Below are 280,684 nucleotides of genomic sequence, written 5' to 3' on the forward strand. Positions count from 1 at the left end.
TTATCAACTGAATACAGGAAACACTTTCTTTCCCTTTGGTGGGAGAGACCCTCACAATAGCATGAATCCTCAATAATATGACTGTTTTCTGTCATCATCATTAGGCAGTTCTGTTACCTGACAACTTTTATTTATAATTCTAGGAAAGAGGAAATTGGAGGAGAAAACAATTTATTTACGGAGTGATAAAAACAGACAGAACACTACTGAGAATCAGTACTGTATTTGACTTTCTTAAAAACAATCTTACCCTATAGCGCAGATATGAGGTTACACTGTTCAGCCTAATAAAATATTACAGCTTAAAAAAAATCCTCCTGAGAAACTGCATCTTTAAGAGCTGAAAAGCATCAAGGAAGCGGGACCCTGTGTCCCGCTCAGAGGGTGGTGGGAGTGGAAGAACACTCGGTCAACAGTGCTACACGCGCACGTAGCAGAAGGAAACCAGAAAATGATACCCCGAAATGCCGCAGCGCGGTGAAGAGGCACGCCTCACTCCTGCCCTACTTCTCTAGTATGGCTTTCTCGACCGCCTTGTACTTCTTCAGTTCAACAATCAGTTCCCAGTATTTGAGATACAACCACATGAGTCTCCCATTCTGGCGTCTGTCAGTATTCCAGACATCGCCACAGTATGTGTCGTGCTTAAATATGTCGGTCAAGCCGGCTGCCATGTGCAGCTCGGCGGCAACTGGGTCAGCGGATGCCCGGACCAGTAACCTCTTCTCTATTTCCAGCCGCCTGCTGCGAGGGAGGAGCAGGCTGCAGTAGATGCTCTGTCTTTCCGTAAGAGCATCTTCAAACTCTCTCAGCGCAAGCCTGGCCCTCCTCTGCCAGTCTTCTTCCTTTTCCAGGAAGCTCAGGTATGTGCTTCTCAAGGGCTGCAGCTGTCTCTTTTCTTGCATGACCCGAGCCCGCTCCTGTTCCAGAAGCTTCTTTTCTTCTACCAACTTGCGCCCCTGAGAGATAAGGGCTTCTCGGTAACTAGTTGTTCTGTTTTGTTCTTTTTCAAGTTCCAAAGACAAGTGAGCAACCGCACGCCGGTTTTCTGAGATCACGGCGTGGTACTTCGCTTCAAGATCCCGCTGGAAAGCAGCCGTTCTCTGACGGTACGCTTCTCTTTCTTTTTCTATTTCTTTCTGGGACTCCCTAGACCAAATCCAACCTGACAGCAATAAATTAGAAGAGACATTTAATGAAAAGTCAGAGTTGAAGTTCTATAAGCTTTATTTTTAAAAAGCATGGAAACAAAAAAGCATAAAGCAGCTAAAAACAACATTTCAATAAAATCTTAAGCCCTGAGAGATACAGATAACATTTGGTATGAAACCACATAGCAAGCAAAGTCCACATCTTAAAATCAGACAGGGGTTCCCAAAGGCAAGTGTGACAAGGCTGCTGACAGTTCCCTTTTCAGCCTCATCTCCTACAGCAAAGAAAATCTACCACTGCTTTCTTTTGCTCTCAAACCCACCGCCACTGCCCACTCTGACTACAGTGCATATGCTGCTGACAAGGTTTAAAAGTTCAGAGCGCCTGCGTGGCTCTGTCAGTTAAGTGTCCGACTCTTGATCTCAGCTCAGGTCATGATCTCGTGGTTTGTGAGTTCGAGCCCCATGTCAGGCTCTGCACTGACAGCATGGAGCCTGCTTGGGACTCTCCGTCTCCCTCTCTCTCTAACTCTACCCCACGCGCGTGCACACACTCTCTCTCTCTCAAGATAAATAAACAAACTTATAAATAAATAAATAAATAAATAAATAAAAGTCAATATAGCTATGCTTCATGTATTGTTGGCTGGTGATTACAGAACTGAGTAATTTCAAAGTGCACTCAGCCTTGCCTGGTCATTACTAGTAAGCAGCTGAAGTCCAAGAGGCTTGCTTCTATTCTGACGAGGGGTGCATAAAAATAAGGTGGAGTAAGAGGTTCAACCTCAAGACAGGCCTGGCCCCCTTTCCCCAGCAGGGAAACTCGAACGTCACAAACATGGGGCAGACCGAGGGGGCAGCCAGGCCTCTGCCCTCTGCTGTGTGGACAAATTTCAGCCCCGGGGAGGTTCTCTGGGGGTTTTCATCCCCCAGCACTCAAGCTGGTGTCCTCGCCATTTGGTTCTCCTTCTCCCAGGTCCCTTGGGAATCTTCACTGGTCTATGACACCTGCGGCCACCCCAATTCTATAAGCATAGAAACAAATGTATTCCTTCCTCAACTAAAAACAGCCTCTAGTCCTATTTCACTTGGTAACTGACACTTGAAAGCACATCTTTATGTCTTCCTTTGGCCCAAGTTCACAGGCAGGGGAAGTGACCAGTAGAGCAACAGTTACAATACCATTTGATCAGCACAGAGAGGTATGTGTGAAGAGGGGAGGAAAGGACTATTTCAGCGTGGAGTGCAGTCAGGGAGGGCACAAGTCTGGAAGAATGAGGAGCAGCTGGTAGGAAAGGTCCCTGTAGGTAGAACAAACAGGGGCAGGAGCGGGCACCACGTGTTCTGAGCCGACTGCTTCCAGGAGCCGACAGGCCTGGGCTGCAGGGATTACGTCAAGGAGGAGCTGGAGCAGACTCTGGACGTCAGCAGGTGCTGAACAGAAGTCCTCACAGACGCTCATAAGAAGTAGGAGAGTTGGGGGTGCAAGAGAGAGCAGAGGGTCAAGGAGGGAACCAGAGTCAGGGAGCCACTCCTGCCTTAATCCAGGTATGATCTAATAAAAGTACCACAACTGAAACACAGAACAAGTGGCGACTGATACAGAACACACAGAACTGAACATCAGGCCACACGGTGCAGGCTGATGACTGGGAAGTTTGGGGTAGGTGGCACTGAATCACAAAGGCCTCCATGAAGAGATGGGACAGGGATAGGACACATATAGGTAAGATTACCAGGGAGGTGTGCAGAGGAAAGTGTGGAGGCAGAATGGAAGTCTGAGAAATTTTTTTTTTTAATGTTTTTGTTTTTAAATATTTATTTAGAGAGAGTGAGTGAGCAGGAAAGGTGCAGAGAGAGGGGGAAAGAGAGAATCCCAAGCTGGCTCCATGCTGTAAGCCAGAGCCCAATATGGGGCTCAAGCCCCCAAACCGTGAGATCATTACCTGAACTGAAACCAGAGTTGGGTGGTTAACCAACAGAGCCACCCAGGTGCCCTGGAAGTCCGAGAAACCTTCAGTCTGGGTCTGATCTTGGAGAACTCTGCCTTAGGACTCTGGCTAGACAAAACTGTTTGCAGTCCCAGTTTCAGAAGGCAGAGAAGAAAGGTGGGGATCCTGCTTAAAGATATAGAAGTACTCTTTCCTATTCTTCCTCCTAAGTATTGCCAGAAACCCGGGAACTCCCCTGAACACCACCCGCTGCTCCCCTTGGACGCCAGTGTGATTAAAAGTGAACTAAATGTGACTCTCACCATTTGGCTGCTACGCATGGAAAGGAAATAGGAAGCATCGTTGGGAAGAAAGGGGAGTTGGTTAAGAGGATCCATGAGGAGAGTGGCGTATGAACATCAGATCAACACCTGGGAGGAGAATTGTCCAGACAGAATCATTACTCCACCCGCCCCACCAATGTCATCTGTAAGGCCTCTGCTATGATCATTGACATGCTGGAAGAAGATATTAACAGCTCCATGACCAACAGCATAGTGGCCAGTAGGCCCCCAGTTACCCTGAGGCTGGTGGTGCCAGCTACCCAGTGTGGCTCCCTGACTGGAAAAGGCAGATATAAGACAGACACCCCGGGGGCCCCAGGTCCAGGCGGCGAGGGGCATGCTGCCCAAAACCACCGAGCGTGCCATTACCATCACTGGTGTGCTGCAGCCTGTCACCAAGTGTGTCAAGCAGACGTGTCTGGTGATGCTGGAGACACTCTCCCCGTCTGTCCAAGGCAGAGTCATCACCACTCTGTACCAGCCCATGCCAGCCGGCTCTCCAGTCATCTGTGTGGACAGCTAAGATCGGTGCAGCGAGTCTGTGGGCTACCCCCGTGCCACCCATGACCTGGAGGGACCACCTCTAGATGCATACTCAATTCAAGGACAACATGCCATTTCTCCGCTTGATCTGGCCAAGCCAAACCAGGTGGCAAGACGATAGTCTCACTTTGCCATGATGCACGGCGGGACTGGATTTGCCAGAATTCACTCCAGCTCTCCAGAGGTGAAAGGCTATTGGGCAAGTTTGGATGCATCTATTCAAACTGCCCATGAACTCACCATTCCAAATAATTGGCTGCATAATCAGGTGCCAAGGCGCCAGCATTAATGAGATCTGCCAGATGCCCGGGGCCCAGATCAAAATTGCCAATCCAGTGGAAGGCTCTTCTGCTAAGCAGATTACTATCACTGGTTCTGCTGCCAGTTATTAGTCTGGCCCACGATCTAATCAATGCCAGGCTTTCCTCTGAGAAGAGCATGGGGTGCAGCTAGACAGTGTAGGTTCACTCGTAACCCCTTTCTGCTGTCTTCCCGTGATCCAACTGTGTAACGTCTGGCCAGTGATTCTAGGTTTCAAATAATTTGTAAGTCTTTAGTTTCTACACAACTTTATCATCCGCTAAGAATTTATTTATTATTATTTTTTAATGTTTATTCATTTTTGAGGGAGAGAGAAAGAGAGGGAGAAGAGTGGGGGAGGGGCAGAGAGCAAGGGAGACACAGAATCCAAAGCAGGCTCCAGGCTCTCAGCTGTCAGCACAAAGCCTGACATGAGGCCCGAACCCATGAACCACTAAATCATGACCTGAGCTGAATTTGGACTCCCGACTGAGCCACCCAGGCTCTATCATGTGCTAAGAATTTAAATATCACATTCTCTGTTCAACTGCTGATGCTGGGATCAAGATTTAGTTTTATATGCTTTTCTCTCTTTTTAGTTTTATTTTGGGTTTTTGGCTCATGAATTTCATTTGTTGATAAGAAATGTTAAGAGTGAAATATTAATAAATTTCAGTTTAGTTCTGTAAAAAAAAAAAAAAAGAAAAGAAAAAGAAACCCTGGCCATCGTACATACAACAAACATAAGAAGACTCTTGAAGGTAGAGAACCGCAGGCAGACTGGCCAGGGACCTTGGCACCCAAGGAACACTGTGATGGTGAGTCCCCCGGAGTTTCATTTGCCTCACACATCCCAGACTTGGAGGTGAAATGGCAACGGTGAAGACATTCTTTTAAAAAGCCCCAGCAAAAGTCTGCTCTCCCTGGCCAAAGGACTAGGAAGGTGGCCTAGCAAGACAGAGAGTTTGGACAATAACCACTCTACTCCCACCAAACAGCACAGTCGCTGTGGCTCCATCCCCACCTCACTCGCTGGAGTGGAGGCTGATGGGTACCCCTCCCACTCAGGGGGATGGTGTCAGAGGCGCCATGTCCCCAGAGAATGGGGAGCAACAAGACCCTCCCACCTCTCCCAGCCAGGGAGCATTGGTGGAGACCTGGGGGAGCTGTACCTCCTGCCCAGTGATAATGAGGGGATCCTTCCTTCTGCATCTGTGGACCAGTGTCCGAGTGGAGAGCCCGGACTTGCATCCGTAGCGGAGAGCGAGGCGGCAGCACCACCCTTCCCCTGCCAGAGGCCTGTCCAAGAAGCCTGCCACAAAATGTCCAAATAAAGCGTCAGGCTCCTAACAGCCAAAATGCACAGGTTTCAGTTGAAAATCGCTTTTCAGGGGTGCCTGGGTGGCTCAGTCTGTTCAGCGTCTGACTCTTGAATTCACCTCAGGTCATGATATCATGGTTTGTGAGACTGAGCCCCAGGTCAGGCTCTGTGTTGTAAGTGCAGAGCCTACTTGGCATTCTCTCTCCCTCCTCCACTCACGCTCTCTCAAAATAAATAAATAAACGTTAAAAAAAAAAAAAAAAAAGAATAGCATCCTCTTCCCCACTGAGCAGTTTATTTATTTATTTATTTTTTTTTTTTTCAACATTTTTTATTTATTTTTGGGACAGAGAGAGACAGAGCATGAACGGGGGAGGGGCAGAGAGAGAGGGAGACACAGAATCGGAAACAGGCTCCAGGCTCCGAGCCATCGGCCCAGAGCCTGACGCAGGGCTCGAACTCACGGACCGCGAGATCGTGACCTGGCTGAAGTCGGACACTTAACCGACTGCGCCACCCAGGCACCCCCCCCACTGAGCAGTTTAAAAACAAAAAAAAAAAAAAATCACTCTCCATACCCCAAATCGGAAATATCTCAAATTGAATTTAAAAAGAGTATTGGTAGATTCCAATACCGAGATGACAGAGACGTTAGGATTACCTGACAAAGAGTTTAAAGCAGGCATGATAATATACAGCCTAAGCAAAGAAATAGAAGATTAAAAAAAAAAAAAAAAAAGAAAAATTTAAAACTGAAAAACACAATAAATGAAATAAAAAAACACAGGAAAAAAAGTGTGGAGAAGGGAGAACCCCGACAAATGGCTAAAATAATAAAATGCAGATGAACACAGACATAAAATACTAACAAATGTAATTCTACAATGTGTGAGAAGGATTACATGGCATGACCAAGTGGAGATTATTCCTAAAATGTAAGGCGGCTTCAATATTCAAAAACCCATCAGTGTAATCCGACATGAGTAGTCTAACGAAGAAAATCACATGATCCTATCAATTGCTACAGAAAAACATTTGACAAAACTGAACACCCATTCATGATAAAAACACAGAAAGAAACATAAAAACAGAGAGGACCTTCCTCGCCTTGAAAAGGAACACCTGTGAAGACCCACAGCTAACATTGCACTTAACGGTACAGACTGAACGCTCTTCCTCTAAGATAGGAACTTCTCAAGGGAGGCCTGTAAACGTTAGCCAGTGCAAGAAAAAAGAGGAAAAGGAAATAAAAGACAAACAGATTGGAAAGGAAGAAAGAAAACATTAAATCTCATACCTTATACTCATAAAAAAAAATTAACTCAAAATGGATCGTGGATTTATGTGCAAAACGTTAAGACTAAACTATCAAGAAACAAGAATCTTCAGGATCTACGGATAGGTGAAGAGCTCTCAGGAGGAAAAGCATGACCCATGAAAGAAAAAGTGACACACTGGACGCCATCAAAATTAAAACTTTTGCTCTGTGAAAGCCTCCGTTAAAAGAACGAAAAGACAAGTTACAGAGTGGAAGAAGATACTGGCAAACCAGATACCTAGCAAAGTATGAGAATCTAGAATATAGTAAAAACTCTCAAAACTCAACACGGAAAGACAACACAACTAAAAAATCACTGTAAGACTGGAACAGACACTTCATGGAAAACGCAACGTTATCAGCCATCAGGGAAATGCAAATTAAAGCTAAAATGGGCGTAAAATAAAAACAACAGTGACCTCCCCAAACGCTGTTGAGGATGCCAAGAAACTGGATCACTCACACACTGCTGCTGAGGATGCAAAATGGTACAGCCACTTGGGAAAACATTTTGGCATTTTTTTTTTATTAAAAAAGCTTTTTAATGTTTACTTATTTTTGAGAGAGACAGAGAGAGAGAATGCAAGTGGGGGAGGGGGAGAGAGAGAGGGACACAGAATCCAAAGCAGGCTGCAGGCTCCGAGTTGTCCACACAGAGCCCAATGCAGGGCTCGAACCCACAAACCGCGAGATCATGACCTGGGCTGAAGCTGGACACCCAACCGAATGAGCCAGACACGCGCCCCCATTTTGGCATTTTTCTAAAAAAACTAACCGTTGATTCTCAGGGAGGCTGACAAGAGCAAATGCTTTTCATGATTCAGTGTTTTGCACAGTGCCAGCTTCTAGGTCAGAGCCTGGGCAGACCCAAACCCAGCCCTAAGGGTGTTGCCACTTAGAAGCCTGCCATCTTGCAAAGCACTCCTAACCCTCAGGAACGCTACCTGTTGCCTGTGGCTAGGGTGAGTGAATTGGAAGGCTTAACCTTACACTGACTGACTACGATTAATTAGTTTTGAGGCTGGGACAGGCCCTGGAGGGACTCTCATGTTCCCTTTGTTTTCCAGACTCGTTAACTTTTATAGTTTTTCGTAACAACTTTTACTTTTGAGGTTCTTGCCTTCTCGGACTTTTGAAATGTTGCTTTTTGTCCCTGACAAGGTTCATGGAATACTGTGCCTTTTCTTCTTGGTTGTCTTGTTTAGGTAACATGATATGAGAAAACTTTTAACTTGGCATTCTTATAAAGATTCTCCAGTAACATATTATTACATAGTTTAGAAACTATAATGCCAAATATGGGTCTTAATTAGCCTCCTGGCACAGTCAACATTACAGGTGATAAGTGAACAACTGATATATGCTACTCTCCTCACCCTTCACTTCCTCTATGGTAAGCCCTTCGACCTGAGAAATCCAGGCACATAAAAAGACACTCCGTAAAAAAGTACCACTGCTAATAGAGGGCAGCTTGGACTTTTCTTCCATTCAATTATTCAGTTTCTCATATTCTCTTTTAATTAAAAAAATTTTTTTAAATATTTATTTATTTTTGGCAGACAGAGAAACAGAGTGCAAGCAGGGGAGGGGCAGAGAGAGAGGGAGACACAGAATCTGAAGCAGGCTCCAGGCTCTGAGCTGTCAGCACAGAGCCGGATGCAGGGCTCGAACTCACGAGTCGTGAGATTATGACCTGAGCCGAAGTCGGATGCTTAACCAACTGAGCCACCCAGGTGCCCCTCAGTTTCTCATATTCTTAACTGCCAACCCAGAACTGTGGGATATGACAAAATATAAAATCAATTCCTGAACATCGGGAAATGTATCGCTGTAGTGGAAAATAAAAGCTAAGGGCTGGAATACTTATAACTGGCAATTGGTCATTTCCCCAAAGTGGTACAAAGTCAGTTCAAACTAGAAAGAATGTGGCCAAGGCTGAGCAGAGGCTGAATGGATAAAGTCTCCCAAAGGCTGATTTTCTAAAGACAACCAAAAAGGTTTTCTTTTATGCCTGTTTTATTTATTCTTCCCTGTCAGTCCTTATGAGGGCAACTGAAGCAAGAGAGCCCCCTTCAGAGCAGTGAAGTCTGAAATGGGAGCTAACAGTTACTAAAACTCACCCCACACACAATGCTTCTGAATATCCTGTTTTATTTAGCCTTCACAACGCATCGAGGTAATTACGATTAGCTAGCTTCAATGGATAGGGAAACCAAGGCTCAGGGGTTAAGTAATTTGCTTAAGACTCACTGTATGGATAACACTAGAATGTACACTGACATCTGTCCGTGCCCAAAGGCCAAAGTCTTTGGGCTCCACACTTTCAGTCCCCAAAATGCAAATGTTAGGAAAACCATGACTTACGAAAAGCAGCCAATCCCAGCATTGGAACCAACAAGGCATAATTCCATCTGCTTCCATCACCCCCATCAGCCCTGGAATTAGGCCGGATATTCCAATTGGGAGGGTCATTTAAATTATTCATGGAGATATACCTTGAAGTAAATAATAAAATCATTAATCACATGAAAGGAATAAAATACATCTGGCACAATCGTGTCATCCTCTTGGCTCAATTCTACCTATGAGCCAGCCACACAGCACTGAGTCTTACAGGATTAAAAGAAGAAAACAACAAGGCCTCAGACAATAGCAACTCCCCATGATACAGTGGGGGCAAAGACACGTCCCAAACAAGTGAAGTAGAAGGAGAAAGACCTAAGGTCTCTAACACGAACAAGCTTTAGAGTATGGCCGTATACAAAGACTATCAGTAGGAAGGTGTGAAAACACTGGCTGCTTCAGGAAATGAATGACACTGACAGGTCCAGTCAGCGGTGTGTTGGGGAAATGGGAAGAGGCTAGGAAGGCTCTCCTGCCTCCCCACAAACACACTTAGACGTTTCTGCTTAGAGCTCATGCTGTGTCTCAGTAACTAGCCTGGGGTCTAATGTTAGTATGAAATGTACCAATTTACTAAGTATCCACAGGAGGTTGGGCATTTTCACAAAATAGAGCAATGAGACTTTCAGCGTATCTCTATGTGATGGCCACAAATAATACACACTGATTACAAAAGAAATAAAGCAAACACAGGAAAAAAGGAATCTAATTCAATTTCGAAAGATTTTAATGGGGTTTTCTTTTTTTTTTTTTTTTTTTTTTCAATGTTTTTTATTTATTTTTTGGGACAGAGAGAGACAGAGCATGAACGGGGGAGGGGCAGAGAGAGAGGGAGACACAGAATGGGAAACAGGCTCCAGGCTCCGAGCCATCAGCCCAGAGCCTGACGCGGGGCTCAAACTCACGGACCGCGAGATCGTGACCTGGCTGAAGTCGGACGCTTAACCGACTGCGCCACCCAGGCGCCCCATAATGGGGTTTTCAATAAATACTTAACTTCTAAAAATAAAGAATTCTAACTGGCAATAAAGAAATGCCAAAAAAATTATGTTAAGGAGTTTGTGGTAACTATACAACAAAAAACTAGTTATCTGAAAGTACTAAACTGCAAAACTCTCAGAGTAGGGCTGGGAAGGACAGTGTTCATTTCCTTCAAGCCAGTAAAGTCCTCTTGGTGGGGGGGGGGGGGGCATAGGGCCTGAGGAAACATACAACCCTAATAAAAGCAGCCGAATCCTAAATGAAGACAAAGGGTTATACACAATTGTATTCTTTATGGTCTTATTTAGTACTAGCAAAGACTTGGAAACAACCTAAATGCCAATAAAATGGGAATGGATCATTGTAAACTTACTCAGTAAAATAATCCGAAATTATATTGCACAAAATTGTGCACGAAAAAGATGCTAATAATACAAAACGAAAAGCAGGATAACGGCTAAACGACTAAAACTATTGATTTCCCATGCCACCTCCTTCCACAAAAGATTTCAGGTAACTTACATAAACACACACGAAAATTAAAAACACTTCCTAAATCTGAGGCGAAATCAGGCGACTTGGCGAAGACACTTAAACCTCGGGAGCTGCCCTCTCCACCGCTGGAGCCCCCCGCCCCTAGTCGACCGCGCCCGGGAACACTATCTCCGGAATCCCTGAACACAGCCTGGCGCCCTGCCTTACTCCGACCCCAGCGCCACCCCCGCCCTCCTGACCTGACCCCCGGAACCCCTGATCCGCAACCTACCCCTGGCCACCCTCCGGAGCTACCTCCGGAACACCCGACACCCCTGATCCCCAACCTACTCCCGGCCCCCCTGACCTCCCCTCAGGCCCCCGACCTAATCCTGGAACCTCAACCTACCCCAGGAACCCCGAACTCCCCTCAGGCCCCCGGCCTACCCCCGGAATCCCAGACTTCCTCTCAGGCCCCCGGCCTACCCCCGGAACCCCCGATCTCCCCTCAGGCCCCCGGCCTACCCCCGGAACCGCAACCTACTCCCGGAACCCCCGACCTCACCCAGCCTCTCCCAAATGCAGCCCAGGCCCTGGTCCCGCTTCGATCACGGACAGGCCCTCCGACCTACCCCCGGGCGGGGAGCGCCGGGCCCCGGGTCCGTTTAGCGCCACTGTCTGATCCTGTGCGCAGGCGCGAAACCCCCTCACGCCCCGGGGTCGCGGCGTGGTGCGCAGGCGCAGTGTCCCCTCGTCCGGGCCTGGGCGCTACTAGGTGCGCAGGCGCAGTCTGGCGCGGGGGTTGGTGGGACAGCACCGTGTAAGGCAGACATGTCGGGGGTCCGGGTGGTGTCGCGGCTGCTGGGCGCCCGGCGCCTGGCACTGACTAGGGCGGTGAGTCGGCGCCGTGGGGCGGGCAGGGCGCGGGGAGCCGAGGAGGGGCAGGACTTCCCACGGGGCGGAGCGGACGCCGAGTCCCCCCGGCGCCGGACCGGGACGACGTCGCGAGGGTCTTGGGGAGGATGCGGTGAGGAGGCCGCCCGAAGGAGTGGGGCCGACCCGGAGGGCCGCGGGACTCTTTCTGAAGCCAGCGAGTCGCGTCCCGGTGAAGGTCATGACCCCGCTTGCCGTCCCCGGGGACCCTTCCCCAGAGTACTAAGGTCGCCCCCGCCCCAGCCTTCGGCGCGTGGGGAGGCGTGTTTGCCCGAGGTCACCCTGACAGGTGGCGGCCCGTGGGTGCCCCGGGCCTCTGAATCCAAAAGCGCCCTTAGATCTCCGGCGGAGGCGGGCCGGCAACCGCAGGCGCGCGCTGGCCGGGCGCTGTGCCGATCGCCCTGGGGACGGTCCGTCGGGTGCCAGCAGCCCCGAGGACCCGGCCGGGCTCGGCCCTCCCGCCCCAGGCAGGGTAGGTGGGAGGCACGTCTGACACTGGCGCTGGCGCTTGCCTGGCAACTGTTTGCAAAACCGCGCGTCTTCGGGGAAAGCGAAGACCCGTGTTTCACACCGGGATCTGGCAACTTTTGGACCTTCATTTTGGGTTTTGTGTGGGGGCCTTTTGCGCACATTAGAAAACCAGGCGAAGAACGTCAGCGCTCTGACCGCAGACCACGTTCGGGCGACGGCGCCCGGAAGTCTGATTTCCCGTGCGTTGTCTGCCCGGACTCCGGTCAGTCGTGGATGGCCGTTAGGGTTGTGCCTTCTGGAGCCCTTGCTTACCGGATTGTGTCAGATGTACTCCTTACAGTTACGTCTTCAGGATCTACCTTTTCAGGTTTTATTTCAGCACTCTAAACTTGGAGGGGTTGTTTGGGTTCTTTTATATGATCCGCCTGCCCACCTACTTAGTAATGTAATTACAGAGTGAAAATCCCAGTGGGAACCGAGGCATTCAACAGTATTGACTGGAGTTATGCCTGTAATTACACCTGCAATTTTCTCCATTTTGAAATACAGACACTAAAAATTAAGTTAAATGTGAGAAGGTTAACTCCGCCATCCTGCCAATGCCAGGGAACGTTTTCAATGCTTTCTCGTGCTGCTGTGGTTGATGCTTCCTGAGCAGAGGTCCCCACTCTCCACACCCCACCCATCTTGGGCTCTAAGTCCACAAGCTGGATGGGCAGTGGGGTATTCTTCGCAAACGTGAGCAGACTTCCTAGTGCCTCCTGCTTGTTAAGTGCAGTGGCCAGTAACTGGTGGTGCCGGGAGAAGAGCTAAACGTGTGTGTGCCCGGTCACCCCAGCGTTCTTGTGCAGACTGAGACCCCTCCAGTCTGTGGAACTCCCTAGACCACCTCCCTGCCCTTTGTTTATGACCTTGTTGTCCTTTATGTAAACTGGACTAGAATTCTAGCTCTGAGCTCTTAGCTGCAAGGGAGAAAGAGATTCTGAGCACCACTGGTCAGAGTGTGTAAACCTGTACTTTTGTATTGGCTTGATTGGAAGTTATCTTGGTTGAATCAACTATTAGCTGCCAGCATTTGCCCTTCTTTTTATCTTGATGAAGATAGCTTTTCCTGTGGAAATTAATTCTGCCCCCAAGCAATATATGTAGTGGAATTTAGGATTGGCAAAAACAAAAGCATCAACTTAGAACAACAACAACAACAAAATGTATGATCACCAACTGAGAAATGTGCACGGAGAGTAGATGATGAGGGTAATTTGAAGAAAATCCACAGAGAATTTTTCTTGATTTCATTTTGTTCAATTCTCTGGTGTTTCCAAAGCAGTTTATATTTACAGCTGCTTTCAAGTTGCAAAATCATCAAACCTATTTTGCGTTGGTTTCATTTTTAGTTATCTTAATGCACTGACATAATTTGCAGACTGTTCTGGTGTATTGAAAGGAAAAGTAAAAGCAAGGTCCTTAAATAGTTGCTGGTTAATTGCTTCAGATGAGATTTTTCAAATTCTTTAACATGGATATCCAAAGTACTGTTCTAGAGTAAGTCAGTTTCTTTTCTTTGAATGTATTGTTTTGAATTGGGTTTAATGATGTATCTAGAATTACACTATTTAGGCCATTGTGGTAACCTTTTTTGTTTTCCTTTTTGGGGGAATTATACCGCTGTGGCATTCATTTCTGCATTCTGTGGGATGTTTTTCCTGGTTCACTGGAAAAATTGTGGCTTGGTTTTGATATGTAATCTGGATATGCATCTTATTTTGGAGTCCCAGAGATTTTTCCTAAGGCTCCTTACCTAGGGGGAGTGTACTGAATCTGGTGCCAGCCAGGCAGACCAGAGTTCAGACCCTGGATAGACTCCATTTCTCTTTCATGAGGGTTCTGTGAGGTAGCCTGTGACGCCCTGGTGTGGTGATCATTCTAGCCAGGACCTACACCTACAGCCTGTGCTCGATAATCTTGTGAATTGTATTCTAAGCATCCCTGTTTTAAAAACCTTTAAACTTCTAATGAAAATAATTACACATAGTTATAAAAAAAAAACTCAAGGAATACAGAGGCTTTATAAATGAAAAGGATTGAGACCCTCTCCTAACCTCAGACCTGTTCCCCAGTGAAATCACTTCTGAATTGTTTCTGTTACTGGCCGCTGGTGTTTACCTCCATGTCTCTAGCTAATGTGCAGGCTTATTTTCATCCATTTTGGACTTTGACTTGTGGCTCTGAATGAGGACTCAGTTACCTTAAACCATCTTCCCCCATCCTCCGTTCTTCCCATGGCCTTCCAAGGCACTTTCAGAGCCTTATGGGCTGCTTTTCTTATTATACAAGAAATATGTATATTTTCTTATATACAGTCTATATACAGTATAGACTACAAATATATTCTTATATTTACTTATTATACAGATTGTACTTACAAATAGTTTCTTGTCTGCAATTCATAGGTGAATGCTATCAGATGGGGACCCGTACTTTGCTAGATTAAGGTTTTCAATATCTCTGCCCTTCTCTTCAGTTTTCTCCCTTTTACCATTTAAGTCATTCACTTGTGCTTTCATGTCATTAAAAGCTCTGTTTCTTTTAATTCTGCCTCCAAGGCAGATTTCCTCACGCTTCTTTACGTTTCCCTGTTGGAAAATGTTTGATAGTTTTACTTCAAAAAATGTTAGTTTTATTTATAGACAAATTGGGTTAATTTTGGGCTCTCCAGATTCTAAAATTGCTCCTCAAATCCGATTTAGATAAAAAGCTAGTATTCTATTTTCCACAGGGAGATAGTATGACAATTTGTTAAAGATTTCATTATAACAGCTGCCAGTGTTTGAGATGGCCGTGTGTGTCTATCTTTATTTAACGTGAGCATCCTAGAAAGAAGAAATAAATACTTAGGGAATCTCACTGTTACTATTTTACTTTTTTACAGTTCAACTTAAGCAGGTAAGTTTAATGATCAGAACAAAAATGGGATCGATTAGGAAAAACTATATAAAAGACACTTTACAGTATAATATGTCCTTTTCATGTTGATTATTTTTATAGGATTTAATATGTGATTAATCTTCAGTTTTCTGAATTAAAATTGTTCAGGTGGCCATAAAATCTGGAAACATAGACAAATATACATAATAAATAGTTGACTCATATTCCAACAAATGTTCAATGAATGTGCTGTTCCTCATTAGCATTTCATACTTTAACAAGTTATGCAAAACTGCACATGCACCAAAGCACTGTTTCCTTCAATCCTCGTACATCCACCTACAACGAATCGCCTGAGGGGATTTGTGTGTCTCACTTTCACTGAATAAACTTGTGACTTTAGCACACCCAAGATGTAATGAAGGAAGAAGTGTCTGTCATCTGTGTTTCTGGATTGTGTGGTCCTGTTTTTGGTTTTGTTTGTTTTTAAGTTTCACCTACTATGAGTCTTAAAAACATTTTTGACCATTCGTATTATACCAAGAAAAAAGATGAATACTAAATATGAGCTAATGGAAAAACAAAAATTCATTTGTTTTACCTTTCTATTCCACATCACAACATTTTACTGAAAATGAAGGGATTTTTAATCTATAGATAAAAGACTCTAAATGGTACTTAGGTTGTTTTACAAGTTTGATTTTAAAATCGTTTAGAATTCACAATGGGTCTTACACACAATGATTTCAATAAATCAGGCACTCCAGAGCACAATTGGAGGTGTAACAATTATGTGATGACTTCTTAACAGTCCAAGGAGATAAAGACCTTTTTTTCAAATATGGAAAGAAATTAATCTTTCTGCAGTATTAACCCCTAAAAGCTATCTTCCTTTATAGACTACAATATTATTGTCAATTTCATATACTTTTATTTTTTTAAATCTTATTTTTAATGTTTGTTTTATTTTTGAGAGATACAGTGCGAACGGGGGAGGGACAGAGAGAGAGGGAGGCACAGAATCCTAAGCAGGCTCCAGGCTCTGAGCTGTCAGCACAGAGCCCGACACAGGGCTTGAACCCATGAGCCCGTGATATCATGACCTGAGCCGAAGTCAGATGCTTATCTGACTGAGCCACCCGGGCACCCCCATATACTTTTAAAAAGAACTCCCAGAGGAAGAAATTTCTGGAGGTTTTCCCAAATATATACAGCTACTTTTTCTGTCATGCTTACAACATCTGCAAAGTACGGAATGTTCAAATGCAGATTCTTATGATCAAGGGGCTCCATAAATTGCCTCCTCCATATACTCTTTGAGGTCAGTCACTTTCATAACTATTCCTGTAATAGGATCAATCTCTCCATGTACTGTCACCACAACTTTATAATTGTGCATGTGGCCATTTGGATTGTTGGAATTCCCAAACAATTTCAAGTTTTCTTCATTACTCAGAGATATGCTATGGAGCCAGTGGGTCGCTCTGAGGGAGATGAGGTGGGACAGTTGCGTGGTGTTCTTGGCTTGCCTTCCCACTTGGTTGGTGGTGGGGCTGGGACAGGCTCTCTGTTTCTATTTTGATTTCAGTTTGGTATTGTAAAATGTACTGTTCTTTTTTGGAACTATTACCTTTATCTTGTACTTTATTAAAATTTCATGAACATTTGTACTTTGCTGACTTGGTTCTTTGTTAAGATGTGATTTTTACCATTTAAAAATTATACTAAAGCAGAAGAATATTCTTTTTAAGTTTTTAAATTTGTTTACTGGACAAAAAGTTGACTTATGTCAATAAAAACAAAAGTACTTAGGGGCGCTTGGGTGGCTTAGTCGGTTAAGCATCTGACTTTAGCCCACATCATGGTCTTGTGGTCCATGAGTTCGAGCCCTGTGTTGGGTTCTGTGCTGACAGCTAAGAGCCTGGAGTCTGCTTCAGATTCTGTGTCTCCCTCTCTCTCTGCCCCTCCCTGGCTTGTGCTCTCTCTTTCTCAAAAATAAATAAACATTAAAAAATACATATATACTTAAAGTTGAAATTGGAGAATTCAAGAATATTGCATTTATCAGTTCAGATCTACTTAGAACATCAGGAAACTTCTTTGTAATTGGAACTGTTAGCATAAAGTCAACTATTTGTGGCAGGCATCATTTGGTCTCAGTGCTTAAGAAAGTCTAAAAAATATTTTTAAGTTATTCTTGAGAAAGAGAGAGAGAGAGGTGGGGAGGGGCAGAGAGAGAGAGGGAGAGAGTGAGCATCCCAAGCAAGCTCTGCACTGTCAGCACAGAGCCCAGATGCAGGCCTAGAACTCATGAACTGTGAGATCATGACCTGAGCCAAAACCAAGAGTCAGTTGCTTAACTGACTGAGCCACTCAGGTGCCCCTAAATGCTAAAGAAAGTCTAGAGGTTGGAGCCACCTGCTCCATTTGCTCCATTTGCAAGCGGCCAAGTCCTCCAGCCTGGCCTGAGGCCATTAATCTTCAAAGAAAGTCCTTCTGTTCAAAACCACTCAGAGTTCATTTTGTATTTTGCCAAATTCTCCTCCCTGAATTCTCCGCTTGTTTGTCCTACAGAATAATTTTTTCACCCCACAGAATAAATAGCATCTCTTCCAAACTGCAGAATACTCGAAGACATCTCTCATATCCCCTTTGTCATTGTTAAACATACTTAATTCCTAAAACTGTTCATGAAATTGCTAAGACTTCATTTTATCAGTAGCCCTCTAAAATGCAGTCAGTAGAACAGAAAGACATGCCTTATAAGTTGGTTTTCATATAAAGAAGATGGCCTCTCAGGCTGGGCTGTGATTTCATTAATACCAATTATCTTGAGTAAATGTTCATAGGGTGGAACATTTAAGCCAACACTTGGAGAGTTGTAGAGATTAGCCAGGGAATGGCCAGGGACGAGTGTTCAGACAGGGAACAGCACCCTGGAGTATGACAGAGGAGAGGGGATGTGGCTACAGCCCAGCACAGGTGTGGAGAGTGGTGAAGCAGGAGCATCTCTAGGCCTGGAGTCTTCACATTCACAGTGAAGGGTTGGTTGGTCCCACTGGTACCCAGTGTCGGGGTAAGCAGTAGAGCCTCTTGGAAAAGATGGATCTCCCAATACACTGTCCCAGGCCTTTTCCAGTGAACCACAAAACCTTGCAGACGTGTGGTGCTATAGTGTGAAGAGGGTCATAATGGGTCCAGTAAAAGTGCTTCATTGTAAACTACCACTTTCACAAAATAGATGGGTTTCCCATTGTCCACTAAAAACCATAAATTAAGAAATTAACGTGACATTGTGTCCTTTTCATTTCCTGCTGAGTCTGTGCGTGTCCTGCTTGGAGACAAGCTTCATCTAGAAGAGCTTTTCTTGGAGTGCCAACTCCTTGCCACTTGGGCCTGCCCTGGGTCCTTAGTCCGCTTCTACCCTGCAGGGTTACATAGAGGACCCCAGGTGAGCTGTCTAGGTGAAGGAGCAGCTGGATACATAAAAGGTTGATGACTTGGGAAATTTTGGTGATTTGTTATTAAGACACTTAAGTGCTCTCCATCTCTCCATCTCTGTCTCAGCAGTGGCCCGCGACATGGCAGGCAGGCACCTGCGGTTTTCACTTCACTATTGATGGGAATAAGAGGTCTTCAGCTAAAGTTTCAGATTCAGTAAGTTTACAACTTTTTGTTCCCTTATAAACGATATGCTTGTCTTAGAGGAATAATGATCTATGCCAGTCTTCAATATATTGGAGTAATACACAGGTCTTATTTAAAGGAAAACATTCTGGTTCCAATAATGCTCTAATTATTTTTAGTGTATAGCACTTAACTGTAGTACAAATGTAAGCATAGTTACTAACATTTTTGCTTATAGTTCTTAAGTATCTATAAACCAGATTAAAATTTAAAGCAGCAAAATAATAAAATACCAGTGACCACTGAACATTATTCGTTGTGACAGATGACATAGGACCCTGAAGCCACTTGTGTGTAGGCTCTTGGCGTTTACTGGGTCTGTTCTGTCCTCTGCTGAAGGCACTAAAATTTGTTTACAAATTCTTTTCTCACAAGCTCACAATAGTTACTGAATACTAGTTGGCACCTTCTCAGTCCAACACAAACATGGTCCTGAAACAGGGTGGTGGTCCTCAGTGCTGAGGCAGTTGCCCAGATGAATCGGAATGTGCCTACCTAATTAAAACAACATATTGGGGCACCTGGGCGGCTCAGTCGGTTAAGCATCCGACTTCAGCTCAGTTCATGACCTCGCGGTTTGGGAGTTGGAGCCCCGCATCAGGCTCTGTGCTGACAGCTTTCGATTCTGGGTCTCCCTCTCTCTGTCCCTCCCCTGCTTGCACTCTGTCTCTCTCTCCTTCAAGAAATAAATAAACATTAAAAAAAAAAATTAACCTTTTCTTGAGAAACTTGCTGACCACAGGTGGAGAATCATGATCTATATACTGCATTATGAGCTTAGATTCACACAAGCATGTGTATGAATATATGGCTGTCAACGGAAAAAGATGAACAGAAAGGATAATGGAGGAGGAAAGCCGTATTTAGAACTAATATTTTGATTTGTGTCGTTGCTTTCCTTTGCTTCCACGGTTCCCTGCTTTGAGGCTGTACCTCTTGTTTTCAACATTTCACTTCATGGTGGGTGTCCCAGGTGCTAGGATGCGTGCTCCCTCTTCGTCGGGTCTGTGTTTCGGTCCTGTCGGTGTGGGGTGTGCCAGCCGCACACTCTGGGTCCTGGCATAGGGGGAGGCCCCTCTGCTGTGGTTGCTCTTTCATCGCTTCTTCCATTTTGTCTGAGCTCTTGCACTGCACCCACCGTCCCAATGTGTGGCATAGGTAAATGGGTGGTTGACAGGTGAATTGTTCTTTCCAGATTTCTACGCAATACCCGGTAGTGGACCATGAATTTGATGCGGTGGTGGTAGGTGCTGGAGGGGCAGGCTTGCGAGCTGCGTTTGGCCTTTCCGAGGCAGGGTTTAACACGGCCTGCGTCACAAAGCTCTTTCCTACGAGATCACACACCGTTGCAGCCCAGGTAAGAGAAAGGGGCCCCCTTAACGGTTTTGGCGCCTGCACAGCAGTGCTCAGTCTTCTGCCACAGGCCTTCTCACTGCACGCCAGCCATGTTCCTGTCTCTTTCTGCTCCTTGCACCCACCTGGCTTACTCGCCTTGGGAGTGTGTTCCCACACTGCCTCCACCCCCACTGCCAGAGTCCCTCCTAGGGCCTCTTATCGCTCTGCCGCTCCAGTCACACTCAGGTCTTCTCTGAGCACCCACCTAATCCTCTGGCCCCCATCATAGTTTGTCTTCACTGTACTTTCCCAATCTAAAATGAGCCTATCTCTGGACTGATTCTCTTGGCCCTGCTGCATCCTTGGCGTGGGCCTCGTTAAGTATGATGATGATGAGCTTTGCTGGTGGCATGAATGTGCAGGACAGAAGAACATTGGCCTTTAAATGCTCAAAATTTAGGGAAGAGGATAAAAGTAAGATGAAAAAGAACACAGTGATTTTATAATTTTGTTTTCTTTCCTGGCACACTGTAGGTGGTACGCAGGTTGTATACAGGTAGTATTCCAAAACTGGAATGAATTGAACTGTTTTTTCCAGTATTTGGAACATATTTCCTCATAGAGATAGCAGAGTGTGGGGTAACTTTCCAGGAACCAGTAAAAGCCACCCTAAATACTGTTGTAGCCTGTATTCAGTATGCAGCAACATTCTTCAGGCACTTAGCTACACAGATACTTTGTTCTAAAACTATGTGTTATAAACTGAAAAATAAATAATGCATACTTTTGAAGATTACATTGTGTCTAAAAGGAAAAATGGATGTAAACATAAGTCTAAATAATGAGAAATAATAGTATATTCAGATAGTGCAATATTAAAACAATAAAAAGTAAGAAATGGATAGCTTAACTTGAATGCTGGTTGGAGAAAGTAAGGTTTAATTGGGGGGATAAGACAGGTGGGGACTGGGCAAGTCTAAAGTGTACTCCTGGCTGGGGGGGGCGGTGGGGCACATGGCTGGCTCAGTCAGTAGAGCGTGCAACTCTTGATCTCAGAGTCGTGAATTAGAGCCCTGGGTTGGGTATAGAGATTGCTTTTTATTTTTCTTTGAGTAGGCTCTGTGCCCAGCATGAAGCCCAGCATGGGGCTTGAACTCTTGACCCTGAGATCAAGACCTGAGCTGAGATCAAGTTGGACACTCAACTGACTGAGCCACTGAGGCGCCCTGAGATTACTTTAGAAAAACAAAATTGTATTTCTTGGGACTCCTGGAAGACCAGCTGTCTGTGGCCCTGATTCTTACTAATAGTAGCAATAAAATAATAGCATGGACATGTGCACTGGGCCAAGTATTTAGTGTTGTTTTAAACTAGGTTTCTCTCTTCGGCTACTACTCTGGTACTTAACAGTTTTTACTAGGACTGTGTTTGGGTTTACAATCGGTGGGGTCGGAGAAGGAGGAGGAAATAACTTGTGACTTTTGCTGCTTGTCTTGTTAGGGTTCCTGGCTTTGTGCTGGTGACTCTTTTCTTGATAACTGAAACATAATGGGAAACTGAGGCACAGCAGCACCAAGTGGGGAAAGAATTCCTGCATGGGTCTGCTTGACTCAGAAGCTTGATTGAGGAACATTTGCAAAAAAGAGGGAAGTCAGAAAATGTGCCTTTTCTTCTCAAAAAGAGATGAGTTATCCGGTTTTAAGTTGGGGAGGAAAAGTGTGAGTGTTACATTTGTCCCTGTACTGCCCTTTTCTGTGACTCTGAGAGACAGACACGGTAGAGAATGTGACTCTGAGTTTAGAGTTTGTTCCTTGACAGTAAGTACTTCTTTAACACATGTCCATAAATGCCACTGGGAACATTTTGTCATAGAATTATCCCAGATAGATTTGCTCAGTGCCTTTTATGTGCCAGGTTTGGAGGTGACGAGCATTGCACATAAAACCTCACTTAACCCTCCAGATGGCTCTCAAGTTCAGCTTCATGTCCCTTCATGGGTAAGGGCACTGAGGCTGAGGGAGGTAAGATTTGGCATCTGTCATGCCTCTCCCTGCTCAGGACGGTCCTGTAACCAACCGGACTGCAGTCAGGTCCCTCACGTGCCGTTGTTGTCAAAATTAGTTGGCTTTCTCTGAATCCAGTTTTGGGCAGTGGGTGGAAGGGGGATGGGCCTGGAAGGTCCAGGGTTCCCTTTCGTAGCCTGTAAGTCTGCCCTGTGTTTACAGGGAGGGATCAATGCTGCTCTGGGGAACATGGAGGAGGACAACTGGAGGTGGCACTTCTACGACACTGTGAAAGGCTCCGACTGGCTGGGGGACCAGGATGCCATCCACTACATGACAGAGCAGGCCCCTGCTTCCGTGGTCGAGGTACTGTCCTTGCATGGTCTGTTTCTGGTAGAAAAGAGAGGTCGAGGCAAATGTGGTCAGCCCAAGGAATGGTAACGAGTTGATGTAACAAGGGAAATCTTTCCTATCATTAACCATTCAGTTCATTTAATAACAAAGTTTTTCTCTTTTCCTGAAGTGTTGAAATTTTCATAGAACGTATTGGTTTGGGTTTACAGGTTTATGTTGAAATTGTTTAGTGTAAATTAGCGATGAATATCCCGATTCCTTCAAGGTACTAGGTGTTTGTTTTCATATTTCACAGCTGGAGAATTATGGCATGCCATTCAGCAGAACTGAAGATGGGAGGATCTACCAGCGTGCTTTTGGTGGACAGAGCCTCAAGTTTGGGAAAGGCGGGCAGGCCCATCGGTGCTGCTGTGTGGCTGACCGCACTGGCCACTCGCTGCTGCACACGTTGTATGGAAGGGTGAGGCCACCCTGGGTGCATGGGGTGACAGGACATGGTCTGGTTAAGCCAGGCATGTGGTGATGAGCTGGAAACAGGCCACTCTGGGACAGGTCAGAAGGTCAGCATGTCAGCCCTGGGGTTGCTTAATAAACAGCAGACTAACATGGCAGGATGTATATTTGTTAGCTATTAATTTGAAAGTGTCTATTTTAGAAAATTAAATTGATCTGCCATACTGAAAGTATAAGAACAGAGCAAGTATTTTAGGACTCAGCACCTCTGAGTTCCTGAACTAATTGATTTAATACTTAAGTGTTCAAACTGGACTAAGGTTTGGGGGACAGTAGTTACTAGATAATCAGGGCCTACTTTGGCATAGCCAAGTAATCAATATTTGGAATCACTCTGATTCATAATAATCAGTATTCTGAATTCTTGCTCTCAAATGGGGACAGATTCTTGATTTGCAAATGTTAGGACCCTGGTGGCAGCTTCGGCTGAGTGCATTGACACATGTGTGCCAGGATCTGCCCATCCTGCAGTATACTGTGTCATGTTGGGGAGCTGGTGGTTTTGTGAGAGCCTTTCATGTTTACTGAGCAGCTACAGCATCTTCTCTGACATGCATGACATGTGTATGTCCTTGTTACAGTCTGATCTGATCATACACCTGAGAGCAGGGTACCTTTCGTGTTGATCCACAACAGCATCAGCACTATGGTTGATGCAAGTAAAGTCTGTGGCTTCTTTTGCAACCCAGGGTTTACCCTGTCCATTTGTTACACACCACATCAGAGCCCTGAACTTGTTCATATGAGCAGTATTGCTGAAATGTTAGTTTCACACCCTAAATGCAATTGAAACTGTGGGATTCTTTTTTCTTTCATGTTTTTTAGTCTCTGCGATATGATACCAGCTATTTTGTAGAGTATTTTGCCTTGGATCTCCTGATGGAAAATGGAGAATGTCGTGGTGTTATTGCGCTGTGCATAGAAGACGGGTCCATCCATCGCATAAGAGCAAAGAACACTGTTGTAGCTACTGGGTAGGAGTGTAACTTGTATTTAGTTTTTCTGTAGGAAAGTTGGGTCTCTGAGTTTCTTTAAAAAAAAAAAAAAAAAAATGGAGGCAGTGACCTAACCCAGGAGCATAATAAACTTTGCCAGTCTCAGTTCCATGTCTCCAAAGGGGACAATCATAGCATCTGCCTCAGGTGGGTGAGGAAGTATCTGTCTTCAGCTTGCACCTGAGAGGACCCTTGAGGAAACGGGTCTGGAGAGTCACGTGACACTTCCTGGCTTAACCTGTCTTTTGCTTTAGTGGACACTGTGTTTATACTGATTTCTGGTGTAGATAAGTGCTGTTTGTTCACACAATGAAACTAAATTACATTTCTTACATTGTCAGTCCGTTATTTTAACCCTTTACAAGAGTGAGTCCATAAAAAGCAAAAATTTCAGCATTAAAGCAGCACACGCTTCTCAGGGAGGTCGTTCAGATAGCATGAAAGTGCCTTGAAGTATAAACGAGAGTGCCTCCTCCGTCTCCCAGGCTCCTGCCCCAGTTGCCAGGGTAGCGCATGCAGACAGCACCTGTCACGGTGCTGCGGGCTGCTCTGTCCACTCTGGTGCCACTAGAAAGGCGATCCTGACGGGACACCATGTGTCACTGCTTTCCTTCTGCTGGCCCGTCTGTTTTCCAGAGGCTACGGGCGCACCTACTTCAGCTGCACATCTGCCCACACCAGCACCGGTGACGGCACCGCCATGGTCACCAGGGCAGGCCTTCCCTGCCAGGACTTGGAGTTCGTTCAGTTTCACCCCACAGGTAGGACGGGACCACTTTCATGGGGTCAGGACTCTCATACCTCTCGATGCCCCTCTGTAGTCCCACACACTAGCACATTCTCAGAGCCGAGCTGGTCATTTGCTCAAGAAAGTTTTTTCCATTTCTCCCAAGGCAGTTTAGGCCACCACCTTGCCTTGGCGATACCTGCTCCAGTCGTAAAGCTGGAGCTTTCTGTAAAGACTGTTCAGTGTTCCTCTCCCCAACTCGATTGTCAGCTCCCGGAGGTGGGGACAGGTGATGCGGTTCACAGTGCCTGGCACATAGTAGGACCTCATCAGTGTTTCCTGAGTGAATGTCCCAAGAGCTGTTGATCAGAGTTGTGGCATGGGCAGATTCCAGTGTTACAGGGAAAACATCAGGCTGTCCAGTAGAGTATAAAGTCGGGACAAGCTATGGCAGATGCGGCCCCCTGAGATGTTAATGACTATGGTGCCAGTTGTGGGCACATTGAGCTCATCTTGCGTCCTCAGACAGTTGAGTGTGCAAATGTGGAGTTCAGACGGGAGGTCTAGGTTGCAGGTGCAGAATTGAGAGAGTTCGTTATTCAGATATGAATTGGAGAGAGAGATCTGCCTCTTGGGACAGGCAAGTCTCATTCTGGACTTTGTTTCTAGTTGCTTTTCTGACCTGTCAACTGAGGGGACACCACACTTTGTGGAAGTAGCCTCCCACCACGCTAAAGAACCAGACCTGGGTTTTCTCTTTGCTCTGTCAGTATATTTTTTCTGATCCCTGGCAGGGATAAAAAGTAAAAAATGTTTTAGGTAGTTTTTTAATACTGGTTTTGGGGGTTTTTGTTTTGTTTTAAAGTTTACTTATTTATTTTGAGAGAGAATATGTGAGCGGGAGAGGAACAGAGAGACCAGGAGAGAGAATCCCAAGCAGGCTCCGTCCTGTCAGCATGGAACCTGACTTGGGGCTCTGTCTCCCAAACTGTGAGATCATGACCTGAGCCAAAATCAAGAGTCAAGACACAATTGACTGAGCCACCCAGGTGCTCCAGGAAATTCTTGTTTTGTTTTTTGTTTTTTTTTTTTCTTTTAAAAGTTTGTTAATTTTTGAGAGAAAGAGACAGTGTGAGCAGGGGAGGGGCACAGAGAGAGACACAGAATCCGAAGCAGGCTCCAGGCCCTGAGCTGTCAGCACAGAGCCTGACTGGGGCTCGACCTCACCAACTGTGAGGTCATGACCTGAACTGAAGTCAGATGTTTAACCAACTGAGCCACTCAGGTGCCCCTGCTTTCTTGTTCTTAAAGCAAGAAAACTCTTCTGGTGTGGTAATGACAGTTTTAACTTTCAGGTGACATTGACATAGGTGTTTGTCTCCTTGTTAAAATTCAGGTGCTTGGCATTCCTTATTGAAGGGACAGTGAGATTAAGGGCACAGACCTGCCTAGTTGCCAGGTGTGCATTTGGCTCTGCCTTCCCAGCTGCAAAACACTGACAAGTTCCTAGGCTATCATCGCTCTCTCTGAAAATAGGGATATTTCCTGGGGTTGTTACAAAACTTAGAGTTGTAGGGGCGCCTGGGTGGCGCAGTCGGTTAAGCGTCCGACTTCAGCCAGGTCACGATCTCGCGGTCCGTGAGTTCGAGCCCCGCGTCAGGCTCTGGGCTGATGGCTCGGAGCCTGGAGCCTGTTTCCGATTCTGTGTCTCCCTCTCTCTCTGCCCCTCTCCCGTTCATGCTCTGTCTCTCTCTGTCCCAAAAATAAATAAAAAACGTTGGAAAAAAAAAAAACAAAAAAAAAAAACTTAGAGTTGTATACAGCAAGTACAGTACAAGTATGAACGGTGGCAATTATTGCTGTTGTTAACCAGTTTTTATTTTTTTTTAAGTTTTTATTTTTATTTATTTTCAAGAGACAGAGACAGAGCATGAGTGGGGGAGGGGCAGAGAGAGGGAGACACAGAATCCAAAGCAGGCTCAGGCTCTGAGCTGTCGGCACAGAGCCCAATGCGGGGCTTGAACCCACAGACCGTGAGATCATGACCTGAGCCAAAGTCGGACACTCAACCGACTAAGCCACCCAGTCGCCCCATTAACCAATTTTTAGATACGAATTTTCCAAGCTGGTTTTTCTTACCTAGTCACAATTTCATGCTATAAAAGAACATTCTACAATTAAAACAAAACCTGAGATATTTAACTCATGCTTGGTTGTGCTGAAAGCTGAAAAGCTGTTGGAATTGGAATATTCAGCCAAGCTGTGTTGTTACTACATTAGCTGCCCTTTCTCCTCACTGCTGCTTCATTGGTGCTTTTTGTTGTCAAAACGTCCTACTATTCCTTACTTCACCTGTCCTTTGTCTTATTCTGTTGTGAGCATCATGCCCCTTGCATACCCTTTTCCTTTCCACCCCCAGAAATGTATTGGAAAAAAATTTGCATTTGAAATATTGACCTAGCAATTGTTAGGTTATAATCATCTAATTAACTGGGTTCTTTGCAGGTATATATGGTGCCGGTTGTCTCATTACAGAAGGGTGCCGTGGAGAGGGAGGCATTCTCATTAACAGTCAAGGCGAAAGATTCATGGAGCGATATGCCCCGGTTGCAAAGGACCTGGCATCCAGAGACGTCGTGTCTCGGTCCATGACTCTGGAAATACGTGAAGGAAGGTCTGTGTCATTCTATCCAAAGGTGTCTGAGTGCACACACACACACATGCATACCCTCCTTTCTCTTTGGTGGCTGCTATTCATGTCTACATGTGCACATGGGCTTGTGTGGCTTCTGTGTGAGTTTTAGCAACTCACCTACCCCACCCAACTCTGCGTAGGCTACCTCTCCGCCCCTTCGATGGGCCTTCGATGCTGTTTGGGGACCCACATGCGTTCGAGACCTTCACTGTGCAGGCTCTTGAGTGCCAGTGCTGCCTTACGATGGTGATCTTTCTTGTATCTTTGATGTTATCACTTCTAGAGATTTTATATTTGGAGTGTTTGCATTAAAAGGACTTTCTAATGCATTTACCAAGGAAAACAGCTAATTGTGACTTCCTAAGACTAGAGTATGAGCTCAGTGAGGGCTGGAAGTCTGTCCATGTTCTGGCTGTGTCCTACCACATTCAGTCTACCCTGTCACAGAGCAGGTGCTCAGAGGAGATGCCGTCACAGAGCAGGTGCTCAGAGATATGAAGAATGGATGGCCACAAGTGAAGGGAAATTTTGTACAGCATAAAAAAATGTGAAACTCATAGTCTCACCTTTTCTATAATTGCCGTTTTTTGCCTCACACCGCGATGTCCTTTTCCACCAGAGGCTGTGGCCCTGAAAAAGATCACGTCTACCTGCAGTTGCACCACCTACCCCCAGAGCAGCTGGCCATACGGCTGCCTGGCATTTCAGAGACGGCCATGATCTTCGCAGGTGTAGATGTCACCAAGGAGCCCATCCCCGTCCTTCCCACCGTGCATTATAACATGGGCGGCATTCCCACCAACTACAAGGGGCAGGTGACCAAACCAAGACCCTTCCACAGTGGGAAAGAGGGCGGGAATGATACAGGTGCCCTTGCGAGCTCAGAGAAGACCGACGTTTTCCTCAGAAGGCACTGTGTTGTTGGACAGGCTGCACTTCCCTTGAGTAGATGCTGCCAGAGGGCAGGGGGCTCGGCCACCTTTCAGCTTTCACTTTTCACTCCGTAGTGATGAGTAGTTACTGATAACTTACTGATCCCTCCATAGTAGACAGTCATAGATGTAATATCATTGTTTTTCCCAGCTTATAATTTATTTTACCGTATGATCTCTTGTTACTTTTACTGCAGCCTTGTAAATTGTATTCTCTTTACAACAAGTACCTTCGAGGGGTTTGTAGTTCACCCAGAGCTTTTTGGTTCTTGACTTTTTTGGCCTGTCCTTAGGCGAGGTGACTGGAGATTACGTTCATAGATGAGTAATAGGCTGGAAGCATCTGAGTTACAACTCAAGTCTGCCCTACTCCCTTCCCTTCATTCGAATCCAGAGTCAGAGTGAGGGAGTAGGGGATCAGTTAGAGGTGGTGAGTGAGGTTTCTCGTGAGCGGTAGGTGTGGGATTAAAATCACAGGTGCTGCCACATGGGATCCTTTGATCTCTCTTGGCCTGGGGTGGCTGAGTGTCTGGGTGCAGAGGGCGGAGACTGGACTGACACAGAGAGTTCCCTGTAGGTGAGAGCAGATCTGGCCTTCACCTGCCCTCCTCCCTCTGCCCCTGCATGCAGACACCCCACCGCAGGAAGCAGTCCTGTGCAGACTTTGCTCCTAAGTCTTCAGTCTTCCTTCCACAGGTTCTGAGGCATGTGAATGGCCAGGATCAGATCGTGCCCGGCCTGTATGCCTGTGGGGAGGCTGCCTGCGCCTCCGTGCATGGTGCCAACCGTCTTGGGGCAAACTCACTCTTGGATCTGGTTGTCTTTGGTCGGGCGTGTGCCCTGAGTATCGCGGAGTCCTGCAGACCCGGTATGTGTTTCTCCAGGCTGTTTCAGGAGGCAAGAGGTTGCCATGTCTTGATTTGTAATTGGAAATTTGTTTAGTGATCATGAAGGGGGTAGTCTCTTTTTACCCCCTATAAGTGAGGAAACAGCAATCAGAAATTTATATGGTGATAGACTTGAGACTAGACACAGGTTGGGTGAGGGTCTTAACAATTAAGAAGGTAACCTGGTTTTGGTCAGATTCTGTCCTATAGTCCTTGTGCTCTGCTTAGAAAAGTCATTGTTAGGGAGTTATTTTAAGGGGAGGTTTATCACATAGTTGCTTGCTCAATATAAATTACTTATTTGTAGTAAAATATTTTAAACAGGTATGACGATAGAGTAGTTTTCAGTACTTATGGAAAAGTAATTTAGATTCTAAAAACAAAATATAAATGCCCTATTAAAGCAGAAAGGGAGGACGTAATGTACACAAAACAGAGGATTGGGTCATATCCGTCCCTGCATTGATACAGTGGATTCAAGTCAGTGATTGCGTTCTTCTGTTAAAATAATCTGCTGAGGAAAAAATGCCATGTGCTAGAAGGGTGAGTCCCACTGTGAACAGGACACTTACTGTCGCTTTGACATTCAGAGGGTCTTCATGTAGATTGTGTTGGCCCATTTGCTCACAACATGTGAGGGGAAGTCACTGTTTCCAAGGGAAGTGTCGTGGGATCCCCAGGCCTCTGCTCTTCTCGTTATGCTTCGTTGACGGTGACTATTTAGTATCAGTTGTGCTATTTTTATTGTACAAAAGCTTTTCGTATGGACTTTTAAGTTGGTGAAAATCTTACTATCCCATTAGTTAAACACAGCCCTTAGTATACCATGCCGTGCTCCCCTTTACGTGTGCAGTTAGCAGATATATGTAAGGAGAAGGACAGTTGTATTTTCAGACACCCTCTCCCTTGCTCTGACTACAAGTCCAGGCTGTGAAGGGCAGATGTGGGGCCCTGTCCCAGTGTTTGCTGCAGAGGCAGGAGTTGAACCCACCTGGTCTGATACCAAATCTAATGCTCATTTCACTATAGCAGTGAAGCCTGAAATCAGATCTCAGAGGAAAGCAGAAAATTCGAGGTTTCTTTTCTTTGAAAAAGAGAAAAAGGAAGTTTTGTAAGAATATCTTTACTTTCGGGGCATCTCACTCTGATCCCAGGGTCATGGGATTGAGCCCCACATTAGGGGCTTGGAACCTGCTCAGGATTCTCTCCCTCTGCTCCTTTGCTCACACATGCACTCATTCTCTCTCTCTCTCTCTCTCTCTCTCTCTCACTCTCTCAAAAAAAAAAAAACAAATTTTTTTTTAATATTGTTAGAAAAGATGAATATCTTGTACTTTTATATCTGAAGGATCAGTATACAGTTTTAAAAAGTTTTTTAAACTTAGCAGTAAAAAGGAACAAATTACTCCTACATGCAACAACACAAATGCATTTCAAAACATATGAGGTTGTGTGATCCAAGCTTAAAAGGCTATATACATACACCTAACTGTTTACATAACATCTTGGAGGAGACAGAACTAGGGAATAACACGGCTTGGTGGTTGCCGTCCTGTTCATGGTGGAGCTTGTGTGACTCTGTGAGGCAAGATGTGCAAAACTCTACACCAAAAATGATAATTCTACTTTAACTTTTAAAACCAAAAAAAAGGAAGAGCATCACTGTATTTTCCCAAATATGAATATTTTAAACATTAAAACGTTTAAACCTTAATCTGGATCCTATTATGATGGTTACAGGAATCCATACCATGTGTCAACATTTGTAGAACTATGCACCTAAAGAAAAATAATTTTGGTAAATGATCACTTTTTAAAAACGTTAAAAACAAAAGCAGAAGAAACCACAACCAGGGGCACCTGGGTGGGTCAGTCAGTTGTGTCCAACTTCGGCTCAGGTCATGATATAACAGTTTGTGGGTTCGAGCCCCGTGTCAGGCTCTGTGCTGACAGCCCAGAGCCTGGAGCCTGCTTCGGATTCTGTGTCTCCCCCGCCCCACTCTGCTTGTACTCTGTGTCTCTCAAAAATGAATAAACATTATAAAAAAAAGAAGAAGAAGAAACTGTAACCAGCCTAAAATTGGGGCATGTCACATGAGAGACCATTGCCCTGGCCCCTTGCAGAGAGCATCTGTGAGCAGCCCAACTTTACCTGCAAACCTTTGTTTCCTGTTTTTCATACCTTCTGCCCCTTTTACCTCTTGAAAAAAATACATTTCAAAACATGTTACCCCCCCCCCCCCAAAAAAAAACCTTTAAAAAATCTTCAAAACATTTATCTTTATTTTTTAGAAAAGCAAGAAGAGCAAATCTTGAGGTTTGGGTAAGCAGATATAAGGGTCTGAATCAGCAAGAGACTTTTAAACGTGCCAGACCAGGTCCTCCCTCATCTTTGAATGAGGACCACGTCGTGGTGGGGGTGGGTGGTGGTGGCAGAATTGTTGGAAACTGCTCACTACCTGAAGGTGCCAGTTCTCCCTTCTGTAGAGTAATACTGCAAGGTGTCTTTGCACAAATCTAATTTTTAAGCTTAAGAATAGTTTCTGTTTTGTTCAAAGATTTCTTACTGGATACCTCCTCCTTGCCAGAAATTTTGTCTTTATATGTTTATGGCCCCAAGTCAATATGTGGTGCTTCAGTTAAAGGATGGCTTGGGTGGAACATTCGCTCAGGTTATGGGTACAGTTTCCAAAAGCCATTAAATTCTAGCTTTTTGTTTGTATATTTTTTAAGGAGATAAAGTTCCTCCAATTAAACCAAATGCTGGAGAAGAGTCTGTCATGAATCTTGATAAGTTGAGGTTTGCTGATGGAACCCTAAGAACATCAGAACTACGACTCAACATGCAGAAGGTAAGCACCTGTGCTCTGAAGTGAGCAGGCCATTGTGTCCACAGTCCTGTGCCAGGCCCGGGTTGAGTAGCAAGAGGACACATTGCACACAGAAGGCCGCAGGTAGCAGCCCAGGGCGGAAACTACAACTTCTACATCCCACCGTGCTTGTATGTGGCTCCTCAGACCCTCTCTTCTGTTGTGTGTATGTCACAGCCTGAAGGGGGAGAGAGAGTGGAAGGTCCAAGAAGGTCCCAGCTGGGAACTTCCTTATACCAGGCTTCCTGAAAGCCCAGCACATCTCATTGCCAAGAAGTTAATCCTATCATCACACCCAGCTTCTAGCAACTCTGGGAAATGTCTTTAAACTGGGGCCACTGTATCCCCTAAATAAAGTCACGAAGAGTGGAGAGTGTGGGTTTTGGGAGGAAATGGTAATCTGTGCACTAGTTGTCGTCACAGTATTTATCTTCTAGATCAGCATGTCTGATGGGATGTTCTCTGAGGATGGGAACATGTGTCTTTGACCACATGTGACTGTGCAGCATGTGAAATGTGGCTAGTGTGACTAAAGAACTGAGTTTTATTCAGTTTCAATTTAATATAAATCGCTACACATGGTTACTGCATTGGATAACGCAGGTTTAGATCAATAAAAGTAGTATGTAAAACAGCTAGGGATCCATCAGGTTCTCCGACTACAGAGATCCTTGGTCCATAAGTAAGATCTCTGTCCACTTGAAATTATTTGTAAGAATTTGTGGAGGCATTTTCCAAAAAGAAGCCACCCTTTGCTTTAGTCACATTCTGATAAGGAGTCCAGTGGCACAAATGCTCACCACCAAAAGTTGCACCATGCAGCTTTTATAGGACTGTGTGGTTCTGTGTTCAGGTGAGACTGGGCTTCAGGGAGGCTTCCTGGAAAGGTAAGGCAAATAGCATGTGTGAAGGACAAAGGTATGTTTAAGGAAACCAGTCAAGTGATCTGTGCAGGACTTTTGTGGGGTACTGATACCAGGAGTTGGGAGGCCAGCTAGGACAGATGTAATCATTGCACTGGATAGTAGGAACTTCCGTTTGGATATGGAAATGGTGAATCCATGAGAGATTTTGAAATAGGAAACCTTAGAGGTATTCCCACTAAATAAGGCACGTACAGATCTTTGACTTACAATGGGGTTATGTCCTGAAAAAATGCATTTAACACACCTGTCTTACTGAACATTCGCCTAGCTGGCCTTAAATGTGCTCAGAGCACCTAGGTTAGCTTGCAGTAGGGAAAGTTCATCTGACATGAAGCCTATTTTATAACAGGGTGTGGTCTGTCTCACGTAATTTATTGAATACTGTACTGGAAGTGAAAAACAGTGGTTGTGTGAGTGGAGATGGTTATTGAGCCTCAGGATCATGGGGCTCAGTGGGAGCTGCAGCTGCTACCACCACCCAGAGTCATGAGAGTGTGCCCTAATGCACACTGCTAGCCTGGGAAAAGGTGACAGTTCCCGGTACAGTTTCTCTGAATGCAGATCCCTTTTGTTTCCTTGTAAAGTTGAAAAATCATTGCTCAAACCCTCATAGGTTAGGGACCATCTGAATTGGTATCTGCTGTGTGCCAGGCAGTATTCTAGATGCCCGAGTCATCCAAAGAAAACAAAAAATCCTGCCCTCGTGGAATGTACATTTGAGTTGGGGGACGGAGTAATCATTTTGCTGATTCCAGTAAATACAGTAAGAAAGAGAAAAGAAATGACAAATGTATTGAAAAGGAATAGACAAAATTATTGCTTACTGATACAATTAAAAATTCCAAGATGGTAAGTGGAAAACTAATAAAAACAAGAATGAAGTAAAGCATCTGGATAAAAGATTCATATATAAAAATGAGTAGTTTTCCAGTATACCTGCAGTAATCCATTTGAAAATGATCTTCACAGTGCAGCCAAAAAGTTTAAAATACCTTGAATAAACCTAACCCTAAAGAGTATGACAACATGAGCGCTGAAGAACATAAAAGAATGTTTTAATTAACATTTACTAGATTCTGAGACAGCTTTTTCCCTTTGCTTTTGCTGAAAAGCCAAGACGTTTGATGGTATGCTTTATAATTTTTAAATTATGTATCTTTCTAAAGAAATAGATGAGGTATCTGTTAAATAGAACTAAGTCAACAAGCTGTGTTAGTCTGTGATAGAGAAGGAGACATCTAGATCAGTTGCATAGAGTCCAGAAGTAGGCCCAGGCACATGCTGTGATTAAGCATGGGATAAGGGGGTTTTTCAAGCGTGATGAAAGGTCATTCGGTGAGTGATAGGAAACAAAGGTAGATCCTAAAATAAATTTCAGTTTTATTTCATGTCCCATTTCTTATGAGCATAAACAAGAAAACCATACAGGAATTTGACACATGAGGAGTTTTTACAGTATTTAACCAGAAGTCCACCAGGGAACGCTCCCAGGCTTCTCACTTCTCCCTCTACTTTATGACCATCCACTCCAGGCTCACTGCAGACCACCTCATAATCTTAGCACTTCTTAGTTTGTGTCAGCAAGGAGCCACCTGCTGCTCCTAGAACATTTACCACCAGATCTCGAGGGTGGAGCAAGTCTAGGAACTGCTGTCTCCTTGGGAATTCGAAGGTGGAACCCTTACGCCTTTCTGCCACCACTCAGTACATTATGCCTCAGAAGTAAGTCTGCTTGGCATCACAGATCTTGGCCAAGTTCCACAAACTGCCTTCCCTAAATGCACAATGTTCCATTTTAAATAACGGACATGGATTTAAGACATGTACTTAATAGGAACATAGAATCATGTTTTAAAAGCATTTATCAGGGGCACCTGGGTGGCTCAGTCAATTGGGTGACTGACTTCGGCTCAGGTCATGATCTCACTGCTCGTGGGTTCAAGCCCTGCATCAGGCTCTGTGCTGACAGCTCAGAGCCTGGATCCTGCTTCGGATTCTGTATCTCCCTCTCTCTCTCTATCCCTTCCCCATTGACACTCTATCTCTTAAAAAATAAACATTAAAAAAATTTAAAAAGCATTGGTGTGCCTGGGTGGCTCAGTCAATTGAGCGTCTGACTTCGGCTTAGGTCATGGTCTCGCAGTTCGTGGGTTTAAGCCCCACGTCGGGATCTGTGCTGACAGTTCAGCCTGGAGCCTGCTTCAGATCCCGTGTCTCCCTCTCTCTCTGCCCCTTCCCTGCTCACTGTGTCTCAGAAATGAATAAACGTTAAAAAAATTAATAAAATAAATTAATAAAAAAGCATTAATCAGAACTTCATTTAACATCTATTTATGATAAAACTCTCAACAAGGCAGGTATAGAGGGAATGTACCTCAGTGTAATCAGGGCCATATGTGACAAGCCCACAGCTACTGTCACACTCAGTGGTGAAAAGGTAAAAGCTTTTCGTCTTAACATAGGAGCAAGACAATGTTCACTCTTACCACTTCATTCAACACAATACTGGAAGTCCTAGCTAGAGCAGTCAGGCAGGAAAGAGAAATAAGAGGTGTCCAAACTGGAAAGGAAGAAGTAAAAGTCACTATTTATAGATGTATGAGATATTTGACACAGACTCCACCAAAAAAACTTAGACCTAGTAAGTGAATTCAGTAGTGTTGAAATATGCAAAATCAATACATAAAAATCTGTTGTTTCTGTATACAAAGAATAAATCTTCTGAAAGAGAAATTAAGAAAATAATCCCATTTACAACTGTATCAGAAAGAATAAAATACCTGGGAATAATAAATTTAACCAAGGAGGAGAAAAATCAGTACACTGAAAACAGTAAAACAGTTTTCTCGTATAGAATGGGAGAAAATATTTGCAAATTATATGTCTGATAAGGGGCTAATATCCCAAAATATATAGAGAACTCCTACAACTCAATAGTGCAAAAACAGCCTAAGAAATGGACAGAAGGGCTGAATGGATGTCTCTCCAAAGAAGACCTATGGATAGGCCAACAGATACATGAAAAGATGCTCAGTGTCACTCATCATCAGGGAAATGCAGATCAGAACCACAATGAGCCATGGCTGGCTGGCTTAGTCAGTGGAGCGCGCAACTCCTGGTCTTGGGCTTGTGAGTTCGAGCCTTGTGTTAAAAATAAAATCTTTTTTGGGGCGCCTGGGTGGCTCAGTCAGTTGAGCGGCCAACTTCGGCTCAGGTCATGATCCCGCGGTCCGTGAGTTCGAGCCCCGCGTCGGGCTCTGTGCTGCCAGCTCAGAGCCTGGAGCCTGTTTCAGATTCTGTGTCTCCCTCTCTCTCTGACCCTCCCCCTTCATGCTCTGTCTCTCTCTGTCTCAAAAATAAATAAACGTTTTTAAAAAAAATTTTTTTTTAATAAAATAAAATCTTTTTTAAGAAGGTGAAATGCATAAGAAAAAATCTAAAGGGTTTAATGGTTCTTGGCATGGCTTTTCATATGAATTGAAGATTTACAAATGGTATTTTGTGTTACAGTCGATGCAAAATCATGCCGCAGTGTTCCGTGTGGGAAGTGTGTTACAGGAAGGTTGTGAGAAAATCAGCCAGCTCTATGGAGACCTAAAACATCTGAAGACATTTGACCGAGGTGAGCATTTCTGTGGTCCCCTGCACACAATTGGGGTGCTGGGCATTTGCAAGGGAGGCTGCCTCAGGGTCCTGTGCATCCCACTTAGTGCTGACTTACCCGTCCTTGCTATTTGTGTGGATGCTGGCAAGCCCATAGCTACAGCCTGGAGTACCCATCTGACTGGATCCTGTCTCTCATGGGTGCCTTGTGTGTCCTCAGGAATGGTCTGGAACACCGACCTGGTGGAGACCCTAGAGCTGCAGAACCTGATGCTTTGTGCACTTCAGACCATTTATGGAGCGGAGGCTCGGAAGGAGTCACGTGGTGCTCATGCCAGGGAAGATTATAAGGTGCGCCTTCACAACATACCCTATTTGCACATCATGCCTTCTCTCACCTGGCCTTGCTTAGTCCCTAACCCTGTACTTTCTCTGCATTTCACTCAATTTTCCCAAAAGTAAATTTTAAAAAGTAAGCCCTTTCCCCCCCCCCCCCCCCCCCCGATAACTTTTACACTTTGGTATCACTGTGTTTACTACCAGTGTGACCTTTTTCTTGGTTTGGATCAGTATTTGCTGCTGCCAGTAGCAGCCTGAGCAAAACACACCTGAACTTTACTTGGTCAAAGGTTGCTGTGCAGTCCGAGTATTATTGCCAGAAAATGCTAACTTACTGACTTAAAATGATGAGGAAATCATCATTTGAGACCTGATCTCATCTTGGGTCACTTTTTAAAAAATTTTTAATGTTTGGTTTTTTTTAATGTTTATTTTTGAGAGAGAGACAGAACACAAGTGGGGGAGGGACAGAGAGAGGGAGACACAGAATCCGAAGCAGGCTCCAGGCTCTGAGCTGTCAGCACAGAGCCTGACACGGGGCTCGAACTCATGAACCGAGAGATCATGACCTGAGCCAACATTGGATGCTCACCTGACTGAGTCACCCAGGCACCCCATTGGGTCACTACTTTTTTAAATGACCTGATTTTTTTTTTTTTTTTTTTTAAATTTTTTTTTTTTTCAACGTTTTTTATTTATTTTTGGGACAGAGAGAGACAGAGCATGAACGGGGGAGGGGCAGAGAGAGAGGGAGGCACAGAAGCGGAAACAGGCTCCAGGCTCTGAGCCATCAGCCCAGAGCCTGACGCGGGGCTCGAACTCACGGACTGCGAGATCGTGACCTGGCTGAAGTCGGACGCTTAACCGACTGCGCCACCCAGGCGCCCCTTAAATGACCTGATTTTTATGCAGAGTACAGTTGTCAGATTTTTCCAGAACAGAGCACTCAGCATATAACAGCAAAACATCAAGGAAATGGGCACTCGGGAACAAACACGAACTTAGGATGGAATATCGGCAGGACCCGAGCCACTTTCCAGACAGACAGGCTTTGGTCTGGAACAGTATTAGTGTTCCTGGTAGCAGGCTCACCAGTCAGCTGTGAAACTTTGTTAATTTACCTTCCACTGACTGGAGCTGGATTAGATTAATATCAATTAAGCACGTTTGTCACATGTACTGAGAACTAGAGGCTTCTCTAGGCTCTTGGTTGGCAGTTTGTGTGATGAGATGAATGAGTTTTCCTTCAGTGTTAGCAGATAAGCAGGTGGAAGCTGCTTCCCCGGGAGAGCTCACCTGTAGGTATGTGTTCAGAAATAAGGGAAGGTGGGGCACCTGGGGGGGGCGCAGTGCTCAGTCAGTTAAGCATCTGACTTTTGATTTCGTCTCAGGTCATGATCTCACCATTTGTGAGATCAAACCTTGTGTCGGGATTCTCTCTCCTCTGTCGCTCCGCCCCTCTCCCCCGCTCATGCTCCTTTCTCTTATAAAATAAATAAACAAAAAGGGAAAGAAGGTGCTAGCCCCACTTGCTTGCCTTTCCCCACCACCACACTCACCTCACTCAGCAGAAACAGAAGCAAAGTGTTTTTATTTTATTTAATTAATTAATTTTATTTTTAAGTAATTTGTCTCTACACCCAACATGGGGCTCAAACCCATAACCCTGAGATCAAAAATTGCGTGCTCCACTGACTAAGCCAGCCAGGTGCCCCTGGTTTTCATTTTAAGAGGCTCTTGTACATTCTTCTTCATTACTATGTGCCGGGTATTCCTTAATTGTGGTGAGCTTCTCTTTGAGAGTTTTTGAACAAAATTTTAATATAATTGCTAGAACTGAAACATTTCAATAAAAGCTGAAAGAAGATGAAAGTTCCCAGAGTACAGAGCAGAAAGACAAAGTATTTGATAAACTTTCAAGTGCATCAAAGATCTGATTTCCACACCCAAACCACCCACTGGTTGTAGAAATGGAGCTCTGAGCTCATGGTGCTGCAGACCCACTGCTAGCTCTGTGGCCTCGGTGGATTCTACCCTTGTTGGGACCCGCGCCGTGGAGGCCCTGGAGTGAGGAACCACCTGTCTGGGAGCCCCAGGGTGGACAGGTCCTCTGGAGGACTGGCCACTGGCAGCTGGATCACATGTCTCATCTCTCCATCCCACCTGCATTTGGGACTCAGTTGCACTGTTTTTCACATTGTGTGTTGTTTTAGATCAGATCTACACAAAATGGTGTTTCATTAGGGATTGTAGAAGGAAGGGGCATGGGTTGAAAAATGGACTAGGAATGTCCCAGCTCAGAACAAGGTCTGGTTGGGTCCATGAATAGCTCCTTGTTGGGTGGGATCTAGGGGGATTCATAGCAGACTGGTCTCTCATGTATCATTTCAATGAGTTTGCCATATTTTCCGGTTAAATTGCTGTTAGAGAAGTAAGAAACTTGAAGTGTGATTGTTAGTGGTATTTTCTGAAATACACTTACTTTCTCTGGCCTCAGGAGCGGATTGACGAGTATGATTACTCCAAGCCCATCCAGGGGCAGCAGAAGAAGCCATTTGAGGAACACTGGAGGAAGCACACCCTTTCCTATGTCGACATCAAGACTGGGAAGGTATATGGGGGCATGTTCTGTTCACATATCGCTGACAAATACGCTGTCCCACATGTTCTAGAGTTCAGCGTGTGATGGACTGGGAGAAGCAGCATGGATTTAAGTCGACCGTTGACAGATTTGAGATACCACTGGAAAAGACCTTGTCAGTCAGCTTCTGTCCGGAGGCAGAATTCAGCATGGGCAGGTGGTTCAGAAGGGCTGGTCGTCCACAGCTTAGCACTGGGCAAGGAGTGAGCACCCAAGCCTGGATAGCAGGGGAGGGGATGAGGATTCTGGAGCCCATAGAGAGCAAGATCAGGGGGTGGGGGTGGGACGGGAAAACACTCCTTTCTTCCCTTTGGTCGGACCACCTCAGGGTGCAGCCTCAGGGAACCCAGGGTATGCTGTGCAGCCCTTGGCATTGGCCTGGGCACAGCAAGCAGGGGAGGGGGTGAGGGTGCTGGGAACAACCAGCTACAAGTACAATAAAGGCTCACAGTCTTACTCCACCGAAGGGTAATTCACCCATTTGACTTTTCTCCTGGGCATTAAGAGTCCGAAAGAAGATACAAAGTGTGTACCCTTAAGCTTTTCAGGCTTGTAAGGGATCATCTCAATCATTTGTCTCAGTCTGCAGAAATTGCATTGTGCTTTGTTGTCATCACTTTATACAGAGTGCCTAGTGTCTGCTATTTCAGGCAGGCAGTGATTTTCATAATTTTGCACGAAGGCTATTTTCTGACAGTGTATGTAGAAAGATATCAGACTGGGGCCACCTGGGTGGCTCAGTCAGTTAAGTGTCTGACTGTTGATTTCAGTTAAGGTCCTGATCTCACAGTTTGTGGGGTCAAGCCCCGCATTGGGCTCTTCACTGATAGCACAGAGCCTGCTTGGGATTCTGTCTGTCTCTCGCGCTTTCTTTCTCTCTCTCTCTCTCTCTCTCTCTCTCTCTCTCTCTCTGTGCCCCTCCCCCACTCTCGCAATCGTGCATGCTTTCTCTCAAAAAATAAACAAACATCAAAAAAATTATTTAGAAAGGTATCAGACTTCTGTCTCAGTACAATCCTATTTTTGGTAATGTTCAAGACTTTTTACAATTATATAAGAAGTAAGTGCTCATTTTAGAAAGTATAGAAAGTGCAAGATAAAGGAAATTAACATTTGTAAGATCACCAATCACAGATACCCCTTATTATTTTGAAATTTTTATTTGTGAAATTTTGAAGTTTATTTTGAAAATTTATTTTGAAATTTTATTTTATTTCATTATTATCATTTTGAAATATTTCCTCCAGGTTTTGCATGTATGTTTATACACTTTTCCTTATATGTATGTTTATACACTTTCCTTAAATATGAGTAGAAAAATATATAGTTTAAATGTAATTAAAGGATGACAGTATATACAGGGTTTCACCTACTTCTTGAGAATTTGTGTAAAGCATCAAGAATTTTGTACATTGTTATTTTAATTGTTGTATTTCACTACATGGATTTACCATAATTTACATAGCCAGTCCCCTGTTGTGCTTTTAGATCCTTTTTGAGTTTGTTAGTGAAAAATACTCTAGTACATCTTTGTGGTTTTAAGTTCCTGAAATTTGCCTTTTTTTTTTTTTTTTTTTTTTTTTAATTTTCTTTTAGTTTGAGAGAAAGAGAACAGGGGAGGGACAGAGAAGGAGACTCCCAAGCAGGCTCTGTGCACTGTCAGTACAGAGCCCCATTCAGGGTTCGAACTCACGAACTGAACCGTGAGATCATGACCTGAGCCGAAATCAAGAGTCGGGTGCTTAACCGACTAAGCCGCCCAGGTGCCCCTACAAATAAGTTTTATAGTTAATTTTTCAAAAGAGCATAAGAGAATGCTGTTTGTGTGGTTTTCTACAAATTTTGTCTATCTATTTTTCTTTTTAAGGTCTCCTTGGAGTACAGACCCGTCATTGACAGAACTTTGAATGAGGCAGACTGTGCCACAGTCCCTCCAGCCATTCGCTCCTACTGATTGGGCCAGAGGTGACCGACTTTGTACCCATGTATAATAATAGCTCATGTGTGCTTTTATATCATAACTGTCCTATTGATACCCTGTCCTCAAGGGAACAAGGGTCACCATTCGAATAGGTATCATCTACCTGGTGGCCAGAAGCTTGCCAGTAATCAATAGCCAGGACGTGTGAGGCTTCATTCTTGTGAACTAATAAAACTGGGCATGATTCTTAAATAAACATAAATTACAAACCTATTTCTATTCCAAGTCCATTTATGAGGTTATACTGTTTGACTTGAGGCCTGTTTGTTGACCTGAAATATCGAAATCCAGAAATTTTGTTGTAGTATATAATTAAGTAAAAATGAATTTCGATGCTGACAGCACATGAAAGAAATAAACATATTCTCCTTGTTCTTAGTAAGCAAATGGTTTAATATGTGAACGTGTGTCCTAAAGTATTTAAATAACCGGATACTAAAGGAAACAGATGGATTTCTTCTTTCCCTACTTGCTTTCAGCTGCTACTTGGGGTCTCCTTCCTAGTAGTTGTCTCAGGGCTGGCTTCTGTAGACTCCAGTCCACAGCAGGTAGGGTCATTGATATTACTGTCTGTTTTTCAGTTTTAAGGATGGTCCTTAAAAACTTACTTTGCAAATATGTAAAACATTTATGTTCTTTCAGAGTCCCTTATATTTGGAGCTAACCTCCTTAATTGTTCCTGCATTCTCTCCCTTCTCTCCCTCATAGCAACCACTTTAGTTATCTTCTTAGCTAAATGTTTATAGAGAAGAAGAAAGCAAATCTGTATTTGCATTATGATGTATAGACCATTGTGCATTCCTTGTCTGCATATCCGGAGGTCACTCCTTATCAGTGAGTCTTTGTTCCTTCCTTTGGCTGCATGAGTGTACCTTACCCTCCAGTGATGGGCATTTGTGTTATTTCCAGTATTACAGATGCCACAATGAGTAACTGTGTGCTTGAAGTCATTTTCTTCGCCAGTTTCTTTGAGGTGGAGTCCTAGAAGTAGAATTGCTGGGTCCAAGGGTAAATGCACATATTGTTTTGTTAGACGTTCCCAAATTCTCTTCCTTAGGGGCTGTGATGGAGGAGAGTTGCTGTTTCCCACAGCTTTGCCAAGAAAGTATGATGGCAAGTAAGAGTTGCTGATTCCTGGGCTGGGGGAGGAAATGTTTAGATGAGCCTAAAAAGGTCTCTGAGCTGGAAACCGTCAGGGAGCACTGGGGCCAGAAACATTGGAGCCAGAGCATTGGCCCCAGGGAGCACTGGGGCCAGAGCATTGGAGCCAGCAAACAATGGTGGCTGCATTGATTGAGACTGAGTGACTATATTAAAAACATGCTGTTGATTTATAATGACAGTGTAAAAACTCAGCCAAAACTGAACAAACAGAAACACACAATTAAGCAAGTTAGGCACTAACTACTAACACTGAAAATGGGCAATTAAAGGAAAATCATGATTATCCTGCCTTTTATCCACACATTGCCATTCAGGGTAACCTAGTTAATTAGGAATGTATTTTACAAAGGAATTCCTTCAGATAAATGAGTAAGGACTGATAGAATTTAAAGACCCCCTTTTTGCAATCCCTAATGTGGTTCTGGAACTTGCCTGTGAATCAGAGTCACCTGGAAGGATTGTTGAATAATTCCTTACCCCACCACAGGACTTCTGGTTCCGTAGGTCCTGGGGTTGGGCCTGAGAATTTGCATTTTTAATATGTCCAGGGACCACACTTTGAAAACCACCTGCACAGGATCATGTGGTTCAACAAACATGAAGGGGGTGACTTTCAGGAGAAAACAACAGATGCAAAGACTGCTGACAACTTCAGACCTCCATCCCAACCAGCAGATGGAACAAGGTATAGCCAAAGCATTTTGCAGAAGTGGGAGTATAAATATAGGCACCTCAGCATCATTTCAGTGTTAAGACAATGAATGAAAAGGTAGCAAAGGCATGTATGTGAAGCATGATAAGACAACAAAAGTGCTGATTGGTTCCAAAGAAGTAACTGAGGGTGGCAGCCTCTTTATGTCTGTCTGCTACTTCTCAACAATGTGAGACCAAGAAAACCACTGGGGAGTGGCTGGTCTGGAAATGCACATTTCTATGGGACAGAATATTTCATACTGGAAATGTTTTATACGTTGTGTATTCAAGGTTTCTAGGAGAACCCACACGTTGAAGGAATTGACAGACCAAAGATATTAAAAATAATACATCAAAGTAAAAAACTAGAGTACTGCCCAGAGAGATGTGAATCATTTCTAATCTGGATAAAAAGAAGCAACAAAATTAAGATACAGTACAATACTCAGACTTAAATACTGTCCATAGCATTAGCCATAGCCACATAGCTATTGTTTGCTAGATTTATATAAAATTTAAAATTAAATTCCCAAGTCACCTTGATTCATTTCAACTAGTAGCTATATGTAACAAGTGACTCCCACACTAGACAACAAAACAATCCCATCATTGCAGAAAGTTCAATTGGCCAACACCAATATAGACATTTACTATTATCTTACATTAAACAGCGTATATTTGATAAATTGACCACTGCTCAGAAACCTGAGTTAAATAAAAAGTGGTAGGTCATTCTCTAGCAATACTAATTCTGTAAAGAATATTGATTGGATAGGATGTAGAGGGCTGGGCAGTCAGCTGTCCCCTAGAATTCTGCACCAGAGTCTGTAAAAGGGAAAGTGACACAGGTCTCCATGTAAATGTCACAGTGTAAGCCATTACTGATGTGAAATGAGGCATAAATAATGAATCAAAGTGGCTTCAGAGGGAAAGCTGTAAGGGTGGATAAATACAAAATGTGTGTGTGTGTGTGTGTGCACATTCACGCACAAAAACAAATGGGCACGAAACTTATTTGGTCATCCATTTGTTCACTGTCTACTGAGGGCTTAGTATATGCCAAAGACATAAGATAACAAGAGGGTAGACTGTGAAGTGTGAGGAATCCTAGCACCCAGAAAGAGCCAACATTTAGAAAAACTCTAAGGATAGTAGTAGAGGCATTTTTCAATTAGCTCAGAGATATTACACCAAAGGAAAGACTGGCCCAACATTAGACACGTGATGTGCTAATGTTAATGGGAGGAAGAGAGCAGTGCTGTCTTTCAGTTTACTTCTCTACTTTCCCATCCAGGAGCACCACCTACATGGAAAGCTTAGAACAGACCTGGTTAGGAGGGAATTGAATCCCAAGATCGGCGAGGGGATAGGGCAAGTACATCAATACTTTAAGTGATTGAGTCAGCGGGACTAGGCAGGGGATGATCTGCCTCTTTTCTGTTGGCAGAAGGTCTCCCTGTGGCTGCGCAGCATTTTCGTAAGGAGGCAACAGGACTCCAGGCAACACTCCCATCAATGGCAGCTGGAGGACTCAGAGGCTTGGTCCTGCCCTCCCAGTACAGCATGGGCTGTGACCCACCTGCCGTGCTCTATCCAGCCTATCAGAGCCAGAGACGTTCATTAGAAATAAGGGCCATGGTGAGGGAGGGATGCACCAGGCCAGTCTCTGCTGAAGCCTTCTAGATTGATCTGTACATTTGGGTATATGTTGGTGAGAGGAGGGGGAGAATTTTCCCTAAACCTTCATTTTCTAGTCATTAATCTCTCTTTTAAGAGTCAGCCTTGGGGCACCTGGGTGGCTCAGTCGGTTAAGCGGCCGACTTCAGCTCAGGTCATGATCTCTCCGTCTGTGAGTTCGAGCCCCGCGTCGGGGTCTGTGCTGACAGCTCAGAGCCTGGAGCCTGTTTCAGATTCTGTCTCCCTCTCTCTCTGACCCTCCCCGGTTCATGCTCTGTCTCTTTCTGTCTCAAAAATAAATAAATGTTTAAAAAAAAAAAAAAAAAGAGTCAGCCTTGCCCTGACAGATGTTGCAGGAAAGCAGAGCTAGGCCTGGCCTAAAATCTCCTTGCCTGTTTGACCTTAGGCCAGCCATGGTTTTCTCATCAGTAAAACGCAGACCTTGGTGGCTTGCCCTGAGGCGCTGGTGTGAGGGTTACTCAAAGGAACACTGACACACTAGGGTAGAGTCTCACTCCTTGTGAGCATTCAGGAAGTGCTCCTTCCTTTGGATGGTTTATTTTGCACACCTGGAACGAACAGAAGGCAGAACAGAACACTTCTAGGCCCTGCAGATGGTGCTGGCTGTGGCCATCCAGGTTGGGGACTTGGCCACAGATTGGTGGAGAGTGACACTGTCAGGAGAGGGAGGCCAGGGCCTGCTGCAGTTGCGGAGATGGTTCTTGCTGAAGTTTCCCTACAAATCGTGTTGCAAAATCAGTTATTAATTTTGTGGAGTTAGAACAGAAAAGGAGCCAGAGATGGGACTAAAGATGGATTTCAGAAGCCACAGATCAAAGACCTGTGGAAAATTCTAGAAAACATTATTCAATAACTGAAGTGAAAACTTTATGAGAAAATTAGAAACTTTTTGAATTCACTAAGTCATGGGAAAACCACACGTTAAGAGTTTTGTAGATTAGCCCTGTAGGTGAATGCCAAAGTCAGAATATTTTAATTTCCTTGAAGAACCTGCAAGAACCCTCTTCACATCGTGTGGTGGTTAGGATGCAGGAAAGCGGGCAGAGAGTGATCCCTGGTCACGTCTGTGGCCGCGCCAAGGGCCTGGATGATGTATCGGTGTCCTCAGAGAAGGGGGCTCTGGGCTGGAGGCCAGCTCCTGGACTCTCGGTCCTTCGGGGACTGGGAAGCACTGTGGGAGGGTCTCGCCTCAAGAAACCCAGCCATGAGGACCAAACAGCACTTAAAATCCCAGGGGCTGGAACAGGCTCTGTAGCAGAGGGAACAATTTCCGGGGTCCGCGGGAAGCCTGCAGCGCGCTGCGGTCCCCACAGGGAGGGATCCCCTGCTGCGGTGTCCAGCAGCAGAACCGCCAGTGAGGTGCAGGCCGCGCAGGGGCAAGGTGGCACGACAGGAGGACATGTGGGAAGTCTGACACATTCCAGAAAGACGCGTTCTTCCCCTCGGCCACGCTCACTTTGATGACTTTTTAAAAAGCTTATTGATTTTGAGAGAGTACGGGATCAGGGGAGGAGGAGGGGGAGAGAGAGACAGAGAGAGAGAGAGAGAGAGTGAGTCAGTCCCAAGCAGGACTAACCCCTAACCCTAACTAACCCTAACTCCATCCCGGGCTCGAACCTGTGAGATCACCACCCGAGCCGAAAGCAAGAGTCCCTCGCATCCCTTTGATGACTTTTTGATGCAAAACTTAAACACGCTGGGGGGAAACCGCTGTCGCCTTGCGGGTGTAAGCCGTACCTGCGCCGGGTCCGTGGCCCTGGCAGCGCGCACGGGTAGCGCGGGATCCGCTCCCCCGCGCGCCAGGGCGTCGGTGTTGCTTAGCAACGGGGCCGCCAGGCCTAGGCCGCGCTCCAGCTGCCAGCGGGGACACGCCTTCTTCCAGCGTTCCCGGAAGTGGCGTAAGCGGTAGGCCCCGCCTCAGGAGAGGCGGAAGTGGAGCGGCCTCCAGCCTCCAGCCCCCAGCCCCCGCCTGCAGCCTCGGCCCGGCAGTGCGTCTGGGCCCATGGCCGCCTACCCGTACCGCCCGGGCCCCGGGGCCGGCCCTGCTGGAGGCGCGGCGCTGCCAGACCAGAGCTTCCTGTGGAACGTTTTCCAGAGGTGAGGCCCGGCGCCACCCAGGCACTCACGAGGCTCCACCGGTCTCCCCTACGTTCTCCTTGGCCACCCACCTCCCGGCCTCCTTCCTGGCTCCCCCCCCACCCCCCCCACAATGCCTCTTCCTGGCTCCTTCCGGCCTCCCCCCCCCCCCACGCCTTTTCCTGGCTCCTTCCGGCCTTTCCCCGCCCCCCCCCCCACGGCTCTTCCTGGCTCCTTCCGGCCTCCCACCCCCCCAACTCCCTCCCCCCCCCCCCCCACGCCTGTCCCCAGCCTCTTTACTGGCTCCCTCTGGTCTTCCCCTCGGCCTCCCTCCTGCTTCCCTTTGGTCTCCCGTCACCCTGACTCCCTTCTTGGCTCCCTCCGGCCTCCCCCTTGGCCTCCTTCCTGCTTCCCTTCGGCCTCTGGCCTCCTCCTTCCTGGCTCCCTTAGGTCTGGCCCCGACCTCGTGCCGGAAACCCCCCCTTTCCCCAGGCCCCTGTCGAGGTTGCGAAGCCCGTTGCAGGTGTCCAGGGGATCGCGGCCCCCACCCCTGAGCCTACAGCTCAGGGGATTGCTGCTCCGGGAGGGTCTTCGGGGATGCTTGTTTAAGGTAAACAGAAACACAGACTGCTCCAGCGCTGTTACAGTCCAGCAGCTGGGAAAGAAGCTGGAGACTGGCACTGCAGCATATTCTGTCCCCGGGTTGCCCTTCAGAGTGAATGAGTGACCAGTGGTCACGGAAGGACGTCTGAGGCAGTCTTTTTGCTGTTGATGAAAAGGAGAGAATTCAGACTGTCCAAGGGAAAGAAAAGGAGAAAGGCTTGACAAGGCAAAAGGAGCCATCTCTTTGGGAGAACCTTGTTCCCATGCGGATGCGAGAGTGAGAGTCCTAGCTGCCTCCAGAGTTGACGTAGGCTCGGCAGAGGAATGAAGTGTTTATGCTTGACATGTTTTGCTTGTCCTGCTCTTTTATTCACCAGCTTAACTGGTCTTGATTTTGTAGGGTCGATAAAGACAGGAGCGGGGTGATATCGGACAACGAGCTTCAGCAAGCACTCTCCAACGGTGAGTGGGACCTAGTCGTCAGGACTTCTGCTGAACTTTGAGCCTGACCCACCTGTAGTAAATAACTTCTTTTCCCAAGTACAGAGGAGTTATGAAGGCCTAATTACTGTTACTGGCATGTGGTGGAGGTGCTTCTGATTTATTTTGCCAGTGGGTATCCTGCGCCAAGGACCTTGCCGAGCTGTTCCAGCCCCTGCATGGACAGGCGCAGGGAAGCACTTGAGAAGTGGAGGTTAGGGTGTAGGTTTTAGGGAAGGATAGGAAGTTTAGCTTTGTAGGGCTAATATGCTTCAGGTACATTGAAGATCACTGATTCCTTTCGTGACTGTATCTCTGTGACCCCTTGGGAGAGGATCATCAAGGTGCCAAGGGCACCATGGGGAAGTGACTGGGATGTTGGGGATGTGGCTCTGGCAGGTGGATTATGGGAAGATGGTCTTATCAGTGGGAGAATACTAGGCATTCAGACAGGGATAAAGGACCATAGCTGTTACATGGCAGTGTGTTGGGGGCTCTCCATGGAGTTCTCTTCTTGCCAGTTTCAGCCTGATTAATCCACAGAAGTACTGTTTGAGACCTTTTATTTTATTAACTACCTGGCTCTTTTGCCTTTTAAAAAATCCCTCAGATGCCACTGACTTTTCTGATTCTTAGATTTGTAGCTTGTCTTTCCAGAGGTGTGCCATTTAAGGTAGAAAGGGATCGATTCTAAGATGTTGGAAGACTCTTTTTTTTTTTAAGTTTATTTTGAGAGAGAGCGCACGTGCATGCGTGTGAGAGAGTGGGGGAGAGTCAGAGAGACAGAATCCCAAGTAGGCGCCACACTGTCAGCATAGAGCCCAATTAGGGGCTCGAACCCACGAACTGTGAGATCATGACCTAGCTGAAATCAAGTCGGTGCTTAACCAACTGAGCCACCCAGGTGCCCCAAGATTCATTTTTATTAGTAGGAACCAGTTTGATGTTCTAGAAAAAGTAAGGATGCCGCCACCACCTCACAGTGCTGGATATCGGGCTAAAGGAGAATACGTGCCCTCATTGTGGGTACATACCAGGCATTTAGTGTGGTTTATTGCCTCGTGATTTACATGAAGTGCAGGGTTTGTATTTACAGATTAATACGTTTAAAGAACGGTACATACCACTGACTTTTTTCCCCCAGTATTTAACGTATGTGGGCCACAGATATTGGTGTATAACTTCACATGTATTTATGTTGTTGAGTTTACGAAATTTTTCTTAAATTTTATTTTTAATTTTTTTTAAATTTACATCCAAGGTAGTTAGCATATAGTGCAACAGTGATTTCAGGAGGAGATTCCTTAGTGCCCCTTACCCATTTAGCCCATCCCCCCCTCCCACAACCCCTCTAGTAATCCTCAGTTTGTTCTCCATATTTATGAGTCTCTTCTGTTTTGTCCCCCTCTCTGTTTTGAGATTATTTTTGTTTCCCTTCCCTTATGTTCATCTGTTTTGTCTCTTAAAATCCTATATAGTTGTGTTTACAAAATTAAGAAATTTCTTTATGGGGCACCTGGGTGGCTCAGTCGGTTGAGTGTCCCACTTTGGCTTAGGTCATGATCTCACGTTTCATGGGTTCGAGCCTCATGTTGGGGTCTGTGCTGACAGCTGGGAGCCTGGAGCTTGCTTCAGATTCTGTGTCTCCCTCTCTCTCTGTCCCTCCCCTGCTCTTTCTTTCTCTCTCTCTCAAAAATAAAAATGGACATTAAAAAAAAAAAAGAAATTTCGTTACTCTCATTTGACAATTGTGCCTTCTTGATTCCTCGCTTATCATTACTAATCTCTTTTCAATTTTTGTGTCTCCAGTACTTGGTTACACTTGGAGGAGTAGAAGATAAGGTTACTAGAACATGTCAGAAACAGCTGGAATCCAGCAGGCTATGACCTGGCAAATCTGGCTTAAAACTTTCTAAGTGTTCACCAAAACGTATGTCTTCACATTCTGTTAAATGTGGTCAGAGGTTCCAGAGGGTGGCCACTCCAGAAAGCACGCTCAGAGGTCATGCTTCAGAGGCATTCCTTCTGAGTTCTTTTCCAGTAAGTGAGGACCAACTCTTTTTGTCCATTTGCTTGAAGTTTTGAGGGTGCTGCCCAGGTTTGGGATCTCTGTGAAACCTGCCCCTCAAGAGTGATGGTCACACTCTGACCTCATTAGCATGACAGTGTCCACCTAGGGGCTCCTGTCTGAGTTCAGATCCTGGCTCTCTCCGTTCTAGGAATACGACTTTGGGCAAGGACTTGACCCTCCTGGGAGGGTCGGTAGAGGAAGTGCGCGCAGAGCGCTTGGTGCAGTGCCTGACACATAGCAGGGGGACTGCGTTGTTGGCTGAGTGGAAGAGGAGTATTGTCACCAGCCAGGCCAGGCAGCCAGCTCAGATGCCGCATGAGGGGCAGCCACTGTTTGTAGGCACTGTGCCGGCATTTAAGAAACCTGATTTCACATGAGCATTGTTGTTTGAGCCCCTGGGGCATGGTGGTGGGACCTAATCTTTAGGGTTAGGCTTCTGTATTTTCACTAGAGGGTGTAGTAATGCCCCTAGTTCAGCTGGTTGTTAAAGAATATGGGTCTTTACTCTGTTAGAGCATAATCTTGAACTCAGCTCCTACTAAATATCTACCAGGAGCCTGTTTAAAAGAGAATGAATTTTCACAGTTGTCTAGAGGATGTTAGGTTCACCATTGCTGAGACCCTTTGAAATCAACACCTGCTCTAACCTAGTATCTGTCGGGACTGTCTCGGTGGCCCTGTGGAGGCCCTTTTATTGAGTTGCCCTGTGGGATTGCCTCAGCTCTTATTCAAGACATGTAAAAACTGGCCTCCCCGTTCACCTTGACAGAGGCATGCTCTCTGCGGGGTGACTGCCAGGCAAATGGCCAGCTCCCTTCTCCCTAGCGGGGACGGTGCCTCTGGTGTTCCAAGCACCTTTGGTGGCTGTTCTGTCTTGCTTTGTTTGCATTTTATTAACCCTGAATCTTTTAACCAGTTAGATTTGCCTCTTCAAATTAGCTGTGAAAAAGTTTAAATTGGTGGCTGGTCAGTAGCATGAATTTAGAATTTTAAGAGGGGGATTTTACTGATCTAGTCTTAGAACCCTTTCTTATCCTCCTACTTTCTCCTCCCATCCAGTATGATTAAAATTTACTTCATTCTGCTCTACTGTGGATATCTGCGTACATTTAAGTTCTTTCTGCAGTAAGGCAGGTTATGTATGATGCACATTCACAGAGTAGGTGGTATCATATCGCTTGCGGAGTTACCCGTTGTGGCTTTTGAGCTGTAGCACAGGATTTAAACCCAGATGTGTGTTGCTGGCACCCCTCGGTGCCCGTGCTCATGTTGTGCTGTGGGTGTACTTCACAGCTAGGTGTCACAGCACCGTGAGCCCTGGTATCTTCCCATTTGTCTCCAGGAGAGTGTCCACCGCTTGCCGTGGGTCCTGTACTCCTGCCTAGAGCACCTGCCCTTCGTCAACATGAGGGGAAGCTGTGTGCATCCTGTGTTTCAGACCCCTGTCTGCCTTTGAGCCCCCTCAGCATCGCTGCTTTTTCTTGGACGCTCCCTGCTCTCCATTCTCTGTATTCTACACGATCATTGTCGAAGCTGTCTCTGGCCGCTAGACTGTCCACTTCTCGAAGGAAGGCCAGACTGGGCTCCCTCCTCTGTGCAGCTGCTCTGTGTGCCCAGGCACTGCTCACTGGACAGGCCTGTGTCCATCCTGTTCCCCCCCACCGCCCCCCGACTTCCTGGAGCTGATACAGTTGAAATTTGACTTCTGATTGCTCTCCCAGTATTGGGGTTCTGTTTTCATATTAGAACCGGAATAGTAGGCTATTTCAGGAAGTTGGTTTACTTGGTCTATTACCGGTTAGAATACTGAAGATACAAACTTGTATGATTTCTCACTTTAATTAAATCTGTGCCTGTGTGCTCTCTGCTAATATCCAGTTGAAACCATCCTGAAGAAGTACTTGTGGGTCCCATACACTGACTCCTTTATAAGACTTGTTTCCATAGGAAAGTTTCTAAAATTGGCTGCTCTCAGGAAGGTTTGTGGTTAACAGGTATGAAGAAAGACAGAAGAAGACTGTTCCCTTGCCTTCGTTTTGAAATAACATCTCATAAACTATCTTGAGTTTAGTACCTTTTTTTTTTCCTAATTTGCACATTATTTCTTGGAATTATGGGAATTTTATTTTGCTCAAGCCTCTTTTTTGCAGTTCTGCAGGTTTGTCTTAACATAACCTAGGTAGGTATTTTGTGGAGACTTTTTTAGCTGCACTTTAAAAAAATAGTAATTCATATATTCTTTTTTTTTTTTTAATCAAAATAGAGTTCTGGCTTTCTTGAGGATCCCATATTAAGAAGAAATGGCGGGGGGGGGCACCTGGGTGACTCACTTGGTTGAATGACCAACTCTTGATTTCAGCTCAGGTCATGATCCCACGGTTTGTGAGTTTGAGCCCCACATTGGGCTCTGGGCTGACACTGTGGCATCTACTTGGGATTCTCCTCTCTTTCTCTCTCTCTCTCTCTCACTCTCTCACTCTCTCACTCTCTCTCTCTCACTCATACTCACACTGTCTCTCTCTCTTTCTCAAATAAATAAACTTAAAAAAAATAAAGAAGAGAGGCACCTGACTGGCTCAGTCAGTTAAGCATCCGACTTTGGCTTAGGTCATGGTCTCACAATCCGTGAGTTTGAGCCCTGTATCGGGCTCTGAGCTGACATCTCAGAGCCTGGAGCCTGCTTTGGATTCTGTGTCTTCCTCTCTCCCTCTCTCTCTGCCCCTCCCCTGGTTGTACTCTGTCTCTGCCTGTTCCTCTCTCTCTCTCTCTCTCTCTCTCTCTCTCTCTCTAGTAAATAAATACTAAAAAAAAAAAAAAAAAAAAAATGGAAGAAATGAGAGAAATCAGACCATATAAGCAGACTGTTCCCTGCACACCAGTGCTTCTGGTCCCATCACTGCTCCTGCCCTGACAGTCCCAGTTTGGTGGGTAAGGGTGTTTGCTGCTGGTAATGCAGCAGGGACACTTAGAGGTTTACCCTCAGCTTCCATCCGCCTGTGTGCGGAGAAGGGCTGACTCCGCAGTTGCTGAGTTGGGTTGCTCTGAGCCTGCTCCTTTCCAGGAAGGATTTTCATGGCCGGCTGCCTCCTGGGATATTCTGACTGAGAAGGGTGTTTGGCCCACTGAGGGCCCTGAGCTGTGTGGTACCTGTTGGCCTATATAGTTGATCCCAACAGTACGATTTATGGCAAACACCTGCTTTCCCTCTGGGTCTCTGGAGCGTCCATGCCTGCCTCCCCAAGAGAAACCCTGGGTTGTAGACTGGGGAGTTCCCTAGTTGACAGTACTTCGCCTCTGTCCTCAAGACTCCTAGCTGGAGGAGTGAGGACGTCCTGTGTGGCTCCATGAGGGGGTCCCTCTGGGCGCTGCACGGGTCTCCACCGGAATTCTCCTAGTGCCTTTCTCTGCTCTGCTGATTTTACTCTGGCCTTTCATTGTAACGAACTGCCTGAGTGTTGGAGTCCTAGTGAGTCATGGAGCCTGAGGGTGGTCTTGGCAACTCCAGCACAGCCTGTCGTGTCTGCTCTTCCCAGAGATGCACCCCGCCAAAGTTGCAGATAGAAACAAAATAAAGTTGGGATTCGATGGACCTGGCTTTGCCGACAAGTTTCTCTGTGACCTTGAGCACATTGCACTTCTGGCCCCAGTTTCTTTGGATGTAAAAATAGGATGACTGGAAGTTTAGATCCTTTTCCCCCTGGAGCCAAGCCCCTCTGCACCAGATCCTGCATCTCTCTGCTGTAGAACTGGGAGACCGTGTGTCTTCTGGAACTGAGTTTACAGTGTTTCACTAGTAGTCACTTAGATTGTTTTTAATTTTCATTAATGTAAATGCTGTAGTAATTTGACCCAGACTTTCATAGAACCAGTTTCCAGCTGTGGCATTTATCAGATCAGTGCTGTTGATCAGTATTTCAGAAAGGTCATGTTTCTGACTGTGCTATTTGAAGTTGTCATTCCAGCACTGGCGAAGTCTGGGATTGTGCTGAACCTGAAGAGACACCGAAGTTCTGCTGATTGTGTGCATTGGGTGCCTGTGCTGTGTGCCCGTCCCTGCAGGATTTGCTTATACCTCCTCATCTGTAGCTCCTCTCTGGCAGAAAAGGCCAGGAAGGCTGGGAGTTCTAGGTCTGATGCAATAAAGTGGAAAGAGATCACCAGTGATGATGTAGAAAAGTCTCATTCTGCTGCTGTTGTTGCCCCTAGAGATTTCAAGTAGTTAAGTGTCTCGATTGTGCAAATGCTGGATGTTGTGAACTCCTAACCCCAACCACTCCCTAAAGCCAAAGTTTAAGCTTGTGGTTAACAGGACATAATTTCAATAAGGAAAACTCTTCAGAGAGAGTGAAAAGACAATATATTACCAGAGCAGAATGGTTTTTTTCCCCCTTGGAGAATGGAGGCAGATGCAGGTTCTTGACAGAATTTGTGTGCTTGGGAGTTAAGTGGAGAAATGGTAAGGCGTCCTGATGGGGGCTGTCTCTACAACCATGGATGGTTCTTTGGGCCATTGTCATTTGCTTAGGGTGGCTTCTTAAGGCTTCAGCCCTGCTCCCAAATTATAGGTGACAAAAGTGTATTAAATTTACGTGGGAAATGACGTTTCTGTATTCTTTAGTTCTTTAAGATGAAATTGAGGCAGGACACCTAGAAGTCTAGGTAAAAGTCCAACAGGCAAGCTTTTGCAAGATGACTGGTTCTAACATTCAAACATGCTGCTGTCTGGGAGAAGCAGATGGGAGTGTTTGAAATCGTAGGTGGCCCTGAAACCTGGGCTAGAGGGTTATGGAGTTGTAGGGCTTGTGAAAAAAGTCTACCTTTATAATGTACCCCCTGTTTTTAGTGAGTGTGTTAAATTGATTATTTGCGTTGTATTTTCTTACAGAAAACTGTTTTATAAACCACTTAAGAGTTTCAGGCTGACGCTCAGGTGCATTTAGTGCTTAACACAGCTGAGATATTAAATGTGTGCATGTTGCAGCTTCATTGTGGGTTGCTGAGCTTTTTATGTTTAGTCTGAGAACCAGGCCACAAGACCTAACTGTTGGCTGTCATTACCCCTTGGATTCTGTGCAGAGTCGGGCCCCGTTTGGGTACCAAGAAGGATGAGCAGGGGTACCAAGAGGTTGCCTCCTCCGCCTTCCCCTTGCGCGATAGCCCCGCAGGAAACCTGTGGGTCTCCGTCCTTGACTCGGCGCATGGTGACCTGTTGCTCTCCAGAGCCTGGGACCCCTGCCATCCGCAGAATCCTCCAGCATGGCTGCCAGTCCCCACGGGCCACCTCAGGGATGCGCCTTCCCTGGGCACCCCACGTGTGCCTTTCCAGGTGGCTCCTGGCTTTCACCACAACAGGTGCTCACGTTTGCACACTACTCAGCTGTTGCACTTGTGTTGCTTTTGTTTCAAACTCGTTTGGCCGAGTCATTTGCGAGATGGCTCGTGAGGCTTCTGCTCACAGTCAGGATGGCCTGCGGGGGCTGCCCTCACCTTCACAGATTGAGAGCGCATCGGCCTGTAGCAGAGGTGAAGGGAAGACAAAGGAAAAGTGAATCAGGAAAAGGCTTCAGTAGGTGCATTAGGTTCCTAGGGCTTCTAGTCCGTAGTGGGCTGTCTCCTGTGGACACAGCAGGTCGCTGCCTGCAGCAGCTAGCTGGGAGGGAGGGAAAAACAAATGAGGTGAGGAAGTGACACTCTCTGTCTTTAGAACTTTCTTTTCTGTTGTGTTCTCTGTAACATAGTTTTATGATACGGGTTTTCAATAACGTGCCCTAATAGCTTCGTATACAGTCTTCTGCCCGCTCTGCCCCCCCCCCCACGAACATCTGTGAAGCCTGCAGAAGATGCTTCTCCAACCCCGATGTGCCAGGCACAGGGACAGGTGTGCCCCTGCCTTCAGGGGAAGAGCAGCCTTCACCGAGTAATTACGGTGGCACTTGTTCCAAAGGGGGAGCTTGAACCTGCGCTGATAGAGCTGACGGATTTAGCTTAGGGGCTGGGGGGACGTGGGGCGCTCAGGGAAGGCTGTCCTGAGGATGCGTTTTCCTGTGGCTTAAAGGAGAGGTGAAGGTGAAGGATGTGCGTGTGTTGGGAGGCACACCTCGGGTCTGGAGAAGCGCATGCGTGAGCCCCGAGGTGAGCAGGCACAGCCTTTGGGAGCCGCAGCGGGAAAGCCCAGCATGGAGGACGGTTCCCTTTGGAACCATAGTTCCGAGCGAAAGGTCACGATGCGAGGTCAGGGGGTGGGTCTCTGTGAGAAACACGGAGTTTTATACAGAGAGGGAAATATGAGGTGTTTCCATACAAGTGGGGTGTAGGGAGAGACCCTGCTTTCCCTCCACATTAAAAACACTTTTTTTCCTTGTTTTTAGTTAGTGTAAAAATTGGTAATGGTGTAAATCACTCTGAAAACAGATTTGGGGGCGTAAAGGTATCTAGTGAACATTTCATTATCAGTTGATAAACGGTTCTGTCAGATTCAGCAGTCTCTTTATGACAAATATTTGGTAATATCCCCATTACTATACGGAAGTGGATCCTAGGGTGCCATAGTCTGCTTTTTCACACTCGCAAGGAAAATACCGTGCAGACTGTAATCTTAGGAGAAGACTTTAAGGCATGGTTGTATGGTATGTTTTTCAGTATACCTCTCAACTTACCTGGTGGCTGAACGCCTGGAAAACTGAGTGTATATTAAAATACTCTAAAGCCGTATCTTGTTTACACAGTAAAGTACCCAGCTTCACGTCATTATAAACAGCTTGGAATGTTAGTCTGTTGGGGCCAAGGGACTCCTGCACAGTGTGGGATGGGACCCCAACCATGACATGCTTACAGCCCCCTGTGGTCATGGCAACCAGAAATGTCCCCTGGGGACAGTGTCCCTGCTGAGCAGTGTGGTGCCAGGGTCTTCCCGTGACCCCCAAGTTACTTTTGTTAGGTTCAGATGGTACAGATTCGAAACCTAGAGCTTGCTGGTGTCTGACTGTAATTCCTGTCGCTTATTTTCAGGCACATGGACTCCATTTAATCCAGTGACTGTCAGGTCAATCATATGTAAGTAAAGGTGCTATTGTCCCGCCTGTGCAGGCAGGCACCTGTCCTGCTTCATCCTGCCCTTCCGGCTGAGCACTTGAGCTCATTGTCTGACGTGTCCTTTCACATCCTGGTTCTGAAGAGTTCAAGTACCTACAGGACCGGCGCGCTTCACACACCGTCCGTATCTGGCGCGACTGTTGACTGGCGGAAACACCCGATACTCAGTTTTTGACCTGAGTTTTCATTCTGTGCGCTTTCACTGAATTATAGTGTACTTCTGAGCAGCCAAGAGCGCTCATGTTTCAATCTTCCATTAGCGTCTCTTCCTGAAAAGAAACCAAATGATTTGTCATTTTCTCAGCAGTAGTTCAGACTGAGTTCATATATATATTTTTAGCCATTTTGCAATTACATGGAGATGTAGTTGTAGGTTCTTTCATATTTGGACCCGGAATTGGGCTGGTTTTTTTTGTTTTTGTTTTTGTTTTTAACGAAAAGTCTTCCCAAGAGAAAAAACCTGAAGCCAATAGAGTCTTCTTGTCACTGGGGTGGGCCTGCGCTGGTGGGCGTAGGTCCTCTGGGAGAATGGAAGTGGCGGTGCCCGGAGTTGGGCCCAGTTCTGGGAACTGAGAGAGTGGAGGGACTCCTTCAGTCTGCACTTTGCTTTCTTCCTGGCTAAGTGAGAGTATCCACCAGGTGCCGTGTCTTTGTAGCCTGCTTCGCTGTGAAGCGTTATTTCTGTTGTGGCTCTGCCCGTGTTTTCTTGCCCTTCCCTCTTTACCGTGTGCCTCACGTCTGTCCAACGTGGCTTAGGGGCTGTGGCTGGAGAGCCAGCCGGCAGAGGTGGTCTGGCCCTCCCAGTCAACGAGTGAGCATTTCTTGGCCGTGGGCACCTGCTGGCCGAGCACCGGCCTGACCCCGAGGCGGGTGTGGCTGTGGCTGTGGCTGTGCTGTGGTCGAGCTGCTTGCTGATGACCGACGAGATGCCAGCTGCTGCACACCACTCACGTTCCTTTCTGTCTCAGCTATGTTCGACCGAGAGAACAAGGCTGGCGTGAACTTCAGCGAATTCACTGGCGTCTGGAAGTACATCACAGACTGGCAGAACGTCTTCCGCACCTATGACAGGGACAACTCTGGGATGATTGACAAGAACGAGCTCAAGCAAGCCCTCTCAGGTTTTGGTAATTCACTTATCTTGATTGTGTAGCATGTTTCATTTTGGAACCTAGGTGCCATTAATGTTTTTTTACTTGGTTCATTTTACTGATTTTTTTAACTATGACTTTTTTTGGCATACAGATTTATACTTTGATACTTTTTATATCATGAAGGCTTATATTTGACCTGAAGACTTTTATGTGGGTTTTTTTCGCATCCAAAATGAGATAAGGGCTATACAATCATTTCTCACTTGTGAAATGTAGTGATGTCTCACTCACATTGAGAATGAGGCAGCTTTGGAAACAGTTTAACGTGAATAAGTGAAAAGAAAATGTCGAGCAGCTCATATTTCTTGATACATCACAACACGTGGCAGGATGATCCAGACACTCGTCAGAGATGATTCTGTAAGCTGCAGACACAGTGTCGGCAGGCATGCAAGTGCCCGTTCTCAAGTGCGTGCAGGCTCAAGTGTGCTGTGCTGCTGGGAGTGTTCGCACGGCCTTCCAGAGTGGGTCAGTGGGCCCTCTGATGCGGGGGTGTGGGTCTGAGAGGAAGGTGGGATTTCTGGTGTGTAGGGCTATGCAGACATGGGGTATTTGTCCGGGGCTTGTGGGAGTCTCACCCAGAGTCTGGTGTGTTTGGGATGGTCTCACTCAGCCCTCTGTTCACTGGGCCCCTATTACAAAACCCCTTCTATATTTTGCTTAAAAGTCTGCTTATAAATGCCAGCTAGAAAAAAAATTAGGCAAGTTTGTTTATAATGTACTATTTTTTTTTTTTTTTTAATAATATACTGTTATGGGTTGCCTGGGTGGCTCAGTCGGTTGAGTGTCCAACTTCAGCTCAGGTCATGGTCTCGCAGTTCGTGGGTTTGAGCCCCACGTCGGGCTCTGTGCTTACAGCTCAGAGCCTGGAGCCTGCTTCAGATTTTGTGTGTGTGTGTGTCTCTCTCTCTCTCTCTCTCTCCCTCTCCCTCTCCCTCTCCCTCTCCCTCTCCCTCTCCCTCCCTCCCTCCCTCCCTCCCTCCCTCCCTCCCTCTCTCTCCCTCTCTCTCCCTCTCTCTCCCTCTCTCTCTCTCTCTCTCTCTCTCTCCCCCTCCCTCCCCCATCATGCTCTGCCTCTGTCTCTCAAAAATAAATAGATGTTAAAAAAATTTTTTTAAGTTAAAGTTATAATAATATACTGTCATAATGTATAACGTACTTCTAGGTATTTTGAGTTTTAATAATACAAAGCACATTTTTAGTTCTTATGTTCATGTGTTATTAACTTCTGTCCTTCCCCCATTTTTCCTTTGGGCACATACTTCATGGCTGTCTTTCTCTTTCTCTTAGTTTGTTGCCTTATGAATTCCGGTGGTATTCAGTTAGAGGCCCCGGGAATCCATAGCACGTTTGTGTTCTCAGCTCACTGGGTGTGGGTCAGGGTTAGGGCAGGACTTGACCTCAGGTTCTCTGCATTGGGACTGGGAATGCTTCTGACTTTGCTCTACCTATAGGTTGGGGAGAAGGTCAGGCCGAATGGAAGATCTGGGAGGGGTGGCTGGCAGCTGTCCACAGATGGTGGTCCTGGGGCTGCAGGTAGCTGGAGGCCCGGCTGGGCTGAGGACAGCTTGGGAGGAACCTGCATCCTGTGAATTACTTCCAGACAAGTGACCTTAGGTGTCAGGGAACATGGCATTTTCTAAAGTTGTCAGGCCCAGAGCCCTCTTTTTACTCAGTGCCGGTGTCCAGTGGGTCCTTGGAGCTCACAGTGGGAATGCTAGGGTGGGCCGTGCCACTGGCCTCTCTGACCTCCGAGTGCCCATCAGGCCCTGGCATCTGCAGCCATGGCTGCATGGTCACAGAGGTCATGTGGCACTTCCTTGTGGTAAGGAGCCAGCAGGCCCTCTTAGGCCGGGCTCCTTCCTGACTTCTGAGCGCTTTCTGGAGAAAAGTATTCTGTGGTGCATTGTAGTTATTCTAAAAGCTTCTCCCTGTAGTTGGTTCTTGATTTCTGAGAGCCTGCTCTGGATCCATGCCTTCTATGAAAAGGAACATTATTCTCCTTTTCACATAGTCATCACTTTGGAAGATTTTCTGTAATAACTGAAGCAAAGTCTGTTCAGTTTTGACTCCTAAGGACAGCTCTCTTGCCCTGGTCAAACAGGGGGGCTGCATTTCAGCTCTGCATGTGTGTGAGGGAGTCTGGGGGTGGGGGGCAAGCCCCACAGCGTCCTCCGACCTCTGTCAGCTCCACTTGATGTCTCAGGCTGGTCCTGGTGGCACTGGGTCACCCTCACAGGCCCCATGCTGGGTATGATGGCTCACACATCCCTTTTGTAAACCCATTTCTAGTATGTGCTATGCACCAGGTACAGAGACCTGGAAATAAAGAGGTGTGGGGGGCATGGCCCTCACATTCCTGCCAGCGGGGAGCTGACCGCTCCCACAGTGGGAGTCTGCTCACGTGCAGGGCGGTCCTCCCCTGTGGGCAGGGCAGCGGGCACGGGGCTGCTCCCTCTCCCTCCGCCCAGCGTTTTTTGGCGAAGAGGTTATGAAAGTTATCAAGTGTCAGGACCCTCCATTCAGTCGTCGCCCATCCCAGCCGCTGCCATTTTCATGCTGCGTTTGCTCTGTCCCCTGTTGTGTGCCAAGGCTGACGGGGCCTGTGCGCCGTGGTCCCAGCACACTTCATTCAGCAGCGTTTCCCTGGGGCGTGTGCACTACGTCCACGAAATCCGCACCATTGACCCACCTTAGAGGTTAATCGTCCATTTGTGTGAGTTAGGGTCCCAGCAGGTCCACAGGTAGCCCCCACCCCTTTTTCATGCCATTGGCTGGTTGTAAACATGGGCCTGTCCCTTGCTGCAGTCTCTGTCCCCTGGAGAGTAGTTACTGAAGGTATGCTGTCATGCCAGGCTGCTGAGAATAGGTGATGTGGGGTCTTCAGGGTAGCTCTGATGTCTCACCCCTCCTGCGCCTGTTAGTTCTAAGGAGAGAACTTCATTCTCTTAAGGTCAGGGTGTGGCCCTGTGGTCAGTGTGTCAGGTCTGAAAGGGCCCAGTCCTGACCAGGGTCACAGGCTGGGGCTGCACATGGAGAGCATCTCTTTTTTTTTTTTTTTCATTTTATTTAAGTATAGTTGACAGACAATGTCGTGTTAGTTTCACGTGTACAACATAGAGATTCGACAACACTGTACATTACACGATCTGAGTCACCACGCAGTGTTCTGACAGTACAATTGACTATGTTCCCTATGTTATACTTTTCATTTCCTGACTCACTTATTTTATAATCTGAAGTTTGTGCTTTTTAATCCCCTTCACCTATGTCACCCACCCACCCTCACCTCCTCCTCTTTGGCCACTACCAGTTCTCTGTAGTTATGAGTCTGTTTCTGTTTTGTTTGCTCATTTGTTTTATTTTTAGATTCCACATATAAGTGAAATCATTTGGTATTTGTTTTTCTCTGCCTTATTTCTCTGAGCGTGATACCCTCTAGGTCCATCCATACTGTGACACATGGCAAGGTCCCATCCTTTTTTATGGCCGCATAATATTTGTGTGTGTGTGTGCACGCGCACGCACGTGTGCACACACCACATCTTTATCCATCTTTCGATGACCACAGGCTACTTCCATATCCTGGCTACTGTAAATAATGCTGTAATAAACACAGGCATTTTTATATATTTTCGAATTAGTGTTTTCATTTTCTTTGGGTAGATACCCAGTAGTGGAATTGTTGAATCATAGGATAGTTCTGTTTATCACTTTGGGAGGAACCTCCATACTGTCTTCTAGAGCAGCCGCACCAGTTTGCATTCCCAGCGACAGGTGCAGGAGGGTTCCCCTTTCTCCACATCCTTGCCAACACCTCTTGTTTCCAGTCTTTTTGATACCAGCCATTCTAACAGGTGTGAGGTCATCTCATTGTTCTGATTTGCATTTCCACAGGGCACCTCCTCTTAATTTATGAGGGTGGGGTTATCACTGTGTGGGTTTTCACTGAAGGAAATTCTTAGGGAACAGTCTGCTCCCAAATTCTGCCTCTTATAGAAACATCCTTTTTATAGTTTGTTTGTTCATCATCCGTTTTTCTGGTCTGACTTCCTTTGGTTTTGTTCTCACTGCAATACTATTGAAGAGCAGGGAAATTGGAAGTTAGTCCCAGGGATGATAGAAGTTGCTTCCATTTTCTGTACAGATTGTGGAGATCCAGCCTGTGTGTTTGTGACTAGGCCGGAGAGCGGCACCGCAGTGGCCGTTGTCTGCTGTCCACACCCTGGATGAGCTCAACCCTCACCAGCTTGGACCTCTTATTGCCCAAAGGCACAGGTGCCAAGTGTGAAGAGAGGAGACTCGTAGGGGTCAGGGGGGAGTGGTTCCCATTCAGTACCTGCTGTCTCTGTTTTCTAAGTCATGGGTCCGGTTTTCTAATCAACTGACAAGGAAGGGGGGCCCTGGATTTAAGTCACAGACGCATAGAGTATGCTGACCACTCTGGAAGGGTGCTGTCATGTGTGTGCATGTTTGAATCATTTTGAGAAAAGTAAGTGCTTTTGCAGGTAATTAACTGTGAAATTCACTCAGATAATAGGTGTATATATATCCTCGCAAAGATTCCAACAGGACCGAAACCAGTAAAAGTATTTTGGCCCCTGGATCTTCTCTCCTGAATAAGTAAGGACACCAGAGGCACACAGGTAGTGGGATTAGTAGAGAAGGAAGTAGATGTCTTCATTTAGAGCGGCCCCGAGGGGTATCCCACAGGCACGTGGCCATTGTGTCTCTCTGTCTTTAAAACCACCTCCCTGCTGGTGACCTCTTCAAGACCTATTCAGTAAATTGGAGGTGGAATCAGTGACTCTTCGTCATAACATCTGATGGCCCTCAAGTTGTTATGAAGCTTGTGAGGCTGCCTTACTCCATATAATCTTTTACTGCCTAATGTCTGTGCTACTTGATGTATAGGAGTACCTATCAGTTAATCTGCTGCTTCCCTAAGTTTACATTTTGTTTACTTGGAAGCTTTCAGTGATGTTTTATCTTTCAAATCTAAAATGAAACTTACCGTTTGTAAAATGATAACTTCACTGTATTCAGGGAATGAAGCCTTGGCCGCCCTGCAGGGTGATTTTTGGGGTGCAGCACAGTAGGGTGAGTATACTTGATGTGAACTAGTGAGCGCACGTAAATGACCTGCTGTGCCTGACAGCTCTGGCCTCCGGGTTACGCTCACCCTTCCAGGAAGAAGCGGTGATCCTCAGGTCAGCCACTCACAGGACTGCAGATGGGGAGTCATGGGAGGGATCGCAGAATGATGACTTCGTTCCTAGAGTGCATGCGAATGCATTTGCGCCTTGTGTTTCCACCCCCAGCCTCGGCCATTTGTAAGAGGCTGTGGGGCCTTTTGGAAGGAGAATGTGCGTGTTGACGGGAATGTCTGCTCTCCTGGCCCTCTCTTCACTCTCTGTTTTCTCTTCAAGGGTACCGGCTCTCTGACCAGTTTCACGACATCCTCATTCGCAAGTTTGACAGACAAGGGCGGGGGCAGATCGCGTTTGATGACTTCATCCAGGGCTGCATCGTCTTGCAGGTAATTGGGGCTCGGTGGAGGCTCACAGTGAGCTGAGCTGTGGAGCAGGACAGGAGTGTCTGTGAAAGCAGAGGAAAAGGGAAGTACCTGCATTCTGGAATTTGCAGTTTAATGGAGTAAGATCAGTTTCTGGAGCTTATAAAAGTTTGTCTTGTCTGTGGAGAAGCAGTTATTCTGTTAGGTGGCGGTATGGCCCAGTAGTGCACTGTGTCCCTGTAGAGACCCTGTGCAGGTCCATTCGTTTGCAGACTGTTTTTTTTGTTTTTTTTTTTAAGGTTTTTTATTTATTTTTGAGACAGAGAGAGACAGAGCATGAACGGGGGAGGGGCAGAGAGAGAGGGAGACACGGAATCGGAAGCAGGCTCCAGGCTCTGAGCCGTCAGCCCAGAGCCCGACACGGGGCTCGAACTCACGGACCGCGAGATCGTGACCTGAGCTGAAGTCGGACGCTTAACCGACTGAGCCGCCCAGGTGCCCCAAGACTGTTTTTGATAAATACGGTGTAGGGCTGTAAATGATTTTCCTTATGGCTTTCCTAATCACTTTTTCTTTTCCTAGCTTAGTTTACACAATACGTGCGCAAGGTATGTGTGAATTGGCTGTTACTGGTCAGGCGTCTGGTCAGCAGCAGGCTATTGGTGGTTAACGTTTTGGGGCATCAGAGTTCCATGTGGATTTCGACTGCTCCAGGGCCTGTTGCCCCCAACCCCCACATTTTTTGGGGGGGGCTCAGCTGTATTAGCAGTCCATTCGGATGAGGTCATGTCTTCCAAATCCAGTGGGTTATTTACATGTGTTCTCTGGTACTTTTGTTGTGTTTTCATTCTGAGGAAGAGGATAAATTTTCCATTTTGATCTTTACTGTGCCCTCCCTTTTTGAGTGAGGTCAGCTGCAGGGGCAAGAGCTGGCTCCTGAGCACGCGGGCCTTGTTCCCATGTTGCGGCCACTGCCAGCCAGCATCTGGTGGAGCCCGTGGAACCCCCTCACCCCGTGCTTGGTGTTTCCCTCCTATGGCCTTGCTTCTTGAGCTGGGAGAGAAACTAGTGGGGAGGTTGAGGATCCGTTCCAGAGACCGAGGGCAGGAGTGCCCGAGTCTGCCCTGCTGTGCCCACACAGTCCCCGCTGCTCCTGTCTCTAGGTGAGGATCCAGGTTACATAGATTGAGGCTTAGAAATGCAGTGGACCAGGGATGCCTGGCTGGCTCAGTCGGGGAGCATCTGACTCCGGCTCAGGTCATGATCTCACGGCTCGCGAATTCGAGCCTCGCATTGGGCTCTCTGCTGTCAACGCAGAGCCCACTTCAGATCCTCTGTCTCCCTCTTGCTCACAAAAATAAGCAAGCATTAGGGGCACCTGGGTGGCTCAGTCGGTTAAGCGTCTGACTCCGGCTCAGGTCATGATCTCACAGTTCATGGGTTCCAGTCCGGCTTCACGTGAGCCCTGCTTCTCTCCCTCCCTCTCTGCCCCTTGCTCACTTGTGCGTGTGCTCTTTTTCTCTCTCTCAAAATAAACAAACAAACATTAAATTTTTTTTAAAAACTGCAGTGAACTGATAAACCCATAGATAGCTTTTAAAGTTTTTATTGTGACAAATGAAAAAAAAGTAATAGAGACAACAGTGTGATGAGCCCATGTGCCCCTCACTCAGACTCAACAGTTAGCAGCTGATGGACAGCTTGATGTCATATCTGCATAACCGTAACACTCCCCCCACCCCTTACTCTGAAACAGATTTGGGCCATGGAAAGCAACTGTTTTATCTGTACATATTTCGGTAGGACTTGCATCTAGACAATGAGTTCTGGTAGCTTATAAATTTTTTTTTTTAATTTTAACATTTTTATTTATTTTTGAGAGACAAGACAGAGCGCCATCAGGGGAGGGGCAGAGAGAGAGAGAGAGAGAGAGAGACGAGGAATCCGAAGCAGGATCCAGGCTCCGAGCTGTCAGTACAGAACCGGACGCTGGGCTCCAACCCGCGAACCGTGAGATCATGACCTGAGCCGAAGTCTGACGCTTAACCGACTGAGCCACCCATGCACCCCTGATCCTTGTAGTTTGAATTCCGGTCGGGTTATGTCATATCAGCTCTAGAGGCCGCTGAGAAATGTCAACACTGTGGAGTTTTTAAATATAATTTGGAATTTTGGGAAACATTCTCTGGGGTTTTTTTCCCATTAGAATTCTAGATCAGTAAAAGTGAAGTTTCTGTGGCATGCTAAGTGCAGCACTCCGTGACTTCCTTGCCGATGAGGCAGGGAAAAGCCCCATCCCTGTTCAGGGCCTTGTTGGAGAGCTGGGTCTGCTGACATTTGAGCTGTGGCTCTCTAAAATGGGGAGAGCCTTACCCCATCTCTGCCTCAGGGTTTGGTGAGGCTGGGTTACACTTCTTTTGCCGTGTTGTCTGAACACTTAAAAAGGTGTAATGTAGGGGCGCCTGGGTGGCGCAGTCGGTTGAGCGTCCGACTTCAGCCAGGTCACGATCTCGCGGTCCGTGAGTTCGAGCCCCGCGTCAGGCTCTGGGCTGATGGCTCGGAGCCTGGAGCCGGTTTCCGATTCTGTGTCTCCCTCTCTCTCTGCCCCTCCCCCGTTCATGCTCTGTCTCTCTCTGTCCCAAAAATAAATAAAAAACGTTGAAAAAAAAAATTAAAAAAAAAAAAAAAAAAAAAAGGTGTAATGTAAAATCTCCTTATTCTCTGCATCTCAATTGCTCTAGGGTTAGACTTTTCATTTGAGGTTCTGTCCCATAAGTAAACATCTGATCCTTATATTTCTTCTTGAGCAAAGGTCATTTCGTGTAGGGTTTCAGTAGCTGGGGTAATGTGATCTGAGTCCCACAGGGAGCTCGCCCAGCGCCTCCGCACTCCTGTGGGCTGTGGACAGGCCAGCCAGGCTCTCCTGCAGCCCCTGCCTCTGGGCCCCATGCTGACCTGGACTTCTGCTCCCACCCACACTTCCCACATGACCTCAAACATGGGGCAGAGGTGGGCAAGCTACAAGAAAAAAGTCCTGAAAAATGTCTTCCATCTGCCTTTTTCCAGAAAGAAAAAGGCTTTTTGAAAATTAGTTTTACAAAAGAACATGAAAATTTGTAGAAATCTTGGGAAAATACAATTAAAGTATAAAGAAAGATTTCCAGTTGTTCTTCAAGCCAGGATTAACTGCTGCTGGTGTTATTGGAGTTGGTTTCACATTAGCGTCTCACGCGTGTTCAGATGCTCCTGGCCACCACCCGAGTGGACAGTCAACTGTGTCAGGAGCCCCTGTTATGGTCAGCCATTTAATCTGCCGCAGCACCCGAGGGCCGGGCTCCAGCCTGCTCTCATGACGAACCCGTGTGTTGTTTCCTTTTCTCGTCCTGAGGAATTGTACTATGCCTGCTTCCTTTTGTCATTTACAATTCCTTAGGCCTTTTGTGGTTGTCCAGCTGTCATCTGGAACAGCACTCCTCTAATTGTCTCTGCTTTGGGGGGCAGGGGTCTCCCCTCTGCTCCTGACCTGCTGTGGGGGAGTCAGGTTTGTGAACAGACTAAGGTGGAGCCTTCTGGGTGGGGTGTGCGCGAGGGACCCTCAGGCTGGTACAGGGAGACCTGCACTCTCTTCTGTGCTCTGTGGCTGAGGCTTCATCTGTTGGGAGCAGGTTGTAAGCGAGGGGCTCAAGTCAGGGCCGGTTTCCCTGTGTCCTGAATGGCAAGTGACCAGAGCCGAGGTAAACATTTGAGTAACCCCCACGAGGTTGGTCATAGAGCAGGCGGGGAGGACCCAGGTTTACCACTGGCCCACTTGGGGAACCAAGGCCTGGACCCAGGGCTGTCGTGTATAGCCTGCAACCCACCCCTTGATCTCTTAACCACCTTCCTGTATCCACCCTCCCACCTGACCTCGGCATCCCCTATGGTGGACAGGCCTGAGAGGGTGGTCAGGGTTACCTACCCATGCCTCGCTGCCCTGGTCTCCGTCAGAGTTGGGGTCGTCTGGAGACATGGATTAATTTGGGTTCCTAAATTTTTTGTTTTGTTTTTTTACCAAATAACATTTTGTTCCTTCTGTTAAAAAATATCAAGATCTAAATGACTGTTGTTTCTTCCCCAGAGGTTGACAGATATATTCAGGCGTTATGATACGGATCAGGACGGCTGGATTCAGGTGTCATATGAACAATATCTGTCCATGGTCTTCAGCATCGTATGACACTGGCCTGTGCAAATAACAGCATGACTTACGGAAGGAAGACTAAAAATGCCAAATCACCCTTTAAAGAAACGGAACACAAATGCAGCTAGATACTGTTCTTTCTTTAGATTTTATATAATTAACATTTGGGGACCTGACTGTACATATGTGGATAAGCTGATTAAGATTTGTGCAAATGTAACAATAGTTATAACTCACATACAAACATTTGATTTGAGACTGTTCAATTGTGCCATGAGGTAAGATATAATAATGTTTCAAGTGTCTTGCATGCAAAAAATTCATCATGTGCATTTCTAGATAGCTCCAGTTCTATAGTGGAAATACTTTTATTAGCCAATAGGAATTTAAAAATCATAGAGAACTTGCACAGAGGCTTTTATGTGCCTTACATTTTTAAAACAGGGTTTATTGTACTTGTTTGAATATGCAACATAAACAATAAAGCAAATGCGCACCCCGTCCCAGACGGCTCAGATATACTCACGTGGGAGCTCCCAGAGGTCCAGGACCCTTTCTGGGGCGTCTGCCTGACTCTGCTAACGGAATCCAAGGAGACCACTGTCCTCTGTGACAGGAGTTAGTTTAAATTTCATAAAACTTCTTTGGACATAGAAACCCAAATTTGGTCTGGAAGCGTGTGGGTTTCTGTCACTTACAGTGATTCAGTCCTGCCCTGCGAGGATCTGTTAACTGTGGTTTTTGAACATGAAAGCGGGCTGCAGACATCTGGGATGGTCGCCCACGTCACCTGCTGTCGGCCCACAGCCATTCCCGGGGGGCCCTCATCCTGCGCCTGTCAGAGTCCTTGGAGCCTGCTTTCTGCCTCTTCCCTCTAAGTGTGCTGCCCCAAGCCAGAATTTGGGGTGGGGGTTGTGAAGACATTCAGATGGGCAGTAGTGATTTTAAATGGGTCTGGGACATCAGAAGTTGGTGTCCCACAGGGGTATGTTGGGGGCTCGTGTTGGTTGAGAGGGGGCCCTTTTTGGGTTTATCTGTGGCACCAGATTGCAGAGGTCAGAACACCACTGACCACAATATGTGGGGTTGGGCTAAAGAATCTCTGGGGCTCATAGGCTGGCCTTGTGAGCTCAGGGTGGGTAGCAGGGTCTTTGGGCTTTCTACCACTCTCCATGTTGGGTGCCTCTCCGTACATCAGCGTGCTCGTGGTGCAGCACCAGCACACGACCCCAGCTTCTGTTTCAGTCAGCTCAGTCCTCTGACCCCAAATTCCTGACTCCAAGAGGCTTTCAGACCCATGGCCCACACATCCAGGTGTTCTCTCTCTGGGTTCTCGTAGACATCTTGGACTCCGTGTCTCCCAGCTAGTAAACCCTATGCCCTCACTCCCCAGCCGTGGGGTAACCTCTGCTGCCTGCCTGCCTGCCTCCCCTCCCCACACCATGGTTCCAAGACGTGTCTTATTTCTTCCTTGCCCCAGGCCCTCAAAGACCCCAGGCTCGGAGTGAGGGTGGCCTGTGTGGCTGTCTCTCGGCCTCACTGTGCTCTGTCCTGTGCACATGGGAGCCCCTGTGCTCCACATGTTAGCTTTGCCCGTCCACCCACGTCACCCCCTTCCCTGCGCCTGGACCCCCCTCGATCTGGCCTTGGTGAGGCACCTGCCCCCAGTACACAGGTGGTATTTAAGCTTCATGGAGGCCAGACAGCAGACCCCGAGAGGCCTGTTCTCTCACTCTGTTCCCAGCCACAGAGGGAACTGTAAATGTGTCATGAGTTCTGTACCCCCGATTCAGGGAAGGGAAAGAAAGGTATGCAGAATTTTACAAAGAAAAGGCCTCATTGAGGATGGGTAAGGGTCCCCTCTTCCATCGGTGCAAGGAAGGGCTGTTGTGCTAATGCAAATAGTGTGGGGAAGACAAACAGTGCATGGTACAGATGCACAGGTGTGTGCTACTCAGGTATGGTGCGGGTATCGTGTTTGGCACAGACGTACTCGTGTGTGATACAGGTAAATTCAGGTGCGTGGTACAGAAGCGCTCGTCCGCGGTACAGACGCTCTCAGGTGTGTGGTATAGATGCTCTCAGGTGTTTGGCCCGATGGACTCAGGTGTGTGGTACAGAAACAGATGTGGCCCCAGCCCTCCCAGTGGGAGGCAAGGGTTTGGTCAGCGGAGGCACATTGAGGAGTGGGCAGTTTGGGAGGTGATGGTCACCGGGGACTTGGGTGGCCAGTCAAGGCTTTGGTGCGTTGGGGGTAGTGGTGGGTATGTGGCTGTGTTTCCAGAAGGCCTAGAGGCGGTGGGGCTTAAGGGGCCGGAGGGTCCGCTGGGGAGTCCAGGCTACTTGAAGGGAGCAGATGGTCCTGAGGGCCCCAGCCCTGCCCAGGCCGCCCCATCAGGGTGTGCAGAAACTCCCTTCGATGCGCTGCACCCACATGGTTTCCTGCGCCGGGAGCCAAACCCAGCTCCGAGAGCCGTCATTTGGCCACACGGGGGCAGTGCAGTCACGCCATGCAGGGACGCCTGCCCTGGATGCCTCGTCCACAGCATGACCCATCACGTGCCCAAGGACACGCCAGCACAGAATTAACAGAAGCAGCAGAGAAACTGGAGTGAGTGGGGCTTAAGGTCTGAGGGCAGCAACACCTGTCCTGGAAAGTTGTGAACAAAGACTTAGGCAGCTTTTCACTTACTACTTTGCTTAAGCTGTGCCCTGGGTCCACTTAGACATGGGTGTTTGGGATGGGCAGGCAGAGCTCCCCTGGGGAAGATGGCCTCCGTGAGGCCAGGTCAGCTGCCACAGCCGCCCGCAATACCTGATCACTTGTCCTCTGTCCCCATGTGCCCTCCTCCCTCACCTCCCATCCCTTATTCCCTGTCCCCCGCCTGCACTCCCCCGTTCCCCCTTCCCTGGGCCCTTGATCACCTACTCTCACATACTCCCTCTCTTGCCATTCCAATGGTGTGTTGATGACCCAGCTCTTGACTTGACTTACAGGAAGACGAAGAACCTGCTGGAGACACCGGATTCTCAGCCAGCTTTAGCCTTGGGCTCTTTGTAGAAGAAAATAATCCCGGAATGGTCAGAAAGGCCTGACTTGTGGCCACGGCTATGGTCACACTAAAGTTAACCTAGCCAACTGGGAGAGCCACTTGGGTCAGTCCAGAGGAGCCTGGTCGAGGAGGAAAGCAGGTGGGGGTCTGGGGACAGAGGAGGGCCTCCGCAGGGTGGGTGAGGATTGAGGCCCCTCCTGGGGAGGGGAGGGGCTGCAGGCGAGCAGATGTGCCCTCCCTCCTGTGTTGCTGATCAATCCCCGTGGATCCTCCTGTCACCTGAACCCCTCAGGTCCCCCAGGCAGGGGGGCTGTCCTGCTGGGCAGCGTGGGGCCCCCTCATCCCTCACCCTCACGTCACCCGACAGAGGTGGGCCCAGGAGTAACCTGGGGTTCACAGCTTCTCCATAGCATTACTCACAGTTGCACATGTGAGTAAGTGTGTGTAAGTGCGTGTATGTGATTGGCCAGTGTCTGACGCCCACTAGAGTAGAGGCTCTGGGTGTCTGGCCCATGTCTGCCTCTAAAGCTGGACCATACATACCTGGTGGGTAAATGGGTAAAGCTGGGGATTCTTCCCTCTTGTGTATATATGTGTTAAAATATATATAGCAAAAAAATTCACATTTTTACAGTTTTAAGAGTACAGTTCAGTGGCATTAAGTACATTCACAGTGCTGTGCAGCCAGCACTCCCATCCGTCTCCAGAACTTCTCCTCTTTCCAAACGGAAACTTTGTCCCCATTAAACCCTAACTCCCAGCCCTGGCACCCACCATGTTACTCCACATCTATGGATTTGACTCCTCTTGGGACCTCATCTCAGTGGCAGTATTTGTCTTTTTGTGCTTGGCTTATTTAACTGAGCATCATAACTCCGAGGGTCATCCACATCATAGGTGTCAGAATTCCCTTTCTAGGCTGAATAATATTCTAGTGTTATTATGGAAATGGAATGGAAACCCCACATTTTGCGCACCCATTCATGTGTTGACGGACAGGTTTGTTTCCACGTTTTGGTGGTTGACTTGTGAACATTCGTACACAACTCTCTCTTAAGGTCACTGCTTTCAGTTTTTCGTCAGACGTCTGGTTATGTACCCAGAATGGTAGCTTACGTGGTAATTCTGTGCGGACTTGTCTGAGGAACTTCCATACCACTTTTTACAGCAGCTACCCATTTTCACATTCTTCCCAGTAGTGCACAAGGTTCTCATTTCTCCACGTCCTCGCCAAGAGTTATTAATTTTTGCTAATAGTCACCCTAATGGGTGTGAGGTGACATCCCCTCTTGCGTTTCCCTAACGATCAGTGATGTGGAGCATCTTTTCATGGCCTATTGGCTGTTCATTTGTCTTTGGAGAAATGTCAGTGTCGTGAGGCTTTTCTCCTGTTTTCTTCTAAATGTTTTCTCGCTGATTTCAAATCTCGGATTGATTTTGAAATAGATGTATGGAGTTAGGTAAGGGTCTAACTTTTTTTTTTTTTTGCACGTGCCTATCCATTTTCCTTACCACCATTTGCTGGCAAGACTGTCCTTCCCCATTTAATGGTCTTTGCACCCTTGTCAAACCTCATTGACCATGTATATGAGGGTTAATTTCTCTGTACTCTATTCTTCCATTTGTCTACACTTATCTCTTCGTGGATAAAATTGAGACAGAGGGGGCCCATAATTTGGCCAAGGTCACATGATAAGTGGTGGTTAGGCTTCAGTTTGGACAGAGGGCACCCTAGACCATGCTCTTTCATGCATGGATATGGGGAGTGCGGAGGGCACATCTGACCCTGTCCATCCTTCCCACCAGATGACACTACAGGCCAGCCAGACTGGGCTTCACCTTGTTTAAAAAAGGATCATTTCTGCTCACAATTCAGAGGGTTTTAAGATAGCAAAGTTCCTCTTGAAATTGCCTTCAAACAATACAAAGAGCCAGAGAGGGAAACAAAGCTTCAGGGTCTGCTGGTGCAGGAGACTCCTGGCCCCACGTTCCAGGGAGAAGCTCCTCGTTCCTACAGAGTGCAGGATGGTACAGGAGGGCAGTGCCAGTGAAGGGGAGTGGGGCGTAGGCAGGGGGACAAGGGAAGGCTTCCTGCAGGGCAAGCCCCTCTGTCCCAGGGCAGGAAGTCAGAGAAACTCACCACTTGAGAACATGTCTAATTAGGGCAGAGCCTCACTCTTGTAGGAAGCAAAGAAAGTTCACTTGACATTTGTAAAAGAAGCAACTCAGGAACCAGAAGAAACATCTTAGAACCCAATTTACAGCCAGTATCTGAGAGATGACCAAAGATACTGCATCCATTTAAAAAAGAACTATAAGCTTGGTTTGCAAACATAATTCGTTCTGGAAACATGCTTGTAATCCAAACCACTTGTATCTCAAGCAAATTTCCTCGTGAGAAATAATGGAAACTCAGATGATTCGTTCCACAACCCCAAAGCATTCATATAAAAATGATCACAATACTGTAATATACAAAATAATAAAGAAAATACAAAATAGAAAAGTAAACTAACACTTACCTTTGAAAATCTTCGTGGCTGCTGTGAGGGAAACGAGAGAGGAGGGTTATTGGGAGGACTACTTCCTCTCTCACTAATGGAATCCCTATCTGTTGGCTCAATGGAATCCTTTTCCTTTTGTGCACCTTTAACAAGGAAACTATCCAATGACACTTGCTTTTGCCTCCTTTTGAGGATTTCGCGGAAATGTGACATTGCATTGTGGTTAAACAGATTCATTGCTCGCACTGCTACAGCCTTGTTCGCGTGGTGCTTTTCTACAAAATTTTGCACTGTTTCCCGCATTTTACACATCTCCTTGATATCATTTGAAGCGAGGGATTCCTCGGCCTTTTTCTCCTCCTCCCCTGCATACGAGATCTCCCCCATAAATTCTAGCTCTTGCTCGCGATGCAGATTCATCAGTTCGTTGGTGGTCGGCTCCTGGCCATTCTCCTCCACCAGTTCCTGAATGTCATCCTCATTCACCTCCAGTCCCCTGGTCTTCCCCAAGGACACAGTTTCATCGACAACTGGCGGCTGCTGTTCATGAGCAAGCCCCTCCAAGTCAGGTCCAAGAATGCACCCGGGCCACGGGTTTCTCCAAGCAGAACTGAGGGTTCTCTCAGTGCCCCCATCCCAGGCTTTATCGATGATCTTGAGGCAGTTCACGGTGTGGAAATGATTTTTCCAAAACTCTCGGACAGTGAGGTTTGTTCCTTCAGTCACATGAAGCATCGCTGAATAGTGCTTTGGTGTAAAGCCTTTTAAAGTTTGAAATGACTTGCTGATCCATGGGCTGGAGGACTGGAGTGGTGTTGGGAGGAAGGAATTTGACCTTAATGAACTCAAATTCCTCCAGTAAGTTGTCCTCAAAGCCTGGAGGCTAAGCTGTGGCATCACCCATAACCAGCAAGGCTTTGGATGGTAGATTCTTTTCTTTTTTTTTTTTTAATTTTATTTTTTAAAATTTACATCCAAATTAGTTAGCATATAGTGCAACAATGATTTCAGGAGTAGATTCCTTAGTACCCCTTACCCATTTATACCATCCCCCCTCCCACGACCCCTCCAGTAACCCTGTTTGTTCTCCATATTTAGAGTTTCTTATGTTTTGTCCCCCTCCCTGTTTTTATATTATTTTTGTTTCCCTTCTCTTATGTTCATCTGTTTTGTCTCTTAAAGTCCTCATATGAGGGAAGTCATATGATTTTTGTCTTTCTCTGATTAATTTCACTTAGCCTAATACCCTCCAGTTCCATCCACGTGGTTGCAAATGGCAAGATTTCATTCTCTTTTTTTTAATTTTTTAATGTTTATTTATTTTTGAAAGAGAGCAAGAGAGAGTGGGGGAGGGGTAGTGAGAGAGGGAGGCAAGAATCCGAAGCAGGCTCCAGGCTCTGAGCTGTCAGCACAGAGCCCAATGCGGGGCTCAAACTCATGAACTGCAAGGTCATGACCTGAGCCAAAGTCGGACGCTCAACCGACTGAGCCACCCAGGTGCCCCAAGATTTCATTCTTTTTGATTGCCAAGCAGTACTCCACTGTGTATATATACCACATCTTCTTTATCCATTCATCCATCGATGGACATTTGGGCTCTTTCCATACTTTGGCTATTGTCGATAGTGCTGCTATAAACATGGGGGTGCATGTGTCCCTTCAAAACAGCACACCTGTATCCCGTGGATAAATGCCTAGTAGTGCAATTGCTGGGTCATAGGGTAGTTCTATTTTTAGTTTTTTGAGGGACCTCCATAGTTACTGTTTTCCAGAGTGGCTGTACCAGCTTGCATTCCCAGGTAGATTCTTTTCTAAAAGGTATTTCTTCACTGCCGGACCAAAGACCTCGTTGATCCACTCAATGAGCAAGATACGTGTGCCCCAAGCCTTGCTGTTGGACCCACACATGACATTTAACTGGCTCTTCTGCACCTTGCATTTCCTGAAGGCTCGTAGATTCTCGGAATGATACCCGAGTGGGGGCTTGACTTTGAAATCCCCACTTGCACTAGCACAAAACGAGGGTGAGACGGTCTTTCACGGGCCTGTGACCAGGCACTGCATTGTCTTCTTCTGTAATGTACATCCTCTTTGGTATCTCTTTCCAAAACAGCCCCATCGCATCACAGTTAAAAACTTGCTCCGGCAGGTAACACTCAGAAGCCATGAGCTTCTGGAACTCGGTAGCAAACACCTCCGCTGCCTTAGCATCTGAACTCGTAGCCTCTCTGTGCCCCACAACACTATGGATGCCACTTAAAGTTATCAAACCATCCCCTGCTTGCTTTGAAGCCTTCTTCGTTTTCTGTTGATGTACCTGGCAGTTTACTTACGAGGTCGGTGTACAAGGCCTTTGCCTTCTCTCAGATGAAGTTCTCATTCACAGTGTCACCTGCTGGTCGCTTCTCATTTACCCAAACCAGAAGCAACTTTTCTACATCTTCCAGAACACGTGGCCGTTGCTTTGATGTTCTCATAACTCCTTTTGCTGCATTTGGCTCCCTTATTTGTTCTTTGTTCTTTAGTATCGTGCAAATGGTCAATGTAGACTTCTTATAAAATCTTGCAGTTTCAGCCAATCACATACCTCGTTCGTATGTCTTGATTTCCTTCTTCCACTGTAATCATCTCCCACCACCTTTCTTTTCAGCCTTTCCCTGCTTGGGGCCATTGTGTATGTTCACACAGATGTTGACTACAGCATTAATAACCTCCTGTCATAGACTGCATGTAATGGAACTGGCAATGAGGCAGCAGAGGAGAGGGTCTATGTCTGCAGGCAGCCTGACCTAGAATGAAGCAAAGCATTCCTAGGCTCACTCTTGTCTGGAAAAGCAACGGACTGTCCACGGGTGCTTTGAAGTGACAAAAATACACCAGTGCCGGTTGTGGGCACCTTCCAATGTTCTGAAAAATCACTGATTTCTGCCAGACACTGTGGCCTGAGACTGCACATGGGAGACAGGCATCCACAATCCCATTGAGAAAGAGAGGGAACAATTGGCTCGGCTGTGATGTGACGTTTGGTGTCACGTACTACTCGTATCTGAAGACTTGTTCGTTTATCAAGTTAAAACTTACTAGATATGTTTGTTCTTGCAGAACACTTACAGAATAAGTTACTTGCAATCCAAGGTTTTACTGAAATTCTATAAGAAAGAAAACAAAATGAGAAATCTTAGAGGTTAAAAATATACTATCTGGAAGGGAAAAGGCTGAAGAACAGGAAAAAAAAAAAAAAACTAGGGAAGAAAATTTCAAAACAAAAATGGGGCCATTTTCCAGAACTAAAGGAGGTAGGGCTACTTTGGAAGGACACTCCAGATGGACAAGGCCATGCTTAAGAGCATCAGAGCCCAGGGACAAGGAGGCCCTTACTGTCTCAGAGGAGGACAGGTGACCCTGAGACTTGAAGGGACTGGCCACACGGCAGGGACAGCACAAGGGAAGGTTGTGTCCACTGTGAATTCTGCTACTTGCTGTAAAGACAAGGTTTTCAAGACCTTTTCCTCCTGCGTTCCTTTAACTAGGACACTCCTAGAAGACACATTCCAGGAAGCTGAGTGAACAGACCAAGAGGAAGGGCTGGAATTTGGGGAATAACTGGCATGAGGACAAGTCGAAGGGAGCCAGGATGAGGGGTGATGGCAGAGCTGCCCACGTGGAGTGTGATCCGACTCGCGGACTCTGCGGAAGGCGCATTTTCAGAGCTGCTGAAGGATGTGGAGGACAGTTACTTCAAAGAAAACCAAGCAAATGAGTCATGTTCAGTTAGGGCTGGGGGGGTTGGGAGTGGGGAGAGGCTGTACAAGAAAGGAAATAAATTACAGTAAATATGTCAGGAAATAAACTGTGGTAAATTGGCCCTCTTCTCCCCTCCCCCACCCTCTTTTCTGTCCCCATAGTGGGTGGTTCTCAGCTCTGGGGCTGCAGCCAGGTACAAGGTGGATGAGAGTTCCTGCACCTTCCCCCAAATCCCAATGCCAGGTGGTGAGGGACACAGGGGTGGCTTCTGCCTCTAGAGGTAACTTGCACTGAGGGAAGTGAGGCCAGGCCAGGACGAGCTGGGAAGAGCCTCGCAGTCAGAGGGAATAGCACCTGTGAAGGCCGATGGGGGAAGGCCTATGATGCAGGCAAGGTGATTGGCAGGGCCTGGATGGTCTTTGCTGTGGGCTCTTCACAAGTGTGGACTGCTTGGGAGTGGGTGGCTTATGCCCATCAAGGGCAGTCTCCGGGGAGGAGGGGGAGCTGGACACTGGCTTTCCTCTGCACCGGGGGCTGTGCAGCATCACCAGTGCTGGGCCCGTCCTGGGAAGTGGCAGCGAGGTGTTCCTCATGGTGTGGGAACAGCGAGGCTAAAAGGGAGCCCCGGGGGTGTGGAGCTGCTGTCTTCCCAGGTGGGGGAGTGCCAGCTCTTACTACAAAGGTCCAAACTGGGAGACGGTCCCGCAATTGGCCTGGACCCACCTGACTTCTGCCAAGATGTGCCCTCTCCCTCCTTGGAAATCATACACACGTGTACTTATTGAACAACAACCAAAAAAAAAAAAAAAAGTACTACATGCTTCCTGCAAAAATGTTCAGGAATTGTAGAAATTAAAAGAAAATTACAGTTCACCTGTAACCTCAGTTTTTCTCTGTGCACAATGCACATTACAAATGTTGGATCAAAATGCAACTACTGCATTTAGCTACTTAGAAATACAATATATCGCAATAGAGCTGCAAGTTTACCTGTCACCTGCGGTAATTTCAGGTGTGCACCAGGAAAGGAGCAGGGAGAGCAGACGGACAGTGGTGGCCTTGGTATGGAGTGGGTCTTCTGAGGGCACAGGAACAGGCTGCTCCCCTGCGGGTATCTAGAGAAGAGCATTTCTGTGAGGGGACAGCGAAGGCACGGGTTCTGAGGCTCACATTCAGAGCACAGCAGTGAGTCTACGAAGGGAAGGACTTTGGGAGCGTGTGGGGAGTTGGGAGTTTGCTCAGAGCCTGGTGGGGCCTAGAGAAATAACTTTGGCTGCAGCTGTGGGACTGGACGGGGAGCCTCTACTGGACTAGATGTGGCGAAGCCCGGTGGGGCTGGGATGAGGGGTGGGTCCTTGAGACCACCCAGGGACTAGACTTGGGATGGGGGTGGAGCGATCCCAAGGCGGGCTAGGTGAGGACAGTGGCGTCGGAGCGCGCTGGGGTCTCTGGTGTCCCCTCAGACGCTGGGCAGAGACCACAGGATGTGAGGCCGGGCTCCTGGGGGGTGTGGGGGTGGTGCAAAGTCAGGACGCCTGGTGGAGCAGGGGAGGGGGCCACAGACCTTCAGGGTGGAAGAGAAGGAGCCGCCGCCGTGGCCCAGGGAGGAGGGGGAGGGGGGGGATACGCGCCTGCAGAGTGCGGGTGAGCCGAGCAGGGCCCCAGCCTGGTGGGTTCTGGACTGGGACATCCGCAAAGACCTGGCCGGTCCTGGAAAGTTCAGGACGAACGTATTATGTTAATATTTTATAGTTTGTAAAACTTAAAAAAAAAAAAAAAATGTTTATTGATTTTTTTTTTTTAATTTTTTTAAATGTTTTTTTATTTATTTTTGGGACAGAGAGAGACAGAGCATGAACGGGGGAGGGGCAGAGAGAGAGGGAGACACAGAATCGGAAACAGGCTCCAGGCTCTGAGCCATCAGCCCAGAGCCTGACGCGGGGCTCGAACTCACGGACCGCGAGATCGTGACCTGGCTGAAGTCGGACGCTTAACCGACTGCGCCACCCAGGCGCCCCTAAATGTTTATTGATTTTAAGAGCGACAGAGAGAGGGAGAGAATCCCATCAGCGTGGAGTCCATGCCCGGCTCAAACGCCCCAGCTTTGGGATGGTGACCTGGGCTGAAATCCCGAGTCCCACACTTGCTCCACCGAGCCGCCCAGGCGCCCCTACAGTTCATAAAACTTTTTAGTCCTTTTGATTCTTCGCGATTACCGCAGGACCGAGGCCGCAGGAGAGGGGAGGGCAGGGGAGGGGAGCCTGGGCCCCACTTCTCTGCAGCGCAGGTGCCGGCTCTGCCTCCGAGGGAGCAGGTGGGTGGGGACGCGTGACTGGGGGCGGTGAGTAGAGTCTGGGGCTCCCGCCGGGAGCACAGGGGCCTCGAAGGGCACAGGGCACCCCCGAGGAGCGGACGGAGTCCTGGACAGACCTCGGGGACGCGATGCGCGCGCGCGCCCCCTGCCGCCTCCCGGGTCCGCTGGGCCGCGGGGCGGGGCGGGGCGGCTCGCGTGCCGGGGTGGGGCCGTCCTTCCGCAGCCGCGGCCGCTGCGGGTCCCCGAGATGCGAGCGCCGGCAGCCGCGCCACCAGAGCTCCCGGCCCGGGTAAGTGCGCAGGGGCGCGCCCCGCTGGCCCCGCTGGCTCTGCCCTCCTGCCGCCCCATCCTCGCCGCCGTGGGCCGTGGGGTCCGACCGGCCACTTCTTAACTGAAAATGGAAACGGGACGTTTGAGGGAAGCCGACCCTCTGCCCCTGCTCGTGGCCCCTGCTCGTGGCCCCTCGGTCCCCCCGCCCCCGCAAGCTGTGGATCGAAGCTCCTGCCTGTGACCCACCGCCTTGGGGCCGGGGGGGGGGGGCTAATTGCCCTTTGCTCTCGGTCCAGTTTCTTTCAGTAGCTCTTTTGGGCACATGCTGGCAGGGGGCTTCGCCCTGTCCCCCCCCCCCCCCAGCCCTCCCCAGGGCGGCGACCTGCCCCCCCCCCGCCAGCCCTCCCCAGGGCGGCGAGTGGAGGAGGCCGGAGGTGGGGGTCCTTGGAGCTGGGGCGGCGCAGCTTGACGCCCTCCTTCCGGGCGGGAGCACCAGCCTTGGTGCTCACACTTGGGAAGAGCGGAAGGGCCTGTGTTCCAGGAATTCGCTCGGTTTCGGTTAGCGGCACCAAGAAAGGTTTTTTCCCCAAAAGTCTTCATTCGAGTGGTCAAAAATCCCAGACTGTGGGCCCAGCACAGACCATCAGGGACCTCCCGACCCTGTTGTTCCCACTGTGACTCCAGTTGGTTAAGGGGCCACCCTCAGGGGCAGGTGAGGGGTCAGGGTCGGAGGTCAGAGGCCTCGGGCAGCTCTGTTCTTGCGTCCTCCCTCCTCTGTGTCCAGGGGCTGGGGCTGGAGGCATCTTCCCCCTTTGGAATTGCCCAGTGGGCCTTCAGCTTTGGCTGCCCCAGGTATCTCATGGGGGGTGGAGGGAAGCCCCTACGACTTACCCGTGGCCTCTGTTTGACCAGCCGTAGCTAGTCCTTGAGGGGCTTGACGCAAAAGGGGGTGCTTAAGTGTGTGCCTGGGACATCTGTCCCCAAGCTCTGGATCCTTGACAGTTGTGTACCCGGCCTTTTCTTGGCCTGGTCAGCAGCCTGACTCACTGAGGGCAGTCTTCAGACAGCCTCTGGTAGAGGCCGGCCCCTAAGCCTGGACAGCCTCCACCCAACATCCGCCATTAGGGATCATGTCTGGCTTCTGCAGGCTCCCGGATGGGAGCCCTATCATGGTGGCGCTCTTAGCACCCACCATTAAGAGGAGACCCTGTGCTGATGTGCAGGCTGTCTCCACTCCTGGTGGGGGGCTAGCAGGCAGAGCAGCCCGGCATGGGAAGCTGTGTGGTCAGCAGCGGCCCTGCAGCGGCCTGTGGCTGGCACTTACCTCCTTTATGATGAGGATTTTGCTGGTAACTGCTGGAGTTTGGACTCAGACCTCCTGGTGCAGTTCAGCAGCACTGCGTGCCTGTGGAAAGATGGCTGGGGACACACACCCAGACAGGGGTGATGGGGCACCACTGCATGGGGAGGGGTTTTAATTTTGGGACAGCCATTGCTTTTACCATAAGAGAAAAATTCTCATAAAAGCTCAGGTTTCTCCAAAGAAACCCACAGTCAGCTCAGAGCTTAGCAGCGATGGAAGGTCCACAAACCACCGTGTTGGGCCCAGCTCCCACCCGCGGGTTCCCCTGTGGTGCCCAGGCTTCTGGCCACCTCCCACCCCAGCAATGACCATGGTTGCAGAAAAGACCCTGGTCCAGGCCAACCGCAGGCCACAAGGAGCCCAGTGTGGAGGGTCTCCTGCCTTCCCCCTCCCCTGCTTACTGACGAGGCGTCTGTCACCTGCATCTGAGGCAGAGACCTGTGTCTTGCCTCAGAGGGGCGTTTCTTCAAGGAGTTTGGTCCTATCCCAAGGAGGCTTCATCTTTTTGAGGAGAGGGCACGTATTTAGTAAAATGGAGCAACCTACTGCCATACTATCCACTTCCTACATGTTGGGTTCCTAGGGCAGAAACCTCAGCACAGATGGAACCCCAAACTGTGGTTTTTCCAGCGAGTTCTGTGGGGGGTGGTGTCAATGGGCCGACTCCTTTAATTTCTTCCACACAAACCCCAATGGGGGTGGTGTCTGGAGACTTTTATCTGCCCTTGGTTGTTGCTTTTTGCCATAACCTGTGTTTTGGGGGTCATTCTGAATGCTGAGGTGGAGACATGGAGGGAGAACGTGGCTTTGTGGGGCAGGCAGGCAGCGTGCAAGACGGAGCCTGGATCCTGTCCCAGCTTCTGCTTTGGGGCAGAGGGCTGTGGGTGAAGGGTAACTAGGGGGTCAGTGCCACCCCCCGTAGGAGTGTCCCTGGCCCCCTCCTCATCTTCTCTGTCATCTCCTCCACCCCCACACCATCCCTGCTCCTGGCTTGGGGCTCATTTGAGGAATGGTGATGCTGGGGATGGGGTCTCCTTCACCTTTTAAAAAAAATTTTTTTTAATGTTTTTATTTATTTTTTTGAGACAGAGGGAGACAGAGCATGAGCAGGGGAGGGGCAGAGAGAGAGGGAGACACAGAATCGGAAGCAGGCTCCAGGCTCTGAGCTGTCAGCACAGAGCCCGACGCGGGGCTCAAACTCACGGAGTGTGAGATCATGATCTGAGCTGAAGTCGGACACTCAACCGACTGAGCCACCCAGGCGCCCCGGTTCTCCTTCACCTTTGGCTTCACGGGTGGCTCTGTGGGCTGTTGAGTGCTTGGCCCCTCTCGGGGTGCAAGGAAACATCCCTGGCCTTTTGTCCCCCTAAGCTGGGGCCAGGCCTGGGATGGTGACCTTGCACTCTGGCCTCCAGCCACTGAAGGCCTGACCTGGCTTCCCAGAGAAGTGCACGCACGCATGGTGGCCGTGGCACAGGGTGAGGCTGAGAAGGCCAAAGCATCTGTCCATCCGTTTGTGTTGTAGCCCGCAGCCGCCAGGCCACATCCCTGCACATGCTCCAGAACGCTCCTGTGCTTGCCCACTTCATCCCTGGCAGCCCAGAAATGTACATCTGTCCCCCAGGGCCCTGCAGCTCCCACCCATTGTCCGCTCCCTCTGTGCAGAACACCCTCAGACATTTTCAGTGTGCTCTATCCACTTCTCCACTCTGGAAACTCCACCTGTATTTGCATATAGATTTGTGTTGTGCTTTTCGTTGAGGTAAAACTCACATAACCTAAAAGTAACCATTTAAAAATGTATCGTTCAGTGTATTTATTTAGCATATCGCCGAAGTTGGGCACCTACCACCTCTGTCTACTTCCAAAACATTTTCTTTTTTTTTCTTTATTTATTTTTGGGACAGAGAGAGACAGAGCATGAACGGGGGAGGGGCAGAGAGAGAGGGAGACACAGAATCGGAAACAGGCTCCGGGCTCCGAGCCATCGGCCCAGAGCCCGACGCGGGGCTCGAACTCACGGACCGCGAGATCGTGACCTGGCTGAAGTCGGACGCTCAACCGACTGCGCCACCCAGGCGCCCCTTTTCAACGTTTTTTATTTATTTTTGGGACAGAGAGAGACAGAGCATGAACGGGGAGGGGCAGAGAGAGAGGGAGACACAGAATCGGAAACAGGCTCCGGGGTCCGAGCCATCAGCCCAGAGCCCGACGCGGGGCTCGAACTCACGGACCGCGAGATCGTGACCTGGCTGAAGTCGGACGCTCAACCGACTGCGCCACCCAGGCACCCCCAAAACATTTTCTTCACCCCAAGTTAAACTCTGCACCCATTAAACAGTCATTCCCCATTCCTTCCTCCCAGCCCTGGCAACCACTGCCCTACTTTCTGTCTATGGGTTTGCCTGTTGTGGACATTCCTTCCACATGGAACCCATACCTGACCCTTTGTGTCTGTCTTCTCTCGTGTATCTTCATGGCTCATTTGTGTGGTGGTGCGCATCAGAACCCCATTCCTTTATGTGGCTGTGTGCATAGACCACACTTCGTTTATCTGTTCATCAGTTGGTGGGCTTTGGGTGGTTTATGCTTTTTGGCTCTTTGTGAATAATGAAGCTATGAGCGTTTGTGTGCCAGATTTTGTTTAAATGTGTGTTTTCAATTCTCTTGAACTTACACCTAGGAGTGGAGTTTGCTGGGGTGTGTGGTAACTCTAACTCTTCGGGGAACTGCGCGCTGGTTCCCACAGCAGCTGTACCATTTTCCGTTGGCAAAAGCAGCCACAGTGTCCCAGTCGCTCCGCGTCCTCACCAACACTTGCCATTTTCCCTTTGTTTTGTTGGTAGCCATCCTAGTGGGGAGTGAAATGCTGTCTCCTTGTGGCTTTCATTACATTTCCCTAGTGACTAATGATGTGGAGCATCTTTTCATGTGTTTGTTGCCATTTGTATATTTTCTTTGGAGAAATGTCTGTTCAAGTCCTTTGTCCATTTTTAATTGTACTATTTGTCTTTTTGTTGTTGTTGAGTTGTAAGAATTCTTTATATGTCCTGAATAGTAGACTTATCAGATGCATAATTTGCAAACGCTTTCTCCCATTCTGTGGGTTGTGTTTTCACTGTGTCCTCTGAAGCACAGGTTTTTAATTTTGATGGATTCCCATGTATTTTTTTTTAACTTTTTTATTTGTGCCTCTGGTGACATATCTAAGAATCCGTTGCCAAATTTAAAGTCATGAAGCTAGAGCCCCATGTTATCCTTGAGGATTTTATAATTTGAGCTTGCTCTTACACTTAGGTCTTTAATTTTGCTGGTTTTTCATACGGTGTCAGGCAGGAAACAACTTCATCCTCTTGCATGTGGGCACTCGGTTTACCCCTTTGCTGAAGACACTCTTCTTTCCCCGTTGAACGGCCTTGGCACCACAGATTGTCTGCTCTTATGCCACATTTTGCTTCTTTTTAATGCTTTTTAAAAACCTTTTCTTATGGAGAATTTCAAATCTTTGACGAAAAGGGAGGGAATTTTATGATGAGCCCAACTTATTCATCAACCAGCACAGATGGGCAGCTATCAATATCGAATCATCCAGTCTCACTTGGACTCCCTGATTACATAGGAACAAATCCCTGACAAGTCATGTTTTTAGTATGCAACTTTTAAAATCAGCTTTTTGTATTTTTAACTTAACTTCTTGTTTGAACTGAGAGACTTTGAGGAAGAAATGTCTACAACGGTGGAGTGGCTGTAAGGGTGACAAGGCGACTCTGAGGGCACTCCAGGGCTGGCAGAGAGAGCATGCTGAAAGCATGCCCTTGGACATGGTCCCTCGGGCCTGGAGAGGGTATAGTTCAGCCCCGTGGATGGTGGAGAAGGTCACTGAGTTTCTCCACCTCTGGTGGTGGTGAACCGGAGCAAAGGAAAATCTAAAACCCTGGGAGCAGAAGCCCCTTATTCCTGCAAAGTCCCTCCGGGGCCTCTGCTGGCAGGGGCCATACTGTGCTATAAAAGAAGAAATGCTTGAAGGGTCTGCCAGGCATGCAGAATGAGCAAGGAGGGGTGGATTTGGAGCCTGGAGGCAATAAATGGATACCTGGCACAACTTTTGAGGACGAGGGTACCTCCCAGGGAACAACAGCATAGGAGCCTGCCCCAGGGTCCTTCAATCTTCCCCTCCTGGCCAGGCGCTATAGTTGCTACAGTTGCCCTGACAGCTACATATGCTATAAACCCCACGATACCTTGTTATCATTGCTGTTTAAACAGTTATCTTTTGAAGACATTTAAATAGTAAGAACAAACCTTGGTTTTGTACCCAGCAGTTCCTGTTTTCTGTGCCTCCTGTTCCATTTTGTAGACCCATGTTACCATCTGGTATCATTTTCCTTTGGCCTGAAGACACCCTTTCACATTTCTTATAGTGTGGGTCAGCTGGCAGTGAATTCTTTCAGCTTTTGTATGTCTGAAAAAGTCTCTAGCCTTCAGTTTTGAAAGCTATGTTCAAACGGTGTGGAATTCTAAGTTTCAGGGTTTTTCTCTCCGTGCTTTAAAGACGTAGTCTCTACACTTTTCTGATGAGGCACCCACTTTCATTCTTACCTTTGTTTCTCTGTACCCGATGGTCATTTTCCCTGGTGGCTTTTAACATTGTTCTATATATCACTGGTTATGAGCAATTTGATTATGACTGGCTTTGCTGTAATTTTTTTAAATGTTTTTGTGCTTGGAACTTATTGACCTTCTGAAATCTGTAAGTTTATATTATGTTTGGACAACTTTTTACTATTTATTAAATTTCTTTCTGTCGCCTTCTATAACCTCCTACTCTTTAGAGCCCAGTTATACACATAGTGAACTTCTTGAAATACCTAAGTATTTCATTTTTATTTTGGTGCTATTATAAATGGTACTGCTTTTTAAAAATCTGTGTTCTGATTGTTCATGGCTACTCTACAGAAACGCACTTGACTTTTGTATCTTGTCCTTTTACCCTTCGACCTTGCTGAACTCAATTATTATAAGACATTTACCTTAGTAAACTTTTTGGAATTTTCTGTATGTAGAGTTGTGTTGTCTGGGAATAGAGTTCTGTCTCTTCCTTTCCCAATGTTCTGGCATTGCTTTTTCTCACCTTATTGCCCTGACTAGGACACACATGTGGCACAGAGTAGGAAGGGAAATGAAGGGCCGTGCCTGTGAACTCAGAGGACAAGCTCAGTTTCCCGCTGTGGGTTGTAACGCTGGTGTAGGCATTTCTGTAGATGCCCTTTATTAGAGTAATTAAGTTTTCTTCTATTCCTAGCTTGATGAGAGTTTTTCATTGTTATGAATGGGTTTGGATTTTGTTAAATACCTTTTTTTCATGTGTAAGATGGTCATACGTATTTTTCCTTTAGTTTATTAATGTAGTAAATTACAATGGTCAATTTTTGGATGTTGAAGCAGCCTTGAATTCTTGGATAACCCTCACTTGTGGTGATGTTTTGCCCTGTTTGTTTTGCTGGATTCCATTTGCTAATATCTGATTGAGGATTTTTGTGTCTGTGTTCATGGGAGATATCAGTCTGTAGTTTTCTTGAAATGTCTTTGGTTTTTGTATCAGAGTAATGTTGAACTTATAAATGAGTTTTCAATTTTCAATTTTAATTTCAATATTCTTCCAAAGTTTGCAGAGACTTGGTATTATTACTCTTTTCTTTAATTGGTAAAATTTACGAGTGAAACGATCTGGGCCTAGGTGTTTTTTGGTTGTTATTGTTGTTTGTTTGTTTGTTTGTTTGTTTGTTTGTTGTTGCAATAGAGGTAGGACCAGACCAAACAGTTTTTTTCTTGAGTGAGTTTTGGTAGATTGTGCTTTTCAAGGAACTGGTCTGTTTTGTCTAAATTGTTGGATTTGTGGGGATAGTATTTGTCTTAGTCTGCTTGGGCTGCCATAACAAAATACATAGATTGGGTGACTTAAACCACAGACATTTATTTCTCATAGTTCTGGATGCTGGGAGTCCAAGATCCAGGTGCCTGCTTGGTGGTTTTGCAAACTCCTCAGGAACTTCCTAGGTGTATTCTGAAATTAGCCCCTGTTTATGGAGGGCAGGGAGAGACCAAGAAAGAGGCAGCCACTCCCACTACCAGCCACTCGCCAGGTAGGTGGCAGTTTTAATAAGCAAAGAGAACTTACATATGAAAGCTTGTCTCAGATGGCAGAAAGATGAGTAGATCCCATACTCACTGGCTATATCTTAAAAGCTTATAAAGAGGTCGTAACTGGGCTCAGCCATGTATACTTTGCATGTGTTCTCAACAGAACATCCCCAATTCAAGGCTGTGTCCTTGGACCAGCCTCTGGGAGCAGGAAAGTTGAGTGGAACCCACATCCAAGGACAGGGGAGGGGATGAGTACCTTCCTAGTACCTGGGTCCAGCTTACAGTTCAGCTGGCAGTCACGTCTTCTCCATGACCTTCCCAAAGCTTCAGATTTGGTTTCCAGTGAGAGCTCTCTTCTTGGTTTGCAATGACTCTGTACACATAGTGAAGAGAGACCCCTGGTGTCTCTTCCTCTTCTTATAAGGGCAACAGTTCTAACAGGTCAGGTCTCCACTTTTAAGACCTCATTTAACTTCAATCACTTCCTTAAAGGCACCCCTTCCAATGCAGGATTAAGGCTCCAACATATGGGATTGGGGGGATACAAGTAAGTTCCTAGTCATATACTCTTATTTTCTTTCTAATGCCTGTGGGATCTGTAGTGATGACCCTTCTTTCATCCTTATTTTAGTCATTTGTGTCTTCTCTATTTCTTGACCAATCTGGCTAGAGGTGTATCAATGTTATTCCTCTTTTAAAGGAACCAACTTTTGATTTCATCAATTTTTCTCTTCTTCTATTTAAGTTTCATTGATTTTTCTTCTTTATTATTTCTGTCCTTCTGCTTGATTTGGGTTTATTTGCTCTTTTTCTAGTTACTAAATTGGAAGCTCAAAATATTTGAGATCTTTTCTTTTTTTCTAATATAAATGCTTAATACTGTCAGTTTCCATTAAAGTATTGCTCAGCCGTGTCCCACAAAATCTGGTATGTTGTGTTTTCATTTTAATTAAGTTCAAAATACTTTAAATTTCTTTGACACCTTCTCTTTGACCCATAGTTATTTAGAAGCATGTTGCTTTCAAAATATCTAGGAATTTTCCATATATCTTTCTAGTTTAATCTCATTATTATCACAGAACATACTTTGTATGATTTCTATACTTTTAAATTTGTTCAGGATTGTTCTAAGTCCTGGAATTTGGTCTATGTTGATGAATGCTCCATGTACACAGAATACACACTCTGCTGTCGTTGGGTGGAGAGTTCTGTAGTTCAAGTCTGTTACTGTTTGGGTATTCTAAATCCTTCCTGATTTTCAGTTTACTTACTGTATCGATTACTGAGACAAGAGTGTTGACGTCTCTGACGAATTATCTGTTCAGTTTTATTCATTTTTGCTCCACATATTTTATAGATGCATACACATGTAGGATTGCTATGTCTTCATGCGATATCCGTCCTTGTCCCTGGTTATATCTTGTCTTACTCACATAGCTATCCCAGATTCTTCTGATTCCTGTTTGCGTGGCATATCTTTTCCTCTCCACTTACTTTACCTGTCTATATCTTTATATTCAAAGCGTGTTTCTTATATTTAAAGCACATTTGTTACACATTTCCAATGTTCTCATGGCACTTCACACACAGGGTGAACATTGTGTGTTGGGCCTACCTCTTCTTAAGGCCAGGCGAGGGCTTTTAACCCACTCTCCAACTCTGTTCGCCCAGTGCCTAGCAATGAGTGGTCACTGCACAGGATGTTTATGAGGGTTCAGATAGCCCACTGCATGGAAGAATCAAGATTTTGATGCCCTTCTTGAGGTGATGGGTGAACTGACCAGCCTTAGGACACAGGTCTTGGGCTACTCCTTAAGGACCTACTCTCAGATACAGGCGCCGTGTCCAGCACTGCTGGTGGAGGCTGGTGGGTGTGTTCAGCTGGGCGGCAGCCGTGAGTTAGTGGCTAAAGTGGAGTCCAGGGCTATGGAGCTGAGTGCGAGCTTTTACATACAAAAGAGGAAGGCTGTTGGCTCAGAAGTGCAAGGCCACAAAGGGGAGGGATGGAAAGAGGAAGAAGACCCACCACAAACCCCACCAAGAGAGGGTGCATGCGGCTCCTGCCAGGGAAACAGCCCCATGAGAGCCCTGACGCAGCAAACTGTTCCTTAGGACCCTGGCTGTGTCTCCTGCTCCTGGATGCCTGTGGAACAGCTTCTGTTTTCTGAGGACAAGCTCAGGATATTTAACTTTCTGAGCCAGGTGCAAGAGTGTAAGCTTTCTGAGCCAGGTGCAAGAGTGGAGGGCTAGTCTCTGTGTGAGTGTAGTGACTCAGATCCTCAGGTCAGGCTGGGGGACCATGACGCTGCCGGTCAAGGGGAGATGTTATGGTCAGGGCTGTGTGTCCTCACGTGGCCCTTGAGCACCTTCCTGCTGAGTGAGAGGGGGGGTGAGTGCTTCACGTGGGCAGGCTTTGTGCCAGAATCACCTTGGGTCTTGTCCAGTTGGCAAGGAGGAGTGGGACCCCCAGCGTGGGCTCAGTGTTGACTCCTTGATTAGAGACACAGCCGACCTTGGCCAATGCTGCTGCTTTTGGTGGTTTGGGGAGTCATACGGGCACTGGGCTCTCTTCAACATAACAAACTTTATGCTCCCCCCCCCCCTTTTTTTAGGGCCAGAAATGATGATTCCACCAGGGGAGTGCATGTATGCTGGAAGGAAAAGAAGGAAGCCCATTCAGAAACAGTAAAGTATCACATCTTCTGTTTTTGCTGATTGTTCCTGATGAAGGGGGAAAGTATTTGCATTTTCATTGAAAGGAGTGAATTTTAGGAATAAAGTGAATGAGGGAGAGGTTTTGCTGAGTCTTTCCGATGGGTAGAGGGGCTTGCAGAAACAGCATGAGACCCAGCGCCTGGGGCTGGCGGGTGTGTCGTGGGTTCTCTGCGCAGCTGGAAACCCACTGCTGCCTTTCTTAGCGACTTTGGGCTGCTTTCCTAAGTTTGATTGCAAGGCAAGACAAGGCAAAGCTGAGTGACACCTTTCAGCTAGAAGTCAACACGGGGGGCCGAGATGTCACCATGGTTTTTGGTGAGCACCAGATCTCCTCCCTGCCCTGGTGAAACCTGTCCTCGCAAGGACACACCCACAGCCCCTGCGAGCGTTGCCACACATGAAGGACACTGTGGGGCTTGTCCCCCTGCCTGTGGGCCTCCAGGAGGTCTACAGAGTAGAGAAAGGAACCTGTAACCCTCACCTCCTGGACACAACACCAGTGTTCACAGTCCTACCAGCAGCCCAAAGGTGTTCAGGGCAACAAGGTGTGAATTCTGTGGCAGGGGTTTGGGACTGTCCTGCTATGAGGCCAGCAGGTGTGGTTCCCAGAGCCCAGGGGCTGCCTCTGGCTCCTCCAAGGGGGTCCTGCAGTGTGTGCACTGTTGGCTGGGTTTCTGGTGTGTGTGTGTGTGTGTGTGTGTGTGTAATATAGCTCGGTTTGAGTCAGTGTGAGCATGTGTATATAAGGCTCTGTGTTTGGGCCTGTGTTTCTGTGACCCAGGCTGCCCTCCTGGGCCCTGGTGGCTGCAGGGTTCTGTGAGAGGCCCCCAACCAAGGATAGGCAACAAAGGCTTGAGGGGCGGGGCTTCGGAAAGTGAGTTTGTCACCTGAGTTGGTTGTGTGGCCACTGCGGGCCTCCTGGGCTCTGCAAGTGGAGGGTGAGGCAGGAGGCGGCTGAGTGTTTCCACGACTGGGTCCGGGGCGGGGCAGTGGTGGGCCTGAGTCCTGCTTGTGTGTGCTGGACAGGGTTCATTCTGGTGAGCACACAGTCACGTTGCGTAAGGAACGGCACCACGGGCTCCTGGAGGTGTTGGTCACTTGCATCTGTTTCCTTATTGGGCTGTAACTGAAGGCTGTGGCGCTGCACGTGGTTAAATGTGCAGTCTGGTCGGGTTGACAGGTGTATGCACCATGGAACACCACCAAAATCAAGGTCACCGACACTCGGATCGTACCCAGAGTGTCCTGTGTGCTTGCGGTCCCTGCCTCCACCTCCATCCAGGCAACCCTGACGTGCTCTGTGCCGTAGCCTGCTTTGCATCTCTGGAATCTTCCGTAAGTGGAATCAAACACCATTTTGTTGGGCTTCTTTCCTTCAGCCTGATCTTGAGGTCCATCCACGCTTCGTGTGCACGGAGCGTGCTCCTGTTTGCTGCCGAGTAGTGCTCCAGGGTCTGGACGCACCGCTTTGTTTACTCACCTGCAGATGGACATTCAGGTGCTTCCCAGGTTTGGGCCGTTGCAGGCAAAGCTGCCACGAATGTTTACACACAAGTCTTTGTGTGGATGTATGTTTTCATTTCTCTTGGGTAAATACCTAGGAGTGGGATTTTGACTCAGACAGCAGATGTGTGTTCACTTTTAGGGAACCACCAAGCTGTTTTCCAAAGCAGCTGCACCGTCTTGCTTCCCGGCAGTGCGCAGAAGCTCTCGGTCCTCTGCCTTCTACCCAGGTCCCCTATGGGCGGTGGTGCCGCCTCAACACGGCTTGATCTGCCTCGTTCCCCACGGGCGCTGGGCGTCTGTTCATGTGCTTGTGTGCCATCCACATATCTTCTCTGCTGTCTTCTTACTGAGTTTTGAAACTGCTTTACATATTCTGGATACAAGTTCTTGTGGACATTTTCCCCCAATCTATGGCTTACCTTTTCATTTCATTTTCTTTTTTAAAAAAGTAATCTCTAGGGGTGCCTGGGTGGCTCAGTCAGTTGAGCGTCCGACTTCAGCTCAGGCCATAATCTCGTGGTTCATGAGTTTGAGCCCCACGTTGGGCTCTGTGCTGACAGCTCAGAGTGTGGAGCCTGCTTCAGATTCTGTGCCTCCCTCTTTCTCTGCCCCTGCCCCACTCACACTCTTTCTCTCAAGAGTGAATAAACATTAAAGAAATTGTGGTTTATATACACAATGGAATACTACGTGGCAATGAGAAAGAATGAAATTTGGCCTTTTGTAGCAACGTGGATGGAACTGGAGAGTGTTATGCTAAGTGAAATAAGTCATACAGGGAAAGACAGATACCATATGTTTTCAGTCTTATGTGGATCCTGAGAAACTTAACAGAAGACCATGGGGGAGGGGAAGGAAAAAAAAAAAGTTAGGGAGGGAGCCAAAACATAAGAGACTCCTAAAAACTGAGAATAAACCGAGGGTTTATCGGAGGTGGGAGGGAGGGGTGGGTGGGTGATGGGTATTGAGGAGGGCACCTGTTGGGATGAGCACTGGGTGTTGTATGGAAGCCAATTTGACAATAAATTTCATAAATAAATAAATAAATAAATAAATAAATAAATAAATAAATAAAAACTGATCTCTATGCCCAACATGGGGCTCGAGCTCATGACCCTGAGATCAAGAGTCGCACGCACCACTGACTGAGCCACCCAGGCTCCCCCCTTTCATTTTCTTAATGGTGATTTTCAAAAGACATTTAAAAGATATTGATGAAGATCAACTTACCCATTTTTTTCTTTTATGAGTTTGAGTGTATGTGTGTATTCTAAGAGTCCTGTGGCTATCCCAAGGTCTCAAAGATCTTATGTATTTTCTTGTAAAGTTTTATAATAGGCTATAGATTTAGGTCTGTGACCCACTTGGAGTTAATTTGGGGGGATTATGTGTGGTGACAGTTGGTGTTCACCTGTTTTCATGGGTTTCCAGTTGACCAGCCCTGTTATTGGAGGGACTTTCTTTCCCTTGAACTACCGTAGTATCTTCATCAAATGAATTGTCCAAAATCTGTGGGTTTATTTCTAGACTCCTTACTCTGTTCCCTTGTTCTATATTTCTATCTTTTCTGTAATACCAAGCCATCTTGAACAGTGTAGATTTATGACAGGCTTAAAGTCAGAAGGATAGGTCCCCCGATTTTGCTATTTCATTGGTTATTCTTGGTCCTTTGCGTTTCCATGTAAATTTTAGAATCAGTGTGTCAATTCCTATAAAAAGCATTCTTGGAATTTTAATTGTGATTACATTGAATCTACACATCAGTTCAGGGAGCGTTGCCAGATGTACGCCAGGTATTTTATATTTTTGGTGCCAGGGCTCTCTTCCATCTGAGCCTGAACTATCCCTGTGCTAATGGCACTGGTCCTTGTCCCCTATCACCTGCTGAGTCTCTGCCCAGGGACTTGGAACTTACTCCACATGCCCCTGGGCCTGAGCCTGAAGCCCCTCAACCCCCATCCCCTCTCGTGCCCGTGGGCGTGGGGTGGGGTGGTTCCTGCTCTGGCCCATGGGGCTGGGGAATGGGGTGGCGGAGATGCGTCACGGGACAGCCAGTGTTGTGAGAAACTTTGAAGGGGCTCTTCCAACGCCCATTTCTCCAGCAGGAGTGTCCCTCCCGCAGGTGCCCCAAGAGGGCAGGGGTAGGAGAAATATCATGGCTCAGCTCATCTTCAGGCACAGGCTGTCTGGGGAGACAGGGGAGCAGCTCCCCCCCAGCCCTGCACAGAGGTGAGGTTTCAGCAGGGGCCACCTGCCGGTCTCCCACTGTCTCCCCTTCTCTGACCCTCACACCTGCCCTGAGTGCTCCTGTGTCTCTGGGGAGGCCTCGGGTGTCTTTCACTGACTGGGGTGGGGGTGGGGGGCTCTGCTCTAGCCAGCAGGTGCCAGCCCACACTGGAGCTGCTCAGTTTATCTCCAGGCCTCCTGCCGGTTTAAATTTTGCCCAGCAGCGTGAGTGATTTGGGGGCATATGCCTCATTAAGGAAGAAAAACAGCAGAAAGTGAAAAAAGCAAAGATATAGGAGGAATATTTGTAAATCATGTATCTGATAAAGGGCTTCTATCAAGAATATAAAGAACTCCTACAACTCAACGTTAAAAAGACAACCCAGTTGAAAAATGGGCAAAGGACTTGGGGAGACATTTCTCCAAAGAAGACACACAGACTCCCAACAAGCATGTGAAAGGGTGACCATTACTGGCCATTAAGGAAAATACCAGTCAAACCGCAGTGAGGCACTTCTTCACGCCTGCGAAAATGGCTGTTCTACAGAAAAAGGAAACTGATGTGTCCACGAGGGTGTGAAGCGCCGAACCCTCACCCGGTGCTGGTGGTGATGTCTTTGGGTGCAGCCGCTACTCTGGCAGCTCCTCAGGAGGTGAAATGGAGTGACCACACTGACCCGGCTGTCCACTCCCGGGCGTGCACTGAGAGAACTGAAAATTAGGTGTGAGCAGGGTCTTAGGGTCATACGGCATTGTGTACGATGTCCGTCGAGTGAAAGCTGGCCGGACTTCCATCGAGTCGTGAACAGGTGAGCAAACGTGGTCCATCCACACGACGGAGTGTTATTCACCCAGAAGAAGGAATGCGGTCCTGATAAATGCTGCACCACAGCTACTTGGAGACATGATGCTAGGTGGAAGAAACCAGACGTGGAAAGTCTCACACTGTGTGGCTGCACGTGTGTGAAATGTCTAGAACAGGCAGAGCCGCGGAGACAGAAGGCAGCTTGTGGTTGCCAGGGGTGCTGGAGGGAGACCGGGAGAAACTACTGAATGGGTTAGGGTTTCATCTGGAGCCATGAAATGTTTGGGACTTGATGGAGGTGAATGTCCATTTTGAAAGGCTTAGTGTTATGTGAATTGTACCTCAAAGCAAACAAAGAAGTGGCCTCTGGGATTGGGGCATCAGGCTTCTCTGTGCTTTTGTGGCCAGGGGCCCTCAGACTCTGCAAAGTAGGTTTGTGCTGTGGGCCCCTCCTGACAGACGGATTGCTGGATCTCACCACACTTGTAAGTGAACACACAGGGACAAACAGGAACTCCTAGACCAAAGAGACCTCAGCCCCTAAAAACAGGAGCCCTCCAGCCTCCCAGGTGCCATGACCCCAGGGAGGGTTGGCCCTGGGAGCCAGGCAACCTGGGTCCAGCGCCAACAGCCCCTCCCCCTGCCGCCTCTCCACCCAACTCTGGCTGCCACTTTAGGTTCAGATGCTTTGATGTGGGTGATGTTTAGGAAGGGCCTGTATGGAGCTGTTTCTATGAGGGCGGTTAGGGTCAGAGGAGAGGGACTGTCATCCGGCAGTGGGGGGGTGGGGTGGTAAGAGGGTCAGATGAGGAGGTCAGCTCTGCCCTCTACCAGGATGGTGGACAGGGAAGCCCTGGGCAGGGGGATCCCCCTCGTGGGGGAGAGCAGATCTGTTGTGGGGCAAAGGGAAATGGAACCCAGGCCACCAGCCACCTCACAGAGGCACAGCCCATGGCGTCAGGGCTTCAGAAGGGCGGGTGGGACAGCGCCCAGGAGCCCAAGGGTCCTCTGTTACCCCCTCCTCGGACCCGTTCAGCCCTGCTGTGTAGAGGAGAAACTGAGGCCCAGAAGCATCAGTCACACCTGGACTGCAGGTCCTGAAAAGGTCCTGCGTTTAAGAAAAGCCTGGAAGAGGCTGAGCACATGCAGCCTGGGGCCAGGGATCCTCCTACACTTGGGGAAAAGTTAGCACAGAGAGGTCAAGAAATGTGCTGGAGCCACACAGCTTGCCTGCAGCTGTGTCCAAGGAGACCTGCTCTCTGTCTCTGAGCGCCCTTCCTGGTAATGGATCCCAGCTTCCTTGTGTGCACAGTATCAGGAGCCTTTTGTCCTTTTCAGCACCTTTTCTCACTTAGAAGCTGATCCACGCCATAAAGTCACTTCTGGGGACAGGTGTGTGCTCCATGGGGTGACAGCCCCTGGAGGGAAACCCCGAGTCTGATGGCGCTTGCTTCCCTGCAGGAGGCCGGCCACGGGGGCTGAGAAGTCAAACCCGTCCAAGCGGCACCGGGACCGCCTCAACGCCGAGCTGGACCACCTGGCCAGCCTGCTTCCGCTTCCTCCTGACATCGTGTCTAAGCTGGACAAGCTTTCTGTCCTGCGTCTCAGCGTCAGCTACCTCAGGGTGAAGAGCTTCTTTGAAGGTAGGACTCTCTTCTGTCCATCTTTGCTCAGCTGGGTGTCACCTGGGCCCACTTCGGTCTCACCCGGGCCCACCCCACTTTACTGGGATGGACCAGTTTGCACCCTGTCTTGAGTAATCATTTAGAGCAGCGGGCACTGAGTGCTGATGACCCAGAGCAGCTCTGTGCAAGGCTCAGGGGCTGGCCCTCCCCCTGCTCAGCTTCCCCACAGCCTCAGGGCTTCAGAGGACCAGGCAGGTCCTCTCTGTGGGGAAGCAGGACAGGGCTGAGCTCAGGAGGCCGTGTTCCCCCATTAGCCCGTGTCACTATTGGGTGGCCATCCTTCCGTGTTGTTGCTTTGTCTGTCCCGGGGATGCTGTGATCCCAGCTAGGCACCAGCCCCTCTGCGCAAGGGGTCCCTGGTGTGTCAGTCCCTTGCAGTAGCTGGGGATGGGTGCTCTCCTATATCTGATGCTCCCAACCAGGCCTCATTCTCCACGTGTCCTGGCTCAGTTCCTGGTAAAGGAATGTGGCTGTCACCACCCTGTTTCAGGGCCCATGACTGCCGTCATCGTCCCGAATTAAGTCTGAACTTCTTACCAAATCGCAACTTACTACATGTCTTTGGGAGTGGGTAAGACAAATGTGTAAAAGGGGCAGGTCTGGGCACTAGGGAGTGGTGGGGGCTGTGGCCAACAGCAGAGTCTGTACTCTCTACCCAAAGGCTTTGGAGGTCGGTTTTTGCACATCCTCATTTTGCTGCACAAAACACCCTGGGCTGCAGTGAGGATGCTGGCCAGGGCTGAGGTCCTCGGGTGATGTGAACCCAGGTCTGTCCCAGCTCCCACACCTGTGGGGACAATTTGCCCTGAGACGATTATGGCAAGGCCCGAATGCACCTTAATCAGACACGTCTGAGGTGCGACTCGGCCACTGTGCATTGCTGGCCTTCTGCAGCCCCCCAGGAGAGGGAGGGCGGTTTTCTTGAGGACTTAGCCTACCTTCAATCCCAACTTCCTCCAGAGACCCCACCATGAGGAAACATTAGGGGCCTGCAGGCAGTTCTGCCCAGTGCATACTCCACCTGGGCACCTTGCCGACTGACCCCTCCAAAGGGCCCCACACGCTGGCCTCCATTTTCTCTCATGGAGCAGGAATCCCAGATCCTCTGACCACTACTGGGCTCGGAGAGCCTGCTCTGTGTGTGAGAGCTCTGCATGGAGCTCCCTCCCAACCTCCGTCTGACACCCCAGAACCCTGGGGGCTCACCCATGTGTGTGCCCTCTCTGCTCTGGGGTGTGGAGCCCAGTGGGTAGTCTGGGCTGGTCCTGAGCCACACTGAGATGTCCCATCATGGAAAGGCCACCTGTCATCATGGGGAGGCTGAGTGCACTGGGCTGGATGGCCATGTGGCCTGCTGAGCCAGGCTTGGTCCTGAGGGCTGGTGGCTGCCACATCGGCCATGCCCAGGACCCCTCTGGGGCATCCCTGCTCCCCTGTTCCCCTGTGCATCCCCGTGCTGCCTCTTCCATCCCTGACGTGGCCCCGTGGGATTCGCAGCCGGGGCTGGAGCTCACCCAGCGCTCAGCCCAGGTCGGTCTTCCTCACTAAACCTCGCACTCTTCCTTTGGGTTAAAAGGGTGCCACCTGGGTGTCCGTCACCCAGACTTCCATGGCTGGAGCCCAAGCTCACAAAACACTCCCGCTGAAGTATTCTGTAGGGTGACAGAGAATGGTGTGTGGCACTCAGTGGAGGTCACCAGGAGGGTCTTGTGGGCTGGTGGGCTTCCCACAGGAGGCAAGGGGTAGGCGCTGTCTGCAGGCTGCGCTGAGGCAGCCCCTCACCCCAGTCTGTCCAAGGCTCTGGCCCCTTGCTGCCAAGGTCCTACATCTCGGGACGGGGCAGGGGCGGGGGCAGCTAGTCACTTGTATTCTCCCTGCTGTGGTCTGGGCCCCTTCCCCATGGGACGGAGGGGTTTTGTGTTCCTTCCCCAGCTGCACTGGGGTATCCCCAGGTCCTCAGGTGACAGGACCAGCTATATGCAGTGCAGTCCTGTCCCCCAACCTCCATAGCTGCAGCTTCTGTGTTTTCTCACTGGCCACATTCAAAACCATGTCTATTGTCTGGATTCTCCTTCCCGGTGTCCACATGTCTGGCTCAGGCCCTCTCTCCTTGAAGTGCTGGAATCTTAGATTTCAGGTTCTTGGTGGCTCTGGGACCTCAGGTGAGGGGCCAAGAAAGGCCCGCAGATGGGAAGACCGGTGTAACTGGGGGTGCTCTTCCGAGCATCTGTGCTCTGAGTAGAAGCTGAGAGCCCCAGGGGTCCCCAGCCCCATGCCCCAGGGGTTCTATCCCCATGCCCAGGGCCTATCCCTTTGCCCTGGGGCACATCCCCAGGCCCCAGGGGTTCTATCCCCATGCTGGGGGCCTACCTCCTCATGCCCATGGCTGTCTGGTAGGCACTCTGAGCCCCAATGGTAACAAGATCAGTTCACTGAGGTGACTTGGAACATTTTCGTGTTGTGCAGGATAAGAGTGCTTTTCTAGGAGGTTTGTGATGTGATGAGTAAGTCGACAAAGTCATACAAAATGTGCCGGAGAGCCAGGTGTCCACACCAAGGGCGCGGTCCCCAGACTTGCCTTTGTGAAGCCCCTCTGTTATAGACGGCCACCTCAGCTTCCACGGTGGCCTCTTTAGGCAGCTCAGGTAGGTTTGGGGCTGCCCTGGGTGGGGTTGGTGGTTCACCTCCTACTGACACACCCTTGCAGACCTGACCTCCTGGCTGGGTGGTTGGGAGGGAACCAGGTCACTTCTCTGGATGGGTCCAGCTGTTCCCAGCCAGGCCAGGGTTGGTGGTCTCTGAAAGGCTCCCGTCTGCTGTTTCTAGGGGTTCAGGCAGCTGTTCAAGTATCTGCCTGAACGCCTCACTTCTCTTCACTAGCGGTCAGTGATGTTCCTGACCTGCCACCCCACGCCTCCCGCCGGTGCACGCGGATGCCCTTCAGGTCTGTCCGAGCAGCTAGGGCTGACTCCAGGTCCTGCAGCAGGTGGGCCAGCCCAAAGCTCACAGCTGCCTGGCCACTGTCACAGTCAGGTGTCAGAGCAAAACTTGGTTTCTCCACAGCACCGTTTCTGTCAAGGGTTCTGAAGTGTGGGATCCCCTTGAAGCTGCACAGTTCAGAGGAAATTGTAGAAAGTTTCCTGAATTCATTTTCACTGTGTAGTTAGAAAAAAGTCAGCCTGCAAAAAATCGGATCTTAATCTGCACTTCCTGACTCAGAAATAGATGAGCTAATTGCATTAAAGCTTCCATAAAATGTCACCTTTGGGAAGGATGTGACCTGGAAAATTTCGGCTTCAGATGGTAATAAGGCCTGAAAACTTGCCTGTGATGTTTACTTTAGTGCTGGCTTTTGTGGATTTTTGAAAGGCAGCAAATTTTTAATTTTTTTTTTATCTGGTTTTTGCACAGGCAAGGGGCCAGTCAATGCTTCTACGTTATCAACCCCTCTGCTCAAATGCAAGACTGGGATTTTCCAGTCTTGTGGATTTCATCGTTCACACGATAGGAAATTGGGGGCTGAGAAAAAGGGGGAAGTCAGGACAAACAGGACCCTCGAGGTGGGCTCCCCCAGGATGTGGGGCCTGAGAAGCCCCAGCACCTCCTCACTTAAGCCTGGTAGTTGGTTAGGGCCACCCTCCCAGGAATTAGCTCTGCAGTGTGGGCTCATCTGGGACACTTGCTGGCCAGAGGAGCAAAGCTCAGGTGGTGGAGAACCACCACTCACAGGTAACGGACCCGACGTCCACATGGTGTGTCCATCCCGTGAGTCTTGTGATGGGAGCATCAGCCAGGGCTCCTGACTCTGTGGAGAGAGGTGTCAGAGAGGGCAACAGGGGCAATAAGCAGAATGAAGTGAGAAGGGGGAGGTGGAAAAGCAGTTTCGGCTGTCTGTGGGAACGTCGAGATTCTGACCCTGGGTCAGTGCTGCCCATGGGTCGTGTCTGGGCCTCCCGTCCCTTTGCGTTTTCTCCGCTCAGCCTGTGGGGCTCGATTCTGCACATGCCAAATGGAGCCCTGCAGGGGTGAGTCCTGGCCCCTGCTCACCTGGTGGGTGGGTCCAGAAGCCCACGTGTCAGGAGGGTGTGCCCCAGAACCTTCCCGAGAGGCCTTGCCCGCGCGCAGCATGTCAGGAGGGCAGTTTGCCTTGATGGTCTTAGGACCAGCAACGGAAGCGTGTACAGCTAGCTGAGTGGTACCAGTTTTCAGCTGTCACTAGAGTTATCCTTCTCTCGATGAGCCCTGTGCATCCCTCCAAATGCACACACCAAGGCCCTCACCCCGGTGTCGCTGTGTTTGGAGATGGTGCCTCTAAGGAGTATTAAGGTTAAATGAGGCCCTGCGGAGGACCTGACCCCACAAGATTAGTGTTGGTCTGAGGAAGCCAGGAAAGATTTCACCAGAAACTGAATCTGCTGGTGCCCTGATCTCAGGCCTCAGCCTCTAGAGCTGTGAGGAATACTTATCTGCCGTTTACACGCCCGTGTGTTGTGTCTTGTTACAGGGACCCAGGCTGACTGAGATGGGCCTTCTGGGGGCAAGAGGGTTGGGACCTGCCCCCTCTCCTCTCATGTGGAGCGTCCAGGGGCTTTGTCCCCCAGGCACATGGATATGGGTCACTGCTGCCTCTCACCTCATCTGCTGCTGGAACCACCTTCCTTACCCCTTCCTTCCCAACACTGACACCTTCCAGAATTGGTTCCCTGGGGCATTTCCAGCAAAGACACGCTAGCGTTGGGTCATTCAGGATAGAGTGTCTGTCCTGTCCTACTGTCTGTGGCCACCAGCTTCTGACCCCGCAGGAAGGGCCCCCAGCACTCCTCAGATCACTCTTGATTCTTCTGTGCACTGTTTTATTTACCTTACCATATCTTAGCTACTTCCAGGAAGAGGAGCAAGCACCCATTGGTCTGTGCACCGATTCACTCCCTCCCTTCTGGTACCTGCATCTGCTCAGACCTGATAAGGAGCCAGAACTCAGGGTCAACACAAAACAGCTTTGATTTTTTTTTTTTCTCTCCCCGTCCCAGCAAATCTCCTTTCTGGTTGGTTCCTCCACTACCCATGGGAGAACCAGGGCAGCTACGGATGTTTCTGGTCCCTTCCAGGGAATTCAGTGTCCCCTCCCCACCCCTTCACTCCATCATGTTGGCTTCCTATGCAGGCTGAGCTTGGTATTAGTACGATCTGTCTTTCAAGTGTGAGCCTTCTCCCAGCCCTCACCTGGAGCTCCAGCAGGCAGAAGGGCGGGGGCTCAGGCTGGCTGCTTCTCCTCTTGGTCCTGCCCCACTGGTAGCTGTGGTTTCCTGCCCTTCTGGTTCAGAGCAGCGGCAGGGAGGAGAGGCGAGGGTTCATTGAGGTCCTACATGACTGGCATTGCCGTGAGCTGGCCGGCAAGGCTCAGTGGGGGACCCAGAGGGGTCTTCTACTGCGGTTGGTAACACTGGCACTCTGTCCTCTCCAGCTGGTCCCTGGCACCTCCTTTCTTAGCCTCAGGTGTCAGAAGGCACCTCCAGCCTCTTCTGTTGCAGTCTCTGCTCATGTCTCCAGGCACCCTCTTGGAGGACTTGAGACATCCCAGGCCAGTGGTCGGGCATTTCTTGCTCCCCAGGAAACACTCACCTTAGACCCACTAGGTTGGTAGATGGCACTTCCCATGTGGATGCAGCCCAGGTGCCTACCAGGAGCCTTAGGCCCCACCTTTGTCCTTTGGATTTCTTGAGTGTAGAGAGACGCCAGTCTTCAGGGTACAGGTGGGGGCATGCAACTCACAACACAGACCCTCCAAGGAGATCCTCCCCCATCCTTGAGCATCTCTTGTTTCTGACACCTCCTTTGTAACCCTGCCTAGGTCACCTGGAATCTCACCTTGGGACTTGGGTGTAGTTGGCACTTTGTTGTCTTGGGGCCTCAACTCTTTCATACAGAAAGAGTTCCATATTAACAACCTGTTATAAGGCAAGAAAACAGAAGATCCACCATGGTCCCCATCCCCGGGCGTTTAGAGTCTAGTGGGAGAATTCTGCTACCAAATATATGCCTTCTTCCATTTCCAACAATACAACAGGCCAGTAACTAATCGGTCATCTTGCTGCTAACAGCCAAAAATGCAAGATAAAATTATCTGAAACCTGTCAAAATATATCAGTGGGCAAGCAGGAGATTAAGGAATGCTCAGAGACCAAAAACAAAATGAAGCTGAGAACCCAAAGGGAGTTTTATTAAAGGAAATTTTAAATGTTTATTTATTTATTTTTGAGAAAGTGCATGTACACAAGTGAGGGAGGGGTAGAGAGAGAGGGGGAGAGAGAATCCCATGCGGGTTCCATGCTGTCAGCACAGAGCCTGATGTAGGGCTCGATTCCACAAACCATGAGATCATGACCTGAGCCAAAGTCAAGAGTTGGATGCTTAACCAACTGAGCCACCAGGCGCCTCTATTAAATGAAATTTTGAAGGATGCACTTCATGCAGAAGGAAGGGCATTCCAGGTGGGAGACCTGGAGTGGAGACGAATGGAAGAGCAGGAGGGTGGTGACCGTGTGGGCAGATTGACGCAAACACTGACAGTATAAAACAGTAGTACTACCATGTTGGAAGAACAAGAGAGAGAGAGAATAAATTCCTAACCATAAAAGTGGAGAGGGAGACTTGAGGCACAGACTTTGGTGGTTCTTGTGTTAATGTCCTATGGAAGCTGGCTAACTAATTCATCATAAACTGTCCATAATAATCATCAGGGTGAAAGAAATGGGGTTTCCCTTAAAACTAGCGGAGAGACAAAGTAGAATAAGTAGATGTAATCAATATTCTTAGACAAGAAAGAAGAAAACAGAGATGTGGAAGGGGGAGTAGAAACCACAAAATCCCAAATATGTCATGAATTACAGTAAATGTGAATAGACTAAACATGACAACTGAAAGATAAGGATTATTAGGGTGGATTACTATGTCTGTTTACAAATGGCATGGAAAGGTTGAAAGAAAAAGGATGGAAAAATGCTAACTGAAAGAAATCTCATGAAGCCATTTTAATGTAAAAAAAATTTAGTTTTTGGTTAAAAAACATAACTGGAGATCATGAGAGAGTCACTACATAATGATTTTTAAAATTTATATCAATAAAAATTTTTTAAATTGAAAACATTTTATCAAGCACTAAAATGGTTTATTTATTTATTTATTTATTTATTTATTTATTTATTTATTTATTTAAAGTTGATTTATTTGAGAGAGAGAGAGAGAGAGAACAAGCAGGGGAAGGCAGAGAGAGGGAAAGAGAATCCCAAGCTTTGACCTGGGGCTCAAACTCATGAACTGTGAAATCATGACCTGAGCTGAAATCAAGAGTTGGATGCTTAACCAACTGAGCCACCCAACACTGAAATGATTTTACATTTATGTGCTTCCAGTAACATAACCTTGAAAATATATAACAAATATTGACAGAACTATACAGAAAAACAGATGAATTCATCCCCATGAAAGATTTTAAGTTATTTTCTCAGTGTTTAATAGATCAAATAAATAAAAATCAGTAAAGATTCTAGGAGATTTCACAATGCAAAAAGGGTTAATCTAAAGGACACACATAAAACACTACTCTGAAACTATAGAATTCACATCTTTTCAAGCCCACGTGGAATTTATAAATATACTGAAAACATATTGGCCAATGAAAGCAAGTCTCAATAAATTCCAAAAGACAAAATCATGACAAATGCATGTTATAAGACCTCAATGCACTTGAGCTGGAAATCAGTAATAAAAGATGACTTCAAAACCCTTATATTTGGAAATAAACACACTGGTAAATAACTCATAGATAAAATAAGAAAACATCATGAAACTTAGAAAATATTTACAAATCAAAATGTGGGGCATGCAGCTAAAGTAATCCTCAGAAATAAATAACCCTATGTGTTTACATATGAAAGAAGAAAGGTGGAAAATTAATGAACTAAGCATTAGGTTCAGTAGTTCTGATAAAGCAAAGCAAAATAAACAAAAAGAGACCAAGAAAGCAAATAATAAAAGAGAAGATATTGGTGAAACAGAAAAGAAACATACAATAGAGTTCCTCTAAAATGATAAAATTTGTAAATATCTAGTGAAACTGAATGAGGAAAAAAGAGTAAATAGTATTAGGGACCTAAAGGGAACATGATTCTAGGCGCTGCACACATTTGAAAGGTAACTGAAGGCTATTATGAATAAATTTTTGTCAATAAATTGGAAAACAAATGAATACATGACTAGAAATATAGCTCATTAGAAATGACTCAAGAAGAAATGGAAACCCTAAATAGTCATATGACTATTTTGAAAAGTCAAATCAGTAGCTAAAATGTAGACCCAGAGGGTTTTAAAGCAATCTCTACCAAATATTAAAGGAATTAATATTAAAGGAAAAATAATTCCACTCTGTACTGAATCCTGTGATGTTGGATTAGAATTGGAGGTACTGGTGTGAGCTCATCATTTTCAAAATACAAAGATAGCTATAGACATAAATACGTGTGTATAGGTGTGTGTTCTGCCCACTGGCAAGGTCTAAGGTTGCTGTGAGCATAGCTCACACTCAGATCTTGGTTTCTAGGTACTGTTCACCATCAAAAGGAACTCAGGCCTCCTTCCAGAGTTGGAGCAAGGAAAGCTCAGAGCATCTCAAGCCAGAAAGTGAGGCAGTGCTCAGAGAGGAACGGAGACATCCCACAGGACACAGCCATCCCAAGGGGCCTCTCACTGGCCAAATCTGGACCATTTCAGCAATAAAATGAAAAAGAATAGTAATAGATCATAACCCAGTGAATAAAATAGGATTCCATAAGCCCACACTGATATGTATGCATAGACGAATGAATGAATGAGTGAATGAATGAATGATAAGACAAAGTTTTCCTGGGGCACCTGGGTGGCTCAGTTGTTTTAAATGTGTGACTGGTTCTTGTCATGATCTCATGCTCGTGGGTTTGAGCCCTGTGTCAGGCTCTGTGCTGACAGCTGAGAGCCTGGAGCCTGCTTTGGATTATGTGTCTCCCTGTGTCTCTGACCCTCCCCTGCTCCTGTGAGTGCTCTCTCTGTCTCTCTCTGTTTCTCTCTGTCTCTGTCTCTCTCTCAAAAATAAACATTTAAAAAAAAGACAAAATTCTCCTTAGGACAGAGTGCTGATGAAGAAGCCCGGGCTGTGGAAAGGTGACTGGAGACAGATGTGACTTACAAAGTCATCAGTCATTCACCGTTGTAGCAATAACTCAGGCAAGAAATTTCTGTACTAAAATTAGCGGGTGAAAGTGGGCTCAGAAGTGGAATTTTTATAGTCTCGAACCGTCTCCCAACAAGTATGAGTTCGTACCTAAGGGAAAAGCTTAGAATGGAGAAACCCACCACCTGCCTTAGGCCACCAAATCTGACCCCTCACATGCTGGGCAACAGGAGGCAGAGAACATGTCCTCTTGGGTGATGTTCCTGAGAGGGTGGGCAGACCGTGGTCTAAGCTGAGGAAACACTGGACAACCCCCAACTGAGGGGCAGTTTGCAGAGTTGCTGGCAATGATCTTCAGGGTCATTGAAGTCAAGGAGGACAAGGAGACTGTCTGCAAGGAGAGGTAGGAGCGACCCAGCTGAAGGGTGTTTGGGGGACACTCAGTGGAGTCCGGGCAAAGCCTTCGGTGCACTTGGCACTGTTCTTCCCGCTGCTGGGAGAAGAAGGAGGAGGCCCGAGGAGTGGTTCTGGGGTGCGGACCCGGGTGGCTCCGGAGCGGGTGTGAATGGGGGTGGCTCCGGAACCAGTGAAGAGCACGTGCCTGGGGGAGCTGGTGGGGCCCGGGAGGGCGTGGCACACCCATGTGTTTGTCAGGCAAGTCCCATTGGAACCTTCCCGAAGCACTTGGCTCTTTGGGCACCCAGTCCTTGGTAAAAAGCAAGAGAATTGCTAGCACTTTCCGCAGCCACCGTTAGCATCAGCCGTTTTGCAGGCGGGGTCTGAGCAGTGCTGGTGGTCAGGGGGAGCAGGCCAGTGGGCAGCTGTGGGGACTGGGAAACACCGGGGGAGCAGGGTGCCACAGAGCGAGCAGAGGGGTCGCCCCGTGTCTCACCTGGGGGATACTCCCTCGGTAGCTCTGCGCACCTGCTGGGCTCATTTTCTTGCAGCCAGGCCCCCGCGGCACCTCCGCTCCTCCAGGTTGTTTCTCGTGTCAACCCCAGACAGCCTCCCCAGGAGGTACACCCCCAGGATGGGCTGGCATTGTAGACGCTGAAGAAAGGGGTGCCTGCTTGAGCAAGGGAACGACCACATCCCGCAGAGGCCTGTGCACCTGGACAGCTCTGGGCACCGAGGCCTCCACATCCTTTCAGCCTGTAGCATCCACCACGAGGGGAGCATGATTGGTAGAAAGCGCTTCCTTCACAGTGACGTGTGGTGACGATTCACACAACCACCTTGTCAGGTTATTTGCAAATTTGAGGTTACGTAACTGGAGCCTTCTTTACAAATATATTATAAGTTCATTCTTTATACATGAATCAGACGTTCTCTGGTAGCTTTGCTTCTCCAGAGCTCAGGACACTGGACCAGTAGGTACAGCCCCAGACTCTTTGCTAGCAAAGAGTCCCCCAGCGTGGCGGCTCAGAGCACCCAAGGGTAGGCCAGGGCTCGCTGACGGTGGGTGTGACCATGGGTCCTGCACACTGGCTCGTGGGCTGCTTCATGTACCTGCACACCACGCAGTTATTTGTTGAGAAAGTATTGGGCTTTCTCAAAGCACCAGCATGCTGTGTGGGTTATGTTTTGTCGTGTTTCACAAAATGTTCCTTGAACTCTTGGCTTGATGCTGGTGTACTTCTCTCGTGATGCGTTGAAACTTAACAAAAGCGCCTAACGAGTGGGCTTGTCCCGGATGTTTCACACCATGAAAAGGATATGGATCCCCAATGTGTGTAAGTTCCCCTCTCTTTTTCTTCCCAAAGAGCTGTTTTTGGTTATATCTTGCTTTGGGGATTTAAGGAAAGAGTGCACTTTCTCTGCAGGACATGTGACCCAACTTACGCAGAAGTGGTTGGAAATGTGTTCTTTTGACCAGAGAAAGTGGATGGGGTGGCCACTGCCTCTCTCTCATCACTGGCTCTGAGGAAATGCATTTTCTGTGGTGCCTTTTCAGCCGTACTAAAGTGTGAAATCTCTAAAGCATGCCTGGTACATTTTGGAAAATACGGAAAGTTTTTACAGAAAATCAACAACTTGATGCAACGTACGTCTTGGAATGTGCTCTTACTCCCTAAACGCAGAGCTTGCAAGAAACAAGTGTGTTTCTTTATACTCGTGATGTTTTTTCTTGCCTAGGGACCTTGAGGCTTTGAATGGCAGCTTTAACCCTTCCCCCTCACTGGCTGCCACTGCAAGGGTCCTGCAAGGACACGCACCTGCCAGTCTGCACCTGCTGGGACCCTTGCCCTGGCTGCTGGTTCTCCTCCCCTCTCCACGGGCCACAGACATCTTCGCCTCCTGTTAAAATGTGCCCACGCCACGTGTCAAAAGCAATGTTTCTCCTGCCCTCCCTCGTTGTCTAGGCCCCAACATAGAGCATATACACCCTCGCACAGGACATGCCGTGTGTGCACACACCCTTGGTTACTTCTGCTCCATCCGCCCCTCCGGGCCTGTTTTCTTACCTGCTGGGCCCACCTGGTTGGTTGGCATGATGCAGGGAATAAGAGATGTAAATGTCAGTCCCCGTGTGCCCTGCCTGTGGGGGCCCCCGTGTGTAATCATGAAATCATTTTGTGATTCATAGGAGGGGGCACTGCCTGGGAAGACCGTGGGCACGTGGCTGGGTGCACCCGCCACCAGCACGGGGGAGACATCCAGCCTCAAACGAATGAATGGATCACCCGAGAAGGGAAGGCCAGCAGGCTTGCCCTCACCCCGCCCCCATGCTGCCCCTCAGGGGATCTCCTCCGGCCAGGCCTGCAGCCTGGGTGAGGTGGAGTGTCACAGAGAGGGGCCACGGTGAACATCCCTCCAGAAACCCCCATCTGCCTGCAGAGTTGGAGCAGGTCATGGACGAGTGCCCTTTGGAGTGTGCGAGGTCCCTGCAGGGCTGCAGAGGGAACGTGCAGGTTGAGGCAGCACATCTTTTCATGGGAACCTTAAGAGATTCTTGTCTGCACATGCCCCAGGCTTGAGAGGCCTGCCCTCCCAGGGATGGGGCCAGCTCGTCCTCACTCTGGGGGTGAAGGACAGATGGGCCTCTGTGGATGCCCCAGGAAGGGCAGAGCCCCCAGCCACAGGAGCAGCCTGGCCAGCGCTTCGCCCCTCTCTGTTGGTACCACCTGTTTTCTGCGAGGACTGGGGCTTCTCCAGACCCTCATCGTCTTGGCCCGTTCCCAGACACCTCTTCCCACACATGCTTTGCGCACAGCTTGCTGCTCTTGGCTGCCAAGGGCCTTCCCAGAGCCACCCTGTGCCACTGGGCCCTCTTCCCTCTCAGCCTGCCGCCCACCTGGGCACTCCCCACTTGTCGTCAGGACCGCCCCCCCCCACCCTTTGGTGGCTAGATGAGGCTGTGTTTGTCAACAGCCTCCTGCCCAGAGAGCCTAAGGGCGGTGTTTCCCTTTGCCCTTCCCTGTGCAGGAGCCGGGCAGACCTCTGCATCTGGGTGTGGAAAGCAGCCTGTTTAGAAGGTAAGGGCAAGGCCAGGAGCAACCTCTGTGAATAGCCTGAGGCCGTCAAGAATCACTGCAAACCCTCCCTCCCAGCGCGTGTGCTCCATTTGCCTCTGTCAGAAGCAAAACGAGGAGTTAATCTTTTTGTCCTCGAAAAGTAAAGGGAGGGATGGTTTGAAAGCTCGACAACTGTGAGGTGATGGCCCATTAACTTGATGTAGAAACTGATGTAGAACTGCAGGTCTGTAGACCCTGTTGGGGAGCCTGTGCCCTCCCATGGGTGCAGCTCCCCGCCCACCATCTCCCCCTACTCCTGGGAAGCACCTGCCTAGCTCTCTGCCAGGGCCTTGGTCTGGTTGGAGAGACCGGGTGTGGGGAGAGGTGAGCCAGGGCTCCCGGGGGCACCCATCCACTCCCAAACACACGTGGGCCCAGAAACCTCATGCTGGCCCTCTAGAAGGGGGCCTGGCGGTGGATGGAACCAAGTCAACACAGCCAACCTTCCCTCGTGGCTGGCCCTCCACGTCCTACACCTGTCAGTCTCCAGGTGGGCAGCCCAGGCCCCCAGGTGGCGTGCCAAGAGCACCTTCCTGGTGTGCTCATGAAGCCTGTCGATGTTGTTGGGCCTGTCTTATAGGAGGGTGAGGCTCCCAGAACTCCCTGCTCTAAGCTGTATGCTCTGCTCTGCTAAGCATGTCTCCGAGGGGCTCTGGGACAGAGGTTAGCTTCTGATGAGAATTGGGCAGAGATAGGAGGGCACTCTTGCTCCTCGGGGGTCCCCAGGGTGCTTCAAGCTCACTTGTTTCCCCTCTACCCCTGACCTCTGGGTGTAGCACGGGGAAGAGCAGAGCAGAGCCGTGGTCACGTCATCTGCCTCCATAGGGACATGTAGTGTGGAGATCGGCTCTGACCCGTGAAGGCGTGGGGCAGGCCTCTAGCGGGAAGGCCTGCTAGACTGGGGCTGGAGGAGGAGGAGGGAGAGGAGGAGGAGACGTGCCATGGGTGCTACCCAGAGTGTGAAAGTTGGGACACACTGTGCAGGGCCCCAGGGCTCAACTCCGAAATGAAGCCACGTTTTACCAGGCAGGTGTTTGGTTCAGCCGGCCAATGGACATGGGCCCGTCCACTCCAGGACCTGCAGATGGCCAGAATCGGGGTTTCAGTCCAGCCTCCAGTGGGGCCCCTGGCTTTTAATCACTCTGGGTGGCAGGAGTCCTACCCAACCTCTAGACGGCTCTCACATTCAGTGCACCCTGCACCTGGACCCACCTGCCCTGCTTACCTGTCCTATCTGCACTGAAAGGAGCTGGCTTCACCTGAGCAGGGAACAAACTGGCTGTCACTTTCTGAGCATCACAGCACCATCCAGAGGCAGAGATAGGGGAGTCTTCTAGCTTCTCCTCCGCCAAAAACACTTGGCACCTGTCATTGGCCAGACCCAGCCACACGACCTCTAAGCAGCTACTGTGGTGGGACACCAGGCCCCAGTGGCATGTGGTTTGGCCCAGGGTGGCACCTTGCTGAGCCTCCCCTGTGTGAGGGAAATGGAGGTCTCATAGTGGAGAGGTTGGGGTGCGGGGTAGGAGCTGGCAGGGTGCAGGCAGTCCCAGTCAGCCTCGAGGGAGGTGGGGAAGTGGGGAAGTGTCCCCTCCCTTCTGAAGCATCCCCCCGCCCCGGCTTGCGTGGAGACAGGGATGGCCACTGTCTCCATGGTTTTTCGGATTCTCTGTGTCCCAAATGAACCTTCTCGAGGGTGTAAGAAGCCAATGAAGTGAGAAGCACCAGTGGTTGGAGAGTCTCATTGTGGCTGGTGCTCTGGGGTCGTTGGGTGACTCACAGTCGGAGAGGAGCTGGCTTCTTCAGGGTTCAGGCTGAGCCGTGAGCCCGAGGGAGTCCGTTTGTTTCTGGGAGTGGGCAGCCTGGCTCATGCCTCCTCTGTCTGCCACATGGCCCCGAGCTCTGTGTGACGGACCGGGTGCGGAAAGCTGGCTTCAGGCCAGTCCCCAGGGCTCTCAGAGGCCCCCAGTTGCCCCTCAGAGTCCAGGCAGGGCAGGAGGACTAGCTGCCCACAGGGCGGGGCCTATGGGACGTGGTCCTGGTGGGAGCCAGCGCACTCAGCCCGGCCTCCTTTCTGTGGGCAGGGCAGTGCCAGCGGCTCACAAGGGGTCTGGGCCACTTGTGCGTGGATGGGCCTCTTGAGCCCCTGCTGGTCTGTGGGGGCTCTCATGCCTGGAACTTCCTCTTCGTGGCCTTCTTGACAAGCTGGGCCTTCGGAGGGCCCCCGGCAGACTCTCCCCACACTCTCACCAGCTCCCCAGAAGGACACCCTGCACCCCCACCTGTTCCCCAAGAGCCTTTCTCCCTGACCTGTTACCATGGGCAGTCAGGTGCAGAGGGGGCAGTGACAGGGCCAGGTGGTGGGCTTGTCCCTTGTCCTGGAGGAGGAGAGGGGGGACCCCCCAGGGCAGACTCAGCAGTGGGGCTGAGGTCTGTCTGCAGAGGTTTCCAGGGCCCTGGTGGCCTTGCCCACAGCCCCAGCCCCTGTTGCCCTCCCAGCTCAGGCCTTCAGGTGAGACCTGCATTCAGTGGGGACAGAGAACGCAGGACAGGAGAGAAACCCTGAGGTGGGGGAGCGGATCCAGGGCAGAGCTGAGCCAGGAGGGCTGAGGAGGGGGTGCAGCTTACCGGCTGCCTCCTGCCCTCCTTACCGGTTGCCCCCCTCCCCGGGACCCTGCTGCTCTGCCCTGCCTGGCCACCTGCCCATGGGAGGCACGGTGGGACCCTGGCTGCAACCCCACACCCCACCCGAGCTTGCTGCTCTGTTTCGACTCCCTGAGAGCCCCTGAAGTGGGGGACCTGGGAAGTGAGCGGCAGGCACTGTCAGCTCGCATGGATTTCCGGGAAAGCTGGCCCCCACCCCCGGCTCCTGCATTCGGTTTCTTTCTGTCTTGCCACAGGCCTGGGGGTGGGGCGCGTCTGCGGCTGTGCTCGCACGCGAGGCCCTGGCTTGGGTCCAGGTGGCTGTCACTGCAACGCTGATGGCCCCATCGCGTGACAGGAGCCCAGAGGAGGCCCCGCTGGGCGTGCCCCGCCGGGATGTGGCTGCAGAGGAGGGGAAGTGGGGGTGCCCAGCTGGGGGGGGGGGACACGCGATGCTCGGGGGCCGGTGTCCCCGTGCAGAGAGATGTGGGTGGGGAGAGAACTTAGAGAGGGTGTCCCCCACTTCTGCCTCTAGTGGGTACAGGACGGGATGTAGCCCATCAGGTTGGGGGGCAGTGAACACCCCACAGGGCGGTGATGTCACCATGCTGGGATTTTCCCCCACCCCAGCTTCACAGCTGTGGAAGTCATTGCCCCCAACAGGGTCTGCAGGGGCAAGAGAACAGGCAGGCAGGGCAGTCCAATCCCTGCCTTCCCCTGCCCTCAGTTTGAGGGGTGTGTTGGAGAAGGCTGGGGGCAGGGAGCTGGCTTGAGCTGGGGTGGGGGTGGGAATGACCCCTCCACAACGGAGTTTGCTTTGTGGAGGGCCTTGGTGGCCTGGGTGTATGGGCAGGCGGCCCAGGATGCACTGAGGTGGTGGGGGGTCCTGTCTCTGCCCAGCCAACGGCACTCCTGGCCTTCATTGAGCCCCAAATTCACCACAGGTGCTGCACAGGCCCTGCCCATACCCTGGTGGAGAGCTGTGGCCTCCCTGCTGTGGCAGCAGGATAAGACCCTCTGGCGGGGGAGGGGAGGGGTGGGACAGGGACTCACATGCCAGTGTTTTTCCTCCTTTATCTTTCTGGGCCTCTGAGAGCATGGGGTCCTGTGTGACCCCTGGCAGAGGCCCACCTCAGCCTTCGGGGTGCTCTGAGACCAGAAGGTTCCCTCAGGGGACATGGCATTCGCTTCACTAGGGTCTGTTTTCTGCTTCTGTGTGCTGGGGGTGGGGAGCTGTGTGAGTTTAGTGAATTCAGACCTTTCAGCTTTCTGAACGACAGGGTTGTGTTCCCAAAGGGAGTAAAAATAGGCACCTCTAAATGTCCCTGGCTTTCAACACATCTCAAAGCTTAGTGAGCGGTGGGGCCTTGATTGCTGGTGAGGTTTTCGGTTGGGAGAGGGGCCTGGGCAGTCTACAGCACCGACCGCCCCTGTGCCTTTGCCCAGCAACCCCCAGGTGTGACTGTTCTTGTTTCCTGCTTTCTGGCCAAGGAAATGCGTTCATTTCTGGGAGTATTTAGAGCAGAGAACAGAGTCCCAGTGCTTCTTAGCTGTGGGAGAGAGGTTGATAGAGCAAAGCCTTCTGGGCGAGGGAAGGACGGGGCGGGGGGGCCAGACAGAGACCAAAGGCCCCAGTGTGACCACCGTCTGTGGGGCTCTCCTGAGGGCCACCTCCCTGCACCCAACCCTTTGCCTCTGTGGACACTCGGCTCAACAGTTTCCCTGCACCTGGCACCATAGGGCTTGAGTGAAGGGGCCCAGCGTGGCCTCTGGTGGGGGGCAGGAAGCTGCCAGTCCGGCAGTGCAGCCGGTGTGGGGTGAGGGTCCCACCAGGGAGGGCAGTCCATGCCTGACAAGAGGTGTGGACAGAGCGTCTCGCCTGGAGTGCAGACACTGGGGCCCTGCAGTCCCTGGGCTCTGGGGACCTGGGGGCCTGAATTTCTATCAAACTCCGTGGCGGAGCAGCTGCTGCCCACAGCTCACTGATATGGGGGGGAAGGTACAGTGGGTGTGGGGCAGACCCTGGCTCTGAGTGCGGCTCAGGGGGGTGTGAAGGTGCTGATGAAGTAAAAACTGCCTGGGTAGCACAATCACTACGACCCACGTGCCCTGGAGGAGTTCAGCACAGCTTGGTGGTTTTGGAAGAGAAAATGCGGGAGATTTAAGTGCCCGTGTTTGTATTTTCTCCCAAGACCTGGACAAATGCCAGGGTTCTGCCTGCCCCAGGCAGGGCCCTTTGACCCCCAGTTGCACTGACATCACCTGCAGCTTCAGTTTGGAAACCGACCTGAGGGGCAACCGGGAGGCCCTTCCTGGTCTGCCCAGCCCTCCAAGGAGGCTCCGGGCGGCCCCCTTTCCGCACCCCAGGGGTCCTGCCATAATTCTCCATGTGGCTGGGGACCCTGGGCATGCAGCTGGGGGTCCACAACAGGTGCCAGTAAACGGGGATGTGGATGGCATGTCTGTATGTCTGAGCTTTCACCCCAAAACGAAGATGGGGCCACACTGGGGTTGGGGCTGGGGGAGGGCCAGGAAGCTGCCACCCTGGGGGGGCACCTGAGTCATGCCAGTGGGGCCTTCCGTGCAGTGTGGGCCGCTCCACACCAGGTTGGGGGTTGGGGAGCGGTTGGGGGAGCTGGGGGCATGATGAGGTCGCGTGGGCACTTCCAGGGTGGTCTGAGTTAGGGAGACCAGCAGTGCCGAGTTAGGGCACCTACTGGAGCTTGGGTCTCCAGAGAGGACCTTGGGGACCCCTGGGCGGTGTCCCTGAGGCTGGGCGGGATTCTGAGGGGTTTACAGGAGGGGGCAGAGAGCAGTTTCTGCAGAGCAGAGTAGGGGTGGGGTCCTCGAGGTGAGGCCCAGCCCCGATGGTCTGATCTCCTGAATATCACACTTGGTGCTCCCACCTGGCTGCCCTGGTCGGCCCGGGTCCAGTTCCAGCTGTGCTGCCCCCATGCGTCCCACGGAGGAGACCCTAGGTCAGCTTGGGAATGCAGCTTGGGAGGGTGGCGGCCAAGAACTTGGGAAACAGAAGAAGGTAAGCAGGTCTGGGGCCCAGGAAGGGTGCTGACAGACTTGCTTCGTTCTTCTCTGACAGCCGTGCAGAAGTGCCCACGGCAGCCGGCGGCTGGTACCCCCTCACCAGAAGACAGCGGTCTGAGCGGAGGGTCCACCGTGCTGGAGGGAAGGCTGCTGCTGGAGGTGAGTCCCCTCGTCCTCCCATCACATGCCTGTCACGCCGCGCGGGGTCTGTCTGCCCGCTGGTCGTCAGGTTGGACCGCTAACAATTTACTGGAAATGTGGCCCTGGGAGCAGCAGGGGGTCAGACACAGATGCCCAGGTGAGGCGCAGCAAGTTGGGACAGGGCACCAGAGGTGGCCTTGGCCCATACACCTCAAGTGTAAAAACCGTTTCTCATTCTGCATTCTCTGGTTTTACTTGTCAGTCAATTCAGCAGGGTTTTTCAGAATTATTGTTATTATTAATGACAGAGAATCGCACGAGTTTTGCAGGGTGTGGCAGGTGCAGGCTGGCCCAGCTGTCCATTTTACACGCACGGCATCTGGGGCCCCGACCCGGGGCCTCTCACCCCTGGTGACTCTGAGGCGCCATGCCCTTCCTGACCCTCTCCCGTGGCCCGCTTCTCGAGGGGCAGGGGCATGCGTGGCTCAGTTCCTCAAGCAAGATAGGACAGCGAGGTGGAGCTTTCCGGGCTGGGTCGAGTCACTGTGTACAGAGCAAGGGGGTCGCTGCCTCCACCGGTGGCTGAGAGACCCTGGTTTTCCCCACCTCAGGAGGGGCCTGTAACCAGCCGCTGAGGTGCCCCCGAGGCCGTGCTTCCCCTGGCGGTCCCAGAGGGGCCGGGCCCCATGTGTCCCCCTGCATGTCCCCTTTGGGACCCCAACGCTGGGTTCCCAGTGCTCAGCCCTGCTTGGTGGCAGTCCCGTCCCCCCAACGTGAAGTGTCCTCAGCTGCACACACTCGCCCGTCTGTTGGGCTGACGCGCTAAAGCAGAAATGGTGGCGCATTGGCTCCTTTTATGCTGATGAAATTGAGTCTGCTTGGAGCCCATTGGCCCCTTCTCGGGGGCCCCCAGCAGTCTCGCTCAGTGTTCTGTTTGCACCCCAGCTGCCCTGCGGCAGCCAGAGCGGCCTGTCCCAGGCGGGTCCTGAAGGGCGGCCCCGGGTCCTCGCCCACTGGCCAGCCCGTGCGCTGCCTGATGGCCCCGCTGCTGCCCTGGTGCCTTCACCGCAGGAATGAGCTCAGAGGTTTGTTTGCGAGCCGGCGCCCCTCATGGAGGACAGAGGACAGGGATCTTCTGCCTGGTTCACCCCTGCCCGAGTCTCGCTTCCCACCCTTCAGTCTGCTTCCCCCCCAGGCGTTTTCCCTGACCCTCTGGGTGGCTTCCTGCTGTCTGCGTGTGAATTCCTGGGTGCTCAGCTGTTTGGCATGTAGGCTTTGGTGGTGGGGATGTGCCCCTAGGGCACCTCAGCCAACATGTCCCCACAGTGCCTCACCTAAAGCGTAGGTGGAGGGTGGGGTTCTACTGTCTGCTGACTGACAGGTGGGCAGATGGAAAGCATCTGGGCTGGTTGGAGGGGAACCAGAGATGCTCCTGCCTCGGATCTGGGGGTTCCTATCTGCCCACCATGACCCCTGACCCCCCATGGCTCCCACATGACCCCCATGCCCCCTACGGTCCCCACAGGGACCCCCGTGACCCCATGATCCCCCATGACTTCCTACAGTCCCCCATGACTCCATGCCTCCCATGGTCCCCACAGGGATCCCCATGACCCCCTGGCCTCCAGTGGCCTCCCATGACCCCCCCATGGTCCCCCAGGGACCCTCACAAACCCATGACTTTCCACAACTCGCCATGGTCCCCCATGATCCCCATGACCCCCAGTGGTCCCCAAGGGAAGCCCCCATGACCCCGTGGCCTCATGACTCCCTGCAGTCCCCCATGATCCTCCAGGACTCCTACAATCCCCGTAGGAGCCCCCATGACCCCGTAGGCCCCCTGATTCCCCACAGACCCCATGACCCCTCTATGCACCCATGATCCTCACAGGGACACCTACAGTCCCATGTACCTTCCACTGCCCTCCAAGGCCTTCACGCCTGCTGAGGCGATGGTTCTCATGAAGATCACAGAATTCATAAATCACTTCCTTTTTAAAAAACAAAAATACAAGCAACCATATACTTGCAGTTTGCTGGGTTACTGTTGGATTTCCATGAAAATTCCGTATGGCGGGCACCTGGGGACCCTGTTCTTAGAGCCCCTGTATCTTTCCGTCCCGTCTGGAGCAGAGCAGGGGTCCTAACAGCAGAGTAGCTTTTAGAAATACTGTGGTTTCAGGAGAGGAAATATTTCCATACCTCACTATTTACCATGTTTTTCGGAAGTGAATTCTTAAATATTAATTTTTCCTTTAAAGTTGGATTTTTCCAAGCTGGTGAGCTTGGGGCTGGAAAACATTGTGCCAGCTTGAGTTTTATTCTTGGCAAAATATAACTGGCATGACTCTTTTTATAATTCATGTTAAAAATTAAGATAATAAAATCTTAAACATGAAATCTTTGTTAAACTGTGTTCCGACTATAAATACAGAAGCATGTGCACGCAGTCCCCCCATCTCCTGTGAGAGCCCAGGGGACTGTTCCACACGTGTCCACACCACTGCCCTCCAGCCCCTCTGCTGGCCCTTGGCGGCTGTCCTGCTCTCTGCTCTCTGAGCAGGACCAGGTTTCCCCCGAGGACCTGGGGACCTCAGGACATGGACGCAGCACGGTAGTCCCAGCACAGCTAGAGACTAGGAAGTGGCCCAGCCTGACCTTCAAGAGCTGACCAGCTCCCTGGGGGCCGGAGGGTGGCACCCAGCCCCATACCTCCAGTTGGCCCAGTGTGTGCGTTCAGAGAACTACCCTCTGGGGTGGGACTCGAGGCTACTGGTCAGTTTGCCGCGGCACAGGGGGCTGTACGGCCGTCCCCTGGCCCCACTCCATCTTGAAGACAGGGCCAACAGCTCCTGAAGCTTCCTTCTGCCACCTCTTGTAACACGTTCTCTGTGACCACAGAAGTTTCTGGAAGTTCCCTTAGATTGGAAGCAGTCTAGATTGTATGGTGAGGGTTCTCCTCACCACATTTCTAGTGTGGCAGTTCTCAAACTTTGTGATTAGAGACTCTTTTTGAAGTTTAAAAATATTCCCTAACAGCAAAATAAACAAATCAAGCAGCAATAACAAGAAAATCCAGCTTTTATTTCTAATCTTCAGTCTGTTAAAGAGAAACTGGAAAAAATGAGAGGTTTATGACAGGCATCATAAATTCATAAAAATGTAGTGCTGGCACAGACTTTAAAGGGCCTGTGGTCTAACGTCCACTATTTTAAGACGAAGGAACCAAGATTTGGAGCGGTTGGGGGTCCAGGATCCCTGTTGGTGTTGGGGCTGGGCCTGGCGTTTCTTTATCCATGGTTAGTGCTCTGGGGCCCCTGCCTGCCTCAAGAAGCCAGGGTGGATGGCCAGAGGGGCCGCCAGGTGAGCACCTTGGCACAGGCGCTAGGCATGGGACAGGTAGGTTCTGGAAACACACACATTAGATCACAGTTAGCAGCGTCCTGGGCTTCTATTCCCACTTTTAAGGTGGTCTGTAGTGTTTGGTGTGGACAGGGCAGCTGGCTAGCAGGAACTGTGGATTCGGGCCTAGGAGGGGCCGGGCTACGGGCCACCTGACCCTGACTAGAGTTCTGGCGTGCCGTGGGTACATTTTCTCACACTTATTTTTAAGTTCACGCATGCTAAAACGTGTTCTTATTGGCAGTGTGGTGTGGCCACCATTGCGAAGAAGACAGCAATACCATCATGCCTGAATTCCCCTGGTGCTGCCCGGGTGTGGGGCCCGGCCACCAGAGCCACGTTCTCTGGCCCCTGCGGCCTTCTCCGACCGCTGTTCTCAGGGTGCCTATAGGTGGGCTCCTACAGCGGGGAGCTTGGGTGCCAGCAACACGCACCGGACCCAGACACACGGCTGCCTGGAGCACAGTTGGTTTTGTCCTTCTGTGGTGCGAGGGCATCTCAGTGTGCTTGTCCACCCGACCACTAAAGGACGTTTGAGTTTCCAGGGTTTGTGTATGTGGATAAAGCTACAAGCAGCCACGTGCAGGTTTTCTGGGAGCATCGGCTCTGGTTCTCTTTGGGTGATACCCACGTGTGTGGTTGCTGGGTTGTGCGACAAGAGTGTTTTTGGTGTCGTGGGGACCTGGCGTGCTGTTTCTCCAGGTGGCTGTGCGGTGTCCCCAGCGGCGGAGAACAGGGGTGCCCGTGTCCGTGCCCTTGCTGTTGTCCTGTGTTCCCCCTCCTCAAAGCTGTTTTAAGAGACTCTCATCACGGTTTCGGATTGCGCTTCCTTCATGACCAATGACCCAGAGCCTCTTGTCAGGTCGCGGTTGTTCATCGAAGGAGCCCCTTGCGAGCAGCCTGCTCAAACGTTTGCCCGTGAAAACAGGTTGTTTCCTACCTCGCTTTTGACTTTGGAGCTCTTTATGTGTTCTGGACACATGATCTTTGTTCTGTGTGTGGTTTGTAAGCATCTGCCTCTAGTCTGGCTTCTCTCCATTCTCTTCAGAGTCTTGCCGAGAATGAAAGTACTTAATTTGGACAAAGCCCAGTTTATCAGTTTTTAAATAGGTCATGATTTGTGTCACATTTGAGAACTCTTGACCTCACCTGGGTTGCAAAGATTTTTATTTTATGCTTGCTCCAAAGTTTTATCGTTTTGTGTTTTACATTCAGGTTTATGGTTCATTTTTAGTTGACTTTGCTACAGGCGAGGGTATGGGCCGAGACAGCCTCGTTCTGCACATTAAGACCCTGGTGTCTCAGGATTATGTGCCCCTTCTCCACTGAATTGCCTTTACACCTTGTGAAAACAGCTCGTGGCCCTATGTTTGTGAGTCTGTTTCTGGACTGGTTTCTGCCACTGAGAACAAGCACCAGCCGGTTTCAGTGTCTGCAGCTTTACAACAAGTCTTGAAATCGGAGAGTATGACTCTTCCAATCTTTGTTCCTTTTCAAAATTGTTTTGGCTATTCTAGGTTCTCTGTCTTCCTGAATATATTTTAGAATTCGTTCGTCGCTATCTACAAAACTTCCTGCTGGAATTTGGGTTGGGTTGTATTACATCGGTAGGTCAGCTTAGGAGAACTGAGACCTACAAGTACTGACCCCTAATGCATGAGCACACCATCTCTCTCCATGTATTAGCTCTTTTCCTGCTCTCATCCATATTTGTAGTTTGTGGCAGGGAGATCCTGTGTCTATTGATAGATTTATACCAAGCATTTCATATTGTCGTTGTTATTGTAAACAGAACAGCAGTTTCATTTCACTTTCTACTACTGTATAGAAATACAATTTATTGTTCTGGGTTGACTTTGTATCTGTGAACTTACTGAATTCATTAGTAATTCTTGGAGCCTTTTTTGTAGATTTCTGTGCGAATTTTACATAGATTATCATGTTGTCTGAGAATAGAGACCGTTTTTATCTACTTTCTCAGTCTATACACTTTTTTTTTCTTGCCGTATTGCCCTTCTGAGGCTTCCTGAGCAACACAGAGGAAGAGGGGGACATCTGTGTCTTGTTCCTGGTCTCCAGGAGAACCCTATAGTCTTTCAAGGTTAAGTATGTTATTAGCTTGGAGTTATTTTCCGCTTTTTGTTTGTTTTGGTTTTGTTTTTTTGTTTTTTTGGTTTTTTTTGGTAGATGCTTTATATCAGATTAAGAAAATTTTCTCTATTCCTTATTTTCTGGGAGTTCTTATAACAAATGGGTATTAAGTTTTGTCAAGTGCTTTGTCTGCGTCTACTGAGATATGATCATGGCTTTTTTTTCTTCAGTCTGTGAATACTATGAATTACCTTGATTCATTTTCAACTGTTGGTCCAAACTTGCTAGTTTGAATAAATCTTACTTATACATTACTGGATGAAATGTGGTTATATTTTGTGGGGGCTTTTGTTTTTATGCTCATGAGAAATATTTTTGTAGTTTTCTTGTAATGTCTTTGCTTTTGGTGTCATGCTGATGCTACATTAAATTAGTTGAGAGTGCTTCCTTCTCTCTTGTTTTCTGGAAGAGACTGTATAGAATGGGTGTTATTTTCTCCTAGAAAATGTTTGTTAGACTTCACCAATGAATATAACTGGTCTGGTTTTCTTTGTTAGATTTTAAATTATGAATTCAATTTTTTTAACCAACAGAGGACTACTCAGTTATCTATTCTAGTGTGAATTTTAGTAGTTTGCATCTTTCAAGGAATTGGCCTGTTTCCTCTACTTCATTGAATTTGTGGGTATAGAACTGTTCAAGGTTTCCCCATGTTGTCCTTTTAGTGTCTATGAGAGGTTCCGTAGCTATAAATCCTTTCTATTTTCATTGGTAATTTGTGACTTCCATTTTTTTCTTAGTCAGTTGGGCTAGAAGCTTCTTCATTTTATTGATTTTTTTCAAAGACACAGCTATTGGTTTCATTGATTATTGCTCTGGACTGAATATTTGTATCCTCCCCCCAGTTAATATAATTCAAATTCATATTAGACTGGAGACCAGATGTGAAGGTGTTAGGGGTCAGAGCCTTTGGGAGGTGCTTAGGTCATGAGGGTGGAGCCTCATGCATGGGATTTATGCCTTATAAAAGGGGCCCGAGAGAGCACCCTTGTGCCTTCTGGCCTGTGCAGTTATAGCAAAAAGCCATCCATGAACCAGGAAGTGGGCCCGCACTTGACTGCTGTCACTGGGCGAGGTGTTCTACAAGCATCAGTTACATCAGCTTGGTTGACAGTGTTTAAGTCTTTTACATCCACATTGATTTTCTGTCTGGTCTCAACCTGAGAGACAGAGTTAGCATCTTCTAATGTAACTGTGGACTTTTGTCTTTCTCCTTTCAGTTCTATCAGTTTTTGCTCTATGTGTTTGGGAGTTCTGTTGAGGGGTGCATACACATTTAGGATCATTACGTTTTTTTATGAATTGACCCTTCTATCATTACCATTATATAACATGCCTCTTTATTCCTAATTTTCCTTGCTCTGAAGTCTACTTTGTTTGATACTAATATAGCCACCTCAGCCTTCTTTTTTCTTTAAAGTTTATTTATTTACTTATTTTGAGAGAGAGAGAGAGAGAGAGAGAGCACTCATGCACACGCACATGCACACATGAGCAGGGAGAAGGGCAGAGAGAGAGGGAGGGGGAGGCTCCCAAGCAGGCTCCACGCTATCAGCACAGAGCCCAACACAGGGCTTGAACTCACAGACTGTGAGATCATGACCCGAGTCGAAATCAAGAGCCAGACACTTAACTGACTGAGCCACCCAGGCGCCCCAATCCTTCTTTTGATTAATGTTTGCCTGGCATATCTTGTTCCATCCTTTCACTTTTAATTAGTTTATATTGATATATTTAAAGTGTGTGGTTTTCAGCCACTAGGTCTGTAATAATTTGCTGCAGCAGCAAGAGGAACTAATTCAGATTGAGCCCTGGACTTTCCACACGTGTTGGGAGCCTTGGGTGTCACAGCCTCAAGGTGGGTGCTTGTCTTCGGTCCTGTGTTGGCAGCGGCCGTGCAGGGGGCAGGTTTGGCCAGCAGGCCCGCTCCTTGAGAGCACGCTGCCCGTGCCAGCTTGGCTCTCTGCGCAGGCTCTGCTGGTCTGCCTCTCCGGACGTGCTCCACACACGTACCCCTCGGACTGAGCCGGGACTACGTCAGCTCACACACAGAGGTGAGCCCGGGTCCCTTCCCCGCCGTCTCCTCTGCAGGATTTCCTCCACACCTGCTTCCTCCTGGGACCCTCTTCCTGGTCCTCTGACTAGAACTCCTGTGTTTCTCTTAGAGCTTAGCTGCCACTGTCCGGTGGTGATTCTATGCATGAGCACATGGTCAGGGCAGAGAAGGGAGAGAAAATGGGGTACCGAGGACCAGGCCCCTGCTCCTCCCCGGTGGCAGATTTCCCTCGGGCACTTGCATGCACACAGGCATGCTCACCTGCCTTTTGGGCTTGTTGGTCTGAGGAGTGAGGTCTGTCCTCCCAGAGGGCACAGGGCTGGGGCACTGGCCTCCACGTGGGGCTGGGGCACCTCTCCTCCAGCTCCTGAGAACAACAGTGGCCCCAGCAGTGTGTGGTGGTGATGGCAGTTCAAGTTCATGACTGAATGCGGCTCAGACAACAGAAAGGTACTCTTCATAGTTGTGGAGGCTGGGAGTCCGAAATCAGTGTCATTGGGCTGAAAGCAAGGTGTGGTGGGCGAGTTCTTTCAGATACTCTAGGGGAGAGTGTGTCCCATGCCTCTGCTGACAGTCAGTCTTCCCTGTGTCTCTGTGTCCCTCTTATAAGGACACCAGTCATATTGGATTTGGGGCCACCCTAACCCAGAGTGACCTCAACTTAATTTATTACAGCTGCGAAGATTCCATTTCCAAATGAGGTTGCTTTGCAGTCCCTGTGTGCCCGTGTCTTTGGGAGCCTCTATTCAGCCCGTACAACCGTCCATTTTGCAGGGGACGTGCTTCAGGTGAGAGCACAGATTGGGGCAGAAACTCAGGCCTCTCCTGACTCCAAGACCCCAGCCCTGAGCCAGGGCTCAGCTCCAACACGCCAGGGCCGCTTGGAGCCCTGAGGACTTACTTGATCCTTGACAGGTATACGAGACAGATGCTGTCATTGCCTCCCTTTACAGATGGGGAAACGGAGTAGTTCTGTAAGCTGCCTGGTGTCACAACGCTAGCAAGGACAGAGCCGGGACTGGCCCCCACTGCGTCCCCTTGAGGGACTCCGTCTGAGCCAGGGTCCTACCCAGGTGGTCCTGTGGCCCTGGCAGGTGAGGGGCTGGTGTCAGAGCCAGAGGCCTGTCTTGCTGTCACCTGCAGAGCACTCTCAGGGCTTTAGTTTCAGGCCTCAGAGCCTTTGGGGATGGCTAGACAGAGTGGTGTGCGTCAGGCTCAGGGACACAGTCACCGAGGCCTTCTGTTCCCACCGGCCAGACCAAAACAGGAACGTGGCAGGAGCGTGCCATGGCCCGTGAGGCTGGGTGCCTGAAGGACACTGGTTCTCACGGGCAAAACCAGCATCGCAGAGGGTTTCCCCCGAGCGTTTCACACAGAAACCAAAGGGCAGAGGACCCCAAGCATCTGACGTGTCAAAGGGAAGGCTGGCCGGGCCGAACCACAGCCGGGCGTGCACCCAGCCTCACGGTGCACCGAGGGGCTTCTCCAGGAAACCAGCCCTTATGTGAGGTCAGAGGCGATGTGCGCACGGGTCCTGGTGAAGCCTAAGTGTGGGGACACAGGACAGCCAGAAGGCAGTGTAGGCTGAGAGGCAGCATGAGCAGCTGCTTGGGGGACAAATGGGAATCGACTGCAAACAGGCCTAACTGGGTTTATTTAAAAGGAAAAGCTGTGAACCAGGGAGGCAGTACCTCCTTCTTAATTTTGCAGTCCTTGACAGCTGAATGAGAGAGATAGCTGTGGAAGTCGTGTGGACAGTGGTGATCAGGGGCTGGACCCTGGACCCCTGTCCTCAAGAAGATTCTACAGTTAAAGGCAGGACACAACCAGCATGCCAGCCCCTCTGGTCAAAGAGACTCAGTGCGGGCACGTGGCCTGCAGCCTTCCCACGCTGCACAAGAGCGTCGGGGTCTCCAAGTGTGGCGAGGTGGGTGGTGGGGCTGCACACGGGGCACTGACCCTGGCACAGCCCCTCTGTGGAGCCCAACAGCCTAGAGGAAGGACCCGAAGACGCCGATGTTGGGGCTTCCCCACCAGAACTCTGTCGTGTGTGTGGACGTCCTGGTGGCTCTCCCACACCTGCTTGTAAACTCCAGCACATGAGGGCCACAGACCCTTGAGACAAGAGGCTCACTCAGGATCCCGCAGGAAAGGCAGCTCGGGTGACCCAGGGAAATAAACCAGCTGATGTCGGGCTCCTTGGGGAGAAGAGCAAAGACACAGTGTCGTGAGATGGAAACAGGTGCCAACAAAGGGAATATTCTGAAGTTTGGGAAAGAGCTCAAGAATTACAAGTATGAGAGCAAACGTAGGAGCTGTACGAAGATGGAGAGTTGACGCTGAAGGGTCACTTCAGTTTCCTCAAGAGGGAGAGGAAACTAGGTGGAGAATATAGTCCCCAAGGGCCCCATAGGCTCCAGTTCCAGAAAGATCGGGGGAGGAAGCTGTCAAGGAGGGTTTCCCAGAACCACGGGCTGGGTTTCCGGCCTGAAGGTCCCCCTGCGTGGCCAGCACAGTGGGTGGAAAGGACCAGGGTGTTCCGCCTTTCAGAGATTCCACACCCCAGCACAAGAAAACCCCAAATGCTCCCAGAGAAAAGGAGCAGGTACCAAGGAAAGCACTGAGCCTCAGGAGTCCAGGCCTCACCAGGAGTGCTGGAGCTGGAAGGCCTTGCAGAAGTGTGTGCAGAGGCAGGAGCAAGGTGATGTCCTGCTAGGCCCCACAGGCCTGCCACCCGCCGGGTTTGGAGGGTGAGGCGGAGAAGAGCAGCCGCAGACGGGCTGGGCCTGGAGAGTGGCTTCTCAGGACGAGGGTCTCCTACTGGAACCAGGGCAGTGTGGAAACACAGGCGTGGAGCCTGGCGCCCAAGGCCCCACTATCAGCAGGGGAAGAGAGGAGACCGGACGGAAAGGCCTCTGCACGAGACAGAGCTGGGTACATGAGTCAGTGTGGGGGCGCACAGCCGCCTGGCTCAGCTCATGGGTTTATGCACAGTTGGGACATGGCCACGCAAGGACAGCAGGGCTCGGAGCGGCTGCTCTGGTGTGGGCCTGGCGGGCCGGTTCTGACACAGGCTCTTAAATCTTGCCCACTCGACTTCTATCCTTCGTCCCACCAAATTCTGTTGCATCAGAAATAAACCTGCTCCTGGCTTCCTTGTGGATCCTTGCTGCTGGGCGGATCTTCACCACCCTCTGGTCTCGTTTTAAACGTGCCTCCTGCAGACGTGTGTGGGGGTCCTTTCCCCACACTGTGTCCTGTCGCGGGTGCGTTTAGCCTCTGGGTACTGCAATCACCCTTATTTGGGGCTGCTTTGTGACATCATATTTTGTCTTTCACTCTCAGGGCTGTGGCTCCCTCCTCCCTTCCTCTCCAGGCTTCCATGAGCTTTCTTGTGCTAGTTTAAAAGTTACACATTCTGCCCTGTCTTTATGGGGATTGCCCTTAGAAAAGACCTGTTCAAGTTGGTTTTCTCTGATTCTTGGGCTCACGGCATGCTCTCAGGCCTCTGGTCTCCTGGACACTGCACGTCAACTCTTGTCTTGAAGTTGAATCCTGCCCGGCACGGGTCGTTGTCTTTGATCCTTGTGGCCTGGGTGTGTTCCTCTCTGGAGTGCTTCCCCTGCAGTGCGTCCACTGTGGGCCTGGTTCTGACATGTCCCTGCATCCACTGTGGGCCTGGCTGTGACATGACCCTGCATCCACTGTGGGCCTCGCTGTGACATGTCCCTGTGTCCACTGTGGGCCTGGTTCTGACATGTCCCTGCGTCCACTGTAGGCCTGGCTGTGATATGCTCCTGCGTCCACTGTGGGTCTGGCTGTGACATGTCCCTGCGTCTACTGTGGGCCTTGCTGTGACATGTCCCTGCGTCCACTGTGGGCCAGGCTGTGACATGTCCCTGCGTCCACTGTGGGTCGTGCTGTGACATGTCCCTGTGTCCACTGTGGGTCCGGCTGTGACATGACCCTGCATCCACTGTGGGTCTGGCTGTGACGTATCCCTGCATCCACTGTGGGCCTCACTGTGACATGTCCCTGCGTCCACTGTGGGCCTCGCTGTGACATGTCCCTGAGTCCACTGTGGGCCTGGCTGTGACGTGTCCCTGCGTCCACTGTGGGTCTGGCTGTGACATGTCCCTGCGTCCACTGTGGGCCTCGCTGTGACATGTCCCTGAGTCCACTGTGGGCCTGGCTGTGATATGACCCTGCATTCACTGTGGGTCTGGCTGTGACGTGTCCCTGCGTCCACTGTGGGTCTGGCTGTGACATGTCCCTGCGTCCACTGTGGGCCTCGCTGTGACATGTCCCTGAGTCTACTGTGGGCCTGGCTGTGACAGACCCTGCATCCGCTGTGGGTCTGGCTGTGACGTGACCCTGCATCTGCTGTGGGTCTGGCTGTGACATGTCCCTGCGTCCACTGTGGGTCTGGCTGTGACATGTCCCTGTGTCCACTGTGGGCCTGGCTGTGATATGACCCTGCGTCCACTGTGGGTCTGGCTGTGACGTGTCCCTGCGTCCACTGTGGGCCTCGCTGTGACATGTCCCTGCGTCCACTGTGGGCCTCGCTGTGACATGTCCCTGCGTCCACTGTGGGTCTGGCTGTGCTGGCTCCTTCCATCTGAGGTCTGTGGTCCTCAGTCTGGACATGTTATTTCTGTCTTCACGTCGGATAAAGCTCTTCTCCCCTGTTGCTTTCATCTTCTAGAGCTGCTCTTATCCAGATGTTGGTACTTCCACAGCCACCCTCCCATCTGCTGGTTTTTCTTCCACGTTCTGTTTGGTCTCCACCCCCGCCCCCGCCCCCCTCCTGCCCCTGCCCTTCAGGAGAGGGGGCTCCTCCCGGCCGACTGCCGGGTGCTGTGCATCACACCAGATCCCGGGCTGGTTTATTTCTCTGGCTCCAGTTTCATGCCTGCTATTTCCATTTGATTTGTTTGTAATGCTTCTTGATTTATTCTGCTTATGTCTCTTCTTATTTCCTGAAATGTACTTTTTAAATTCACGCTCCTCTCTATCCTGAGCCCCCTGTGTTGCCCTGCATGCCTTGTCCCTGCTCTGCCGGGGAGCTGTGTGCTGGGGCAGGCAAGACTCAAGGAGGGGAGGGGATGCCGGCCCCCCTTGGGAGGGAGCCCCCACCTGGGCTGCTTCCTCCAGCTGGCCCTCTCCCTCTCACCCCTGCCTGCCCCACCAGGGGAGGCGGTCCCTGGGCAGTGCGGGGAGGGACCACAGCAGAACAAGATCTCTTCCTTCCACCTTTCTCTGACTGCCCCCAAGCCCCTGCCCGGGCTGCAGCCCCAGTCGCCTCCTCACCTCCTCACCCCAGCCCCAGATGGCCTTTCTGGAGCTCCTCCTTTTCTCCTCCTGGGCCTGATTTTGGGGAGGAGGAGTCAGGAAGCCCTGTGTCCATGTTTTATTGAACCAACTGCATGTGGGGATGTGGATGAAAGGGGTTGTGTTTAGTGTATGGAACTGTGGGCTGCAGCATGTCCTCGGGGGAGGGGTCCCAGCAGTTCCCGGGCACTCCCGGGGCCTCGGGATGGTGGCTCCTGCGGGGTACCGTCTGGGGGCCTGGCAGGAGCTACAGGGAGTGCTGGCATGGCACGGGGACTTCCCACCTCCGGGTCGTGGCTCTTCTAAAGAAAGACCTAGAAACTCACTGTCCCCCACATCGGACCTCAAGAGACACTGGAGCCTATCTCCCTCCGTGGCTCTTCTACTCTGCTGGCCTAGAGACTAGTCCCCAGACACACAGGCTGGGAAGAGCAGGCACAAAACCCCAGCAAACTCATGGCCAGGACTTGGGGTTGTCTGGTGCAGAAAGAGGGGCACAGTAGGAATTGGCTGGGAGGACAGGACAGGGCCTTCAGGCATGGGGGGAGAGCACAGTAGCTGGGGGTCCCAGCCCTGGCCCACCAAGAAGGACTGGGACACAGACAGAGGGGCCCTGGGATTGGGGCCTGACTCCTTGGCCACCTCCCACCTGCTCAGGCTTGGCCCCCTCAAGCCGACAGGCTTAAGAGGTGCGAGTCTGTCTCTGACTTTTGAAGGGTGTAAGTGGGGTTACCAGGGCAGGAGCTGGTGTGATTCTGGGGGCCCGTGGCAGATGATGGAGTGCGGGCTGCCCGGCCCTTGAGAGAACCTCACCTGTTTCTGTCTCCCTGTGGAGCAGTCTGCAGCACCAGCGGCTATGCCTCCTGGGTGTTCCTTTGGTCTTTCTCCTCCAAGGAACCTGCCTTTGATTATCTTCTGTTGTGGCTGCTGAACCCACTCTTCTGAAGCCCCTTTCAGTCTGTTTCAGGGGCTCACCAGACATGAATAAGCATGGAAAGCAGAGGCCTCGTGCCAGGAGGGCAAGCTTGGCTCCCTGCCCCTCTAGTACAGCCCTCCACCTTACCTTCCTTACTTTCTGTGGGCCCGTGCCCCACTGCCAGCCTGATGATATGCATGGGGTGTCCCAGGCTTACCTGAGGACCCTGCCCACACGCTTGTGTCACTTCTCAACCTTGTCCTGCCCTGGCCCATGAGGTTGTGCCTTCTGCCCATCCAGTGGCCTTCCTGTGGGGTCAGTGCATGGATCCTGGTCCCATCTCTGAGGATGGATTGGGTGGCTGGGACTTGACTGGGCCTGGCCTTTTTGTGGCTTTTAGGTCATCAGGATTCTCCACTGTGAACCATCCCCCCCCACCATCTATTAGCCTGTGACCATCCACCATTTGTTCCCCGACTTTCCACCATGAATCCCCAACTGTCCACCATGAACCCCTGGCCATCTACCATGAACCCCTGACCATCCACCATAAATCCTGACCATCCACCATGAACCCCTGACTATCCACCATGAACTTCTGACCATCCACCATGAACCTCTGACCATGCACCATGAACCTCTGACCATCCACCATGAACCCCTGACCATCCACCATGAATCCCTGACCATCCACCATGAACCTCTGACCATCCACCATGAACCCCTGACTATCCACCAGGAACCCCTGACCATCCTAATAAACCTCTGACTATCCTCAGCCACTGAGTTGGGCTCACTGGGTCCCTCTCACTTAGTGACCATTGTGCTTACTCTGGTCCCGCTTGGTTGTAGGGTCTCCTAGGCTTAGACACATGTGTCCCAGGTCCTGCCCCCACTGAGCTCTGAGTCATTGAGTGGGTCTCCAGCAGGTGATTTCAGCACAAGGTGAGGAGACTGGGCCAGCCTCTGGTAGGGAAGCCCCGTGGAAGGAGCATGGGCCATGCTTACTTAAGATGCCACGTGCTTAACTCTTGTTCACATTACCGTTTCAATGTTTGAATCTGTGGAACACTGAGGAATTGCAGCCCTGAGCCATCATGTGGAGTTTTGATTACTATGGGAGGAGCCAGCATTTGTGAGGACCTTCCAGCCAGCTCTGTGTCATCCTGGGTTCGTGGGGCAGCAGCTGAACCTCTGGGAACCTGAGAACCTTCCTGTCACCTGGATGCTGGAGTGCCTGTTCTGTCTCAGAGCACCCCTCCCCGGGCATGCTGGGGGATGGCCCACTGCCGGCTCAGGCTCACACCTGACTCCCCCCTCATGAGGAGGCTGCCAGCGCCCTGCGGGTCTATAGGTTACCCTTGTAGCTCTCCCTCCTGCTGGTGGTGTTCGGCCTGGAGGGCTTTATCCCCAAGCCACCTCAGGCCCCAGCACCACCCCTCCTTCCTGCTGTTCGGAAGTGGTGGGGGGCAAAGTGGGGCAAAGCTGGATCAGGCTCTCCTGGGTGTAGAGCTGCCCACGTGTGAAGGAAAGGTCTGGAACTTGTCCAAGGCAGGCTCTGACCCAGAAGGTCTGGAGTGACCCATGGTAGCCAGGCCAAGGCTGGTGGTCTAGAACATACGCGGAGAGTGAGGTCAGAGATTTCAGGGTCAGCGAGTGCAACCCTCCAGCCGTCAGGACGCCTGCGAGGACAGGCCTGCTTCCTCCAGATGGACCCTCAGACTCATCAATAGCATTTATTTATTGATTGTCCCTAACTGGGCTGGCTTTTAATGAACCAAACTTCACGTTAAGATGTTTGTACTCAGGAAGTAGACCCCAGTTTTAAAATATAGGCTTTGTTCTCACTTTAGGAAATGATTTCAACACTTCTGGTATCAAATCACATGTCCTGCATTCTAATTATAGTACAGATTCTATGGGTTCTAGTACAATATGGACTCTTTGCTCATTCTGTGCTGGGCAGGGCTCATTTAACCCTCCTCGGTGGTCACTGCCGTCATGCACAGTTTTCAGAGGAGGAGACCGAGGCCCAGAGAGGTTAATTAACTTGGCCAAGGTTGCACAGCTGAAAAGGCAGCACATGCTTGAAGGGTCCGTGAAGAAGCAGCATGGTCCCAGAGAAGGGAAGAAAGTGGATACTGGACATGGCAGTCGGCACCTAGTTCTGGGCTCCACCCCCCTGGGCACGGGGAGGCCGGGAGGGCTGCAGAACGGTGGTTCTGGCTGAGAGCCCCGTCCCGGCACCTCCCCTCCCCCGGTTTCTGTGGTTCCCGTGGAAAGGAAGGCCCCAGGGGGCCCAGGGCAGCGGGTTGCCCAGAGCCGGGCCCGGGTTAGAGCGAGGGAACGAGGGGCCAGCCAACTGCGTCTTTCAAGAACTGTTTGCAAGCACCGTTGCTGCTTCGTGGCAGAAATTCAAGGCTGAGTTTACTGTTTGTGGGATCTGTAAACAGCCAGTCATTCCGTTCCCTCGCACGCACGCGGGCCCCATGGAGAGGCCGCGAGTGATCTGCCTCCAGCAAGGCCAGGCAGCTGCCTGGTGCCCGCTCGCTCGCGTGACTGGCGCGGGCTGGGCCTTGTGTTATTGCCCCGTAGCCATGGCTGCGGCTCTCAGGGGAGTGCTTGGCTCCCCACGTCCCTTTATCCTAGGGAGGAGCGATGAGGGGCCGTTAGAATTGTTCCATTTTCCCTCGTTGTGTTCCTCTGCCGTGACCTTGACAGAACGATCTTTGAAGTACTTGCTGGCTGTTTTTTCTGCCGCGGACTGGACGAGATCAGGATATGCAACGGGTTTGCCAAGGGAAGTCCCGAGCTTTTCGCACGTTTTTGCCTTTATCCCCACAGAGGGGCTGTGGGCGGCAGGGCCAGCAGCGTGGGAGGCGCGGGCACCCGGGGCCCTCACCTGCCGTGACCCCTGCTGCCCCCTAAGTTGCAGGTGCACGTTTCGTGACTTTCAGTAATTGAATAGAGATGTGACTTTTTTGCCCCTTAAAAAAAGTTCAGTCTTAAGTTTGGGACCAAATCCTTTTTTCCACTTGGAAAAGTGACCTCATTTTCCATGTACCATGTTTGAGAAAACACAAAACTCTTGTAGGATTAAAAAGAGACCGGGAGAAAACAAACGTTGGCGATGCATATTTGAAAGATGGTCCCACATGTGTAAAAGTATTTGGCATGATGCTTCTGGACCAGAACGTCAATCCGATATTGAATCCATATGACTCGGCAAACGGCATTTTATGGTCCTTTTTCTTTTTTAAAAAATTTCTGCCTTGTGAGTTAAAATTAAGGTTGTTTTTTGGTTGTGACTAATCTTATAAAATCTTTTTTAAGAAGGCGTTTTATATACTCGAGCCTTGAGCCGTCGTTCGGTCTTTGAACCGTTGCTAGCACGACAGGCTCAGTGTGCAGTAGTCTCCCCGCAGGGGAGCCATTCAGGGAGATGGCCGAGCAGCGGGCGCTCCAGGAGGGGCTGGGGCTGAGGGCCACGCACCGCCCGCCTGCCAGACCCCTCTGAGGTCACCGTTGCCAGTGCCACATGGCAGTTGGTCTGACTGCCCACCCGTTGAGCACGTCACCCGACCTCAGGGTAGTGGCAACAGCAAATAGTCACTCTGATTGTCTATTAGCACGATCGATGGTCTTCCAACCAGCCCTCCGTGGACCCCAGTGTGGCCCCACCTACCTCCGTCTGAGTCCCAGGGGTAGGACGGCAGGGGCTTCGTGGTTGGCTGCTCCCATCCTGGGAGGCTGCACCTCCCAGGCTAAGAGGAGTGAGGGCACCAGTGGGTGCGATCCGCTGTGGCGGCAGCGCCCTGACTACCCAAGTGTCCCCGTCACTGCACGGAAAGTGGGTGGTACCAGCCCGTTCTCCCTGCCCCCCCACCCGGAAACCCACCAGCCCCTGTGGGCGCCAGCCCCCAGGGCCTCGGCTAAGCGTGGGGCAGGAGGGAGGCCAGGTCACGTCCAGGCAGAAAGGGGCCCAGCTCTTTGGTGGTGAGTGCCAGGTGCCGGGTGCCCTCACTCCTCTTAGCCAGGCCCCCACCCTGTAGGCTGGCAGTGTGTTTAATGTCGTCACATGCCTCCAGACTTCTTTTGTCTCAGGCAGTGAAGGCAGGTCTTTTGATAAATGATGTAAACAGACAAACTCCAAATGTTCATAGGTGCCTCCCCCAAAACACTGTGTGTCCAAGAACAGAGGCATTGGGGCAGGACATTAGGCAGGTGCATATACATATACATATATATATATATATATATATATATATATATATATATATTTTTTTTTTTTTTTTAGAGAGAGAGAGAGAGAGCATGGATGGAGGTTGTGGGGAGGGGCACAGGGAGAGAGAAAGAGAGAGAGATCTTAAGCAGGCCCCACATTCAGTGCGGAGCTTGGACATGGGGCTCGATCCCACAACCCTGGGATCATGACCTGAGCCAAAATCAAGAGTTAGACACTCAACTGACTGAGCCCCCCGGGTGCCTGATTTAGGTTATTTACAAACTTTCAAATAGTCCCCTCGGATGAGAGCCAGGCAGATACTGGACTTTCCATTCACCACTCAAAGGTGTTAGGATATGTGGGACCACACACTTTTGTCTGGAGCTGGACATTTATTCAAATGACAAGTAACACAGTTTGTTTGGTTCTTAGAGGTGTTTTGGTGGACACCTATGTTGTATGAGGTCAATTTCCTGTTCCTTGGAAGTACGTTGGGGTTCAGGGGCGGGGGGGCTTTGCAAGGACCATTTAAGTCCATGGCCACGGCTGCAGGGCTACGTGAGATGGGGATTTCTTGCCCAGAAAATTCAGCACAAAATCTGAGTCCTTTGCAGAGTCATCGCCCCAGTGTGTGTGCCTCTGCGTCAGAAAATTGTCCAAAACTTTGAAACTTCCAAGTCACAGAGGAGCCAGGCCACTCCAGGGTTGTCTGGAGGGGGTCATTTCACATCAGAAATCCTATCCTGACTGCCTGCGGGCACCTAGCTTCTCGGGCGCATTCGGGGCTGGTTTCGACATTTTACCGCATCTCTCTCGAAGAGCTCTGACAAGTGTGTTTTACATTTTCATGAGTGCTGTCACTTCCCTTTTTGAAATACTTTGGTGACTGGATGTGTGGCTTTGTAGCGGAGCGGGCTGTGTGTGAAGCTGGAAGGCTTGGTCCTTTGCCCTGAGGGTTTTCCTGGGACCTTCATGTGACGTCGTCCCATCACCAGAACACGGCAGAACACACTAGCTCTGGTTGGCAGGTGCACTTTTCCTACACCTCTACCCCCAACACAGAAAACACACATCTGAGGCAAGAGTCACGTTGTACCTTGAACGAAGTAGGCAGAAAACCTACAACGGTGTTATCTGAAAACAAAGTAGAGAGCAAAGAAAAAGACAAGGCATCACCCAGAAGAAGACACACTCTGTGGACAGGTTCTGCGTGGGTCCTCGAGACGGAGGCCTGACTGCAGCGCCATGGAGGATCGTGATGTTGGGGGACTCTGGCTGGTTCCATCCTCTGCCGTGCAATAGCTACATTCCTGCAGGAGCAGGAGCGGGGAGCAGGGAGGCTCCCCAGAACCCAGCTTCCGCCCTGTGGCAGCTGGGAGGGAGCTGTTCGTGGGTACGTGTGATGTTACTCTGAACAGAGTCAGTCACGCTGGTGAGAGGGAGCGGAGCTAGGGGTGGGAGTGTCTGATCCACTTGTTTCTACGAGCAAGTCTTAGCGAACGTGAATACAGAAAACCAAGTTCCAGAGCACGGAACGGAAGGGGAGAGGGTCGCGGCTAATTCCGTGAGGTCAGAAAACCGTGCACTGAAGCCTGATGGAGGGCACAAAGGAGAAACCAACTCATCTCCTCGAGACACTACGTGAAAGAACTCTAAATAAAGCAACTGCGAGTTGACTCTGTCTGCAGCAGAAGGAGCGAGCCATGGTGGCCATGGGAATAAGGTGACTCTCCATGTCAGGAGCCACTGTGAGCTCATCAACCTGGTAACCCTGAAGGGGCAAACACCACTTTGAAGATGATTCTCCAGCCCTGACGGACAAACGGACGAACACAAAGCCGAATAACAAAAGCTTCACAAAGCACCATTTATTGAAAAGCTCGTTCTGTCCCAGTGGTTCCGGTGACACCTGCTTCCTATGCCACATTTCCGTCTAAGCTGGGGCCTGTTTCTGGACTCACCACGCAGTCCACTGACCAGTCCCTGACACCAGCACCAGTTGTCGTGACTACAGAGGTCGGCCCCACATTTCGGTGTGTGAATGAGACAGCCCTCCCTCCTCACTTTTCCTGTGTTTTGTAGCTATGACTGCACGTTTCCTGCCTGCACGTAGCATCCACTTGCCTGCTCCCAAAACAGAGTGGCAGTCTGTTGGGGGGTTCACTTAGGCAGAACGGGCATTTTTGCAATGCTGAATTGCCTTGTCCAGGAACAAAGGATGTCTTTCCATCTGTTCAAATATAATTTTGTGTCTTGAGAAGTTTTAAAGCTTTCTGCCCCTGTGTTTTACACTTTCTTGTTAAGTTTATTTATAAAGTAATGGATCTTCTTTAATGTGTTTGTAAATGGGGTTTTATCTATCATCAGACCCTCTAATTTGGTTATTTTTCTAGTATGTAAAGATTATTGAATATGGTATCTAATTTTATATACTGCTTCCTTACTGAATGTTTTTAATTTTTTTTACTTTTTAACTTGTTTTATTTTTTAATTTTTTTTAATTTACATCCAAATTAGTTAGCATATAGGGCAACAGTGATTTCAGGAGAAGATTCCTTAGTGCCCCTTGCCCATTTAGCCCAACCCCCCTCCCACAACCCTTCCCATAACCCTGTTTGTTCTCCATATTTATGAGTCTCTTCTGTTTTGTCCCCCGCCCTGTTTTTATATTATTTTTGTTTCCCTTCCCTTATGTTCATCTGTTTTGTCTCTTAAAGCCCTCATATGAGTGAAGTCATATGATTTTTGTCTTTCTCTGACTAATGTCACTTAGCCTGATACCCTCCAGTTCCATCCACGTAGTTGCAATGGCAAGATTTCATTCTTTTTGATTGCTGAGTAATATTCCATTGTATGTATGCCACATCTTCTTTATCCATTCATCCATCGATGGACATTTGAGCTCTTTCCATACTTTGGCTATTGTTGATAGTGCTGCTATAAACATGTGCATGTGTCCCTTCGAAACACCACACCTATATCCCATGGATAAATGCCTAGTAGTGCCATTGCTGGGTCGTAGGGTAGTTCTATTTTTAGTTTTTGGAGGAACCTCCATCCTATTTTCCAGAGTGGCTGCACCAGCTTGCATTCCCACCAACAATGCAAAAGAGATCCTCTCTCTCTGCATCCTCGCCAACATCTGTTGTTGCCTGAGTTGTTAACGTGAGCCATTCTGACAGGTGTGAGGTGGTATCTCATTGTGGTTTTGATTTGTATTTCCCTGATGTTGAGTGATGTTGAGCATTTTTTCATGTGTCAGTTGACCATCTGGATGTCTTCTTTGGAGAAGTGTCTATTCATGTCTTTTGCCCATCTTTTTTTTTTTTTTTTTTTTTTTTTGAGTTATTTTATCATTGGCTTTCTAGGAGTTTCCAGATATCCAGTGATAGAATCTGTAGACAGAGACCATTTTACTTTGCCCAGTTCTTATGCCTCCTGTTGGTTTCTCGTCTCGCTATAACAGCTAACATCTCCATCTGATGGTGGTCACTGTAGGATAGGAGTCAGCCAACATTTTCTTAAAAGGCCAGATGCTAAATATTTTCAGCTTTGTGGGTCATACAGTTGCAACCACTCGGCTCCACTGTTACAGTGCAAGAGTGGCCACAAACAATAAGTAATGAATGAGTGTGTCTGTGTTCCAGTAAAATTTTATTCCCAAAACCAAGTGCCAGGCCATAATTGGGACTGTAGTTTGCACACACTGGAATGGGAGATCATGGATATCTTTGTGTTGCATTCTGGTATTACTGGAAACACCTAGAATATTTCCCCACTAAGTAAGTTGGTGACGTAGAAATAACACGCACCCACATAAACACTATCATGTTAAGAATGTGCCTATAATTCCTATTTTATTAAGAGTTTTTATAGAGAATAAATGTTGAATTTTGTGGAAAGCTTTTTTACCATCTATGGAGATAATTATAATACTATCCCCCGTAGATCTATAAATGTGTATTAAGCTAATGGATTTCCTAATGTTGAGTCAACCTTGCATTCCTGGAATAAGTTCACTTGGTCATGTGTATTGTGTTTCCTTAATGTGAAATTAGAATCTGTTTGCTAATATTTTATTTGTACATTCTTATCAATAACTAAAGGTCTGTAATTTTATTTTTTATTGTACTTTTCTTTGATCAGAGTTAAGTGTCAGTGTTACACTTCTAAAAATAAGTGGAAAAATTCCCTGACTTTCTATGCTCTGGGACAATTTATGTGGCATTGATGCGATCTGATCTTTAAGACTTGGTGGTTACGTTAAAGCCATCTGTGGGCTGGATCCTTGGTAACTTCCTCTGTGTCTTCTAGAGAAATCGGTCACGTAAGGTTTCTGTCTCTAATGGATACATCGTATTTTCCTAGGGAAACATACACTTATTTAGGGTTTCAAATTTATTTGTGACTTTCTCCTACTTTCATTTAATGTGGTTCCCTCTGCCACCACCAGGGAACTGCTTTCTGGTGTTTATCCCATTGCTTTGTTTGGGCTGCCCCTGGGCTCCCTATAAATAGATGCACAGGCCCCATGGTCAGCAGGGTGCTCTTTTTCTCTGTGTGATAGCCCTCATGTGGGGCTGGTAGCTGCTGGGTTATTTCCAGAGTGTGACTGTTGGGAAGGAGGCCGCTATGAACATTCTTGTTAGGGTGTTTTTGTGAGCACACCCATCTCACTTGGGTAAGCACTGGAAGGGTAAGCAGTGGAATTTCTGGTCATGGGGAGAACGCATGTTCATGTTTATGAGGAATCTCAAAGCCGTTTCCCAACGTGATTGTCACATTTTGCGTTCTTACTGGTGATGGTTCATATCCTCACCAACATTTCGTGTTGTCCGTTTTTTTGACTGTAGCCATCCCAATGTTTGTGAAATGGTATCTTAATGTGATGTTTATCTGCATTTCCCTGATGACTAATGATGTTGACACATTTTCATCATAGACAGGCCTTTCTTCCATCTCCCTAGGAAAGTATCTGTTCAAGTCTTTTGCCCATTTAAAAAAATTGGGTCGTTCATCTTTTTACTATCAATTTATGAATTTTATATATTCTGAATGGGGTCCTTGGTCAATGTGCTGTGAATACTGTTTTCTTGCCCTGTGGCTTGTCTCTACATTTTTAAATTGTGTCTTTTAATAAAGTCCAGTTTATCAAGTTTTTCCATGAAGGGCTAGTGTTTTTGTGTCCTATCCACATCTGCCTATTCCAAACTCATGAAGACATTTTGTTTTCTTCTAGAAACCTTATGATTATGAGGTTTGATCTTTAGGCCTAAGCTATGTCTTGAATTAATTTCTGTGGAATTAGATAGGAGTCCGTGTTCATTTTTTCCATACAGGCAACCAGCTGTCCCAGACACATTAATGCCATGTTGTCCTGGCTAGCACAGCTTTATGCTAAGTCATGAAGTCAGTGTAAGTTCTGAAATTCTGTTCTTCTTTAACATAGTTGCTTTAGCAAATATGGGCCCTTTGCACATATAGAATTTAGAATCAGCTTGACAATTTCTGCAAAGAGAAGAAAACCCTCCTGAGAATGGGATTGGGATCACATCACACCATAGACCGATTTTAGAGACTGGGCTCTCTAAACCATGTGGAATCTTCCAATGCAGGAGCATGGCATATCTCCTGGATTATTCAGGCCTTGTACATCTTTTATTAGATTTATTCCTAGGCATTTTATGGTTTTTTGGTTTAAAAAAATTTTTTTAATGTTTATTTATTATTGAGAGACAGAGAGAGACAGAGCATGAGCAGGGGAGGGGCAGAGAGTGGAGGAGACACAGAATCCGAAACAGACTCCAGGCTCTGAACTGTTAGCACAGAGCCCAACGTGGGGCTTGAACCCACAAACCACTAGATCATGACCTGAGCCGAAGTCAGATGCTTAACCGACTGAGCCACCCAGGTGCCCCATGTTTTGTTTGTTTGTTTGTTTGTTTGTTTTTTAATTTAGGTCTGGAGTTTTCTTTGTGGGAAGGTTTGTTGTTGTTGTTGTTGTTGTTGTTTTTAAGTAGGCTCCATGCCCAGTGTGGAGCCCAATGAGGGGCTCAAACTCACAACCTTGAGATCAAGACCTGAGCTGATGGACGCGTGGGTGGATCAGTCAGTTAGCATCCAACCTAGGCTCAGGTCATGATCTCGTGGTTTGTGAGTTCAAGCCCTGCATCAGGCTATCTGCTCTCAGTGCAGAGCCCACTTCAAATCCTCTGTCCCCCTCTCTCTCCGCCCCTCCTCCCTCTCAAAAGTGAATACACATTAAAAAAAAAAAAAGAAATTTGAATTTGTTACCAAAAAAAAAAACAGACCTGAGCCGAGATCAAGAGTAGGATGCTTAACGGACTGAGCCACTCAGGTGCCTGGCTGTGTCATGATTGTAAATCCCTGGTGTCAGTAATTTGTATTTTTCTTGATAAAATTTGCTAAGGGTATATCAAATTTATTGATCTTTTATTGATCTTTTATCAATCTTTTCGAAGAACCAAATTTGACTTTGTTGATGATGTTCATTATTTGACAATTTTAAACAATATCATTGACTTTTTCACTCTTGTTATTTTCTTTCTGCCATTTACATTGGATTTAATTGGCTCTTTTACTCTAGTTTCCTAAGGAGAAACTACACTCTCTTCCTTTCATAGCTCACTAGGACTTAGTACTCTCTTTTCTGCTAATATGTCTCTGCAAGTTACCAGCTCCCTGTGGTCTCATCAGGACAAGGGCATGGATTTGTGTAGTGTCACTTTTCTTGTTGTTTTCCATCATTTATAAGCGAGGGTATTTGGGGTTAGGTGGCTGCTGCTGTCCTAGGATGCCTAGAGATCTTCAATATTAGCAATTTAAAAGCTCTTGGGAATTGATATTTATAAACCCGGAGTGTTTATAAACTTCGAAGTTTATATCCGAAGCAGGCTCCAGGCTCTGAGCTGTCAGCGCAGAGCCTGATGCAGGGCTCGAACTCAGGAACCGTGAGATCATGACCTGAGCCAGTCGGACGCTTAACCGACTGAGCCACCCACGTGCCCCCAGCTATCATTTTCTTTATCGTAATGATGATGATGGTGAGCAGGAAGAAGATAGACAGACAGATAGATAGAGGATGGGTGAAATGCTCGTTGATCATGTAAATCGGTGGCTGTGTTCTCTTGTGCATCTTCACTACTGGTGATTCTGGGAAATCACTGCGGGGCGGAGCTACAAAGCTTGCCTTTTGAATAAAGATTTGAAGTCAGGCACAGCATAGCCACATGCCGCACTTTTCTACACACGTGCACGCACACCAAATAATTATGGATATAACTGATTTAATAGTCATAAAAATATTGCGAATAGCAGACGCTAACAAATTTAAAATGAAGAGGAAAATATTTTAAGATGCTCTAATTGATAAAGAAAAAATTAAAAACCTGGATACACTAACAACCATTACATAAACTGACACGGTGCTAAAACCCTCCCCTTTTCACTTGCTGTCTCCCATCATCCCCAAGCTGAATGCTCTTGGAAGTGAAACCAAACTTTCAAGGTGCACGTTATCCTTGCCTTCAATAAGTAGGTCCAGGAAATGGAAAAGAGGGAGAGGGGCCTGACTCGTATCTAGTGATCCTGACACCAAAATCAGGAGGGACGCTCGTGGGCCAGCTTTTCCTTAAATATGGATGAGCGTCTCCGCAGCAAAGTGAGTTACTTCCAAGAGCAAATTAGAAGTGACGATAAGGCTTATCCTGTAATATGCAAGAATGATTCATCATCAGGGACCTATCACGAAATTCTCCACATCAATAGACTAAAGAAATATTATGTTATTGTTTCAGTAGATGTAGAAATAGCACTTGATGGAGTTCGATATTTATTCATGATAAAAACTCTTCGGAAAACCAGAACATAGTCTGGAAGAAAGTGCGTGAACAGGGACAGTCCATATAGTGAAGTGAGGCTCCTGTTTTGTTTCAGGTACTGCTGGGAGCCTCATCTCTCCATGAGGATATTTGTATTTTGTACAAGATGAGTTTTATAATCATTAGCAAAAGAACAGTGTTGAGGGTTATAAACCATGATGAAGTTCCCCTGTCATCTGCACACTTGGGACCTATTGCAAAACGGCCATAAATAAACAAATAAATAAATCAACAGTGGGTGTTTCTGGAGGTTATAAATACAGACTACAGAACAGGAGAAATGGTCGAAAATGCAGCAGAGACAATGCTTGCGCTTTCCCATTGTGAAGGTTCTGAGAATGTGGGCAGGAGCCAACTAAAGTTCTTGTTTCTTCTAGTCTCTCGATGGCTTTGCCCTGGTCGTGAGTGCGGAAGGCATGATATTTTATGCGTCAGCAACGATCGTGGACTATCTGGGCTTCCACCAGGTAAATACAGCCTGCGGCGTGGTGGGTCCCACTGTTTGCACACGCTTACTGTCTTCCAGCCTCACACACCTGTAAAACCAGGCTTTTCTTATCACGCAGGTTTTATCAGGTAAGGATTTCCACATCCCAGCTTGGTCTAGGGCTCGAGGTCACAAGAGAGGTGTAATGGTGTCTAGGGTGTCACAACTGTATTGGGCACTGACCTCTGCTGGCCGCGACCTTGCCACAGCATCACTGTCTGAAACCCCAGAGATGGGGCACATTCGGGAAATAACGTGTTCTGGAAATGCCATTATTGATGTCCAGGTAATTCATTTGGTCTGTTGCCGCAGGCCTGCCCAGGCTGAATGATTCCAGACATTGGGGCAAGGCTCTGGGGTTGAGACCCACCAAACGCTGGATCCTCCTCCAAGAAAAGGTACAATAAAAAAAAACCCCACCCATGGCCCAGGGAGGGAAAAGGAAACTTCAGGGCCTGGCCTCTGGGGAGGAAAGGAGGTCGCTCATGAGAAATCCAAAGTTTGAGCTTCAAGTCCAAATCGAAATTCATACTTAAAAAAAAAAAAAATGTAATGCTTATTTATATTTGAGAGAGACAGACAGACAGACAACAGAGCATGAGCAGGGGAGGGGCAGAATCCGAAGCTGGCTCCAGGCTGTGAGCTGTCAGCACAGAGCCCGATGCGGGGCTAGAACTCACAAACCGTGACATCATGACCTGGGGCAAAGTCAGACGCTCAACCAATGGAGCCACCCAGGCGCCCCGAAATTTACACTCTTGTGTAGCTCAGAGCCCCAGGTCAGAGCCAGTGGTGGACAGATGAGAACGTGGGGCACCAGGAAGCAGAAACATGACCTTAGCTGCAGGGCCACAGCCGTCCCCAAAAAGATGTCCCCTGTGAAGAGGGCTTCTTCGTGCAAAATTATAAACACACTCGATGCAATATACAAACAGGCAGATTGGAGAAAGAACAAAACAGAACTTTGAAAAGTGAGGTATACAGTGTATCTGTCTGTCAGGGTCCTACCTGGAGACAGAAACTGTGAAGTGATCTGACTGGCTTAACATAAAGATTTAATATGAGTTTCGTATAAAGAATCATTAACACAGGATCCCAAGGGGGTACAGCCGTAGACAGAGACACAGCGAGCGGAGGGGCCACAGGGCCCACAGGAGGCTGGGCACCCCAGCAAGGAGCACATTCTGGAGACACCCTCATGGGTGAGGGTGAAGCCATGGCTCCTGGGTGGCGGAGAGGTCACCGAGGTGCCCCAGGCCAGGGCTAGCCAGCAGGAAATGCCCACTGGGATGCTGGCCAGACTCTGGGGGAGGCTACCTGCCGGCGGACCTGGCCTGGGTGTGGTCTCAGAGGACCCAACCTGCCTCCTGCGGTGCCCAGAGCACCTTTGCCAGCGGAGGGGAAATGTGTGCAGGATCCAGGATCAGAGCCAAGCGATGAAAGGAGCTGAGAGGCAGTACACGGAATTGGAAACAAAGATCCCACAGGACGGGCGGAAAAGCAAGGGGATGCCCAGAAGCAAAGGGCGGTGGAAGCCAAGATCTGAGAATGGGGGTCCCTGACACATGAAAATTCAAGTCTGCCTGAGGCCCCTGAGGCTGATCGGAGCACTTGATGTAATTTCCATGAAGACTGTCACTTTGAATCATTCCCAAAACTGAAGTGTCTGTCACTGCACAGATGACTCCGAGAAGTGTCTCGTCTTACACACGCCTCTACATTTGCTTTCCTGCCACCTGAACCTGGGACCGATGGCTGACACTGACCAGGCCTCTCCCTGCCGCTGGCCCCGGGACAATCTTTGGGCAGACAACGTGCACACACCCACTCTTCCACAGGGCAGCCGCTGGTGACAGCCGACCCTGTGGCCTGGACTGGCCCCTGCAGCACGTGGAGGTGTGGCTCCGGCAAGGACCCCACACACAGGGCCACCGCGTGGCAAGTGGACAAAATGCCGTGGGTGTGATCTCCAGGAGGTGCTTCCGGGGCTGCCCTGCACACCACGGGGACAAGCCTTGGCTCCTCTCTCTCTGAGCCTCCTTTTCTTCCTCCATGTGCAGAGCACGGGGCATTGGCACCTGGTGACACTCGGTGAGGGGGGGAGACGTCCCCACCACCAGCCACGCCTCAGGGAGGTGGCCCGTGGTTCTTCTCCCACTGGCTGCTCCTGGCAGTGGGTGACAACTGGGCTCCATCACTGTGTCCTTGTGTCCACCTCCACCTCCTGAAGACATGCGGGGCAGGTGTTGGGGGATGTGAAGTGGGGGGAATGCATCACCCGCCCCAGACACATGAGCGCCTGGATGGCCAGCTGAGGCCCTTCCTCCCCTCTTTAGCCCTCCCACGTGTGCTCTCAAGGTTGCTGTGCTTGCACAGCTCTCTGGCCTCGGGGCCCCCTCGTGCAGCTTGGAGCTCAGGGACCCACAGATGGCCAGCACCAGGCTGTGGACACGACGTGATTCCAGCCCCCAAATGGCAAACTCTCTTTGTCTCCTCGATTGCATGTGCGGGGTCTGATTCTAGAAAAACGTGGTCTGGGCTGCCTTTTCCATGCTCAGAACTCAACTTCAGTCCCTATCACTGTCTGCTGAGTTGCCCTGCAAATTCTCCAGACACACCCAGAACTGCCTACCTTTAGCCATAATCCGGGAGGTGGCTTTGGTGATGTGCAAGTGTCCTGAGGCGAGGCTTTGGTCCCATGTCTGAACGTGCTCACTAGAGTCTGTTTTTTGGAGCTTGGTTATTCTGCAAGTGCTGGATGTAAAATAAAATTTTGCCTTCTATTATAAAGAAATTGTTTCCAAATGCCATTAAATCAGGCATTGCCTCTATTTATGTAAAACATGTTGAGAAAATATCAGAACAGTTTTGTGCTGTCGTGAGCTCCTTGTGCAAAATACGTAAGTCAGGAACCAATTATTTTAGTATCTTCAGGTTCAGCAGTCATTTTGATGAACAGCTAGGTTTTAGATGCATATTTTCGTTGCCGTTGACATTTATTGATTCAAGAAGGGCTCCATTCTCCCCCAGGCTGGCAGCTGGGGGAGAGCTGTCCCCGTTTGAACCAGGGCAAGGGCATGGGCGCAGTTGGGAATCCCACAGGCTAGGTAACAGGTGCGTGTGCAATTTGCACAAAAGGATGAGGGCTGCGGGGATGGGGCTGTAAAAACTGGTCATGACTTTATTCTTTTTTTTTTTTTTTTTTCAACGTTTTTTATTTATTTTTGGGACAGAGAGAGACAGAGCATGAACGGGGAAGGGGCAGAGAGAGAGGGAGACACAGAATCGGAAACAGGCTCCAGGCTCCGAGCCATCAACCCAGAGCCTGACGCGGGGCTCGAACTCACGGACCGCGAGATCGTGACCTGGTTGAAGTCGGACGCTTAACCGACTGCGCCACCCAGGCGCCCCGACTTTATTCTTAACTCCAGAAACGGTAGTTTAGAGCTAAAATAAGGCTGGCTTTACTTGACCAAAGCTGTGTCTGTTTTTCCACTTTTTTTTTTTTTTTTGAGAGAGAGAGAGAGAGAGAGAGCGCATGTGCAGAAGCACATGCATGCATGTGCAGGGGTGGGGGGGGGGCAGCGGGGCAGAGAGAGAATCCCAGGCAGGCTCCGCACTGTCAGTGCAGAGCCCAGTGTGGGGCTTGAACTCAAGAACCACAAGATCGTGATCTGAGCCAAAATCAAGAGTCAGACGCTTAACCGACTGAGCCACCCAGGCGTCCCTGTTTATACATTATTTGAATAGTTATTCTACTGATCTCTCCACCACTTGTCACTGACCCCGCTTTGTAGGGAGCAGACTCCGGGAGATTAAGGGAAACTAAGACCAGTCAGATATGTCACAGTAGTTATTATACCTTTGTTGCCCAACCTAGAAAGTGTCCACATTGGCTATGTCTTTCAATTTGCCTGAGTCAGAAATGTCTTTTCCGGTTTTCTCATGCCCTCGCCATTGGTCTCTCTCTTGTTTTGGTTAAGCCACAGAGCCCCTCTTACATGTTAATCCCACACATCCTTTCCATTAATTAACTAAGGTGTGGGGAGACATGAACAGGGTGTCCAAGGACGCAACCTTCTGGGATTCTACAAAGCGTGGAGTCACCCACCAAAGCTCGCTCGCGAGAGAATGACCGAAAGACAGTGCCTGTTACAAACTTCCCATGGGAACTACGACAGCCCAGTGCTCAGAGGTCAGCAGTCTTTTCCATTCATCAGACTGTAGAGGGGAAGATGCCATCCATTTGCAGCAGGGGGGAAGAATACAGAATTCCCAGTAATGAGTCAACCAAGTGGTATTTAGTACCTCACACAGAAAATATAAAACATTATTTATAGAAATTAAAGAACCAGATAAACAGAACGACATGCCATATCCGTGAATCAGAGGACTCCAATTATCATTATAAAGATGTCAGATCATGTTACAGAGGTAATGACATTATCATAAAAACTAAGCAGCTCTTCTAGGTAGAGATAGACGAGCTTTTGGGAATGCAGAAAGTTGGGAGTCTCCAGGGCCAGGGGGCAGGAGTAGTGATTACTGGGACTTACACACCGGACACAAGACTTCCTGTAGGACCCAGTTGCTAGATGAACAGACCCCAAGACAGAACTGGAAGCTCACAGCAGGCACGTGTGCACCGGTGTGGGATTTACAATGAAGGGGGCGCTATCCTGTGGTGGGGAAATAGCCATCTTGCCAACAAACAGAGCTGGGTAAACTGGATTTACACGGGAAAGAAATGAATCCTGGGGGTGTTTGGGGGGCCCAGCCAGTTAAGCATTTGACTCTTGATTTTGGCTCAGGTCATGATCTCACGGTTCATGAATTTGAGCCCCACATTGGGCTCTGCGCTGTCAGCATGGAGACTGGTTGGGGTTCTCTCTCTCTCTCTCTCTCTCTCTCTCTCTCTCTCTCTGCCCCTCCTCTGCTTGTGCTTGCTCTCTCTCTCTCTCTCTCTCTCTCGAATAAATGCATTTAAAAAAACTTAAAGATAGCTTGGTCCTAGCTCTTACCTCATAGCATGCACAATAAATAAATGGCAGAAGTTTCTAGAAGCTTCAGGACCCAGTTAGGAGATGGGTGAGGATGATGAGAGCAAGACCCCACCCATGAGGAGACAGACAGATGAACTGGCCGTGTGAGGTCCACTAAGAGAGCAGAAAGGCAGGCCAGGGAGTAGTGACTCTGGCATCACAGCCCACGCAGTAGAGGACCCATGTCCAGAGCAGATGAGGAAGCCACAAATCAGCAAGACAGCTCAATGGAAATTTGAGAGAAGGACACAAACAGGCGACACGCACACTCCCACATGACACGCGTACATGTGCTCACACGCACACCTCAAGACCAAAAACGTGAGAAGATGCACAATTTCATCGGTTCTCGACGCACGGGTGCAGACCACGGTGCGGAACCGTGGCAGCTGCCACAGCGGCTCAGATGAAGAGGGCTGGGGACACCTCGCGTCGGCCGCAATGTCAAGCGACTGCGCTGGCACGCACCACCACAGTGGCGTGTGGATCTGCGCCCTCACTCTGGAAGGGCGCTTGGTGGCATCCACTAATGCTGGCCCTCTGCCACCCCTGACCCAGGAACCCCCCCCCTGGGCGTGACTCGCTCAGACACAGCAGCGGCGTGTGGAATCAGGTGGAAATACCCCGCAGACACGAGAAACTGGCGCCACACACGCGGCGTGGGAGAACGTTACAACTGTGATGTTCAACCCCAGAGGACGGACACTAAGAACAGCGTTCCATTTACGAACATAACCGGCCTACAGTGTGGGCAGTCTGTGCCATGACCGCCCCAGGGGGGTGGAGGGAAGGGGCTCTGGGAAGCTGTTGTGTCCTGTTTCCTGATCTGGGAACTCCCGCATCCAACTGTATGCATATGATGTGGGCACTTTTCAGCCAAGTGCTATACTGAATCACACTTTATTAGGAAAGCATCCTATGGGAAGGGCACGCGTGATCACAGGGCCACCAGATGAGGTGGGAGCTGGCAGGTGAGTGGAAGCCATCAGGTCTTGAGCTGGAGGGAAAGCCTGGTGCCCTCACCTCCACCAGGAGTTGGTCTGTGCCTGTTGGCCTGACGTTCACACCCAGAGCCTCTGACGTGGACAACCATGACCAGGGACAACAAGCATTCTGACCTGTGAGCACTTGTTTCTCTGAAGACATCTCTTTGGACTAAGGAGTGCACAGGTAATTGTAGTGCAGCCTTCGAGTTACGGTCGTGTTCCTTTTCTGCTTTCCTGAGGTTGTTTGACCTGTAGGGATCCCAGTGAGCCTTAGCCATGCAGCTATGGGCAAGAGTAGGGCCCCTTGAACAGACAGCGGGTCTCATCCATCTGGGTGAGTATACTGGTTACTTTCTGAAAAAGTAGCCTCATTTCTGGACTTGATTCTTCAGGGACTTTCCCTCCGTCTAGTTTTCGTAATGATCCTGTTGAGAAATGATGCAAACTTAGAAATGGCTGTTTCCAAAGAGGCCAAGGGCACCTGCCAGGTTATTCAGGTGTTGTTGGGCCAGGCTCTCCGTGCGGATAATGAGTGAGGGAAGGTTAAGGGAAGGTCGCGGGGAGATGTGCATGGCCTTCATCATTTATCAACACACTCTGAATATGTCTGCTAACGGTCAGAATAGTCACGTTCCTGGGAAGCCAGTCTTCGTAGCCCACAGTTGTGGCCGCTGTGCCCTGAAATGCAGCTTCCAAGTGTGGACCCGGTGCCTTCAAGGGCTAGCCTCTGTGTTCAGAGCTCAGGTAGGTGGGAGGACAGAGGAGCAGAAAGAGGGCTAGGGACCTGCAGGTCCTCGTGGTACCATGGATGGGAGCAGCGGCCAGGCACAGAGGAGCCAGGGTGAAGGAAGTCCCTGGCCAGGAGGCCTGGCCGGGCTCTCGTGTGCTCTGATGGCTCCCAGTTCACCTGGCAGCTCCCATCTCACCTTATGGCTCTGGTCTCACCTGGCGGTTCCCACCTCACTTCTTAAGGAGACTTTCCTAATAAACTTTTGTGATATGACACAAAGTGTCCCCATGATAGACACACAGCTTGATGAGTTCTCCAGTCCTGGAGAAAAGTGGCTACCCTGGGCCCAGGTGTTTGATCTCTGAGCCTCCTGCTCTGCCCTCAAGGGCACTGCCTGGTGGATGAGTGGGGGGCTGCGGGCGGGTGGGGGGCCTGGCATTCCAGGCCGGACACCTATGTCCTCCCAGGGAGGAAGTCTCCTCCAGCCAAAGGCCTGCCTTTCCTGTGAGACTTCTCTTCACAGCTGTGGCTGAGACAGCTCTTCAATGACTAATCACTGGAATAAAGCAGGTTGGAACAGTTGTTGCAATATTGCAGACAGACGTGATGCACCAGAACATCTATGACTATATCCACGTGGATGACCGCCAGGACTTCTGCCGGCAGCTGCACTGGGCCATGGACCCTCCCCAGGCGGTGTTTGGGCAGCCCCTCCACTCAGACACAGGTGGGTCTTCGGGTCCCCAGTGAGCCTGAGACTTGGGGCCGTTCCTGGAAAGGCGTGGCGCCTCCGGAGAACTGACCACCATCTGTTCTTGTCCTGCTTCGCCTTCCTTGGGAGACCCCCCCCCACTCCGAATCCTCCTCCCCTCTCCAGCCCCCCCTCCCGCACCCTCCTCCCCTCTCCAGGCCACCCAGCACCCTCCTCCTCTCTCCGCACCCCCTCCCACACCCTCCTCCCCTCTCCAGCCCCCCACCCCCCCCCCCCGCCACTGCAGCCTCCTCCCCTCTCCAGGGCCACCCCTCCTGCATCCTCCACACCTGAGGAAATGAGGCAGTGCTTGTCTGTCACCTGGCAAGCTCCCCTCTGGAAATCCTAGGCCCAAGTCAGATTTACCTGTAAAAAATCCTGTTCAGAGACACTGCCCCTTGTGGGCAAGTGTTTCCTCCTGACCGTGGCCCCTGACCCATCACGACCGGGCCAGCTCCCCTAGAGGTCGTGGAGCAGACAGGAGGCCAGGGGAAGGGGTGGCGTCCACAGGGGTCGCCGCTCTTCCACACACTACCCTAGAAGTTGTAAACGACTCAAGAAAAGCTTCCACCACAACCTCAGGCAACAGCAAGATTTACCCCACAAAGTTGAGTGAAAACAAAAAAACCCAGGTGCCAACACAGTATCATTTTATAAAGCTCAAAACACACGACAGCTGACCCACGACAGCTGACCCCCAGTCACCCCTGCAGTCGTACTGAAGGGATGTTTCTAGGGACAAAGGACAAGGAAGGCCAGCTCGGTCAGAGTGGCTGTGTCTGTGACGACCAGGGTGGGGAGACAGCGGGATGCCAGTGGTGCTCAGGGGAGCACCCGTGCACCTGTGTGTGCTTGCAAGGGGGTGGGGGGTGGGGCGGTGTGTGTAGAGGTGGGCATTTGTGTGGACGGGGTGGGCGTGTGGGGATGCGTGGCGGGCAGGTGTGTGTGTGAGTGTATGTGTGGCGAGATGTGTGAGCTGGGGTGTGGGTGTAGGAGGCAGGCTGTGTGTGTGTAAAGTGAGCTGTGTGTGAAGCAGGGTGTGTGCGCGCGCACACGGCAAGGTGGGCAGGCGTGCGTGTGTGTGTGCGTGTGTGTGTGCGCGTGTGTGTGTGTGCGCGCGCGCGCAGGGGGGAGCGCGTGTGCACACCGCAGTGCTGTCAGTCTGTGTTTACGGTCTCTCGGTCTCTCTCCTCCTCCCCCCACCCCCGCGCCCTCACCCCCACCCCTCACCCCCGCACCGGTGCCCGCGCAGAGGACGCGGTGCTGGGGCGGCTGCTCCGGGCGCAGGAGGCGGACTTCTCGGCCTTCCTGACGCGCTGCTTCGTGTGCCGCGTGCGCTGCCTGCTGGACAGCACCTCGGGCTTCCTGGTGAGTCGCGCCCCCTGGCGCCCCGCGGCGCACGTGCGGGGTGGAGGACGTGGAGGGGGCGGGCGGGCACGCGGGTCCGGGGGTGGGGGCGGCGGGGGGTGCATGCGGACCCTGGGGGAGGGGGGGTGGCGAGCGGCGCACGAGGACCGGGGCGCGGCGGGGCGCACGCGGGCCCGGGGGCGGGACGGGCGGCCGGGAGGAAGCCTCCAGACTCCGCTCTGGGCTTTACTGGCTTGGTCGCGCCTTCCCTGAAACCCCCTTAGCAGCGTGTCGTCAGCACACCCCGCAACCTGGCGCGAGCCCCCACTTCAGCCCGGGCTTGCCGTTTTCACCTCTTCTCTTTCAAGTAGAGGCTTGGGGTGTCCGTCTCCGTTGCTCTTCGGGCTCCTCGGCCAAGGGCTGAGAGGGGGGCCGCGGACGTCCTCCTTGGGGCTGGCACAGCGGACCCTCGCCCACCCAGACCTGTGCCCACCCTGCACCCCCGCAGCTGTGCTCCACAGAGCGTCTCCCCCGCCCCCGCTGCTGCACCTCCCAGCCGGCTCTACGCAGCCTCCTGGGGTTCGCGCTCCCAGCAGTCCCATCGTCCCCACCCTCCGCAGCAGTTCAACACCATGACCTCTGACCCCAGGACCCCCTCCCCCTCCAGCTCCCCCCACTCCCGTGTCCTTCGGCCATCAGCGCCCTGGGCAGGGCCCTCGGATGTGTGCGGAGCTGCTCCCACCCGCATGACGGCGTGCCCTCCTCCCCAGCCTCCACCCTTGGACTGTGGGCCCCTCAGGGTTCTATCTCCCCACCTGGGCCGTGGTCCGCAGAAGAGATGCGCCTCCAGTGCTCCGCAGGGCTGGGCTGGGGGTTTCCAGAGGGGCTCAGCCTGTGTTGGAGGCAAGGCGAGCAGAGGACAGTGGGCGTTCCTCCGGATTGGGTTCCAAATGGCTCTGAAAAGGGGGAGCCCTAGAGAGGCACCCACAGACCAGCGGGAGCCCACACCGGCCGTCGGCGGTCAACAGCAGCTCTTGGGTGTCCTGCCTGCCTGCTTGTCCCACCTCGTGTGGGCTCCTCTCCATTGTGTTCACACTGGCCGTGTGCACCACCGTGCAGACCGCAAGCCCCCGAGGTTCCTCGCTGCTTTCTGAGGGGCCCCCGGGAGATGAACGCCCTAGCGGTTCTACATCTGAGTGGTCTGTGGGTGCCGGGCTGAGGAGCAGACTCCTGAGATCAGAGACCCACTGACTGCATAGCCCCACCACAGGCTAGGCTCAGCGGGGGAGACAGTATTTTCCATTAACCCTCTCCTCTTGGCTGGTCTTTATGCATTAACAATTTTTTTTTTTTTAAATAAAAACATTGCTCGTACATGACACAGATTTAATCACTTCAGAAGAGCAGAGGAAATAAAAATGTCCCTCCCTTGTACACCCAGGCCCCTTCCCAGATGTCAGCACCCCAGTAATGTCCTTCCTGAAGCTCTTCTTGCCCAGCCTCCCCAACTTTCTGCTCCGCCCTGACCAGCGAGAGTGAGTTGAACTTGGGGTGGTCTTGGGGACTCTCCCCAAGACTCAGGACCCCCTCTGCCTTCACATGTGCTTCTCCGGGAGCCTCACCTGGCTGACCCCTCTCCAGGTTGGAGGCCTCACCCAAGATGCTGCCCTCCCAGGGTCCCACATCACCCATTCTGGGAACCCAACCTGCCAGGTGGCTGTGCATTTACCCAGAGGGATGACAGCTGAGGGAATCACTCCATCCAGGCTGCCTCCCAGTGGTCATGTGTCATTTGTGGCAATATTTTGGCCTCAGTCATCTACTACTGTGATGGCGGCTTCACGCTCCCTGGGCTTATTTTCCTGATCCAAGGGGATAGTGAAGAAGGTTGTTGGTGGGTGACAGTGGGAATGTTCCTGGAACCAGCTCTGAGGACCCAGGACAGGCCCACCCCTACGGCAGATGCATCCCACACGACTGCACATTTCTGCAGGCCTTTTCACCCCACCGGGACCTTCACAAGAGAAGCAGCTTTTTATTTGCAACGTGGTCCCAAGTCTGCTGCTACCAGGCCTACACATAATTGCTTATCTTTTATTTAGGTGATTGGTTGAGCTTGAAGTCTTTTATTTTGATAATATTTTGTTCTATCTATTGGCTGATAAGGAATGTTCACTTTTTAAAATTGGATAACCAATTCCCAGTAAATTGGAAATTCTTATTTCCAGATGACATAAAACTGGAGGGATTTTACTAGACAATCATGCATAAATTAAAATATAGATTAAAAAAGAGGGCGCCTGGGTGGCTCAGTCAGTTAAGCCTTTGACTTCGGCTTAGGTCATGATCTCGTGGTTTATGGGTTAAAGCCCTGCATCAGGCTCTGTGCTGACAGCTCAGAGCCTGTAGCCTGCTTCAGATTCTGTGTCTCCCTCTCTCTCTGCCCCTCCTCCTTCACGGTCTGTCTCTCTCTCCTTCAAAAATAAATAAACATCAAAAAAAAATTTTTTTAATAAAATAAAATATAGGTTAAAATGAAACTGTAAAACGATGCACTGAATAGAGGAAACAACCCAAAGACACTTATCTGAAAAAAGTTCCATTATATTAATTTGTGAAACTCATTTCTGCACACACTGGAAACGCCTCAGGCATTTACAAGGAATGCACTGAGAACAGGGGAGCGGGCATGACTTAGGGCTCTTCCCGGTACTCCCTTGTGACTCTCTGGAAGCCACTCTGTTTCCACTGGCTAAGGCTGCCCGTGAGAACCCAGTGTTACAACATCAGGAATTTGGAGGTCTAGTTGATAGTTAGTTGGTAGCTTGAAATCAGCCATGATGGGAATATTTCTACCAAAGAAATTGGCAAACATAACAAATCAGGGCTTTTTTTTTTTTTCCCTCTGGTGAGCTGGATGTTGAACACAACTGCCTTGGATCCTCCACACCAAGCACATGACTAACAAGCAGTGGGTGCTTTGCAAATGTTTGTTCATTTAGTGAATCCATAGATAGATGGAAGATGGGAAGATGGGGGAATGGATGGTGAAAATGGATTGATGGAGGGATAGAGGGGTGGATGGATGGATGAATGGATGGTGGATGATGGATGGATGGATGGTGGATGGACGGATGGATGGTGGATGGATGAATGGTGGATGATGGATGGATGGTGGATGATGGATGGATGGATGGATGGATGGTAGATGGATGGGTGGTGGATGGATGGATGGATGTTGGATGGATGGACGTTGGATGGATGGATGGTGGATGGATGAATGGATGGCAGATGGATGGATGGTGGATGTTGGATGGATGGATGGTGGATGGACGGATGGATAAATGGATGGTGGATGGATGGATGGATGGATGGATGAATGGTGGATGGATGAATGGTGGATGATGGATGGATGGTGGATGGATGGATGGATGGTGGATGGATGGATGGATGGTGGATGGATGGTGGATGGATGGATGGCAGATGGATGGATGGTGGATGATGGATGGATGGATGGTGGATGGACGGATGGATAAATGGATGGTGGATGGATGGATGGATGGATGGATGGATGAATGGTGGATGATGGATGGATGGATGGATGGATGGTAGATGGATGAATGGTGGATGGATGAAAGGATGGCAGATGGATGGATGGTAGATGGATGGATGGTGGATGATGGATGGACGGATAGATGGTGGATGGATGGATGGATGGATGGATGGTGGATGATGGATGGACGGATAGATGGTGGATAGATGAATGGATGGTGGATGGATGAATGGATGGTGGATGGATGGTGGATGGATGAATGGGTGACAGATGGATGGATGGTGGATGGATGGTGGATGGATGGATGATGGATGGATGGATGGTGGATGGATGAATGGATGGTAGATGGATGGGTGGTGGATGGATGGATGGTGGATGGATGGTGGATGGATGGATGATGGATGGATGGATGGTGGATGGATGAATGGATGGTAGATGGATGGGTGGTGGATGGATGGATGGTGGATGGTGGATGGATGAATGGATGGTAGATGGATGATGGATGGATGGATAGATGGATGGATGAGGGGGTGGATGAGGGGAGGGATGAGGAGAGGGTGGAAGGACAGGGGAGAAAAGGACACATTGTGGGGTTGTTTTAATGTGTATTTACTTTGAAAGAGAGAGAGAATGATCAGGGGAGGGACAGAGGTAGAAGGAAAGAGAGAGAGAATCCCAGACAGGCTCCACATTCTACACAGAGCCTGACCCAGGGCTTGATCTCACAAACTGAGATCATGACCTGAGCCTAAATCAACAGTTGGACACTCAGCCAATGGACTGAGCCACCCACATGCCCTGTGGGGTCATTCCATCAGGAATGCCCTGAAGTCACTTAGTAATTTAGATTAGCTTTTCCACTGTAAAAGGATCTTTTATTTTCTTTTATCACAAACTCCGAAATTACTTGTTGGCTGTTTAACTCACGTTATATACTCTGGATAAAATGAACTTGTCCCCAAGCTTTATCATCATGAGTGAAGGAATGACAGTTCTGAAATGGAGAGTCAAATCTGGAACAGCCCTCAGAGACTACCTCCTCCAGCAAATCCTGCCAGGGGTGGCTGACGGCTCTGCGATGGGCCAGTGACATCTCACGCTGATGCACACGAGCACCCAGAGTGTGAGGCTCAGCTCCCACACCCACACCCCCACATACACATAAATGTGCACACGAGAACATGCTTTTCAGTTAAAGGAGATTATGGAGACTGCAGAGAAACTGTGACTTGTCCTGGAGGCCTGGGGATAGTCCACATCCCCAGGAGGCCGAGTGTGGAAGAACTGTTGGTTTGTGTCTCATAAGTGGCTCAGGATAAGATTTTTCTCCACATTTCTATTCCTGAGAATGTAAGTTCTGCATTCTCTGATGGTGTTGCTAATGTGCTCTGTGACCACACCTCCGTTTCTGTCTTTAACACACCAGACAATGCAGTTTCAAGGAAAACTAAAATTCCTGTTTGGACAGAAGAGGAAGACTCCATCAGGGACAGTCCTGCCCCCTCGGCTGTCACTGTTCTGCATCGTGGTGCCCGTCCTCCTTCCTTCCGTGGCGGAGATGAAAATGAAGAGTGCGTTTCTGAGAGTGAAGCACAGGGTGGACGTCTCAGGCTCAGTGGACACAAAGTGAGTGAAAGTCCCTTAGAACACAGCCACGCTCACTGCTGCTGGCGGTTAAAACAAGAGCCTTGGCACTTAGAATCTTCTATTCTTGTTCGTTTCCAGCGAGCAATAACTTGAGAAGTTTGGTGCTTTTAAAGCTAGTACGTTGTGTAGGAAAGAACGAGCAGAGGAAGTACTTTCACACTCATGTTTGCGAGTGGTGGAACCACAAAGCGCCTGCACCGCTGTGTCCCCAGCCCCCCAGTTACAGCCTCGAGGCAGGTGCCCTGAGCGCTGGTCATCATGGGGTGGGAGGTGGGGGGCCGCAGCCTTCTTTCCTCTGTGCGGTCCCTCCGCCCACGCACAGGGCTTAGTGCAGGGACCGATGCAGGAGGCGCCGGCGCCCAGGCAGTGGGGACACGGCTGCCGCTTCTGCGCAGCCGACTTTTCTCGGCTTTTCAGTGCTAGAAAACACTCCACATCGAGTTTTCTAGGCGATTCACACCTAAACTTTGCGGAACAGACTAGGCCTGTGTTTTGTGGGTCAGCGTCCTGAGAGTGATTCAAAACGTGCATCTGTGAATTGTGTTTTCCACACAGTATGAGTAAGACCAAGGGAGGGGGGTGGGGGGGCAGGGTGTCTGAGATCTGACTGTACCTGCTACAGATGCAGTATGTCAGACCTCTGAGTCCCCAACCCACTTCTTTATCCGTCAGTGGCTGTCCCTAGAGTGGGGCTCAGCCAAGCCAGCAGCTCCCCGCTGCAGGGCTGCAGCGACTAACACCCACCAGGGCTTAGACCCAATCGCTTGGAGGAGGGCTGGGCTCTCAGGTTGAGTGACATCAAAGCAGTATAGCTTTCCAGCTGCAAAGACCCCTCTGCCAGGGCCACAGGGCACTCACCCCAGGAGGGAGGCTTTCTCAGCACCCTCCTCGCCAGCATGCTGTCACTGTGTGTTTTGCATCCTGCCTGTGACGCTGTGCGTACTGGCCAGACCTCATCTTCTCCTCCAGGAACCCCTGTTCCCCCTCCTGTCTCCACCAACAGGGAAAGCCTCAGCCTCACTCAGATCCTGCCCCTTAACCCCGTTGGGCCCTTTTAGGAGGTAGGTGCACAGCCTACGTCTTCTCCCCTCCCTTGCCCAAGAGTGTCTGGCTTCCTAGGTCCTGGTGCCTCCCCAGGGAAGGTATCGGTCCCTTAAACCACTGCCTGATGGGGATGGGCCTGAGTGCAGAAGGGGACTGGTCCATACCCCTCAGCTCTCAGGTCTGTGATGGCAGATGAGGTTTAGTTCTGCGACAGCAGCATCTGACACGTTTGCTTGCCTCCCTCCGTGGGTCACTTTTGGTGCGGTGTGTGTGCCTCTGTCCTGGAAGCCACATCACCGGTGGGAACACTGCCCCCACCAGGATCCCCTTCTTAGCCCTGAGTCCCGTGGTCCTACTTACACGTCTGCTGACGTCCGGATGAAGAGTCTTTGGCCAAGCATCTCCCCCACAACCGGGTTCCCTCCATAAGAGTCCCAGGGCTCTGTGGCCCGTCTAGGGGATTCCTGCTTGCCTGCCCACGTAGCGCCAGGATGGCAGGTGGTGCCCAGGGGTCTTCTCTTTGTGACTCTCCCTCTTGTGGGTGTGAGGGTCCGTCCCTCGTCAGTGTCCACAGATAACCTTTGACTAATTCCAGGTGACCTTTAGATGGTGAGAAAAGCTGACAGCAGCTGCAGTGGAAGGAGGGCCCCCATTCCGGGGAGGGGGCTCAGAAGGCTCTCCCTTCTGCCCGTGTGGCATGGTCTGCCTTGGTCTGCAGGTCACGAGCCCCCACCTCCCTGCTGCTGGTCTCGGGTGCAGGGCCAGGGGGTGGCTTCCAGGAACAGAGCCACCCTGAGCAATGGCCATGCCAGCATGCTGAGACGGCAGTTACTGGAACGTTTAAAAATAAACATATATGCCCTCTGAAAGATGCACCGTGTCCTAAACATGCCCTACCCAAGGGAGAAGACTAAAAGCAGGCGAGGGAGGAAGCAAGCTGACTCTCCAAGGTGCCAAACCCCAGAGGGTGCCGCCTGAGACGACCTGGGCCCACAAGCAGAGGCCACCAGTCTCCACACCGGCTTTCTCCCTGTCCCTCCCCTCCCCCGCCAGCCCCTCACTCTGAAATACTCCCACCTTCATTTACCGTCCCAGAGCTTTCTGTTTTTAACCTTTTTTTTTTGTTGTTTTTTGTGGGTTTTTTTGGCTTGTCATAATTGAAACCCATACTGAGCTTCCTCTTTCCCATTTTTCCAGCCCTGAAACCAAGTAGAGGGAAATCTTATCTTACCCTCCCTTGGCTTTTCGCTCCTGGGGGCATGCAAGGAGGACTCCTACTGCTCCCTGGCACCCGCGCCGGAAAGTGCAGGCAGACGCCAGAGCCCCGAGCACCTGCGGCGGGGGAGGGGGGGGGCGCTGTGGCTCACAAGTCACCCAGCGCTCCCGCAGCTGGCATCAATTCACGAACTCACTAAAGTATTTGTCCTCCAAAGTCCTATTCAAGGGATTTAGCAGTCATTTGTGATGTGAACATGCAGTGTGCCAAAGAATTTGTCACCAGATGCTCTTATTTGCATATGAGGATGACAGTGTAGTCCCCGTCTCTGCTCCCTGGTCTCTGCTCCCCCATCTCTGCTCCCCTGTCCCTGGTTCCCCGCCCCCCATCTCTGCTCCCCTGTCTCTGGTTCCCCCTGTCTCTGGTTCCCTCATCTCTGCTCCCCTGTCTCTTGTTCCCCCGTCTCTGCTCCCCTGTCTCTGCTCCCCAGTCTCTGCTCCCCAGTCTCTGCCCCCCTTTGTTTCCTCTGTCTCTGCTCCCTCATCTCTGCTCCCCTGTCTCTGGTTCCCCAGTCTCTGCTCCCTGTCTCTGTTTCCCCTGTCTCTGCTCCCTCATCTCTGCTCCCCCATCTCTGCTCCCCCCTCTGTGCTCCCCGGTCTCTGCTCCCCCATTTCTGGTTCCTCATCTCTGCTCCCCCATCTCTGCTCCCCTGTCTCTGGTCCTTACAGCTATGGCCAGAGGATGGAGAAGGACCAGCATATAGGATAGGGATCTGTGGTTCTGAGGCCCATTGGCCTGGACTTGAGTCCAAGGCTGACATCTGCTAGAGAGGTGGCCTAAAGGAAGTCACTTTACACTTCTGAGGCTTGTTTTGTTCTTTGGAAAATAATGAAATAGTGTCTATGAGGCTGAGTTTGCTTAGAATCTGAGACGAGGAGCTCTGTGATTTGTGTGAGTGAGCGTGTGCTCACTGCCCTAGGAAAGACGGTTCCATAGTCACTGCGCGTGCATGGTGAGTTAATGGAACACAATTAGTGGAAATCACAAAAATTGACTGTATTTTCATTCTGGTCCTGCGGAGAAAAACAAAAGCGCATTTTATGTGTAAGTCTATTTTCTGAAGCAATTTCTTTAGCCCTTTATTGGCTTGATGAGTGATGTGAATTGGAATCTTTAGCCACGGAGAGACTTCACAGTCTAGAAAGAACCGGAAAGTGTGAGTCATGATTGTGCCCCCTCCCGGCATGGCAGCAGCACCGGGCATGGTGTTAGTTCCTTCCGGCAGCAAAAACGCCATCTCCACGCACTTTGCTATTATCTGTTCTTCGCAGAGCAAAAGCCGCCTCGAGTCTGTGTGACCCAGCATCGCATGGAAAACCCCACTGCCTAGCAGGTACTTTTACAAATGCACCGCGTCACTGTTTTAAACGGGTGAAATGTGTCTCTGTCCCTCAGGGGCTCTCGCTGCCTCCTGATGCTGGGGTGCATTCCCGGGAGACGCCCCGGAGGGTGTGGGTGTCTGTGCTGAGCCACTCATGGTGACTGCTGTTCCCCCATCTAAACCCTGACAGGGAGGAGCATTGGAGAAAACATTTCAGTGCTCAAGGCACAAGCGGATGCAGGCTGCCGGGCCCGGGTTCCAGCCAGAGCCCCATGTCCCTGCCTCAGGAGCAGCCCGGACCTCGTTTCTGACCCCGAGGGGGCCGCAGGGTAAGTGGTGCTGTGGCCCAGCTGTGCGTTAAGGGAGCAAAGAGCCACCGTCTGCTGGTCTGGTGGCTTTGTTCATGACAGGTGAGCCTCGCCGTGAGGGAGTGCGGCACACAGGGGCACACCTGGGAGCTGTCCTCACATGTCTGAGGTGTGGCAGGGGACAGCAGGTGCTTCAGCCGGGGCTGTCACGACCTGTGCACTCACCCTCAACCTGAAGCCGGGACCGTGGGTGACCACCCTGTCCTCTGCCCTCACCTTCACTCAGAAACCCTCTTCACTCCCTCCTCCCATGGGCCCCCGCCCCAGCCCCCACCCCGACCAGGGGTCTCCTCTTGGAGGACTGGCCTGGCTGTGTGGCTGCAGGGCTCCACCTGCTCCTCTGGGGCACCGTCTCCCCTGTCACAGCAGGTGCCAGCCCTGACACCGCAAGGCGTGGTGAGGTGGAGGCCTGCGTGCCAGCAGCAGGGTCTGGCTCACAGAAGCCGCTGGAGAGAGGGCATCTGTCTGCCTTACAGTTCGACGGGGCCCTCTGCATCTGGGCTGGGTGTGTCTGACCCTTGACACATGGCGTATGCCTCATCGAGGTGCCTCCCTAGGGCGGGGTGAGTGGCACACGCCCTCCCTGCTCCTGCCCGGCACCCCAGGTCATCCAAGAGGCCAGGGGAGGCTCATTACGGGAGGATGCCGGTGCCAGGGTCATAGGGCTGCTGGGTGGGCCGAAAGCAGGGGTGTGGCTGGGCCCCAGCACACTGCAGCCCTCGCAGGTTCAGCCAGTATCATGCCAATTCAGTGCCTCCCCTTGGAGACCCCACCCAAGTCGGTGCGATGATCCTCATTCCTGCTCTGATGGGTCCTCTCCTCTCTGCAGGGACAGGGGAGGAGAGGAGCACGGGGGGGTGCCTGGCAGCACTCCCGGAGCCAGGGGGCGGAGGGAAAGACCTGCGTATAGTTGCTGCTTTGAGGCGCCTGGACCCATGAGGCACCAGAACTGGATGACAGGGAAACATGGTCCAGATGGTGGCACCAACGTGAAGCTGGGACCCAGTAAGAGTGACCCGTTCTCCACACACACCGTGTCCCGTGGCTCCTGCGTGTCCTGCCCCGGTGTTCAGGGCGCTGTCCATAGCAGTGGGGTTACTGCTTTCCGGAATTCACCCGGCTGTCACCCAGGAAGCCACTCTCCCGGTGCCTATGCCAGCCGCACGAGCAGAGCCTTGCAGGACGGCTGCAAGGGGCCCCCTCTGCCCAGCTGCCCCTTCCCCCAGGGGAGCCTGGACAATGGGCTCCCTCCGCCCAGAGGGCAGCGTCTCGCAGCGGGGGGCTATTCCACCGAGGACGCCAAGTTTCGAGGGGGGCCGGTGCCCGCGGGAGCCCCATGCAACCCCATGTTGTCACTTGATGTGCCCGTCAAGCTGGAGAACGACTCTGGGTCTGAGGACGCAGCAGACGGCTACCTCGTGTCCCCAGGCCAGGTGTGGCTGGGAGCCAGTGGGGTGGCCAAGAGACAGCTGGTCACTTTCCCTACCAGGATACACCTGAAGACAGAGTCAGACTCCAGACCCCACCTGTATGCTCCACACCTGGGGCACAGCATGCTGGGGGCTCACCTGAGCAGCAGGGCTCCACTCAGACCCGGCAAGGAGCCGGCGCCCTTACGCCCCGCACACTGTGCCTGCCTGCAGCATGTGCATGGCCTTCCCGAGCCAGATCCGCCCCGCCACCTCTGTGCACACGGTCACCAGCCCCCTACACTGGGCTGTGACTGCAGAGCTCCTGGCACCACACCCGTTGTCAAGCGCGAGCCCCTGGACTCACCCCCGTGGGCAAGCCACAGCCAGGGTGGGGTGCCCGGCATGTTCCCCAGAAGTGCCTTGCCAACACTGATGCCCCCCAAAGCCCCTGAGTGTGCTTTCCTGCCGTAGGGCGGGTGTTTCTAAAAGCTAGCCTCTTCCGCACGCCCAGACTTACCCCTCAGCTGCGATGGCAGGTGGGGGGTCAGAGCCGTTCTGCAAAGCTGCATGAGTCCAGGCCTCCTTAGGTGTGGGCAGCGTGTGCAGTAGCATATTGTGTACTTTGTAAAATGTCACGCAAGTCCTTCAATGCCACGTGGTGTTAAGTCTGTTCACAATTTTCCAGAAAGTGGCCAGAGTGAGACATGTCAGCCTGGCAGGGCACACCCCTCTCTCCAGGACGCAGTGGGCACCTGGCCAGTCATGCGGTGTGGTCTCCCGGGATCCCCGTGCTCACCTCCCAGCTCCGCCTGCGCCGTGGAGGCGGGTCGACGCCTCCACGGAGTGGACTGAAGAGAGCAGCCACACCCTGGGTACAAATTAGGGATATAATCTTTTGAGCCACAGGTGACCATGCCCCCATTCACGGAAGGAATCTGGAAGGTTCCAGGCAAAAGAGCCTGTCTGCACCAGGTCCTGCCCTCACTACTACACGCAGCACGTGCTCCTCGACCTCACGGTGGAGGTTGAGGCCACACCCAGAGTGGAAATTGACAGGATGATATCCTGTTCCTTCTGGAAGTCTCTGGGATTTTTAATGGGCCTCTGAAGATGGTTTGTGCTAATCTGTCTCCAGTACATTGTGTAATTTCGAGTTTACAGACTCTGGGTTTGGAAGCAGAGAGAAGGACGAAACGTAGAGAAAAGAGGTAAAAAAAAAGTCAAGTTGTCCATGGAGGCTGTGTTGCTGGCTGTATACAGGTTTTCAAATGGGGATTCCAACCACCACCTCAGGAAGAATCATTAGAGACAAGACAGAAATTGTTTTCTAGAACTGTACACCCACACATCCCAACTGTAGGATCCCCAGACACAACGTTGTGAATCAGAAAGTGGAGTCCCAGTCACCCCACGGTCACCACCAGAGATGGGCCCCCTCCGCGCCCCGCCGGTGCCATCAGCGAGGGGTGTGCCATCAGGGTATGAAGGTCTCCACTGAGCCCACTTGTACCGTGGTGGACGCACACCTGCTCCTCAGGGACAAGGGCATCTGTTCCTAAAGTCACCCCCATCTGGGAGTCTCAGGAGGTGGCGGGAGCCTCCAGTCAGGGACTTGCTGCTCCGCCAACGGTACGTTCTACCCTTCAGTGTGGGGCCTTCTTCTCCATCACCTAGGGCTTTGGGTATCAATGTTCAGCTGGGTTAATGCTGAAGCCTTGTTAGAATTCGGGGTTTAGCTGGCAGGACCCTTAGACACATCCTGGGGCACCGGTGCGCCTGTTGCCAGCTTTGTGGGGGGTCCCCCATGCGGGATGCTGGGAGCTGAGGGCTTCTTCCTGGGGCTGACACGGGAGGTCACCCACTGGAGCCCAGGGTGTGGAGTGGTCAATGCGTGGCCCTCTGGGACACACAAGGCCAGCCCAGCAGCCTCTCCTCACCCACTGAGGCCTTGCAAAGGGTGACACTGGTGCTGTGCTGTCTTCACTTCTACTGCCAGAGTCTCCCCTGACCATTACGATGGTGGCACAACCACCCAGGGACACCTGGGGACCTCTGGCTGGCCCCGGGCCCTCCTCACCCGGTTCTGCTGCAGGGCACAAACGCCTGTGCTCTCTGGGCATCTGGAGACTTACTCCCTGAGACCTGGGGTGGACTTGCAGAATCTTCTTCCTTCTTTCCTAGTCAAACCCAGAGCCCAGGTCCTGGCCCTCTGTGAGATGTGACTGTGCACCTGTCTGGGGTGCCTTGAACTCAACAGGCCCAGGTCCCCTCCTGAGATGCCCCTCATACACCCGGGGCCCTTGAACGCTCTGGGCCCGGGTTCCCTCCTCTCCTGGGTCAACACCAGCAGAACGACCCTGAGTCAGCACTTTCGTTATTTCACAGCCACACCCTTCCTGAAACATCATGTGGGAAGATGATGGCATGTAGGAGGTGCAGATGTGGTCACTTCCTCTTTAAACGTCATTACCAGTACCAATTACAGGGTTAGGGTTTTCTGTGTCTTGTAGCTTTTGCTTATGTAGCTGAAAACATATGAAAATCAAATGTAACATAAGAATGGATGGACAGGAGGAGATGAACACAAATTGTATATTTTTATAGTTTCTACTGGAGGAGAAAAGTTTTTAATATCTGGACTGACTTGCTGAATTTTTTAAAATGGAAATATTATAATGTAACTTTTTATACTGTTTTCTCAGTGCCTTTAGAAACAGCTTTCAAATATATTCCTGATAGTAGGGTTTGTATTCAATATGCAATATTGATATAAAATAAATCACGTTAGTTCATGTTTACCACAAACAGAAATGTCTACTTGATTTTCCAGATGAAGTAACTATTTCCTTCAGTGTGTTGATTCATTTCATTCTAAGGCAGTCCTTTACCACTGGATAAAAGGTAAAAATAAAATGCTGGGGCCCAAAGATGCAGGCAGGAGGCTGAGCGCTTGGCCCCGCGTGCTGTGGCCTCAGCAGAGCTCCCTCCCTCCACCCACCAGCCCCCTCTTACCCATCGTTGAGGGGTGGGGGACCCTCCCAGGTGCCTTTAGGGTCCCCCAGACTTGACCTGTCCTGCGGGAGCAGGCACCTGGCCCCCGTGAGTGTGTGCATGTGTGAGCGTGTGCAGGTTTGTGATTAGGATGCTGCAGGCCTGGTGAAGGGCCATAAAGTCGCTGCACTCACATGGAGAAAGGGGCTGGGGAGCTCTGTGCAGCCTCTTTGTTCGGGGCACTGGTCCCGTCCCCGTGGCCCAGCAGAGCAGGTCTCGAGTATGAAGTCTGAGGGACATCAGTCCACAAGCCCCCTCCAGCCCCCACCAGGCCTCTTGTCACTGCGACACTTGGCATCACTGGGCACACTGGTTTTGTCCACCTGGGGCAGAATGGTAGGTAGTTGTTTTTTGTGGGGTTTTTTTTAAATGTTTACATTTATTTTTGAGACAGAGAGAGAGCATGAGCAGGGAAGGAGCAGAGAAAGAGGGAGACACAGAATCCCAAGCAGGCTCCAGGCTCTGAGCTGTCAGCACAGAGCCCGATGTGGGGCTTGAACTCGTCAACGGTGAGGTCATGACCTGAGCCGAAGTCGGATGCTTAACTGGCTGAGCCACCCAGGCGCCCTGGTTGGTAGTTGTCTTATGTCCACCAGCGGTGCTCTTGAGGTTCTGCTGAGTGCCAGGCCTGTGACGGTGCCGGGGACACAGCAAGGAAAGAAAGAGGTCGGTGTTGTGCTGGAGCTGACATCCCTGAGTGTGCACAGGGACAGGGTGCTGACACGTGACCACAGAACCAAGTTCTGCAAGGCAGAAGGACACGGGCACTGCACAGACTGGGGCAGGGTAGCCCAGGTGACCAAGGCCACACTGAGAGTCACAAGAACAGCAGCCTGCAGGGCTGGGGCTAGTCTGGGAGCCAGAGGGCAAGGAGTGGGTGGGACAAGGTCACAGAGGCCTGGGTGAGAGGGGACACAGCAGGGCCCATGTGGGAAGCACCCTGGGCTGCAGTCTGAGGCTCATGCGGGCTGCAGGGCAGGAGGGGGCCCCGAGGCCTTCCTAAGGACACAGGGAGGCACCACTGGTCTGGCCTCCAGCCGGGAGGGCTGCTCGGGCCCTTCCGGTCTCTCCTGCACTCGTGTGCCCATCTGGTTGGTCTCTGCACGTTCTCATTATGTCAGGATAGCAGCGTCTCCTCAGTTACAGATTTTCTGTTTGTGGCTTGTCTTTTCATTTAGAGATTCTCTAAAATAGCATACAAGAGGTTAAAATTTTAAATGTCTTTTTCTTTATGGCTTATGCATTTAGCATCTTAAGAAATAACTGAGTGCCTCTGACATAAAGCCTACTCAGTCTGATATTATCTTGCCCCATCAACTTTCTATGGCCCTGACTACACGTCAGACTCCTGCACACTGACCATCCCGTTCCTTCCATGTTCGGCTGTTTTACAGTCCATTTACTTGTGCTCTGATAATTGGTATATTTGCATGTGTTTCTACTTCTCGTGTCTCTAGTTACACAGGCCCTCTGGTATTTCTGGCCTTTCCTATGTCCCTAGGGGATTGCCTGTGTTTCCTGTGTTCCTTCCCCCGATTTGTCTGGAAGTTACAATTCTGCTTCGGTGGCTATCGTTGACATGTGCTCTTAACGAGGTGTAAGTTAGAGCGAATCAAGGTCCCTGTTCTCCCAGAACAGACAAGGACCAGCTGCTGCACCCCACTCTGCACTCCTGCCAAGGCCGGGGTCTTTCCTACAAGCATCCTTGGGGCTGCTTCTGCCAAAAGGTTTCAGTGAGAGCTTCCAGGATGAGGAGGGGTCACTCCCAAGTGAAATGCAGGCCCGCAGCTATGAGCTCCTGGGTGGGGAGCTTCCCTGACTCAGGGTTCCCAGTACCTGGGAGAAACTGTTTTGGGGCTTTGTTGTTTGTTTGCGCCATCCACTCTTACACTGAGGCTGCACCCTTGGTCCAGACCCCACCTGTCCCACGTGGATGTGAAAGCCCACCCTGGGCATCAGGTCCCTCCCACCCCCACCTGTCCTTGCCCTAGGGCAGTTGCCCATCATGCTTTCCTGAGCTTGCTTGGGCTCACCTGTGCATTTCAAAGGGGCTTGCTGTTTTCATCCAACATTTTACAGGAGGCTGTTCGGTCTGCCAAAAAGAGAAGTCAAAAAAAATTTTAATCGAGATTTGGGTTTTTTAGTTTTAAGGAGGAAAAAGCATAAAGCCCTTTAACAACCATCTCATTTCTACCCATATTGGCTGAGGAAGTTATTAGGGAGCCCTATCTCCAAACGCAGATGTCCACAGCCCAAAGCTCCAGGTGGTATGTTAAATGTTGCCGAATTTGAAATAAGTCCTAAAAGCTTTGATAAATTTGGCAAATTTTTTATTCATTAGTTTCAAAGTACCTTTACATTCACAATTTCAAACATAATTTCAACTTTTTGTGTACATCCATTGTTCAACTTAGTAATATATTTTCATAAATTACTAGGTACAGATGAAACCACAAAGGGGTCCACTCTCGGAGTTGGTATCGTGCCACAGTACTGCCCCTCCTCAGCCGTTCAGCTGATGGCAAGTTGCGGTTTGTACGACCACAGCAATGGGGGGGGAGGGGCTCACACACCTGCATCCCCCTCCCCCACCCTCCTTGGGTCCAGGTGTGTGCACATGCTTGTGCGCCCCACCCCTGCATTGCTGCCCCCACTCTCCTCCCTGCTGGCTCCCATGCCTGCCATGTTCTGGTCTCCTTCCTGTTTGATTGATCTTGGCAGGATTTCAGGAGGTGCCCATCTGTACGGTCTAGTAACTGTAATGTAGCGAAAGGATCTGTTTTCCGTCAGTATAAGGCAAATAGCGCTTCTTACCACAACAGGCAAACCCTGAAATCTGAGTGGCTTAACACATGTTCTCGCTCATTCTGGAGGTTAGTTCTGGCCAGTGGGCCTCTCCTCACACAGTAACTCAGGGACCTGCTTCCTCCTCTTCTTTCCAGCTAGTGCAGCCCCCCCTACCTCCCACCCCTGCACCTCTGCCCAGTGACACTCCCCATCCCCAAGACCCACCCCCCACCCCACAGCTTGGCCTCCACCCTCTTAGCATTTTGTGACAACCAGTCTTACTGTGGGTTGTTCCCAGGTGGGCTTCTGTTTTGTTTGTACTCATTACAAGGGGTGATCTTGAGATGTGCTGATCCTGAGGGGCTGGGCTCATTTTTGATTCCAAGGTGTAACAACAGCTAAGAAGCTGCGAAGTAACAAGCTGGGTGTTGAACTTCACAGTCAGATGTGACTGATTACCAACCGTTACCCACCTTGTTCATTAATTTACTGAATATCTGCCCTACGCCAGTCACGGGTCTGGGGAGGAGCCGGGGCACGGCGAAGGCCACAAAACCCCTGCCACATTGTGACAGGAAAGACAGATGTGGACAAATAAATACACAGAGCCCCAGTAATGGAAACCATGGCGGAAATACTCAAGATGAGGCGGAGCGATGGAGGGGCACAGTGGCTCCCTCACTGAAGGAGGTCACAGAGGGTTACAGAAAGGACACACGGGGAAAGACACCATAGTGAAGATGAGTACTGAGAACGGTGCCCAAGGAGAGGCACTGGCAGGTGCACAGAACAGCCGGCCTGGGGCCGCGGAGGGGAGAGGACGGGAAGGGCTGGAATAAGAGGGGCTGAGTGAGGAAGGGACCCTCCTCACTCCACCCCCGTGGGAGCGACCCGGGCCGGGACCCGGTCCTGAAGGCTACCTTGCCCGGTGGGAGGAGACAGCCACCCCACAGGTCTGACAGCTCAGGCCCCGCCTTTCCGGCGCGCGGCCGGAAGCGGAAGTGTCTGTGGGCGGCTTACTTCCGGGCCCAGAGCCGGGCGGCGGCGGCGGCGGCGGCGGCGGCGGCGGCGGCGGCGGCGGCGGCGGCGGCGGCGGCGGCGGCGGCGCAGGCGGTGAGTCGTAGACGGCGGCGGAGGAGCGCGAGCTCCTGGGCGGTGGTCGGCGCGGTGCGAGGACGGAGGGGACGGAGGGGGGAATGGGAGGGGTCGGGCTGGGAAACGGGCAGCACAGCCGGGCTCTCGACTGTCGCGGCCCGGCCGCTCTGTGGCCCGGAAGGCTTGGTTGAGGCCGCGATGTCTCCCCTCACCCCGGTGGGTAGGGGCCTGTCGACTCCGAGAGCGCCGCTCGCTGGGGAGCTTTCGGGGGGCACCGAGCCAGCCGCAGGGGGCCGTCCGAGGCCTGCTGTGCGCACCTGCGACCGGCTGGAGGCCCGCTTCTGCGGTTACCGTCCCACCCCGTGCGGAAAACCGTGCAGGTGTGCGGCCGGTGGAAGCGCGGGTTACCTCTGCAGTGAGTGTCGGCTGAGGAAGAAACGCCTGCCTTCGGATGGTGGAATTTAAGGCTGGTTGCCTTTGGCATCTGCGCATTTTTCTGTCCCGTTAGATTCTCGGCATTGGTGGGCATTGGTGGGAAGGACTGGTTGCAGCGCAGTGCCTTTCGAAAGAGGAGCAGAAAGGCGCATCCTGCACCCAGTGATTACCTGATACAGAGCCCATGGCGGAGATAGCCGGTGCAGTTCTGGGTTTTTCTGAAAGCTGTGGGAATGAGGAGTCAAGTATTAAGGGAGAGGATGGCCCTTTCGCTTTAAGAAGCTGTATACAGCAAACATGCGCAGAAGTAGGAGTTCAGTAGCTGAGGTCAGGGGATCCCGCGTGTATGAAACCCTCTCATTTGGCAGGCCTCACCAGGTACCCCTGTTGGTGCCAGGAATAGAGCTCTGGAGCTGGGTTGGAAGGTAGGTTTGCCCGGCAGGCAAGCGTCCGTGCCCTGCACGTTGTACCTGAGCACAGGTGCCTTCTGGCCCTCATCTTTGTTTATTGGGCTGTCCAGTGCAGGCAGCAGAATGCTGGGTATTACAGACGGCAGTGAGTTTTGAGGGGAACCCTAGGGCGTGGGCTGGGACTTGAGCAGGGGAGGGGTGAGGCATGTCGAGGTGTGTGCTGGTCCTGTGCCTCCGCGTCCTCACCGAGGCCTCTGGGCACAGCCGCCCCACCGATGTGGCCAAAGGGTTCTGTGAAGGCTCCAGAAATTGGCCTTGTCTAGGGAAGAGAAGTCCCTTGGAGACCGACATCTGACAGGATGAGGGGTCTGAAGTCCCCACGGACACGTTCTCTGTTCAGAGATCAGAGTTCATACCTGTGAGTGCCTCCGTTCCACTTAGGGGTAGAACTGTCTTCATATCAGAGTGCTGAAGGTTTGCATTTCGTATTAAGGAGCTCGTAATCCCGGTTCAGCTTTCAGGTTTAATGGGTTAATGATCTCAAACGCTGTCTTTACAGCTCCGTTGTGAACAGCTGACTGTTAGGGGAATGAGTTCTGTACCTGCTATTTCTCCCTTCCCTGACCTCCTCCCGCACTCTCCCCCCGCCCTCACAGGACACCTCTAGCATGACAGGTGCAGACATCCCACCTGCTTTGTAATCATGAAGGAAACAGACCGGGAGGCTGTTGCGACAGCGGTCCAAAGGGTTGCTGGGATGCTTCAGCGCCCGGACCAGCTGGATAAAGTCGAGCAGTATCGCAGAAGAGAGGCCCGGAAAAAGGCCTCTGTGGAGGCCAGATTGAAGGTACGAGACCAGAGAGGGCATGGGCGTCGGCTTCACTCCCAATCAGGACGGATCTCTTTCTTTTGAGTTCTGGGTTTCTGCACAACATCTTCATTGTAGTTTTGCTAAATTAAATTGGATTCTGTGACGATCTGGAAAGAGGCAGAATGGAACATCACCTTTCCTTAACACATTCCTTCCAACCCTGTATTACCAAGCAGTAGATTCACAAAGGAGATTGTGGGAATATCGGAAGTCCCAAAGGAACACCCTTAAGAGAATGAGGCAGCAAGGTCACCTCTTCAGTCGAAAACGCTTTTAGCATCCAGGTAATGGCAGGCTTGATGAGACGGGTGAGGGTCATTCATTTGTCCCAAGATGGAGCATCTGAAGGCCGGTTAGACTTATTTAGAATGGTAGTTTTCCTTTCACTTAAAAAATAGTTTGGACCCGCTACATTTGTAGTCGGAATTTGTATCTGTTCCAGAAACTTGTGGGATTAACAGATGATTATCACTGGTGACTTAGGAACCTTGTGCCGTCTGTTACCACCGTCTTAATGATTTCTACCTGCAGTTTATGACTCCTGGGTCAGGTGTGTTCCTGGCTTTGATTGTGCCACCTGGTCTTTCCCTTCTCTGTCCCCTCCCTTCTGGCTCTACAGCTTGCTCGTGGCCATTCGGCATCACTGGTGGAGGGAGTCTGAATCTCAGATGTACCAGTTCTGCACAGTGGCACTGTCCATCATGAGACATGAGCCAGAGAGAGGGCCGGGGGGTGGGAGGGGGGAGAGACAGAGACAGAGACAGAGAGAGAGAGAGAGAGAGAGAGAATATCTTAGGCTCCAGGCCCAGTGCAGAGCCCGACACATCTCCCCTGGGTGTCTGCCCTAGGCTGCGATCCAGTCCCAGTTGGATGGTGTGCGTACAGGCCTGAGCCAGCTCCACAGCGCTCTGAACGACGTCACAGACATCCAGCGGTCCCTGGCCGATGTCAGCAGAGACTGGAGGCAGAGCATCAACACCGTTGAGAGCCTCAAGGATGTGAAGGACGCTGTCGTGCGGCACAGCCAGCTTGCTGCCGCCGTGGAAAACCTCAAGAACATCTTCTCAGGTGGCTGGGGGGACAGCTGAGGAGGGCGGGTGCCTTGGGCGTCAGGGGCAGCGTGCTGTCTGTGCTCTTCCCCACAGCTCTGTGGGTGATGCGGGGGTGGACCCAGCTTTCGTGCAGGGTGTTTTGTAGACCTGCCTCTGCACGGATAGTGGGTTTGATTCCCGCCTAAGCAGTTGACTACTTGTTTGGACTAAGGACGAAGGGACCAGTTGCAAAGACCAGGAGAATGCTTGTAGTTCTGTTTGTCGGGACAGAGGCACAGAAACAGGTTAGTCAAATAAGCCACAGTATGGCTGTTAGATCAGGGGGCCCTGACGGGCCAAGGAGAAGATGCATCCTGGTGAACAAGACAGAGGGTCCAGTTTCCAGAGAGAGGTGACGCAGGAGAGTAGCGTTTTCCAGGTGGAAGAGAGTGCTCACAGGCCAAGGGTGGGGAGGGCAGAGGAGGGACTGCTCTGCGGCATCAGGCAGCTCAGCGCGGGGGACCTTGGGACCTGGTGGGGGTCTGGGGGCTGGCGGAGTGGCGCAGGGAAAGGGAGTATGGAGTGGCCCTTTCGGAGCCCTGTCCCGACACCTCATTACTGAGAAGAAGTAACACTCCACAGCCTTCTGGAACAGTGTCAGTCACCTGGGCGGGGCTCTCTGTCCACTCTGCACAGTCCAGAGTCTGTCTCCCGCCACCCTCATCCCCTCCCCTTTATCAGGGTCACCAGCATCCCAACCAGAGGCCTTGGGATAGTCTGAGCCCGAACCTTCCTTTATCCCGTGTCTGGTGTCCGTGGATTCTTTGTGTCCTTGCCTAAACTCTGCTGGACCCCTGAACGTCACATGGCCGCGTATCTCCCACCACTGTGAAACTGCAAAGCACCGTGGCAGCTTGCATCCTCAGGCTCTGACTCCTCGGCCCTCTCACGCCTGGTCCGACCCCTCGCTCTGCACTCAGCCTCCCAGGGTCTGATACCTTGGGCCACCTTCCAAGTTGCTTCCCACATAGCTACGCGAACGGCACAGCTGTTGCCGGCCCTGCAGCGGGTGCTAAGGAGGCAGCTCCTCTTGGTGGCTGTCCCCAGGACTAGCATGGAGTCCCCATGCCCGACTCTCCTTTGTGACACCCAGCTGGCACCTTGCTAGTTAATCTCCCTCCCTATGATTTCCTTCCAGTCTTGTAAAACTAACGCCAGATGACCAGAACGTGACTTTACTGGAAGCAGTCCATCCACAGGAGTTGAAAATAATTTCCTTCCCTTGAGGAATGAATGAGGCTGTGTTACATATGTATTTTTGTTAGGAGTAGATCTTGCTGGGAAGATATGCTGGTGTTTTGTTTTTCTTTTTCTTTTTATAATTTTTTTAATATGAAATTTATTGTCCAGTTGGTTTCCATACAACACCCAGTGCTCATCCCAAAAGGTGCCCTCCTCAATACCCATCACCCACCCCCCTCTCCCTCCCACACCCCCATCAACCCTCAGTTCTCAGTTTTTTTGTTTTTTTTTTTAATTTTTTTTTTTCAACGTTTTTTTATTTATTTTTGGGACAGAGAGAGACAGAGCATGAACGGGGGAGGGGCAGAGAGAGGGAGACACAGAATCGGAAACAGGCTCCAGGCTCCGAGCCATCAGCCCAGAGCCTGACGCGGGGCTCGAACTCACGGACCGCGAGATCGTGACCTGGCTGAAGTCGGACGCTTAACCGACTGCGCCACCCAGGCGCCCCTCAGTTCTCAGTTTTTAAGAGTCTCTTATGCTTTGGCTCTCTCTCTCTAACCTCTTTTTTTTTTTTTTTTTTTTCTTTTCTTCCCCTCCCCCATGGACTTCTGTTAAGTATCTCAGGATCCACATAAGAGTGAAAACATATGGTAACTGTCTTTCTCTGTATGACTTATTTCACTTAACATAACACTCTCCAGTTCCATCCGTGTTGCTACAAAGGGCCATATTTCATTCTTTCTCATTGCCACATAGTATTCCCATTGTGTATATAAACCACGATTTCTTTATCCATTCGTCAGTTGATGGACATTTAGGCTCTTTCCATAATTTGGCTATTGTTGAGAGTGCTGCTATAAACATTGGGGTACAAGTGCCCCTATGCATCAGCACGCCTGTATCCCTTGGGTAAATTCCTAGCAGTGCTATTGCTGGGTCATAGGGTAGATCTATTTTTAATTTTTTGAGGAAATTCCACACTGTTTTCCAGAGAGGCTACACCAGTTTGCATTCCCACCAACAGTGCAAGAGGGTTCCCGTTTCTCCACATCCTCTCCAGCATCTATAGTCTCCTGTTTTGTTCATTTTGGCCACTCTGACTGGCGTGAGGTGATATCTGAGTGTGGTTTTGATTTGTATTTCCCTGATGAGGAGCGACGTTGAGCATCTTTTCATGTGCCTGTTGGTCATCTGGATGTCTTCTTTAGAGAAGTGTCTATTCATGTCTTCCGCCCATTTCTTCACTGGATTATTTGGTTTTCGGGTGTGGAGTTTGGTGAGCTCTTTATAGATTTTGGATACTAGCCCTTTGTCCGATATGTCGTTTGCAGATCTCTTTTTCCATTCCATCGGTTGCCTTTTAGTTTTGTTGGTTGTTTCCTTTGCTGTGCAGAAGCTTTTTATCTTCATGAGGTCCCAATAGTTCATTTTTGCTTTTAATTCCCTTGCCCTTGGGGATGTGTCAAGTAAGAAATTGCTGCGGCTGAGGTCAGAGAGGTTTTTTCCTGCTTTCTCCTCTAGGGTTTTGATGGTTTCCTGTCTCACATTCAGGTCCTTTATCCATTTTGAGTTTATTTTTGTGAATGGTGTGAGAAAGTGGTCTAGTTTCAACCTTCTGCATGTTGCTGTCCAGTTCTCCCAGCACCGTTTGTTAAAGAGACTGTCTTTTTTCCATTGGATATTCTTTCCTGCTTTGTCAAAGATTAGTTGGCCATACTTTTGTGGGTCTAGTTCTGGGGTTTCTATTCTGTTCCATTGGTCTGTGTGTCTGTTTTTGTGCCAATACCATGCTGTCTTGATGATTACAGCTTTGTAGTAGAGGCTAAAGTCTGGGATTGTGATGCCTCCCGCTGGTCGTCTTCTATTACTTTGGCTATTCGGGGTCTTTTGTGGTTCCATATGAATTTTAGGATTGCTTGTTCTAGCTTCGAGAAGAATGCTGGTGCAATTTTGATTGGGATTGCACTGAATGTGTTGATAGCTTTGGGTAGTATTGACATTTTAACAATATTTATTCTTCCAATCCATGAGCACGGAATGTTTTTCCATTTCTTTGTATCTTCTTCAGTTTCCTTCATAAGCTTTCTATAGTTTTCAGCATACAGATCTTTTGCATCTTTGGTTAGGTTTATTCCTGGGTATTTTATGCTTCTTGGTGCAATTGTGAATGGGATCTGTTTCTTTGTCTTTCTGTTGCTTCATTATTAGTGTGTAAGAATGCAGCTGATTTCTGTACATTGATTTTGTATCCTGCAATTTGGCTGAATTCATGTATCAGTTCTACAGGCTTTTGGTGGAGTCTGTTGGATTTTCCGTGTATAATATGTCATCTGCAAAAAGTGAAAGCTTAACTTCATCTTTGCCAATTTTGATGCCTTTGATTTTGTTTTGTTGTCTGATTGCTGATGCCAAAACTTCCAACACTATGTTAAACAACAGCAGTGAGAGTGGACATCCCTGTCATGTTCCTGATCTCAGGGAGAAAGCTCTCAGTTTTTCCCCATTGAGGATGATATTAGTTGTGGGCTTTTCATAAATGGCTTTTATGTTTAAGTATGTTTTTTCTATCCTGACTTTCTTGAGGGTTTTTATTAAGAAAGGATACTGAAAAAAAAAAAAAAGAAAGGATACTGAGTTTTGTCAAATGCTTTTTCTGCATCGATGGATAGGATCATATGGTTCTTATCTTTTCTTTTATTAACGTGATGTATCATGTTGATTGATTTGCGGACGTTGAACCAGCCCTGCTCCCAGGAATGAATCCCACTTGATCATGGTGAATAATTCTTTTTATATGCTGTTGAATTCGATTTGCTAGTATCTTATTGAGAATTTTTGCATCCATATTCATCAGGGATATTGGCCTGTAGTTCTCTTTTTTTACTGGGTCTCTGTCTGGTTTAGGAATCAAAGTAATGCTGGCTTCATAGAATGAGTCTGGAAGTTTTCCTTCCTTTTCTATTTTTTGGAATAGCTTGAGAAGGATAGGTATTATTTCTGCTTTAAATGTCTGGTAGAATTCCCCTGGGAAGCCAAGATGTGCTGGTTTGACGGCCTTCAGGCTTTTCTCGTTACCTGTAACTCAGGAGTACTGTGCACACAGCCTGCCCCCCCTCCCCCACTTTATTTTAATGTAAGATACACAGGGTGGAAAGTTCATCAGCCTGATTGTTTGCGTGTACAGTTCTGTGGTGTCGAGTGCTTTCACGTTGTGTAGCTGTCATGACCACCCACCCCCGGGACCCGGGACTCCTCTCGTGAAACAGGCGTGGGACAGTGTTGCGTGCCTGTCACATGCTAGTAAAACTGAAAGAAAAAACAAATTTTACACCCGTTCAATGTTAGCTCCCACTTCCCCTCCCTTTACTAGTTATGGGTCTGTTTAGATTTTCCGTTTCTTCAGGGGCGCCTGGGAGGCTCAGTCGGTTAAGGGTCCCGCTCTTGGTTTCGGCTCAGGTCATGATCTCATGATTACGAGATTGCGCTGACATCTGGGAGTGTGCTTGGGATTCTCTCCCTCCCTCTCTCTCTGCCCTCACCTGCTCACACTTGCTCTCAAGATAAAAAAAATAAACTTAAAAAAAAAAAAAAAAGATTTCCTGTTCTTCAGGGTCAGTCTGGGTGGGTTTGTGCCCCTTGTCTAGGTCGTTGTACAGTTTCCAGGACTCTTGTGGTCGTATTTCTGCAGGATCGGCAGCCATGTCCCCACTTTCATTTCTGATTTTAGTATTTGAGTCTTCTCTCTCTTTTTAAGACCATTTAGCCAAAGGTTTGTCAACTGTTGATCTTTTCAAAGAACCACCTTTTGGTTTTGTCGATTTTCTGTGTTCTTTTCCTGTTGTCTGTTTTGTTTCTCTCTGCTTTCCTCTTTACTGCCTTCCTTCTGCTGACCTTAGGGTCATCCTGCTCTTCTCCTGGTTCCCTAAATTATAAAGTTCGGTCGTTGACTTGACATTTTTCCTTTTCTTTGATGTAAGCATTTAGAGTTCATACACTTCTCCTTTAAACTGCTTTCCTTGGTCCCATGAGTTTTGGTGTGCTGTGTTTTCATAGGTATTTTCTAATTTCTTTTGTGATTTTTTTCTTTGATCCAGTGATTGAATACGTTTAATGTCCACAGATTTGTGAATTTTTCTAATGTTACAGATTTCTAACTTCATCTATCATGGTTGGAGAAGGTATTTTGTATAATATCTGTCTTTTAAAATCTACTGAGATTTAATTAGTGGTGTAAGATATGGTCTGTTCTGGAAAACGTGCTCTTGGAGGAACAGGTATGCCACTGCTGGGTGGAGTGTCCCCTGGGTGTCTGTTAGAAGTCGGTGCTTGTGTGGTTCAGGTCCTCTACGTCCTTACTTCTCTCCTGACTGCTTGTCCTGTCCGTTACTGTGAGTGACATCGAAGTCTCCCAACTATGATCACAGGACTTATTCCCCAATCTTGTGGATTTCTGCTTCTCGTAATTCGGTGGTCTCTCGTTGAGTGCGTAAATGTTTGTAATTGTATCTTCTGGCTGTAAAGAGCTTCTTATTAACATATAATGCCTTCTTTGTGTCTTGTAAACTTGTTGATTTGGGGTCTGTTTTGCCTGATACTGGTAGGGCCACCTGCTCTAATCTGGTCACTGTTCACATGGAGTGTTCCCTCCGGCCTCTCATTTCACACGGTTTGTATCTGCGGATCTCAAGTGAGTCTCTTGTAGATGCCAGGTGGCTGCATCTTGTGTTTTTGTCCATTTTGCGGTCTTGGTCTTCTGATTGGAGAGTTTAATCCGCTTACATGTAGAGTAATCCCTGATAGCGGGTGCCTTACTTCCGTCATTTTCCCATTTGATTTCTGTGTGCCTTACAGCCTTTGTGTCTCTCGTTTCTGCATTATTGTCTTGTTTTGTGTTTAGTTGATTTTTTTGTAGTGAAATGGTTGAATTACTCCTCGTTTCCTTTTTTTATATATCCAGTAGCTGTTTTCTTTGTGGTTACCATGGGGATCACGTTTAAAAAATAAAGTTAAAATACTCTGAATTTATCCTGGCTTAACTTCAATAACAGATGAAAACCCTCCTCCTACATGATGCCGTCCTTACCCCTTTTCAGTTGTCGATGTCACAAACTTACATCTTTGTATGTTGTCCAAAAACAGACTCACTGGTTGTTTTGTTTTGTTTTTATGTATTAGTGTCAAATTATGTGGAATTATAAACCAGTTATAGTAATATTATCTTTGAGCAAGTAATTTTTTTCCTAGCTGTATTAGTCTTTTAAATTACTTAGAACAAGAAGTAAAAGTACAAACCAAAGTTACAATAACACTGGCTTCTCCAGCTACCCATATATTTACCTTACCGAAATCTGTATTTCTCGACCCAGCTTTGCATTACTGTCCCGCATCCTTTCCTGTCACCTGCAGGGCTCCCAGGAGGTCTCCGGGCAGGTTTTGGGGTCACGAGCTCCCTCAGCTTGTGTGTGTCTGGCAGTGTCTTCATATCTCCTTCATTTTGAAGGATCGTTTTGCTGGGTATGGGACTCAAGTGACAGTGGTTTCCTTTCAGTCTTCGACTGTCCCAGCCCCCTGCCGTCAGGCCTCCACGGTGAACAACCTTCTTGTCTTACTGAGGTTCCCTCATAGGCAGCCAGCTGCTTCCCCCTCACGGCTTTCAAGGTTCTCCCTTTGTCTTTGGTTTTCAGCAGTGTGTTTGTAACGTGTCTTGTTCTAGATCCTCTGAGTTTTTTCTTCTTGGAGTTTAGTGAGTTTTCAGATGTTCATAGACCTGTCTTTGATCAGGTTAAATGCAAGTTTGACCACTAGTCAGATCATTTCTCTGTCCCCTTTTCTCTCTTTCCCTCTTCTGGGACGCCCACAGTGTGCGTGCTGGTCACCTGATGGTGCCCCACAGACCCCCGAGGCTCTGGTCACTCTCCTTTAGTCCTTTTTTCCTTCTGGTCCTCTCACCTGGTAATGTCCATTGTCCCATTTTTGTCCGCAGTCTTCCTTCTGACCATCAGACCGACCTTTGTACACTTGAGATAAATGTTTTCACTTTCAGGGTGGTTTTTGGTTTCCTTTTAGGGTTCCTGGCTCTTCATTGATGTTTGCATTTTGTTCCTGTATCATTTTCTGGACTTTCTGCACCTCTTTCTTTAGTCTCTGGAGCACATTTAAGACTTGCTATAAAGTCTTTGTCCAGTAGACCAACCACCTAGTGTTTCTCACAGATGGTTTGTGTTGGGTAATTTTTTCCCCTGAATCTCCATACTTTCCTGTATCTTTTGATGCCTTGTGATTTTTTTTTTTCCGTTGGACATTGGGAATTTGAATCTGGTAACTTGAGAACTCTGAAATCAGGTGCTCCTCTTCCCCAGGGGGTGGTTTTGTTTATTACTTGTGTTTTGGTTATTGGAGGCTGTCCCTGTGCTGCAGATCAGACCAAGAAGTGTTGAAGGTCTTCTCAGGTCTGCTGAGCCCGGGCCTATGTCTGGAGGGAGAAGGGAATAAAAACAGAGGGGGAAAGAGGCACTGGCTCTTTAAATCCTCCAGAAGTCACCTGGTGGAAGGGAGAAGGGTTACAACATTGATGGTGAGCCTGTAGTAACAGTGGGCTCCACCTCCGTGTCCACATCTCCCTGATCAGCCAGCAGTGGGGACACAGATCCTTAGTATTGGAGGACGTGGTCCTTTCTGCTCACCCAGGTTCTCTCGGGCTGTGTGCGAGCTGCTTCAGGAGCACGTGGCGGGCTGGGCCGGGCCTGGGGAGCTGCTCCTGTGCTCAGAGCTGCGAGGGACTGAAATTAACCTCAGTTTACCACCAAGCCTTCTCTGGGAAGTTGCTGGCCTTCCGCAGACTCCACAGTCCAAGCAGTTACCCAGCTTCTGCCAGTGCAGTTGTCTGGGTGGCAAGACAGGTCCCCATGCTGTGTCCTCTGTGTCCTTCCCGGCATCCCGCACAGACAGGTCCCCATCCTCTGCCTCCTTCCCAGCGTCCCGCACAGCCTTTTGTGTGGTTTTCACAGTGCCATCTGGTGCCTTTTTCCCTAGTGCCCGAGATTGTGAGGGAGACCCAGGACCTCATAGAACAGGGGGCACTCCTGCAGGCCCACCGGAAGCTGATGGACCTGGAGTGCTCCCGGGACGGGCTGATGTACGAGCAGTACCGTATGGACAGTGGGAACACTCGTGACATGACCCTCATCCACGGCTACTTCGGGAGCACACAGGGGCTTTCGGACGAGCTGGCCAAGCAGCTGTGGATGGTGCTGCAGAGGTCACTGGTCACTGTCCGCCGTGACCCCACCTTGCTGGTCTCAGTTGTCAGAATCATCGAAAGGGAAGAAAAAATTGACAGGCGCATACTTGACCGAAAGAAGCAAACTGGTTTTGTTCCTCCCGGGAGGCCCAAGAACTGGAAGGAGAAAATGTTTGCCATCTTGGACAGAACTGTGACCACTAGAATTGAGGGCACACAGGCGGACACCAGGGAGTCGGACAAGATGTGGCTCGTCCGCCACCTGGAAATTATACGGAAGTATGTGCTAGATGACCTCATTGTTGCCAAAAACCTGATGGTTCAGTGTTTCCCCCCGCATTATGAAATCTTCAGAAATCTCCTGAGCATGTACCACCAGGCCCTGAGCACGCGGATGCAGGAGCTCGCGTCCGAAGACCTGGAAGCCAATGAGATCGTGAGCCTGTTGACTTGGGTCTTGAACACCTACACGAGGTAACTCCAGGTTCACTCTTGCATTTCGTTCACGTAGAGTTGAGTTCTTTTGCTCTGGTGTGTGCTCGGCACCCTCAGACTTTGTTTTCTTGCCGACGAAAGTCTCCTCTCTGGCCTGTTTGTGGGCTTCCCCTGAGGTCAGGGCCCAGACTCTGGTTGTGTGAACGCCCTTGTGTTTAGGTGGTGCCCTTGGTGCCCAGGCCCTATTGAGCGGCTCTGTGTGGCGCTTTTCTATGATACTGAGCCTGCTGTGCGCTAACCCATTCCCTCCTTGTGGTGGCACCCCGAGTGTGTGATTTCACCCCGTTGGACAGGTGGGGACGCGTGGGCACAGGAGGTCCCGGGACCTGCATAGTCACATGGCTGGTAAAGAGGCACCACTCCGTCCTCCTGGCTTCCGGTGCCCCCAGTCTGGTTTACTCTCACCAGTAGCTGAGAAAAGTCTGTTCTCTTTGCATTCCAGCCTTGTGGTTTTATCACTTCACAAAAGGAATGAGCGATTTTGTGCTTGATTGGTTTGAGGTTGATCTAAGAATCTCGGGTGAGGGGTGCCTTGGGGGCTCAGTCGGTTAAGCCTCTGACTTCGGCTCAGATCATGATCTCACGGTTTGTGAGTTCGATCCCCACGTCTGGCTCTGTGCTCACAGCTCAGAGCCTGGAGCCTGCTTGGGATTCTGTCTCCCTCTCTCTCTGCCCCTCCCCCACTCGTGCTCTGTCTCTCCCTGTCTCAAAAATAAAACATTAAAAAATTTTTTTTTTTTTTTAAAGATTCCCTGCGTGTAAATCTAGGATGAAAAGTCTTTTAATAGTCACAGAATTTTCTGAAGTTCACTGAGGAAGACCTTGTATTTCTTCGTTTTTTTAAATTTTTTTTTTTAACGTTTATTTATTTTTGAGACAGAGAGAGACAGAGCACAAACGGGGGAGGGTCAGAGAGGGGGAGACACAGAATCCGAAACAGGCTCCAGGCTCTGAGCCGTCAGCACAGAGCCCGACGCGGGGCTCGAACTCATGGGCCGTGAGATCGTGACCTGAGCTGAAGTCGGCCGCTTAACCGACTGAGCCACCCAGGCGCCCCTAGACCTTGTATTTCTTACACGTAGTAGACTAGCTGTTAGTACTCAGCGTTTTCATTGTAAATAAACATTTAGGGAACACGGCATAAGGTGTGTGAGTTTTCTGAACATTTAAACCTTGGACTTTTGAGGACTAGCCACACGTAGATACTAACTTCTTTATGGAAACTTTTTTCTGGAACTCAGTTCCCATCCGTGTCTTCTTAAGCACAGTTGCCTGAACGTATTGACACTTTTTGCTGACTCACGTTCGGTTATGAACCGCGTAGATTAGCAACACTAACTTCAGGGTCTGGTTTCTAAGTTATTGTACTTGGGTGTTCCTCCCTTGTTTGATAGAACCTGTCTACTGAGCACCTTGTATTTGCCAGGCCCTGGCCTTCCCCATGGGGAGGTGCTATGGGTAGAAAAAACAGTTCTTCCTCTCACAGGGTTTCTTTCCTGAGTGATGTGGGTGCAGCCGGCTGAGGCCAGGGAATGAGCCGCCTCATGTGGCCCCTTCTCGCCCAGCACTCTCCCCAAGCCCTGCCTCCCCTCCCCGGTGTGGCATTGTTGGGGGGGGGGGGGGGCTTCGTGTATGACAAGACCCAGGAGCACTTACTTGAGTGTTTTCTGTCTTCCTAGTAATTATTCTTTCTCGCTTTATCCCTGGTTTTGCCATAGTGCAGAGATGATGGGGAACGCGGAGCTGGCCCCAGAAGTGGATGTCAGCATCCTGGAGCCTTTGCTTTCTCCAGATGTGGTCTCTGAGCTGCTTGACACATACATGTCGACTCTCACTGTGAGTAGGTGCTGTGTGGTCCCGAGCCAGGCTGTGTCCCTCACGTAGACGACGATGTGGGCTCTCTGGGTCACGCTGCCGTCACCGAAGCCAGTGGGCAAGAGAAGGCAGGGGAGAGACCTGTTTTGATGTTGGCTTCCTCAGGATGTGCAGGCTCTGTTTCTGAGAAGTTGGGTCTCGAAGTGCACGTGGCCGGTTAGATGAAGAGGGCGGCTTGTCCTCTGGCCACTGGGTCTGGAGGTTGAGGTACGTGTTTGAACCTCCTCCGGCTGGAGTGAGGAGTGAGCCTGTCCTACCCCTGGAGGCTTCGGGAGGCCCCGGATGTCCTGCTGATGGGCAGTGGTGCCAGCCAGCCTCTTAGAGCTGAGCCCTGGAGTGGGAGGGTGGTGGCAGTTGGGGACCAGATGCCGCCCAAGACCCCCAGGTGGCCTGGGGTGACAGGAGGAGGTCAGGGTCTGCTTCCTTGGACAAGGTGAGCCCGAGTAGCAGATAGCATTCTGACTGAGGTGCTGAGCAGGGTGGGGTCTGTGTCCTGAAGTGACAGTGCTGGTGTGCGGGTCTTCGTGGACGGGTCTGCTGGGAGCATGGCGGCCTTTGTGCTTCTGTGTACTTCTGACCGGCCTGGCCTGGCCTGCAGTGAGGTTCTCGCCCAGAAGGTTGTCTGTGGAGGCCCCACCTGCCATGGTGGTGGCTTGTGGCACGGCTCGTGTGGGAACGGGGACTCCCGGGACCCTGAGTTTGGTTTCTGCTGCTGCACCCCTGAAGAGAGGACATTGCCTTGCTTCAGAAGGACCTGTTCTTCTCTTCTTTCTCTGTGATGCTGGACTTCTTTTAGTCAAACATAATTGCCTGGCTGCGGAAAGCACTAGAAACAGACAAGAAAGACTGGCTGAAAGAGACGGAGCCCGAAGCTGACCAAGACGGGTACTACCAGACGACACTCCCTGCCATCGTCTTCCAGGTACTGTCGCACCATCGAGGGTCATTCCTGGGCTGTCCATGGGCTCTGTGGGTGCTGCAGATCAGCATGAAGCCGCCCCTGTAGTAAAGACAGAGGGAGCCCCACCTCGTACTTCAGGCCCTTCTCCGTCTGAAGCAGTTGTGCCCACAGTTGCTTTAGCTTCCGTAAGGTTCGGATTTGAACTGGAACCTAATTGCGTGTTATTTGCGTATGGTGCTCAGATAGGAGTTTGCTTTTTGACGTTTCCTCATGTTGGAAATGTCCAAGATTTGTCTTCATAAATGCCGCCTGATTGAACATCGCCTGATGGATTTGGGAAGGGGTCCTTTATGTTTTGGCCATAATCATGCCTTCTTATGATTACTTTTTGATGCTTGGCACTTGCTGGCGCCCTCCAGCTTCTTTCCTGTCGGCTTTTCTTCCTGGAGGAAGCTTTCTGGCAGGAGGGGGGCTGAGCCGTGTTCTGACACTTGTGTGGGACCGTATCAGTGGCATGTGCTAGGGCACCAGCTGGGCACAAGTAAGCGATGTGGGCGTCTGTCTCTGGGTGACAGCGTCAGCATCCGATGGGGCCCCACCCTTTCCCTTATTTTGGAAACTGGTGTCCTGACAGGCCTCGTGTGCAACAGGCCTGGAGTTGGCTTGGCCGTGTGGCCTTTCTCTGTCTCTGTACATCTGCCTCCCCTCAGTCCAGTGTATACCCTTCTAACTCTTCGTAAGGAATCCCCGTGGCAAATCATAGCCCAACCCCGGGCACCCGTGTGACCCCAGCCACACCCAGCCTCCCTGTCTGGGGAGCATATACATTTCCCTCTTTGTGGAGACCAGCCTGTTTGCAGGTAATTAGGAAGTGATTCACTTGGTTTTTTTCTATCTAGTGAGAAAGTTGTTTGACTAACTTTGTTATTTTTCAAGCGGTTTCATTTTTTTTTTCCTGGATGTGGACTGTAACTACCAATTGGCAGATAGGGGTTTTATGTAATGGGAAACTCTTGTGAGTTTATATGACAATTGATAAGTTCTCCAATTTTTAGATGTTTGAACAGAATCTCCAAGTTGCTGCTCAGATAAGTGAAGACCTGAAAACAAAGGTACTAGTTCTGTGTCTTCAGCAAATGAATTCTTTCCTGAGCAGGTATGTATTTTTGCCAGCGTGCGGATTTAGAAAGTGTATGTTTTCAAAACTTAAAAGCAAAATTTTGATCCCGATGCGCCTGGTGTTAAAAAATGCTTGAAGCCCGGATTTGCTATAGTGACCTTTGTTATTTTGAAACAAGCCTTTTCTTACTGTCTTCCTTCGGAATGGACTGTGCCATTTTCCTGAGAGTCTGGACGGGTCCGCTGGGCAGTGAGGTCTCCTGGGCAGCGAGGTCAGGGCCGCGTCATTAGAGTCTCCTCCAGACGCGTCCTTCCTGTTGCCTGAACTGCCCCTGGCCCAGGAGGGGGAGACTCCTTCGGTGGTGGCTGCACATTCCATCACTGGGATCGGCCCTCCCGGGGGTCTCGGGGTGTGTTTCCAGGACCCCTCCCTCCCTCTGCATTGTTCACAAAGGAGATTTTCAAACCTCTACAGAATTAGAAAGGTGTAAAAACCTCAACCCGTCATCCGTCTTCAAAAGCTGTCCCTTTAGAGCCCCCGTCACCTCATCTGTACACCCCGAGGACTTTAAAGCAAATCCCAGACATCCAGGCACCTCATTTCCTGCGTTCTTATCTCACTGGAGGGCCATCAACCCACGTACACATGAGCATCCTTTCTTGGGATCATCTGACACCAAATTTGTATTTGGGTCCCCCCGTCCCCCTGTTGATCCAGGAAAACCTCTTTCAAGTTACATATTCAGACGGGGTAGCGGCAGGGTCTGCAGTGCGAGGTCTCGGGTCCTCGAGTGCGGCCTGGCCCCTCTTTCAGCCACTGGCCTGTGGACACGTGTCAGATTATCTCACAGTGCCTAACCCTGACTGCCATCCACCTGCCAACCACGTGTTGGCTCCAAAGGCTGTGGGTTTCATCTTTATCACCTTGCCCTTTGGCAAGAAGCCCGCACAGGCAGTGTGTACACGAGGAGATGCACGTCCCTGTGTCCTCTGCTGGCTCAGGCGCCGACAGCTGGGCCCCTCACTGAGAGTCCCCGTCAGTCACCCCCCTGCGCATCATGGCCTTATTTAGTCCTTTTGTTAGCAGAAAGAGGAAACTTTCCTCATCAGCCTCAGAAGCTTGATTACCTGAACCACATGTCGGACAGAAAAGCAGAATAAATGCTTAATTATTTCTCTGTAATTGGCAGTTTTCAGTTTGCTTCTTTCTTGAGGTCTTTTAAACGTACATACGGTACGTTGTGCCATTCTACTCCTGTACGTGTTGGGGAATCTCTGTAACAAATTCAGAAATAAAGCGTGTAGTGATCTCACTTGCTTGTTTTCTTGACCTCAAATGAGTTATTTATTTTTGAGTAATTTATTGGTTCTTCAGAAAGTGAAATTTTATCTAATATTTGATAATGTTCTCAACACTATCGTATGCATTTCTAGGCAAGTTGTATGTCCGATGAAATAATAATTTCCCATTTACTCAGAAATATTTCTAAATATTTGTGTAATGAGAATACTGAACCATATTTTAAAGCCCGAGAGAAGATTTATCTTCAAGAGTCCGTTTAAAGTGATCAGCTTCCCTGGTCTTACAGATCATCCCAAAACTCAACCTTATTCGTAAAGACTTGCCTGCTCAGGTGTCAGCGGTGCCAGATGTATTTATGAGGTGTGATGTCAGCGTGGCGCCCGGCACACCCACCTGCCCCTCGACTGATGTTTACTGGGGGCTGTGTGTTCCAGATACAAGGACGAAACCCAGTCGTACAAAGAACAACACCTGAGGGACCGGCAGCACCCGCACTGCTACGTGCAGTACGTGATCGCCATCATCAACAACTGCCAGACCTTTAAGTAAGTGACCGTGGACAGGGCGGCCCAGAAACAACAGAGGAGCGGGTAAGGGCGCTCGGCCACTTCACGGAGCCGTAACTGTTGCCTCGTAGAGAATCCATAGTCAGTTTAAAGAGGAAGTACTTGAAAAGTGACGTGGAAGCAGGCGTGTCTCTGAGCCAGCCAAGCATGGACGGGATTCTGGACGCCATTGCGAAGGAAGGCTGTGGCAGCCTGCTGGAGGAGGTCTTCCTGGACCTGGAGGTGGGAGCCGCTTCTTTGCCGTTTCGTTTCTAGGCTGAACACGGGGCTCCCGTCCTGTGTGCCCTCGGGGACACGCACCCAGCTGACACTCGACTTCACCTCTCCCACTGTCAAAGGGCTTTTTCCCTCTCTGACGTACGCCTTGTACGACAGAGGCCCAGGTTTGGGGCCCTTCCAAGGTACAGCTGAGCAGAGACCCCGTGAACTGTGAGGAGACTCAGTGGGGGCAAGTGTGCAGACGGATTACATTCATTAGCGAGTTCTTGAAACCAGAACCAAATTGAGAATATGTGCACACTGCCCACGCATCACGTAGACCAGTCTCAGCTTTAAGTGAAAACACAAAACAAGCCATTAACAAAGTGCGTTTCGCATCACATCTGAGGGATAATACACCGAGAACAGCAAGTCAGGTTAGAGGGCTTGGCATTATCTAGATATGTTCGCAGAAACCAGAATATATTGAACAAACTAAAACTGTGATCGATCTCAGGTCCTGCTGGGAAGGGAGTAGCTGGAAAGGAGTTTTTGGGGTGATTGGTGGGATTGTTTTGTGAGGTCTGTAACTTTCTTGAAAATGGCGTAGAAAACAGATGAAATGTATACGTTTGAAATCATTTCAAAATAAAGTAACAACTCTAAGAGAAAAGTAAAGGATGACCAAGTTTCACAGAAAAGGGTTTTTACAAGTGTCCTAAATACAAAACAAAATTGCCTATCTCCCTGACCTTCAGGATATGCAAATGCAAGCCAAGTGGTATCTGTTGCTTAGCGGGACAGCAAGGGTTAAACACGGCAGTACCTGTCCGTGTTGTCGCCGGCCTGGGGACAGACGTGCAGACAGCAGTTTCTGGAGGGCTACTGACGCTTCACTTGGCACACTTGTGGACTGAGTTACGCTCTTGGGGTTTCACCTGCAGAAACACAAATTCGTCGCAGCCTTCTTTGTAATTGCCAAGTGTGAAAAACTGTAAGTGTCCGTCAGGCTGGGGTAAATAAGTTGCAGAGTATCAAGCAATAAATGCACGTGAATGTTAAAGGCAGCACGTGTACTGCAGGCGTGCGTAGAGGACGCAGCCCAGCACAACGGTCACGTGCGGCGTCCACCTCCCGCAGCTAAGGTACGCGTTCGCGGATCGCGGGCCAGTGGGGTTTCCCGTGAGTGTGTCTGCTGTCACAGAACGGCACCAAGGCTCTGAGCACCTTCCTCCCGATACACATGACTTGGGGACAGCGTCCAAGTGACGTTTTTCTCTGTCCTTCACTTTTCAGCAACATCTCAGTGAGCTGATGACGAGGAAGTGGCTGTTGGGGTCCAACGCCGTGGACACCATTTGTGTTACCGTGGAAGACTATTTCAATGACTTTGCCAAAATTAAAAAGCCGTATAAAAAGGTAAGGGCACGGGCACAGCCACTTGGTGTTGGCGTGTGCTCACCTGCACGTTGGAGCCCACATGGCATCTCGTGTGGAACTCAGTGTCCAGTTCTTCTGTGACTGGGTGTTCACAGGTGGTTTCAATAACCCGAGGCAGGGAGGACACATCAGCGTCTAAAGGGGTTTCTGTTGTTCCTTTAGCCTTACTGCCTCCTGGCACCCCACCAAACCGTCTTTGGCACAAGGCCACACACCCAGGCAGTGCTCGTGGTGGGGACCTCTGGCAGGGAGGGTGGAGGCAGTGGCTGTGGACCAGGGTGAAGCAGCCGTTCCCTCTCCGGATCCCCGTCCCGGGCACAGGCAGCCTGGCTGTGTTTCCACTCCGGCAGAGGCCCAAGGGTTCTTCCCCGTGCGGCCGGGCCCTGCGAGGACCTGGGAGCCCTGCTGCAGATGGGCGAAGGAAGGAGCCGTGTGCCCGAGCCCCCGTGACCCTCGGCCGTCTGCATGAAGTCCTCCTGCAGGGCCCGGGCGTCTCTCCTCACTCCCTCCTCGTGTGTCCTGCCAGGGCGTTGGGCCGTGTTTGTGTACTGTAAAAAGTGATACATTTTAAGAAGTTTGCTTCTGGCTTGTGGAAGTGGTTTTAATACACTGACCTCACGTTCAGATATTGTAAAACTTTGTGAGCGTTTCTAGGATTTGTCTCTGGACCCTTTCAGACCTGTACGTATGTGGTTGTGTCATTTTAACAGAGACACTGTTTTCGTTTCTGGTCCTCGCACCTTTCGTGTCTTCCTGTCCTGCTGCGTTGGCTGGGACCCAGTATAGCCCTTGTCTAAGGACTAATTTTACAGGGAATTCTCGTGACTCAGCCACTAAAAGTGATACCTGTAGGGAGGCCCGGTGGTTGGAACCCCCGACTGACCGCTCCCCTCGCCTGCCAGGAAGCCTCTGGCCGGTCAGAGGTTGGCGTGCAGCCCTCTCGTCCGTTGCTTGCACAGATTTTGGTTCCACTGTTTACTTCCGTAAACATCTGTTGTGTCGATGGAATGCCGGTGTCTGGCAAGTGCTGTGTGCAGGCCTCCGGATGGTAGATGGGTCTTGTCTGGACGGCTCCTCTCGGGCGGCTGGCGGGCGCGTGTCTCGTGAGAGAACCTTGTTTCCGGTTTCCTTTCACCACTTAGTGGAAAGCACCATAGAGAATGGGGTGGTGGTTCAGCGAGGTGATGCAGTGGAAACCTCGGATGTGCACCTGCTGGAGGGTTCTGCCGGCGATTGGCGAGGGCTCGCCCGCCCGGGTCTCCACAGAGGGTGGACCTCCGCAGGGACCTCGCTGACCCTGGGTCTGCCCGCAGAGGATGACGGCAGAGGCGCAGCGGCGCGTGGTGCTGGAGTACCTGCGGGCTGTCATGCAGAAGCGCATCTCCTTCCGCAGCGCAGAGGAGCGCAAGGAGGGCGCAGAGAGGATGGTCCGGGAGGCCGCGCAGCTCCGCCACCTGTTCCGGAAGCTGGCCTCCGTGAGTGCCGCCTGGGCCCCGAGGCTTTCTCATTGTCCCCACCCCCAGGGCCATAGGCCAGTTGGTCAGGGACCGGGTGACCTGTCGGTCCCTCTTGTGTGGACGGGAAGGTCTGGTGGACCCTGTGGCTGAGGCTTCATGCACTGGGGCGTGGCTTCTAGACCCTTGCGGGGCAGCGCTAGCCAGACGCTGGCCTGACCCTCATGGGCAGTCCTGGGCTCACTCCCTGTCGACTGTCCCCGCCCTCCTGCCGGCAGCACCGCCATCGAGTGCTTGGTGAGGGCTCCACTGTGGATCCTGAGCTGGCTCCAGAGCCACCTACATAGGAGGTGGGGAGCCAGCCAGGCGGCCTCTGCCAAAGTGAGGGCTTGACAGAGACTCGTCAGGGGTCCCCCTTTGTGGCCCTCAGCCGCTGGCGCCCTGTCTTCCAGGGTTTGGGGGAGGATGCGGATGGGTACTGTGACACCATCACTGCCGTCGCAGAAGTTATTAAGCTGACAGACCCGTCTCTTCTCTATCTGGAAGTCTCCACGCTGGTCAGCAAATACCCAGACATCAGGTAAGGGCCAGTGTGCCTTCCTGTTCCAGCTAGAATTCATGGCACAGAGCAGTAGGCTCATTCCTAGGGTCACTGGGAAGATGGGAGAGCCTGGCCGTCAGGTGTGAGCGCCACTGGGGGGGGTGGGGCGGGGGGTCTGGGCTCCTGTGGGGACAGACTGGGGGGCGACCGCCAAGAGTAGATGGACTGCAGAGAACAGCAGTGTCTCTGTGCCTCCCCTGGCCCTCCACAGGCCCTGGAGCCCACAGGCCCCCAACATGGGACGCGTCTCCTGGGGTCAGCACCAGTGAACAGGTGGGGCGTCGGTCACGCTCTGTTTGCTGGGGAAGGTGCACAGCAAGGTGGCTTCAGGAAGCTCCTCTTGTGCTCCTGGGTTCAGAGAAGAGGGGACACGTGCCACACTCGACCAAGACACTCGGCCAGTGTCTTCCCTTTCTGCCAGTGCTCTGGGCTTCAAGCAGGAGGGCCTGGTGGTCCTGTCCTCCCCAGGGTCCTCCTGCTCTAGGCAGGCAGTCCATTAAAGATTTAGGAGAACAGAGTCTAGAAAGCTTTGTGCTTGTAGCTTAAGAAACGGCCACAGTGAGAGGAGAACTCTGGTTTCTCTGCTGTTACGAGTGGTTTGCAGCTGTCCAGCCCCCTCTGGGGCCTTGGGGTTGGCTGAGCCAGGCGTGGGGAGAGCACTGGGGGAGTTTGAGTCGGGCCTGGGGGCCAGTGGCTGTGTGTGCACCCCTGACGCAGCCCTGGTGTCCCCACATCCACAGGGATGACCACATCGGTGCACTGCTGGCCATGCGGGGGGACACCAGCCGGGACATGAAGCAGACCATCATCGAGACGCTGGAGCAGGGCCCGACGCAGGCAAACCCGAACTACGTGCCCATCTTCAAGGAGATCGTGGTCCCCAGTCTGAACGTGGCGAAGCTCCTCAAGTAGCCCGTGGGCCCCAGCCTCGCTGTGGCGCTGTGCCCGTCCCCCACCCGTGGCCCCGGCCTTGTGACGCTGTGCCCGTCCCCCACCCTTGGAAATGCGTGGCGGCCAGAGGGACATGAGGCGCCCAGGTCCCGCATGCCTGCCTCTGGTGGGACCGCGCCCGTGGCTTCTTGATGAGTGAGCTCTCTGATGGCCATGGCTCTTCTGGTTGTCTCCTCTCTTGTCCTTTGAGGGGGCCTCATGGTGCCTGTCCCCCTTAACCCCTGGGTCTCCCCTCATTTCTGCACGGTGTAAACACCTCCAAAACTCTGCCGCTCAATAAAAGAGTCTGAACTCTTGCAGGAAAATGAAGACTTCCTGGTTGTGAAGGGTTTCTTCCTCGGGGTGACCTGGTAAGGTTCCAGGGCCCGGAAGCTAGTTTCTGGTTGACACGTGTGCAGCCCAGGGACGTGCGTCAGCCCGGACCAGGGGGCCTGTGTTCCGCAGCTCTGCGTGGAGCCCCCTCGTGCTGAGAGTCCTACCGGGTGAGGTTGGACAGGCGTCCCTCTGGTCCGCCCTCCCGCAGGAACAAGCCTGGCACCTGTGGGTATGGCCGGGCAGGTCCTCGCTGGAGACGTCGTGAGCGTCAGGTCTGACAGACTCGAAGTGAACGTGAACGTTTATCTGGTGCGCGCTTCAGGGTCTGTGCTTACGCCTGACACGGGATCCCGTAGACCCCCGTTGTGTAACCATCTCCACGGCAACTGCTTCAGCAGTGGCTTCGTTTGCACATTAGTCTTTAATCTCACGACAGATTAACAAAGAAGCCACGTCAGAGTGAACGGCAGGGCCTTGTATGTGGGGTGTGAAGGGTCCTGACCCTTCCCCACGCTGCCGTTCGCCAAGGGGGTTCCTCAGATGCGCCGTGCGGTGCCGGCCACGATGAGGGACGGGGTGTTGCCCTGCTCCCCCGCCCTCGCGTCAGGGGCCCAGGGACTGCAGACCCCTCGGGAGTGCGGCGGGGGCTGCTCTGAGCAGCCGCGTCTGAGTCTCTGGGACGTGGGCTTCCCTTCCTCTCCAGCCACGTTCAAGGTGCAAAGCTGGTAACCGCCTTTATTTCCTCTTCGCAAGATAAAAAAAATTCACACGTAGGACTTTTTCCGGAAGGAACCCACGCCTAAACGGGATGAAATAACTAAACATGGGATGCACTTCCTAGAACCGTTACTGGTTCAGGAGAGGCGTAACTTTTCGACAAATGTGTAGTAACGCCCTGTCTCTTCGTGTACATGCTAAGTATGACGTCTTCATGCCTGCGTGGAGCAAGTGCCCAATGCTTTTTGAGCGCATACAGTGAAGAGTTAACGATCGTTAGTTATTGTCCGTATGATAATAAAAATACATCTATTTTTCCACCAGCTGAGAGAATTTTCACTTCATGTTACTTTGGAGCAAACATCCGGGGTGAATCTTCACACGATGACAGCAGACCCCAGTGGTGCACATGGTTCTGGCCGGTCCCCTGCCCTGATCGTGTGATGGTCACTCCGGTGTCCGCGGTCCCTGCTCACTCACACCTGCTTCCAGGATGCCTGCGGCGATGGTGGGCTGAGCATTGGCTGCCTGAAGTGAATGCCAGTTGCCGGCGCGTCCCAAACCCTGGGGACTCGTGGTTTTGAAGGCAGCACTTTGGCCAGGATGTGGTGGGAGTGGTGGGGACAGCAGAGGGCCGCGTCCTGGTGGTTGGGTGACACCCGGGGGAGGGTCACCTCCAGGCCAGTTGGTGCCAAGCGTCCATTGGGGAAAGTGGGCTTAACGGGACAGCAGCCTCCAGCCAGTACCGGAAACAGGTTCGCGTCGGGCCACTGCAGACTCGCTGAGTCTCGGGGCCGCTCTCTTGCTGTTCAGTTGGAAGAAGGTGCGTCCAGGGAGGAAATTTCCTTGATCTCAAGTTTCATTCACAGGGCTCCTGGTTTGTTTGACTGGGGTGCAGTCTTGCGAGCTGATGCTCACCTGGGGTGCTGTCCCTCTCGAGTCCGCCACTGTACCGCCCAAACAGCTGTGACCCCAAAACATGGAGCCTGGAAGCACGGACACTTCTTTCTGTCCAGAGGAAATCTTCCAGGGAGGGTGGGCCACGTGGGGGCTTCTGGCTGCCCCACCCTCCCTCCTGCGTGGGGCGCCCGTCAGCCAGGCATGCCACGGGGACACCAGTGCCACCTGGGAGGAGACGCGGGACTCGGCGAGGAGAAGCCCAGAGATGGGTTCCCTGGACAGCCGGTCTGGGAGAGTGCAGGTGGGGCCCTGACGGACATGGGTGGGGTCAGGTGGCGTCCCTCCAAGCCCCGGAACACCAGACGCTGCAGAGGCCAGAGGACTCCCCTATGGGACTGGACAAGCGAGGCCCTGCCCACACCTGGATTTCTCGGTTATAAGGCAACACGTCTATAGTATTACGGCGGTCCTAGAACCCACACTCCTTGAGACCATCCTATCAGGTTTGAAATGGCTGTAAATTTACAATAAGAGGTTAGATTTTTCTTACAAAAAAAGTATCTATGGACTCAGCATTGGTGTGCCATTTTCTTTTATAATAAACATCTAAAATTTTAACTATTAAAAGATGTGTTTGTGCCACAAGACTTCAAGGATGACCTGGGGGGGTGAGATCCACCTGGGGTGGGGGGGGCTCCACCTGGTGGGGGCAGGAGGCAGGAGCCACCTGGGAGGGGCTCCACCTGGTGGGGGGCAAGGCAGGAGCCACCTGGGGGATGAGATCCACCTGGGAGGGCCTCCACCTAGTGGAGGGGGAGGCAGGATCTGCCTGGGAGGGGCTCCACCTGGTGGAGGGGGAGGCAGGATCCACCTGAGGGCTCCACCTGGTGGGGGGTGAGGCAGGAGCCACCTGGGGGGGGGGGCTTCACCTGGTAGGAGGGGGAGGCAGGAGCCACCTGGGAGGGTGAGATCCACCTGGAAGGAGCCCGTCCGGTGGGGGGAGGCAGGAGCCACCTGGGTGGGTGAGATCCACGTGGGAGGGGCTCCACCTGGTGGGGGCAGGAGGCAGGATCCACCTGGGGGAGGTGAGATCCACCTGAGAGGGGCTCCATCCACCTGGTGGGGGGGAAGAGGCAGGAGCCACCTGGGAGGGGCTCCACCTGGTTGGGGGCGAGGCAGGAGCCACCTGGGGGGGGTGAGATCCACCTGGGAGGGACTCCACCTAGTGGAGGGGGAGGCAGGAGCCACCAGGGGCAGTGAGATCCACCTGGGAGGGGGGCTCCACCTGGTGGAGGGGGAGGCAGGATCCACCTGGGGGGGGCTCTGCCTGGTGGGGGGTGAGGCAGGAGCCACCTGGGGGGGGGCTTCACCTGGTAGGAGGGGGAGGTAGGAGCCACCTGGGTGGGTGAGATCCACCTGGGAGGGGCTCCCCCTGGTGGAGGGGGAGGCAAGAGCCATCTGGGAGGGGCCCCACCTGGTGGGGGCAGGAGGCAGGAGCCACCTGGGAGGGGCTCCACCTGGTGGGGGGCGAGGCAGGGGCCACCTGGGGGGGTGAGATCCACCTGGGAGGGGCTCCACCTGGTGGGGGGCAAGGCAGGAGCCACCTGGGGGGGTGAGATCCACCTGGGAGGGGCTCTACCTGGTGGGGTGAGGTAGGATCCACCTGGGGGGGGGGGGTGAGAGCCACCTGGGAGGGCCTCCACCTAGTGGAGGAGGAGGCAGGATCTGCCTGGGAGGGGCTCCACCTGGTGGAGGGGGGGGCAGGATCCACCTGGGAGGGCTCCACCTGGTGGGGGGTGAGGCAGGAGCCATGGGGGGGGGCTTCACCTGGTAGGAGGGGGAGGCAGGAGCCACCTGGGAGGGTGAGATCCACCTGGAAGGGGCCCCACCGGTGGGGGGAGGCAGGAGCCACCTGGGGGGGTGAGATCCACCTGGGAGGGGCTCCACCTGGTGGAGGGGAAGGCAAGAGCCATCGGGAAGGGCCCCACCTGGTGAGGGGCGAGGCAGGAGCCACCTGGGGGGGTGAGATCCACCTGGGAGGGGCTCCACCTGGTGGAGGGGGAGGCAAGAGCCATCGGGAAGGGCCCCACCTGGTGGGGGGCGAGGCAGGAGCCACCTGGGGGGGTGAGATCCACCTGGGAGGGGCTCCACCTAGTGGAGGGGGAGGCAGGAGCCACCAGGGGCAGTGAGATCCACCTGGGAGGGGGGCTCCACCTGGTGGAGGGGGAGGCAGGATCCACCTGGGGGGGGCTCTGCCTGGTGGGGGGTGAGGCAGGAGCCACCTGGGGGGGGCTTCACCTGGTAGGAGGGGGAGGTAGGAGCCACCTGGGTGGGTGAGATCCACCTGGGAGGGGCTCCCCCTGGTGGAGAGGGAGGCAAGAGCCATCTGGGAGGGGCTCCACCTGGTGGGGGGCGAGGCAGGGGCCACCTGGGGGGGTGAGATCCACCTGGGGGGGATGAGATCCACCTGGGAGGGGCTCCACCTGGTGGAGGGGGAGGCAAGAGCCATCGGGAAGGGCCCCACCTGGTGGGGGGCGAGGCAGGAGCCACCCGGGGGGGTGAGATCCACCTGGGGGGCGGGGACAGGATTCCCCGGGACATTCAGGGACAGCTCCATCTCATGGGTCTCCCTGCACTTCGGCCGCCGCCATCAGCCTCACGATGACCCTTCAGAGACCCTCCTTGCTTCCAGGCTCTGGACCCTGCTGTCCCTGCTCACCTCTTTTCAGCCCTGGGCCACCCCTCCTCTTTAATGTCTCGGGTGCTTCCTCCCCCGACTCTGGCTGGGTGGGTACTGTTCTGCCCTTTCTGGGCACCTGCCCCGTGTGCAGTGACGAGTTTGAGTAAGCAAGTGAGCGGTAGTGTCTCCTTGTCTCTGGGAAGAACCAGTTCTCAGAGGCCTGGGTGGGCCAGAATTCGCGTGTCCAACAACCTCCTTGCACCAGCCAGAGGGGCTGCCTCTGACCCACAGGCACGCACCCGCACGCAACTGTGTCGACGTTCATTTTAGTGCCAGAGCAGTGTTTGCCTGCAGAAACTGCTCCTTAAATTCTCCTCGATATGATTTCTCATTTATAAACAAAGTTTGTGCCCAAAGTGCCTTGAAACATTTTTAATAGACTTGATCATGCAGGCTTGACAGGGTCTGTGATGGGGCCCCTGCCCAACACGTCCGGGGCAGCGCTCACTGTAAGGCACATCGTTCTGTGATCAGGGTTACACAAAATTTGACTTAATTTACATTCACAAAATTAACATACACAATTTTCACCACTCCTAATTAACATACATTTCCAGCTTCAAAGAAATTCTTTAAATCTCCTTTCACAATAGAAGACCACTAGTACACGGTATAGAAGCACTGTAACCAAATTATTTTCAAGAAAATACAGAAGTGAGAAATAGCGACTCCTACAGTCATGTGCCTTCGTCTACCATAAAGTAGGCCAAGGTTCAGTATTAAATAAATAGGAATTCTTTTCTAATAAAAAATTTTACAACAGTTTTCCTAAGGAAATACATTCATGAGACTTTGTTTACATTCTGTTTTACAATGACAAGGACAGCTAGGATTCTCATTTATGAAATGTATCCACAGCACGAGGGTTTATAACACCGTGTCCACAGAGGAGACAGCAGACCTCTCTCGAGCGCCGCCGCGTGAGATTCTGCCAGGGAGGTTTCCGACCTGGAACTTCGGTTCCCTTATGGATGTGGTTGGCCCTGTGCAGTTCAACAAACTGCCCGCCCACCACAGAAAACACCAGCCAAGAGCTGAGCCATGAGACATTTGTCAAACAGATGCATCACCAGGCGGTTTACTGTCTCTGGTGTTGAGTGGGGTGCCCCTGAGTCGCTTTCCCTGACTCAGCCTCTGGCTCCGCAGCTGGGAATCGGATCCGGGTCCAGCGGTCCAGGTGAGTTGTTAAGGCAGCTAGAGATGCCGGACCAGCTGGGCTGTGGCCCCTGGGGCCCCAGTGCGCCGGGACCCATCCTGCTCTAGACGAACTGTCCGCGGGGAGTGGCCAGAGTGTGTGCCTTCCTGGGGATGTGATCGATGGCTGTGGCTGAGCAGTGAGGCTGGGCTGGGAGCAGTCCGTTGGGCTCACTAACGAGCAGATAATGGGTGAATTTCGTGCTCACAGGGTTGGTCAAAGTGTTCGCACAGTGTAGGGAAAGCAAGCGCCATCCTGTGTGTGTGATTTACGGAACGCAGATCTCGATGGGCTTTGTGTCGATGAAGAGATGCTACGGGGACTCTTCCTGGTTTTTCTCAACACAAAGCCATGAACAGCAGGTTATATACAGACTTTTTCCATCAGGGACTCCGTGTGCACTACTGCAACACTACGAACTGCTGGCAGACCTGGCCCGTTGTGGTTGTGAGAATCTACAGCATGAGAACTTGGTCACAGCACAGCACAGTTTCCTTTCCTGAACAGGCTGAGCCTGGCCTCTTTAGAAAAGCTTCTAGGAGAGTCCTGAGGCCCCTGAGGTCCTTAAACACCTCTTTCTCATACAAAACCCTGTCTGAGGAACAGGCAAGGGCACAGGAGGCCCCCCCACCTTCCGGCTCCCTGTGGCAGACTCCTCAACCCTACGCTCTCGACCACTCCCCCCAAGGACGGCCAGACAGTGGTCTCCCTCCAGAGGACTGGACAGCGGTGGGGGTCGGGGGAGGAGGGACTCTGTCCAAGGCCATGTCCCTGAGACCCTGGAAGGGGTGGAGGGGGTCTGTGCCACAGCACCCTCAGGGCAGGCCCAGGGATCCTGTGAAGGTCTGGGTCCCATTAAGCTGCCGTGAAGGCCCCGTTCTCCTTGGCAGGAGCTGGGTGAGCCCACGTGGCCACTGCAACTTGTAACTCAGCGGGGGCGTCAGGCCAGAGACCAGGTGTGTGGGGGTGGGGGTGGGGCCACACCTGGAGCCCAGGGGCTGCCACACTGACACCTGGGCCAGGGCCAGACGGGTCGCAGCACAAAAAGGATAAGCAAACAAAAGATGTTTCTGCAATCGTACCTACAGTCCTAAGGTGACAGGTAGTTCACAGATCTGGTAAGTGGACATTAAGACATCACACAGGGCCTAGGCTGCCCACATCCCCAACCCCTGCAAATTGCTCCTGGAACCAGGGCCCCTGGTCTCCCTGGGGGTGAGAGCCCTGCCTGGGCCCAGAATCATGGGCTGGCATCAGGATGGGCAAATCCCACTTTGTCTGGGTCTCAGTTTCCCTGGCAGTGCTGATGAGAGAATGGACACAAAGTGGCAAGAACTCAAACACAGAGGCAGGCTTCTGGGGGCGCAGGGCCCTTCCTGACTCAGGGGTGAGGGTGGAAACATAACTCGCGAGCGCTAGGTCAGTTCACAACCAGGGCAGGTGGGCACAAGGACCCACAACAGAGTCTCCTGGCAAGGGCGCCAGCCCAGACCTCCTAGAAGCTGGAGGAGGCCCTGCCCGGGTCCAGGTCCACTTCTAGCCCGCGGGGGCCTCTCTGCAGGTGGCTCCGAGGAATTCCCAGGGTCAGGCCTCGGGGGGGGGGGGGGGGGGGCACATCTGGTCCCCTGGGACCCATTCTAGCCCACAGAGTCCGGCTGGCGGCCCTATCCCAGCACCTAGACTCCGGATGCGGGAGACCTTAGGGCGGGGCCGTCACAGCGGGGTCTCCTCCTGCTCCAGCGCGTGCGGCGGCGCGTGGCACGAAGGCGGCAGGGACGAGAGCTTGAGCAGCGCGGGGCGGCGGCGCGCGCGGGGCCGCTGGAACGAGCGCCGGCTGTGCACGCGGCGCGCCGCCGCCGAGCGCGCGTGCGCGCCCGGCAGTCCACGGCGCTCCGGCCCCGCCCCCGGCTCGCGGTCGGGGGGCGCTGTGGGCGCGGCCTCGGTGGGCGGGGCCTCGGCGGGCGGGCCCTCGGTGGGCGGGCCCTCGGCGGGAGGGGCGGGGCTCGGGGCGTGCTGCCACTGGGACCGCGCGGGGAGCGGGGGCTTCTCGGCGGCGGGAGGGGACGAGCGTCCGGTCAGCGGCACGTCGGAGCCCGTGTCACCTGCGGGAGGAGACGGCGTGAGCGCAGAGGGCACCTGGCAGGGGCCCTCGGGGAGGAACGGGGGCACGGGGTGGGAAGGGGAGACCGGGACGCTGCGCTGGGCGGGTTCCCCGCCCCATCCCAGACCGTCAGGCCTTCGGCACAAACTGCGGGTAGGGGGCCATCGCCAACCCTCCAAGATGACTGCTGGCGCCCCCACACCTGGAGGCTGCCACGTCCCCTCAACGGGCACGTGAATCACAGGGACCCTCCAGCCCACGCCGTGGAACCTTCCCTCTAATCTTCCAGGATGGCTGTGCAGCCAGGAGGGTCCCCAACAGACCCAGCCTGATCCCCACCCCCACTACCTGAGAGGTTCCGGGGCACTTTCAGGCCACGCCCTGGCTGTGTAGCCAGCACGGTCCACAGTGACAGGGTCGGCTGAGGACCTGACCCTACAGCCCCTCGGCAGGTGCCTGTGCTGCAGGAAGGTGCTCAGTGTAAAGACCACCCCAGACACAGCTACCCTGCCCAGGAAGTGGTCCTAGCCACGTGGCTTCTCCGGACACCGGTGTCCTGCTCCAGGGACAAGCAGAGCTCAAGGAAGAGAGAGGGGAAGGTTAGGAGGTTCAGAGGCAGAAGCCAGGAAAAAGCAGGGGCTCTGCCCACGTGGCCTCTCCCACAAGCTCACTTGGAGTCCCCAGTGGCATACGTCCCTGAAGAAATCTCAGCTTATGCGTAAAGCAAATACTGCACCAGGCAGGGATTTGCTAGAACACTCTACAATGAGGGGTGGACTGCCGCTCCCCCGCCGGACTGGTAGACGCCCCTGTCCACGTGTCCACAGGAGACAGAAACAGGACTTTCCTGCCCTCCTGAGTGAGAGCCCCTCGGGTACCAGCTCCTGTTTCCTGCCTCCTCCCAGGTGTCCACCAGACACCAGAAGGAAATGTGGAATGAGCCCGAACCCTGCAGAGGGGCTGAATCCCCTTCCCTGTGGACAGTAGAGTGAGGACAGCACCCAGCAAGGAAGCCAGAACACCTGCACTTAGCTGCACCTGCCTACCACCCTTGCCTTGTCCCCTCACGCCCCGTCTTCACCACCACCACCCCCCCCCCCACCTTCTCTGCCCTCCTCTCCCGGGAGAGCTGCTGGTCTGGTCGGTGGGCTCACCGGCTGTGTGGCCGGCCCCTCCGCTGCCTGTGCCCTTTCCCTGAGTTCTTGAGATGCTGAAGGGGGCCTGTTGCTCTCCTCCACTCACTTCTGTCGCATGGGCTTTAAGCAAAGCCCTGGGGCCTTTAGGGACAAAAGTGTGTTCCCCTTCCCATGCGACCCCCGCCCCACCTCCCCCCCCCCCCCATGCTTAGGCCCCTCTGAGATCATGACTTAGATTCAAGGGCTGAGCACATGGGTTAAAGAGATCTTGAAACAGCTCTGGATCCTGACATCTCAGTTGGAGGAGCCGAGACTCAGACGATCTCCTAAGAAACATGCGGCTGGAAAAGAGGCTTAGAAGAGGAAGAAAGCTTCTGGAGAGTCTGCAGATGTTCAGGTTCAGAGCAAGAGAGGCGGCCAGCTGAGGGAGAGGAGCTGAGGAAAGAGCAGGCGTCAGGGGGGTGGCGGGGGGGAGTTACATGTGCGTGGACTCAGGGAGGGTTGTGCGGGGCTGCTCCTCGGGGGCGTCGGCCTGCAGAAAGGAGTCCACGGACTTGCTGCTGAGGCGGAAGGGTGCCAGGCGGTGGAAGTTGCCCGGCGAGCAGGGGATCTGCACACGGGCCCTCTGGGAGGGCACCACAGTCTCCCCTGGCGACAGCCAGGGTGGCACCCTGGAGAGGGTGCTCAGGTCCTCATCCGGGGAGAACACGGGGTTGTCAATCCCTAGGAGAAAGGGCAGCAGCTGGTCAGCTCCCCAGGTGAAGCCGGGGCAGCATGGACGGGGGGTGCCACCCTGGGGTCACACACCAGCTTGTCCTGCAGCCAGCACCTGGAAGGTTACCTGGAAGGTCTCGGGTTCTATGCTCTGCATCCCATGCCGTCCCTCTATACGTGGCAGGCAGGGCAAGTGCCGGCTCCCTTCTCTGGAGCAGAGAACCCCGCCTGCCACTCACACCCCACATGGACCCAGAAGTCCCCATCCAATGACCAGTGATCATGCTCACTTCTGGAACCTGAGGAGGGCCAGCCCGCCTGCCCCTCACCTGAGGGGGAGTCTGTCGCCGTGGTGTCCTGTGTGACGTTTGCCAGGAACTCGATCCCCCCACCCATTTCAGCACCGTAGTCCGGGGCCTCCTCTGGGTCTGAAAGTTCCAAATCTGGTGGCAAGGGAAGGCAGCATGAGGGAAGTGGGCTGGGTGCACAGATGCCCCCATTTAGTGCCCTCGACTGACACCCTGACCAGCTTGCAGAGTGCCCCGAGGGTTGTCATGAGCCACCCCCTCTGGGTAGCTTGCTGGGTGGCAGTGCCCGGGTGGCCAAGCCAGCACAGGGCTGTACAAAGCAAAACCACACCAGGAGGTTTTCCCTCCTACACAGGGGCCGCGGTGAGTGCCACCCCTCTGCCCCGGCCCCTCCTCCCCAGCCAGCCTGGCCTTTTGGAGGACGGAGCACCCTGGAGAAGGGGGGCCTACTCGGGGCGGGGGGGGGGGGCACTAACTTCTTGTGGCTACAACATGAGTGAAGACTGGGACAGGGGATGTGGAGCCCACCTGAAGGGCGCTGCCCAGCGGAGTGGCTGGGGCCCTAACAGCAGCTCCTTACCCGAGGCAGGACAGGCAGGACCCTGCGGGCAGGGAAGGGTCCCCCTGGCAGGACGGTGCTCCGTACACCTCTCCCGCCCCATCACACTCCCCTGCGTCCCCGCTGGTGAGTGCTCTGCTGTGGCCCCAGCCAGTACCTTTCTCCTTAATGGTGAAATTGTGCACGGGGCTCTCCATGGGCAGTTTCCCATTGGGAATGCTGCTATTTCTCTGAGAAACAAAAGGAAAACTGTTAGCAGGTGTGGGCACAGTGACACCAGGACCCTGACTGCCCCAGCCATTCCAGGGCGAGGCCCTGCTGGGGCCGCCTGGAGCCGTCCAGGGCCACTCCTGCTCTGTGAGGGGGCTACAGAGGTGAGTGGTGCAGAGTCTCTGCCCAGGCCTGTCCCTGGGGGATGCCCTGGTGTGAGCCCACGGTCCCTCTGCCAACAGCCTGCCGCCCTCACCCGCTTCTGAGCACGTTCCCTCTTGTACAGCTTCGCTGCCTTCTTGTTCTGATTGATCCCAAGCTTGGCCGACTTGAAGGATTCCAGGCGCTTCCGCATGGTCCTGTGGAAGATCTCCTTGTCCTGCTTCTCGTCTTCGTTCGGAGTTAGCTCGTGCCGACTGTAGAGATGCTTGTACTGGGGGAGGGGCAGCCGGGGCGGTCACAGTGGGGACACCTTGCATGGCTGGGTCCCCCCTGCAAAGCCAGCCAGACAGAACTGGGGACGTGAGGGCCCAGGCTGAGCACCACCCCCGCCCCCCCACCTCCTGCCAGCCGTCTGGGCCTGAGTGTTCTCTGCACTCAGGACAAGGACCCCCGTGCCAGGGTGAGGACCCCACCCCGGGCTCGGCACACCCACCTCCTGCCGGGGCTTGTACAGGTACTGCTGCAGTGTGTGGTGAGTGGCCATGTCCTCTGTGTCACGGATGCTCCTCCTTCTCTGCTCCAGGGACTGCATATCCAGGCACACGGCACTGACGTTCTCCCTCCTACATGGGGGTCACGGTGATCGCCCGCCCCTCCGGCCCCTCCCCCCATGAGCCCAGACACCTCCGGCCTCCTGGAAGGCCTGTCCTGGGAGTCTTCTCCCTCAGGGTTTCAGCCAGACCCCAAGAGGACTCCCCACGCTCCCCCGGGGCTCCCTGACCCCCTAACGCAGCCCAGCCCAGCACCTGCACAGCAGCTGACGAAGCCCCAGCCAAGCAGCACAGCCCAGCACAGGAGGGAGGTCCTAAGTCCAGGACCAGGGTGGGGGCGACCAGGGATGGGGCTTCAGCCCCAAACCTCTGCCCTGCCAGCTTCCCCTTCCCTTAGTCTCACACCAGGGCACACACTAACCTTTACTGCAAGTGTATCTGTGCAGGGGAAACTCGTGGCACCCGTGTCCACACCCTGCGCTCCTCTCTGCGCCCCTGCCTGGGCTCCAATGCACATCCCATTTACACTCTCAGTTGCCTCAAGATGCCCACTGGCCAGTGTGTGCCCAGAGGGGCCCTGCTGTCTGTGACTAGGAGAGCCTGGGAAGTGTAGGTCAGGGGAGATTCCCGCCCACGGCAGCCTCCAGGGTCATGGTGGGAGGTGCCCAGGTGAGGGGTGGCTTCTGGACGAAGCCCGTGTAGATGTGGGCACGTACAGGAGATAGGAGACAGAGGCCTCCACAGTTGAGGGCCGCGGTGTGCTGAAGTCCACGTTGACCATGTTGTCAGTGCTGGGGGAGCGGATGAAGGCCAGGGACCCACGGCGTTCTCCCTGTGGGGAGGAGGCAGACTGTGCCAGCCCACACCATGGAGTGCCTGGAGGCCAGACAGCCACCAGCCTCTGGAGAGCTCAGGCCGCAGGTAAGGCCTCGCTTGAGCTGAGTGGTTGGTGGCTGGTGGCTTGAAAAACTAAAGACAGAAGCAAGTGTGAAGAACCCAGCCCCTCAGCGGGCACGGCGCACCAGGGAACACCGCGGCTCCCCACAGGCCTGGGGATGTGTCCCTTGTCCCCACTGGGGGTCCCAACCAGCTGCCCTCAGTTACCCCAGAAGGCAACCCCCAGGCCTCTGTCCAGAATTGAATCAGATCAAAACTACGTACAGCAGAGCCCTACGTGAATGAAAGTCAAAAACAGCCACTCTCCTTGGGTGGGAGTGTGGGGCTATGTGCCAAGGGGGCCACAGAGAGAAAGCAAGGGCCCCTTAGGGGAGGGCATGGGGCTGTGAGGGCACCAGAGTGAGGGTCTGACGGGGCCGTGCAGGAGACTCAGAGGCACAGCCCAGGAGGACACATCACCCCTGCTGTGACCTGAGCCGGCAGAGCCAGGCCTGACCAGGGAGGAGCCCACGTCACGGGCCAGGGGCACTCAGTGTGCTGGGCAGCAGGGGCCCTGACAGCAGCCTGCACATCCCACGTGGGGGCTGGGGGCCTTGGAGTGTCCAAGGGACATAGAACTTGGCCAGAAGAGAGGGACAGCCCCTCCTGCCAGTCCCACCAGGCTCTAGGCCACGAAGGCCTCTGCAGTCCCACCAGGCAGAGGTTCGTGCTCTTAACTTTCCCAGCCCAGGGTCAGAGGTGCAGACAGACGATGGCCTTGTCCCTGCTGGTGCCTGGAGCTTCTGGATTGGGATTTCGGGGGGACCAGGGTTGGCACTAGCCCGGCGGGCGGTGTAGAGGCCCTTCCTTTTCCTCATCTCCCTGTGTCCCTGCCCCTCTCTGCCTTGTGGTGACCCCAGGCTGTGCTGGGGTGTCAGGCTATATATTTGGGGTGGACAAGCCCACTGGAGGACTCACTTTCCGCTCTGAAGGGACAGGTGCTTCCAGGGCTCTGGCTGTGCCCTCCGTGTGAGGTCCGTGGGGTTTGCCAAGGTGGCCCCGTCCCTCCAGATGAAAATGCGGACCCCTAGCTCACCAGGCTCTGTGTAGGCCTGAGCTGATGAGATGCCCGTGACCTCGGGGCCTAAGGGCCATGTGTGCGGACACACATGGGGCAAAGGCAGCTGGGTGATCAACGCAATGGCCAAGAGATGGTCACACGTGTGCACTGAGAAGCCAGGAAGCACTGCCTGGAGGCATGTGGCCACTGGGAGGGGGGGCGGGAGGAGTGGGATTTGACCTGAGCCCTGCCATGACTGAGTCACTTGGACACATCCTGTACTGACCAAGTGGCTGTGAGTTGGCACAGGGCATGTGGCGTCAGAAACAGCAAGATCCAGAGCGTCACCGTGCAGCAGGGCTAGTCCCTAACCCCCCACATGCTCCCGAGCCCGCTCGTTTTCCCCACACCCTGGACGCACCCACCAGCCACTAGTTGGTGGGGAGCTTTCTCTGGCCCATCAGCCTCAGGGACACGGGAGCGGACTCATTTGCCTGCGGAAGGCAGGGGTTCTGTGGGTGCAAGAGGGTCCTGCTTACCTGCAGGGCCGGGGGATGTGGAGGCCACCTCAGAGCCACAGCCTGTTACCAGGCATGTCCCATGTTGACCCCACAGGACTCAAGACCTCCTTGCTGCATTCCCCTTTGCGCGCATGCGCGTACGTGGATGAGCGGGTGTAGGCACGCATGTGCATGTCTGTGTGCACTATGTGGGGGTGGGGGGAGTCACGACTCCATAATGCCCTGCCTGGCCTCAGACCTCAGACCCACCAGGCCTCCTGCAGGGAGCTGTAGGAGAGGGCTCTGTGCCCCAGCTCCCACAGCCATTCTCAGGGCTTTGCGTCATGAACATGTCAACCCCCGCACGGGGCTGCCTGGGCCTCGGGGTGCAGACAGACGTGCATGTGAGGTGCAGACCCACTGCCCTAGACCCCATGGCTGGCCCCATCCCATGTCTGCGTGTTGTTTTAGCCCCCAACTCCAACAAAGAGAACAGACAGAATGTTCTGGTACCTCAGCCACATAGCTAATGGCATCTTTCAAGTTGAGTTCATGGAAAACATTCAGAATCCGATCTCGTGACTTCTGTGCCGACCTTCTCATAAGGATTTTGCTAAGGAATTTCCTATCGAAATTGGACCACCTGGGGGGTCAAATCAACACAGATGTTAACACTTGGGAGGATCGTGGGACCCTGGCAGCATGTGGGGGGCAGGGAGCAGCGGGCCCCCTCTCCCACTCCCAGACCTGGAATGGACGTGGTCTCCCAGGAGCTGAGACCCGGGAGATTCCCACCCCTCCCCTCCGAAATTTATTTACGGTAACAACCTTGAGGGTGAGATTTAAAATAAGAGGAATAACCCTCAGGGGCTCTATTTCCCCATCACTGTTCTTCCTGTCAGAAGGTAGAATTCTGAATTCTGTTCTCTCATTTGATACAATATTGCAACGTTTTCCACCTGACCGGCACCTAACACTCTGGAAAGGGTAGGGCAGGCTGAGGACAGGGCCCTGGGGCCCTGGCTACAGTGAGAGGAACATATTTTACCTGCAGAGGGACTGGCTAGAGCAGGAGGAACCTCTGAGCTCCCACACTTAGAGAGAACCAGGCTGGCCAGAAGGAGGCTTTAAATCCAGCACAATTAGAATACTGGCCAGTGGTCTGGGGCAGAAGAGGATGTGGCCAGGCCAGAATTGCAGAGGAACATCTAGCTGAGGTCCAGTGGGCCTTGAGCTAGACATTGAGGGGGAGGGGTTGCCCCAGGAGGAGAGGTCTGGGGGGGGGGGGCGGGGAGTCCCAAGGGGAGGGCGCTGCAGGAGGAGGGGGTCCTGGGGGAGAAGGATCCCAGAGGGAGAGGGGTTTCAGGGGGAGGAGGAGTCCTAGGGCAGTCGGGGGTCAAGGGGGTGGGGTTCCTGGGAAACAGGAGTCCCAGGAGAAGGGGGTCTCAGACAATTTGGCAAGTATCCTTGTTCTTCAGTCAGCCAGTGCTTTGTGAGGTTGGTTTATGGGGAATGTCAGCCGCCCTTTCTACCCTGTGGGTCCTCCAGTTAAAACTGAGGGTAGAGACGAATGTGCCTCCAAATTTCCCCATTTCAGTCCAACCAGGGGCACCTAAAGCCACTTACTTATCTCTGAGATAGTTGTGTCCAATTTGCCCTGATATATCCTCGATGGCAGAGAGGATGTGGTCGAAAGCCTTTCACAGGAAAGAGAATTGGGCTGGCATCACTCGGAGGGCTACCCCTGCCTTGCCCTGCCTCGCCCCTGCCCCCCCTCCCCCACCCCAGTCCCCTACCCGGCCATGCAGCTTCTCATTGAGTTTGGGCTCCCGGTGCTGGCTCCTTTTCACCTTCAGCCACTGCACCAGGGGCTTGATGGTCAGGCCCTGGAAGACAGGTACTGACCCAGACGGCAGGCAGGCTCCCGCCCAGGGCCCACCCTGGCCCACGGCACCCCCAGTGTGTGAACCCGTACTTGCACCCCCTCCATAGGCACACAGGGTGAAATGGGCCGCCCTTATCCACAGACCTGGCCTGCTCGGAGGGTCCCCCAATCAGCTCCTTAGACTTCCCAAAAGCAAGGAGAAGTGGGACACCTTCCTGGGCGTGTCTGGTCAATAAAACCCTAACTGGGGCTTCGTTAACCAGCGGCAGCACAGGAAGAACATTTTCAGGCCAAATCGTGCTGCGTCCCCTGTGGGGCCACATGAAAACCTACAAAACGTCTCCTAGTTACTAAAATTACAAAAACCAATTAGGGCCTGGAGGCTGGAGAGGCTAGAAACAGAGCGCCCCGCTGGCGTGGAGAGGTCGGGGGCGCGGCGGCCGCGTGCCCTCCACCCTACCTGGAAGACGACCGTGAAGAAGACCACGATGATGGTGGTGCTGACGAAGAGGTTCCGCTCCTTCACCTTCTGCTCGTCCAGAAGGACGACCAGAGCGAAGGCCACGGCCCCGCGCAGGCCGCCGTAGGACATGACCACCTGGTCTATGATTTCCAGCTGCACCATCCGGTACCGGTTCAGGACCCAGGTCTGCAGGACCACACCTGCGGGCGGGGAGCGCACTGAGCTCCAGGCTCCTCGAGGGCCTCAGGCCGGTGGCAGCCACCGCCCTGGGGGCACGACATGTGGGACTCCCCTCCAAGGGCAGTGACGGTGACAGGTTCTGTCCCGGGCAAGGGGTCACAGAAACTGCACGCTGTAGCCCTACTCTCCCCAAACCCTCTTGTCCACACCAGTGCTCTCTCCTGGCCACAGGTCCAACCTGCCGCTGGGGATACTCCGCACCCGAATTTGTGGCTGGAAGCTGCTCCCCGCAGCTCTGGGAATTCGCAGGTGTCCCTGTGACTGGGCTGCAACACTGAGGCCTTGTGCTCTTGCCTCCAGGACCAGGACCCTGCTCTGCTCTGTCAGCCGCTCCCTGGAGCCCTCAGGCCCTGGTGAGCTCAGGCAGAGTGGGTGGTGGCCTCGCCCCGGCACTGCACACCAGGGAGGGGCAACCAGGGCCAGAGCAGGGCCTCACATGAGCCTCAGTCTGCTCATCAGTGACTGCATCCGCAATGAGTCGTCAGGAAACCAGATGGATTCCTCTAGGTTCTAGAACCTTCCACCCTGACCCCCAGCTATTCTAACTCCATCTCAAGGTGCCGAAGCCGTGACAAAGCCTGGAGTTTCGATGAACATAACCCACGGCCCGGCCGTGGTGAGGCTCCCCAGCAGCTCCCAGACCCGCCGCTCGCCGGGCAAGAGGGCTGCGCGCGAACACCGCGTGCCTGGTTTCCACAGCCGGGCCCCAGCGCCTGCCCCCACTGTGCCCAGCGCCCCTCAGTCATCCCCCCTGCCCCCCATGTGCTCCCGCCCCCATCTCCCCACCCCCCGTCTCCCCCACATCCCTGTCATCGCCCCCCACCCCCTCCCCCCTCCCTGGTCCCCACCATCCCCCAGCGTCCTCACCAATGGCCCGGTACACGGAGATGAAGACCAGTGTCAGGAGCACAAAGGCCGTGTTCCACTTCCAGATGCGGGGGTTCACGGCTGAGATGCCCAGGAACATGAAGATGATGGTCTCTGCCCCACTGGCCAGCATCTTCATGGTGTAGCGCACGGTGGTGGCTGACTGTTCCGAGATGTTGGCCTTCACGTACTTCTGACAGCAGATGCCACAGAAGGTGATGCTGGAGGCGGGACGGGCACAGTGAGGCTGGGGGCTGAGACTCTGGCCTGTGTCTGGGCACATGCCCACCCTACCGGTCGGCGTGCTCGGCTCCGCTTAGGACCGGGTGCAGTCCCGGCCCCCGACACCCCAAGATCTGAACCCTGAGCCACCCAGTGGGCTGCCTCAGCGTCTGTCCTCAGCCGGGCGGTGGCTGGCTCTGGGGGCAGGTGCCAGGGCAGATTCGGGTCATGGGGGTGCCAGCCAGCCTCCCACCCAGAGCATCCGGAAGGGGCTGGGTGTAGGCAGAGCTCACGGGCAATTCTGTGAAAACACCAACTCCTTATTTAAAACCTGAATAGACCAGATTCTTCACCCCCACAGTGGCTTCTCACCCCTTAGAGGGAAGCAGGCCAGGCGGATGGGGGCTGGGAAGAGACCCACAAGGTTGTGCCCCAGGAGGGAGGGGCCCCTCTCCCTCCACCCGTCACCCCCCCTCCCCCTCCCAGGCACAGCTGCTTGGCTGTGCTGTGTGTGGGCCCTGCCCTACCCCTGCACACCAGCACGGCCTGTGGCCCACAAGCTGTGTGGCCCTGGCGCTCTGGGCCGTGGGAGCGAGGGGGACTCACGCCAGGATGGCCGACAGTGACAGCATCTCGGAGGTGAGGTAGGACAGGTAGGAGATGACGAAGACGAAGCCGGGCTCGATGATGCGCACGTGCTTGGTGAAGCGGGTCACCAGCGACAGCAGGAAGGCGAAGACGACCCCCACAAGCGTGCCCCCCAGGCTCACCACGAAGAAGGACACTGCGGGGCCGAGGACACTGGCTGAGCCGCCTGAAAGGCCCTTTGTGGCCGGGCGTGGCTGGCCCCTGCGTGTGGGCACGGCTGACCGGCTGTCCTTCCAGACCATTCCTTTCATCGTGGGTTGCCTGGTAACCCCCACAGAGGCGCCAATAACTCAGCAAACAAGCGTCCAATTCTCCCCCTGAGAGGCCACCAGGCACGTGGAGAGCTGGGAGCCCTGGCTCCCCTCCCCCATCATGGAGAAAGCCCGACAAGGGGGCCTTGGGCAGGGTTGTCCCTGCACCCCTGATACAGCCAGGCTGTCATTGTCCCTGCCCAGAGGAACGTTTGTCCAGAACCACCCAGGACACCAGGGCCCATGTCCTCCAACCAGACATTCTGGTGGGCCTAACGGGGCTGTAGCCCTTGCCTTCCCAGGGTGGCGGGACCCAACAAAATTGTTTTCATAAAACACGCTGGGGACAGGAGGGATGGCCACCGAGACTTTGCCCACACAGGCTGTGGGTCCCAGGGGCAGGCCTGGTGTCAAAGCCTGGAGGTGGTCCACATGCTGGAGAAGAGACGTGGCCCCCACATTCCCCAGGTGTGCGGACCCACCAGCCACACACCTATGCCTTTCACGCAATCCACGCCAGTCACCTTGTCACCACCCAGCGTCACGAAAGATTCAAACACGTTGTAGAGGACCTGGGGGGACAGAGAGGCAAGCATGACATCGGGCCGGACCTCGGCCAGTGCTCACCTGATCTCAGGCCTCGGGCCTTGAGGACTTGGTCTGGGTCAAGCAGGCTATGGTGGCCTGTTCAGGAAACAAAAAATCACCAGGAGGAAATCATCACAGAGCATCACGGAAAAGAAGATGAAGGCCAAAGACGAGCCAGCGGGTGGGATACGAGAGGCAGAAGAACATTCTAGAGGGAACTAGAACCTTTACGAGCAAACGTCGTCCTTTCCTACTATCAGCAAAGCAGGGGTGACCACAAATTTAACCCGCTACATTTAATTCTGTTTCATGTTCCAAGATGAAGCCAGAGTTTCATTTTTAGTGACTTTGCTGTTGCATTAACTCCCAATTATAGGATCACACCCCTTGGTGTCTTTGCATGTTGACGTTTAAACCTCATTCCACCAAGATGTTGCAGATGAAAGGCTCGGGAAGGGCATGCTAGGCCACAGCTGTGGAGGCTGTGCTGTGTGTCCTATGCTGAGCCCTCCACACCCAGGGGCCGAGGGCAGGACGCAGGTTCCTGGGGAAACAGCTGGTCTCTGAGCCCCAAGCCTGAACTCTCCAGGTCTGCTCAAGGGGACAGAGGACCCCAACAGGCGGGGTGTGGAGCTGTTTCTACCACAGGAGGCGCACAACAGGCCTGATGACACTCGGGTGTTGGGCAGAGTGTGGGCACACAGCCACCAAGGGTGCTGGGGGCTGGACCACAGCCTGGGTGTCTCCATGGAAACGCAGGTGGGAGGGGAGATGAGGCTCAAGCCAGCTGTAAGCGGAGAGCTCCGTGGCTCAGGCATGAGTTAGAGCTTCTCCAGAGAAACGGAGCCACGGCATAGAGCAGCCCAGCCTCGAAGGAGCTGTGTCTTATATTTCTGATTAAGTTTGAAATTAATTCTCAAATTCCCCCGAGAACATCTTATCTGCTACAGAAGAAATCTGGTGCAGCACAAGCTTAGGGTCTGTCACTCTCCTGAACCCTGAAGGAACACGAAGAGGGAGACTTTCTTAGGCCACAGGTACTTTTAGAGCAAGAGGGACCTTCACGTCCTGCTGTGTCTGCAAAGCCCTTGGGGAGAGGCGACAGGCTGGTGGGGCTGGCCCAGAGCAGGCGCTCGGAGATGCAGCACGCGGCTGACCTGTGCAGGGAAGGCGCTCTGTGCGTGCCTCCACCTTACCTGTAACGCACTCGCACAGAGGTAGCGGCCCAGTTTCGGGCTGGGTTTCGACAACTCCGTGCTGGCCACCGTGATGCTGAGACAGTGCTCCCACATTTCACGAACCTTCTGTTCACTTTACGGAGCTGTTGTGGCCTCACACCCTAACCGAGAGTCCTCCCGCCCCCGCCCACCCACCCCGGCACCGCCGAGCTCCCGGGCTCTGCCTCCCTCCTGGAGACCGAGGCGCTTCATGGGTACGGTCAGTGCTCGATCGTCTTCCCTCCTAGGTTCTGGCGAGATCTCACTGTTTGTCTCTTTAGTGGCTCCCTTAGGGAAATCAGGGCCGGGGGCATCGACTCTGGACCCGGAGTTAGAGGCGTCCTGCTCTGGCAACCGGTGGTGGGGTTGGCAGTGAGGTGTTATCAAGACGGGAGAAGAGCGTTCGAAGAACCGATTGAACAGGCAGTCATTCGGAGTTGGGAGGAAGTGAGAGAGGGGACAGCATGCGATGGGGCTGCGGGGGAAACCTCCTCCAGTCAGAGCGGCGGGGGGCGGGGGGCAGAGGGAGAGCACCCCCCACACCCACTCTCAGGCTTCTCGCGGCACCTCCTCTAGGCTGATTTCTCCGCCCACAGCACCGAGGCCCTGGGGCTGCCCAGCACCCGCTCACCACAGTGACGGCGTCGTTCAGCAGTGACTCCCCAAAGACGATAATGAATAGGACCTCGTTGACGTGCACCTCCTCGAACACAGCCAGGACGGCCACCGGATCCACGGCGGCTATCAGGCTCCCGAACAGGAGGAAATCCAGCAGCCCGACCTTCAGGTCTCCTGCAGGACAGGCAGGGCCGTCAAGGAGAGCCCTTCGGGGCCCGGGTGGGCGAGGACCTCTGAGCCCCGCACACTGACTCCCCTGGCCTTCTCAGGGGCTTCTTCAGGCTTCGGTCCTCCTGACTGCCGGCTTAGAAGCCTCTCAGATGGGACTCCCTCTTGGGCCTGGGGCTGGCTGGTTGTGGAACCTGGGTCAGAGCTGCCTGCCTGCCTCCCATGGGCTCCCACAGCCTTCAGGAAAGGCTGGTCTCACCCCCATTGGGGACTGACTGCCCCTCGTTCTTCCCTTCATCCACCCTGGGGCCTGCTTACTCCCTCCTGGGGGGCCCACCGGGAGGCTGCTGTGAGCAGATGAAGGACCTGGGGGGCTCGGCCATGCACAGCATGGGATCAGACCCCTGCCCTGGGCCGTCTGGGGTCCAGGGTTAGGGCTGAAAAGGGGGTCAGGGGCTCAACAGGCATGGGAGAAAGGCTTCCCTGGAAAGTGATGTCTCGGCCCAGATGAGAGCCACCAGGACCCAGCCTGGGGGGAAGTGATGGAAGGGGGCAGGGGAGGGGCAGGCCTCACAGGGTCCTGGGGGCCACAACTGGCCCGGGGAAATCCTGGGGGACTCCAGTAGGAGGGGCCACCAGGGAGGTTTGAGGGACAAGAAGGGAGACGAGGGCTCAGAGTGGGGCGGGGGCGGGGGGAGGGGTAGGAAGGGACCTTGGAGGAGCAGGTCCTCAGAGTGAGCTCAGCTCTGCTTCTTGAAATGGCCCAGTGGGTTCCTGGTGCCCTTGGGGGCGAGGGTCGTGCTGAGATGCACTTTCCAACATTCCAACATCTCAGTCTCCAAAGCGGCACCAGGCTGCACTCATAGCCGCACGGCAGTCCGCACTGGACACACAACCTCTGGGACCCGAGGATGGTTGTCTCATCCCGGCTCTGTCCAGGACTCACACCTGCTGTCAGCTGGGCTGCTCCAAGGAAGGCCTTGTCCGGGAGCCTTCCTGGCACTGAGCCGCCTTCCCGGCCTGAATGCACCGAACCAGACCTCAGGCCTGGAGGGTATGGGGGAGGCCCACGTGGGTGGGGAGACACAGAGGCCATGTGTGGGCTGGACCGCTACCCCTCCAGGCACTTGGGCCCTCTCCAGGTCTAGGACAGGGCTTCCGCAGAAGCCCAGCTCTCCCTTAGGGCCACGCAGGGCCCCCTGGAAGGTTGTCTCCTCGGAGAGACGTGGCCCTGGAGGGAGCTCCCCGTGAGCTCTGAAAACCCGGCGGGCAGCCTGGCTCCAGAGTCTGTGTCCCGAAGAAGTGGCAGGTGTTAGAACCAGCTTCCAAAGAGTTTAAAATGTGCCTTTTGAAATGGGAATCGTAGGGTTTGCTTTTCTACCTCCAGGCACTGTTGGTGAGGCAGAGGTGAGAACACAGTCCCTCCTGGCTTCAGACACGGGGCTCCACACGCACATTCCACATTTTGGGGCCGTCCCGTCTTTAAACGCCTCCTGGCTCGTGGGTCTCTCACTGTCTAAGGGCCCAGACAGACCCGGTGGTACATTCTGGAAGCCAGCCACTCCAAGCAGGAAGTGTCCCGGGGCCAGCCTGCTCTCCTCCCTGGGGCAACAGTCTACCACCCACTGGCCCTCTCTGACGGCCTGGAGCCTCTGCTGGGCCTAGCCCCGGCTGGCCCGTCCAGACACCCATCCAAGATACCCACTGGCAGCCCTGCCTATGGCCTGGCCTAGGGTGACTTTTCCTCAGAGAGGTGCCCCCGGCCATTGGACTACAGAGACCGATTGGTCCCTGCCTCCCCAACTCCTCAGATGCCTTGCTCCGGGCGTCTAGGGACAGAATAGGCTCACTGGCCCCTGGGTGCTGTTCTGATCTGTGACTTTGGCTGATGCCTAGCCTTGACCAGCTGCATCCTGAGGACCGAACACAGGTCCCCTTAGGGACTCCGGCTCTGAACCCCGAGACTCTCCCCTGTGTCCAGCGGCTAGAGATGGCCCTGCCATCCTAGATGTACCCAACCACCTAGAGGCATCACCGGTAAATGCACCCGGCGCTTACTCACCTCCAAGGCCCGGCCAGACGTGTTTGGCCCCACGTCAACCTTAGGGGGTTTCTCTGGGCTGAGCCTGGAGGCGGTGCCAGATGGCGGGGGGGGGGGGCTCCAGGAAGCATACGTGCTCCCCATGGGGTGAGGACAAAGTCCCAAGGTGACAAATGGGACAGGTGAGGTGACTATTCCCGTCAGGGGACCTTTGGCCTCCCTTTCTCAATGCATGTCCTTTGTCATCAAGGTTTTGAGGCCTTGATCCACACAAGGAATGCTGTGCAAGGCTGTTCCTTCAGCCGGACCGAAACCACCGGTCCGGGCCCGTCCCTGGGAGTCTGGTTCGGCAGGTGGTGGTGTTTGGGGCCTGTGGCGCCGGCACCCACTTCTCATCGGTCGCCCCCAGTGCCGGAAGCTAACCCCGTAGACCCACGATGCAAGCGGCCAGCCACGGCAGCCCCGGAACGGGCAGCGTCGAGGGCTGCGTGCGCGTCTGCGCGAGGCCTCGGCTGAGCCCCTGGCCTCACCTGTTCCAGTTTCCCAGGTAGATAAAGGCCAGCTCCCAGGTGGGTGGGGCGCACCTCGGCCGTACGCCAGGGCTGAATTAAGTAACCCAAACTGCAGGAGACAGTGGCAGGGGCAGGAGGGCCACCGGTGACTGGGCAGAAGCTGGCGCGGCTTTTCTTGCGGGATGGGTGGGGGCGCCCGGGCCGCCGCTGCTCAGGCGGGTGTCTACCAGGCTCCACAACCGGCCTCTGCCCAAGGGGCCTTCTCCTCCCTCTCCCTGGAGGCTTGCCGGCAGGGGAGTGAGGCCCACCCCCCACCTTCTTGCTGAGGGGGAGGGACAGCAGCTTGGCCGACTCACCCACCCCGCCCACCCGCCAGCCTGGTTGGACAGGGCGTCGTTCCCGGGCGGGACGCGAACCTCAGCCTGGGGTTGCCTGGACAGGCTCTTGTTCACTCATCGAACCTTACTGTAAACATGCCAAGCGGGTTAAGTGGGCCCGCCGGTGACATCTGTCACCCCAACCACTCGTCCCCTTTTTGGGTCTGTGTTCTGTACCGAGCGTTGTTGAGGGGAGTGCCCAGAGCCTGCTCCCGCGGAGCCCGGCCCAGGGACCCTGCACCGGGGACCCCACCCCGAGGACCCCCCTGCACGCCCACTCACCCATCAGGCCGCTGAGGAAGACGCCGTAGAGGGACAGCCCGGTGGTGGCCGCATTCCACACGGTGCCCACGACGGCGTACAGGAGGATGGTGCCCAGGTTGCCGAAGAAGAGCCGGTTGGGCATGAAGTAGCCGGCGTCCAGCACGATGGGGGGCAGCAGGTAGAAGAAGAAGACAGTGGGGGTGAGTGTGAAGGAGGCGATGTGGTCGGCCGCCCAGACGATGCCGCCCAGCACCAGGCCCAGCACGATGAGCAGTGCACTCTCGGGGACGACGCTGGTGACCTTGTGTGACAGGTGGAAGCCTGCGGGGGAGGGGGCCGTCAGGGGCGCCGGGACCCCTCCGAGCGAAGCCTCTGGTCCAGGGCCACCGCGGGCCCCTCCCACACGGGCAGATTTCATTCTGGAAACGCAGCAGGCTCTGGGGCTGACGGAGACCGGAAGCAGCTCTCCCTGTTCACGCCTGGGAGGGGGTGCTGCCTGGTGGCTCTGTGGACAGGCCGGCCTCCTGGGAGGGGCCGTCCCAGCCCACAGGACAGACACGGGCCCGGGAAGTGAGGCTCCACACCTGCGTCTGTGGACGCTTCCCTCCGGCCCCACTCACGCGGCCAGCAGGCCCTGCCAGTCCGCTGTCGACTGCTGTCCCCTCGGGACCTGGCCCCTGGGACACCCTCCTCAGGCTCTCCTTGTCTTTGAGGGGTGGGTCTGGGGCAGACAGAGACTCCCATGATAGTCGGGCTGCAGGGGGCAGCTCCTGAGCCCAGGGCACCCTCATCCCAGGCCCCGCGTGGCCGGTCCCCTCATCCTTCCATGCTGCGTCTTGCCCACCCTCACCCAGCTTGTCTCAAGGTGCTGGAGCCTGAAGTGCGGCTGCCTTTTAACCTGCCCTGGTGGGACTCGGGGGCCCCGGAGGTCCCCCTGCTGACAGCCGGCTGTCTGGGCCCCGTGGCCCATCACCCTTGCAAAGACCTTAGGGTGCAGAGGCCTGTACTCTGAGTGAGGCAGGCTCACAGACCTCCCAGGGCCCTTTTCTCCTTCTGTTGTGTTTGTTCTATTTTAAGACTCAGAGAAAAGGTTAGAAGAATTCCTAGGACGTGTTCCAGGTGGCAGCAGCTGCCCGGCCAGTGAAGCCCCCCCATCCGGGCTTCCGCTGCCCCTGGACCGTGCCACTCTGTCCACCCCAGGCACCACCTCCCTGCTGTCCGTGTCCCCTCCCCTCTCCCCCCGAGTCTGTGGAAACCTCTCAGACCTTCTGGCTCCACCAGCCTCTCGCTCTAAGGTCTCCTACCCTTGGTCAATGATCTCTCAGGTCTAACAATGGGTGTTGACCCATGAAAACCCTCTTTACGATTTCCCCGTTTTGCCGTCCTCGCTGGAGTGCCCGTCTTACTGAGATTGTGTTGGCCCTTTTCTGGGAGGTTGAGCTCTGTGGGGGCTTCCCTTCCATTTCTTGGGTCACATTTTACCCCAGGTGTCCTCCCCCTTCTCTTTCCTACAACATCGTACGGCCGCCAGCCGCTTCTTCTCCCTAGTCGTGCCTGACCTCACTTTATCCGCACTCGCGGCGCAGGGCGACTTTCTGATTCCGGCTTCTGCCTCATCTGGGCTCACGTGAGCTAGAGTTTGGGGCGGGATGTTGCTGTCCTTGTCCTGTGGTCTGGGCGCCCTCCTGGGACCCTCGTTCCGTGCTCTCAGCTGGCATCATGTTGGCAGCCGGGGCCGGGCCCTCTGGGCTTCTGCTCTTCCGGCCACCCAGCCCAGGCACGAGGGAGGGTGACAGTTTCAACCAGCAGAGGCCTCTGGTTGATGGGAATTCTTGGTGAGAGAGGCCAGCCCTGCAGGCGGGCTCTCCCCATGCCTGTGACCCCTTCCAGAAAGCAGCTGCACTGTAATGAGCTAATTAAACGGAAGACTTGATTGACTCTTAAGTGGCAATTTGCTGGTGGTTCAGCTATTAAGCATATAATGGGCATTTTAGGAGCCAGTAAGCCGAGTTCCTGTGGGGGAAATGCCCTGTGGTCACTGGCCCGAACTGCAGGGAGGCAGTCAGGGATGTGGCTCCCGGTCAGACTGAGTCACCACGGGCAGGCCCCTCCTTCCCGCATCAGGTCCACCTGACTCTAGGGTGGACGCTCAAGGCACAGCCATGGCCTCTGCTGCAACCCCACAGGGGGAGGGGGGGGCTGGGCCTTTGGGAAGTGGGGAGGGAGAGAGGGAGGGGGAGCAGGAACTGAGAGGCACATGCCTTACCATGGCCACCAGAAAACCCAGCACCCGGCGTGCCCAAGTGGGCTTGGCCACTGAGACTCCACTGGCAGGTGGAAAGACCCGATTCCCTCTCAACCCTTGTTTGCTACACCTCGTTAGAGAAGGATCCAGCAAAGGCAAATCTGAGCAGTGACCCGACGACCTCCTCAGGACCCACAGCTTGGGGCCTCCACATCTGGCCTGGCCCAGAGCCTGAGCCATGACCATGGAGAAAGGCCCTGCATCCTAAGGCCATGTGCCAACAGGGTGGCTGTGACCTTGGGAAACGATTAGGTGGTGCAAACTTCCGCCTCAAAATCTCACGGCATTTTCTGGGGAAAAGCCAAACCTCATAGGCTGGACAGGCAGGGAACGTCTGAGCCTTTGAGGAGCCCACAGAGCTGGCTTTCCCATGTGCCCTGCCGAGGGAGAGGGCAGACAGCGATTCAGTATGTGCACCAGCCATGCTGTGCTGACCCCGGACCCGGCCACGGGCAGAAAAGCTTTGCGGAAAGACAGTGGCTCCCCACATGCCTCGAACACTGGAGAAGCAGCAGCTTAGCGGCGTAAACCCCAGCTCGGCAAATATTTGAGCTGCTAATGCAGGCAGGGCACGTGGTGCGTACTCCTAGGACTGACAAGACAGAGTGACAAGGACAGTAGAGGACAAAATCAAAGTGCACCAAGATGCACAGACTACGGGGAGCTGAGTGAGGCCGGGTCCGGAGCTCCCCTGCCGAGGCCGGTCCCTTCCGACAAGGGAACGTTAATGAAGCGACTCCCAAACCCACAGGTAACTGATTGCCGAGGCCGGGAGAGTTACAGCTAATTAAGCACGAACGGCCTGGCTGCAGGGTGGTAACCACAGGGGACACACACTTTTCATTCTAATTACAAACCCTCTGACTGATGTTAAAGGTCAGGAGGCGCCCGCCTGCCAGCCAGCCATTTCTGGAGCAGGCCCTGGACAGAGTGGGTGCCGAGGCCCCCGGGAAGGTCATCGCTGACGTGCGTCACGCCCCCTCGGGATGCAGCTGGGTACCCAGGACCTGGGGTCAGGCCCTATGTGGCCACAGCCTCCAAGGATCTCTCAGCAAGATTCAGCTGAGTCCACGCAAATGCAACAGCACAGTAAATCCTTTGGTTTTACTTTAACGCGCACGAGCCTTGGTCAATGAAACGCTGCCTGACAAAATAACCAGACCGAGCAGTGGAAACATTCCCAGAGAGAATGAGAAGCACTGGGAGTACACAGGGGACCCACTTCACCTGGGGGGCAGGCGTGTAGGGGGCGGGCCTGAAATATCACACACTCGGGTCCACACGCAGGTGCTCAGAGACACAGGTGGGCACACACAGACACACACACACACACACACACACACACACCCGCACGTGACTTCCCCAGCACAGACTCCACAGACGAGCGTGAGGTTCCTCCCGCGCTTTCCTAGGACGGCACTGGCTCTGAGCCCCTCCCCGCCACCCACGGGGAGAGGAACAGACCCCCTCTCTCTGACCTCCATGCTACCTCAAGAGGCACCAAGGTATGAGTTAGTTACAGCAAATGTGTCAGCTGCCAAGCCCAGGGCAGGAGCTGAAGATATTTATAGTGTCCTCAAATATTACCTAGCTGACCCCACACCTCCTGCCTGCAAGGATGTTCCAGATGAGTGCTCAGAGTTGTTGTCAGACAGGCCTGGCCTCTCCCCAGGGAGGGTCTGTTTCCGGGACCCCGAGTAGAGCTTCGAGAGCAAAGGAGGCCTTTCAGGATTGGCCCTTCTGCTCACAAGCCATGAGACACTTTAGACATTGCGTGCCTACAAAACTCAAGCAACCTTTGTTAATTTTTAAATTAAAAAATGAAAATTGTTAATAGCTTCCTAGGAAAGCATCAGATTCTTTCATTTGGAGCCATCGTGAACAGAAGTGAGGACAGAAGGAAGGCTGGGCCCCAGCCGGCTTCAAGCACTGAGCCCAAGCGTGCATGTCTGAGCTGAAGGCGTGCGGGGACAGGAGCTGGAGCCGGAGCCCAGCGAGCACCAGGATGACGTTCACAGCAGCGTCCTTCTCCCCGAGCAACTCCCTCCTTCTCAGCCCTCCTGGGCCAGGCTGCTCCTGCGGTAGTCCACATTAAAGGATGCCATGCTTAAGCTTTGCTTTCTTATGGTTTCGTGACTGGCTCTAAACTAAATAAAAGTTTGGGAGCAGGATCTGTGACAATTATACCTTCGGGGCCAGGCACTGGTGGGGTAGCACCATTGTACCAACTGTCCCTAGGGAACAACCATGAACTCTGGAAGAAACGTGTCAAATGGCAACTTAGGCACTGAGGAGAGACAGAGAGAAGGCAGACACTGGCGGGCTCCAAACCTTGAGGGAAAGGGCGGCAATGGGTGAGTTCCCTGTTTTCTTTTTTGTTTTCGTTTTCCTGACTTCCCTGTTTTTTATGGCTTTTCCCAGAGAGCAGATCCCAGCTGGGGTTGTCCAGAGCTGTTAAAACTGTAGCCTTACTGGGCTGAGAAAGCGGAGGGCAGAGATGACGGTGACCACGGCAGCTGGGCAGCGAGAGGCCAACATTCTATGTGTGAACTCTTCCCAAATTCCTGGCTGATCCTTGAATTACACACGAGAGAGGCAGGTACCAACTTCCTGTCACCACAGGGAGACCTCTTTGGAGTCTCAGTCCATTCCTGGTCAAATGACAGCACAGTACCAACCACCACCACAGAAATCAAGGCTCTCCAGAGGAGCACAGCAGAATACAGAGTCTCTACAACGTATGAGCTATAGTCCTGGAAACAATCCCAAATTACCAGACACATGAAGACACAGGAGAATGGGACCCAGACATCACTGGGGATCTCAAAGTGATCCAGACATTGGAATTAGCAGACAAGGGTTTAAAAAAAACTACTGTAACTATGCTTAAGGGTGTAAAGGAAGATATACTTGTAATGAATAAAAAACTAGTAAATCTCAGTAGAGAAAAGGAGTTGGCAATTTGTTTTCAATAAGAGCCAGAGAGCAAATTGCTTAGGCGTGTAGGTTCTATGGTCTGTTCGGCAGTTAGTCAGCTTGGCCGCTGCATCACGAAAACAGCCATAACACCCACGAACAGCTGTGCTCCAAGAAAACTTGATTTACAAAAACAGGTGGCCAGCCCACGGGACATAGTCTGCTGACCCCTGACATAAAAGAAACCTAAAAGAACCAAATGGAAGTTCCAGAATCGAAGAATTCAATATCTGAAATAAGAGATTCAATAGACAGACCTGACAGCAGACAGAGAGAGGAGAGACAGTGAACTCGAAGTTAGATGAGTGGACATTGTCCAGCATAAAGAACAAAGATGAGAAAGATAAAAACGTTAACAGAGCATCAGCCAACAGTGGGACAGTGTCGGAAGGTCCAATACATGTGCAAATGGAGTCCTGGAAGGCCAGGAGACAGAGGAGGGGGTGGGGAAAATCTGAAAAGAGAATGGCCCCAGATGTCGCCCATCTGGCAAAAGACATGAATTTGCAGATCTGAGAAGTCCCTCAGATTGGATTTCTATCTGATTTCTATTTCTATCGATCGGTCTTCGAGTGAAGTTGGAGTAAGTGTGAGAAAGGCTGAGGGTCCAGGGAGAGTGGGGGTGGTGGGGCGCCTGGAGGACATGAGATGGGCACCTGGGGTTTGGGGAGGGCTGGGGACGGGGCTGGGGCTGGGAGAGGACCTCGGAAGAGGAAGGGCGGGGGCCGCCCCAGCCTGGGCTGCGTGGAGCCCCACGGATCCAGCTGGTGGTACCGATCCGATGGCACGCAGGGCGTGATTGCTGCAGGAAGCGGGTGGCCCGGTCACGGAGACCCTGTTTAAGAAAACGGCTCGCGGAACCACAGCTGCAACAGCAGGAGGAAGAAAGGGTCCACATCAGAGCCCCACAGATCCCCGCGCCGGCACCACGGACGGACCCCCAGCTCTGCTCAGGGTGTGACGGGCCACCGGGCCCCGTGTACCTGGTGCCTCCGCTTCCACAGGACCTGTGGCCCCGGAGGCTTCACAGACCAGAAAGGCGTTGCTCCTCAGAGCTTTCCGCTTCAAGGACGTGGAAAGTTAGTCTTGACCTGGTGGTTGCCTGGAGGCTCGGAGATTGACCAGGATGGTCACACTCGTTGTAAAATCCACCAGACAAAGATACAAAGATGCTTCACTCTGGGGTGGGGCTGGGGGGCCGCGAGGGGCCCTCGAAAGGCTCCAAGGATTTTACGAACGGGTTCTCTGTGGGGGAGCAGGTGTAGGTCTCATTGACCTTTTACCCCTCTGTGTGAAAATTCCAGTGAGGCTATTTTCTCTGAGGACATCTTTGGTGCAGATAATGTGTGGGCAGCGTCCCAAGGTGTCGTAAACCAAGCCTGTGCCCACTCACGTGGCTGCCGTGTCGCCACGGTCACCACTATCAGGGCGTTCCTAGCACCGTCCCCTGAGGCTGGGACTTTGTCATGGGCTGCTGCCCGGACACAGAGCAGCAGGAAATGGTGGGGACTATTGACTCTTGATATGGACGTGGCTGCAGGAGGGTGAAGGGCTCCCCAAGGTGGGAAGGCCACGGGGCAGCTGACGGCCGGGAGGGCCCCGCTGAGGAGAGCAGCACTGACACATGCCAGCTGTTCCCGGAGGCACATGGAGCCGCGGGGACATCCTTCAAGAGGACAGGCACAGCCTGCTGAGTGGCCTGGCCAGGTGCTGCCCCTGCGGACCCCTCGTGCCCGGTTCCCCACGGAGCAGCACCTCCACGGTTTCTGCGTGTGTGAGGGCTTTCTGTTCCGAGGGACCTGTCCTGCCGCTTCTCGAGCTATTATTATCTTATCCCTCCAGACTCGATTTCCTCAAGGTCAGATGACAGTCTAGACCTTTCTGGGAAGTTGGACGATGAAAATCAGATTCTCACAAGGAGGGTGGACTGAGTGCGTCTTCCCCAAGCCTGATGAAAACAAAGGGGAAAAGGGGGGAGGGTGAGTGTCACTCATTGTCTTTATTTTTCATTTTTTGGCCAAAAGGAAGGAGAGATGCGAAGACACCGGCACCCTGCTGTCTCATCCACCGCAGCCCACGCTCCCACATACATGGGCCTGGCCCAGGTCGGCTACTGGGGGTGTCTTGGGCACAAAACCCACAGCTGAATCACAGGAAGCACAGTCAAGCGAGCGAGGGAAAGTTCGAATATCACCATCGCTATCCACACCGATGAAAGGAGGGTCGCACCCTTGATAAGAAAGTACATCCAGAGATTTCAAACCTCTTTTCAAATATGAGAGCAGAAGTACTTGACAGAAGAGTTGAGGGGACAGAGATAGAGGGAAAAGACAAGGACACAAAACACAGGAGAGGAAACCTAAAAGGGAAGAACAAGGGACGATCGGGAGACGAGAGCAGAGGAGACGGGCACTGACCCGACAGCCACAAACACCCCGGGCGCACAGGGCTCCAGGGACTCTGTCTCCAGGGACTCAGCATGATGGCAAGTTGGACCCCACCCCCAAAGAGGGGAGGAGTGGGAGGAGACCCCACACGAGGGAGGAGGCTGGGGGGGGGGGGGAAGAGGGAGGAGACCCCACACGAGGGAGGAGGTTGGGGGGGAGAGGGAGGAGACCCCACATGAGGGAAGAGGCTGGGGGGGAGAGGGAGGAGGCTGTGGGGGGAGAGGGAGGAGACCCCACATGAGGGAGGAGGCTGGGGGGGGAGAGGCAGGAGACCCCACACGAGGGAGGAGGCTGGGGGGGGAGAGGGAGGAGACCCCACACGAGGGAGGAGGTTGGGGGGGAGAGGGAGGAGACCCCACATGAGGGAGGAGGCTGGGGGGGGAGAGGCAGGAGACCCCACATGAGGGAGGAGGCTGAGGGGGGAGAGGGAGGAGACCCCACACGAGGGAGGAGGTTGGGGGGGAGAGGGAGGAGACCCCACATGAGGGAGGAGGCTGGGGGGGGAGAGGGAGGAGACCCCACACGAGGGAGGAGGTTGGGGGGGAGAGGCAGGAGACCCCACACGAGGCACTGGGCCAGGGGCAGGACACCAACTTTGGAGGGGCCTGGAGTGATGCCTCCTTCCTGGGCAGGGAGTTGATTTCCAGGCTTCACCCAGAGGGGTCAGCCTGCTCCTGATGCTTGCTTGTCAAGGCTCAGCTTGCTGCACAGCCAGTCCCCAGAAGTAACAGACGGAGAAACCGCATTTGGTGGAGAATGAACCCACCAAACGGGGGTTCTCCCCAAGACAAGAAGGCACGAGATTCAGGAGATGGGGTGCCCAGTGTGGGGGAGCTGGTGTTGTGCCCGCAGAGGGGAGGGGCCCGGAGCACATTGCCACGTGCAGCAGCCTTCTGGGAGTTTGGGGCCGAACCACGTAAATCCATAGAAAACTGTGCCAACAACAGATTAGTCAATGACTTCAGGCAAAACAAAAGGATGCACTGGGAATGGAAAAACGGTCCCATGCTATCTCACGGCTGTGAAGACAGTTTGTGTAGTCACAACGTTCAGCACCGAAATTTTGGTGGAAAACACCAGAACTTAGAGAGCAAGCATGTGGGGGTGGGGCAGGCTTTCTGTGCTAACTCCCCTGGCCAGAGACCCACAGCTGCTGAGTCATATCACAACCCCTTCCCGCCTTGTGCACCCACATGAATGGTCCTGGCCAAGATAGCCTAACATGCCCAACGTGTGCTAGCAAAGCCAGGCACACAAGACAAGGCGGCTGGCCCCCTGGGCAGGGAGGGGTAAGGGCAGGGGCAGAACGAGTCCTAGATGATGTCTGTGCAGAAAATCCCAGAAAGTGATGGAAGACTTCAGGGTATACAAAGTCCATCACTTTCCCATAAACCAGCAATAAAGGTATGGAATTTGAAATGTAAACCATAACACCATTTACATCAACACCAAAAAAAGAAAAATAAACAAAAACCAAAAAAAATCTTAGGTAGAAATCTAACAAAATGTGTACAGAACCTACATGAAAACTCGCAAACTTGGACGAAGAAATCAAAGAAAACCCATATAAATGGAGAGATGGTCCACGTGCACGAATGGCAAGACTCAGCACGGTCACGCGGCGAGTTCTTCCTGGCACGATCCACGGACACAATGCAATCCCAATAAAAAATTCCAGCCTGTTACTTTATCATACGGAGGCAAAAAACCCAGAGCAGCCAGCACGACCTTGAAGAACATTTGAAGACTGACACCTCCCGACTTCAAGACTCAGGTGAGACCACGGTGATCGCTGAAAGGACAGACGAGCGGATCAGTGCAACGGAACAGAGGGCCCAGAAACAGATGCACGTGATCCCAGTCACCGGTCTTTGACGAAGGGGCACGGGTAACACGTTCGAACAAAAGTGGTCCCGTCGGCAACTGCTGGGACGGCGGGACGTCCCCGTGAAGAAAAATGAGTCCGGACACAGACCTTACAGCCTTCACAACAATGAACTCTCAACGGATAGAGACCTACAAGTAAAATGCAGAACTATACGTCTCCTGGAAGATCGTGGGACAGAAAACCTAGCTGGGTTTGGTGATGACTTCTTAGATCCAGCACGATCCCTGAAAGAGGGAAGCCCGACCTCACTGAAATGAATGAACTGCCTGAGAAAGACCACGTGAAGAGAGCAAGAAAACAAGCCACAGCGGGGAGAAATTATTTGCAAAACATGTATCTGATAAAGGATTTGTGTCCCACACACACGAAGAACTCAAATCTCAGTAAGAAAACAAACAATCCAATTTAAAAATGGGCCAAAAACCTAAAGAGACACCTCACCAAAGAAGATATGCACGTGGAAACGTAGCTCAATATCATACGTCATTAGGGGATCGCAGATTAAAACAACAAGGTACCACTAGACATCTATTAGAATTATTAAAATCCACAACACAGATGACTGGAGATTCTCGCTGGTGGGAATGCAAAACGGTGCAGCCACTTTGGAAGACAGTTTGGCGGTTTCTTGCAAAACTAAACATACCTTCACCATACGACCCAATAATCATCTCCTTGGTGTTTACACAGAGGAGTTGAAGCCTTATGTCCATACAAGAGCCTGAAAATGGATGTTTACAGCAGCTTTACTCGTACTTGCCAGATTGTTCTTCAGTAGCTGGATGGATAAAAAGCCGTGCTACATACACAGTGGAGTATCATTCAGCGCTAAAATAAACGAGCCATCGAGATAGGAAAATCCGTGGCTGAGTCTTCGATGCACATTACTGAGGGGAAGAAATCCATCTGAAAAGGCTACCTCCTGGAATCCTCATACAGCAGCATTCCAACTCTACGACATTCTGGAAAAGGCAGAGACTACGGAGGCAGTAAAAAGATCAGTGGTGTCCAGGTGATGGGGAAAAGGAGGGATAGGTGGAGCACAGAGGATTTTTAGGGCACTGAAAATACTCTGTATGATCCTATAATGATAGATACATGTCATGACACATTTGTTCAAACCTGTAAGATACATAACACAAGAGCAAACCGCGATGTAAACCATGGGCTTCAGTTAATAAGGATACATCAATATTGGCTCATTAACTGCAACAAATATATCACAGCAATGAAAGATGTCAACAATAGGGACACTGGGGGGTGGGGAGAGGGGGGAGGGGGAGCCGGTGGGTATGGGGAACTCTCTGTGCCACCTGTTCAATTATTGCGTACATTTTCACCTTCACTAAAAAATGAGGTCTATTAATTTTTGAAAATCAGCATTGCTGAGGTGTGGGGGATGCCTTTGCGCTGTGAGGTAGGCTTGGGAGGCCAGGCCCGGGACGGAGGTGACTTGACGGTGTTTTAGGGATGAGGGAGGGAGGTGGGCAGGCCAGGAAACACCCTTGCTCCTCGCCCTGAGGGACAACCGGGGGTGAGCGGCCTGCGGTTTTGTGCCGGCCGGGGAGCGGTCTGTCATGACTCTACCGCGCTCGCATGCTGCCAGGTTTCGTCTGAACAAAACCAAGTTTGTTCAGTTTCACCGAAAAGGGTTTATTGCCACCCACGGGGAAGGGGCAGCTCCAGACTAGGGTGGTGCGGTGTGGGGTTCTGGCTGCCAGGGTGGCACAGGGTGGAGGGCGCCACGGTGCCCGGAGCTTTCCTAGTGTGTGAGGCAGGAGCAGCGAGGAGGCCAGGTGCCAGGAGAGGGCACGAGTGGGTGTGCAGGGTGCAGGTGTGAGCACACGTGGCTGTGAGCTGTGTGAGCAAGTGCGGGCAGGCGGGCGGGACAAGCACCCCCCCCCCAGGAACCACGTGACGTGGCAAAGCTTGTGGCAGAGCCAGGCCCATGTGACGCCCGTGCAGTGTGGCGCGGCTGGGGCTTCAGGTCTACCCTGAAGCTGGCCTCAGCGGACAGCTGCACGCTCCTCGTGATGGGTCAGGCGAGAGCCTCTCTGAGGGGAAGGTTTGCCTGGGGCCACACGGCCACGCAGCCACATGGCCCGCCTGGGCGCACGCCGCAGGCCCCTGCACGCCCCGCCCCCATCCCCTCCCAGCTGGGACAGAGGCTCCCCGGAAACAGCCTGACGTGTGGCCCTCCCAGGACAGGAGCTCCATGGGAGGGGACGGTTCCAAGGTTTCTGAGGGTGCTGTGGCCCGCGTGTCCTCACCAGGGCACGCTCACACCTCCATCACGGCACCCACAAACACCCTCCGTGGGCCCCGTGTGGCCTCCCCTTGCAGCCCTGGTGGGCAGGACAGTCAGCTCCTGCCAGGCTGCCTGAGGACCACAGACCCTCCCCTGCTCCCCTTGGTGAAGGCACAGGACGCCAGGGAGGAAGACCTTGTCAATGGGAAAGCAGAGAACTCACCCCCGCTTCCCACAGATAGGCGCTGGGGCCCGGCATGTGGATTTAGGCTGAACACAGCACAGCGTGGCCCTGTGGGCTGGTGCAGGAGGCCGGGGTGGAGTGTGCTGGCCCCGCTCAGCTCACAGGCTGCCTGCCCTCAGCCACCCCAGGACAGAACCTCCTTCCTGTTCCTCTCCTGGGAGCAGACACCACCACGCTGTGTCCAGTCTACTTCCGAGATTCCGCTGGGCTCCGTGCTGGCTCCCGGCCATGGTCTGAGGAGTGGCCCCCCAGCCCCTGGCTTGGGAAGGCACCATTGTTCTTCGGGGACAGATAACGCTTCCCCAGCTTCACGCAGCTCAGCTCGTGACACTCGAACTAATCTTCAGGCCACAGGAAAACCAGGATTCTACACTGAAAGCCAGCTGCAGGGGCCTCAGGGCCCGGTGCCCTGAGGGCAAGATGGGGTCCTGGGGAGGGGGAGGCGCAGAGGCAAATCCCGGTAGTCTCCACCCGCTGTGCCACTGGAGGACTCTGTGGTGGGGTGGGGGGTGGGAAGAGGGTCCCGGAGCGCTAGGCGTGGGGGTCAGCTTTCCCGGCCCTGGACACCATGGTCAGGGGGCGGGGGGTGGGAAGGGCCCATCCTTGTCCCTGGGCGGCCAGCCACACGCGCCCATCCCACATCTGCCAATGCCTCTCGTGGGGGCACCTCACGTGAGCCGGAGTGGGTGTTGGGCAAAGACATGCTCCTCCAGGCTTTGGGGCCCCAAAATGCAGGGCACAGGCCAAGGCTCACGCCAGCCCGGGGCTGAAGGCACCCCAGCCGTCGGAATGTTCTCGGCGTTTTTGAGTTAATGAGTAAAGGATTTTGACAACAGAGGCTGTACCCTCGACACTGGGGGCCTTCTCAGAAACTTCCAACCGCCTTCCTTCGCCGGTTCACCCCCAGAAACGCAAGCTCTGGGGGGGGAAGGTGCACGGGAAGGGCTGTGCTGAGACCTGCCCACGCCTGGACCCCCGGCCCCTGCTCTGGTCACTAACTGTATTTTGTAAATGGCGGTCAGGTGACCCCCACCCCAATCCTAGCCACACTGCACTGGGGGAGGGGAAAAGGAGGAGGAAGAAAAGGCACACTGGTGGCCGCGGTTTGAGGCACACGGGTGAGGGGCCGACACAGGGTTCCTTCGCAGGCCTGGCCGAATCCACAGAACACCCTCTCCAGCTACACTTGGTGGGTACAAGCCAGCACCCACCAGGATAAAGCCACAAAATCATTCCCACTCCAGGGACAGGGCGGCACCAGGAGCCTGCAGGCAGCGGGCGTGTGGGGGCAGGACTGCCGAGTCCCATTCTTGCCGCTTGTGGGAGGACACGGGCCCCCAGAGCTGGGTCCTGGCTCTCACCTGCCGTCTTGGACACAGGCGTCTGTAGCTGCCGTGTGGCTGTCTTTGCATTTTCGCTTTCACACAGCTGGTGTCAGTGGGCCTGTTATTATGGCCGGGCCCCCTGCTGGGACCGCCCAACCACAGAACGTCCCCCAGGCACCTTTGCAGGACCCTCCATGCATCTGCGCGCCACACCTGCTAACCTCCGCTCTCCAGCCGCATCTGAGGGAAATGTGGTCAGCCACGTCCCTGCTGAGGAGGCCAGGTTGCTGGAGGGGAGGGCAACTAGCCCACTGCAAGGCCGCAGGCATTCCCCCCAGATGCAGCAACCAACCAGGCAGGGGTCGGGAGGCCCCGGGAGGGCCCTGGAGTCCCGTGGGGTTGCCCACGGATGTGTGACGTGGCCAGCCGCCAGGAGCCTGGCTGGGCAGCGGCTGTGCGGGAATGGTGACCGTCGCCTCCCCCCTGCTTCCCACCCTGGACACCCTTGAGCTTGGATCCTGGCCGCAGCCCAGCCCCCGGAGGCCCTGGTTCGAGCTGTTTGGAGCCAGCCCTGGGGGACCGAGCTGGACTGAGCTCACTGATCCCTCCGAGCTCCTCAGCCGCCTGTGAGAGACCGAGGCCTGAGGCTGGCCCAGCCTGGGTCACACAGGCAGCTGGTCCCCTCCCCGATCCTCCGCTAAAGGACCAGAATGAAGGCTGTGCCGCCACAGGACGCGGGAAGGACGGCAGCACCCCACGCAGAGGCACGGCCCGCTTCACCACTGCGCCCTGCCCGCTTATGCAGTTTCTGCTGTCACTGAGCACACAGGGCGACACTAGCTGATTTCTGGGGAGTCTGGCCTCTGAATTGGCCTTTGTGAAGTATGGGAGGGGGGCTGCGGCTGCCCTAGCCCTGGTGTTAACCACACCTGTTCCCAGGCCTGCTCCAGGGGCCTGCTGCAAAGGCCTCTGTGGCCCCAAGACACAGCTCTTGGGGGGGCCGCTTCCGCTGGGGTGGCCAAGAGGCGGCTTCGGCCCCCTCCTCTACCCCGGGATCTTTCCCAGCCCACCCCCTGGAAGCCCAGCTGCTTCTGTTGGGTTTGGGCAAGGAGCCTCCCTTGGGACTCTGTCCAGCGTTTGACAGTCCATATGGCAACACTCCCTCGGACGTGGGGGGGTGGCGACAATAACTTGATCATTCACCAAATACCCCCTGAGCACCTGCCATGTCTGCCCACTCCTCCCTGAGCCCCCACAGGGAGTGTGGATGCTACAGAGGTGTACGTGGTACCACAGGACCCCAGGAGCAAGCAGCCTCGAGCCCACCCCCTCGTGGGGAACACGATCGTCAGCCACAGGCTGCCGCCCTCCACCTTGTACGAGCCAGCACACAGGAGCAGTGCACACACGCATATGGACACCAAGTGAGTGCACACGTGTGGTCCTCCTGTGGGGCTGCCCTGTTCGGTCCACGTCTAGCTGGCGGGACAAAGGTGAGCTGCACCGAGCACCCAGCGTGTGAGGGCTGCGTTCTAAGGCAAAGTAGGTGGCAGGGTGGGAGGCCCACGTCCACTGTACCCCAAGCTCCGGGGCTTGTTAAACCCAAGAAGAAACGGAACCCCCAGGAGCTGGTGGTTTTCCACCCTTTATGTTGTCCTACAAGCTGCCAGAAACAGGCATTTGCGACTTCCTATTTTGCCTTTGCAAGAAACCCTTCCCCGGCTGAGAGCGCCCCACGGTTGGACTTTAGCATGAGAGCTCTGCGGGTGGTGAATCCACTGAGGCTTCCTGATTTACCCAGGAAAGGAAGAAACAGAACTTGGCCCTTCCCCCCACAGTCCTGCACCCTTCCTCCTGAGCACAGGGCTGACCCTGCCCTCAGAGGCTGGAAGTCCCAGCGAGGGCCTCACAGGATGCCTCCCAGAGCCGATCTGCTTGCCATGGCCACATCTGTCCACAGACCCCCAGACTCCATCGTTAGCCCGGTGGCCTTGACCCCCCACCTGGGCCCCCTGGGCTGCTGCCTTCACCTGGCCCACTTGCTCCCAACCCCGCTCACTCCAGCTGGCCCCCTCCCTTCCTGCGTAGCTCATCCCCACTGCCCCTCAGATGGGAAGTCTATAGCCTGGACTCTGACCCTATGTTTCCAGCGAAGCACGGGGCTCTCACTTCTTTCCAGAGCGGATGGATGAAAGCTTGGCTTGTAGATGTGGACTTGAGACACAGTGAGCTCCGAGGGAAGGCCCGTGTGAGGCTAAGCCCCAGGTCCCTGGCCCAGCTGGGGCACCTCGCATGACCTGGAGGGTGGCCAGCATGGCCCTCGCCTGTGCAGACACTACCCGTCATTGCCATAAGGACACAGGGCCCTGGCGGGCAATGGGCGGTGGGGGTCAGGTGGGGCAGCATCGCGCACCCTCAGCCTCCTTGCACCTGACCCGCCCGCCAGTCCTGTGCCCTCTGGGACACTGGAGGCACTGGGGCCAAAGCAGAACGGCCTGGCCAGGGCCCTTCAGTGCCCAAGACATCACGGACCCTCACAGGTGCAGGCTGTGACCTTAACCTCTGATCAGACCCGAGCACATATGGATGGTTTCTGACTCGTTTATTCTGCACATGTTTATGGGGAGAGCCTTATAAAATGAGAGGGGTTGTGCCAGCATTACAAATGCCCCAGGGAAGGCCCAGCTCATGAGGTGACGGTTCTGAGCTGCTGCCACCCCTCCCTCCCTGCAACCTTGTCGCTCTCGGTGGAGCCAAGCACAACTCTGCTCAGAAGCCTCGGCGGCCCCTCTTCCCTGTGACGCTTGTGACTGGCTGCCTTGCTGGCCCCTCTGAGCTCACCGTCCACACCCCACTGGCTGGCTTCCCCCCGCCCGCCCCCTGCTGCTCTTCAGACACACCTACACATGCCCACCTCAGGGCCTTTGCACTGGTTGATCCACTCCTGAAAATGCTTTCGTTACAGGGCTGGTTCTCCTCTGCCTGCACTGTCCGCCTCTCCTCATTCGTTTTTCACTATAGCACATGACGCCATTTATCCTGTGCCATGACGTCATCCGTCTGTCCCCCACGGGAACCTGCACTTGTTGGGGGGTCTGGGGCTGCTCTGTTGGTACCACATCCTGACGTTTGTCAAGTGAGCACTAAACTGAGGGGGCCTCGTCCGGCAGCCAGGGCTGCAGCTGCTAAAAATCAAGGATTTCAAGATTGCCTCAATAAAGGAAATCAGACCAGTTATGCCCCCCAAAACTTGTTGCTGTGCTGATGGAATTGACCCGCCCGGGACCCAAGTCCCAGGCTCAGCGCAGGAGCGTGAGGGCGCTGGCACCCACGCAGACGCCTGTGTCCCTGGAGCCCGCGCGTCGTGACCCAGTGGATTTGCTCTGTCCTGTTCCGGAAGGCGTGACTGGGGGTGAACCAGCAGCAGCTGTCAGCCGGTGGGGGAGCGTGCGTTAGTGCAGGCGGGGTGCAACCTCCTCTGGGGACCCGGCCTGCCCAGGTGAGCACCGTGTGGGCCGAGAAGCTCCCCACCCTGAGCCCCGACGCGCCCTCCGTGCCCTGAGCAGACGCTGGCGGTGCTTGTCCACGGTCTGCCCGCCTCCACGGGCGTGGTGTTCTCAGAAGGCTGTGTGGCAACTCGGGGGAGGAATTCAGGTAAGGAGCCTCTTCCCAGGCCCAGAGCCTGGATGGTCTGGACAAAACTTACAAACGGGAAGCCGGCCTTCAGGGCTGCGTTCCTTCTCTCAGCCATGCAGATGGGCAGGCGGGGTGCCGGGCACTGAGAACGCAGCACGAGCCGGACGCAGTGCCTGCCTTTACAGCGCTGACCTGGCTGAACCAAAGAACTGGGTGGGGGCTTCAGGCGTGGGGGGTGAGCTGGAAGGCAGGACAGGTGCCAGGTAGCTTGCGTGACCAGGTGGAGTCTGGGTTTTCACTGGAATCTAGGGGAGCCACACATGCCAGGGCCACAGCCAGGATGGAAGCCACCACACACCCATCGGGCCATCCCGCTCCTGTCCCAACCGCTCTTGGGGCCTCTGTGGCCCCACCAGCCCCTCCGCCTTCACTAGTGGGATACCTGCCCCCTAGCCCAGGGGCCCCTGAGCTTGTCATCCTCCAGTCCCACAGGCTCTGCAGGCAGGGCCAGGGTGGGGAGGGGCCCCCGCAGCACCTGGGTTCACTCAGCACCCCTTCTCCCCTGGCCTGAGCAGAGAGAGAAGACAGATGGGAAAGGAGAGGCAGGGAAGGTCAGGAGGGAGGGCTGGGAGGCAGGATAGGAGGGAAGGCACGGGCACAGGGTGGGAGCAGAGACCCGCCCAGGGAAGGTGCCGGGGACAGGGACCCCAACCGTGCTGCCCACGGCCCAGGCAGGAAACCACCCGGTCTGGGCTCCAGGGCGGAGAGGCTGGTTGAGCAGGCTCTGTTCAAACCTAGCCAAGCACCCAAGGCCTGGAGACTCAGACCCGATGCCTGACAGTGGCCAGAGCCGTGGGCCCTGTGCTCCTGGGAACAGGCCTGTCCCAGGACCCAGCCAGGAGAAGTCAAAGGGGCCTTCTCTGAAGGAAGCCATGAGCAGGTGCCAAGGCAGGGCAGGTGGCAGAGAGCAGAGCCCGTCCCTCGTCCGCCCCCTGGCCACCCCTCCAGGTAAAACTCCATATCAGCAGGGCTTCGGACACTGGGGGACGGTGCGTGGGCATGGGTGGGAACGCAAGCTTCAGCCCCCGGCTCAGGGGCCTGGCCTGTGTGATAGGAAAACTCTCCTCCAACCCCTGTGGACATAGAGGAACCCGCAGCCCCGTCCTCGAGGGGCAAGAACTGGGGAGGGGGGTGTCCTGACACACCTGCGGAGAAACCAGGTGCAAGGCTGAGTGAGGGACAGGTCAGGAGGGCACAGAGACAGGTCTGCGACTAGATCACAGAGCACCGTGCACTCCCCTGACCACGGTCCAGACCCCCGCAAAGGGGCTTGGTGCCTTGGGAATAGGGCCAAGAACCTCTCCGCTTACAGGAAGTTGGCCCAGGCAGAGCCTTTCTGGGGAGTCCCTTCCATGAGCAAGCAGGACTGGATGCTATCAGCACTTCCCAACCTTTGCCCCTCTTTCCTTGGAATATTTCAGTGCTATACCTTAGCTCCAAATGCCCATGGATTGCTTTACAGCCTGGGGCTAATTCCCCCATGAGCAGTTCCTGAAAGGTGAGACTCTACACCTCCATCTGGTAGAGGCTCTTGGGAGGGCCCTTGGTTCCAGGCTTTGGATGACGGGTCTCGACTCCAGGCCCACTTACTGGGTCCTGCCAGGACTGGGGTCCACTAGGGCCCACTGGCTCATCTACCCCTGGGAGGATGGCACCTGCCCTGCCCTTCCTCCTTTTCCAGATCCCCTCATGCATTCCTCTGAGAGGGGCAAGGCAAATTCAGTGGAGGCAGGCAGGAGAGCACGATGGAGAGCGCCCAGGAACCCACAGGAGAGAGTAGGACAAGGGTGAGGCTCAGCCCCAGGGGCTCCTGGTCCTAGGACCAGAGCACATGAAGTAAAACCCATAAGCTTCTGGTTTTAACCCCAGGAGATAAATACCATCCCCTGGCTTCCCCCACAGCCTGGGCATGTGCCTGGGGCAGGGGCCCAGCCCCTGTGGCTGTACCTCAGAGAAACAGTGGATTAGGCGGGGCGTCTGGGCCAGTGGCCCCGGCTCCCCAGGTGCCTGGGCAAGACAACGGAGTATGTGGGTGGATGCCCAGGGACATCCCAGGCCTGCGGCATAAGTGCCCCCACTCAAGGGTGAAATCATAACGGTAGGAAAAGCACTTTGGAAGCAATGAGAATTGGGGCCAGGAACACGGGGCCCTGAGGCCCAAGAAACTGGATCGATGAGCCAGCAGCTAGCGTATCGGAAGGCATGATCCCAGGGCTGCACTCCAGCTGGAGCGTAACTGGGAAGAAGAACTTCCTGTGGAGGCTCAACATGGGTCAGAGGCTCTGGACGCTGTACAGCAGGCCCTGGTCTTCCCACTGAAAGACCCCCCCCCCCGGATCCTCTTCCCCCAAGACCAGGAGTGAAGAAGAGGGAGGCATCACATCGAGGGGAGGGCTTGCAAAGCCTCAAGGGTGCTGGAGGTACAGGGACCAGGAGAGACGACTTGCCACCACCCCTGAGCCTCCAGCCCTCGAAGCCGGATGGTCCCATCGGCCACTGGGGTCCTCCTGGGGGTGTTTCTGCCAGGTTTGGGTGGGTGGGATGTGAGCCCAGGCCACCCCCTTTCCCAAGAGAGGCCATGGTGTAGACAGCACAGACTCTCAGGCTCAGAGGGTGAGGCCACCACTTCCCAGCCAGCCAGAGTCAGGAGCCCCTGGCCTCCGGCCCCTGCACACCGCGAGCTGCACTTTCAGGGGGCCTCAAACCGGGTTTCTCACTGGCCCACCCACACCAACACTGCCCCTCACCTCAGCCGCTACAAGTGTAGCCCGTCCTGTCCAGAGGTCTCATGGCTCAGGCCTGCCTCCTCACTGGCAGGGTCCCGACCCCCTCAGGAGGCTCCTCCCTGACCTGACTCACTGCCCACCTTTTGCCCTGGACCCACCCGGATGTCAGCTGGATACCTGAGCCACATCTGTCCACTGAAATATCCCCTACCTAATGCTTGGGAATACATGGACCCAGTCAACCTACAACTGCCCCTTCCCCAGAATCTCCTCTGGTGCCCCCCCCCCACCACCTCGCCAATGTCCATTCTCTGACCTACAGCCAAGGCAATAATCTGAGAGCCCAGGTCTGTTCAATTCCCTCCTCTTTGTGCCACCCGGGTAGAGATCAAAGTTCTCCAGGGTCTGGTTGTGCTGGTCTGGCCTCCTCCAGCCTCCCCTCTGCCTCCCTCTGGTCTCCCTTCTGGCCTCCAACATTCTAACCTGCCTCTTCCTCCAGAAGGCACCTTTCCTGGTGGCAACTCCAGAGCTCTGTCTCCCGAAGCCACCTGGATCCCCACCACCCAAGCGGGCCCTCTACCCCACGCTCTGCCGCCTCACGACCTATGCATGGCCAATGTGGGCCTCGTGCTGGCCCAGCCTTTGGCCTCCAAGGAAGGTCTGAGGAGAGAGAATGCAATTAAGGGGAAAAGGCCCAGCTCGGTCCAAGGCCCAAGACCCTGGGCCTTTGCAGGCTCAGCACCCCCCCCAGGGGTCCAGAGGAGGGAATCACCCCCCACCCAGGGGCAGACACTGGACCGCTGCAGTGGGTCCCTCAACCTCTCTGGCCCTGCAGGCCTCACCCGTGCGTGGGCTCCCTGGCCTCAGTGACACCCTACTCCCCTTCTGAATTTCCTAAAGATGCAGCTATGGGCAGGGGGCCCCTGGAGGTCCAGATGCAAACAGTAAGTCCTTTGCTGAGCCCCAGACATGGGGTCTTAGGGGTTGTGGGTCCGTGACCTCAGCAGCCACAGGGTTGACCCCAGACTCCTGGGCCAGCTTGCTGGTGGCCATGACCCTGCCCTCTGGCCAAAGCTGCTTGAGGGGAGCAGCTGCCTCAAAACATTGGCATGAATTATTGCTTTGTCCCTCGTCCCCACACCTAATTGTCCTGTCTGTCCCAGGTCCCCGCACCTAGTTGTCCTGTCTGTTCCAGGCCCCCTCACCCTGTTGCCCTGACCACCCGTGGCTGGAAGAAATCTGACCGAAACTAAAATAAACACCTGGAACCATTGGTAAGACATTTGGCAAATGCTTGGAAATCAGTAGAAACCCCTCTCTTCTCCTGCTCCTGCACCTTGAGCTCGAAATAGCCTGACCGTTTCCAATGACCAAAGGGGCCTGAGAGTCTCATGAACATGAGCCCTGGACTGTGGAGTCAAGAAGGGAGGACGCTGGGACCCAAAGCTTGCCCTCATCTTGCACACGCTGGACACACCACCACACGGCCTCGGCCTCGGGTCCCAACCTGGATGCATACGAAGGCGTGGCTAGGAGCCCTCTGTGGGGCTTGTGCGCAGGTGCTGGCTGCACTGGGAGGGGCCTGGGCGATGTCCTGATCTGGGGCCAGGTATGTGGGTCGGGAAGTGGGGGATGCCACAGGGCAGGGAGGTGGGCCAGTCGTTGGGGAACCCCTGGGGTATACTGGGGTATAACCGTGGGTCAGGTTAGGTCTCTGTTTCTCTCTGCAGAGAACAATGGATCACGGGGGTGGGGTGGGTGGGGGTCCTGACCGGGGAGGAGGTGGAGCTGGAACTCAGTGGATCTGGTCAAGAGTGAGTGCAGGCCACTGAGGTGAGGTGACCGCTTTCTTTGATGTAGATCTTGCTTTGTAGGGCCGGCTTGTTTGCTAAGATTTGGTTTGGATGTTGAGCCCTGGAAGGCCAGAGGCAGCAGGGGGTGGGGTCCCAAGGTGGATGGAGAAACGATGTCTGAGGGACTATGGGCAAAGGGACAGAGTGGAGGGGCTTGGGGGACTGCAAAGGAAAGGGCCGAGGTGGGGGTCACCCGAGGACCATACTGAGCCACCAGGAGGACCTTGGGGACCTGGGCAGGGTCAGTGCAGCAGATTCCAGGGTACAGGACTAAGGGGTTGAGCCCAAGGGACGGATGGTGTGGGCAGGGCCGGGGCATGGCTTGGCCCAGAGCAGGACGGCCCTGAAGGGGGGAGGCTGGGTCAGCCCCACAGGCCTTCCCTTGGGGTCCTTTCCATGTTGTCCTTAGAACCCCTGGTCTCCAGGCTTGACTGTTCCCCCTTCAAGGGGGGTCAGCAATCCCAGACAACAATGGAATGAGCATGTGGTGCTCACACAACAAGCCCTTTTAAGTGAGTGTGGGCAGGAAAACGAACTCTGGGCTTTGCTCTGACTGTGAAACAGAACTGGCTGGAGCGGGTGGCCACCCTGCCCTGGAGAGGTCCCCCTCAGGACAAGTCTGGCCGCGCTGGAGACTCACAGGTCCACAGCTCTTCCCAGGTGAGTGACAAACTCCTGGGGCCAATACTCTGGTCAGTGAGACCTTTCCCGGCAGCTTCCCCTCAGGGCCACTGGCAGCTTGGGCGGGCAGCTGTCACTGGAATGTCAGATGCCACGGCTGGACTCGGGGAAGCCCCAGCTTTGCAAAGAAAGCATTTGCTTCAGGAAACAAGGGTGTTCCATGTCCCTGTGTGGCTCCCCAGACTGTCACGGGTTCACCCCGTGCACATTGTCATCTTTATGGTGGTGGTTTCACAGAAGAGAAAAGGTGGCAGAGGACAAGAGCCCCCACTCAGCCCCAGAAACGGTCAGTTCCGGGGGTGGGGGGGTGGTGGTGGTGCAGGCAGTGTGAGTGTTAGTCAGGACAGGGCTCTCAGAGCCCCAGCCCGGGACTGGACCTGTCCAGTAGATGACCGGTAGAAAGCGGCCAGCGTCCTTTGCCCCCAGCAGGGGTGTCCGGAGGAGACACACGGATGAGACCTTGGTGCTCAGGTTTACTCCGGTATCCCAGAAAGCCCAGTGTGGGACAGACTGAGCACCAGACCAGGCAGCCAGGGCCAGGGAAGAGATGCCTGAGAAAACGGGAGGAGGCAGAGGGATGGACAGTGCCCTCAAGAAGCAGAAAGCAGACGGGGAAGCGCAGGGAGGGTGGATGGGCACCCAGCTAACCCAGTGCTGCCCGCCCTCCAGGCATCCAAACCCCAGGTTCAAATTCTGTCGCAGGCTGTCCCCAGAGCCGACGACGCTCCAGCCGGCTGAAAAGGTCAGAGCCCAAGGCCCTGGAGAGCCCTCTCCCCTCTCCTGCCCCTCCCCACTCCCAAATCCCAGCCTCCCGCTGATCCCTGGGGCGGTGTCCTCTCCCCTGACTCCGCCCAGTCAGTTACCAGGCGCGTCCACCGCCTCCCCAGACCCTCCCTGCCCGGTGCCCAATGCGTTCAAACTTTGGTCCCCATGAGCTTTTAAGAAGCTGACCTTCCTGTCACCTTGGCCGGGAGCGACCAGCAGCCCCCCCTTTGCTGGCTCACTGAAGCGAGTTATGAGAAATCCCGCAGACCAGGGGTTTGGGAGGAGAAGCACTGTCAACGGAAAAATCGCTCCTGCAAATAGGATTTTGCCGGGTTGAATCTCGAGCGGCCCCACTTTCCTTTGCCCTGTGAGCCGCCTATCACCCCAGGGCTCGATGGCAAGAGCTGGCGCTGCCTCCCCGCACGAAACAGCTGGACGAGCCCGACACACACAACCCCTGGCCGAGGGAGCTCGAGGATCCAGGCCGGCAAGGGAGCCCCGACCGCGAGACCCCAGGACCCGGGGCTGCGCGCGCCTGGCGGGGATCAGGTCGTTCTCGGCGACCAGCGTGGCCGCTGCGGGCCCGGCCAGGCTCGCGGTCCCCGCCTCGCCCCGCCTGACCCGCGGGCCTGCCTACGTGGGGCCGACGGGGCGCTCCCCAGGCCCGACCGCGGGGTGGCTGCCGCTGGGCCAGGGAGACTGCGGAGCCGGCGCAGGAGCGCGAACGCGGGAGCACAGCTCTGTACTCGCGGGCGGGGTCGCGCAGACAGCCCCCCGCCCCGCCTCACCCCGCGACCCGGCGGGGACAAGCGCGGGAGGAAGTCGCGGCGGGGCCGGGACCCCCGGCTTCTTACCGATCTTGGCCAGGCTGGCCACGAGGATCCACAGCGCGATGATGTACGGGTCCTTGACGTGGTGCCACTTGAAGCTGACCACCTGAAAGCCTTGGCTCGCGCCCCCAGACTGCTCCTCGACGCCCCGCACCCGCGGCAGCGCGCCCAGCGCCAGCAGCAGCGCCAGCAGCAGCCCGCACCTGGGGCCCGGAGCCCCGCGCCCCGACATCGCCGCCACCGTTCAGCGCCCGTTCCGGACGCGCATGTCGTGTGGGTCCTGCTGCTCCCGGGCGGGTGGACGTGCGGGGCGCGCCCCCCGCCCCCTCCAGGGACTCTCTCAGGGCGGCGCGGAGCCAAGCGCTCGCCGGGTGCGGGCTCCTGTCCCGGTCCCCGCCCGCCACGGTGGCCTTTAATCCAGCAGCCCCCTCCCGCCCCGGGGCGGGGCCTTCCCGCCCCCGCTGCGCGCACGCGAGCACGGACACCGTCGCACGCTCCTGGCACGCCAGCCCAGCCTGCACACGCCCACCCGGGGCCGACCGGTCTCCCTGACCTCCTCTCCGAACTCCCGCGCGCGGGGCCCCTCTATTTCCCTCCTCTATGGCTCGCGTGCCTCCCCGTCCCACCCTGTCCCTGTCCAGGGGCTGGAGGGCGCGGGCCGGGAGGTCCAGGCGCGCGACTCTGAGCAGCCGCCTCCCCGGAGCGGGGTGAGGTGGGGATCGCGGCACCGACCGGTCCCTGCGGGCTTGGCTGGGGGCTTGGTGGGCTCCAGGTGTCTCGGGCGCCCCTCAGTGGCGTTAGCTCCGTTCCCGAGTTGCCTAGGGCAGCTGCGGGCACATTGGCCCCAAGCTTATCCAGAGATGCAGGGCCTGGGGCTTGTGGACCCCACTGGAGGCCCCAGGGTCCAGAAGGGGGCCAGGCGCAAGCCTTGAGCTATGTCTTCAATGTGCACCTGCATTTCCTAACAGTTGGAACAAGTCGTCCGAAACCAGGTCCTCTCCCACCAAACCTGGGGTGGTGCCCGATCCAAGTGGTTCTGCCCTGCCCCCTGCACGGTGGCCCTGTTTCTCCCCTGAGGGACCCTCCACCCCGGCCCTCAGAGCCCAGCTGGGAGGCTCAGACCCCAATGCCCTTTCTACCTGAGGGCTTGGCCTCCAGTGGCAACTAGCCACAGCCCCCCCTGCCTGAGCAGTAATCCGTGATAGCTTATATGGGCACCTCAGACTTGACCAGGCGAATGCCCCCCTTCTTCCCTTCCCCAGCCCACCCTGCGGCCTCAGCGCTGGGCGGCCCCTTCTTCCTGCTGTCCTGCCCCAGACCCAGGACGCAGGCCTGACTCCTTCAGTCTCTCAGTACACCTGTGGGCCCTGCCTTCAAAATACAAAGGAAGCCCAGCCACTGCTCACCAAGCAGGTCCAGCCGCCACCGGGCTGCTGCAAAGGCCTCTTGCCTGCGCCCCCTCCTCTTGCCTGCACCCCCTCCTCTTGCCTGCACCCCCCCCACCTGCCTGCACCCCCCCACCTGCCTGCACCCCCCCCACCTGCCTGCACCCCCACTTGCCTTCACCCCGCCACTTGCCTGCGCCCCCCCCAATTGCCTGCACCCCCCCACACTTGCCTGTGCCCCCCCCCCCCACTTGCTCTGTCCTGCTCTCCTGTTGGAGCCTGCAGTTCAGCGGGAAGGCCCAGTCCTCCCAGGACTCAGGCCTCTCTCTGACCTCCAAGCTGCCCTCTTGGGCACCTCCCCTGGCACACCCCCTCTGCTTCCCAACGTCTTTGCTCCAATGTCACCTTCTCCTTTTCCCATAGCTGATCTCTCAGCTCACGGTTGTGACATCCCAACTCCCCTCCCTCCAGGTCGTGTTCCTCTATCCCTTCCGACATCATCCACTCAGTCTGTTTGCTGATTGCCCATCCGTGGAGTGTCTGTTCCATGGGTGAGGGGCTCCACAAAGCCCACCAGGCTCATGGCTGCAACCCCCCTTCCTGAAATAGTACCTGTCATACAGGAGCACTCAGGAGAAGTCGGGTGGGTGGGTGGGCAGATGGGTGGGCTGATAGGCAGATGGACAGATGCATCTTCTAATACCAGAATATATGTCCGGGTGCCCGGAGGCTTGGGCTGGACAGTGCTGAGCTGGGTGGCTTTATTCCTCGGGTCCTCTCCCCGGTTTCTGGCTGATGGGAGGTGGTCATCAGTAGTGTGGTAGAGAGAAAGCGCATTCAAATCATGCCCAACAGGGTGAGTCGGCTGGACTGCTGAGCACAAAATGGGTGGGTGACTATTTGGGAAGATACAGCAGAGGGCTTCAGTCTTCACTGGGTGTCCTTTGAGGACTTTCCAGCGGTAAGGTCCTCTGCAGTAGCCCAGGGACCCTTGGTAGGGGAGGAGGGCCAGGGTCAAGGGGCAGGGGGAACGGACTGAGCTGAGCACTTCATCTGGGATGGGAGCACGTGACTAGCTGCTAGGTGGCCTTGTGCAGGGGGCTGAGGAGAGCTGGAGAGCTGTTCCCAGCTCACCCGTGTCTGTTTCTCTCCCCAGGAATCCTAAGCCTCCTGTCCCGGAGATAGTGCCAGCTGGACAAGATTGGGGTCACCCCCAGCCCAGACAGACACCCTTCCCTGTTCTTTTCTCCTGGTTCTTGCGTGAAACCCTTAGGGAGAATGTCCTCTTTGAAGATGGTGCCCTTGCATTCCACAGGAAGGCCAAATTCCCACCAGAACAGCATGTGCTATGACGCCTGATGACCCTCTGGCCACTCCACCCTCCGGGGTTTTCACCAAGAGCCTGTCCTAAGAGCTCACGGCAATTCTCCTGGGGTGGGGTGGCGGGGGGAGGGTGCTGCTTCTGAGATCCAGGAAGCACTTCAAAGGGCAGGGTAGCTGAGCCTTATCGTGTGGACTCATGGGTCCGGTGTGAGTGCCAGTGCTGGGGACTGTCCCTCAGATGGTATGCTGCAGAGGTGGCCACAGGATGCCCAAGGACAAGGGCAGGAGAGGCCCGGTCAGAAGGAAGCAAGCCCCGGAAATGGTGCGACCTGACAGGGCTGTGTGGCGGGATCTGTGGGCGCTAGAGGGTGAACAGACCTGTGCTTCAGATTCCTAAAAGGCTCTGGGGCAGCGGTGCCTGTGCCTGAGGGTGGTGAGGACACCACGTGTCCATCGGTGCCCCCCCTCGGGTGCCCCCACGACCTCTCTGCCTCTGACTGAGGTGTGGTTTCAGACGGGGCTGCGGCACGCTAGGCTGCCACCCACAGCGGGCAGAATTGTGAATGTGCCTGTCAGAGTTGTGCCGTGCACAACGCACACAACAGCAAGGCCGAATGTGCCTGGGGCCCTGGGTCTCGGGGAGTGGCAGGGTGTCTGGGGCAGTGTCCCCAGGAACTTGCCCGCGTCTGACGTTCTGATAACCACCTTACTCACCATGGCCACGGGGCAGGCCTGCGTGCGGTGGCCGCCCTGCCCCCACCCTCCCGGCGGCCTGGGTCACCTGCGGGCTTGCCCGCACGTGCACTGTCTTCGTTTGCTTGGGCCGCCAGAACAGAGCGCTGCGGAACGGGGACCTTAAACAACGGAAATCTATTTTTCTCACATTTCCGGAGGCTGTAAGTCCAAGAGCAAGGTTCTGCCCGAGTTCCAGTTCTGGTGACAGCCTCTTCCTGGCTTGTGGAGGGCTGTGTCCTCACAGGTCTTTCCCCAGAGCACAGGAGGAGGGGAGGGAGAGAGGGGAAGTTCTCTCTCATCCTCTTCTTATAAGGCCACCAACCCTATTTGATTAGGCCCCACCCACATGACTTCATTTAAGTCACTTCATTTAAGTCCTATTACCTCCTGAAGACCCATCTCCAAATGCCATCACAGGGGGCGCTAGCACTTTAACTTATGAATTTGGAGGGGGGGGGACACAGTTCAGTCCATGGCACCCACAGAAGGGCCATGGCCACACAACACGCTCAAAACAATTAAAATAATGCAAGTAGCCAGCCCCAAACCACCTGCATTCTACCTAAGCTTCTGGAGCAAATGAGCTTCGAAATTAAGAAATTAAAAGTGAGAAACGTCCCATCTAGTCCATCACAGTAATTTCGGGTTACGCATTTCGTTCGTATGATTTCTGAAAACATCTTGTGCACAAAGAAACCGAGGTTTAGGATCTGTTTATGCTTTTGCCGACGACACACACGAGGTGGAGGTTAAGTCTTTAATGCACCGTAAAGCTGCACACGCACTCCTCATCCCCCAAAGCTTATTTTCCAGCCCCAAGTGGTCACACGGCAGCTCTTCCCAAAGAGGGTCAGGAACACCATGTAACCGCCTTCCAAGCCGGTAATTCTGCGGGGACTGCTCTTCATCGGTTTGCTGAGGACCTACTGTGTGCCAGGGTCCGTCTAGATGGAGCCGGCCCAAACCATCACAACGGCACATTCATTGTTTCTTGTGTGATTGCTGCATGAAAATTGTGTTTCTCACAGATTGTGAGGAACCGGTCTTCTGTGGTCTGTCTGTCGAGACTCTGAGTGAGCCTAGGGTCTTTGTAACCTAGAGCCCAGCTTGCAGGTAAGGAGCGTCGGGGGAAACTGCAGGCTGGGATCTCGTCCCAAACAGCAGCTCCAACATTTCCACCTCGGCAGTGCGCCCAGGACGCCGGTCCACTGATGGGGTTGTGCACCATGGGGTCAGCTGTGGTGAGGCTCCCGGGCCTGGGGTGACAGGTTGGGGGCAGGGCACTGCTGCAAGGTCCCAGCCACCCCCAACACCCCCCCCCCAGGGCCCCAGGTCCCTGTCTCCCTTGGGATCCTGACCCCCGTCAGAGACCCCATCAGCACCCCTGTTCCACACCCCACTCCACACCACTGGCTTGGCCAAGTCGGGGAGCCTGGCCTGTCTTCCCCTGCCTTTGGGGACACCAGGGATCCTCTATGACAGTGGTTCTGGGGACTCCATTGCGTTCTTGCAGGAGCCTCTCCCCCCAACCACATCTGATCACTCCCTGGTCCCCCACCTGCCCCCTCTGCCCACTGACCTCACACGGACTCCGGCCACATCCCGGCATCCCCGGACACAGGTGACCCCCTTCATGGGGGCCCCCATCTCTGGGCCCCGCCTCTTACTCTGCAGGGTCTCAGGCTCCCCTCTCCTTTCTGGAAGCAAGACCTCCATTCTGGGAGGGACCCCAACCATGGACCGTGCCCCCTGACATCCCCGCACTGTCTCTAGGCTGTGACTTTCTCCTGGAACTACAGTGCTCCCTCCCGACAAAAGACCCTGGGACCCTGTGCCGCCTGCACAGACCCAGTGCAAACCACCCGCCTGAGCTTCTTTCTGGGGCCCCATAAAAACCCATCAGATGGGGTCACAGGCTCAGGCCACCAGAGCCCGGTCACCGGTCCACCCCCCCAGGCCCTGCCAGCCAGGCCGAGAAACCCACCCCGTTCAGGCATAAGACTGGAACCATCGTAAACACAAGGATTCACAACTGAACCCAGAAAGGTGTGGGGAAGGAAACAGGGACTCAGCAAGCTGAGCACATCAGGAAAGAAAGGGGGATTTGATATTGGAAAAGCCATTCCTGTGGCTCCTCTGTGAACAAACTGAAGAAAGAAGCTCAGGGACGTACCAGTGGAGGCAGAAAGAGCCTTCGGTAAAATTGAAAATCCACTCACGACAACACACACAAGGAGGAAGTCTCTTCGCAAACTGGTAAATAACTCCTGCGGACATGGGTAGTGCCCCCAGGTGCTGCCCAGCCACGCAGGGGTCTCTGTCAGGGATCCTTCCTCACTGTGCGTCCGGGCACGATGAAGGAAAGGGTCAGTCATGCACGTGTGGTTGTCGCCTACATGCGACACCCGCGACTCGGGGACGGATTACTGGAATTCATGAGTTAGGTTGGCAAGCTCACTGGCTTCAAAACCGGTATCTGAAATCAGTTCTCTTTCTATACTCTGCAAGAAACTTTCCAGAAAATAAAAACTAATTTAGAAACACTATTACACAGCATCAAAAATATGAAGTACATGGGGGAAAAAATCCAACAAAAGATATTCAAGACACAGGAGAATTCTCCAGTGAATACTTTTCTAGGCGGAAGGAGTTTCAATTATGAATTTACCTTATTAAATGCACGGCCATTCAGACTTTCTGTTTTTTTTGCTGTATCCGTTTTGGTGAATTTTATTTTCAAGGAATTTGCCCATTTCACCTAAACTTCGTGTTTGTCGAGTTCACGGTATCCTTTTGTGTCTGTAATGTGCTGCTTCCCTGTTGGTGCCTCACGTTGGTAATGGTTGTTTTGTTATTGTTGTTCACAGAACCAGGTTTGGGTTTTGCCGATTTTCTCTACTGTATGTCTCTGTGTCATAGACGCCTTTTCCCCTCCTTTCATTCTTTTGCTCTAATTTCGATGTTCTTCTGGCTTCCTGAACTGGAAGTTCTGGTCATTGGTTTCCAGTGCTTCTCTTTCTTAAATCCATGACTTCTCCTAGAAGCTGTGAAGTCCCCTCTGACAACGGCCTTGGTGCACCCCATGGTTGTAACATGTCGGGTTTGCCTTATTCAGTTCAAAATATTTTCCACTTTCTGTTGCGATTTCCCCTTTGACGTGGGTCACTCAGAAGTGCTGTGCGTGCCAGCATTTGCCTTCGGAATGCTCGCAGGTTGCTGCTATGATCTTTCTGCCGTCGAGACCCGTGTCGCTCCGGCACAGCCAGGGAACGTGCATGGCTCCAACCCTTTCGCATTTCTCACGCCTGCTTTGCGACCTAGAGTCTGGGCTCTTACGGGGACTATTCCACGTGCCCGTGGTGAGGACGTGTGCTCTGGGGTTTCATATTTGCCCACTTGGCCAAACTGCTTCATCGCGTTCTCCGAATTTTCTAGATCCTTATTGATTTCAGGAACGAAGAGATGTGTTAAAATCGTCATCTGTGCCGGTGGCTGTGTCGTCTCAGGTGTATTTGTTTTTGCTCTCTGTGATTTAGGCTGTGTTAACAGGATGGCTGTGTCTTCAGGCTGCACTGGCTCTTTGTCGTGTGAGATGTCCCTGTTTATCTCAAAGACTCTTGCCTGATGTCTGCTGACATTCATACAGTGGTCCCAGTTTTCTTTCGGTCAGCACCTGACAGGTGCATCGTTTTCCATTCTTTTGCTTTCAATCTATTCATCTATTGAAAGTGTGTTTTTTGCTTTCTCATCAAGTGTGACAGGGTTTGTCGTCACACGTCCTTTCTTAACTACTGCCTTGAGCTAGCCGGCATGCGGCCTGCAGCCTACAGCCCTGGGCCTGGCAGGGCTCACTCTCCACCAGAGCAGCACACGGCTATCCCGCGGCAGGTGCAACGCTCCTGCCAGGGACGCGACTCCTGTGTGTCTACACTTACCCAGACTTTGCTCAAAGAAAAGTAAGCTTGCTCTGTACCCACGTCCTCCAATGTTTCCTTCTCCCTCATCGGCCTTGTTAGTTTCCCCAAGTGTTCCTTTTACATTCACTCCCCTTCAGCAAACATTTATTTGGACTGAGTTCTGCATGTAGCGTAGACGTGCCTTCGAACTGCTCGGTCCACACGTGGGAAGGGGACCCTCGTGTGTAAACGCCAGGAAACGAGTCTTGGGCCTGGAGACACAGACGACCTCACAGTTTGGATCTCACCCACCTTCCCGAGATCCAAGTGTGCCCACCCCACTGCATCACTGGGTTGGAAGTCATTGTTCATGCAGAGTTCAGCAGCTGGTGTCCCTGGAGCAGTCTCACACTTGACTGATCACCCAGGTCTTCTCCTTGGGCTCCCCGCCCAAGCCCAGGGGTCCCCGGGGCTCTGAGGTGTGTGGGGCGGCATACAGAGCCTTTGGATCTTGCCTCATCCGTGGATTTGCCCGCTTTGCAGGAGACTTGCTCTTGGCTCCCCTTCCAGTCCTGCAAGCCCACCCTCCCGAGTGCTAATCCACCCCTAAAGACAGCGCAGCAGTCCTTGCAGCCAGACCCCGAGGCTGAGAGCTGGCTGAGGGCTCTGGAGCCCTGGAAACATCCAGGGGGCGGCAGAGCAGCTGGGCGCATCAGCGGGAGCAGGCAGCCGAGTGAGGGCCTCCCCCTGCCGCCCGCGTGCGCTGAGCCCGCTTCACCCCACTGCCCATGTGCAGCAGGCCTTGGGGACTGGCCCACCCTCGCTGTGTGCAGATGCCCTTTGGCATGGTGTGGACGGTGCGGCCGGGGTTGCAGGGCTGTGCATGCCGGGAGTGGACGGCCCTCTGGACACAGGCTGGTGCTCAGTTCACCCTCCTGCACTCTTGCCCTTTGCTGTGGGAAGCAGGAGCTGGGCCCTGTCACCATCAGGTCTCCCCTCTGAGGCCCCTTCACGGTGGCTCTGTAGACATTATTGACGGAGGAGGGAGTCGACTAACCGCGCCGTTTTTGCCCCACCCTAGCTCAGATGCTCCCACGTCTGCTTCCACTTGAACCAGAAGAGCCCGGGAGCCCCCAGGTGTTTCTGATCAGAAGCCTGATCGGGGAGAGCGGGCTCTGGGGGCCCGCCGGGCCCAGACCCCCCGCCTGCCTCGGGCACCGTCTTATTCATATCGAGGGGCCTCAGCTTCTCCCAAGTGGCCACCACTGTGGTGCACACAAGCGGGCGGGGCCCCAAGCTGGACCCACCGGTACCCCCTGCTGGCGTCACAGTGAATGCCCATCCCTGAAACCGGGGGTGACCCGGGGCAGGTATGCCAACCTGTTCCCTACTCCTCGGACCTCCCAAATGGAAGCGACACACGGCTGGCACGTCAGCACCGGAAGCCTGCGGGGCTCCCACTGAGGCTGCTGGAGGTGGGCCAGGTCCCCGTGGGCCCACGAGCCACTGGCCTCCCTGCCCAGCCCCAGCCCCACCCCTCCTGGCGATCAATAGTGAGTATCAGGACAGGCCCAGAGCAAACACGCACCGAAAGGCTGATGACAATAGCCGGGCAGGGGTGAGTGGGGCATCTGGGGTTTGTCTAAGGGCCGAGAGGGTGTGTGCTGAGGGTTTAGGAGGCTCCCAGGGCCTCGGAGCCCGGTGCTGCCCGCCGGGGGAAGGACGACGCACATTGTGTTCCTGAGAGACTGCTGCTCACGCCTGAGCCGGAGGCCTTGGGTGCTCTTGGGACGAGCCCCCATTCACGGGGATGGACGTACTTCTGTTCACATACTCACTCCTGATAGCATTTCTTCTGAAAGGGATCCGGGGAGATTTCTGCAAAGAATGGCAGTGCTGTTGATGGGAATAACTTTAGAGCTACTATCGTGCTCTGGAAACTGGCCCTTACGTGTTTCCCTGCATTTGTCCTTCGAGTCACGTTCTTCAGTGGAAGCAGAGGTTGAAGTCCGATCGGCAGCCCCCAGGCGTGTGGAGGGCGGGAGGTCTCAGAGTGAGCCATGGGTCTGAGCACCCCAGATGGTGCTGGGGACATCCAGGGGACGTGGAGGGGAGGAGCCAAGGTGGACACTTGTCCCTGCCGTGAACCTGCCCCCTGCTGACCGCCCCCTCCTGCCGCTGGAGATCCTGCTGGGAGGGAAGGGCACCCGAGGGGTGCAGGCCCTGGGGCCATCCGTGGCTCAGGCAAGGGTGGTGTGGACAGGAGCAGGGCAGGCGGCAGGGTGACCGTTGGCCCCATTTGTATCTCATTTCCACCCGTTTTGCTTCCGCTGTGCACTGCCGGGAACAGTGATGGCCAAAGCCGGAACCCCGTCACCGAGCAGCGTAGCCCAGAGCACTGTCCTTGGCAAGTGCAGGAGTAGGACGGCTGGTTTACCACTGCTGCCCCTGGAGGCCTGTCACCGGCACCAGTGGGACCCCCCCCCATTTAGGAAGCACGCCATGTGCTCCCCACCGTAGGGCCCTGTCTTCAGGGGTTTCACAGTAAGCTCACGTCAGGGCCCCAGAGGGGCTCAGGTGGGAGCTGAGGCTTTTCACAGGCAGGATCAGTGGCTAGAGTCTGAGTTCAGAAACGCACTGATTGTGAGAGTGCAGCCCAATCCTCTGCTGCTTCGCTGAGCCTCAGAGCATCGACCAAGCTCCTGTGGTCAGGGCCGCTCTGTCCCTGACCTCCCCACCAAGGACTCTGACTACTTCAGGTACTACCCACACCCAAAGACATGGGGAACAGAGGTGTGGGAGGGGGCTTCCTGGGGGAGTAAGCATGCGGTCTCCCCCCGGGCCCAGCAGCACTCACCTGACAGTGGAAAGTTTTCACAGAGAGGAATGTGCAGAGCGTGTGTGGTGGGGAAGGCACATTCCTAGGAGAGCATGCATTTACACAAATTAGCCTTTCAGATGGGAATGTCGCTCATGCAAGACCTGGCTGGCACGGGACGGCTTCTGGGGGGACTCACTGTCCTGGGGCACAGAGTCAAGGTCCCAGCACACACCGCCGGGCGCCCTCCTACCCCCAGAGAAGCTGGGCCGCCCTCGTCAGAAGGGCAGAGGAGGACCCGCTTGCTCCCACCCTTGAGGACACCGTGTGCCAGCACGGCTCCGCCTGGCTCCCGCTGCTGTTTTTGGGAAAGGGGGAATCCCTCTCACCATCAGCCCAGCTCCGCACGCGAGAGCCCTGTGCCTGCTGCCCCTGTGGCTCTGGCAGAGCCCTAAACCCGGCCTCTAGGCAGGGGCCGGCTCCGCGCGGGGGCCGCATCGGTGCCCAGGCCGGAGGGGCCCGCAGCCCCGGGCATGCCTCATGTCCCCCACAGTCTGTGCCTCTGCTGCTACCTGGGACTTCCAGGCCTCTGAGCCCCCCTAGAGACTCCTGTCCCTGGGCAGGCCTGGGGCGGCCGTGGGACGGAGGCCTACCCCGCTAACAAGTGCAGCACGCCCATCAAGGGGCCATCCTGTGCTGGTCCAGGCCTGAGCAGACCTGTTTGCTCAGACACTCGCGAGAGACACCCGAACACAGATGAGCCCTCTCAAGAAGCCCATCCCCACTGGAAGAAGAGGACCCAAGAGGGGCCGCCTGGCCCCTAAAGACCCAGGCATTTCATTGTGGGCCACAGGGCCAGGAGAGGTCAGGGAGCATGCACCGGCCCTCTGGCCTCCTTAGTGAAGGGTCAGAGGTCAGGGGCAGAGCCAGAGGGAAGGGCAGTCCTTAGTCATCTGAATGCTCATTTCCAGGCTCCCCGACCCAGCCTTGGCCCTGACAGGGATCCTACCCTCTTGGGGTGTGTGTTGGATTCCTGAGGACGTGGAAGCCAGGAATGGGGATGAGCGAGGCCCCTGTGGGCAGCTCAGTGGGTCCGCCTTCGTCCCCATCGCGCGTATCGCACAGGACCGTCCTGAACGAGGGCCGCACAGACACGCTTTGCAGGCGCGGGCACTCCACATCTGCTCGTCCCCTCGAGGCCACTCTCACAGTTTCTGCACACTGTCCCTCCCGGCGCCCTCTCCGGGGTCTCCCCGTGGACACCTCCTCCAGGCCTTGAGGGCCCCACATCCAGAGGGCAGCAGCGCTGGGCCGTGGAACCACCTGGGAGCAGACTCACTTGTCCCCAAAGGCGGCGAGTGTGAGCCTGTGTCCTTCGCAGGGACATCACCGTGTCTCTGGGAGCACAGCCGCTGTGTCCCTGGCACCAGGGTTTGCTGGGTGCTCACTGTGCAGCTCACAAGACACAGGCTTTCGTGGGGTTTATGGACTGTGGTTAGGCATGTGGGTTTTCTCTGCCTCAGTCTCCCGTCTGTTAAATGAGGGTGAAAGCGGGACGAAGGGGAGCCGAAAGCAAGGACTGCACGTCCCTTTGTGCAGATGGGGAAACACAGGCACAGAGAGGCGGCAGGGTCTGCCCCGGGTCATGTGGCTGAATGCCTGCACAGCCTGTCCCGTGGCCCCTCACTGCCCTTCCTTCCCTGCCCTGTACATGCTGGACCTCGATGTCCCCAGGCAATTTGAGCCAACATCAACCGGTGTTGTCAAAGCCCAACTTGAGGAGGCGAGGGAGAGACATCCTGAGCCCTTATCGAGAAGACCCCTTAGGGCAGTGGGCTGTGGGGTTCCTGGCCCCCACCAGTTTCAGGGGGCTCCGACTGGAACCCCCTGGGCCCCTCCAGCCTCCATTCCCCACTGCTGGAGAGGACCTGCCCCTGGAGCCCCATGCTTGCTCACCCCTCCTGAGACCTTGCAGGACAGAACTCACAGCCTGGCCTCAAGCACCCACCCAGGGCCGGGCAGCAGGGGCGCCCAGGGTCACAGGCTGGGCCGAGGTCAATTGTACTGTAAAGGAGACAGCCATGTTGGGTATAAACTGGGACTTCTTTCCATAAATAGGAGTTACCAGGTTTATTGAGTATAATCCTGAGGAAGAACCGGGGATCCAGCACTGTCTGAGTCACGGTTTAGTGGCCCAGGACAGGGTGTGGAAGGTGTGAGAGGCACAGGAGCCTTTGCCCTGCCCCCGCCCCTCTGGCCACCCCCTGGGCCACGGGCACGGAGGCCACCACAGCCGGCTTTTGAGATTTGGGGTGGAAGAAAATAGCCTCAGGGTGAAGGCTGGTGTCTGGAACCCGAGATGCCCAAACAGCCACAGTGCCAGCAAACCCCAGCCACAGGTTTAGATTTCAGGAATAATATTTTCAAAAATCAATCTCTCCTGCTTCTGCTACGTCTGCTTGCGAAAACAAGCGTGTTTTCCTTGGATGTGCGCACGGGGTTGTCCCGCGGAAGAGCCGCGTCCTCAGGTCCCCGGGGCCCGTCTCAGCCGAGGCTCGCCTGGCCACGGCTGCGGACCGACGAGCCCCGTAAGCCGAGGGGGGCGTAGGCCTGCTCACCACTTCCCTCACGTAAGAGCACCTGCGTGTTTTCTTTCAGAAGTTCTGGATTCTGACACCACATCAAACGCGAAACGCTCTGCGCCTGGCCGGCACAGGCCCTCGGCACAAACCGTCACCGCGGGGACTCCTTGGAGTCTGCTGAGCACCTCTGTTTGGGTTGGGACCAAGGTCTCCTTTCTCCAACACAGCCTCCGGCATTCACGCAGACCCACCACGAGACTACGCACCCCGCTCTCAGACGTGTGTGACCCCATGATGGGCAGAGACAGGGCACTGACGATTTTCGGGCAGCACTGGGGGCCGCTGGGCCGCAGACTTAGCACCGGGCCGCTCGGCAGCCAGTGAATATGCCCATTGTTCTGCCCCGCACTTCCTTATTTGGGGATCGGGTATTAAATATACAGGAAAATAATGACAGCTCTAGCTGCTGACCCCTGCCTGTGTCCCCACCCCGGGTTCATTCGATACCCATGGGAACCCCACGCAGCAGGTAGACCTAACATCTACGCTCTACACGTTCTAATCCCATTTTAAATTTTTTTTTTTTTTTTTTTTTTTCTCCAACGTTTTTTTTTTATTTATTTTTGGGACAGAGAGAGACAGAGCATGAACGGGGGAGGGGCAGAGAGAGAGGGAGACACAGAATCGGAAACAGGCTCCAGGCTCCGAGCCATCAGCCCAGAGCCTGACGCGGGGCTCGAACTCACGGACCGCGAGATCGTGACCTGGCTGAAGTCGGACGCTTAACCGACTGCGCCACCCAGGCGCCCCCTAATCCCATTTTAAAGCAAGGAAGCTGAAGGCTTCCGTGATTCGCCCCAGATCGCATGGTCGCAGAGCCAGCCCTCCCCCCCCACCCCCCAGCTGCCCTGCACGTGGACATTTGCATATGCAGAGAGAGAGAGCCTCAGGGAATCCGACTGCTGGCTGGCTGTGTTGCCTTTGGGGAGTTACTGAGCCTCTCTGTGCCTCTTCTGTTAGACAGAGTGATGGCGGTAGCACCCAGCCTGCTGGCTCCACGTGAGTGTCCAGGGTCCAGGATCAGGGAATACGGATGCAGGTGTACGGAAGGGGGGCTGTCTGTCTGTATGGAAGGCCACTGGTGCCGGTCCCAGTGGAGCCAGTGCCCGGGGGTGAGGCAAGAACAGAGCTTAGCCAGAAGGAACCCCCCCCCCCCCCCTCACTGAGCTAGGCGGGTTGCAGCCAAGGGTGGCTGGTTGGCTCCGAGGAGGGTGATGGTGGGAACAGTGTCCTGGCTTCCTGACTCCCCGGACGGCCCTGGGTAATAGGTATTCTGCTAGCGGACAATACGCCACCCCCTCAAGCTGTCACCCCTGTCCTGGCGGGTCCCACCCGCAGGCCCCAATGTGACGGCATCGCTGCACCAGGGGCGCCCGCGTTTCCCCCCAGAGCCTGGAGTCCCTGAAGGGAGAAGCAACAGCCTAAGAGGGGCCGACTCGGGGCAGCAGCGAGAGGGGGTCCAGGAAGCCCAGAGGGCCCTTGACCAGCTGTTGAGGCCCATCACGTGGCAGGTTTCTGGAGACAGAGGATGAGAGCCAGGACGATGCTCAGTCTTTCCCACGCCCCGTGCGTGTGGATGAGGCGGCTTCCGGACGCCCCAGCACCCCCGTGGATGGGGTGTCCCAAGCACTTCCTACCTGGAAGTGCCTGGGCAGGAGAGCAGCCTCGCTGGGGGGACAGCCTCCTAACCCAGTGCTAGCAGCCGGCTGGCCACGCTATTTACAAGTTTGGTGAGATCAATGGTTGCTTTTTTGTTAATGCCACAATGCCCCAGGGGTGCATCTAATGCGTGTGACAGTTGTGGCTTTGGTGGCCAGAAAACACACATGCACTTGGAGGGTTTCTCCCAGGGTCCCTCCGCCGGCTTTTCCCAGAGCCCGGCTCCCACTACCTGTATGCCGCTCCCATGCCGGGCCCCACATGTGTCTCCAGGGTCGGTGCTCTCCACCTGCCCGAGCACAGGACACAAAGGCAGGCAGGGTGGGGACTGACTCACCCAGCACATCTGTATGGGAAGCTTGTCCATGAGGCTGGGACCAGAGGTTTGAGACAAAACTGTGTGCATGTGCGTGTGTGTGTTTGTCCTGAAATCAAGGAGGATGACTTCTGTGTCCCTGCATCTTTTTATATATATGTGTGTTTTCTATTTATTTTTGAGAGAGAGAGAGAGAGAGAGAGAGACAGAGAGGATAAGTAGGGGAGGGGCAGAGAGAGAGGGAGACACAGAATCCGAAGCAGCTCCAGGCTCCGAGCTGTTAGCACAGAGCCCAATGGGGGACTGGAACTCATGAACTGTGAAATCATGACCTGAGCTGAAGTTGGACGCTGAACCGACTGAGCCACCCAGGCGCCCCTGCATCTTGGAGCAGGGCCCTCAGCTAGGAGTTCGTCTGTGGAATAGTCTACGTGAGCTATTCTCTGACAGACATGTGCGTTCATGAATCTCTTTCCACCTTTTCTTCCCATCTTAGCTCATCGGAGGGGGGCAGTGCCCAGAGGGTCAGGGGGACCCTGACTCTGCCTGCCTCCAGGAGGGATGGGGTGTGCTGTGGCCTTGACACAGCTGGGGACTCATGGCTTTGGCACAGAGTGGCTGCGTGGATGGAGTTGCCAGAGGTGGAGGGCAGGTGGGGAGAGGGGTCCCTGAATTATTCCTCTTCCACTTACTTGGAAGGCTGGGCCCCACCCACTACGTCCTACCCCACCCTGGCAGAATCATTCCGAGGAACAGCGGGTAAGAGCCCTGAGTCACCGTCCCTGCTCCCCGCTGACAGCGGGGCCCATAAATGGCCCGTGTGCCGCATTCCCCGAACTTGGGACAGGCTAGGAGGCCAGTTTCTGACATACCCGATTCTCTCCTCACCCCCAAATGCATGTGCTGTGTCCTACCTGCCAAGTTAACCTGTTTGCAGGAAGGGAACCGTCTGTACCGGCAAATGTACAGTCCCTCATTGTAAAGTCCCTCACTCCCTGACCTTGCCTCCTGGGCTTGCTGTCTGTGAGCCAAGAGGGAAAAGCACACAGAGATGGGAAGGCCCCGGGCTCCTGTGGGTGACCTGTGCTGACAAGCCCCTCATCGAAGCTGCAAATTCAAAATAGTGAGAATAGAAAAGCCCCCCAAACTGGCGACACGGTGTGTGCTGGGGCACTGCCCCAAAGACCTGGACAAGGGTGGGTGGCAGTGCCCAGGGCCTGGGCAGCACCAGGGGCTCCCTGCGGCAGGGTCCTGCCCGGCCGGCAGAGCAATAGGGTCAGTGCCCCCCAACACCCCTCATCCCGACCGTGAGGCCACTCACAACGAGAGAAGGCTCTTATCGGCGTTGCCCTCCTTCTTCTCGTTAAATCCTTATCAAACAATGGCGCTGGTGCTGGCGAGATACCCGTGGGGTGCAGAATTATATATTAACTTGTGCTAATTAATGTTTATGCAGCCGTTTACGGCAGAGGGTGCCTTTGACAGCCACAATGGCGGCTTCTACGCAGAGGCAGGCTCAGGGCACGCCAGACTCAGGCCACAGGCCTGGGCCTGCCAGGGCAGCTCCGATCCCCTGGCCCCCGAGCCTGGCTGGGCCCTCCCCTCCGCTGCCCATCTGAGCCCCCATCCCCACTCGGAGACTTGTCCCGGATGCCTCCTGGGCCTCCCTTCTGAAAGCAGAGGAGCAAATTTCGGGGGGCCCACTCTGCACCTGTCTGTGCTTGCCGCCCGAGGCTGTGTCCCCCTCCGGCTGCAGGCAGAGAAGACGCTCCAGGCCCATGTCTGGACTCTGGGTCCTCCCTCGGTGTCTCTCTCCTCCCTCCCTGCAGGAATCTCTGCATTTTCTCCTTGACCTGCTGCCCCCAAACCAGCTCCACCAGAGTCACTGCGTCCCTCCCCACCTCTCTGATTGTTTTGAAAGCATCCCAGACACGCTGTCATTTTCCCCGCAGTGATAATGGTAATCTCAGTACCACTGAGTGAGTACCACTGCTCACCTCAGGGGAGGTGAGCAGTGGGCCAGGGCATCGCAAGAGCATCTCCTCCTGTAAGGAGTTGATCCTTGGCCTCTGCAAGGGCACCGGCCTCATGGTGGGGAGGGTCTGGTCGGAGAAGCACTCTGTTCCTGGATGGCTGTCCCGAGCCGTGCTGAGGCCAGGGGCACCCCGAGCTTGGGAACATACCCACAGGGGACCAGATGGCCCTGGAGGAACCTGAGCCTGAGCCGAGCTGAGGGGTAAGGCACATATGCAGTGGCACCTGCCGGGCTGCTGTGCGGGTAAGGGGGTTTGCTGGGGCTGGAGGCCCATGGAGGGAGGGGCAGGTGGGGAGGAAAAGGGAGAAAAGGTGAGGGCCGGAGGAGGTTCTGGTTGGGGGGTGTCCTTTGCTGAGAACCAGCTGGTCGGTAAGACCCCAAGTCTGAGATGGGAGAAAGGGCTTGCTGCAGTCTGGAGCACTCCTGTCACAAGCAGGGCATCCAGGGAGGGGGTGCACTGATGTCCCAGGTGCTGGCTCACATCCTCGTCCAGCATTTGACCCCAACAGGATACCACACGGCCTCTCTGTCTCTCTGGGGTCTTGGGGTGCTGTGAGGGCTTTGGGGATGGGGCCAGGGATGGTGTGGCTTTGGGAGTGGGGGCTGGGGGGAGGCTGGCAGGCGGAGCCTGTCAGCTGCAGCCCCGGTGACACCGGGGTAAATTGCACGTGATCATGATGCATTGTTCTGTTTCACCGCAATGGCTGAGTCCCCGAGGCCACGTTGTATTTGCTGTTCATGGTGAAAGGGGCGGCGGGGGCTTTGAGTGTGGGTCCGGGCCACCTGCTATGACTCTGGGTGTAGGAGGGGCAGCTGGCAGAGACCTGCCTCAAGATTGCGGGAGAAGTCGGGCTGTTACCGCACGTCGCCCCCTGGGAGCCCTGAATCCGTCCACCCCTCCACCAGGCTGGATGCCCCCGGCCAGGTCCCCAAAGACAGGTCCCACCGGGAGCGGTGCAGGCCAGGCCGGCGCCCAGCGAGCTGCAGTTTCCCACCACGACTAAGCAGATACTGTCCTTGAAATGCCCGATATGTCTCATCATGGACAGGCCTCCCGGGGGCCCTTGCCTGGGAGCACCGTCTCTCTGGAGCAGGCCTGCATTCTGCCTCAGAGACCCTCCCTCACGCGGTTGGGTTTTCCAGGGAGATAGCGCACACGCCCTGTAGGGGGCCCAGGAGGCGAGGGTTCCAGCAGGAGTCCTGCTTGAGGTTTGCTGTGGCCGGTGGACCTGAGACCTGGGTCACCTTCCCTGGGGAGAGTTACTGGCTTTCAGTAAGGGAGAGTTAGAAACCTGGTGGTCTCGGACCTAAGGCCGGAGCACCTCCGGACCCCCCAGGACACACTCGGCGCCTCAGGGTGCTAGCGCCAGGGGAGGCCAGAGGAGGCGGTTGTGGCCCAGTCCTGCCCGCAGTGCTGCTACAGGGTGCTGTTATGCAGGCGGGGCCGCACTCCCCACTCAGCCCCAGAGACCTCCCTGTGCAGCGTGAACCCCTGACCCCACTCGGACCAGGAGGATCCAAGGCATGCTGGCCTCAAAGCAAAATTTGTGTTCATTCCCTGGGAAATCCATGCTAGTCACTGGTGTGTTCAAAGGTATACTCAGGTGGATTCCATCTCCTGAGTCCAGGCCCTGAAGGGGAAAGTGTGCTGGGCCAGGGAGGTGGCAGCCTTGGGGAGCAGCGGGGGCGGGGGGGGGGGGTTGGGTCACACAGGCGTTAACATCCAAGGGTGCAATCTATTTATGGATTAGGACAAACTAATTCTAACATTTATACGGAGGCAAAAAACCCAGAGCAGCCAGCACGACCTTGAAGAACATTTGAGGACTGACACTTCCCGACTTTCACGGTGATCACGGTGAGACCACGGTGATCGCTGAAAGGACGAACGAGTGGATCAGTGCAACGGAACAGAGGGCCCAGAAACAGACCCATGTGATCACAGTCACCGGTCTTTGACGAAGGGGCACGGGTAACACGGTCAAACAAAAGTGGTCCCGTCGGCAACTGCTGGGATGGCGGGACGTCCCCGTGAAGAAAAATGAGTCTGGACACAGACCTTACAGCCTTCACAACAATGAACTCTCAACGGATAGAGACCTACAAGTAAAATGCAGAACTATACGTCTCCTGGAAGATCGTGGGACAGAAAACCTAGCTGGGTTTGGTGATGACTTCTTAGATCCAGCATGATCCCTGAAAGAGGGAAGCCCGACCTCACTGAAATGAATGAACTGCCTGAGAAAGACCATGTCAAGAGAGCAAGAAAACAAGCCACAGCGGGGAGAAAATATTTGGGAAAGACACATATGATGAAGGACTATTATGTAAAACTCAACAATAAGAAAACAAGCAATGCTATTGAAAAACGGGCCAAAGGCCTTTCCAGACGCTTCAGCACACGTACAGATGACAGATAATCGCACGAGAAGATGGGGCAATCATGTTCCTCGTGTTCCCGATGGAGCCCACACAAAAACCTGCACACAGACGTTTCCAGCAGCTTTATTTATAATTTCCCAAAACTTAGAAGCAACCAGGATGCCTTTCAGAGCTGAATGTCCAACTAAACTGTTGTCCATCTAGGCAGTGGGACATTACCCAGCTCCAGGACGAAACGAGCCGTCACGCCGTGAAGACTTGGAGGAAACATAGATGCGTACTACCGAGAGGAGCCAGCCTGGAAAGGCTACTTACCGTATGGTTCCAACTCTGTGACATTCTAGAAAAGTCAAAACTCTGGAGACAGTGGGAAGACCAGCATTTGCAGGTTGTGGCAGGGTTGGGGGAGGTAACCGGGGGGAGATGAGGGCTTTTAGGGCAGTGACAGTACTCACGCTATAATGGCGGATACATGTCACTGTACGTTTGTCCAAACCCATCAAATGCCCAGCACCAAGAGTGACCCTAGCGTGGACCATGGGGTCCGCGTGATTATACCGTGTCCACGTCGGTTCATCAATTACAACAAATGCACCATTCTGGCAGGGGAGGCTGATCATGGGGTTGGCTGTGCATTTTAGGAGGACAGTATGTGGGAAGTCCTCATACCTTCCTTGCAATTTTGCAGTGAACCTAAAAGTGCTCTAGAAAAATCAAGCCTTGAGAAACATACGAAAAGACAACAGAAAGCATGTCTGGATGGGAAAATGGGGTTTAGTTAGTCCCCAAACAGGAGCGGAACTTGGCCATGGGTGTTAGGCCGTCTGAGAGCATGGCCATCCGAGGACAGGCAGGAGCACGACATTCAGCTGCCCCTGCTTCCGGGCCATCCCTCGGTCTGGTCCAGGCTCTTGGTGCCCTTGGGAGGCACAGTGATCCTCTTAAGAGGTGGGTGGGCACAAGCCCCCTGTTGCCGCGCCCCCCACCCCGGAGAAATCAAAGCACACCTGCGACCTGGCCTCTTCACCCCCTGCCTCCTCTCTAACTGCTTCCCCCCACTTTGGCCTCTGTGGGAGCCGTCCGCCCTCGAAGCCTATCCTGACAGGGCGCAGTGTGGGGTGGCCTTCCCACCTCCGCCCGTGGGGACGGTGCCCCCCCCAAGCACACCCACCTCACGGGACATGGCATCTGTTCTTCCTGTCACGCCCGGGCTCTCTCCCGGCTCACTCGGAGCCCCGTAGGACAGGGTTTCTCTGTCTGGCTCAGTGCTGGTCCCCTGGTGCCCAAAAGTGTCCCTGCACACTGCAGGGTGAACTAGCCAACACGGGGAGAATGGTGCACGGGGTGCAGGGGAATGGCCATGCTCCCCGCCAGGCCACGGACGCCTGGGCTTCGGCGTGCCAGGAAGGCCGGGTTCCGGCTCCAGGTCTCGCACCGCTCATCAGTCTGCGCTGGGGAAAGCTTCTGCATTCCCACAAGGTTGCGGAAGAAGTATTTAGGCTTACTTCGCCTTTTGGCTATCAGGCAGACACACCACTAGCTGCTCAGATAGCTCGGGGTGGACGAGGTCTTTGTGGCTTCTGGAAGCGCGGCCTCGATGGGGCCCCAGGGCGGGTGGAGAAGCCGTGCGAGCATCACAGCGGGAGCAGAGATGCTGGGGCCCCTCTGAGGCAGCCTGTGGTGCGTGTCTGGGTGGGCAGGCTTCTCGAGGCCGATTCTTAGCCGCCAGCCCAGATCTGCCCCCTGCTCCAGGGGCCTCACCAGCCCAGCAGGCATGGCCCTGTGGAGGTCCTTGACCCACCTGGACCACTGACCACAAGCGGCCTGATGTCTGATGACAAGGGCCCAGTGAGTGTCCACAGACAAGAGCACAGGGCCTGGGGAGCAAAGCCTCCCCCCTCCCCGCCGGGACCCAGGCTGGTCCGGTAGTTGGCCTCCTGTGGCTTACCCCATCCTAATCAACAAAGGAAAATGATTACCGGTTAAGAACAATTAATGAAACTGGAGGTTGTGACATTTGAACACAGAGAAAAAGCAGCTGTGGTGGGGACTCATCCAAGAGCAGGCCTGTGTCACTGCCGCAGAGCCGCGGACCCAAAAATCACCTTCTGATCAAATCACCGTCAGCCAGCCCGGTTCTTGGGAAGGCCAAGTGTTGGTGTGGGAAGTGGCCACCGGGGGCAGGGCCTCTGTGACTTCCGCTTGCCCACCGTGTCTGTTCTCATGTGCTTTGTAGGGATGTGAGTGGCGGGTGGTGCCAGCCCTGTAATGACCACATCCTGGCTTCTAGAACGCAGACCCTGGCACATCCACCCCCCGGAAGCTGAACAAACAGTTGGGGGCCACGGGAGGCACACGGCCTGCACCCTCGGCGTAGCTGCTGAAGAGCTGGGGCAGGGCTCGGAGAAGAGCCGGGGACCGCTCCCCAGCGAGCCTCGAGGCAGCCGCGGCCGCCCACAGACACCTGCTGGTGCTCACTGGGCCCACCCAGCCTGGCCTGACCCCGGAGAGCGCAGCACCCAAGCCTGGTCAGCTCGGCCAGGCCACCCAGAGTTGAGCGTGCCTCAGAGGCTGCTGGCTGGAGGGCAGAGCTGGCCACAGACAGCATTGCCCACTCACTGCTCCCGCCCCTGTTCCAGAGCAGAGATCCCCAGGGCAACCCCCCTCTCTCTGCTGTTCAGAACTCTCCAAACCCATTAGAGGGGCGTAGACAAGCCTTGTCTTTGTGAGAGCAGCCCTCCCTGGTGGCCCCCATGCACCTTATAGTCTATCGTGACCGAAGAAGGAGGCCTTGCATGGTTCTGAGTGGGCGCAGGTGATCGGCTGAGGACTAGTGGGGACTACTAACTGGCACTGGAACTCTCCGATTCAAATCTCATCATTAGAAACCCCTTCCCACTGGGTGCTGCTGGACCGATGGGTGGCTGGACACATTAAGGGACAGAGACTGGAAGTCACATGCTGCGGATGACCCTGCGGGCTGTGAGCAACCTCAGGGTGACTTGTGGCCAGGAGAGCTTCCCCTGCCCCGGGCGTGAGACTGTCGGCACAGTCCGTGCACGACACACCTAATGTCGTGGCTGTGGGCCACAGACCCAGCTGTGTGCACTGTGGCCAGGCAGGGGCGGAGGCCAGGTTTCTGCTGAGCCGGCTCTACCTGAGCGCCTCCCCTGGCCTGAGTGGGGAGGGGCTCCCAGCAGCCAGGCGTCCGCACCTGTGTGCAAGCAAGCAGCTTCTGGGTGCTTCTAAGAGCCTGTTCTCTGCAGCAGCCCCTGTTCCAGACGTGCTGCGGTCCACGAAGCTCTCCGCCTGTGTCTTGTAGTCCTTCCTCCTGTCCCAGTTCTCTCACGGGGCTTTGTCCTACCATATGGCTGCCCACTCCTCACCTTGTCCGGGGCCGGAGAGCCAAGGGCCGGGGACACAGGACCCTCAGGGGCTGCCGCCTCCCCACCCCTCTCGAGGCTCTGAGGACCCCCCTCCAGCGGAACTGGGCCCGGGGCCTGCAAAGTCAGGGCATTTCCACAGCCCTGCGTTTTTTCCCTCTGGTTCCCGGCAGGCTCAGCCTCTGCTGCCTCTGAGAAGGTTCCTGGAAGGAGGTGGAGGCAAGTGACTTTGTCTGTCCCGGGCAAGGCCTGGAGCAGCTGCCAGAGGCTTATCAGGAGGAAACTGTGCCTCTCAGCTGAGCCCTGTCATTTCGTGACCTCGACACTGACACTGGGGCGTCCAGGCCAGGGCCTTTGTTCACAAGAGTGTGGCCGTGGGGCCGGATGGCCCTGGGCTAGGCTTCCCAAGCTGTGACCCCAGCACCAGCAGCCCCTGCCGCTCAGGGCCTGGCCTCCTCCACTGTCCTTTGCCCACTGGAGGCCAAGCTTGGACATCTTGTGCCCCGAACAGCCTTGCTCTGGGCTAGACACCCCTCCTTGGTACCAAAACCACTTTTAGAACAGGGGTGAGCGGGACAGGGAGTCGGCTCCTCCTGACAGTAAAGCCTGCAGAGTTATAGGCTTGGACTTTGTGACATTTGATTACTTCTGCTACTCAGACCTGCCGTGCTAACTTCCTGCTTCCTGATAACCCAGGCAGGAGAGGTGTCTCCGTGGCTCAGCTCTGGCCTTGGAGCCTCCCAATGGTCGGGAACGCAGTTCCCACCCACTGCTGCCTCCTGTTCGCCCAGGTTGAAAACTCATGGGCCCGTCCTGGAAGGGCAAGAGGCCCCCCAGGGCCTGAGAGTCCCAGGCAAAGGAACTGCCAGGGAGCCGCGAGGACCTCACCAGATGAGGGGCCTCCCTCCCTCCTGCCTACCAAAGTCCTGGAGGAGCAAGCAGCCTTGAGAGGGAGGAGGGTCAGTGCCATGACCCACCACTCCCTGCAGCCCACCCCATCCCAGGCCCCCAGGACCTGCCAAGTCAGGGCAGGGAGGGGAAGTTCTACCTCCAGACGGAGTCTTGACTGTTCCACCGTCAGACATCAGAATCACTGGAACGGGGCCCTCTGTAGGGAAATGACGAGAGCAGGACCCCTTCTCCCTCACCGGTACTCTTTGTGTCCTTGGTATCCCCAGACTCAACCACAATGCCACGGGGTGCTGGCCGGACCACGCTGTCCAGCAGCTCACACAGATATGGGGCCGGGAGAGGGCCAGGCTGTGACTCTGGGCACAGACAGGAGCTCAGGGTCAGGGCCGCTCAAACCTGGCATCATCAGCAAAGACGGCAAGACTGGGGTGTGGCTGCTGGACATCCAGCCAAGCGGTCCTGAGTGCCAGACCCACCTCGAAGCAGCAGCCACAACAGCCCAGGGGTCAAGTGCAGCCCACAGGGGTCTGAACTCAGAAACACTGGTGGCCAGTGGCTTGTGGAAGGGGCCCGGCTGGGAGAAGGGCTTGCACAGCAGGCATGGGCAGCCCCGGGACTGCTCTGCTCCCCGACCTTCATGGGACCCAGCGGGGTGCAGGCTACCCTGGGACGCCTAAGGGCACGTGTGGTGCTGTATCTGAGATGTGAGCCCAGCGGCCTCCCTGCTGCCTCTCCCAGGGCAGCCTGGCTCCTGGAGTGCTGTGGTCGGGGCAGCACCTGCCCCGCTGGGCTGCCTCTGCCCTCGGGACCACTTGCCTGCCCAGTGCTGGGGGCCCAGGAGAAACCTTGGCTCGGCCTGGGTGTGGGCTCAGCCCATGCCTGCTCTGGGAGCCAGGCCCCGGCCCTTCAGCCACTGTGCTGCCAAGTCCGACACCTTTCGGGCCTGTGCTCTGTGGGTCTCCGCCAGGTCTGCCGAGGCAGGAAGATGGGCCCAGCTCTCTGCCCAAATAGCCCAGTCTCCGCAGAACCACCGCATCGTGGCCTCACCTGTTTCTGTGCCAAATCACCAGGGACCTTAGCAGTAAGTGCACAGCGAGTAGTTTTCCATTTTTCCCAAAGAAAAAATACCCATTTTGTGCCGACTCAGTACTGCTGCAGGATAATCTGGTCTTGCGTCACGGTTCATATGAGACACAATTAGGGCTCCTCTGACAGTTCCAGTGAGTTCAGATCTGACTATCGGGAACCAGCACATAGAGCCTTGAGTCACTACTGCCACTTTGAACAACTCCGGGGACCAGAAGACCCGTCACTGTGTCCAAAAGGGGTCTGCCCACTATCCGTGTTTAGGAGACAGCTCAGGGCTCTTACACCCTTGACCATCACGCATGGGACTGCACACGTGGACAGGCACACTTTTCTTTTATGTTAAGCCCTGTGCTTCCTAATCTAAGAACGCCACTTTTAGGGACGTACCTTGAGGAATCCATGAAACGTGAGGAGAAACTTGGGTCCATAAAATGCATTTTAGTAAGGAAAATCATGGAAGTAACCTGAACCAGGGGAATGATTATATAAGTTACTGTGTATTCACATGATGGGTGCTGGGCTTCCTCTAAAATGTCAAAGAACTTTAATGGCATGAGAAAACGCTCACTATGGGATATTAGGAGAAAACACCAGGACCCACATATGTGTACTGTGATTGTAACTACCAAAGAAAGGACTGTCACCTATGGATACAGAGAAATTACTGGATGGAAACATAGTTAGGCATTAGAAACACTCCACTGAGTATTCTGGATGGGCTTTATATTATTAACTTACTTTTGCATAATTTTTTTTTTTTTTTCAGTGAACACAGGCTTACAAACAAAGAGAAGGGTTATTTTTTTTTAAGTGGGTTGACATCCCTTACCAGCTAAGGTGGGTAGCTGGGACCAGATTTACCACCTGCCTGACAAAACACAGACATAATATATGGAACACAGCTTTCAAGACATTGGACATCAGGCAACTTAGAACAGTGATCCCAACGATATGGGAAACAGAGTAACAATATATCATGGGATTTATAACACGTAGAACTCAATGTATGTCAGTAGTACAAAGGAAGTATGTATGCTGTTGTTGGTCTGAATCCGCATGATATCACTGAAACATAGAATTAATAAACAAAGATGTGTTCATAAACCCTAACATGACTGTGGGACACAACAAACGATGAACAACAGCCAAAACCCCAAAAAGGACATTAAGTTCAAACATAAAAAATAAGCAATCTTAAAGGAGACAGGAAAAAAGGAACCCAAACCAGATGGGACACATAGAAAAACGGTACATGTACTAAGCCATATCACTAATCACATTAAATATGAATGGTCTAAATACAGCAATTAAAAAGCAAAGGTGGTCAGATTGAAAAAACAAAAAAAAACCAAGACCTGACTCTATACTTCCTATAGGAGACCCACTTTAAATATCAAAACATAAATATGCTAACAATTAAGGACTAGAAAAGGATATAGCATGCCAACCCTAAGCGAAGAAAGCTAGGGTGACTAAGTTAATACCAAAGTAGAGATAATTCAGACATGCATGGACAGTAGTGGGTACAGCTTTGTGGTAAATCATTACAGTGGGACACTACCAAACTGTAAAAGAAAGTCAAATATTTTTAAAATTTTTAAAGTTTTTTTTATTGATTTTGGGAGAGAGAAGAGAGCAGAGCTTGAGTGGTCGAGGACCAGAGAGACAGGGAGAGAGTCCCAAGCAGGCCGTGCATTATCAGTGTGGAGCCCAATGTGGGGCTCGAACTCACAAACCGTGAAATCAGACCTGAGCCAAAATCATGAGTCAGATGTTTAACCAACAGAGCAACCCAGGCACCCCAGAAGGAAGTGAAATCTTGATCCACACATAAGCATAGGTGAGTCTCAACATAATTATTCAGAGTGAAATAAGCCAGACAAAAAAAGTAAATGCTGTGTTATTACATTTCTGTAGAAGTTGTAGCAAATGCCTACTGGTCACCGGTGACAGAAACAGGTCAGAGGCTGCCTGGAGCCTGAGGGGGTGTGGACAGGGAGGGTTGGGAGGGACAGATCCCAAAGGGGCATGGGGAATCTTTGGGGTGATAGAGATGTTCCTTATCTTGTTTGTGGTGGTGGTTTCACCAGTGTAGACACATATCAAATGCATCAAGCTGACACTTTATGTACAGTTTATTCTGTGTCAATTGTACCTCAATAAAGCTGCTAAATAAAAAGTAGATGAGTGAGAAGTTTTATATGAGTTCATAAAAAAATTACCTCTAAATTCGCGTGGTATTCAGTTCAGGGTGGCCTCCAGCTGGTTGCCTCACCACAGTACATGACTGTTCTGGTCTGGAACAAAGTCCAGACATCTGTAAGTCTTCATCACGACAAGTGAAATGGAGACCCAGGCGTGAGCAGGGGCTGGGGGCCCGCCTGGTTGGGGTGTGCAGAGGGGCCCTCGGGCACTGGACTCCCGCAAAAAAGCAATACACGATCTGTGCCTCCAGAGGCAGAGAAACTTGGAGGGTATGTGTGAGAAATGCTTCTAATCATAGGTGGCGAGATGTCTCAGCTGAGAAAAGTGAAAGCCCTGTGTGCAACACCGTCTTTCCCCCTTTTGGTGAGGGGTTGTTTGGACAGCCTTTACCGAGCATTGTTTTATAGAGCGAGCTATGGATACTGGCCACAAACATTCAAGGGCAATATGAGGAATCAGGAAACGGGACAGTTCCAGTTCTGTTATTTCCAGCTATGCCTTCCCCACTTTGGAGTCTTATATGCAAATCATTCAACATTCGTTTATAACAAAGCTCTAAAGTCAATGAGGAGAACCACTTGGAGGTGTCCCAGCATAAGTTGCTACTTGTCAGGCTTTTCATTCAGGATTATCACAGTTTGTTTACGACGAGGGAAATAAGCCATTACCTTTCACCAAACCACACTGTTTTATTTATTTAGGGTGTACGCCCCATCTGCTTCCCAAAGGAATTTCGGGCAGCTTATAAGATTATGCTCAACACAGAACAGGACTACTATAAATAGAAAATAAACACAGAGCAGACAGCCCAAGGTTGCCGGGCGCTGGGGACGGTCCTGCAGGGAAGCATGGAGTTGAGCCGGGAGGCTCAGGCTTCCTGTCGATGTGACCCTGTGGGGGCTACTTGACTCTGACGACGTTCAGCTTTCTCACCCACAGCTGGGGTAGTTAACACTGTCTTCCTCACACGGCTGTCCTGCGCACGATCTGTGTGAGCAGCAAGCGCAGGCTGCTCCTTGCGTGGGTGCCCCCCTCCCCAGAGGAACACAGCACTCACTCCCCAGCTGACCCCTCTCAGATGAGGCCCCAGAAGAGTCGCTCCTGCGGGTCGGTGGGGGGCGACAAGCCCAATGCCCCGCTAAGCTATGCTGCAGGGATGTTCGGGCTCCCCGAGCGGCTGCCCGGTCCCCTTTCAGGTGGCCTCGCTGGCTCCCAGGAGACACACTCTCTAGTGGGATTCTCTCAGCTCTGCTCGCTGGATTAGAGTACCCCTAATTCTGATTAAGTAAAAAAACAAAAAGACACTTTGAGAATGAGTAAAATGAGTGTATACATTCCCAAGACAAACAAAAGCGATCAGGTCAGCAAGGTCCTTTCTGTGGAGCTGAAAAGAAGCAGAAAAGGAATAAGCAAAGGAGGAGCCTCTACGGCTGGTGGCCCCGTGAGGAAGTGACTGGCCTGCCACCTGCTGGAGAACCACGGCCTCCCTGCACCTCAGCTGGCCGTGGTCAAGGCCAGCGGGAAGAGTGGACAACACCCAGTGGTTATGACTTAGCTGAGATGCAAGGATGTCAAAGCCATGCTCTACAGCGCCACCAAGGAAAGGGACACTCATGCATCTACTCAGCTTCGCCTCTGCCCCAGAGCCCACCCTGCACAGACCACCCACCTGCATGGACAACCCACCCTGGCAGACCACCCACCTGCATGGACCAACCACCCTTCATAGACCACCCACCCTGCACAGACCAGCCACCCTGCCAGACCAGCCACCCTGCCAGACCAGCCACCCTGCACAGCCCAGCCACCCTGCACAGACCACCCACCCTGCCAGACCACCCACCTGCATGGACAACCCACCCTTCATAGACCACCCACCCTGCACAGCCCAGCCACCCTGCCAGACCACCCACCCTGCCAGACCACCCACCTGCATGGACAAGCCACCCTGCACAGACCACCCACCCTGCACAGTCCAGCCACTTGCATGGACAACCCACCCTGCACAGACCACCCACACTGCCAGACCACCCACCTGCATGGACCTCCCACATTGTACAGACCACCCACTTTTATGGACCTTCAAGACTATACAGACCACCCACCCTGCACAGACCACCCACACTGCACGGACCTCCCCCACTGCCTGGGCCTCCCACACTGCACAGGGTCTCCATGCATCTTGCCTTCAGGGAAGTAACAATGACAGCCAACACTGTGGGGAGGGTATCTCGTGCACAGTTCTAAGCACAGTATATGTGCTCATCTTCATCACACCCCATGAAGCAGGTGACATTATTGTGCTAATTTATTTATAGGCGAGGAAACAGAGCTCTGCGCCATCTCTCTGACCCAGCATTTTTCCCAAAAGGGTGGACATGGCGTGATGCTGGGAGCGCCTTTTCTGTCCCTGATACGATTAAGGAGCGACAAGAAGGGGGCTCTTGCTGTGTAGACACCCCCTCCTCTGGGGCAGGGCTAAGGAACAAGATGACCCCGTCTCAAGACGAGAGCAGTTTCCCATACTTGCGGGGGTTGCAAAAGAAAGCACACGGAGCTAGCACCGCACCGGCTCAGCCTTGGGGCTCTGCAGGCGCAGATCTTGCGGGAACGTGGGTGCCCCCTCCCCACCGCGGGAGGCAAGAGGCTGAGCAACCGGCACCTCGCGGGTCCTGACGCCCACGTGGCCTCCCCACAAGACTGCGCATGCCCAGTGGGCACAGCGGCGCACGCGCCGCAGCCGCGAGGTGGGAGGGTGCAGGGGACCCGAGTGGCCGCGGCTGCACCTGCTGGCGCCGTGCGTTCGCGCAGTGTGTGCCCTGAGCCTGCCTGCAGAGTGGGCTTGAGCTCCGTAGGCCGTGGCCCCAGAAGGCCGGAAGCCCTCGTGGTGATTCCTGGGTGTCGCCCTGCGTATTGCACCTGCCCGGCCTGTCTGCGTGTCCGGGAGGCACCCGGGCCCTGTCCCCTGCGTGACGAGCAGGGCGCCGGCCCTGCACGCTGTGGGGGCCGCGCCTCCTCGGGGCCTAGACCTCCAGGACCAGCCCCCTCCATGCTCGAGTTCCCTGTGAGCCTGGCCGCCCGCACTTTGCACTGCGGACCCTGCACTGCCTGCCTCCTCGCCGCCGGCCTCCTCATCTCGCCCGCTGCTTCTGGACCCTTCTCCCGGGTCATCACACAGCACCTTCCTTGGCCAGACCACACCCCCTTCGCTGGGATTTTAGCTCCTGGCTCCTCCCTCCATTAGACCCCCCCCACCCCCACCCCGGATTCTCGTGGCTCCTTCCTGAGCTCTTCTGCCCACCTGGACCCCTCCTTTCATGCTGACCCCAGACCTTGTCCTACCCACCCCCGCACAGGCCATGTGTGGGTCTTCTCCCTGATGAGGGCCAGCAGGGCCTCCAGGCCACTGATCCTCGGTCCTCCACTACCCCCGGATGCCCTCACCCCTCCGTACCAGGCCCTGTGTGCCTTCCCATTTCTCTGCATCATCACCTTGGACCCCCTTGGCAAACGGCTGTTGTGTGTAAGCGGATACTTGTGCCCTGGTGCTGCCTACTTCCTTCTTCCGCCCCCCTGGGGCTCCACCTGAGCCAGGCTCAGAGCCCCCCCCCCCCCCGCCCCCACGCTGGATCCCCTCCTCCCTCTCTGCTTCATGAGCCCTGTCAGCCTACAGACCGGCTGTGGTCTGTCCTATCCCAGAAGGAAACCTTCCCTTCCACCCGACCCCACACCAGGCACACCCCCGTAGCACACTCCGAGTCCTGGCTTGTGGTTCCCCCACAGCACACAGGAGAGGGTGGTCGGGGCCCTGGATGCCCTTGTGTCACTGAGTCAGGACAACCTGCCGCGCCTGGTCCCCTCGGCCCTCCCCAGGAGACCCACGGCCTGGCCGGTGCCTGTGTTGCCCACGTGGAGTGCACTCTCCCGTCAGCTGCTAGCGGTTCCCTCCAGAGCCTGGGGCTGGTCCGTTCCCACGTCCGCATCCGCGGCCACAGCTGAACACCCGCCACCCCAGACTGAACCATGGACAGCACTTCCTACGGCGGAGGGCTGCGGCCTGAGCCCCAGCCCCACGGTCCCCCACCAGTGATGGAGAAGAACTTGGTTGTCTAGACTTCCCTGGGTCCCCTGCCTCCATGGGCCCCCTCATGCCCTTCAGTGTCCTTCAGCTTGAAGCCTGGTTTCATGGGCTTCTCAGAGCTCCCGGGAGTTTGCCAATTCACACTGCAAGAGGAAGAAAAATCTGCCAAACCCAAATATACCCTCAAATGTCAAAACCCTACTTGTGCTGTTGAGGGGATTCTGGGGAGCCCACCATGAGGTTCACACACAGTCTCCAGGAGAGTTCCAGGGCTCTCATACAGCCTCCTGTTTCTCTAAAGTTCCAGAGCCGCCGTGAAACTGTTTGTATGTTAGTAATTAGACTGCTCAGCTACAAGGGGCAGTTCCCTCTGTTGCTTGACGAAGCAGCCTTTCTGAAGGGTCCTGGAAAACCCCAGTAATTCAGAGCTCACATGAAACCACATCTACTCTTCCTCCTCTGATACCCTTGGGGTAGATGGTTTGGGGATGCAGACCTCATCAGTTCTTAGAAATCAAATACGGTGCATATACTGTGCTATGTTAGGTGATGCCCCCGTGGGCTTTGGACAGCATCCCAAAATCAAACACACTGGTGGTTGCTCACGGTGAGATAGACTAGATCCAGTTCAGGCAGATTTTACACCAAACTTAAGAAAACACTTGCGGTATTTGGTGCCGTCTGGGTTTCAGAAAGGCAGGTGAGGTGTTGTCGATGAGACCATCCCATGCCACGGGCACATGGCCAAGGTTGGACCAGAGGCACTGGGTGCTCCCTCCACATAAGCCTGCATTCACACGTACATCTAGGCACCCCTCCCAGCCCAACAATTCCTGGCCCTCCCAGCCTCTCACTGAAATCCGGGGGAGCAGGTTCCTTCTGCCACAGAGGGCTGCTGCTCACGTGTGTGGTTACACGAGAAGTTTTCTGTCACCAGGGAAACTGGCAGCACCCCAAGTCAGGTGCGGGCGACCTTTTGTCTGTTGACGGGCCCTGCATGCTTGGCCCAGGCTTCTCTGTAGGTGTCTCTGCATTGAGCAAAGCACTTCACGTTTATTTCCTCACTGGCCTGTACTCAGTAGGACACTGCCTGAGGGCCAGCCAGTTCCGCTTAGGAAGGACACGTGGCCATCAGCCAGGCCGGGCTGGGGCCAGATCTTCACACACAGCGTACACCCATGGGCGGCCAGGCCTCAGTGCACACAGAGGTGCCACTGGGAATTTTCTGGCCACATCAATTCTCTTTCTAAAGAAGTCATTGGAATCAGGCATAACTGAATACATTCTGTGTCTTTCTTAATCTGATCACATGCTGGACGGTCAGGTTCTCGTTCAATCTGATACTGCAGTCCCCAAATTCCATCTACCCTTGGAGCTGAATTAACCGTTCTGTGCAATTTTACCAAGAGGCGACATTCTTTATAAGGAATAAACACAAATTCAGACTCTGCTATTTTGAAATTTGTGAAATCATGGGGCAGCTGATGTTCATCTTTTCATACTCGGTATAAAGCAAGCTAACTGTGGGGCGCCCGGGGGGCTCAGTGGGTTGAGCGTCCGACTCTTGATTTTGGCTCATTCAGGTCATGATCCCAGGGTCGTGGGATCAAGCCCTGTGTTAGGCTCTATGCTGAGCGTGGGGTCCCCTTAAGATTCTCTCTCCCTCTGCTCCTCTCCCTCTGCCCGCACTCTCTTTCTCTCTCTGAAAAAAGCTCAATGTGTGCGCCAAGAGTTGCCAGGGGATGGCTGACCCACTGTGCAAGGGACACAGTCCTCTCCATGCACGATGGTGCACAGACACATGGGGACCAGGCCTATGGGCCCTGCTCGAGAGGCTCCATCGGGCAGGTGGCATTGACCAGGATAGTCTTCGTGTGCTCAGGTGGGCCATTTCATCTCAGAGGAGCCCTCGAAAGGCCAACAGACTCCAGGACTTGGCCTCCCCCCTCCCGGTCCCACTGGGCAGGTGTGTGACAAGAGGGCGATGGAGTCTCGGAGCACAGGGAGGGGACCAGAGCTCATCAGCTGCTCACCAGGGGCCCAGGAAGCTGTTTGCCGTTCCTGAAGAACAGTGCTTACCGGAGAATATTTACAAGGCTCGAGGAATCATGAAATGAAACCAGAAAAACTCTTGGTAGAACCAGAGCACACGCTTCTGGAGGTTTGTTTCAAGCCCAAGAGTGGAAACCCTGAACCGGCGCAGCGTGCTTACCCAGGAGGGACGAAAGGGCCACCAGGGTCCACGTGGTGAGGAGGAAGGGGCCCCGCGCAGACAGCCGCCGCGCGCTGGCCGCCGGGATCCCGCTGCTGTTCCAGGGGGCGGTGGTCTCTGGCCCCCGGCCCCCGCTGACGAGTGCCCAGGAGTGGGCGGTGCCCGTGAGCCAGGCCACCAGCACAAAGGCATACGGGCCAGATCCCCGTGCCCACATGCTGGGCGTGGGGTGCCGGGCTCCTGACAAGCTCGGAGTATCCACTGTGGGCTCACAACTTGCGGCGACCTTGTCTGCGCAGGGAAATGCCCAGCTGGTCTCCAGCGACGCCAGCCCCACCTCCCTCTGGCCGCCTTGTCCCAGAGCTGCGTCTGCTCTGGCCACAACCTCCCCGCTGCCTTCCCTTTGCTGACCATAAGCCCAGCCTTGTCCTAGGTGGCCCCTGACCACCCCCCCCCCCCCGCCAGGTCATCCCCAGATAAGCTCCCACTTCCTTCCTTCCCTTGATTCTGGCCAGCAGGCCTTCCTTGGGGCCAGCTCTTACCTGCAGTTCAAAGACTTTGCTGGGAGGGGGTTGTCCATTTCCCTGTGCTGGGAAGATAAGGGGCCTGCCCATCCCTTCCCGAGATTAGGTTCTGCCCGTCACATAAAATAAAAGCAGATGAAGAAACGGCATTTAATTGGCTCTTTATCAGGTCTTTCGGTCTTTGTTTGGAAGGCGGCCTTGGGATTCGGAGAGCACACCTAGTCGTGTTACCTGCAAAGCCGGAGCGGTCGCGAAGTTCCCACTGCGGGGTCCATAGCAGGGCGTGGACCTCACAGAGCCCCCTGCCACCTGCTTGGGTGGCAGAGTGGCCCCCTGGCCTCTGCCCTTGCCAAATCCCTTTTCTTCCACTTCCTGTGCCCAGGTGACCTTGCCGCCTGTGGGTGAAGACCCCCCACCTCAGAACCGGAGCCTGGGGGGTAGGGCATCCACTACCCTGTGTGGCCAACCCCCAGCACAATGGGCAGGTGGGGGCAGAGACCATGGCCCGGCCTGGCATGTGGTGCCGGAACTCAGGGTGAGAGGCATCCGCTCAGGGCGACCTGGGGTGGGCTGTCAGAGCCCAAGCAAGATGGACAGAGCGTCACGGGGGTGAAGGGGGCCGCTAACCGGAGACTGATTACCTAAGAGGGGATGAATCAAAGACATAAGTCTGTTGAGGATGATGGGAGCTGTTTCTTAAATGTCTAAAAAGGGAGTTACAAATTTTGGGAGGAGAGAAAACCATTGTAAACTCTGACTTGGATTGGAACTGATTATATCTGTATGAACTGATCATTTTCAAAATACAAGGTGGACACAGACATAACTATAGATGTGAACTAGCATGCGTGTCCCACCTCCGATGGGGTCACAGTAGGGACCAACAGTGTCCCCACAACAGTGAGCGCACCCAACACCAGACCTGGGTTTCCCAGGGCAGCGCAGAGTCCTGGGGCAAGATGAGCCAGGAACCTGTGTCAGAAAGATGAGGCCGTGTGAACAGAGCACAAGCCAGCCAAAACAAAACCATCCAATCGTGAAAGTAAGTAATCATAACAATCAATTTTTCTTTAATGTTTATTTTTGAGAGAAAGAGAGAGAGAGAGAGAGAGACAGAGCATGAGCAGGGGAGGGGCAGAGAGAGGGAAACACAGAATCTGAAGCAGGCTCCAGGCTCCGAGCTGTCAGCACAGAGCCCAATGCGGGGCTCGAACCCATGGACCACGAGATCATGACCTGACCCGAAGTCTGACAGTCAACCGACTGAGCCCCCAGGCGCCCCGTAATAATAACAACAAATTCTAACCTAGTGAATGAAAGTAGGGCTCATGAATCCGTACTTACATAAGTTAATAACTGGGAAATTTGAGGAGGATTATGACGTTTGCGTAGTGTCAGAGAACCTCATTAATGACACGGGGAAAGGTACCCTCACAGGCAAGATGCTGGAGAGCACTGCCTCAGCTAAAGGTGGGAGTGAGAACCAGGCAGGAGGTAGAGGGGTAATGACACGTCTCATTGCCAAGTTATCCTCAGTGGTCAAACAGAAAACGTTTCTCTTGTTATTCTTGCAATATTCCTGTCAAAATTTAAAATTTTTTAAATATATTACTTAAAAAATTCTACAAATAAACAAGCTTATATAAAAAGTATACATTTAAGTTCTGCTTCATTACCATGTAGAAAGTCACAAGAGACTATTTTCACCCAACAACTGAAACAAGCTGGTTGAGCTATAAATTCATAGTTTGTAAAAACCATCCATGAGCTAAGGATTCCAGGAAACCACAGTAAATTGAACCACAGGGACTGAGGGGCCCCTCATGGGGGAAAAGGGGCTGATCCTCCCCACGACAGGGGGTAGTATTTTTAAACTACACCGGATCTTTTGAAAGTTAAATGAAATAAAGGATTTTCTGGCTAAATAAATAACAGCCAGGAGACTTTTGGAAAGGAACAGCGTTGAGGGGGAACAGACTCACTGTATGAGGACGTACAGGGCTCAGATGATCCAAACGAGCCACAGTGCAGAGACAGGAGGACTGGGGCTGGGGACAGCAGCGTCTTCTAGCCGGGGTGGCGGGGTGGGGGGTGGGGGGGAGCGGAGAGGGCGAGCAGCTGTTCTCTGTAGGAAAAGAGAAAGAATCCTGCAGGGCAGAGAGCCTGGGGACAGTGCCAGCCCCGAACAGTGGCTTCTGGAGCGAGAGCAGCTTGGCTGGGGCTCGCTCCACACAGAAACCCTTTGTGTCTGTTCCGAACTTTCTGCCGTGTGTGTGTGTGTTCTGTTAATATAAGTATGTACACACGTACGTATATACGAGGCTGATTGCCTCTCTCCCTGCAAGGGAGGGAGGGGGCGTCGGCCCCAGGCCCTTGGAGAGCAAAGCCCACCTGGGGTCCCCATCCCTGGCCGAGGCCACTCCCTGCCTGGCTCCACCCGCCTCTGGATCAGACGCTGTCAAGTGACTGGTTCTGTCTGTGGCTTAGATTTTTCCAAGAAGTTGTTCCATAAACGGAAGCCGCTATTTATCCTGGGGGACTGGGTTTGGGGACCGGGAGAAGCCCCGTGTGGCAGGCTCTGAGCTTGATTTCCTCTGCAAGGTCGAACCCTGTTTCGCCAAACTTCACTTTCCTCTGAGCCGAGCCAGTGGCTAGGACTCAGCAAAGTTGAGTCAATGTCCGTTGTTACACGATTTCCTTTTTGCTTTTTTGTTTTTTAAAAACAGCTTTGTTGAGATGTAATTCACATACCATATAATTCATCTATTAAAAGTATATCATTCGGGGTGCCTGGGTGGCTCAGTCGGTGAAGCGTCCGACTTCAGCTCAGGTCATGATCTCATGGTCCATGAGTTCAAGCCCCACATCAGGCTCTGTGCTGACAGCTCAGAGCCTGGAGCCTGCTTCGGATTCTCCTTCTCTCTCTGCCCCTCCCACACTGGCACTCCGTCTCTCTCTCTCTCTCAAAAAAAAAAAAATACACATTAAAAAATGTATCATTCAATGGCTTTTAGTATATTCCAGAGTGTGCCTCCCTGGCAATATCAACAGAGCGCTGAATCCCCGCTAAAGACCCACCACCCATTAGCAGGCGCCCCCAGCTCCCGACGGCTAAGCGACTTTCTGTCTCCAAGGATCTGTCTGCTCTGGATGCTTCAGAGAAGGCGCCCACGAGGACGTGGTCCCCGCGCTGCCCTCACAGGGTGTCGTGGCGCCGGGGCCCCTCCACTGTGGCCGTGTCAGCCCTTCATCCTCTGTGAGGGTGCAAAGGTTTCCGTCCCGTCTGTCAAGCGGTGCTCCCTCGACTCTTCCTGCTTTCTGGCTATTAAAGTCATGCTGGGGGGCACCAGGGTGGCTCAGTCAGTTGAGCGTCTGACTTCACCTCAGGTCACAATCTCCCCGTCTGTGAGTTTGAGCCCCACGTCGGGCTCTGTGCTGGCAGCTCAGAGCATGGAGCCTGTTTCAGATTCTGTGTCTCCCTCTCTCTGCTCCTTCCCTGCTCATGCTCTGTCTCTCTCTGTCTCTCAAAAATGAATAAACATTAAAAAACAAAATTAAAAATAAGCAAATAAATAGACCCATGCTGGTGCGAGTGTTTCTGTGCAGTCCTTGTGTGTCTGCGTTCCATTTCCCCATTTCCCTCCTGTATGCTCCCCATTTCCATTTCCCCAGGTGTATGCTCAGGAGGGGGTCGTACGCAGCCCGCCGGTTATTCCTCCAAACTAGATTTATTGTCCTCCACCACTTTTTGCTTTCAATTTTCCTATTGCGGGAAAACACAAACCGCAACATTTTCCATCTTAACCTGTGTTATGCGTGCAGCTCGCTGTATCAGGCAGGTTCACACAGCCGTGCAGACGCCACCACTGTCACCGTAGAGCCCTTTGCACCCCCACGCCGGCGCTCCGGCCCCCTGAATGCCGACCCCCGCCCGCGCCCCCCAGGCCCTCGCGGCTCTGACTCTGGCGACTCGTGTCAGTGGAGCCACGCAGCGTCTGTCCTCCGTGATGGCTTGCTGTTCTCTGCGCCACGTTCTCCGGGTGCATCCGTGTTGTAGCAAGGCTCGGAATCGCACTCCTCCTTAAAGCTGAGTAAGCCGGCGTCACGCGTTGTTTTGTGCTGGTCTCCGCCTGCAGATAGTGACGCCGTGGACTGAAATGTGGGACTACCTGTCCTGACCCTCCACAGACACTCCTGACCTGAGCCAGGGGCTGGACCAGCCTTGGAGGACACACCCCTGCAACAGCCATCGAGGAGCACTGAAGAAACCAGGCTTCTTACTTCCAAGTCCCAGGGGTACGCGCGGCATGCCTGGGGCCACACGGCGAGGTCACAGTGGGCAAGGGAGACAGAAAGCACAGGCCTGGGGGTCTGCCCTTATTGGGGTCAAGCGTGGGCTGCCTAGAGTGTGGGTTCACTCTTCGTTGGTGAATTTAAAACAGGAGCAGGAATTAAAGTGAGGTCACTCAAACCGTCTGCTATCTAGGTCAGCTGGAGCTTTCTGGAAAGGGAACGCCCGGGGTGGGGCAGCCTGTGTCTGTACCTAGTTGTGTAGCCGGCATTGTGTTTGTTCGAAGTGGATGCCTTTGGAGTGCTCACGCCGGGTGCTTACGATGCAATGCATGGGGCATATTTCACTCATCCATCCGTCTGTCCGTGGACGCTTGATCACGGGGTGTGATCCTTTTAAGAAGGTGCTAAATTGCGTTTGCTACTGCTTTTTGAGGGACCTCATACGGGTTGTGAGTACATAGTGTCTTTGGCTTGGTATAGGGAAATGCTGGCCTCACAATGAGTTAGGAATATTCCCTGCTTTTCGGTTTTGGGGGAAAGTTTGGAAAAGATTGGTATGAGTCCTTCTTTAAATGTTCGGTAGATCCACCGGTGAAGCTCTCAGGTCCTGGGCTTCTCTGTCAGACTTTTGATCACCGATTCCATTTCCTGACTAGGTGTTGGTCCATCCCGATTGTCTGCTTTTCATAATTCAGTCTGGGTGGGTTTTGTGTTTGAGCGATGTGCTCCTTCATCTAGGTCATCAGACTGGTTGGTGTCCATAGGACTCTCCTGACTCTTTTTATTTCTGTAGAATCGGCAGTAATGTCCCCACTCCCATTTCTGATTCTCATATTTGAGACTTCTCTGTTTTTCTCAGTGCATTTAGCTAAAATTTTGTCAATTTTGTTGATTCTTTTGAAGAACCGACCTTTGCTTTCGTTGGTTCTCTCCACTGTTTCCCTGTTCTCCACTTAATGCAACTCTGCTCTGATCTTTACTATCTCCTCTCTTCTGCTAGCTTTGGGTTGTTTGCTCTTCTCCTGGTTCCCTAAGAGTAAAGTTCACTTGTTGATTTGAGATCTTTCTTGTTTTTTAATGTAAGCCTTTAGAGCTATAAATTCCCCCCTTAGCACCACTTTCACTGTGTCCCATAAGTTTTGACGTGTTGTGCTTTTGTTTCCATTTGTCTCTAAGTATTTTCCGCATTTATTTCTTCTTTGATCTATTGGTTGTTTAGACATGTCTTATTTAATGTCCACAGACTGGTGAATTTTTCTTCTGTTACAGATTTCCAACTTCATCCTATCATGGTTGGAGAAGGTATTTTGTATACTATCTGTCTTTTAAAATCTACTGAGATTTAATTAGTGGTGTAAGATATGGTCTGTCCTGGAAAACGTGCTCTTGGAGGAACAGGTGTGCCACTGCTGGGTGGAGTGTCCCCTGGGTGTCTGTTAGAAGTCGGTGCTTGTGTGGTTCAGGTCCTCTACGTCCTTACTTCTCTCCTGACTGCTTGTCCTGTCCGTTACTGTGAGTGACATTGAAGTCTCCCAACTATGATCACAGGACTGTCTATTCCCCAATCTTGCGGATTTCTGCTTCGCGTAATTCGGTGGTCTCTCGTTGAGTGCGTAAATGTTTGTAATTGTATCTTCTGGCTGTACAGAGCTTCTTATTAACATATAATGCCTTCTTTGTGTCTTGTAAACTTGTTGATTTGGGGTCTGTTTTGCCTGATACTGGTAGGGCCACCTGCTCTAATCTGGTCACTGTTCACATGAAGTGTTCCCTCCGGCCTCTCATTTCACACGGTTTGTATCTGTGGATCTCAAGTGAGTGTCTTGTAGATGCCAGGTGGCTGCATCTTGTGTTTTTGTCCATTTTGCGGTCTTGGTCTTCTGATTGGAGAGTTTAATCCGCTTACATGTAGAGTAATCCCTGATAGCGGGTGCCTTACTTCCGTCATTTTCCCATTTGATTTCTGTGTGCCTTGCAACCTTTGTGTCTCTCGTTTCTGCATTATTGTCTTGTTTTGTGTTTAGTTGATTTTTTTTGTAGTGAAATGGTTGAATTACTCCTCGTTTCCTTTTTTTATATATCCAGTAGCTGTTTTCTTTGTGGTTACCATGGGGATCACGTTTAAAAAATAAAGTTAAAATACTCTGAATTTATCCTGGCTTAACTTCAATAACAGATGAAAACCCTCCTCCTACATGATGCCGTCCTTACCCCTTTTCAGTTGTCGATGTCACAAACTTACATCTTTGTATGTTGTCCAAAAACAGACTCACTGGTTGTTTTTTTTTTTTATGTATTAGTGTCAACCTATGTGGAATTATAAACCAGTTATAGTAATATTATCTTTGAGCAAGTAATTTTTTTCCTAGCTGTATTAGCCTTTTAAATTACTTAGAACAAAAAGTAAAGGTACAAACCAAAGTTACAATAACACTGGCTTCTCCAGCTACCCATCTATTTACCTTACCGAAATCTGTATTTCTCGACCCAGCTTTGCATTACTGTCCCGCATCCTTTCCTGTCACCTGCAGGGCTCCCAGGAGGTCTCCGGGCAGGTTTTGGGGTCACGAGCTCCCTCAGCTTGTGTGTGTCTGGCAGTGTCTTCATATCTCCTTCATTTTGAAGGATCGTTTTGCTGGGTACGGGACTCAGGTGACAGTGGTTTCCTTTCAGTCTTCGACTGTCCCAGCCCCCTGCCGTCAGGCCTCCACGGTGAACAACCTTCTTGTCTTACTGAGGTTCCCTCATAGGCAGCCAGCTGCCTATGTTTAGTTGATTTTTTGTAGTGAAATGTTAGAATTCCTTCTCATTTCTTTTTGTGTATATTCCATAGCTGTGAAGGGGAGGAAGGGCCCAAGCCCTTTAAATCTCCTGGAAGTCCCTTCAGCTGCAGGGCAAGGGGCTTGCTGCAGTGGGGTGGGGGGGAAGGGGAGACACAACAACGACACCCACCTCCGTGTCCGCATCTCCCTGATCAGCCAGCAGTGGGGGCACAGGTCCTCAATATTGGAGGACGTGGTCCTTTCTGCTCACCCAGGTTCTCTCGGGCTGTGTGCGAGTTGCTTCGGGAGCACGTGGCGGGCACGGCCGGGCCTGGGGAGCTGCTCCTGTGCTCAGAGTTGCAATGGACCGAAATTAACCTCAGTTTACCACCAAGCCTTCTCTGGGAAGTTGCTGGCCTTCCGCAGACTCCACAGTCCAAGCAGTTACCCAGCTTCTGCCAGTGCAGTTGTCTGGGTGGCAAGACAGGTCCCCATGCTGTGTCTTCTGTGTCCTTCCCAGCGTCCCGCACAGACAGGTCCCTGTCCTCTGCCTCCTTCCCAGTGTCCTGCACAGCCTTTTAGAAAAGAAATATTTCCTTTTGTCATAACATTTTATTCATTCTAAAGGCAGTACTAGCCCAGCCTTAGATTCCCTTTGTTTCCCCTTTTCAAGATGAGCAGGGGTTCCATTTCAATTGGAAAATGGGGGCCAGAAATGTTCGGTTAACAGTATTCTATATCTGAAGTCTTTGGTCTTACGAAGAAGGAGGGTGTGTCCCGAACTGACCGATCCACCTGCTTATGGACTTGGAAGAGGGAGACCAAACCCTGGGGTCCGCTGGCCTTACACGGCCTGGATTTGGGGGACTCTGCATGACTTAGCCTCATGGGCCCAGAAAGGCACCTGTCTCCTTGGCTGTCCAATAGCAGCCTTACCACTTATATCTCAAAGGAGAACAAGAAGAACCCAGCTCTTGAGTGTTCCAAGTGAAGAAAGAGAGCTGTGCCTGGATGCCCCAAGGTTCCTAAAGGAAGACACTATGAGTGGCCAGGACACTTTTTCTTTCTGAGACAGATGCCCCGTTGTCCCCCCCAAAGCTTGGCTCTAGGCTGTTGGAATACCCCTCTGCACATGCCCTCACTCGGGACAAGCCACCTCACTCAGGACCGGAAGTGTTGAGTCCACTACGGTGTTACCCTTGACAGGAGGCAGGAGGGTGGGCAGGGGATGGTGAACATTGCTCAGCATTGCCTTGGACAGAGTTTTAGGGACAATCAGCCTTTACTGTCTCCCTCAGTGCCCGACACTCCTGTCCTCCTACACTGAACGGCCTCCAAGAGACAGCTAATGTAGGCTGAAACCTAAAGGCGTCATGTTCTAAAACGTGTCTGTTCTCTGATTTTTTTGGAATAACTCAGAAGGTATAATTGTCTTCACTGACGGT

At 52.8% G+C, this 280,684-nt stretch overlaps 6 protein-coding genes, 3 long non-coding RNA genes and 1 pseudogene across 24 annotated transcripts in view; 5 read left to right on the forward strand and 5 right to left on the reverse strand.

The window, feature by feature from the left end:
- The window catches only part of CCDC127 (coiled-coil domain containing 127), an 11,638-nt gene extending 104 nt beyond the window's left edge, over positions 1-11,534 (reverse strand). Inside the window, exons 1-3 of one of the 2 annotated variants that reach the window (XM_058706940.1) lie at positions 11,399-11,534; positions 9,273-9,403; positions 1-1,165 (exon numbers count right to left, since the gene is read on the reverse strand). The exon at positions 1-1,165 is cut by the window's left edge and continues 104 nt beyond it. In XM_058706940.1, the coding sequence (XP_058562923.1) occupies positions 504-1,165; positions 9,273-9,393 (783 nt within the window). In that variant the 5' untranslated portion in view covers positions 9,394-9,403; positions 11,399-11,534 and the 3' untranslated portion in view covers positions 1-503. Of the gene's footprint in view, positions 1,166-9,272; positions 9,404-11,331 lie in introns of both variants that reach the window. The other variant, XM_058707023.1, reaches the window with a different exon arrangement.
- On the forward strand, positions 2,426-4,422 carry LOC131498580 (poly(rC)-binding protein 1-like; annotated as a pseudogene).
- A 2-nt stretch (positions 11,535-11,536) lies between the features above and the next one.
- SDHA (succinate dehydrogenase complex flavoprotein subunit A) lies at positions 11,537-41,796 on the forward strand. 2 transcript variants are annotated; one of them, XM_058706817.1, is made up of 15 exons: positions 11,537-11,660; positions 18,666-18,752; positions 19,978-20,139; positions 22,343-22,486; positions 22,770-22,934; positions 23,813-23,961; positions 24,619-24,743; positions 27,215-27,383; positions 28,024-28,219; positions 29,033-29,204; positions 31,957-32,075; positions 36,530-36,641; positions 36,843-36,973; positions 39,459-39,572; positions 41,470-41,796. In XM_058706817.1, exons 1-15 carry the CDS (start codon positions 11,598-11,600, stop codon positions 41,554-41,556), a joined length of 1,995 nt encoding a protein of 664 aa, XP_058562800.1. In that variant the 5' UTR covers positions 11,537-11,597; the 3' UTR covers positions 41,557-41,796. The 2 variants fall into 2 exon arrangements, with proteins under 2 accessions (XP_058562800.1, XP_058562715.1); XM_058706732.1 differs by having other exon boundaries at positions 11,544-11,660; positions 18,663-18,752.
- Positions 41,797-45,621: 3,825 nt separating this feature from the next.
- LOC131499871 (uncharacterized) lies at positions 45,622-47,044 on the reverse strand. The gene is made up of 2 exons (XR_009256089.1): positions 46,756-47,044; positions 45,622-45,853 (listed from the first exon to the last, which is right to left on the reverse strand). It is a non-coding gene; the product is annotated as an uncharacterized LOC131499871 (long non-coding RNA).
- Positions 47,045-47,057: 13 nt separating this feature from the next.
- PDCD6 (programmed cell death 6) lies at positions 47,058-68,812 on the forward strand. Of its 6 annotated transcripts, none has more exons than XM_058707779.1 (6): positions 47,059-47,235; positions 48,218-48,279; positions 57,377-57,421; positions 58,429-58,581; positions 64,044-64,153; positions 68,247-68,812. In XM_058707779.1, exons 1-6 carry the CDS (start codon positions 47,141-47,143, stop codon positions 68,343-68,345), a joined length of 564 nt encoding a protein of 187 aa, XP_058563762.1. In that variant the 5' UTR covers positions 47,059-47,140; the 3' UTR covers positions 68,346-68,812. The 6 variants fall into 6 exon arrangements, with proteins under 6 accessions (XP_058564106.1, XP_058563762.1, XP_058563843.1 ...); XM_058707704.1 differs by having other exon boundaries at positions 47,060-47,235; positions 58,429-58,587; XM_058707951.1 differs by lacking the exon at positions 47,059-47,235 and adding an exon at positions 47,506-47,824 and having other exon boundaries at positions 58,429-58,587.
- A 124-nt stretch (positions 68,813-68,936) lies between these two features.
- AHRR (aryl hydrocarbon receptor repressor) lies at positions 68,937-162,288 on the forward strand. 3 transcript variants are annotated; one of them, XM_058707606.1, is made up of 11 exons: positions 68,937-71,501; positions 90,314-90,386; positions 96,415-96,596; positions 115,099-115,202; positions 141,544-141,633; positions 149,009-149,138; positions 150,415-150,530; positions 155,489-155,688; positions 159,301-159,362; positions 159,541-159,679; positions 160,548-162,288. In XM_058707606.1, the coding sequence occupies exons 2-11, from the start codon at positions 90,322-90,324 to the stop codon at positions 161,599-161,601; spliced, it is 2,142 nt and encodes a 713-aa protein (XP_058563589.1). In that variant the 5' UTR covers positions 68,937-71,501; positions 90,314-90,321; the 3' UTR covers positions 161,602-162,288. The 3 variants fall into 3 exon arrangements, with proteins under 3 accessions (XP_058563589.1, XP_058563441.1, XP_058563506.1); XM_058707523.1 differs by lacking the exon at positions 68,937-71,501 and adding an exon at positions 80,114-80,213; XM_058707458.1 differs by lacking the exons at positions 68,937-71,501; positions 90,314-90,386 and adding an exon at positions 80,053-80,213.
- On the reverse strand, positions 159,011-163,362 carry LOC131499821 (uncharacterized). The gene is made up of 3 exons (XR_009256084.1): positions 163,208-163,362; positions 161,648-161,998; positions 159,011-159,166 (listed from the first exon to the last, which is right to left on the reverse strand). It is a non-coding gene; the product is annotated as an uncharacterized LOC131499821 (long non-coding RNA).
- A 1,184-nt stretch (positions 163,363-164,546) lies between these two features.
- LOC131499851 (uncharacterized) lies at positions 164,547-167,882 on the reverse strand. The gene is made up of 3 exons (XR_009256086.1): positions 167,251-167,882; positions 166,215-166,273; positions 164,547-165,366 (listed from the first exon to the last, which is right to left on the reverse strand). It is a non-coding gene; the product is annotated as an uncharacterized LOC131499851 (long non-coding RNA).
- Positions 167,883-168,056: 174 nt separating this feature from the next.
- Positions 168,057-190,507, forward strand: EXOC3 (exocyst complex component 3). Of its 4 annotated transcripts, none has more exons than XM_058707206.1 (13): positions 168,057-168,081; positions 169,565-169,755; positions 170,628-170,847; positions 179,088-179,769; positions 181,509-181,626; positions 182,462-182,587; positions 183,622-183,722; positions 185,423-185,533; positions 185,626-185,776; positions 187,049-187,171; positions 188,506-188,667; positions 189,099-189,226; positions 189,988-190,507. In XM_058707206.1, exons 2-13 carry the CDS (start codon positions 169,612-169,614, stop codon positions 190,157-190,159), a joined length of 2,238 nt encoding a protein of 745 aa, XP_058563189.1. In that variant the 5' UTR covers positions 168,057-168,081; positions 169,565-169,611; the 3' UTR covers positions 190,160-190,507. The 4 variants fall into 4 exon arrangements, with proteins under 4 accessions (XP_058563189.1, XP_058563268.1, XP_058563330.1 ...); XM_058707285.1 differs by lacking the exon at positions 168,057-168,081 and adding an exon at positions 168,215-168,443; XM_058707119.1 differs by lacking the exon at positions 168,057-168,081 and adding an exon at positions 168,539-168,923.
- Positions 190,508-197,678: 7,171 nt separating this feature from the next.
- On the reverse strand, positions 197,679-238,986 carry SLC9A3 (solute carrier family 9 member A3). 4 transcript variants are annotated; one of them, XM_058708590.1, is made up of 17 exons: positions 238,612-238,985; positions 214,622-214,924; positions 211,255-211,415; positions 209,312-209,390; positions 208,526-208,703; positions 207,698-207,918; positions 206,588-206,790; positions 206,039-206,128; positions 205,869-205,939; positions 204,756-204,885; positions 202,523-202,638; positions 201,749-201,878; positions 201,350-201,526; positions 201,041-201,113; positions 200,346-200,459; positions 199,782-200,025; positions 198,051-198,167 (listed from the first exon to the last, which is right to left on the reverse strand). In XM_058708590.1, the coding sequence occupies exons 1-17, from the start codon at positions 238,817-238,819 to the stop codon at positions 198,164-198,166; spliced, it is 2,502 nt and encodes an 833-aa protein (XP_058564573.1). In that variant the 5' UTR covers positions 238,820-238,985; the 3' UTR covers positions 198,051-198,163. The 4 variants fall into 4 exon arrangements, with proteins under 4 accessions (XP_058564508.1, XP_058564748.1, XP_058564573.1 ...); XM_058708525.1 differs by lacking the exon at positions 199,782-200,025 and having other exon boundaries at positions 197,679-198,167; positions 238,612-238,986; XM_058708678.1 differs by lacking the exon at positions 198,051-198,167 and having other exon boundaries at positions 199,778-200,025.
- Between the last annotated feature and the right edge of the window lie 41,698 nt (positions 238,987-280,684).

The sequence above is a fragment of the Neofelis nebulosa genome, chromosome 1 (assembly GCF_028018385.1).
Source record: "Neofelis nebulosa isolate mNeoNeb1 chromosome 1, mNeoNeb1.pri, whole genome shotgun sequence".
In the NCBI taxonomy this organism is placed as follows: Eukaryota; Metazoa; Chordata; class Mammalia; order Carnivora; family Felidae; genus Neofelis; species Neofelis nebulosa.

Coding starts and splice junctions, on each gene's coding strand:
- SDHA (XM_058706732.1), top strand. CDS start 11,598: ATGTCGGGGGTCCGGGTGGTGTCGCGGCTGCTGGGCGCCCGGCGCCTG. Junction 23,962..24,618: donor AACACTGTTGTAGCTACTGG/GTAGGAGTGTAA, acceptor TCTGTTTTCCAG/AGGCTACGGGCGCACCTACT. Junction 24,744..27,214: donor CGTTCAGTTTCACCCCACAG/GTAGGACGGGAC, acceptor GGTTCTTTGCAG/GTATATATGGTGCCGGTTGT.
- PDCD6 (XM_058707704.1), top strand. CDS start 47,141: ATGGCCGCCTACCCGTACCGCCCGGGCCCCGGGGCCGGCCCTGCTGGA. Junction 57,422..58,428: donor GACTGTCAGGTCAATCATAT/GTAAGTAAAGGT, acceptor TTTCTGTCTCAG/CTATGTTCGACCGAGAGAAC. Junction 64,154..68,246: donor AGGGCTGCATCGTCTTGCAG/GTAATTGGGGCT, acceptor TTTCTTCCCCAG/AGGTTGACAGATATATTCAG.
- AHRR (XM_058707458.1), top strand. CDS start 80,053: ATGCGCGCGCGCGCCCCCTGCCGCCTCCCGGGTCCGCTGGGCCGCGGG. Junction 115,203..141,543: donor AGGGAAGGCTGCTGCTGGAG/GTGAGTCCCCTC, acceptor TGTTTCTTCTAG/TCTCTCGATGGCTTTGCCCT. Junction 155,689..159,300: donor TCAGGCTCAGTGGACACAAA/GTGAGTGAAAGT, acceptor TGTTCTTCGCAG/AGCAAAAGCCGCCTCGAGTC.
- EXOC3 (XM_058707206.1), top strand. CDS start 169,612: ATGAAGGAAACAGACCGGGAGGCTGTTGCGACAGCGGTCCAAAGGGTT. Junction 185,534..185,625: donor AACAACTGCCAGACCTTTAA/GTAAGTGACCGT, acceptor GTTGCCTCGTAG/AGAATCCATAGTCAGTTTAA. Junction 188,668..189,098: donor TGTTCCGGAAGCTGGCCTCC/GTGAGTGCCGCC, acceptor CCTGTCTTCCAG/GGTTTGGGGGAGGATGCGGA.
- SLC9A3 (XM_058708525.1), bottom strand. CDS start 238,819: ATGTCGGGGCGCGGGGCTCCGGGCCCCAGGTGCGGGCTGCTGCTGGCG. Junction 201,527..201,748: donor TGTACAAGCCCCGGCAGGAG/GTGGGTGTGCCG, acceptor CCCCTCCCCCAG/TACAAGCATCTCTACAGTCG. Junction 201,114..201,349: donor GGGAACGTGCTCAGAAGCGG/GTGAGGGCGGCA, acceptor TTTGTTTCTCAG/AGAAATAGCAGCATTCCCAA.